The 288,358-nt window shown below is 39.3% G+C and overlaps 3 protein-coding genes across 8 annotated transcripts in view; 2 read left to right on the plus strand and 1 right to left on the minus strand.

Annotated features, from left to right (window-relative positions):
• Positions 1–2,158: 2,158 nt before the first annotated feature.
• UPRT (uracil phosphoribosyltransferase homolog) lies at positions 2,159–124,016 on the minus strand. Of its 2 annotated transcripts, XM_074277272.1 has the most exons (11): positions 123,931–124,016; positions 122,527–122,733; positions 74,541–74,623; positions 55,143–55,333; positions 42,486–42,661; positions 12,599–12,641; positions 10,087–10,156; positions 7,594–7,656; positions 5,209–5,370; positions 4,628–4,726; positions 2,159–3,448 (listed from the first exon to the last, which is right to left on the minus strand). In XM_074277272.1, the coding sequence occupies exons 5-11, from the start codon at positions 42,545–42,547 to the stop codon at positions 3,342–3,344; spliced, it is 606 nt and encodes a 201-aa protein (XP_074133373.1). In that variant the 5' UTR covers positions 42,548–42,661; positions 55,143–55,333; positions 74,541–74,623; positions 122,527–122,733; positions 123,931–124,016; the 3' UTR covers positions 2,159–3,341. The 2 variants fall into 2 exon arrangements, with proteins under 2 accessions (XP_074133373.1, XP_074133372.1); XM_074277271.1 differs by lacking the exons at positions 42,486–42,661; positions 55,143–55,333; positions 74,541–74,623; positions 122,527–122,733; positions 123,931–124,016 and adding an exon at positions 38,517–38,961.
• A 766-nt stretch (positions 124,017–124,782) lies between these two features.
• On the plus strand, positions 124,783–237,269 carry ABCB7 (ATP binding cassette subfamily B member 7). The gene is made up of 16 exons (XM_074277262.1): positions 124,783–125,170; positions 177,234–177,311; positions 180,317–180,403; positions 188,111–188,230; positions 205,213–205,345; positions 205,868–206,136; positions 211,094–211,182; positions 211,275–211,362; positions 211,900–212,074; positions 213,174–213,331; positions 213,838–214,001; positions 214,150–214,279; positions 216,567–216,738; positions 222,396–222,499; positions 225,344–225,451; positions 233,320–237,269. The coding sequence occupies exons 1-16, from the start codon at positions 124,997–124,999 to the stop codon at positions 233,530–233,532; spliced, it is 2,262 nt and encodes a 753-aa protein (XP_074133363.1). The 5' UTR covers positions 124,783–124,996; the 3' UTR covers positions 233,533–237,269.
• Positions 237,270–279,535: 42,266 nt separating this feature from the next.
• NEXMIF (neurite extension and migration factor) overlaps positions 279,536–288,358 on the plus strand; it is a 179,754-nt gene continuing 170,931 nt past the window's right edge. For 3 of the 5 annotated variants that reach the window (XM_074278265.1, XM_074278261.1, XM_074278262.1), the window contains exons 1-3: positions 279,539–279,719; positions 285,036–285,247; positions 285,373–285,437. The gene's annotated coding sequence lies outside the window, so the exon portion shown is untranslated. Of the gene's footprint in view, positions 279,720–285,035; positions 285,248–285,372; positions 285,438–288,358 lie in introns of all 5 variants that reach the window. The other 2 variants (XM_074278264.1, XM_074278260.1) reach the window with 1 other exon arrangement.

Consider the following 288,358-nt stretch of genomic DNA (forward strand, 5'->3'; position numbering starts at 1 on the left):
TCCCACATACTTCCAATGACAACTAGTTTGTCTGCAATAGTCACATCAGCCCCTTAACCAATTATAGCTCCTGCCCCACTCTCACCTGCCAACATCCCCCCACATCCCTTATCTTCCAGATCCCCTCATTACTGCAGGCACTCTAAAGGGTCCCTACCCCCAAAACCCTCCACCTTCAGGTCTAGATGGCTTCCCATTTGCATCACAAATCTCATTACATCATCCTCCAAGCCCCAAAATCTACACCTCTGGCCCATTTATCTCTTTTTTGGAGACCACCATCATCCCACTCTCCCAATACCTCTTTGTGCTTGACACCCCTCCCCCCGTCAGCTGGAACAGTTCCCACCAAAGTTACCAAATCCAGTGGTGTCTTTTTACTCTTCGTTTTTCGTGACCTCTATAAAGTTGATGACTTTCTCTTTCTGGACACTCACTCTCTCCTGTCTGGGTTGATGAAGACAATGGAAATGTGTCACCTTCAAAAACTCACCTGACACACTTAAAAAGCTTTGACTTTTCTAACCTGTTTAAAAATCTTCCAAATGAAGAATTTCACTGCGTTTTAGATCCATTTATTATTAATACCAAATGTTCTAAATTATGTAATTATATAAATAAGACATAATTATAGAAATTAAACTACAATCCTTTTCAATTAGTTTATAATTCACAGACATAAACAAAGATAGAAAGAAATTTGCTAGCTGAACTCCAAGAGAAACCTGTGTGTAATTGGTGGATGGGACTGAAAAATGAATAAGACAATTTAGTAGGCACAGCTCACGATGCACTTCACCTAATGGGATCCATGTTTCTTTCTGGGTTTTAACTTTCACTATGACAGTCACTCAAATCAAATTTTGAAATAAAGTGAACTTAGGACCAGATCTTCAAATCCCTATATCACAGCAATAAGTCAAGATTCCCCACACACACAAAAAAAAAAAAAAAGAAAGAAAAGAAAAAGAAAGAAAGAAAGAAAGAAAGAAAAGAAATGGAGCATATTCAATCTCATTGCTCTCACCAAAAATATCATCATTAATATTTTTAGTGAGAAAAAAGATTTTCTGCACCATTCATGAAGAGTTGCAAAATATCATTTCATCTTTATCTCATTCTTTTCAAATTTCTGCTTTCTGGGTAAGATTTATAATGTACATAATTACTAGTATAGGAGCACAGACATGCAATTTATAAGGGAGTAAATAATTCACATATGGGATGGGGGTGGATGCTAAAAATTCTTTTTTACTGATAGGTGTGCATGATCACAAAAGTTTGGCAACAACAGTCCCACAGCTACCAAGGCCTACCTGGGGTCAGAGGAGAATGGGGTGATGCCTGGTACCAAAATGACAAGCTGTCATCTGCTTGCAATACATTTTCATATCTGTGTGAAGAGGGATGACGCTAACACTCTGAGAATTCATTTTTACCAATAAGATAAGAAGAGCAAAAAGCTTAAAGCTGCACTGGCCTCGCTATGTAATCCCTGCGGCTCCCAAATTCCCTGAAGCAGGCCAGAATGAACCAGGTCCTGAATGGGTCAAAAACATAAATGACAGTCAGCTAGAACTGACAAGTTATGCTCCGTTAGGTACATCCTGTGAGGTGTGCACAGTTGGCAGCCTCATTTTCCAGATGAACAAACTAAGGTACACAGATTAAAAGGTGATAACAGCGTAGGAGAGCAGAGCTTTGCCATGGGCCTTCCAATTTCCAATCTCATGTTCTTTCCCCACATCCCTACAGAAAAACTGCAGTATAGATTCTGCCAGCAGAGGCATCACAAATCAAGGCACTGCTACCTTTCTGTCAAAGACACAATAGGAGAAGCAATGAATTTAGAGTAAAGAAGCTGAGTTCAAATACAGGTTCTGATGCTCTCTAGCTACGTGACTATGACCAAGTTCCTTCTCCTTTCTGAACCATTTATAAAATGAAAGGAACAAAACAGAAGGTGAGCACTCATACTATACACTGGCTCTCGAGCCCCCCCTGCTCCCAATGCCCATCAACCATCGCTGACATTTTTCTCAGCAGCTCAGCGCTGGTGGAGATTGTCTTCTACTTCGAAAAAGCAGCAGCAGGTCACACCTCGGCCTGTGTTCCCACAAATTCCTGATGAGTCAAGCAATCAGCCAACTAACACTGATAGAATCATTTCTTTTAATATCAATGCAAAATAGGGTACAGGTTTTTACAAGCAGTTGACCAAGAACCTTTTGTTTCAAAAATGATTCCTTTCCATTTTGGAAACCAATTCCTCTCCAAATTGGAAGCTAAAATAGCAACCAACACCCACAAATTATTGGGATCGTACAAAACATGACCTTCTTTTGTTCCATTTAGCACATCTACAACTGATTAAACTTGCCAAATGACTTTTCCAAATCATAGTCTTTTAGTAAAAAAAAAAAAAAAAAAAAAAAAAAAAAAAAAAAAAAAAAACCATCAATATGAAATCACAACATTTTCATTTATTGGCCAGAAGACCAAGCAAGAAACCATTCTGCCTGCCACTACCTCCTAGCCCACCCCACTCACAACCAGCCATTTCTTTCTTTGGATTGATGGTATTTAGCTGTACTTAGGCCTCCTGGGTTGCCATTCTGATTTCCCTGGGGCAGTCAGTGGAGGTCACTGCTACAGTCCAGTTGCCAAAATGGTCCCCCTTTTCCTTCACTGCCCAGCCAGCCACACACTGTTTGGGAAGTGAGCCACAAAGAATATAATGGACCATCTGAAAAGTCAAACACATGTTCTGGGACCGACATCTTGGGGTCTGCCTGCTGAGCACAGATGGGAAAGAAAATGAGGAATTCCAGAGGCATTCAGTTTTCTTTCCGAGTCACCAGAAAGCGCCCAAACTGTGAAAGTACAGAAGAGAGAAAGGTGGAAAGTGGGTTTAGCATACCCTCCCCTTCAGGGAAGAAGAAAGCAAACAGGGCACAATACAACTCCCAGTGTGCCTTAGAGAACTGACTCTTTTGGGGTTTATTTGTAACTACAAGAAACCTCAGAGCAGGGCAGTTCAGAAACTAGAGAATAAATTAATTCATTGAAGAGTTCAGTAATTTAAATAAGCACATTATTAAAATTCTCATCAATTCTAAGAGCTGAGTGTGCCTCATTACTGCACTTGGTTCCAACAGTCAAGAAATAACCAAATTAAATGAAGAGAATACCAATATTTCCTGTTTGGCCCAGAAAAAAGAAATCTATTTCAATAGCCCTTCTACCTCACTGGCTCATCCCATTCCCCAACCAAAATCAGATAAGAGGAAACTCAATATGCTCTTATAATATTGGACAGGGAAACCCAGTTTTTCTCGAATTTAATCTGTTCCAAAATACTTCTGTCCAAAATGTGTTGGTGCAACAGGATGGACCTCTGTGGTTAAAATTGTGATGTCTGGGAACTCCTGGATGATCGATGTGGCACCTTGAGAAAAGGAACAAGGACAAAGGAAAACTAATATTATACCAAGACTGGATGGGTTGATTGGTTTGAGGGGGCAGAGTAATGGGTTAGCAGAAAAAGGAGAATAGCAATGTTACAGAAAGCGTGAGCCCTAACAATCGCTCACTGGCTGCATCAGTCTGGGAAAGCCGTTTTGTAACCACTCCCCAAGCCTCAGTATCCACATCTGTAAAATGGACTTAATACTTACCTCAATGACAGTATTTCCATGCTTGGAATCAAATGAAGCCTAAAGTCATCAGAACCATCTCATAGTTACCTACTTCTTCCTAAGAGGGAACTGACTTTCCAAGGTCATTATACCTCCTTTGAGAGGGGAGGTCTCCTCCACCATATGCCCGGAAGCCTGCCAGGCATCAGCAGCAAGCCCTCCCCTCCACCCAACAACTAATACCAACTGCCCTTACCTCTCCCTTTCTATGGAACTTCAAATGAATGGCTCCCAAGCCTCAAATTAACTAATGCTAACTCCTGTTGCTCACATTTACAGAGCACTCTGCACTTTGTCCTGGATTAATGTGTTCCCTACTACTGCCCCCCCCCCCACGCCTCATCATCATGCCTCTAGAGTTGAGCTAAGGCACGTTCTGGTAGGTCCTACACCAAGCTAGAAGCTTCTAGTTCAGGCCCAACCATGGACTGGCAGCCCTTTCCCTAGGGCTTCATCTCCAGGCTACCCAAAGTCTGCTGTGGTTATCTCACTCAATGTCTCACAAAGAGCACCCACAGAGGCAGAGGGGCAATGGAGGGAATGGCCATGCTGACAAAAACATGGACATCCTGACAGTTCCAAGATCAGTTTGCACAGAGTTTTCCCCCCAACCCTCTGAGGCAGGCACTGGAAAGTGGGATGCTCCCTAATGGACACTCAGAGAGACTACCAAGCAGCAGACCCAGGATAGAACCCTGATATTTCTGATTCCATGTCCAGAGGCCTTTCTACAACACTCAGCTGAATCACAGGTTGCTACAGCAGAATCTGGCTCTACATTCCCAAGTGCTATTTCCTCTAGTGACTGAGCAACATAGTTATTTTCAACACACTCACTGGGGACAGACTTAACAAGGAAGCAGATAAAGCCAGGACTTTCCATAAGAGAAGCTAAGCAGATGCACATTTCCCCACAAGTCAGCACTTACCGTGAGGAGTAGAAAAGAGACTGAGGACGATGATGACACTGGGTTGGACACCATGTTCTATAAGGACTTTTACAGCCTCAATGACAGTATTTCCAGTGCCTGAAATAAAGTGAAACCCAAGGCCATTAAAATTCTTTTATGAGCACCTAATTCTTTTAAGGAATCTCAGCAGCTTTCTAATGGAATTCATAGACAAAACTATGCTGAAAGGGACCTGTTCAGTAGCGATGGGTTCTCATGCCCTATGTGTGCCTTCAGAAGCCCACTGGCCCGTGCTGAGTGATGCGAATCCCAGGAGCAGTGTGAAGACCAGAAAACTAGGGATCACAAAGATGAGCGACAAAGAGAAATCTGTGAGAAACCCACAGCTGCTTTCACTGGACTGGAGAACAGACATAGCATGCCGCTCTCTGTGTTCTTATCCACATCCTTATCCCTTGCCTTGATGTATCATTTAAAGACATTCGCACTGCTCCTGCCTGGAGGGTGAGCTGAGCCCTCCCTCAAATTTCCCAAGCTTCTCTCCCATCTTTCACTCCCTCCTTTCTTTCCTCTCTTTCTTTTTCCGGCCAAACACTCACTCAGAATCGGATACATCAGCAGGACTTTCCTCCGGTAAATATCGGGGGGGAACTTGGCATAATAGACTTTGGCTCTTTGGGTTTCCTCATCACTCTGGATCAGAATCTTTCCAATTCGGATTGAGCGACAGCAGTCCCGCAAACCCTGCTCCATGGCCTCCCCTAGGAGCAGAGAGGAGGAAGAACAAGGTGAGAGGTAAAGCACCACCCTCCCCGAGGCTGTTGGTACAAATACAGACGCGGCACCATCCAGAAGATGTGGGTGCTTCCTCTGCCGGTGTCTGAAGAGACTCCCAATGCCTGGCCTAGAGCAGGAGCTCCAATAAGCTAAGATCAGCATTCTAGAATGTTCCAAAATGGAACCCTTTGGTTATTATAAGTGTTTCTTATTAAAGCTAGCTGTGCTGCAACTTACTAGAAAAAAAAGGTGCTTCTAAAGAAAAAGAAAGAAGCAAAATGTTGGAATGCAAGGCACCCAAGTTCACTCCCTTCACTGACAGCTTGTGTGGGGAACTGGCCAGGACACTAACCTCCTGATGCCTCAGTTGCTTAGCTTGAAGAGAAAATGAAGGTGATAAACTTTGTCCTCACTTGGGGGGGGGGGGGAGAGTCATGACGTTTGAATATACTATAAAAGGAGGATTGATTTTTAGAGTTCTAATGTCTGGTGTTAGTGCACTTCCAAGGTTAGTGAGGCAGAAAAAGCCCTGTCCTCCTCTTGGCTTGTGATCTGCTGTCATATTCCTAACATTTTTTCTTCCCATTATTTTAAATAAGATGCTTAAATTCCTCAAGATTTGGCACTTCATCTATGTGACAATGTCCTTTTCATTCAGGCTAAGAATGAAAGATTCTTGGGAAGGAAATGGACGTTAAAAATCAAAGATGATTGGCTCTTAGAAGACGATGTCATCAAGATTGTGTGACTTGGTGCAGCAATGAATTAACACAGTGCCCAATAGGCTCTGCCAGCCCACTCTGAAGGAGCAGCCACTGATGACCTTCATTTTAGCCAGGGAGCCCGAAGTCATAAAATGAAGTAATCAAATTTCAAGGAGGCAAGAAACAAACTACAGAATGCTTATCTACAACCTAGCCCCTGCCCAAAGTTCTTCATGGTAGGTCCAGAATGTTTGCTGAATGAATAACTTCACATCTGAAGAGCCCTCCTCGAATATCTCACCAACTCAAAAAAGGTTGAACAAAATGACCTGAAGAACGGTCTACACATAGGCGCCATTTCCACTTATCAAGACTAGGCTTATCCATGGGGCAGCTATTTAGAGCCAAGGTGAGGGCTGAGTGGTAAATTTTCAGTGAGTAATGACACCTCAGAAATCAGCAATCACCACAAATCAGGACTTGGTTTATTGTTTTCTTGATTGCCTAGAATTAAGAAAATGGTAATAATGCGAATTTAACTTAAACGAGTGTGTGTGTGTGTGTGTGTGTGTGTGTGTGTGTGTGTGTGTGTGTGTGACCTAGTTGTCAAACATTTACAAGCATACCCCTGTATTGCTCTATAAATGTTGCTTGAGCTCAGAAGAAAGTTAGTAGAAGGTTCGGGGAATGAACATCAGCAGACCAGAGGCCTGGGAACTGCAGACCAACAACACTAACACCAATGCCAACAACACCAACAATAACACCTGGCATTTATGTCCCTAAGATGTGGAAAGTGTTTTCTGTCCATTATCTCCTGCTTAGAACACCTATTTTTGTGAAAACTGCTCAGATGTCCTCTAGCCCTTTCCTTGTTAATAAAAACCATGGGGGGAATTTCCCCAAATCCATGAGCTCTCAGGGTTTCTCCCCAGCGTCCAGCCTGCTGAGAGAGAAGAGCAAGATCATTGCTCTGTGTGCTAACCACATGCACAGGGCTTCATGGCCAGCTCTGGGGGGAGCACGTCCATTCAAATACATCGCCAAGCCCGGCAAGGGGCGATACAGTTATTGCCAAGAAGTACTTTTGCCTACACAGTCACTCACACTAAATCATTCAATGCTGAAAAAGACCCAACAAGTTAGCCACTATGGCCGTTGTCTACAATAAAACAAAGGGGCTCTGCTTTCCCTAGGCTGGTGCTGAGTTCTCCACCATCTCCCTCCATCACCATCTCCACGCCACCACAGCCCTCACCCAGCATCCTCCCATCCTCCCCTGCTCCTTTTTTAATGCAACCTTGCACATGCAGACAGGCCCCTGGGGAAGAGACTGCCTCTAAAATTAGCCAAGCTCGGCAGCACACCGGCCCAGACTGCAGAGGCACCAGGAGAAAAGGAGAGAAAGGCAGCAGAGAGAAAGCAGCAGGTCAGATAGGTGGCAATTACAGCAGACAAACGGGACCCCTGGGGGTCAGGGAGCCAAACCACAGACAGACTTACCGCTTCTCATGATGCTGACCCCACAGTTCCCCTTCTCAAATTTCACTCCTTCATACTTATATCCTGTCACAGAAAAAAGGGGAAGGGGGGGGAAGAGAATGTTATCTTTCACTGTTGAAGCAGATACTTCTTTGGTTTAGGGCAAAAGATGAGCACCCGCCCTCTCCAAACACAATCCTAGCACATGAGCATCGCCCTCTGCCCAAAGAAGGTGTTCAATCAACATCTGTTTTCGATAATAAGGGACAACTGAGAGAAGGACACACAAGGCCACAATGAAACCCTCTTTTCCATCCTGGGATCTCCAGAGGCTTTACAGGAGGCCCTCGCTGGCCTGGGCCAGGATCTGGACTGTGGGATGTCTCCAGCACACCTAGAGGTCATGACTGGCCAGGAACCCATCTATGCCCCACAAAGGCAGCATCTGCCCTGGAGTAGTTCAAGTACTAAAGGCTGCTTATTGTTACACTTTTATATGAAGCAATGAAAATAACAGAGCTCTTTAGAGGAATGCCTTCAGCCCTCCACAAGAAATCTCAGGGAGTTCAACAAAAAAGGGAGGAAGAACTGAGTTCAAATCCCACCTCTTGCTGTGTGAGCAAGTCACAACTTCTGAGAGCCTCAGTTTTCTCAATCATAAATGGGAATAATAATACTCACAATTCTGACTTCCTAAGGCCTGCATTAAGGCTCAAATCATGAGCTTTGCCAACTTTAAAGCACTGCAGAAAGGTCTGTTATCAACATTAGAATGTGAATAACAACAACAAAATTCGGTTCTGCACATATATATTGTACCTAGGATGTACTATAACATATTTTATATGTATGGTGATGCCTGCCGTCTAGGGGAGGGGGTGGAGGCAAGGAGGGGAAAATTCGGAACAGAAGGGAGTACAAGGGATAATGTTGTAAACAATTACCTATGCATATGTACTGTCAAAAAATGTTATAATTATAAAATTAATAAAAAAATTAATGTAAAATATATATATATATATATTAGAATGTGAGGTGAAAGCCCATTTTCTCCCAAAGTGAATTAAGTGGAAAACCACTTAATTCCTGAATTTAAAAAAATTTAGTTTTTAATGCCCTGAAAAAAGCAACAGACCGGGCCATCCTACACTATCACTGGCATCTTAGAAGGCCCAATTTCTGGTTTCCTCCCCCCTCCCTTGAAGTGAATGACGGCAGCAGGCTCACTTAGACAGCTCCCTTTGGTGCCCCGAACATAAACCCAGCGACTCCATCCAAAAGAGGATAGGCCAACTCAATCACTGATCTCCCCTCGTGGCCCTCACGGCCTTGGACAGTCGAGGTTGCTGTTAGTACTAAGAGTTGGCACTGTGAAAGCACTTAAAGAGTCACAAAGTATTGTCACAACAGCCTGTGAATGCCCACTTCACTAGACTGATAGGAGACCAGCATTCTAAGAGGGTCTGCCATGGCAGACATCCCCCATACATACCAAGCTGCCTCTCCAAGCAGAATGCTTTATCGGGTCATAAAGCATCCCATGCACAGATCTCATTTATATCATCACAGCCCTGCCACGCAGTGACCACAACTCTGACAAGACAAGGAAACCAAGGCTCACAAAGAATAAGTGACAAACTTGGCTCCCACCAGGAATATCAAACCCCAATAGAAACTGGGCCACTTAGCCATATGGAAGGATCCCTGCGCTGCACAAAGACTTAGAGAACCCCAAATGAACATTACCTGTGTTCTACTGGATCTTTATTTTACTCACTATTTCCACATTACATTTAACCTCCTTCAGCCACACTCAGGAATGTAGTAGCAAGAGTATTCCAAGCCTCCTCCCTAGGCTTTGGAACCAATAGCAACCCCAGCATGGAAAGCTCCGATCACCAGGCCAGTGCCCAATGCTGCCCCCACACCCATCTCCAAGATCAACAATCAGAATAATGAGTAGCATTTATGCAGGCTCTGAAGGTGTACAGAGCACTTTAATCATCTGAGGGATCTCTGGGGGCTCAATGCCTACCCTTTACAAGGTAAGCCAGGGGAAGTAACACCCCGAACCGCCTAGAGCCCCAAGCTGCTAAACTCTATTTTCAGAAATGAATGCCCAAGGCATCTTTTCAGCTCTCAACCGCCATTGTTTTGTCTAATTATCATTCTTCTACCTAAGGCATGTGATAGAATGCTGAGCCAGGCTGTCCCATTTACCAACCGGTAGCTTCCCCACCAAGGTGCACAGGCCATCAGGGAGGCAACACCTGCCTAGCGAAGGCTATTTATTAACCTTTAACTTGGATCGACAAGCAAACCATTAAGAAAAAGTCATGGCGCTAAATGTCTCACAGAGTTCATTAAGACTCTAAAAAGACCAGCTCCAGAGAGACGCCTCATTGTGCACACTGATTTCTTTCCGGCTGCTTCCTTTCCTGGGCCCCCCAGCTTGCCACACTATTGTTTCCCCCACAAACTTTCCAAGAGCTTGCTAAGTGTTGTCCTGCTTACCTGTTGGAGTGGTCACGGTACACTCCTTATATGGCAGCTGATTCAATCCCTCTTCTACAACCAGTCTGATCTATACAGCAAAAGGAAGAATTATGGAAGATTTAGTGAATTAGCACCTACTACATCCCAGCCTTGAGTGTCCTAGTCTCACGGACTGAATGCCATGCAGCAAGTCAGCACTATCTATAGGACACAAGAGCGTTTGCAAAGGATTCAGGAGAAAGAGGGCCTTCCTCAGAGAGCACTGATCTACGCCCATCCTAAAAGCACAGAACATTAGAGATGCAAAAAACCTCAGAGCTCAGTTCAGCCTAGCCTATCACCCTCTTCCCCCACCCCCATTTTACTGAGAAGAAGCTAACTTGCCCATGCTGATACAGAGGCAAGATTTAAACCCAGGTCCTCTGGCCCCAAATCTGGTGGTACACTGCTGCCTTTGATGAAGCGATCTTTATGGCAGCTATGATATTTCAAACAATCTGTCTCTCTCCTCTCCACTCCTTTTCTTTCTCTTTTCTCTTTGTCTCTTCTTTTTTTCTTCCTCTCTCCCCTTTTTACTTGGGTAGGGGAAAAAAAGTTCATGTAAACAAAGGATCAAGGCAATTTTACCCCAACAGGCTTCCCAGTGACTACTCCAGGAGATGTGGAAGAAAATCCACAAAGGGGATCAGCTGCTACCCAAAGGGACCTTCTGGCAAGAAAAACCAGACAGAGTCTGCACCGCTCATTTTCTGCAATCAATATGACATTACTGATTGAAAAAGAAAAAACAGAGACAGACCTGGGCTTGGGCTCCATTATCCTAACCCAACGAAGGATCAATGCTAAGTGGTGCAGAGCCCTTTTGTCAGCCCCAGGCAATAGGCAGAAGTCCCAGAACCCCAGGACCTCTGTATGTCACATAGCCTCCAGCCACCACTTTCAATGAAAATGTCTATTTCATAAGAGCAAATTATAAGGAAAAGCCAAGATTCTTTTCTTTGAAGAGCCCAGGGTTCCCTGCTGTTCTACCTGGAGAAAAAGGTGCTTCCCAAGTCCATCCTTTCACTCAGCACTGCCTGTCCCCCACCTCAGCCAGGAATAAACAAATTGCAGAGGATCCTAGTCAGATGGGAGCCAAGGGTCTAAGATGTGACTGGATCTTCTTTTCATTTAGGGAACATTTGGTTTCTCCTCCATCCTTAACAGCGTCCTGTACCCAGTCCCTCTAGGTGGTACAAGGTATAAAAAGGAAGGTAGTTGAGCCGATTTCTGTCAGCGCAGAGAAACTACTGACATTAACTGCAATAATGGGGCTTGGTATGGCCCTGTGAGCCCAAACAATTTTTACCTTTAACTCTGGGGTGATCAAGACCTCATTTCACACATGAGGAAACTGAGGCCCACAGAGCAGCTTGTCAAGGGTCCCACAATAAATGGCAGTCAAGATTTCAAGCCAGGTCCTCCAACACCAAAGGCAGAAAAGTCAGCTGTGCTCTTTTAGCCTCGAGGAAAACTCAAGTAGAATAACTAACACCTTAAGACAGGATGATTATTTAAACAAAATTAGTTTTCTCCTCCATTATTTGGCTAAAGCTAAGAGGCTAAAATCCAGTGAGTTTCTGCTGTTCTTACTCCAACACCAGCATCCTTGTCCTGGCATCCAAGAAGCATCTTTGGCAGAAGGCCCTGGCTGTGTGCCCTGCCCCCACCTCCTCATGCACCTAACAAATGCTTGCTGACGGAGTCTAGCAATGAACAACACACTTGTTTTTCTCAATCCAACAGAAGTCCAAAACTTTAAATCTGGCCACAGGAAGGCAAAAGGCTGTTGCCTAACAAACACTCCTGCACACAAGATTAGAGTTATTAGGCCGGGTTAGGATTTGTAGGCAAAACCATTGAAGAGAAACAAGTTCCTGTTGGAAGGATGGTACTAGGAAAGCATTTCAACCTATTATTCAATGTATCCCTGAGAAAACTAGATGAGAGAGCACTGGTCCTGCAGTCAGGGGGACCTGAGTTCAAATCTGGCCTCAGACACTCACTAGGTGTGTGACCCTGGCCAAGTCACTAAACCCCAAGTGCCTCCCCAAAACATAACAGACAAGAGAAGCTGCAGACAGAAATAAAGCCCTTTCTTGCCAACGATCAAACCCCTCCCTTTCTCCTTTCAACAAAAGTCTTAGTCCTTGGGCCCTAGCTAGTTCATTTCTTGGGTACCCTTGATCCTCCTTTGAGTTCCTATGTACATGGTACTCACAGTCGGCCCAGCCCCAAGAAGTCAAACTGAGAGGAGGGGATTGGAAGGGAGGGTAAAGCACACCTACCAGAGAGACAGTAGGTTCTCAATGCTAAAGAAAATAAGTTCACATGAAGGACTTTAAGATGAAAGGGGGTAAAAGTCAAATTTTATTCCAACCATAAAAGCTCACCAGGATAGCAACTGCCTGGCAATTCCTCCCTTTTACCCTTGGGTAGCACTTAGCAAGAATCACAGTTAAGAAAATGGAAGCAGGCCCCCGCCACCTACCAAACGGTCTGCAGAAAACATGAAGTCCCCTCGACTGGCTGTCCTAAAAGAGAATAGAACAATTTTAGTCTGAATGACAACTTTAGGGCAAAATATTAATTTATACATATAGTAACAACATTGATTGCAACATCTGTTCTGTCTCTCCTCCTCCTCTCTCATACACACACACACACACACACACACACACACACACACACACACACACACACATCTAAAATCTCTTATGTGCAATGTGCAGATGTTTACCAGAAACCAGAGAAACCATTTTTATTGAATAAATGGCACCGAAAAATGCTTGTCCAGCATGCCCAAAGCAATCAGGAATTTGAGTCCCCATATCTTAGTAGAAAAGGCTCTCTAAGATCAAAGGGCATCATTAAATCTATGAAGTACACAAAGTGCCTAAGAAAACTATCCAAATAAAACCAGAATTTTCCCCCTAGGCTCCTCCCTCCATTCTTACTCTTTCCTAAAAGCTTGTACTAAGAAATAAATCAAGCTCTCCTTTCGCCTATACCTTTCAAGAGCCTTTAGCTCCAAAGCTAAGTTCTCTTTCTCAAGCTAATGAGAGCCCCTTATGACTTTCTTCAAAACCAAGCCCTCCATTTCATAAGACATTTTGTTCTTTCTCTGCTTTTCTCTCCATATGCATCCATCCTTTCTGACCCTACAGTGCCTACTCACAATGAATCTGAGATTTGTGCTCCCACTGTTTAAACCAGAGTTCCAGCTTGGGGCACTGCCCAACCTCAAATGAAAGGCCGTGTTATTGCTATGAGCCTAAACTTGCTCTCATTATCTATGGCCAGAGCCCCCACCTCTCCACCAAACTGGCTTCTGTCATAGAAACAACCATGCTGTGACTGACACTTGGAATAGATTTACATTCTGTGCAACCATCCTATCTGTAGGAGTCCCAAATCACACAGGCCAAGGTACCCAAAAGGACATATGTCAAGCACACATTACTCCGGCACACCAGGTATCTGCAGCCAGCTATAGAAACCACCTTCACTTCTTCTCACTGGGAGAAACTTGTTATAACATTGAACAAGCAAGAATGCAAAGGGCTACTCTAAAGACGGTCAAACAAATTTGGCCCCAGGATGCTTTGGAGCTCAAAACATATTGATGGACCTCAGAAATGCTGGACCAAGAGAAGGGAAGGGCAGTATCATTCACTTCCAAGGGAAAGTCAATTATATTCAGAATCAAATGAGAGGAATTACAGAACCTGTTAAAATCTCAGAAACCAAATTGGGACACTAATACATTGCTGGTGGAGTTGCGAAAGAATCCAGCCATTCTGGAGAGCAATCTGGAATTATGCCCCAAAAGTTATCAAACTGTGCATACCCTTTGACCCAGCAGCGCTACTACTGGGATTATATCCCAAAGAAATACTAAAGAGCGGAAAGAGTCATATATGTGCCAAAATGTTTGTGGCAGCTCTTTTTGTAGTAGCTAGAAACTGGAAGGTGAATGGATGTCCATCAGTTGGAGAATGGTTGGGTAAATTGTGGTATATGAAGGTTATGGAATATTATTGCTCTGTAAGAAACGACCAGCAGGAGGAATACAGAGAGGCCTGGAGAGACTTACATCCACTGATGCTGAGTGAAATGAGCAGAACCAGAAGATCACTGTACACTTCAACAACAATACTGTATGAGGATGTATTCTGATGGAAGTGGAAATCTTCAACATAAAGAAGATCCAACTCACTTCCAGTTGATCAATGATGGACAGAGGTAGCTACACCCAGAGAAGAAACACTGGGAAGTGAATGTAAATTGTTAGCACTAATATCTGTCTGCCCAGGTTGCATGTACCTTCGGATTCTAATGTTTATTGTGCAACAAGAAAGTGATATTCACACACATGTATTGTATCTAGGTTATATTGTAACACATGTAAAATGTATGGGATTGCCTGTCATCGGGGGGAGGGAATAGAGGGAGGGGGGGTAATTTGGAAAAATGAATACAAGGGATAATATTATAAAAATATATATATATATATATATATATATATATATATATATATATATATATATATATATATATATATATATATAATAAAAAAAAAATTAAAAAAAAAAAAATCTCAGAAACCATCTCCTCTTAACCACACAACCTGAACAAGAATCCCCTCTATAAGATACCTGACAAGTGTCATGTATTAAGCCTATATCTGATTTAAAAAACAAAACAAAAGAGAATGTGTTGTAATAGGTACTTTTAAAAAATATATAACTCCTGTCTTTTTTTTTTCCTCCATCAAAGTCTTCTTCTGATGCCTCATAATAGTGTACAGATGAGTCTGGATTCTCAGTCAAAATCTCAGTCAGTGGAAATGCTCAGGCTGGATAGAAAGAGGCTGCTCGTCACCAAGGGGAGCCTTTGCCTGAGGGTAGGGGGAAAGCATCTGCATCGGGAAGGATGTCCACAACACAACTACTGAAGAAATAATTTCTTATTTCATATCATTTGAGGAAGACAGCATGAGCACCAACATCTCTCACTAATTTCCTAATCACATTGAACAGAACTATTTAAGTAAGTTGTCTACAATATCAACTATGATAGAACAATCAACTTCTAAGAATACAGGAAATATATTCCTACTCAAACTCCAGTGTCTTCCCCTAGGGGGCTCAGCTCACATGCACACACACATGTACCCCGGAATCCGGGCCTCCGGCAAGTACCGACTTTCAACAGCCACACTAAACCTCGCTGCCTTTCATTTCTATAATCTAACTCTACAACATCCCTGTGAAAAAAAAAGGAAAAGGGCAGTGAAATACAAACTGAAGGTGAGTCCCCTTGCTTTATGTGCTGGGCCTGGACTAGCTTTTAGGGAAGACTTCTAACAGAGCCCTGACTAGACCAATGCAGTCTTCCAAAAATGATTTTTATCATTTTCTCAAAGAAACACAGAATGTACAAACAGCAACTATATCTCTTGATCCATCTATTTAAATATTTCTCTCTCCTCTAATTCAATGTTCCCCCATTCTGCTGAGTGACCAAAAACTCACAAATCTTTTGTTTTGCAATTGAAAATTAAATGCAAGGCCTTTTTCTCTTTGCTTTACCAGGAGGTAGCAGCTTCATTGAGCTTGTGAGGAACGAACCCTTTTTTTCCAATCTTCCAAATAAAAACAACCCAACCACCCTACACACACACACACACACACACACACACACACACACACACACGCACACACACACACACACACACGCACACACATGCACACACCCCATTCTGGGAGCAGAATGCACATAGCTCAGGAAAATCTTACTGTCTTTCTGTTCCCGACAGAGCCTCCAAGAAGGCATATTTGCACTGTAGCAAGTAGGCATTACTTCAAATAATCACTAGTAATTCAAGTAATTACTAGCCTATTCCCTGCTGCTCTCCAGACTTCAAATCTATGCTCTTCACTTTCAATCAATTTAGAAATTAACATATAGCTAGGATACAAGGTGATTACAGTTTTTAAAACCACAGTAATGACCAATGTGCATTAAAATCCATACCACTGCCGTTCCTGATGCAAACTCCATAAACACAAGGGTCAATCAACAAGTATTTATCGCACATCTGCCGATGGCCTCTTGGTGGGGACCTTGACTTCTCAGGAGGCTGGGTCAGCCGATCTGGCTTGGCCAGATCCTCCTGAACCTGAGAGACCACAGGACAGACCTGGAGATTCAGGTGCCACAGGCAGCCTCTGTCATTTCAGAAGCAAGTGCAGAGAGGTTAATCACCAGAAGATAGGCCCAATGGGTAAGGGAGTCTTTGGCCACAGCGATGCATGAAACCATTGACAAAGGCATGAAGAGCCTGCTCTGTGTCGCCCATGCAGATGAAATCACGGAGCTTTTGAAATCCAGAGGCAGCTGCAGTAGGGCGGCCTACTTCAAACGGTCCTCACTAGCCTATCCCCTGCTGCTTTCCAGATCAGCTCCGTTTCAGTTTAAATCAATTTCGGAATTCAAATATAGATAGAAGACAATAAGTTGATTACATTTTTTTAAATCCACAGTCACCTTCAGTAACTACATTTACATTCATAGCAGTGTTGCTAAGACTGACATTCTGTTAAGCCAAGGAGAGACACATATTTGTCTGACTGATCAATCAACAAATGTTTACCTTCTACTTGCCCGGTTCTGAGCTTGGCTGGGGTATGGATCTTCTATTAATGGGGACGCTTTTATGAAAACTAACCCTAGGCCTCATTAGCCATAGAACCTTGGAGGAAAAGCTTAACTCGATTCCTTTTTGCCTTGGAACCACTAAACTGCATTTCTCCTACTGGGAATAAAGCTTTGAAAAGACATTTTAATCATCTTCTATTTGAAAGGCAATCCAGAGAACATCCAGTGCAAAGCAAGATACACACCCAGAATGCTCAAAACCATTTCAATATTGCCTAATATTTAAACAGACAAGAACATCCAGACACTCATAATTCATAGCATGGAAATCAAATTAAACTTTAAGCCGACTGCCCTTTCAATTGTACATCCTGATTGATGAAGGCACAGCAGCCACAGTGAAAATACTCCATTTGCCTCTAATTCCCGGAGTCCCACATGCAGGCACAAGTAGAACGGCAGCCATTTGGCGACGCGGGCACATCGCATTTCTTTGGCTATTCCCGAGTCCCAGCGCTAAGCCGATGTCAGGTTTGGGGCTCCCTGAGTTGGCAAATTGGCCTCTCCCCCTTCTCAAAAAGGAACCCTGATTGAACATTCAAAACTCTGAAGAGAGCTGTTAAGATTCTTATAGCCTTAGGTTTACTATAAAATAGATGCACATTATAAAGAATCCAGAGAGCTAAAATGCAGGAGGATTACTAAGATCTTGAAATACCAAAGCAAATAATACCAGCCTTTCTAAAGCATTTACTCAAGCCTCATATAGTAGATTTTTATTAGACTCAATATTTTAATTGGATTTTTTTAATGCATTGGCATCTCTAAGTTTTGTTCTTGAAACTGTTCCTCTCATCACCAAAAATGATATGAAATGACTTTGTAGATATGAGTATCATATTTCTTGCCTTCTTGATGGGTGAAGTAAGGGGTAGAGGGGGAGAATTTGGAACTGCAAATAAAATTTTTAAATTGAAAATAACATGGAAAAGTTGAGAAAAACTTTTTTAGAGAACAGACCAATTTTCTCTGCTTAGTTACAACTGACCAGGACCTACTTTAGGGTCCCAATCTTAAGGACTCCCAGGGGGCCCTCTATTGGTTTGGAAGGTGAAAGAAAACTACAATAGCCAAAAATTATTGATGCTCAGAGTGTGCACAGAAAATCCCATTTAGCAAAACAATGGTCCGTTTCTGCTCCCATGTGGACTCATGTCTCCAGAGATAACACGCTTGAGTATAAGGATTTGCATATGAAATGAGGGCTCTGAGCCCTTCATTACTAATCCAGAAAAGGGACAAGAGAATTATTGGAGTCCACTGTTTCAGGGAGAGTTCCCTACTCTGTAAAATGAGGCAGATCTAGACGATCCCAAAGGTACCTCTGGGTTCTAGTTTGGGCGCCCACTGACCCATTACCTAATTGACAAGCCTCACTTTACAAAATACAACAGGACTGAAGAACATTTTCCAAAAAGAGCCTAGAACAACTCAGTCTGAATGAACTCTTGAGGCCAGCGAGTCCAAATTCCATTTCTGACTAAATTTTAGAACATGTTATTAAAGGAATAGAGGATAGATAATAAGGAGAGGAAGCAGTTCTCCCTCGATCCACAATGATAGCAAAGCACAGCTTGGCTTCATCAAAGACTGGTTATGACAAACTAACCTCCGATCCTTCTCTGACAGGGTCACTAAACTGACAGATGATCCTTAGGTTTTAGCAAAGCATATGGTAAATTATCTCATGTGATTTTTATGGAAAAGATGGAGAAATGTGGATGAGAAAAGAATCAAATTAGGTATATTCAGAGTTGGTCAGGCTTAAAGAATAGTTATTAATGATCCCAAGTCCTCATAGCAGGAGGTCTCCAGCGGAGTACCTCAGGAATCACTGGCTTGGATAAAGGCAGAGGTGACAACTTAAATATGTGCTGATTAACACAAAGTTGGACACCCTGTATGGTACAGTCACAAGGCCAAAAAGAATCTGACAAACTTGAGAATCAAATTAGCTGAATTTTAATAGGGATAAAAGTAGACTCTAACACTTGGGGAATCCAAAGAAAAATCAGCTTCCCAATTCTAAGACAGGAAAGGCCCAATTAGACAGCAGGCTATTTAAAATAGATCTAGATGTTTCAGTAGACTACAAGTCCAATAACAGTTGGCTGTGTCATAGAGCAGCCAACAAAGGCAAAAGGATCTTAGATTAGGTTAAAGTAGTACTTATTAAGTACCTACTATATACCAGGCAACTGTGCTAGGATCTGGAGGCACACAGACAAGGAATAAAACAATTCCTATCAAAAAGGAGCTTACTTTATAATCGGGGAGACAATAAGGACATATGCAAGTATGTACAGAATAAATATAAATATAAATAAATACAAATATAAATTTAATTACAAGACCACTTGGAAGAGAGGGCACTAGAAGCTGAAAATCACATAAAAGGCTTCCTGCAGAAGGTGGGGCTTGAGCTACACTTTAAAATGGTAGAGCAAAAAAGCCTGCAGTCAAGATATCTAAGTTCAAATCCTGCCACAAACATTTACTAGCTGTGTGATCCTGGGCAAGTCACTTTACCTCTCTGCCTCAGTTTTTCCATCTATAAAATGAAGACAATAATGGCACCTACATCACAGGGTTGCTGAGGACTAAATGAGATAACGTATGTAAAAATATTTTGCAAAATTTTAAAATACCCTTGAAATGCTAGCTAGCATCATAATCATCATTATTTTATAGGAAGGGGGAGAAAAAGGGAAAGAGCATTTATTAATTTACTATGTGCCAAGCACTGTGCTAAAAACTGGCCTCCAATTGCAGTGCTTTCACCACCATTCCCCTTGATCCCTTACTAATAAACAGAAATCAAGTACCATCTCACACCCTAGGATTTGGAAGAAGCTAAGAACATAACCAAGGTGGATTTGCTAAACTAGAATGGAAGGGAAGCGATTATGATGTAAACAAAGAAAATAGCATCAAAAAGCATTTTAAAAGAAGGAGGCACAGAGGACTAAGAAAGGCAGAGCCCTAGAAGGCTCAGGAGAGAAGCTGAGATGTTCTTGTTACAATTCCAAGGTAGATTCCAAGGGCTCAGACCTCCTCTAGATATAGCAGTTGATTTAACAGGCATTTATTAAGCAAAACCATGGTCCCTGGCCCCAAAGAGTTTGTCTAAAGAAAGAAGCAGATGGCCAGAAGAACCTGAGCCTAGGAGATGAAAGATAAGTTCCCCAAGACCCCTACTACCTCAAAGTTTATAGGGTTAGGGTCTACATCTCTTTCTGCTTCTCCTTAGAAGTTAAAAGAAATCTGCTGAGGGGGAGATGGTCCTCTGCTGGGATTGTTCCTTCGACCAGTATCCACAGAGCTGTCTATTGTGATCACCACATTGTGCTGGGGACCACATTCCCTACCTTCAAGGATGTAACAAACCAGGAAAAAAGCCGTAGCTAGAAGGGACCTCAGAAGCTAGCAGCTATTCCAACACCCTCAATTTACAGTAATGGAAACTAGGGCCAAGGGCTGGGGAGCTTAACTTGCAGGACTGGAACCCAGCTCCCCAGAAGACTCCATCACTAATGTCCCACAAAAGGCAGTAAAATCAAGAGACACTTGTGGAGCAGAATTTCCCATTAGTCTTCACAAGGCCAAACTTTTAAACGCAGTCTTGAGTGATCTGAGAAGTGGGGGAGGAAGGAAGAGGCTGGCTGCGGCAGGCCCTATGGGAACATCCTAATGATCTTGTTCTACCTAGGGACATGACTGGCACACGTGGTAAATGCAAGCAGTGCAACCAAGGCATGTTCTGTGCCAGGGCCAAATGAAGCATTAGTGATTCCTCTCAGGTGTAAGCTGATCATATCTAAGCAATGAAGAGGACATATTTAAGCTATAGTAAGCAAAAATGTTCCTTTGTGGAAATTGATTAAAGACTGATGAAATCAAGGCCTGAAGAGAGTAAATTAAATCAAACTGATTTCAATCAAGTCTGCCCAGGCAATATCTATACTATACTGTATTTCCAAAACCTGTAGGACATCAAAGAGATACCAGTGATAGTATAAGCTGGGCAAGCATCCTTCCAAGGTCCAACTCACTCAGTCAAGGGACTGGGCTTCAGATTCTGAATGATGGACACCAGACAGGGGGAGAATTTGGTGACTTGGGACTTGGCTGAAGGACTGCACCCAAAGAGTCATTATCAGTAGCTTAATGTTAACCTGAAAGGTCTCTAACAGAATGTTCCAAGAATCTTTGCTTGGCCCTGGACTGTTTAACAAAGGACCAAGCATTTTCTCAATGACTTGGATCAAGGATTGGGAGCATCCTGATCAAGTTCATAGATGACACAGAGCTGGGAGTGAAGAAAAGCTCCCACAGAGCATGCCGAAGTCAGGACTCTTAACAGCCTTGGGCCCTGATCCAAATCAGACAGCATTACATTTAACCCCATTAAATTTCAAGTCTTCTCCCATTTGAATTTTTTTAATTAATTTTTATTTCCAAGAAGATCCATCTTCTTCATACCCGTTGAGAAAACGAAAAACAAAACTCCTGTTAAAACATTACATTTAAGTTGAAAACAACTCTTACCTTCTCTTCTTCCCTCCTTCATTTCTCAGATCACTCAAAGCTATGCTCAGAAATTTGACCTTGTAAAGTCTAATGGGAAAATTCAGAAAAGCCTGGAGAGACTCACATGAATTGATGCTGAGTGAAATAAGTAGAACCAAGAGAACACCTTACACAGCAACAACAAGCTTGAAAACATTCATGGGAGGGAAGGGAGACCATGATGATGTAGGGTGAGATCATATGATGTTAGCATCATCTGGAGGAACTAAGGATGTTTAAGCCAGGGAAGCACAAGAGAGTTGTCTTCAAGGATTTGAAGGCCAGGGCTAGCATGTGAAAGAGGGATTATATTTGTTCTGCTTGACCCCAAAGATCAGAATAATGGGCAGAAGATACGAAGAAGTTAATTTTGGTTTGACGTGAAGAAAATGCCCTCACTCCCAAAGTTGTCCAAAAGTGGAGGGTTGCCTTAGGAGGCAGTGGATTCTCCCTCTCAGAGAGCAAAGGGGCAGATGATTACTGAAACACATGCCACTGTTCTTGTCTCTTTCCAAAAGATGACAACAATTGAGTTGAAGAGGGAAGATGGGAGCTACAACATAAAGGCAGAAAACTCCTATTCTGCCTCCTTCTACCACTGAAGAGCCTCCTCCCATGGATTTCCATGTCTAGCATGGGGAGGAAATGCCTTGCTGGCATGGCTGTGATGAGGGGAGTCTTAGTAAATTGCAAAGCTCTAGCTAATAATTGCTCCAATTTATAATCATTACCTCCGGTGCAAGGTTGTTGGAACAATCAAATGAGATAACGGATGTTAAGCACTCTGTACCCTGGGAAAAAAAAACCCAGCATAGACAAGTAAGCTGTTATTGTTGTGGCAAGTCATGGGGCAGGAAAAAAGGCGCAGCCTCACAAACAACGCTCTAAAGCAGACATTTTCCCAAAGCAACAGGTTAAAGAAAGGTTTATCAGAAAGGCCTTCCTCCTGGCACTGAAAAATAGGTTGTCTTATTTAAATCAAAGGAATGTTTCATTTCTATTTCAAGTTGAATCACAACCAAAAAAGCAAGTGGTCTCCAGCTTCCTGTCCCAGCTAAGGAGAAACTCACTTCAGGTCAAGCCCTGTTGGTTTCAAGGGCCATTGTAGCCTGTTTGTTCATAAATATTTATGGGGTTCCTCCTTCCCTCACCACCCTCATAAAAGAGCCCCAGTGGATTTAAGCAAACCTAATCAGAAATGAATGTTGGACAAAAATAACTGTTACTACCTGTCAAGTCCTCAAGATCACAGATTAGTAAGCTAACACTAATTCTTTACTTGCACTTCCTAGCATGGCTGGGCTTGGTATAAACATTCGCAATTAGGTAAAGGGTAAGGAACAAAATGTTTTGCCCAAAATATCTCCTCAGAGAACTCTTCCATAAGCAGTGGCAAGCTTTAATGGAAAGAGGACCTCCAAGGATCAAAGTGGCAGTCCCAGCTTGGCTACTGCCAGATCACTTGACCTCTGGGAATTTTAATTTCTCATCTGCAAAATGATCATGATGAGAAATAGTTGCCCTTTATAACTTCCAAACAGTCGAGGAAAGTGTCTTATAAACTTTAAGGAGCTAAAGTGACATCATCCTAAGCCTAAAAATCTATCAGAAGTTCATGTAAAAAGTACACAAAACCAAAAATGATGGCTATGTTCAAATAAAGTAAAGCACACATCTGAACTATTTCATTTTTGTGAGGGGAAGGCATAAGAGTAAAGGAACAAGGTAATTAAAGGGAACACAAAAGGACCCCCAAATAGACTCACAAAAATATTCTAAGCCAGAGACCGTAGAAGACATCTAGCTCAAGACCCACATGGTACAGATGAGGAGAACAAAACTCCAAAAGATCCCTAGGGTCTCCGGATCAATCAATTAACATTCATTAAACACCATTATCATGTGCCAGGCATAGGACTAAGCACAGGAGAGGCAAAAAGAGGCAAAAACCAGTCCCTGCTCTCAAGAAGTTTACAATCAAATGGAGGAGACAACAAACAAATATATATAGGATAAATGAGAAATAATGAATAGAAGAAAGGCACTGGAATTAAGAGGGCTTGGAAAGCTAGGGAGGTGAGTAGTCAGAGAGGAACCGGAAGGTGTTTCAGGCTTGGAGGAGAGCCAGAAAGAATGCTTAGGGCCAAGAAATGGAGTGTTTTATTTGAAGAACAGCCAGGAGGCTAAGTCACTGGAGCAAAAGGTACTAGTCAGGGTGTAATTAGTAACATTAGACACTAGTGAACCCTAAAACCATTAATAGATCTGTATCTCAAAGAGATGGGGTAGAAAAGAGAGGAAAGGAACTATATGTACAAAAATATTTCTAGCAGCTCTTTTTGTGGTAGCAAAGAATTGGAAATTGAGGGGATATCCATCAATTGGGGAATGGCTGAAGAAATTGTGGTATATGATTGTGATGGAGTACTGTTATACTATAAGAAATGATAAGCAGCCAAATAATCAGAGAAATACAAATTAAGACAACTCTGAGATAGCACTACACACCTCTCAGATTGGCTAGGATGACAGAGAAAGATAATGCACAATGTTGGAGGGGATGTGGGAAAACTGAGACACTGATGCATTGTTGGTGGAACTGTGAATACATCCAGCCATTCTGGAGAGCAATTTGGAAATGTGATCAAAAAGTTATCAAACTGTACATATCCTTTGATCCAGCAGCATAACTATTGGGTTTGTATCTCAAAGAGATCTTAAAGAAGGGAAAGAGACCTGTATGTGGAAGAATGTTTGTGGCAGCCCTCTTTGTGGTGGCCAGAAACTGGAAACTGAGTGGATGCCCATCAATTGGAGAATGGTTGGGTAAATTGTGGTATATGAATATTATGGAATATTATTGCTCTGTAAGAAATGACCAGCAGGAGGAATACAGAAAGGCCTGGAGAGACTTACAGGAACTGATGCTGAGTAAAATGAGCAGAACCTGAAGATCGTTGTATACTTCAACAACAATACTATATGATGCTCAATTCTTCAACAATGAGATGAACCAAATCAGTTCCAATAGAGCAGTAATGAACTGAACCAGCTACACCCAGCAAAAGAACTCTGGGAGATGATTATGAACATAGAATTCCCAATTCTTCTAATTTTGTCCGCCTACATTTTGGATTTCCTTCACAGGCTAACTGTACACTATCTCAAAGTCCGATTCTTTTTGTACGACAAAACAACTGTTTGGACATGTATACGTATATTGTATTTAATTTATACTCTAACATATTTAACATGTATTGGTCAATCTGCCATCTGGGGGGGGGGGGAGGGAAGGAGGGGAAAAATTAGAAAAAAAGGTTTGGCAATTGTCAATGCTGTAAAATTACCCATGCATCTATCTGGTAAATAAAAACTATTAATATAAATTTTAAAAAGAGAAAGAAATGACCAGCAGGAGGATTTCAGAGAGGCCTAGAGAGACTTACATGAACTGATGCTGAGTGAAATGAGCAGAACCAGGAGATCATTATATACTTCAACAACAATACTCTAAAAGAAGATCAATTCTGGTGGACATGGCCCTCTTCATCAATGACATGAACCAAATCGGTTCCATTTGTTCAACAATGAAGAGAACCAGCCATACACAGCAAAAGAATTCTGGGAAATGAATATGAACCACAAGGTAGCATTTCCATTCCCTCTGTTTTTGTCCGCTTGCATTTTTGATTTCCTTCTCAGGTTATTTTTAACTTATATCTAAATCCGATTTTTCTTGTGCAGCAAAATAACTGTATGGACATGTATACATATATTGTATTTAACATATACTTTAACATATTTAACATGTATGGGTCTGCCTGCCATCTGGGGGAGGGGGTGGGGGAAAGGAGGGGAAAAATTGAAAAAGAGGGTTTTGCAACTGTCACTGCTGAGGGATTACCTGTTAGGATTACCAGGTGAGAACTCATGTTGTCTGGACAGTGACAAGGTGAGAACTCAGGTTGTCTGGACAGTGACAAGGTGAGAATTCAGGTTGACTTGACAGTTCTCTGGCTCAGACCTTTGGTCCGGGCCTTTAAAGGGAGTTTACACCTTAGGAATTCTAGGAGGAGCAAGCTCATTGGTTGAAGTAATGTTTCCCAGAAGCCCTTGCGTTATCCCACGCCCATTCTCTGGGAGGATAAAAGAAGGGCAGCATTGGGTCTGAGAGAATCGACTCTGGGATAAAGTCTTGACGCCAGGCAGGCTGAAAGGAGACCAGTCTGATTTGAGAAAGGACAAGAGTTGGAGGAGATTCAGAGCTCCCAAGAAACTTGCGCACAGAGGAAAAGATTTTACAGATCTCCTCCCAGAGAAGGATTATAATTGAGCAGACGACCAGACCCTCACAATTCAAGAACATTACAAATTGGCGTCGACAACATGGGGCAAGGACTTTTGCTTATCCTGACAAGGACTTATTCTGAGCCCTTCAGAGGAGCTAGACCGGACCATCACAATTACCCATGCATATATCTGGTAAGTGAAAAGCTATAATAATAATAATAATAATAATTTTTTAAAAAGAAATGATGAGTAGGATGCTCTCAGAAAAACCAGGGAAGATTCATATGAATGGATTCAAAGTGAAGTGAGCAAAATCAAAAGAACATTGTATACAATAACAACAATATTGTAAAGATGAACAACTATGAATGACTTAGGTATTCTCAACAATACAAAGATCCAGGCTATTTCTAAAGTGCTTTGAATGAAAAATGCTATCTATCAGAGAAAGAACTGATGGAGTCTGAACACAGACCAATATATACTGTTTTTACTTTTTTTTTTTTTTTGGTTTATTTTTGGTCTGTTTTCTTTTGCAACATGGCTAATATGACTGCACATGTATTACCTATAGTAAATTGTTTGTCCTCTCAATGAGGGAGGAGAGAGAATTTGGAATTCAAAATTTGTTTTAAATGTTAAAAACATTTTACATGTAATTGAGAAAAAAATTTAATTAAAAAATTTAGTCCTGTCTACCTTGCTTATCACATATTACTGAATACTGCAGTTATGTTTGAGCATCCTAATAGACTGTAACTTTCTGAAAATTATGTCTCGTTGAAACTTCATATGCCCCCAAAGTCTAGCACAGTGATGCTCAGGTAACATATGTTGAATTGTACTGTTGTCCCTTTCCTCCCAAACTGCCCTTCATCAAGCTGGACCTCTGGAGTACTAGAATACAATAAGCAACGTGGAGCAAGTCTCCCAAAGTTGCTTTCAGAAGCTCTCTGGGAACAGCAATTGATGCTTTCATTTACTAGTTTGGTTTTATTTCCAGAGTCTCTCATATAGTAGGTGCTTAATAAGTGGGTGCTGATTTGACTGGCCTCTCCTCAGGAATCAGCCCCCTTGCAGCAGAAATCAAACCAAGTCACTGCCTTTGGACACAAAGGATTTTGGCTTCAAAACCTGCTTCTACTATTTTCTCCCAATTCAATGTTGGGCTGAGCCACTCACCAGTTCCTCAATTGTAAACTACAGTTTCCTAAACAGTAAACTAGATCAGGTGACCCTGAAGGTGTCTTGTTTTAATTCAAAATCAAGGGTTCTTTGATCTCCCTCATTCCAGAAAGACTCAGAGAGGATATACAGTGGCAAAGAGCCACCAAACCGAGTGCGCTCTCCCTTCCATTTCATTGACTTTCAAACACTCCAGGACCACTGAGCTTAGAGGGGCTGAGTGCTTCAACAGGCCTCCAGCCCTACTTAAGGGGAAGAACAAAGGAAGCCACCGCTACCTTAAAAATGTGCTTCACCTCCTGCTTCAGGAGAAAAGTGGGAGAGCTGAAAAATCGGAGTAAGGGCCTTTTATCAAACACACTGTAGGACCCTCAGCTACAAAGGTTATAAAGTATGCTCGAGGAAAGATTGCATTCTTCGCATGCACTCAGATTTTTCTCCAGGCCCCAAAGGAAAGCATACCTATAAGAACAAAGAACTAGAAATCAATGTTCCCTTACTTAGAAGCCACTTCATTGCCAACACCCCCCTATGTCTAGGCAGAAAGAACATTCACTCTGGATGGATGGAGCACTTTATGGGCTGAGACCCCTGGGAAGTAAATGGTACAAGTTGTACTCCTGGCCTTTTACAGATCGGGAAACTGAGGTTCAAAGGGATGAACTAACTTGCCCAGGGTCACATAACTAGTAAGTTTCAGAGCTGACTCAAACCAGGTTTCCCTCAATCCTTTCCATCCTTTCACAAAAGCATGCTTAAAGAGGATAGCTAATCAAAAAACGGGATCTAATAAAAACAATGACTCCCCTGAGTCTTAAGAGGAGAATGTTTCATTGGAATAAACCCTGTAGTCTGAGCAAAATTTACTCCATTCTTGTGGATCAAAGTGTAGTATTTTCACCTTTTTGTTGTTGTTATTGTTATTTGCTTATGTTTTTTTTTTCCTTTCTTGTGTTTGGGTTTTTTAAATCTGATTTTTCTTATGCAGCACAGTGAATATGAAAATATGTTTAGAGAAGAACTGCACATGTTTAATCTATATTAGATTGCTTGCCGTCGGGGGGGGGGGAGGGAGAAAATTTTGGAACACAACGTTTTGCAAAGATGAATGTTGAAAACTCTCTTTGAATGTATTTGGAAAAATAAAATACTATTAAAAAAAAAAAAGAACATGGCTAAAAGGCAGGGTGTGTACCACAAGGCAGCTGGAGTTAGAGGGCCTGGATGCCGATCACCTCTGACCCTTGCTACCTGGATGACCCTACATCCTTAGCATTATCTGGAAAAGAGAGGGTTGGACCTCCAGATAACTCTCAGGTTCCTTCTAACTTCAGATCCAGGATCCCATGAAAGGAAGAGTAGACTGAGGAAATGGTCTACTTTTAAGGAGCTCAAGCTGCTGTTTAATGCAAAATCAGTTTGTTTTTTTTAAAGCACATTTGCTGAATAGTTCTGCATTTTCAAACAGCAGAGTAAAGAATCAAAGCTAACCAAAAGGGCAATGAAAGGATACAAGATTGTCCAGGTACACTGCATGTTGTCACTGATGGCCTACACAAAAGAAGTGGTATAAGATATTATGGACATAGATATGTATTATGTATTTATGTGTATATACACACATACTGCATATGTATATACATACATACATCTATTTGGAGAGAGAGAGAGAGAGAGAGAGAGAGAGAGAGAGAGAGAGGTATTTCCCGCCATAGCCAGGAAAGGATCAGAAAACAAGGGCAGCCCATATAGTGAGAGCAAGAGGTCACAGATAGAAGGCTCCAGCAAGGGTTGCATTGAGTTAAAAGGGTGAGAGGAAGGAGGAAGGTCTCTAGCCAATTGGGTAGATTCGCTGGGGAAAATTTGAGAGAGAAGTTCCAGATCTGAACAGAAGGCAAGCTGACCCTAGCTCAGACATATCTACTCTAGAGCAGCTTTGGAAATTCATACTAGACTGAAACACATTCCAAAAATCCAAGGAGAAACCAAAAGAAGTTACTCTTTCTACCTCAGCAACGCCAGAAATCAAGTCAGGCTAGGTGACTTCCAGCAAAACCAGTGCCAGCACAAGACTCTCAGCTACGACCAGACTAATTTACATGGGTAGTCTGCATAGTTTTGTGTTCAGGGACGGGAATAGCAGAGGGGCTCCTCTGAGAAAGCCCAAGATGATCACAAAATTCCAGGATGGGATAGGGTCAGAAGGCCCCAGGATAGGGATGCTGACGGTTCTGAGGAGCAGCACTGGACCTCAACTAGTAAAGAGCACAGTGCTATGACAATCAGATCAGGATTACCCAAGCCCAGGAGCTCTAAGGTGCCTAACAATCTGTCATGAGATGCCAAAGAGGACCTTGAAGCTCAAGTACTCTGAACCCCAAATATTTTGAAGGTATAGGATAACCCCCAGAACCCAAGTACAAATAAGCCGGCCAGAGCCTGGCTTTGGCATAAAACCCCAATTCAGGAACTAATGTTGGAGGGATGAGTAAATTCAAAATAAAACAATACAAAACCCATTGTTAAAAACCCATCTTAAAAAATTATTGAAAATCTAGAGATCTCTCCCCCCCCCCAAAAAAAGGAGCATATAACTCCAAAACAATTACAAAGATTCACATAACAAAATGGATTTTCCATGTGGATCTATGAGACAGCCCAGACAAGATCATACAGCATGAGAAGACACGGATGGGATGAGACGTGTGCAGTGATGCAAAGAATACCCATATCGATAAGATCACAGATCCCTTGATGTATTTCGGTACACATCCTAATTTTTTTTCCTTCAAAGAGATCTCATCTTACAGATGAGGTCTATTTTGGGATGCATCTGAAAAAGTCCAAACTATGCTCTCAATTTTTCAAACAATTATAGAAGGTCTGCCTATTTTCAATTCTCCATGTCGACAGAGCCAAAGCAAATTTATACAGCTAATCCCTCACTAGCTCCCAAAGACCAGGGGATAGAAAAGGAAGGCTGACATGCTCCAATGACCTAAACACCAGCAGACAGGCCCATCATCCATATACATGATGGCACATCAAAATACCAGCAGTTTGTCAGCCCCAGAGGAGTAAAACAAACACTAGCATCTTATGAAACTAGTTTCATGAAACTAGTTCCTCAGCCCATATACCCTAAGGCTTAGGAGGTGCAGCCCACACCAGCAAAGGTAATCAGGACTCAGCTGTGACTTCAGTTCTCCAGGGTCCAAGCCACACCTTGCTGGTAAAGAGAAATGCAAATGTGTCGAGATCAAGGAAGCAAAGCCCCTGCTCCCACTGAAAAGAAGCATAAGCTTCTGCCTTAAGCACCCCTGATTTCCAAGAACTCCCCCTATGCTACCTATCTGTAATATAATCAGTTGTCCATCAGATGCTGCCATATATGATGGGTGCCCCTCCTTTCTTTCTTCTCATTCTGTTCTTAACTCTCTGCAGCCCAGTTTCCAACCTCCTCATTCCACTGAAACTGCTCTCTCCACCTTAACCAAGGAACTCAATTTGCCAAATGGAACTGTCTTTTCTGAAGTCTCATCCTTCTGGACCTCTTTACAGCCTTTCATGCTGAGGATAATTCTTTCTAGTTTTTCTTGACCCTGCTCTTTCTCTTGCCCCTCAGTTTTCTTTGCTGGATTTTCCTCTGGGATATGCCCAATAACACTGGGGTCCTCCCAAGACTGTCCTAGGTCCTCTGCCCTTCCCCTCCCATACCTTTCTACTTGATGATTTCATCAGCTCAATTATGAGGCTCAATTATCATCTCTATGAAGATAATTTCTGATATATTTATCCACCCCTAGCCTCTCTTCTGATAGCCAGTCTCCCATCACAAACAGCCTAACTGGCCATTTTGAACTTGACTTCCAGTAGATATCTCAAACTCAACATGTCCAAACAGAACTCATTATCTTTCACCAAAACAGCACCCTCTTTCCAACTTTCCTATTACTGTGCAGAATGTTTCCATCCCCTCAGTTTATCGTCCTTGAAATGTTGGTATGACTTCTCACTGGCATTCATCCCACATAACCAATCCGATCCCAAGACCAGACTACCTTGCAAACATCAATGCCCTCTTCCCTCCTCAGACCTGGTACAAGCCTTCAGTCATCTCACAGCCAGATTTCAAGAATCTGCTAGTTAAGCTTCCTGTCTCATGTCTCTCCACCCTCCAGTTCATCTTCCTTTAACTCCAGTGACTCCCAATGGCCTCCAAGATCAAATATAACATCTTCTGACTTTTCAAATGCTTCACAACTTGGCCCTCGGTTTCCAGTCTCCTTACATCACAATCCAGCAACACGATGCTCCATCCCTCAACTCTGTGCCCCCTGACTAGCTGTCCCCCCCCCAAAACCTTGAATGTTCTCTCCATTCACCTCTACCGGGTAGTTTCCCTGGACTTCTTTAAGACTCCGTATAAATCCCACCTTCACCATGAGGTCTTTCCTAGTTTCTCCTTGTCCTTTACCCCTTTTTAATGCCTCCCTCTGAGATTAGCTACCATGTATTCTGTGTACCTGGCACATAATTGAGGTTCATGCTATTACTATCTACCACTCAATCAAAATCCTACTAGCTGTCATCTACAGACTCGAAGGTCACTCTTTCCATCCTCAATGAATTCTTCATCTGGTTCACGTTTTCCTCTCCCCTCCAACTCCTGCCCTCATACTATAGAACTTCAAGACACATGACTTTCAAACATCCTAACCACTCAGTACTCTAATGTACTCACTTCCCATGACTCCCTCCTGTATTCCCACCTCAGTCACACTCCAAAATGGTCATACTCTTGATCTTGCATTACCTACAAATGTATCAAGAATTCTGAAATCCCTTTATTCAGACCATCTCTCCTGAACTACACACACTCATCTTTTCCCCATCTTAACCCCTTGGTGAAATAATTAAACTCTACACTGTTCTCTTGAATTCCTAGGCCTCTATCTTATTCCCCAACCATGCCATGCCTCAACCTGGGATCACTCCCATCATTCACCACCTTCACTTCTACACAGGTGCTACTGAACAAAGTAGAGGGGGAAAAAAAAATCACAACCATTCTGACCAGGTCCACTACAAGTCTGTGTCCTATAACTGGGCCCTCACTGCTACTATACCTTCCCTTATTAGATCTCTACCCCGCTTTCCACTAGAGCTCTTGCAGATTTTTTCATCCCTCCTCAAGGTTCTGGTGGCTCTTTTCCCTATTCTAAAGCTGAGAACCTTGTTTTTTTCTTAATAGTATTTTATTCCTCCAAATACCTGCTATCTATCATCCTCTATCTCTTCTACCTTTTGGGTCTATTTTTCTTGAAAAAGCCATCTACAATAGGTACCTGCACTTCCTCTCCTTCTACTCTTCTTAACTCCTTAAGATCTGGCTCCTGACTTGATCATTCCACTGAACCTGCTCTCTTTAAGTTACTAATGATCTCTTAGTTGCAAAACCCAATGGTCTTTTTTTTTTTCAATCTTCATTCACTTCAACCTCTCTTCAGCTTTTGACACTGCTGATTACCATCTCCTCTGTGACTCTTCTCTGCAGGCTTCCAGGAGGGCCCCATTCTCTCCTGGTTCTCCTCCCACCTATGTAATCACTCCCTCTCTTTCTCCTTTACCAGATCTCCTCCAGATAACTCACTTGCCCTGTAACTCTCAGAGTCTTGTTCTGGGACCTCTTTTCTTCTAAGAATTGTCTTAGGAAGATTCTGAAGATCACCTGACAGGATAAGATACATGGACATGGAGGTCCTCAACACTTTCATAGCACTTCACTTGTCTCCTTCTCTGTCCCTATCTCTCTGCTGCCTTCCAATCTGGCATTTCCAAATGCCTTTCAGACATCTCGCTGTATTAGATGTCTTGAAAGCATATTAAAAGAACTTTTACTTTTGCTCTAAACTGCTCCCCTCCCCACCTCTGTTACTGCAGAAACCAACACTATACTATCCTTCCAGTCTCTCTGACTTATTACCCAAGTCATCCCAGACTCTTCACCCTTCAACCTACCATATCCAAATGTGGCCAAGGCTTGTGGACTACAATTTTATAACATCTCTTCAAGATGCTTCCTTCTCTCCTCTGACAGTGGCACCACTGAGGCAGACCCCTCATCTCACTCCTAGATTACTCTAAGAGCTTTCTAGCTCCCTCTTCCCTTTCCAGTCTTCTTACTCCTTACTCCCCAACACATACTCTTCAATTCATCTATACCAGCCTCCTGGCTGTTCCACAAACAAGACACTCCACCTATCTAGCCATTCTCCATTACCTGGAATGCTCCTCTTCCTTCACTCCTCCCACATCTTTTACTGGAAGCCTTCCCCCTAACTCCCCTTAATTCTAGGGCCTTCCCTCTGTCAATTATTTCCCATTTATCCGGTTCAATTTGATATTTGCTTGTTTGTGTATTGTCTCCCCTAGCAGAATTTGAGTTCTTTGAGAGCAGGGATCATCTTTTGCCTCTTTTTGTATCCCCAAGTGCTGAACATATAGCTTGGCACAGAGCAGGCCCTCAATAAATGCTTATTGACTGAATGAAACATTGGCTGACATTAATCCTAGTCCAGCGTTCTGTCCACTATACCAATTATACTCAAATAGAAAAGGTACTCAAACTGTACATAAGGATTCCTGCAGGCACATTAGTTTTCAAATGGGACTATTTTACTGTACTTTTATTTATATTATGTTCCCAATGACATCCACATCTGGCTCAAGCTTGGTAAGCTGTGTGTTTGACCCCTCCCTGCATTGATTTTTATTTTTAGTTTTTTTTCTCTTTTCTACTATTTTATTGCAGTTTAATAGCCATTATTTTTCCAAATACACGCAAAGAGTTTTCAACGTTCACCTTTGCAAAATCTTGTGTTCCAAGTTTTTGTTCCTCCCTTCCCCCACCCTCTCCCAAAGATGTTATATATGTGCAATTCTTCTCAACATATTTCCATACTCATCATACTGCACAAGAAAAATCAGACCAAAAGGTGAAAAGAAAAAATTGCAAATAAACAACAACAAAAGGTGAAAATACTATCCTTTGATCACCAAATAATTGAAAAGAGCCAAGTCTTAACCTAACAAGCTAAGCTAATACTATTGTTCCTTAGTGGCTAAGGATTAAGTTGTCATTCCAAAAGTAGTTCTTTGGGGCTTCCCCCTCCCCCTTTATTCAACAAAAAAAGGACAGTTAGAGAATTAAGGGTTCTACTGTGTCCGTTTTGCATCTGCTGTCACTTAATCACTTTTACTATCCTCCCAGCTCATTCAGGTCCCAGTCAATCCAGACCGCCTCCCCCCCCCCCAAAACAAACAAACAAACAAACAAAAAAACACTTTCTCTCTCTCTGGTTTCCCCATTTTGTAAGCTAGGAATAAGATTTCTAATAATTAGCTCACCGGGTTATTTTCCATAAAATGATTTGTGAAACCTAAACTTTACAAACCATTCTTAGAGTCCTTAGTTAATAGTTCTTACTACTTCATTTTACAGAAAATAAAACAGAGGTTGGCAAAGAAGTGATCTGCCTCTGTCTTAAAAGCTGAGAATGTCAAACTCTTGGTCATGGTGTTGAGGGCGGTAGCCCCTTGGTATTCCTTGTTTGATCTCCAACTTCCTTTGGGACTTGGACCTTTGATACAAGATCTGGTCAAACTAGTTTGGGCTATCTGAGCTGGCCGGGGTTTTACAGCCCCCATTCTAATCTGCTCAGACAGACCAAATGCCAGCAGGAAATTCCTTTTTGGGAAGAGACTTCTGTCTGTCCCCAAAAGATAACAAGAGAATCCTTAGCTTATTTACATCACTCTCAGGAACCTCCTTACATCACTGCATCTGAATGATTGTGCTCTTATATAAAACAGAGTCCTCAAAAATGTATTCTTTGCAAAATGGGCCTTGTACCATGCAGCCATTTTGCCCACCGGCTCTCCGGTGTTTCCATTCTAATCAATAAAGACTATGTTTCCCTACAGCATTAAGTAGCAAATTCCTTTGCTGCCGAACCCGCCCTTGGTTACTTTGGGGAAGGAAGGAGAGAGAGAAAAGGAACTGACCCATCTCGGTTTAGAACCTCATCATTTAGTCCTCATCACTGGCCGTACATAACAGTTGACTTGGGCATTTGTACGTGGTGGGGGATGGAGGGAGGTGTAGGGAGGTGTAGATCCGGGGATTCCGGTTCAATAGAGTTCTTTCAGTCCACAAGGCAGAATCATAGAGGATGGGAGGGAAGGAGGAGTTTACAGAGCCAAGGAACTTTAAGAGAACCACCTTCTAACTTTCCAAGCCCAAATTTGCAGGAAGAAGGGTGTAAAAATGTTCCCTTTGCACTTCATAAACAAGTGTTTCCCTTTCACACAGAGGTAGATCATTTACATGGGAAAGGACCAAGAAGTTCCTGGGAGGATAGTTAATTGAGTGATTGGTGGAGGCAGAAGTACTTAGCCAAGGGGCCGGGAGAGTCTCGGAGTGAATATAAAAAACACAAGAATGGCCTGGAGGGTCAGTGGAGAAAAGAATCCGAAAAATGGGAAGTGAGGTCTTTATTCAAGCCCATCCTTTGGGGGTTTTGGGGAGGTGGGCCCAGGTGGGTGTGCCACAGATTTCAATACTATTTTTCCTACAATGGTGTTCCAGAAAATGGCTGTGCTTTAAACTAAGGAGAAGGGGGATAGGGGCGATTATTATTACCATCACTACACCCCGACCAAGGGGAAGGAAATAGCATTTGTTATGTGCCGGGCAGTGTGTTAAGTACTTTACAAATACTGTCTCATTTGATCTTTACAACAACCCTGGAACACAGGTGCTATTGCTTTCCCCATAGTTACAACCGAGGAAATGGAGGCTCGAAAAGGAAAATAACTTTCAGGGTTACACAGCCAGCAAGTGCTTGAGGTCACTTTTGAAAAGGAATCTTAAAGCCCAACACCCTACTCATGGTGTCACTCATCGGCAGTACTGAGAAAAAGACAAATATACCAGTTTGGGAGCTACAGCTCTAGGAGGGTGACCCCCAGGGTACCTTGAATCAGCTGTCGTTGTTCCCCAGGATCCCTGACCTGTGAGTGGCAATTCCTCAAAGGGGATGCTACACTGGGGTTCAGCTGGAAAGCACGGGAGGGGCCGTATTCATTTACAGGGACCCACTGGAGCGTCTCAATCTCTTGGTATCCCCTAGTGTAGGTACTAGGGATCCCTCAGAGGGAAAAAATCCGTAGCCTTGCTTGGTTTCAATCTTTGACCAGGAAGTTTTGTTGACATTTCCCTTACAAGTGAGGGCACTGCTAAGAATTCTGGCACAAACAAGGGAACTGTATAATTATGTATACATATGTTGTATTTAAGACATACTTTAAAATGTTTAACATGTATGAGACTGCCTGCCACCTAGGGGAGAGGGTGGAGGGAAGGAGGGGAAAAGTTGGAACAGAAGTGTTTGCAAGGGTCAAGGTTGAAAAATTACCCATGCATATGTTCTGTCAATAAAAAGCTATTATAATTTAAAAAAAAAAAAAGAATTCTGGCACAGTCAAATGCCTTCAGTACTGCTACCTATGATGTTATTGTGACAGTTAGGAGTATCCCTAGGAATACCCTAATGCATTCAGATCCCAAGGAATCCTGCCACTTTCTAGAGTGCCTTCAAGGTGCTCCTGGACTTGATCTGAAGGCCCAGAGATTGTTCCATCAACCTCAAGTGCTTGATCCCTCTTTGGGACTCCCCCACGTTTGGGGCTCCCCTTCAGAAGGTACCAGTGGTACAAAAAAAGAATGCTGGGCCTACTTTCAGGACGTTGTTGTTCACTAGGTATTTCGGTCCAACTCTTCATAGCACCATTTGGGGTTTTCTTGCCAAAGATAGCAGAGGAGTTTGCCCTTTCCTGACCCAGCTCATTTTACATTGAGGAAACAGGCAAACAGGATGAAATGACTTGCCCAGGGTCACACAGATACATCTGAGGCTAGATTTGAACTCAGGAAGACTCCTGAGCCAGCACTCTCTCTGCTGAGCCATTTACCTGCCCTTTAGTCAAGAAAATTTGAGTCTTTGTTGCTCCATGTGTAACCCTGGGCAAGTCACTTACACTGCTGATTGCCTCAGTTTCCCAACTATGAAATGGAAATGATAACAGCACCTGCCTTCCAGGGCTGCTGTGAGAATCAAATGAGATTTGTCCAAGTGCTAAATACAGTGCCTGGTACACAGTAAGCCTTATACACAACCTCATTCCCTTGCCTTCAGCTATCCTGCTCATCCTAGCAAGGGATAAATTTGCAGCTCTTTTTAGACAAAGGTAGAGGTAACAAGCTGGGCTCTGCCTTTATAGCTGACTCTCCAATCTCATCCCTCTGCTCTTGGTACTGTCTGGAAGCCTATCCTCAGTCAAGTCTTCTACCCTTTTCCAAGGCAAACAGTGCACACCCTTTCTAAACAGCAAGTGAGTCAAATCCACCTTCTTCACAGGCTCCCACTTGGGGCCAAAGTCTGAAACTGGTGGCCTCTAGTGTTACCTGAGGCTCAATTCCATCAGGTAACCTGGAGGAACTTTATCCACTGGGGATTACCCACTTGCAGTCTACTGACAACCACACCAAAATGGCTACTAATACACTCAGAAAGACCATATTTATAGTTATGAGTCCACTGCAAGAATAGGCCAGACATAAAGCGGGGTGGGGTAAGGGGTAGGTGAACCTTCTCCATTAACCACCTGGTGAGGTCTAAAGATATTATCTAACGAAAAGCTGCAGTGCTTAATTACTAAGCCTTACCCCTCACAGGTAAAAGGGTCTTGCTCTGGCCTGGGTATTTTGGAATGGTGAGCCAGCATGTGGCCCAACAGCATAACAAGGGGACATTGACACTTGAGGGCCAGCTGAAATGTCTTAAAACTCTCATGCTCCAGTTTACAAACATCCTTTAAGGCTTATGTTAACAGACAAGCAGGCTTTGACCCTGGAGGTTTGGGGAATGAGAAAGGTCTGTGTCTAGGCCAAACTGGGCTCTAGGAACTGGCTATATTGTAGATGTTCAAGTTTGGGGATAAAATTACCGTAAAGCAATCCCAACCAAGGGACTGAAGATGACCAGCCCCCACGTGACATGGGCTCTCTCGGGAGGGTCAGTTGAGGTTAGAATCCATTATCAAGAACAAGTTTCCCAAGGGGAAAGTTACACGCTTCCAGGAAAAGATAAAAAACCAATGGGTTTCTCATCCACTGGTTTATCAGCGTTAAAAAAAAAAAAAAAAAAAAAAAGTACCCTTTAACTTTATTCCAAGAACCATGGGCCGCCAGAACAGAGGAAGGTTTGGGCTGAGCGGGGGTGGGCCTCGAGGCCAGCTGAGCAAGATTGTGCCACATGGCTCCCAGGACACGCAGAGAGGCGCGCAGACAAACTGACTCCCAGCTCGGAAGAGCGCGGAACGCAAAGCGGGCCGCTGAGGGCGGGGGGACCGAGGCTTCTACTCTGGACTACAAACCTAGAGCCTGGTGCCAACACAGCCCATCTGGAGAGGCAGGGACCCCCCCCCATTAAAACGCCGGGCATTCTAAGGCTGTGCGGCTTTGGGGGCTCTGAGTCTACGGCCTCCCGCTCCCTCTACCCCTCCCTCCCAGCGCTCACTTGTCCCTGATGATGGTCTGGAGCTCCCGGATCTGGTCGTTCATGGGTAGCAGTTTGAGCTGCGGGCCGAGCTGGCGGGAGAAGAGCTCCTCGGGCTCGCGCTCCTCCGGCTGGGGGCCCTCGGCGCTGTCCCCGGCCGGCCCAGCCACGGCGCCGTTGGTCGCAGGCAGCTTGGCTGGGCCTCCCGCCAGGTCCTGCCCGGGCCCGCCGCCGGGTTCCCCCGCCTCGGGACACGGGGAGGCAGCGGCCGCGGCTGCCGCCGAGGAATCGAGCTGCTGGTTGTGACAGGGCATGGCGTCCGCTCGCCGGAGCTGCTTGGCCATACAGAGGGGGCCCGCCGCCCCTCCGCAGCCGGAGCCCAAAGGCGCTAGAGTCCGCAAACACCTGGTGGAGGCAGCACGCGCCAGCACGAGGTCCGCTTCCGCCTCCTCAGCTCTGCCCTGCCCTGCCCTGCCCTGCCCAGCCCAACCCAGCCCAACCCCACGCCGAGCTCCCCGCCGGCGGCTCCAGCACTCCCTCCCCCTCCCTTCCCCAATGCCCCCTCACCCCGAGCCGGGCCCCACCCCGCTCCACTAGGCTCCTTCAGCCCAGTGGCCTCCGGCTCGGTCCGCCCCGCCCCTGGCTTCCGCCATTGGCTGCGGGACCCGCCATTCCCGGGCTCTTTCCATTAACTCGTTCTTGGGTGTCTCTCCGCGCCACCAGCACGTGGGGGCAGACAACTTTACTCTTTCCATCCCAAGCTACGTCATCCGTAAGGCAGTCTAGGACTCGCACCCAGACCACGGGACTTAGAGCTAGAAGGAGCTTTAGAACTTCCCACGTGGGCCAAGCCCCTCATTTACCGGAGGGAAAGTCTGCCCGGCGTAGAGAATTAGGGGACTGGAGTTAACTCCTTCCTGTCTACTTTCCACCTTTGTGACAAGTAAACCACATCCGCTCTGGGGGGGGCAGCTTTCTTTTCTGTAAAATAAGAATTTGAACTGGATAACGCTATAGACAGAGCTCGCCGCTTGGACTTGGGGAGCACCTGAGTTTGAATTCTGGCTCAGAACCCTAGGGACTTTACCTATTTCCACAACTGTAAAAGACGGGTGATAAGAATAATACCAACCTCCCAGAGTTGCAGTGAAGATCAAATGGGATAATATTTGTAAAAGTCCAATGGATATAAAGGCCAGCCAGTAAAAAGAATAGTAGCTAACATGTACATATATGCCAATGCTTTACTATTATCATCTCATTTGAGCTTTACATCAACCCTGGCAGGTAGGTGCTTTTATTGTCCCCACTTTACAGATGAGGAAACTGAGACAAACAGAATTTTAAGCTATTTGTGTAGGATCACAGGCTAAGTCTCTGAGGATGGATTTGACCTCAGATCTTCCTGATTTTTATCCACTGTACTATCTAGTGCCCTTTAAGGTTAAAGAAACTCGAGGAAGATTATAATAGAACTTGGCTTTCTCTGGCTCTACCCCTTCCTCCCCCTACACTGAAGTATAAAATTAGACCCTTCCATTACCTAGCTTTAATCCCTAATTGGGCATCGCCTTAGTCTAACTAAGATCTGGGAAAGGAAAAGGCCCAGGCCTCCCACTGCATGCAGGGCCATCTCCAGGGGGCATGCTCACTATCTTGCCCCTGGACCCAGATGGCTCCAGAGAAGAGTGGGATGCTGGCGACTTGGCACAGCCCTCCCTCACTTCAACTCACTTGCAAGTCATGGCATCACCTCTCTGATGTCACTGTCCTCAAGGACAAACAATAACAGCCTGTGGTTGGGTAGTGACTCATGTCTACCAAGGCTGAAGGGCTCAACTCCATATGGGCAGACCTTTTTTTTAAATGACCTTGGCTAACTAGGAAGCCTGGGACTACCCAGAAACCCTAGCCCTGGAGGGCTGGTCGGAGATTTCCCTGCTCCCAGAAACAAGGCTTGTCTTGCACACAGAACTTCAGGCCCTAAAGTAGATCCTGCTCCTGCTCTAGTCCCTGAGGTGGGGGGAGGGACGCCCCCCCCCCACTCAAATGGGTTAAATTTTCTTCCTTAGCATTTATACCTCCAGAATCCACAAAAGCTACAAATCAAGGCTAGATTTCTTGTTTTGTCACTTGTCTAGACTTCTGAAAGTGGTAGAAAATTTGTTAAAGATGCAGATTAAATTGACAAGTGTGCCTGGAATGTTTTTTGTTTTTTTAATTAGAGACCCCATTGTTAAACATTTACCAGCACAGCCCTCGGAGCCACCACAAGCTCCTTAAGGGCTGGGCCTGTCTGGTTTCCTCCGGTTCCTTCTTCTCCAGGTTTAGCACCATGCCTGGCCCCATGGAAGCATTTTTAAAGGCCTTTCCCCATGATTGCTAGCTTCTCACTTGGCTGCTGTTTGCTGTTAACTCTCTGATCTGTAGTTGCTACTCTGTAGCTGGTAGCTGGCCTGTCAGATATATAGGAAAAGCACTATCTTATCTCTACTTTCAGTTTAAAACTCTTGATGATATTTGCAATATTTCAGGCACATCTATCTCTTGCCAGCCCTTGTCTATTATACTTTATTCCTGGCCAAAGAGCCTACTGTTGCTTTTGTATTCGGGGTGATATGCGCTGAAGTATCCATTTGGAAGCAAAACTCATCTGTGAGGCTCACCCCACATAAATATCTAACTGGGAAATGTTTTACAAAATAAATCAAAATGCAATATAATGTAGATAATGTTCATCTGTGGTTCTCTAAGTCAAATGCACATGTAGCCCAAGCAGGGATCCCTTCCTTTTTGGCTGATGCCACCAGAGCCACGAACCTGGAGTCAGGAAGCCCTGAGATGAAATCCTGACACATTCCTCATCTGTAAAATGAAGATATTAACACCTTCTACCTCACAGGGTTTTTGTGAAGACCAAATGACACAATATGTATTGAACGCTTTGCAAACTTAGAAGTGCTATTTAAACGGTAGCTACTGTTCTTATTGGACAGCTGGCTAGACTTGTCCTATGAATAGAGTTTGGGGCCTCAGACTTCTCGTGTTCAAATGTGGCCTCAGACACTCACTAGCTATGTGATCCTGGGCAAGTCACTTCAGTCTGTGTGCCTCCATTTCCTTCTCTGCAAAATGAGCTGGGGAAGGAAATAGCAATTCCAGTTTCTTTGCCAAGAAAACCCCAAAGGAGGTAACCAAGAGTTAGAGGCAACTGAATATTACTATCCTTGCGATTTTGGGGGTAGCAATAGGGAGCCCCTGAAATTTCTGAACAAGAATGACATGAGCAAATCTGGGCCTGAAAATCACTCTGGCATTGGTTTCAAGGACAGATTGGTAAAGGAAGAGAGTGGAGATCACAATCCTAAAAGGAAGCTCTTGTACTAGCCCAATTCAATAGTTCAGTTCCTTCTCTTCTCTGGGGGAGGAGGGTGTTGGGCCTGGCTGCTTCCTCCCCAACTCATTGCAAACTCTCCAGAGATGAACACTGCTAAGCCTCCTTCTGAAGTAGACAGCTGCCACATCCCTGATCGGTTAGTGTGAAGAGGTGCCAAGTATTCTAATCCCCCTAAGTCCCAAGAGCCTTCATCTCTTTCCCATCTACAGCATCTCCTTCCCATGCTTTCTCTGCTCCCGCCCCATCAAACAAAGCATTGCCAACGATCTTGGAGTTTACAAGCTGCCTCTGTTGACTTAAAGTGGGCAGAAGAAATATAGTGGCTACTTGGCCCATAAATGCTCTGAGGAAAGTGGCAGCAAGATTGTCTTGTCTCATTAGCACCAAGCTATATGCTGCCATGATTTGAAAATGGTCTCATTGTAAGACTTCCCAGGACTTTAACCTGGCTACATTCATTCTTCTTAAGTACCTAATCAGACAAGTAGCCTTGTTTTCTTACTAGTTCTTCTTGCCCAAGGAATCTCAGAAGAAGGAAATAGCACACACTTCTGTCATCAGCAAGATTGCCAGGTCTGCTCATTTATGCTCACCTCACTTTTGGAAGCCAAATGTGGCAAGGTATCCACTTTGCTTCTGTTCTGCGACTCACCATACAGAGACTTTCCTGGCAATGGGACCGAAGGTCTCAGGGGCCAATTCGTATAATGGAAATCCAAACAGATGATCCCAACTCATGATAATGGTCATCAAGTGAACGTCACTTGTCCTGGAAACAAAAATGAGTATTGAAATAGGTTTGATTTTTGTATCCTGTTATACTTTATGGAATGCATGATTTGGAAAGGAACCATCAAGTCCAGCCCCTCTTTTGGATGAAGAAAACTGAGACCCAGAGACATTAAAATTTTCTCTCTCCAATAAAGGCTCATTTCTCAAATATATAAAGAACTGAGTCAAATTTATTTAAAAAAAAAAAAAACCTGTCAGATTGGCTAAGATGCCAGGAACAAATAATGATGAATGAGGAGCTGTGGGAAAATGGGACACTGATGCATTCTTGGTGGAGTTGTGAAAGAATCCAAATATTCTGGAGAGCAATCTGGAATTATGCCCAAAAAGTTATCAAAATGTGCCTACTCTTTGATCCAGCAGTGCTACTACTGGGCTTATATCCCAAGGAAATACTAAAGAAGGGAAAAGGACCTGTATGTGTCAAAATGTTTGTGGCAGCCCTTTTTGTAGTGGCTAGAAACTGGAAAATGAATGGATGCCCATCCATTGGAGAATGGTTGGGTAAATTATGGTATATGAAGGTGATGGAATATTATTGTTCTGTAAGAAATGACCAACAGGAGGAATACAGAGAGGCTTGGAGAGACTTACATCAACTGTTGCTGATTGAAATGAGCAGAACTAGGAGATCATTATACACTTCAGCAATGCTACTGTACGAGGATGTATTCTGATGGAAGTGGATATCTTCAACATAGAGAAGAGCTAATCCAGTTCCAACTGATCAATGATGGACAGAATCAGCTACACCCAGAGAAGGAACACTGGGAAATGAATGTAAACTGTTAATATTTTTTGTTTTTCTCCCCAGATTATTTTTACCTTCTGAATCCAATTCTTCCTTTGCAACAACAACAACAACAAAATTTAGTTCTGCACATATATATTGTACCTAGGATATACTATAAGATATTTAATATGTATGGGAATGCCTGCCATCTAGGGGAGGGGGTGGAGGGAAGGAGTGGAAAAATTCTGAAACAGAAGGGAGTACACGGGATAATGTTGTAAAAAAAATACCTATGCATATATACTGTCAAAAAATGTTATAATTAAAAAATTAATAAAAAAAGAAAAAAACCTGTTATCCAATTAGTAAATTATCAAAAGATATGAAGTTTTCAGATGAAGTAGCTATGGTCATATTAAAAAAAATGCTCTAAATCACTACTGATTGGAGAAATGCAACTTCTGAGATACTACCTCATGCCTATTAGATTGGCTAATAGGATAAGAAAAGGTAAATGACAGGTTTTGGAGGGGGTGTGGGAAAAAATGAGACATTAATGTACCATTGCTAAAGTTATGAATTAATTCAACCACTCTGTAGAACAATTTGGAACTGTGCTTAATGGGTTATAAAACTATGCATCCCATCAATTGGAGAATGGTTGGGTAAATTATGATATATGAATATTTTAGAATATTATTGTTCTGTAAGAAATGACCAACAGGATGATTTCAGAGAGGATTGGAGAGACTGACAGGAACTGACGCTGAGTGAAATGAGCAGAAGCAGGAGATCATTATATACTTCAACAACAATACTGTACGAGGATGTATTCTGATGGAAGTGGATATTTTCAACATAGAGAAGAGCTAATTCAGTTCCAACTGATCAATGATGGACAGAATCAGCTCCACCCAGAGAAGGAACACTGGGAAATGAGTGTAAACTGTTTGCACTTTTGTCTTTCTTCCCAGGTTATTTTTACCTTCTGAATCCAATTCTTCCTATGCAACAAGAAATTCATTTCTGCACACATATATTGTATCTAGGATATACAAAACACATTTAACATGTATGGGACTACCTGCCATCTAGGGGAGGGGGTGGAGGGAAGAAGGGGAAAATTCAGAGCAGAAGTGAGTGCAAGGGATAATGTTGTAAAAAAAAAAAATTACCCATGCATATGTACTGCCAAAAAAAAAGTTATGATTATAAAATTAATAAAAAAGTAAAAAAATAAAAATAAAAATATGCATACCCTTTATACCCTTTGACCTGACAAAACCAACTCCTATAAATCTCAAAAGAGATTTTTTAAAAAGGCAAAGCATCTATGTGAACAAAAATATTTATAGCAGTTCTTTTCTGAGGGCAAAGAACTAGAAATTGAGAGGATACCCATCAAATGGGGAATAGCTGAACAAATTGTGGTATGTTATTATGAGAGAATATTATTGTGCTGTGAGAAATGATTAGTAGGATGCTGTCAGAAAAACCTGAAAAGACTTCCATGAGCTGATGCAAAGTGAAATGTACTGTGTACACAGTAAGAGCAATATTGTAAGATGATCAGTTGGGAATGACTTAGCTAGTGTCAGCAATACTCTGATCTAACACAACTCTGAAGGACTTATGATGGAAAATATCTACCTCCAGAGAAAGAACAGATAGAGTCTGAATGCAGATTAAAGCTTATTTTTTTTAAACTTATTTTATTTTTCTTGTGATTTTTTTTATCTGTACTTTCTTTCATAACATGACTGATATGGAAATGTTTTGCACTGTTTCATGACCTATATGTGGAATTACTTGCCTTCTCAATGAGGTGGGGTGGGAGTGGGGGAAGGGAACTGGGGAGAAAACAAAATACTAAATTAAAAAAAAAAAACTTGCTCAAGGTCGCACAGAATTCATTAACTTTGATTCACTAAATTTAAATTTGGTAAAATTATTAATTGTTGAAAGAAATGCTAAATTTCAGTTTGTTTAGTGAAAAATAAAGATTTAAGATCTTTTTTCCCCTCCAAGTTCTGAAACCCCATGAAATCTATACATAGACCCTTTCAGGTTAAAGAACTTTTGTTCTAAACTGTGCTGACCATGGGAATAATGCATTGTAAAGTTCACCTAAAGAGAAGAAATCAAAGGAGAAAGGGAGTGCAACAAGAGGCCTTGTTGACAATATACCACATGTCCCTTGCACACTCATTTGAAGTGTTCCTGCTCTCCTGGGAGAGGCACCAAACTCCCTTACTTTGTGAGATGGAGAAGCTTATCAAAAGCCTAGAATTTCCTTCAAGAGCTGTGCTTGTGTCAGTAGGATGGGAAAGCTAGCTGAGGAAACCTCTCATATGTGGATAGTGTCCTATCATCTGTGGAGTCCCTGGCTGCCTCTGGGGGCTGCCACCCTAGCATTGCAAGGTGAGGAGGGGAAAGGGATCTCCAGTGAGCACTTCCTACAATGCCTCTCTCTGGGAAGTGGTGTCAGTAAGTGACTGATGACTCCCAAAGCCTGTGTCAGGGAACACCAGCTTGGGCAGGTCCTATAAAGCCAGAGAGGTGTTCAGGTCCAGAATGGGCTGTAAGTATGATGCCCAAGAACTAGGATGGTGATCAGATAAGCCTTCCTGACAACCAGAAGGATACCTACCCCTGCTCTGGACACATCCTTTCTCTCTGGCATTGATAGAAACTTTTATACCACATTCCCAATTGTGGTGGATTCTTTGGGGGGAGGAGGGGAGATACAGATATTTTATTTTAATGAAAAAAATCAAAGTCAGGGCTCTGGTTTCTGAATTATAGATATAGTAAAGGAAAGCCTCTAAGCCAAGGGTTCCTAACCTGGGGTTCATAAGTTTGTTTTTGTTTTTGTTTTTGTTTTTGTTTTTTAAATATCTTTCTAACTCCATTTCAACAGAATTGGTTTCTTTTACAACATTTTGTATTTTATCATTTCAGGGCACTGTTCTGAGAAGGGATCCACAGGCTTCATCAGGCTGAGCAAGGAGCCCATGATACAAAAATCAAGTCAAAACTGGTACTCTAGGTCCAAGCAGTAAAAATGTAGATTGTTCTAATTCCTAGAGCACATGTCCCATGAGCGTATTAAAGAAACCTGAGGAACTCAAAAGACAGAGGACAGAGGACAAATAATCAGCCATATCCAGCTGAGTGCAATCAATGATGAGTCCCAGAAGCAGGAGACTTAGTGACAACTGGGCAACTAATGAATTGGCAATTATTTGTTATGGGCCAAGGTGTTGTGCTAAGTACTAGGCTCTCCAAGAGATTACGTTCTAACAGGAGAGCCAACATATAAATGGATACATTCAAGACACATGGCATAGAGAAAGCAGATGGCAGGGCATCTCAGAGGGAAAGGTCCTAGCATTTAGGAGGAATGAGTCAGGCCTCTAGTAGTAGACAGGATTTCAGCTGAATCTGTAGAGAACCATAAGGTAAGGTAAAGGCACAGAATATCCTAGTCTCAGAAGATAGGCAAAACAAACAAACAAACAAAAACCAGCAAGGAGACTGGAGATGGAATGTGGTATGTGAAGGGAGTGGAGCAGAAGAAGCCTGGAAAGGTAGAAAGGGGCCAATCAGACAACTCCTCTCCCCCTCCCTCCCTCCTTCCCTCCCTCCCTCTCTCTCTGAGTTGTGCTCAAGGGTCTATAAATTCATGCATATCCTTGGACCTAACAACAACACTACTATGCATGAATACTAAATGAGATTTCTTTTTTAAAAAGAAAGGAAAATAACCTCTATGTACAAAAAATATTCATAGTAGCTCTTTTCTCAGGGCAAAAATAAAATTGAAAATTGAGGGGATTTCCATCAACTGGGGAATGGTTCAATAAAGTGTGATAAGTGTTTGTGATGGATTGTTGTATGGGAAACGATGAGCAGGATGCTCTCAGAAAAAAAAAAAAAAAAAACAACCTGGAAAGTCCTCCATGAACTCAAGCAGAGTGAAATGTACTATCTACAAAGAAATAGCAATGTTCTGGGATGACCAGTTGTGAATGACTGCTATTCTTAGTAATACAATCATTCATGTCTATTCTGAAGGACTTATAATGAAAAATCCTATCCATACCCAGAGAAGAAACTGATTGTGTCTGAATTCAGATTGAAGCCTTCTCTCTCTCTCTCTCTCTCTCTCTCTCTCTCTCTCTCTCTCTCTCTCTCTCTCTCTCTCTCTCTCTCTCTGTCTCCTTCTCTCTCTCCTTTCTCTCTTCTCTCTTCTCTCTCTCTCTCTCTCTCTCTCTCTCTCTCTCTCTCTCTCTCTCTCTCTCTCTGTCTCTCTCTCCTTTCTCTTCTCTCTCTCTCTCTCCTCTCTCTCTCTCTCTCTCTCTCTCTCTCTCTCTCTCTCTCTCTCTCTGTCTCTCTCTCCTTTCTTTCTTCTCTCTTTCTCTCTTCTCTCTCTCTTTCTCTCTCTCTCTCTTTCTCTTTCTCTCTCTCTCTCTGTCTCTCTCCTTTCTCTCTTCTCTCTTCTCTCTCTCTTTCTCTCTCTCTCTCCTCTCTTTCTATCTCTTTCTCTCTCTCTTCTCTCTCTCTCTCTCTCTCTCTCTCTCTCTCTCTCTCTCTCTCTCTCTCTCTCTCTCTCTCTCTCTCTCTTTTAAACTTTATTTTTCTTAAAGGTTTTTATTTTCCTTAGGGGTAGGAAAATCCATTTTCTTTCACAATATGACTTTTATACTTTTATGGGAGAAAAAAAGATTTTGCATTCCAATTTTTTTCTCCCTCCCTCCCTTCCTCTCCTCTCCTCATTTTTAACATATTTCCATATTAGTCATATTGTGAAAGAAAAATCAGAACAAAAGGAGAAAACTATGAGGAAAAAAAAAGTCAAAATAGTATTCTTTGATCCATACTCAAGCCCCATAGTTCTTTCTCTGGATGTGGATGGTATTTTCTATCCCAAGTCTATTGAAATTTGATGGTAGGTAGGAGAGAGGGTAACAGCAAGGTGGCATAGTAGATAGAGCAATTGAGTCTGGAGTAAGGAAAAGCTGAGTTTAAATCCCAGCTTAGACGTACTAATTGCATTACCTCCCATGAGTCATTTAATCTCTGCCTCATTTTCTCATCTGTAAAATGGGGGTAATAACACCTTCCTTGCAGGGTTGTTGTGAAGATCAAATGAGATAGCTTTTATGAAGTACTTAGCATGTGGCGGTACTTAATAAATGCTCCCTTCCTTCTTTCTTATTATGTATCATTGGACTTTTTTGAAGAAGGGTTTGAGATGGTCAGACCTATGCTTTAGAAAAAAACAGTTGAATGGAAAATAGACTTGACACACAAAAAAACAACTAGAAGCCTGCTGCAGTGAAATAGGTAAGGGGCAGTAAGGTGGAGGCTGAATAAGTATAAAAGAGAGGGGCACAGATGTCTTGAAAGTAGAATGGATTGACTACAGGCATGGGGGTAGGGAGTGAAGGCCATTGTCAGCAAGGAGCTGAAAATGACACCGAGCTTGAGAGCCTGAGTATCTGAAAGGATGACGGTGCCCTTGACATTAATAGAACACTTCAGAAACAGGAAGGGGGAGGGGTGACTGTGGAAATGATGAGTTTGGTTTTGGACATGCTGAGTTTGAGATGTCCAAAAGGCATTTTGGTGATGGGTAGCTGGAGCTCAGAAGAGTCTCTGCCTTACTTCATTTAATAAGTCTGACATAAGGTCATCTCTGGCTCTAAGGACTCTCAATCTTGCCAGATTCATTAAGTCGGACATCTGAATTTTCTTTGGCTGCTCAATTTTTCTCTTTATAATATTTCATTATCTTTGGTCTCTATTTACACAAGATGACCTTTCTCAATGTTGAACTCTTCTGCCTTAGCATATATTTTTTCTGCCTTCTCATTGGCTTCTTGTTGGACAAAAGCTATCAAGTGCTCTGCCTTAGACGTCAGCATCGCTGAGGGTCACGGTGACAGCAATGACTATGTTTCCTTTAAGCCTCCATGAAGACAGGAAGCTACTTGCTTTTCTTTCCCTATTTGCTTTTTCTCCCCAGCTTCTCTTTATCTGGGACATCAGAAATGTCCTGAACCTCCTGAGAAAGACCCTAATCCCTACCTAAACATTTGCTGATCATTTGCCTTTTATTGTCAATTCTGTGTAGGTGATGGGAACCCAGCTGTCCAACACCTCCACTAGGAAGAAGGAAGAAAGTGGGATCAAGCTGGTGGAAGGACGGTAGTTTCTAGCTATCCCAGCTAAGTCTTTATTATCTATAGGACTGAGAATGAGCAATTTCACTTTAATTTAATAATCGTAGGTATGATTATCACTGATATAGCCATTCACACTCACATATATGTTCACATCCACAGAAAATCACACACACACATACTTGCACACACTTTTCTCAGCACCTGGCCTAGGGTCTCAGAAGGGGGCCTATATGTTTACAGACATTCATGTGCACAGCTTACACATATTAGTGCACACTCTCAATGTGTTCGTGCATAGTCTTGCATGTTTATTCAGGCTCCTCTATGCTCACAAACACTCCTGCAAACCTCTGTACACTCGTGCACTGTCTAGCAAGTACTCATGCACACTCAAGCACACCGCCTCTTCAACATTTTGTACACCCTCACAGACTAACAGAATTCACACTTTTATACTCACACATTCCCACATCATGCACATACATGTACTTATGAATCTATGGGAAGGAAAGTACATGAATGTGTGGGAGAATATGTGAGTGTCAGTGGGAGTTTCTATGAGTGTATCTGAGTATATGAATCCAAGAATGTGCATGATATGTATGTGAGGGTATGACAGTGTGGGAGTGTCATTGTGAGTTTCTTTCTTTTTTTTTTTTTTTCTTTCCCTGAGGCTGGGGTTAAGTGACTTGCCCAGGGTCACACAGCTAGGAAGTGTCTGAGACCAGATTTAAACTCCGGTCCTCCTGAATTCAAGGCTGGTGCTCTATCTACTGCATCACCTAGCTGCCCCCTATTGTGAGTTTCTGAGTGTGTATGACATGTGATTGTGTGAGGATGCATTGCGTATCAGTATGCACATGAGTAGAATTTGTTTGATTGTGGATGATATGAGTGAGTGTGTGGGAATGTGTAATGTATATGATGGTGTCACTGTCCTGCGCATACATACATACTTGCTAGTGTGAAGCTCTCTATAGTTGTATGAGTGTACGAAGAAGCATGAGTGTGAGTGGGTGTTCAAGTGTGAATAAGTGTGCAGGAATATGGGCAGGGTGCCTGAGTGAATAAATAAATATGAATGATCATGCACAAGCATGAGTAAGCATTTGTGAGTAGAAGCAGATATGCAAAAGTGTGCACCAAGGGAGTCAGCCTTGCTCTGGGAGTGGGAGACCACAAAATAATTGTCACACAAGGAACGGCTGATGAAGATTGCAAAAGCTGAACCAGACCTTAATTCAAAATAATCCTATTCAAATGCCAAAGGCAGCATTTTATAGTAGAAAGAGCCCTGCATTTACTAGCCATGTGATCTTAAATATCCCTAAGCCCCAGTTTCCACATCTATAAAATGGGGATGATAATTTAACAATAAAAATAATAACAATACTACTTACCTCTCAAGGTTGTTGGGGGAATAGTGAGAATATATGTACGTCATGGGCAACTACTTCCCTAATCTGAGCTTTCATTTCTTCTTTATAAAATGGAGATAATATTCATTGCACGATATTATTTTGAGGAAAACTCTTTTTAACCCTTCAGGTGTTAGAGATGGGAGTTATTCTATATATCAGCATTTCCAAATTGCCTAAAGGATTCTAAGGAAAGAGGCTGAGCTAAAGTTGAATGCCATCCCCATCCATCAACTGCAGGGATTTGGAATGACAAGATAATTAAAATGTATCCTGGTTTTGACTTATTAAAAATTACATTACAGACCATGAGATAATATATACTTGCCTACAGAATTATTGATATAAATCCCTTCATTACTGCTGAACAGGAATTTCTCAAAATAAACCTGGGTTCTCTATGCTTCTGGTGCCATCACCATCCTGTTGCCCATGTTCAGATCCTGCCAGCAGGTATTCATATTTGGCCAAAGATCTGGCAAAGGATGGTCTGGGGGCAACAATGAAGCACCGATCAAAATGGGGCCTTGTCCTGGATTGGGGGTCTGGCTCTCAGCCTGGTCTTTGTCAGGGCCCAGTGATTTCTGAGAGCAAAGGCCATATTCGTGGCCAAGAGACAAGGAAGTGATTCCAAAGTATTATCAGTTCAGGTGGGAATTAACTTGGATCCCAGCATCGTCTCTGCCTAAACCACATAGTATACATTTGAATCTTAAGGCCCCTAACAGTCATTCAGTAGTTTCCCCAGAGATGTACAGAGCCCAGGAATACCCAGAGATCCATAGGAAAAATCATCTAAGTGGCCAAGCTGCCCAGAACTTCAACATGAGAGGATCACTTGACTCAATTACTCACCATTTTGACAACTTAGCCCTACAATATAAGGATCATTTTACAAACACCAGCCTTTAGTCAACAGAGACCTGAGAAGAACTAACTTTGGTCAGCCAAAGGCCTGAGTAGGATTTATTTTGTTCAGAAAGAGTCTGAAATGTACTATCTTTAGTCAATAGAGTCCTGGGGAGGACTACTTTTGCTCAGCACCTGGCCTAGGGTCTCAGCAGGGGGCTTGTAACTTGGCTCTGCAGGGGGCCTAGGGGCTCAACAGGGGAGGACTAAAGTTGGTCAGCCAAAGGCCTGAGCAGGACTTACATTGTTCCAAAAGGGTCTGAAAGGTACTCACTTTAGTGAGTAGAGGCATGAGGAGAACCATTTTGTTTAGCCCAACAGTGTGAAGGACTAAATATACTGAGGCTTGAGGGGGACTAACTTTGCTCAAAAAGGAGGTGAGAAGGACTAACTTTGGTCAGCAGAGGTCTAAATTGGATGAACTGTGCTCGGCAGAGCCCTGAGGAGGACTTCCTTTGGTCAGCCAAAAGCCCGTGGAGGATTTACTCTGTTCAGGAAGGGGCTGAAATGTACTAACATTGGTCAACAGAAGCAGAACCAAATTTGCTTTTAATAGGCTGAGGACAGGCAGCCTAAGGCAGAGGATTTGGTACCTTGTAAGGGTTATGTGAAAAAGCTGCTATATATATTTATTTATGCATGTACATGTTTTCACTCAATAGAATATAAGCTCCTTAAGGATAGGGACTCTTTTTTCTGTCTTCTTTCCTTCCTTCCTTCCTGCTCTTTCTTCTTCCTTCCCTCCTTTTCCTCCTTCTCTCCTTCCTTTCATCTCTTCCTTCTTCCCTCCCTCTTTCTTCTTTCCCTCCTTCCTTTTCTTCCTCCTTCCTTCCTTCCTTCTCTCTTTCCTTTTTTTGTCTTTGTATCCGTAGATTGTTAGTATAGTGCTTGAAATATAATAGGAGTTTAAGACATATCCCCACGTATAAAAACAGATTTCATAGGATGTGACTGCTGCTGCTAAGTGAAGAAATTTTTTGAGGAGACAGTGATGAAGTAAGGCAGAAGATTGATAATCCAGAACTTTGCCTTAAAAATACTAACAATATACAGCATTGTGATCTTTAAAAAGAGCTTTGCAAACGAGATATCATTTGATCTTCATGATTATTGGCCCCAATTTATTGAAGAGGAAACCTAGAACTAGAAAGTTGAAGTGACCTGCCTAAGTTCACACTCTGAACAAATGTCTGAGATGGAACTTCAGTTTGGTCCTCCTAACTCCAAATCCAGTCAGGAGGATTTCTTTTGACCACGTCAAGGATATGAAATTATATAGTCTTTGTTATTAGTTTTCCTAACCTTTGCTGCCACCCCTGTGACAAGGGGTTTGACAACTGTGCTCAGAGTCTCTTTCTCCACTGGCTTGGGCTTGGGCCTAGGAGACCAAGCTTTAGATCCGAATGCAGTGTTCTAAGTAAAACAGCCCTGGGTTTGGAGTATGTATCCCAGCTCTATAAAATGAGGGATTGGATAGTGTATGTGAGTGTGTGTGTGTGTGTGTGTGTGTGTGTGTGTGTGTATGTGTGTATTGTACTTGTACTCAGATAATCTGGTGTCCAAAGAAAGACAATTCTCTATCCCCTGTACCATACTGCCTCTCCAATAGAACAGTGGTTTAAAGGAGATGAGTTTTTTTGTAAAAAGAAGTGAGCAACCTGAGATCATTGAAAGAATTTTGAAATTTCCCAAATGTGATCCAGCAATTCTTTATCCTCCTATTTAAATCTAGTTCCAAATCTGTCCAACTAGGCCCATATCCACTGTCTATCCTTCACAATATGAGGAGTATTTTCTGGGGCTTAATGCAATGGAAGACAATGGACTGAAAATGATCTGGATTTGAATCTTGGATCTGCCACTTGATTACCTAAGTGAATGAATAAAAAATATCTATGTGTTGACTATGTGTTAAACACTGGGGACCCCATTCTGTGCTTTCTTCAAGGGGCTAAAAGAGAGAGGATACATGGGAAGATTCTTCTGTAGACATGTGGAAAACTCTGGAGTGAGAAAGGTGTCACAGTAATATAGATGGTAATGCAACTTCTTTATGGTCATTTCTATTGATAAAATCATTCTGAGTGGACTCCATGATTTAAAATCATTGGATAGGACCAAGGACTTTCAGAAAAAGAGGATTACCCATAAACCTATTATACAGAAAGCTTGCAACATATTAAAAAAGAATATAATAAATTCACTATGTTAATTTCAAAGCTGTTCTTTTTGTTTGTGTTTCTTTGAAAACCTCTTCCTAAGAACTTTCTTTTCCAAGTCATAAATAGTTCTGTTATTGGTAATAGTCAGGGCATTGGAGATTCAGTCTCCATAGTTTGCTTCCCTGGATGACACCTGCAGAGAGCCAGTGGTCTAGGAGACAATGCTATTCCTGGAGCTTTTGGGCAAAGGATTCTGGGTTACCTCCACCTGACTCTTAGTGATAGAGGTAAAGGCAGTGGCACAGAGTTTCAGAAGTCACTTCCCCTCTTTAGGCCTTTAGGCCTCAGTTTCTTTAAAATGAAAAGACTGGAGTTGATGTCCTCTAATGTCCCTTCTAAGCACTAAATCTTATGATTTATAGCCTTGAAAATTCTCTCCATAATTCCCAAAATGTATTTTTGTATTGTCCTTTAGTTTACTTATAATTTTGATTCTTTAGAGAAGTGCAGCCTTTAGTAAGATTGTTTTTTTTTTTTAAATCCCTATCCCTTGCTTATTTTGGCCATTCCCATGTCTGCCTTTGTTCATTCTTGTTCCCGGCATTAGGAATGCCTTCCTTTCTGCCCTTTAAATCAGATCCTCAAAAGACCTATCCAAAATATGCCTACCCTTCAAGGCTGTAATATAGAGTGTACGAAGAGGAACAATCGGAAATACTGCTAGATTACAGAGAACCTTGAAGCTCAGGTAAAAGAATATGAACCTTACTTGGTAAGCAATGGAGAGCCACTGAAAATTTTGGAGCATAATATGGGCAGGCCCAGTTATATGACAGGAAGAATGATTATTGGTAACCAAAGTACACACTGCATTTCTGACTCTGCATGTCATGATCCTTTAAACTTGAATTTGAGCTTATCATTTTTATCCAATATGGATGGAATAAAAAAATGAAAGAGTAGAAGCCAGAAGAGGCAAAAGAGGACCAGGCTTAGTGAGACATATGGCTCGAAATCTTAGCTCTGCCAAGAAAGTGTGACTTACCTCAAAACATTCAGTCTCTCAGGATCCCAGTTTCCTAGCTGAAAGGGTAAGTTGGAAGAGACAATCTCCAAAGGTGCTTCTGTTTCTGAATCTGTGGCCCAGAGTTGTCTAGATCCACATAAAATTGGGCCTGGCGGTCTTGAGACACCATGATAGTTTCCTCTTAAAGGAAGTTGCAGTTTATAAAATATCTGCAAGGAAATCATTGTTATAAGATTAGACTTGATGAGGCCACTATGACAGCACTTAAGGAAGACTGTAAGCTTATAAAGCAAGGCTTCTTAAACTTTTCTACTCAGGACCCCTGGTATAGGTACACAAATCAAACATTGACTGGTAAGTCATGATTTCACAATTCCCTCATTCAATTATACAGCCCATATGAGGTCAGGAATAGATTAGGTTTACAAGATACAATTGTCAATGACTATAGTAATCTAATGTTTGACAAACCCAAAGACCCCAACTTCTGGGATAAGAAGTCACTATGCAAAAAAAAAAAAAAAAAATTAAAATTAAAATTAAAAATTAAAAAAAATTTAAAAATAAAAATTATCATTCTGTCCAAATGAGACAGAATGGTACAGCAGATAAACAATCAAGCCTCAAACCCAGAAAGATCTGAAAAACTCTCTAAGACTATAAATCAAAGAGAAAATACAAATCAGCATGGTGCAGGTACAGTCTTCACCTAGATGTCACCTATACCAAAGAAATAACAGCTACCCTTTTTATTGCTATAAAAAGGCCAAGGTCTCCCACTGCATCCAGGGCTATCTCCAGACTTCCTGATCTATATATCTTGCCACTGGACTCAGATGGCTTTGGACACCCCACTCTCACTTAAAACCAATTCACTTGCCTGTCAAGGCATCATTTCCTTGAGGTTGTGATCCTCTTCAAGAATGTTATTAAATCACATGTTTCCTGAAAAGTGTTTCCATCTTATATCTATTAACAACAATTAACATTTTTTACTAAGGAGTTTTGAAAATTTGGGGCTTTTGTTGACTAACGAGACTCTTTTTAATTAATTTGAAAGAGAAGTTGTGATATAGTGGAAAAGCATATTATTTGAAGTCAAAATACCCAAGTTCAAATCCCTGGTTCTATGATTTTTTAAAAATAAGTGACCTTGGACAATTCAACTTTTCTCTCAGTACCTCAGAGACCTCTTCGATATTTACATTTTAAGGAAGATTCTGATAAGCTGGAGTGTCCAGGAAAAGACAATGATCATGCTAAGGGGTCTCAAAATTGATTTATGATAAGCGTTCTTAGCCAAAAATGTGTGAACTTGTGCGTAATTTTTCTAATAATTCTAATAACTTATTTTATTATATAAAAAAGTCACTATGTAACAAAAAGTGCTGGGAAAATTAGAAAATAGTATGGCAGAAAATAGGCCGTTTCCCACACCTAACACCATATACCAAAGTAAGGATGAAATGGGTTCATCATTTAGACATAAAAAATGATACTATAAGGAAATTAGGAGAACAAAAGATAGTCTACCTCTCAAATCTGTGTAGAAGGAAGGAATTTATGGCCAAAGAACAACTACAGAACATTATACAATTCAAAATGGATGATTTTTATTATATTAAATTTAAAAGGTTTTATACAAACAAAACCAATGGAGACAAGATTAGAAGGGAAGCAGAAAACTGGAAAAAAAAATGTTTACATTCAAGGGTCCTGATAAAGGCCTCATTTCTAAAATATATAGAGAATTGACTCCAAGTTATAAGAATATAAGTCATTCAAGTCTGATTCTTTTTGTATAGTAAAATAACTGTTTGGATATGTATTCATATATTGTATTTAACATATACTATAACATATTTAACATGTATTGGTCAACCTGTCATCTGGGGGGGAGGGGAAAAATTGGGACAAAAGGTTTGGCAATTGTTAATGCTGTAAAATTACCCATGCATATATCTGGTAGATAAAAACTAAAATTTAAAAAATAAAAAATAAAAAAAAGAATACAAACCATTCTCCAATTGATAAATGATCAAAGGATATGAACAATTAACAGACAAAGAAATTATACCATTTCTAGTCATCTGAGAAAATGTTCTGAATCACTATTGATCGCAGAAATGAAAATTGAGACTTTTGGTACCACTATACACCTCTCAGATTGGCTATGATGACAGGAAAAAATGATGAATGTTGGAGGGGATGTGGGAAAACTGGGACACTAAGACATTGTTGGTGGAGTTGTGAATTAATCCAACCATTCTGGAGAGCAATATGGAACTATGTCCAAAGGGCTATCAAATTGTGCTACCCTTTGATCCAGCAGTGTTTCTACTGGGCCTGAATCCCAAAGGGATCATAAAGGAGAGAAAGGAACCAACGTGTGCAAAAATATTTGTAGCAGCCCTTTTTGTAAAGGCAAGGAACTGGAAATTGAGTGGCTGCCCATCAGTTGGGGAATGGCTGAATAAGTTATGGTATGTGAATGTTATGGAATATTACTATTCTGTAAGAAATAATAAGTGGGCTGATTTCAGTAAAGCCTGTAAAGATTTACATGAACTGATGCTAAGTGAAGTGAGCAGAACCAAGAGAACACCGTACACAACAATAAGATTATGTGATGATGAAGTCTAAAAGATGTGGCTCTTTTCAACAAAGAGGTGATTTAGGTCAATTTCAATAGACTTGTGATAGAAAGAGCCGTCTGCATCCAGAGAGAGGACTATGGGGATTCAATGTGGATCACAACGTAGTATCTTCATTTCTTTGGTTGTTGTTTGCTTGCTTTTTGTTTTCTTTCTCATTTTTTTCCCTTTTTGATCTGATTTTTCTTGCATAACATGACAAATGTGTAAATATGTATAGAAGAATTACACATATTTAACTTATTTTGGATTACTTACTGTCTAGAAGGAGGGGTAGAGGGAAGGGAGAGAGAAAAATATGGAACATAAAGTTTGACAAGGGTGAATGTTGAGAACTATTTTTGCATATGTTTTGAAAATAAAAAGCTATTAGTTAAAAAAAAAGGCTTTGTAATAGAACATACTCATGGCAAAATACTAAAAGTATTTTTCAAAGTTTAATACACCTGTGTCTCCAAAACAATATTTTGTCTACCACTAGCTTTTTTTTCTCCCTGATATGCAACCCCCCCCCCAAATTTTGCAGTAGCCCCTGATGTGCAACTCAGTTAGCTTGCTATGGGCACCCAAAATCAAAAGCCCTCTCTTCAAAGGGCACCTTGGTCCTTTCTGCTGAATGGATCCAGTTCTCTGTATTCCCCAATGCAGTGCTGCCTCTATATGAGTTATATTCTATTTTCATGTCTATGTCTGACTTGTAGGTGTGGTCCCCTTTTCCTTTCTCCTTCCCATCTTCCCCATTGCTTACAATAAAGCTTTGCATTGAAGTGATTCTTATTGTTTTACATGTTATGTACCGCACCTGAACTCATTAAGGGTTTTTGATTTTTTTCCCCCTGAATTAGCTGACTGAATCGGAGGCCTTTCCTTGAACATAAACTGAGTGGGTAGCCGGCAAGGACTTAACCTAGTGACAAAATCTGGAGGAGCATGACACTGTAAACCCAGCTATAGAAAGCAAGGGTCAATAAAGAAACTCTATATCCTCCTAGCAGGGACTTCTTTATGCCAGAGGACTGTTACAACACACACACACACACATATAATATATTCATGTACACACATATGCATGTATGTGTATGTATTTGCAATATACACATATCTATACATTACAGATGGCATATATTAAATATACTATATATCTATATGTAGTGTTCTGGATGATTTTCTGAAGGTCTTGGGACCAGCCTTCATTTCTGCAGATTAATCACCACAAGAATAGCCAGGTGTTAAAGTCCAAATCCTTTATTGTCTCCTTGCCTGGAGCCTGGCTAGCTTTCTTAAGGCCCTTTAGACAGCCCTTGGTCTCAGTGGGGGGAGTAGGAGGACAGGCCAGCCACCATGAGGCTGATGAAGATGGAATGAATCTGTCTGTCCTTGGCTCTGAGAGCTTGAGCTCCTGCCTCCAGTCCTCTTGTCTTCTCCGAGTCTGTCCCTGAGTCTGAAGCAGTCTCTCCCAAAGTACAGCAAGGAGAGCCACCAGGAGCCTGATCAAAGATGAAATGTCTCTGGCTGAGTTTGTCCCAGCTTTATATGCTCTATTTTAATTGCATTATTGTAGGTGTGAATCTTGTAGAACTATATTAATAAATGACCATGCTAAACTAGATAACCATTGTCTTATCAATTCCACTTAGCACTTTGTAAGAATCCTTGTTTCAAGTACAGAGTTCTGGTCCATAGCATCTATACAAAACACACGTTTTATTATATACCTATAATACATATTATATACATAATATATCTAAGAATTATATATATTAATAAATATATGCATGTATACACATATACATGTGTGTACATATACACATATCTATATTATATACATTACATTATTAAATAACATTATACATATATACGTACTGCATTGTATTATATATAAAATACACATATGTGTAATATTATTCTCTAAAATGTAATCTTCTCTTGTTGAGGTTTCCTTGAGGTCTCTGGAGGCAGCCTTAGCTTCAGTTCAGTAATCACCCCAAATGCAGTCAAGTATTAAAGTTCAAATCCTTTATTGTCTCTTTCCAAGTTTTGTCTCCTTTCCTTGGTCCGAGTAGCTTTCTTGGAAGCCTTCTGTAGTCTTGGTTCTGAGAGCTTGAGCTCCTGCCTCTGAATCTCCCCGACTTCCAAAGGTTTGTGCTTCAGCCTCCAGCCACCACAAAGGTGGAAGACAGAATGAATCTGTTTCGGGCCTCCGAGAGCTTCTAGTGCACTTGTCCCTCTGGCCCTGACAGCTTCTCCTTATATGCCCCATGCTGAGTATACAGCAATCACTGTATCACTAGGAAACCATTATTTGTTGTAGGACTAAATCATTGCTAAAGTAGATTTAACCACTGTCTCCTCAATTCCATTTAGTGCCTTGTTTCAAGTTTTGGCCCATACCATCTCCTTGTAGGATTAAATCAATCATACTGACCCATGCTAAATTAGATAATTATTGTTTCTACCAATTCCAAGTTCAGAGTTCTGGCCCATAACACATATGTATAATTTATACATGTATATCATATGTATGTGTGTATGTATGTGATCTATATCTTGCCACTGGACCCAGATGGCTCTGGAGGAGAAAATGAGGCAAGTGACCTTGCACAGCTCTCCGTGATTCACTTCAGTCCAATTTATTTGCATGTTATGGCATCAGCTCCCTGATGTTATTACGGTCCTTTTCAAGAATGAAGTACAAACAACAACCACCACCTCTGGAGTTTATTTTTATATATATATATGTATACATATACTGTATTATCTATATTTATATATAAATATACACATACATCTATGTTATTTATAAAATACATGTGTATATAAGATATATGTATGTAATATACATGTGTATGTGCATAAATATGCACGTATCTATATATTATACACTATATGTATTAGATAATTCATTATATATATATATATATATATACATCATGTGTGCATGTGTGTGTGTGTGTGTCTGTATGTATGTATATATCTCCAGTCTGTTTACCTATACCTGGACTGGACAAATAATACATTGTAAATTTTCTCTGAATTTCCTTATCAGCACTTGATCTGCTACATTTTCTAGATCTGTTCGGAACAGTATGAACAGTATGAAGACTGGAGCTCACCAAATGGTTTCTGATCATTCTTCCATTTCAGTTCCACCTCCATGCCTGGACTTTAAAAGTGACCACTCTGTCCTTCAATTTTCCTTAAACATTTTCCCAGGATTTTCCTCTTGACCCCTATCTCATTCTCCCTGGGGATATACTTAACTCTAAACATCTTACCCTACTCCCCACTCCCATTAGACTCTAAGGTATTCAATTAAAATCAAGTACTCTATATCACTGTTCATCTTTGTAGCTTCAGCACAGTTGTTTAGCACATAGTGGGCACTTAATAAATGTTGAATTAACTTGAATTTTAATCATATGAATTAGATAATAGAAGCATCAACCCTACCCCCACCACCACCCATATCTATACTATGTATAGTATTACAAATCAAGAAGCAAAATGTTTTTCCCTCCTGGAATACTCTTTCTCTTGCAATATGTTTGTCTCAATCCTACTTGGGCCCAGCTTAAATCATACCCCAAAGCCCCAGATACCGATGATTTTTCCTTCTTTGAATTCCAATAGTATTTGTGGTCTGTACCACACAGACAGTATTGGATTATATTGATTTAGCTGGATTTAGCAAACAACCTACTGTGGTCCTAGAGCTGAGCATCTCAATTAGACTGCAAGCTATTCCGATAGACTTGGGATAGAAAATGCCATCTGCATCCAGAAAGAGAACTATGGAAACTGAATGTGATTTAAAGCATGCTATTTTCATCTTTTTGTTTCTTTATTTGCTTTTTCTTTCTTGTCTTTTTTTCCCATTTAGTCTGATTTTTCTTGTATAACATGACTAATGTGGAAATATGTTTAAAAGGGTTGTACATATTTAACCTATATCAGATTGCTTTCTGTCTTGCGGAGGAGGGAGGGAAAGGAGAGAAGGAGAAAAATTTGTAACAAATGTCATCTTACAAAAATGAATGTTGAAAACTATGTATATTTGGGAAAATAAAGTACTATTGAGAAAAAAAACAAATGTCAAAATTTCTTGTTTACATGTAATGTAACTGAGAAAAAATTAAATTTAAATTAAAATTTAAAAACTAGACTCCAAGCTTCATGAGGGTAGTGAATGGCTTAAACCTTTCTATGGCCCCTCCAGGGTCTCACATAGGGCTAGGATCACAGTAGGTGGTGATCTCATAAGCTCTCAAGAATTCAATTATTTCCGTGTAGCTAGTTCTCAGATCTATTTATCCAACCCAGTTCAACATCTCCAACTCTACCTTTTAGACATCTTGAACTAAATGTCCCTTAGACATCTTAAAGTCAATATGTCCAAAACTGAACTCATTATCTTTTCCCTCCAACCATCATATCTTCTTTCCCTTTTCCACTTTTCCTTACTCTCCTCTTGCTGTCATAGATATCATATAATCCTTCCAGTCACCCAGGCATACAACCTAGATGCCATCCTTCCATGACTCTCTCTCAACATCCCTTGCCCCATATCCAATCTGTTGCCCAGACCTGGAAATTTTACTTTAGTAATCCATCTCTCTTAGATGTCTCCTTCTCTGTTCTAAAACTGCCACCACACTGGTGCAAGCCCTTATCATTTCATGACTGGAGTATCACAATAACCTGCTAGTTGGTCTCTCTGCCACAAATTTTTCCTCACAACAGTCCATGCTCCACTCAGTTGTCAAAGTAATCTTCCTAATGTGCAGATCTGACCATATAATCCCACTCCTGAATAAACTCCATTTTTGGCTCCCAATTGCCTCCAAGATAAAAAATATAAAATTCTCTGGGATTCAAAGCCTTTCATAACATGGCCTACCTCTACACTTACAAACTTCTCATATCTTAGTCTCTCAACTCTTTTATTTTCTGTGACCCAGTGCCCCTGGCCTCCTTATTGTTCTTTGCACACAAGACTCTCATCTCCCAGTTCCATAAATTTGCACTTGCTACCTCCTGTGCCTGGAAGTTTTTTTCTTCTTTTCCACCTTCTGGATTCCTTGGCTTCTGTTAAATTCCATCTAAAATCACACCTTCACAAGACTCCTTTTTCTACCCATTTAATGATATTACCTTCCCTCTGTGGATTATTTCCAGTTTATCCTGCATATATCTTATTTGTACATAATTGTATGCTTTCTTCTCCATAACACTTGAGCTCCTTAAGAGTAGGAAGTGGTCTGTATCCCAAGAAAATCATAAAGGAGGGAAAAGGACCTACATGTGCAAAAAAGGCTTGTAACAGCTCTTTTTGTGGGGGCAAAGAATTGGACATGAGTAGGTGTTCTTCAATGGCAGAATAAGTTATGGTATATGAAAGTAATGGAATATTATTGTTCTATAAAAATGATGAACAAGCTGATTTTAGAAACTCCAGGAAATATTTACATGAACTGATGCTGAGCAAAACAAACAGAACCAAGAATACATTGTACACAGTAACAGCAAGATTGTGTGATGCTCAACTACAAAAGACTTGGTTCTTCTCAGCGGTTCAGTGATCCAAGGCAATCCCAATAAACTTTGGATAGAGAACGCCATCTGCATCCAGAGAGAGAACTATGGAAACTGAATGTAAATCAACACATGCTATATTTGCTTTTTTCCTTCTGGTTTTTTTTTCCTCCGGTAGTTTTTCCCTTTTGTTCTGATTTTTCTCTCCCAACATGATTCCTGAAGAAATGTGTACAAAAAAATGAATGTACATATATAACCAGAAAAAAACAATAAAAAAGAGTAGAGACTGTTTGGGTTTTTTGTCTCTGTATCCCTAGCATTTAGTACAATGTATGGCTCACAGTGTAGTAGGTACTTAATAAATGTTTACTAATTGACTGATTTCTAATTATACTTCTGTCCCAATTTGGCAATTAAAATCATTTTTCAGTTAAAATTCTGATACCACTTATCAGTCATGACCAAAATCTATAGTTTACTTTCTGCTTAATCTCCTACTAGTTTGTTATGGGGACCATTATTTATCTTGCCGACAAGAGTTTTTGCAAGGTACTCTTTTCTTCTCTATTTTTGTAAAGCAGTTTATGTAGTACTTAAGTTATTTGCTTTGATAGAATTCACTTTTAAAAGCATGTGGCTATAAGAATAAGAACCATTCTTCAATAAACAGTCAAAGGATATGAGCAGGCATATATCTATCTAAACAGATGCTCCTAATCACTAATAATAAGACAAATGGAATCTAAAACTACTACGGCTTCATAGCATACCTATCAGATTGAAGAAGATAACAAAAGATGAAATGGTAAATAGTGATGGGGCTTTGGGAAGAAAAGCACACTAATGCACTGTAAGTGGAGCTGGTCCAACTGTGCTGGAAATCCATTTGAAATTCTATTTTGAGTCTGTAAACAATGTATACCCTTTAATCCAGGATACCATTACTAGGCACATACTTCAAGGCTGTCAGAGAGGGAAAGGTCACATATACATATATGTTTATAGCTGGGTTCTTATGGGAAGAGAGCTGAAAATAAAATGAGATCCCTCTGACTAGGCAATAGCCGAATCAACTCTGGTATATGAACGCAATGGAATATTATTGCCCTATAGTTCAACAAAATTTTTATATTTCTTATAAGAAAGGACAATGATAAAGAATTAAGGAACATAGGAACTGGGTAAAATAATGTGATAATTCAATAATCCACAAATTAAGGACAATTTACATAGTTCTCATCATAAGAGAGAGGAAAACAAGAATGAAAGATGAGGGAAGTCTGATCACCACAGGGAGCAAGTGTGACCCCAGGAGTCTACTGAAGCATACCTCCCTCATCTCTGCTGGGAGGCCACAGGTATATGATAAGACTGACATCCAAGACCAAGAGACCAATTTGTTTGCTTTAACTGTATAAAATTGGCATTTTATTTGGTATTATTTAGTATAAAAGAGGCTCTATGGGAAGGAGTCATTGGAAAGTGATAGCCAAAATTAAAACAATAAAGATATATTTTTTAAAAGTTGTATCCACCTAGCCCTCTTTGTATGTAGTGGCCAGAAACTGGAAACTGAGTGAGTGGATGCCCATCAATTGGAGAATGGCTGAATAAATTGTGGTATATGAAGGTTATGGAATATTATTGCTCTGTAAGAAATGACCAGCAGGAGGATTTCAGAAAGGCCTGGAGAGACTTACATGAACTGATGCTGAGTGAAATGAGCAGGACCAGGAGATCACTATATACCTCAACAACAATACTGCATGATGATCAATTTTGATGGACGTGGCCCTCTTCAGCAATGAGATGAACCAAACCAGTTCCAATAGAGCAGTGATAAACTGAACCAGCTACACCCAGCAAAAGAACTCTGGGAGATGAGTGTGAACCACTACACAGAATTCCCAATACCCCTATTTTTGTCCATCTGCATTTTTTATTTCCTTCACAGGCTACTTGTACACTATTTCAAAGTCTGATTCTTTTTGTGCAGCAAAACAACTGTTTGGACATGTATATATATAGTATTTAATTTATACTTTAACATAGTTAACATGTATTGGTCTATCTGCCATCTGGGGGAAGGGGTGGGGGGAATGAGGAGAAAAATTGGAACAAAAGGTTTGGCAATTGTCAATGCTGAAAAATTACCCATGCATATATCTGGTAAATAAAAAGCTATAATAAAAAATTTTATTTAATTTTTAAAATAAAAAATAAATAAAAGTTGTATCCACCACTGTTGGTGGAACTGTGAATGTATCCAACCATTCTGGAGGGCAATTGGGAAGTATGATCAAAAAGTTATCAAACTTTGACCCAGCAGGGTTTCAACTGGGCCTATATCCCAAAGAGATCTTAAAGAAGGGAAAGGGACCTGTACGTGCAAGAATGTTTGTGGCAGCCCTCTTTGTGGTGGCCAGAAACTGGAAACTGAGTGGATGCCCATCAGTTGAGGAATGAACAAGTTACAAGCATATGAACGTAATGGGATATTGTTGTTCTATAAGAAACGATCAGCAGGAGGACTTCAGAGAGGCCTAAAGAGACTTTCATGAACTGCTGCTGAGTGAAATGAGCAAAGATCATTATACATGGCAACAACAGTATTGTATGATGATCAATTCTGATGGACGTGGCGCTCTTCAACAATGAGATGATTCAAACCAGTTCCACTTGTTCAGTAATGAAGAGAGCCACCTACACCCAGAGAGAGAACTGTGGGAACTGAGTGTGGACCTCAAAATAGCATTCTCACTTTTTCTGTTATTGTTTGCTTACATTTTATTTAGCTTCTCTCTCTTTTTTTCTTTTAAACTGGTTTGATTTTATTTTTCTTGTGTGGCATGATAATTGTATAAATATGTAGGCATATATTGGATTTAACATATTTCTACCATGTTTAACATATATTGGACTATTGGCTATCTAGGGGATGGCGTGGGGGTAGGGGGGGAAATTGGAACAAAAGTTTTGCAAGGGCTAATGTTGAAGAATTCTCCACATACATGTTTTGAAAATTAAAAAGCTTTAATTAAAAAAAAAAAGTTATATCCACACTGTTGGTTTTTTACCCCTTTTGGAGTTCATTTGTGATTTGCTTCATCTCCCACTTTCCCAAATACTGCTTTGCTGAGTGTCTAGTTTTCTGTAATTAAGCGCACAATTGCTTGCTCACCCCTTTGGTGAGTATAAATATGGTGGGAAAACAACTTCCTTTCTATTTCCAGCAGTTGCCTAAACTCTAGGAGTTTGACATCCAATATACATCTAAAGAGAATAAAAATTTCCAGCCTTTGATGCCCCACCAGCCTGCCCCCTCCCAGCAGGGGATCCCTTTCAGCCCTGGCCACCACCACCAAACTCTGAACCTTACTGGCTACTCTCAGCTCCACCCCCTCCTGCGTCACAAAGCGCTCTGGCTTATGATTTGCGGTTGCCATGGCAACGGCTTCTTCTGTTGCCCGGCTACCTGGCCCCGCCCCGGCTCCTTGGCTCTACTTAAGTAACAGAACCCTAGCGAAGGCTCATTCCCTTGCTTGCCTCTCAGGGAGCCGGACACGCGGGCCCCTCTCTCCCGTGCACATGCTACCAGCTCGCTGGACTTAAGGCCCGCGTCGCCTCGGCGGTTTCCAGCGCCTTCCACCAGCCCGCCTGCGCCACCCATCAGTCCAGTGGTTGACCTCATCTAGTCTGGGTGCCCCAAAGAGCCAGTACTTCAAAAATGCATCAAAAGAACCTTCCCAACACCGAGCCAGAGGTGACTAACAGCCCCAGCACATCCTACGATGACCAGAATGACACCAACAGCTCCGAATCCACCAGTAACGGACACACCACGAACGGCTCCGGCTTCGCCATCAACTGGCCTATGCAAGACATCGAACCCACCATCAGCGGGAACTCAAGCAATGGCGGTGTAGAGCACATAAGCGACGATTTTGAGCCCATGGACAGTGGGCCTGCTGGTAATGGTCTGAGCGTCTTCCCTTCCATTGCGATAAGCTATGTACAGGCCCAAACCCAGACCCTACCCCTGCAGCTGCCCCTGTCCCAGGAGATACTACCCTCTTCCCCTATTCTAGCTGCTAATCAGAGTCATGCCTCTACCCAGGCTCCATCTCCAGCCCACACCCTGGCTACTAATCTGACCTTTGCCTCTACCCAGGCTCCATCTCCAGCCCACAACCTGGCCATTAATGTGACTCACGCCTCTACCCAAGCTCCATCTCCAGTCCATACCCTGGCTACTAATCTGACACTTTCCTCTACCCAGGCTCGGGCCTCTGCCTTGTCTATTAATCTGGCTCACGCTGAGGCTCTGGCCCTTGGCCTGGCGGTTACTCTGAACCATGCCTCTACCCAGGCTCCAACACCTGTCACCACCCTGGCTACTAATTTGGCCCATGCCTCTACTCAGGCTTCAACTCCAACCCACAACCTGGTTACTAAGATGATCCATGCCTCTACACAGGCCACACCTCCAGTCCATACTTTGACTAATCTGGCCCATGCTCGGGCTATTCTGACCCATGCCCCTAGCCAGGCTCCAGTTCCTATCCCCACCCTGGCTGTCACCCTGGCTCATGCCCGGGCTCGGGGCCCTACCCTGGCTGCTAATCTGACCCTTGGCCCTCGGGTCCCCAGTCCTGCCCATGCACTAGCCCTAACACCTACTCTGGCCTTGGTTCCAACCCCTACCCTGAACCCTGCTTCCGTCCGAGCCCTCACCCCCCTCCCAAGTTCAGTTCCAGTTCCTACTGCCCTTCCAGCCGTTCCCATCCGGGCTTCAACTTCTGTCCCGGCTCCCACTCCCGTGCCAGTGCACGCCCCTTTTCTGGCTTTCGTACCTACTTATACTCCGATTGTAACTCCAGTCCCAACTCCTACTCCTATCCCCACTCCAACACCCATTCCAACTCCTGCTCGGGTCCCTGCCCCACCCTTTGCCATTACCGAGGCGCCAGTGCTTGCCCAGACCCGTGTGCCAGCCACTGCCAGGTTTCCCGTTCCGGCTCCTACCTTTGCCTGGCCTCCTCTTCCTCTGTCTACCGTCACCCAAGCGCGCCTGGATGCCCGGGTTAGACCTCCTCCTGCGGCCTCAGTCACATCGCGAGCAGCAGCTGCAACTGTTCCTCGGCCCCAGCCTGCACCATCGACCGCTGTTCCTCCTGCGGTAGCAGGGCCCTCTTCAGCCTCAAGGGCTACTGAGGGAACGTCCTCTGATCCCAAGACCAATCTGATTATCAACTACCTGCCCCAGAACATGACCGAAGAGGAGCTGCGCAGCCTCTTTGCCCGTGTGGGTAAGATCCAATCTTGCAAATTAGTGCGGGACAGGGTGACAGGCCAAAGCCTTGGCTATGGTTTTATTGACTATGTGCATCCCAGGGATGCAGAGAGAGCTGTGTGCTTGCTGAATGGACTTCACTGCCCTCCTAAAACCATCAAGGTGTCCTATGCTAGGCCCAACTCCTCCTCCATCAGAGATGCCAATCTTTATATCAATGGCCTGCCTAAGACCATGACACAGAAGGAGCTAGAACATCTCTTCGCTCCTTTTGGGCACATCATAACATCAAGAATCCTGACAGACAAGGCTAGTGGAACCTCCCGGGGTGTGGGCTTTATTCGCTTTAACATGAAATCAGAGGCTGAAGAAGCCATCAAGGCTCTGAATGGGCAGAAGCCCTGTGGTATTCCGGAGCCTCTTGTTGTCAGGTTTGCTCATAATCAGACCCAGGTGACACCACAAAACCCGTTGTGCCAGCTTCCCCACAGCTCCCACGGACCGCTGCCGTCTCAGCCCCGGAGGTCTGGGCTTAACACCTCGCCCGTCCCGACCCGTGGAGCGCAGAATTTAACACCATCCTCCACGGAGAACACGAGAGACCTAGTCGGAGTGACCTTCCCGGGGCAGACGGTCAGCGGTTGGTGTATTTTCATCTACAACCTCGCACCCGATTCCGATGAAAACGTCTTGTGGCAATTATTTGGACCCTTTGGAGCGGTGAATAATGTAAAGATCATCCGGGATTTCAACACCAACAAGTGCAAACGCTTTGGCTTTGTCACTATGACCAGCTACAATGAAGCAGCATTAGCCATCGCTAGCTTAAATGGGTATTGCCTTGGGGGTCGGGTGTTGCAGGTTTCGTTTAAGACCAACAAAGTTCACAAGGCTTGATTTGTACACCCTTGCCTAGTAAACAACAGAGCCAAAAGGAGGGCATTGTCGTAGGAGCCACAGGAAGAACAAACTTTGTACCATGTCACCAGTGGACTTGTAAACCAACTTTACTCTAAAGTTGGTTTGCAAAACTTCAGAAGCTTGGCCGTCCTGAGGTGGAGCAGGAAAAGGGTTTTACAATGATTAGAAAAAATTTTAAAAAGCACACTTTGCATGCATAGAGTTTTCTTTAATAATTAACTGTTACCTAGATAACATTGTAAAAAAACTTTTGCCTTGTCTAGCGAAATGGACCACCATCTTGGTAAGTGGGTTTTTACGGTGACTCTTCATGTATTTGAAGGAGGAGGGGAGAGGAAACATCAAAAAAAGAGAGAGAAAAGAAAATTTCTTGTTTATTCCCTTTCCAAACAGTCATCCGTTTGGATTAGTAGTCCTTCCCATCCTCTTCCAAATTAAACAGGAGCAATCCAAATTGCAAAATTGGAAAGAAACTTGAAATTTATTTCATTTTTCTTTTATATTATGCCTTTTAGGGGGCCAAGGGAGATTGATGACAGAAAGAGTTTTAAGAATAAGTTTAAGTTTAAGAATGATGCGAAAGTTTTTGTTAAATATTTGCTGAAATGGGTTTTTCTAAATAGGATTTTTAGAAGAGAATCTGGGTAAACAAGTTTTAAATGGCCCATAACAAGAAAATGTACAAAGGTTAAATTCATATGCTTTTTTTTCCCCCTGATGTTGGGGTTAAGTGACTTGCCCAGGGTCACACAGCTAGGAAGTATTAAGTGTCTGAGACCAGATTTGAATTCAGGTCCTCCTGAATTCAAGGCTGATGCTCTATCCACTGCTCCACCTAGCTGCCCCAAATTCATATGCTTTTAAGCTGGATTGGTAAACCTTTTTTGAAGGCTTTTTTCTTGTCAGAACACTAATCCAGTTGGATTAGATAGCCTCCCCCTTCCATCCTCTTTCCAAATTAAAGAGGAATAATCAAAATTGGGAAGAAAATTAATTTTTTTTCAATTTTCTTTTATATCATACCTTCTTTTAGGAGGTCAGGGGAGATGCCTAATAGAAACAATTCTAAAATGATGCCAAAATGAATTTTTCTTGTAAATTTTTTTTAAGAAATAGGGATTTTAAATTTCTATTTTATTTATTTATTTATTGCAATTCAATAAGGGTTAAAGGACTCACCCAGGGTCACATAGATAGTAAATGGTAAGTATCTGAAACTGGATTTGAACTCAGGGCTGGCATTCCATCCACTATACCATCTACCTGCATCCAAATAGGATTTTTATAAGAAAATCTGGATAGAAATATTTTGACTGGATATAAAAAAGGAAAATACAACTTTCAAATTAATAATACAATGGTAGCTTTGCTGAGATCAAAATATATGCTTTTAAGCTGGATTAGTAAACTTTTTGGAAGGTTTCTTTTTCTTTTCAGAACAGTAATCCAGTTGGCTAGGTAGCCTTCTCCCTTTCTAATCCTTTCCCCAAATTAAAGAAGAATAATCAAGACTGGAAAGCTTTTTTTTTCTTTTTTCTTTTTTTTAAGGAGGTATGGGGAGATTCCTGATGACAGAAACAATTAAAAAACGATGCTAATGTTTTTACTATATATTTACCAAAATGTATTTTTCTTGCAAAAATCTCTATATGAGGTCTTTGCTTCTGGTCTCCATAGGGGGGCTCTGTCCTAGAATGTACTGGACACTGATCTCCATGGGGGATCTCTGACTTTGATCTCCATAATGGGTCTCTGAATCTGACCTCCCTGGGGGAGGGGAGGAGGGCTATAACCTTGATTTCAGTGATTTTATTAAAATATAATTTTTTAAATTGTAATTTATTTTATTATTATTATCATTATAATTTTGGTAATGCAATTAGTGTTAAATAATTTGTCCAGGATCACACAAATAGGCTTTTTATGAGAGAATCTGGATAAAAATATTTTGACTAGATGTAAAGGGGGAAATTAGTGATTTTCAAATTAATAATTGGTAACTTGGCTGAGATCAAGATATATACTTTTAAGCTGGATTAATAAAAATTTTGGATCCTTTTTTTTTTCTTTTCAGAAGAGTAATCCAGTTGGGTAGGTAAGCTTTCATTTTTTTTCCCTCAAATTAAAGAGGAATAATCAAAACTGGAAAGAAAGTTGAATTTTTTTTCATTTGTCTTTTATATCATGTATTCTTTTAGTGGGTCAGGGGAGATGCGTGATGATAGAAACAATTTGATGCTGATGAATAATGCTAAAGTTTTTGCTAATTGATGCCTACTTATCTATTTGAAAACAGATAATTATGAATTTGTATTCATTATTCACATATCTTGTAAGTCAAACCCTTATCAGAGATAGTTGATGCAGACATGTTTTTAATCCTATCTGCATTCATTTTGTTCATGTAAAAGCTTTTCAATTCAATGTAATTGAAATAATTTATTTTTTGTAATTTGCTTTAACTTTTGTTTGCTTGATATTCCCTCTTAACAATAGTTATGAAACAAAAAAAAAAAGTAGTTTTTACTAAATACTTGCCAAAATGGGTTTTTCTGGCAAATAATTTTTCTAAAAATAGGATTTTTATAAGAATCTGGATAAACATTTTTGGCTAATAGAAAAATAAACAACTTTTATGGTACACTGATAACTTTTCAAAGATAAGAATAATGTTTTTAAACCAAATTGGTCATTTTTTTTAAAGGATGTCATGTAAAAACATTATCTTTGGGCAGCTAAACTACAGTAGATAAAATACTGACTCTGAATTCAGGAGGACCTGAGTTCAAATTCATCTTATTAGCTATGTAACCCCCAGCAAGTAACTTAACCTCACCTGCAAACAAATAGAAACAAATAGAAAACAACAAATATAAAAGAAACAATCTTAAGTTTTTTTATATTATGTAATAGAAACTTTAAAAATATACACTAACTACTTACTAAGAGGAAGGAGGTTCTACCTTAGTCCCTTTTCTTCAAGGAAAAGTTTGTTTTCCTTTAAGCCATCAGTTTGGGACCCCTGCAAAACAAGCTAAAATATAAATTTTTTTTTTGTTCAAAACTTGGTAATATAAAAGGGGGATGTAAAATGATTTACATATTTTAGGATTATGGTACTATGATAAGGAAAATGTGTGGATAACTTAGTTAATAGTTGGATAGAGAATATTTTAATAGAATATATTTAGACTTAATGAAATAAAATCTTAATAAAATACTTTGATCAGTCTGATTCTTTTATACAGCAAAACAACTGTTTGGGCATGTATATATATATATATATATTGTATTTAATTTATACTGTAACATATTTAACATGTATTGGTCAACCTGCCATCTTGCAAGGGGGGGGAGGGAGGAGGGGAAAAATTAGAACAAAAGGTTTGGCAATTGTCAATGCTGTAAAATTACCCATGCATATATCTGGTAAATAAAAACTATAAAATAAAATAAATAAAATACTTTGTTCTTTATTAAAGCATAATGTGTTTTAATTTCTTCAGATTTCTGCATCTTTGGGTGGTTTTTTTAATTATTGTTTCTTGTACTTTCTTTTTCTTTAAAAAAATCATTTTTATGATTTCCTTTTTTCTGTGCCCCCACCACCTCTATTTTGGAAGGAACTTCAGCTGTGGGATTCCTAATTACAATAAATATTTTCCTTGTCCTTGCCTTCTCTTCTTCTCCGACATTCACTTGTTTAAAATATCATGATAACTATTTTAAAATAATTGATTTCCTTTGTAGTCCTGCATATTTCATTTTATGTATTTAAAAACATTCTGCTGAAAAGAGGATTATAAATTCCATTAGGCTGCCAAAGAAGTCTATAACACAAAAAGGTTAAGAATATTCATTTTAAGAGAGCATCTAGTTAGTACACATGCATCACTGGGTCTAGAATTAGCAAAATCTGAATTCAAATTCTACTCAGACACATACTGGCTGTCTGACTCTGGGCAAGGCCCTTAATCTTGATTACAAAGGACAAACACCAAATAGTAATTACTTAACATATACTTGCTCCCTTGCCCCCTCATGGATCTATAGCTGGAAGGGACCTTGGAGACCATTGAAACCAAGGGCCAGAGATAGAGGAGTGACTCACACATGTAAGTAAGAGAGGAAATATCTGGACCCAAGTTAACATCAAATCCATCTGTCCCTCCAGTCCTCCACTGAGAAAGCTTGGGCTCCCTCTGACTTGGCCATCTTACCACATTATCTTGAGCAAGTCGCTTCCCCACTGTGTCTCAGTTATCTCATTTATGACAGTATTTAGCAGAGGGGACATGGAGATAGCATATCATAGCATATCCTGTTGTCCCGGAGCTTATAGAAGCATGAGTATACAAATATATAAGTATACCTTGTAGAAGCATAAGTATACAAATTATGATAACAAAGAGAATGAGATAATACAGAGCAGGATTCCAGATTGCTGGGGGCGGGAATGAGAGGTGGGAAGTTGATTCAAAGCTTAGGAATGCCAGTGTGAACAAAGAGGAAAGAAAGCAGGATGAGAATGGGTGACAAAGCAGTCCCACTTTCCATTTTCCTCTAATGTATCCAAAATCAACCTGAGAAAATTTGTGAGCTGAACAAAATAAATTCCAATGACTACTGATGGATGGTGGGATGTTGGCAGATGATTGTCTTAATTCCTATCCAAATTTTAGCTAGTTGATAAGTGAATCATATCTGCGTCACCATGGAATCCACATTATCACCGTTTCCTTGGCTGCCTCATATTTTGGGTTGACTCATTGGAAGGAAGACAAGAATGGAAGTCTGGGGCTGAGCTTCTTTGCCAATGTCCAAATCAGAGACTAGCACACCACACTTTGGGACAAGTGGAAGGCCTGATTAGTGCAGTGGGCTCCACAGTGGGGCGTGTGGCCTGATCTCAAGGAGTATGTGATCAACCAATTGGGGAATAGAAAAATGGATAGCCTTTTCTCCTCTCTGACAAAGCTAATTATAAGGCTTATGGAGTACCACCATACTTACTATTATCCTTATGTCTCAACACTCTCGCCATTTTCAAAGGAAGAAATTCTTTGCGGAGGATATGATGACATACTTAGAGAATCCTGGAAAATCAAGTAAAAAACTATTTGAAATAAGTAAAACATCAAAAAAGTTAAAGGCTATAAAATAAACTCACATGAATCATCAGTATTTCTATATGTTATCAATATGTTAGAGTACATAAGAAAAATTCCGTTTAAAATAACAGCAGGGGGCAGTTACTGGTGCAATGGCCACAGCACCTGCCTTGAAGGGAGAAGGACCTGAATTTGAATCTAACTTTAGAACTTTTAATACTTACTACCTGGGTGAGCCTCGACATGTCACACAGCCCCAATTGCTTTGCCCCCCACCAAAAAAAAATCAGGTGAAGAAAAATAAACAGAGTCAGCCTTGCTTCATCAAGCACAGGTTATGCTCGACCAACCTAAAATAACTGTAAGATAAAATGCTTGGGAGTCTACCTGCCAAGATAAACCCAGGAACTATATAAACACAATTATAAAACACTTTTCACACAAAGTCAGATCTAAACAACTGGAAAAATATTCATTGTTCATGGGTAGTCCAAACCAATATATTAAAAGTTACAATTCTACCTAAATTGATTTACTAATCAATTAGTGCTGTACTAATCAAAATATGAAAAATATTATTTTAGAGAGCTAGAAAAATAATAACAGAATTCATCTGGAAGAACAAAAGGTCAAGAATGTTAAGGGAATCAATGAAAACAAAAATGTAAAGGAAGGTGGCCCAGCAGTACTAGATCTCACACTATATTACAAAGTGGATAATGTGGTACTGGCTAAGAAATAGAATGGTGGATCCGTGGAATAGATTAGAGATCCAAGAAAAGTAGTAAATGACCATAATACTCTATTGTTTGACAAACCCAAAGATTCAAGCTTTTGGGACAAGAACTCACATTATAACAAAAATTGCTGGTAAAACTGGAAAGCAATTTGGCAGAAACTAATATACCAAGATGACAGGACAAAAGTCATGTTGACTGCTAGTGAAGGCTGATTTCTTTTGTGTCTGCTCAAACACTAAGTGCTCCATAGCACCTGCTTCATTTGACTTCATGGCAGTTGGATCAAAATTGTTCTCTTTTGCCATTCTGTTGGAGGAAGTCGTCACATGATTCAGATAGACACTCTCCAACTAACTTACTGACAAGTTCTGAGATCTGTCAGATTCCCCTCAACCTGGCTTAGCTCATCTGCCAAAATGGCTTTTCCTGGGAGAGGCCACTGAGCAGCTTCTTAGAGCCAAAAGTAAGAGTTGAGTGCCAAGTGGACCCCAGAGATGGATGGATGAGCAGCCCTGAAAAGGGCTCAGCAAGCCCATACACTAGAGATGCTAGTCCTCATGGATACTCCATATACCCCAAACACTTATTAAACACCTGCTGGGAAAGGAACACCATAGTTGAGATGTCAAGACACAAATGCTTGTCTTCTTGGAGCTTACAATATACCAGGGAACCTCAGCTATACCACTACTAGGCTTATACACAAAAGAGACCAAAGAAAGAGGAAAAGGACTTACAAGTTTTTTAAAATGTTTAAAAGTCTTTTCATAGTAGCCCCAAATTGGAAATTAAGGGGGTGTCTACTTAGTGGGGAATGGTTAAGGAAATTGTGATTGTGTTTATTGGAGCATGGGAAAATGACAAAATGGACAGTTTTGGAGGAAACAAAGAAAGTCAAGTAAAGCAAGCAGAAATAATTTACACGATGGCACCAACATTATAAAGGAGACTCATTTTGGGATGTGGCCAATGTGGGAATTGGTTTTGCTGGAGTATGATATGTTTTTGTGAGAGACTTTTGTTGTTGTTATTCAATGGTGGAATAGTAGAGGAAGCAGTGGGAAGAAGATAATAAAGGTTTGTGAAAAATAAGTACATCAATCTAAGACAATTCCAGTAGATTTGGATTGGAAAATGCCATCTGCACCCAGAGAGAGAACTATGGAAACCGAATGTGGATCAAAGCATAGTTTTTTCACCTTTTTTCTTTCTTTCTTTCTTTCTTTCTTTCTTTCTTTCTTTCTTTCTTTCTTTCTTTCTTTCTTTCTTTCTTTCTTTCTTTCTTTCTTTCTTTCTTTCTTTCTTTCTTTCTTTCTTTCTTTCTTGTATTTTGTTTGCTTTTGGTTTGATTTTTCTGGTACAACATGACAAACATGGAAATATGCTTAAAAGGATTGTACATTGTAACCTATAGCAGATTGCTTGCTGTCTTGGGGAGGAGGAAGGTGAGGGAGGGAGGGAGAAAAAATGTGGAACTCAAAATATTACAAAAATGAATGCTAAATTTTAAAAAAAGTAAATCTATTATACAATAAGCCTTACAACTCTGTATAACTTTAAAATACTTACAATTTGCAATATGTCCCCCCCCCCCATTCACTCATTTTACCCTTAGGCAGAGTCCATAAGATTTTGACATATTTGCTAATTTTGTAGGAAATCACATTTGTATCACATTGGATATTTAAGTGTTCTTTTGAAAAAGTCCATTTTCCCAAGTTGAGTCTTCATTTTAGGCTACAGGATTTTTCATAAAATTTATTTTTATTTTGAATTTAAACACTGAATGGAACTGATTGGATGAAGTATTTTCTGTATTGAGATTGTCACATGATCCCTATTCCCAGGCCTGGAACCCTGGGATGCAAGAAGTTAGTGAAGTTACAGGGAAGTGACCTGACACACAGGATGAAGACAACATTGGTGACCATTGATCAAGGACAGTTATGTCCTTTTAGTCTACCCAATGAAAAGGCTTGGGTCTTTTCCTATTTAACCGGGTGTTCTACTTCCCACTGGCCAAGTTCAAGAGCACATAGCAGGAGTTGGGATGGCCCCCAACTGTGAGTCTGGGTCTTTCCCTGTAGAGATTAAATAAATGCTTTCTCTTTGTACCTGAAGATGTCTCTGATTACTTAATTTGGGAAAGGGGGTCTAGCACCCATCCCACACAACACCAAAATGGGTATTTGAATATGCAAAGTAGATCATAAAAAGGGGACTGTCCTCAAATTGTAGATCATCATTATGTACTGTTTGCTTTTTTGAGTATAAATTCAACCTTTAGCTTTCAAAAAAAAAAAAAAAAAGAATGCTGAAAACTATCTTTACATGTTTATGGAGAAGAGAATACTATTGAGAAAAAAATTAAATTAATTTTTAAAAATAAGTACATCAATACATTTTAAAAATTTTTTTATAAAGAATTGTACACTGAATTTTTAAATATTTCCCACCCACGCTAGAACACAGAGCTTCTGCAAGCTTTAAGAAATATTTGTGATTTTTTTTGGGGGGGGGGCATTACCTTCTTTTTTTTTTATTTTCTTTTTAATCTTTTAAAAATTCAATTTTATTTCACTTTCAGTTTCAAATTCTCTTTCTTCCTCTTTTCTCCCCCCCCCCCCCTTCTCCTATTCATACTTTCACCATTAAGGCCACTAAGTAGTAGTGTACACAAAGAGCTGGGTCTGGGGTCAGGAAGAACAGAGTTCAAATTTACCCTGAGACCGAGGCTGTGTGACCCTAGGCAAGTCACATTACCTCTGTCTGCCTCACCTTCCTCAAATGTAAAAATAAGGAGCATAATAGCACCTACCCCCCCAGGGTTGTTGTGAAGATCAAATGAGATAATATTTGTAAAGTATGTCTCTCAGTGGCTAGCATTTGTAAGTGCCAAATAGATTTTCTACTTTCCCTTCTTCCACCCATTTAAAAGGCATGCTAAACAAAGCTCATTATGAATATTTATAGTCATGTAAAATAAATTTTAAGGTGTTTATTGGAAAGGTAAAATTGAATCTATTGTTTCTTTGAAATGTAAAAGAAACAGTGTGATTTCTGTGTGAATGAGAAAGTGGTGAAAGGTTTTGAAAAGCTGCTTAGGACTTTTAAAATAGCGGTTGGAAAGCCTCTGGGAGCTGGGCCACCAGGCAATTTGATGGGCTTTAGTCCAAGGTACTGAATAGCCTCTCAAAGGGCAATGCTTGAGCCCTCCTTGGTACCCTTGGACCTTTCCAGAATTTAGACAAATGCACCCCTAGCAAGTGGTATTGCATTGATTTCTTTTTTTAAATTTTAATTTAACAAGAAATTATATTATTTCTTCTCCATCCCCTCATTGAGGGAAAAAAAAAAAAAAAAGATTGCTTTCAATGACTATGTATAATCAAGCAAAACAAATACCCATACTGGTCTTGCCCATAAATGAATGTCTCCTTCTTCACTTCTTTGTCATAGAAGTGGATAGCATGCTCATCATGGGTTGTCTGGAATCATGCTTGGCCTTTGTATCGATCAAAGTCCTGAAATATTTCCAAGTTTTCTTTACTATATTGTTCTTGAATAACTTCTGCTTTTCCATTTTTTACTCTGCATCAGATATAGGTGTATTTCCAGATTGCTTTGAAATTATTCCCCCCTCAACACTGATTATAGTAAAAGGACCAAGCATTTATTAAGCACCTACTATATTCTAGGAACTTTGCAAATATCTCTTCTGATCCTTACAATAACCCTGTAAGTCAACTGCTATTACAATCCCATTTTAGAATTGAGGAACCTGAGGAAGATAAAGATTAAATGACTTGCCCAGGATCACTTAGCTGGTTATTATCTGAGGCCAAATTTGAACTCAGCTTTTCCTGCCCAGCACTCTAACCATTATAGCACTTCTCTAAGGACCATTTCCTTGCTAATACTGTTTTGTTTTTGACTTGGCTATCTTTCTGGTTTATTTATTTTTTCTCTTTCTATACTGCCTATGCCAGACTTCTCAAATTTCTAAGATCAGCCCAATAATATCTAATTGCATTTATATAACATTATTTACTCAACCATTCCCACCCTCTTTCGTTTCAAGTTCTTTGCTATAACAAAAATAGCTGATATAAATATTGTTGTATATATGAGTTCCTTTTCCTCTTTCTTTGACCTTTTTGGGATATAGGCTTAGTAGTTGTATAGTTGCATTAAAGGGTGTACACAATTTAGTGACTTTCCAGAACAGCCGAATCAATTTACAACACTTCCAACAGTATATTAATTTGCCTGTGTAGAATAGGGAGATAAGGTGAAGAACTTACAGGAATATGTGGATTCTTTTTCTGTATTTTATTTTCATTATTTCTGTGTTTCCCCTATAATATGTGCAGGCCACTTTAACATATTTAACATGTATTGGTCAACCTGCCATCTGTGGGGGATAGGGAGGAAGGAGGGGAAAAATTAGAACAAAAGGTTTGGCAATTATCAATGGTGTAAAATTACCCATGCTTATATCTGGTAAATAAAAACTATTAATAAAAAAAAGAATAATATGTGCAGGCCCATATGTACTTGAACCTTGGCCAGCTATATCTGAAGCCTGAAGGCCTGATTTTCTGTTTCCTAGAAATCAGGAGATTTTTGGGGAAACACAAACCTTCCATTCCAATCTCTCCAAATAGCAACAATCAATTAGATGCTACCCCCTCCCCTTTCTCAATGCTCTCTTACTTGTGATGTAATCTCTTGCATAAAAGCTGTGTATCTTTACTACTTCTTTAGCCTTCCTACCAAGAGCTTTCTCTTTCCCTTATCTCGTGATAGAATGGCTCATCCTCTGGAGGTAATAATAAACAACCTTTCTGCTTTCTATTTTGAGTGATCTCTGAGTACTCATTTTGGGTAAGGGTCTTCTACATCCCACACATGCCTGTTTTCCCACAGCTGCTGCAACATTTGTCATTTTCCTTTTGCCAATCTGCTGGGCTTGAGGTATAGTCTGGTTGTTTTAATTTAAGTTTCTCTGGTTATTACTGATTTGGAACTTTTTTTTTAAAATGTGGTCATTGATAATTTGGATTTCTTCCTTTGAGAATTGCCTTTTATAATTCTTTAATCAGTTAGCTCCATTAGGAAATAATTCCTTATATATCTTGGAAACTAGACCCTTATCAGAGAAATTTGCTACAAAAATGTGTTTCCCAATTAAATTTTTCCCTCCTCCTTTTAATTGGGTTGGATTTGTGTAAGTTGTTATAGAAGTTTAAGGGAAAAGACAGCTTTTCTTCTTGATCTAAAACTCCTGTTTTTGTGGACTCAATTTTTCTTTCTCTTTGGAGCTGCCACTTGGGGTCAGTAAGTGGTTTTTGTGCAAGTCAAGCTCTGGATGAACTTCCTAACCTGCCTAACATGTCTACTGTTTGTTGCAGCAGGTAGAGCACATGTCCTGCTCTAGAAGAGCCTCTGGCTTTGTTCAGTGGGGCTTTGTTTGTTTGGGGATTTTTTTGGGAGGGGTTTTTTGTTTTGTTTTGTGACTCTTTTCATTGAGTACAAGTGAGCCATTCTAAACTTGCCATTCCTAACCTTGGGGTAAATCTTTCATATTCAAGACATCAGGAACTCCTGTATCCCTCAGAAGAAGCTTACTGACAGAAGGAATAACATTTTGCACTGGACAGGATGACCACTGACAGGAGTTAGGACCCAAGCTTTGACCTTGTGGAAGGAATCCATTTAAATTACCAAAGCTCAGGGAAGGAGTGGACCTCATAAATGTGGGGGACCAGCAGCTGAAGTGAAGCCCTGGATTGTGACAACGGGAACATGGCCTAGCTTTGGGAAACTGCTAGCCCTAGCCCACAGGCCCTAGAGAAAGAGGCAGCAGCTCTAGCCGAAACTGCATTTCAGCATAGCGGGGTAATGTTCTGCCTAACCTAGGGGACCAGAGCTTTACCAGAACAGTGACAGTGGCAACAGCCACCATGGGCCCCAGATGCAGCAGTGGAACATATACACAGATCTCATTGACATGGACAGTCACAAAGGCAGGCCCAGTGTCTAGAACCCCGGAAGCATTTGTTCCCTCCATATTGTTTCCCTGGAATACCCAGTGGGCATCGGACAACTCCTTCCCAGGAAGGACTTAGAGGGCAATTCTTGATATCTTTGCTGGCATTGGGACAGGTTGCACACAAGAAGAGAATGATTTTCTTTATCTTTAAATCTATCTTTAATACAGAGAGACCCTGATGCATGATGATTCTAAGGCACTGCAGCAGGTGTCATTGTCTGAATGTAGACTGGATCTTTCCAGTACTGCTCATGTTCACCATCATTTCTTTCCTATTTGAACACTGGCTTTTTGTTTTGCTTTGTTTGGAGATATTGGGCTTAAATGACTTGCCTGGGGTCTCACAGCTCGTAAGTAGCTGAGGATGAATTTGAACTCAGGTCCTCCTGACTCCAGGGTGGATGATCAAGTGATCCACTGCAGTGCTACTTAGCTGTCTCTTCCATCTCTACATCTGTCTCTACATTGGCAGATCCCTGTGAACAACAACACAAGGAACCAAGACCTAGGACTTCTGTTGGTTGTTCCCTTATATCTGGCCAAATCTTACCTTGCTTACATTCTTTCCTTAATGTCTTGCTTTCGCTATCTTTCTGGTTTAGTTTTTCCTATGAAAGGTTTTTCACATTCTCAAAATCAGGATTGTGTGGGTCAGAGTACTTTGATCCCCCTTACCCAAATTGACTACTCATAAGCATCTCCAGATACAAACAGAAAGCATTTATTCAGTCCTTGCAAGGAGAGGTGCAAGCACACCAACTGGAAAAAGTCCAGTATGGTGTGTGACATATGGCAAAAAACAGAAAATAAATTACATAGAAAAAAAAAAAAAGACAGGCTCAACTCCCTTTCATATTGATTTTTAAGTTCATTGGAAGGACTGAACAGGAAGTAGCCATTGACTAACGGTCAGCAATGCTGTCTACTTCCTGTGAGTCATGTAACCTCCTGAGGCTTAGACCTAAGGTTTGACCTTTTCTGCCCTAAAACCCTCTGAGAATAGGGATCACATGACTTCCTGAAACTTAGGCCTAAGGTCTTACAACCTCTGAGAAATCTTTACCTGGTCCCATTCACAGTTGTCTATGAGTTATTTAAATGGTGGAAGATCCTCTAAAACAGAGGTATAACACATATGGCTCATGCTGCTCACAACACCTTGGAGTACAGCCAAAACCAGATGAAAATGTAATTGGGATGCATTTAACAAAACAAATAAAAATACAATAGTATATATATAATGTTAATATGGCACAGTGGCACAGTGGATAGAGTGCCAAGAGGGGAGTTATGCAGACTCCTCTTACTGAGTTCAAATTCAACCTCAGACATTTACTAGCTGTGTGACTCTGGGCAAGTCACTTATCCCATTTGCCTCAGTTTCCTCATATGTAAAATGTGCTGGAAAATGAAATTGATGTAAATGAGATTTTTTTGGGGAAAATGATATAAATTGTGTCCCCTTTAATCTCTGGGGGGGGGTGGATGTCAACTGTGTCCCCTTTGAGGGGGACTCTTAAACTTTGGGAAAAGCACACCTTTCCCAGACAACATCCTTAAGTGGTCTCATTCAATTGGAGATCTTGGCCAAGGGCCTGATCACCACCCTCTATTGAATTGGAGATTAGTCCCTGGGACTGCTCCTAGCTCAGGGGCCTGGGAAAACTGTGAAAAAGCTTCAGAAGCCTAAATAAAAGGCAACTCTGAACTCTGAATCTTTGTGGAAGTACTAACAGGATTTTGCCCACTACTGAAGATATTTTCTTCTCAGTGTTAACCCATCTTTGCTATATTCCTAATAGGACCTTGCCCATTAAGAAGCAAGTTGTCTTCTTAGTGTAAATAAATCCCATTCTTTGCCACAAACCTCTTGCCTGTATTCATTGGGGTTTTTGAATTCTTTCGCAAAACCTGCCATTGGCCAAGAGGATCCCATTGCTGTTAGGGGATCTCTTACCCTCAATTCTCCCATGTCATCAAAATAGCAAGCCATTCCAATGTCTTTGCCAAGAAAACTCCAAATGGGCTCATGAAGAATCAGACATGATTGAATGACAACAAAATGTTAATGCTGTGGTGTTTTTTTTTTTGTTTGTTTTTGGTTTTTTTAAGTCAGTATGCTATTGTAGGACCCTATCAGAATACAGTGGCTAACCTCAAGACTTAATTGGCTCAGGGGACTTCAGGTTTCCTGGTCACTTGAGGGCAAACTTTGACAAGGCTCTCCAATTCTTTGCTGGTGCTTATTGGAAGACTACCAATGTAGAAAACCCACACTCAGCAGAATCAGTGTGGTGACCTCACTTCCTAGCCTTGTTGAATATCTTTCCTCTCTTAAAGCCAATCTCCTTTTATTAGCTGTTAAACTCTTCAAGTGTCTCATTGCTTTTGGAATTGAAACCTAGACTAGGGGAAAACTGGTCTTGTGAGATCAGGCCTATAACATAAGGTCTTCTGGGATGGAGAGCAGTTCTCTATCTACTACACCTTGCTCTCTCAGATTCTGTCAGCAGAATCCCTGTCGCCCTGCTTTTTGCTTTGGATAGGACAGAATGCAAGGGGAGGATTCTGGGAAGATGGAGGAGTAAACTGGTAAATTTCAAGCTCTCACAATTTCCCCCACAAATAGAACAAATTTGTGCCTCAGGGCAAACATAAACTAGTGAAAAATCAAAAAGACTTGGGTGCTTTGTGAAGTGAGAAGAACCAGGAGATCATTGTGCATGGAAACAAGATTATAAGATGATCAATTCTGATGGATGTGGTTCTTTTCAACAATGAGAAGATTCAAACCAGTTCCAATGATCTTGTGATGAAGAGAGCCATCACCCAGAGAGAAGACTGGGAACTGAGTGAGGATCACAGCATAGTATTTTTGTTGTTGTTTGCTTGCATTTTGTTTTCTTTCTCATTTTTTTCCTAGTCTGATTTGAGTTTTCTTGAGCAGCAAGATAACTGTATAAATATGTATGCATATATTGGATTTTAACTTATATTGCTTCCATATTGCTTATATTAGATATTTGCCATCTGGGGGAAGGGGGGGGGGACGGACACAAGGTTTTGCAAAGATTAATGTTGAAGAATTATCCACTGAATACAAAGAGGCTTGGAGAGACTTATATGAACTGATGCTGAGTTAAATGAGCAGAACCAGGAGACCACTATACACTTCAACAACAATGTTGTATGAAGATATATTCTGATTGAAGTGGGGATCTTCAACATAAAGAAGATCCAACTCACTTCCAGTTGATCAATGATGGACAGAAATAACTAAACCCAGAGAAGGAACACAGGGAAGTGAATGTAAATTGTTAGCACTACTGTCTATCTACCCAGGTTACTTATACCTTCGGAATCTAATACTTAACATGCAACAGGAAAATTGGATTTACACACATATATTGTATCTAGGTTAAACTGTAACACATGTAAAATGTATGGGATTGCCTGTCATCAAGGGGAGGGAGTAGAGGGAGGGAGGGGATAATTTGGAAAAATGAATACAAGGGATAATGTTGTAAAAAAAAAAAAAAAATTACCCATGCATATGTACTGTCAAATATATATATATATATATATATATATATATATATATATATATATATATATATATATATATATATATATATATATATATATAATTATAAAATTAATAAAAAAGAAGAATTATCCATGCATATGTTTTGAAAAAATAAAAAGCTTTAATAAACAAAGAAATAAAAAATTAAATTAAATTAAAAAAAAAAAAAAGGCTTGGGGCAGAACAGAACAATCAGTCCTCTTAATGCAATCTGAGAAGACCTAAAGAAAGGCAAGGCTGGGGATTAACCTATCTGAACAGCAAACACCTCCAGGCTAGCTACACAAAAACTTTCAGAGCAGACTCCTGGGCCTAGCTGGATGTGGCTGCAGCCTCAGCAGGAAACACAAACTTTCACCTCCAGCACTGTTTGTGGAGGTGGGGTCAGAATCCAAGAAGACTGAAGGAACTAGTCTTGGTTCTTGGAAACTCCAGGCCCAGCTATGCTGTTAAGATATGTGACCCTAGGTGAAAAAGAACTAGCACCTGGTGAGTGCAGAGGCAGTGGAGCAGGGACACTGCTGGCTTTGGGCACTTGTAAGAGGGAGGAGCTCTTGGTTTGGGGTTCCTGGTCAGAGGGGAGAGCTGAAGGGAAGCCTGAGGCACTATCCTCCCATCCCACAGTTAGATGTGCTTATGCTAATACCTCTTATTTAAAAAAAAAAAAAAAAAAAAGAACCAGCAAAGAAGAAAGAACCCCACCATAGAAATGATGTCAACTGAGATCTTTTTGAGGAAAATGATATAACCTTGGGGCGGAAGCCTGGATGTAAACTGTGTCCCCTTTGGGGAGGCTCTCAGACCCTCGGAAAAGCATACCTTTCCCAGACAAGCCCTTCCCAAATTAAGTGGTTTCATTCAATCAAAGATCTAGATGAAATCACCCTCCACTGAAACTGAGATCTTTTGGGGGTGGCTCGGATCCCCTTCAGGGAGTTCCCAGACTCTAGGAAAAACTTCAAACTCCCAGTTTAGTGATTTTAGTCAATTAGAGATCTAGGCCCTAGGCATTGACAACATTGAAGGAATCTCATTCTTCTTGGCAAGGCTGCCTGCCAGGACTTTTGCCCACTGTGAAGATATTCTCTTCTCAGTGTTAACCTTTATTATTTCTCTAACAGGACCTTTTACCCACCAAGAAGTTTGTCTTCCTAACAAAGCTGGCTTCTCAGTGGGAACAGGGAAGACCAGGGTTCCTCTTTAGTGAAAAAAGCTTCTACTCCAAAGAGTAACTTCTCTGACCAGAGAGAATTTATAGTAGAACTCAAAAAAGAATTTAACGATCAAATGAGAAACACTGAGGAAAAACTAAAAAGAAAAATAAAAACCATCCAAGAAAAACAAGATTATGAAAAAAAAGTTAACCAACCAGAATACTCTGAGAGAACATGTAAGCATGGACTGTGACTACATCATTTCATATTCTTTCTCCCTGACCATACTCCATTTCAAATATTGTTATTTCTATCAAGGATCTGTCCCACAGTCATTCTGTTCACCCCGGTCAACAAATACAGTATTATCATCTTTGCCTCCTTGTTCTCACCCCACATGTCCAGTCCAAAAGCCAAATCTTGTCATTTCTACTTTCATGTCTCTTGCCATTTATTCTTTTTTCCCTTTTAACTTAGTCAAAACCCTCACTTAGGAGCATGTTACCTCTTGTCTTGATCAAATGAGTTAAAATATGTAAAGTGCTTTGCAGAAAAAAAATCAAAACACTAATAAAATAGTAGCTAAGATTATTATTATTACCATTATTATCATGGTTGTTGCTGTTGTCTAGACAATTACAGTAGCTTCCTAATTGATCTCCTTGCATCTAATTTTTCCCCTCTCCAGTTTACCCTCCACACAGTTGCCAAAGTGATTTTCCTAAAGTGTAGGTCTGACCATATAATTTCCTCACTCAATAAATGAACTCCAGGGACTCCCTACTGACTCTGGGATCAAATAGTATTTCATTTTTATCTTATCCTCTTTTAATTTCTATTTTTGTGTGTTCCATAATGAATGCAATTATTAGTACATTTGGTTATTTAAAAGTAAATATAAACATATAAGAGGAGGGGGGGTTGTGTTGAAAATTGTCTTCCTGATGTCTTACTAATGCCTACATAACCAAGGCAGTCTGAGAAACACTGGCCTAGAGGAATGATTTCTAGACTGGCCCAGCTAAGTTACTTTTTACTACCTAAATGACCTTGGAGGAGGACCTTTTTTCCTTTCTGAGCCTTCATTTCTTTTCTGGAAAATAAGAGGGCTGAGGAAGCTAGGAGGCACAGTGGATATAGGCCAGGGTCTGAAGTCAGGAAGGCTCATCTTCCTGTGTTCAAATGTGGCCTCAGCCACTTACCAGCTGTATGACACTGTGCAAGTCACTTCATTCTGTTTGCCTCAGTTTTCTCATCTGTAAAACGAGCTTGAGAAGTAAATGGCCAACTACTACAGTATCTCTGCCAAGAAAATCCCAAATGAGGTCACACAGAGCAATACTTATTGCAAATATTGAAATGACTGAAAAAAATGACTGACCAAAAATAGGAGGATTAGGCCCAGAGCAGCTGAGAACAGTGAGTGGTTTCAGTGAGAATTCACTCATTTATAACACATTTCATTAAGCACTCACTGCAAAAAGATAAGTGCAGATGGGCTATTATGTTTAGCTAAGACACAAAAAAATGCTTGTCTTCTTAGAGTTTACAATGGAAAACACACATGCACATAGAGAATAAAATAGTTTTGTTTTGTTTTTTTAAAGCGGTTACAATCTAATAGGGAGATAAGCTAGTAATCTAGTTAAGTGTAACCATGGGCACGCTATCCTAAAAATTTACTAGTTAGAGATTTTGTCATTAGAACCAGTGGCAGAGTTTTGCTAAGTTTCCTGGGAGGTGGTAGTCAGAAAAAGAGGAATGGGTTGTCCACTGTTGGTGGCTTTGTTGCCAGACTATGGGGATAAGTGCTAGGAAAGGGTGGAGATGATCCTTCCATTTTGTTTCCCACCTTTTCTTTTCTGACCTTTCTGACTGACATTCCTGCTGTAGCTAAGCTTATGACTTCAATGATTTGGACAATGGTTGGTGAGTTATCCTATCCCTCCTCTCTGAAATCTTTTTCCCACCTTCTACCTAGTCTCTGAATCAAGGAAGGAATTAATTCCAATTAACTGAGTAACTTCTCTAACATTTTGCCTTCAGTCTAAGCGTCTAGAGCAGGAACAACTGATTTTTTCCCCCTGACCCTAAACATCCAAAAAAGACCATTTCTACATATATAGTAAAACACAAAAAAAGAATTCTAAATGAAAACATGAATCTCTACATCATTTGGTTTTATTTTTAAAGAACATAATAAACTCTAGACATTACTGTCAAAACAGTCCTTTTGTGCTTCTTCCTGAATGTCTTTGTTTTCCTTTATGCATCTGTGCAATTTTAAAAGGGTTACAATGACCTTCTTTTCTTTTTTTGATCATTACTGATAATGACTCACTCCCCACTCCTCCAACCCTTTTGCTACAGAAAGAAATGGGAGAAAGAACCTCTTGTAACAAATAAACATAGTCAAGTATTATGGGAAGAAGAGAGTAATACAAGAAAAGACTGGCAAGGTAGAGATCCTAATATTGCAAAGTTCTTTACTTCTATCAAATCAAACTAACAGAATGGTAGGCTGTATATATTTGAAAGGGCTGGGCCAGACTTTGTCTGGATGGTGGGAACATTCATCAGTATATTACTATTGTTGTTGATGATGATGATGTTGTCTAGACTACTGAAGTGGCTTCATCTGTGTTCCTGACCTAATTCTATATTTTCGTTTGGCCAAAATTGCACTGTGAATTCGACTTTAATATCGTTAGATTGAGAATTCACAAAGCTTAATACCTTCTTCCTCTGGTAAAGCTCAAGAGAAGTGAGGAAGCTAGTCTGTAGTCTAGAACAGCCTTCCATTGTATGTGGCATCAAACCAGGGAGATGAGATAAAATGGAGGTCAGAGAGGAATAACTTTCATCAAAAGCAAGGATTAAGTTGCATAGGGATGCTGCCAGCAGAGGAGACCACTTTCTTCAAAAAAGAGAAACTTGTGAGGGACAGATAAGTGGCACTGCAGTGGATAGAATACAGGCCGGGGAGTCAGAAGGACTTAAGTTCAAATGCAGCCTCAGACACTTGACAGTAGCTGTATGGTCCTGGGGAACTATCTTATCCCCATTGCCTTGAAGGGAAAAAAAGGCAAAAGAGCAAGTTTATATCCATTTTGGATAAATAGTGATAGCCAGCTTTATAGTTGCTTATCCTTTCATGCACTTTGTATATGCCTGAGAACCACTGAAGGCAGTAATTAGAATAAGACCAACACTATGACTACCCACAAAATACAAACAACAAAGAGAAGAGAAGAACCCGCGTCTCATTACTCCTCCATGTCAGGCAATCTAACCTCTTTGTAGCTCCCAGAACTTGGTATACCATCTCCCATCTCTAGGTTTTTGTACTGGCTGACCTATATGCCTGAAATGCTCTCCCTTCTACCTTCAAGAACCCTAAACTTCAAATTCCAACTCAGGGGCCATCTCCTATATGAAGTTTTTCTTGATCCCTATAAGTTGTCTCTGTTCTCTTTCATTTCTCATCTTCTATTTTTTTTAAAAAATCTTTATTTTAAAAAAACTTTACTACAAAAGATAACCTCTACCCTAGTTCACTGCCTCATCATGGCTTGCATATTCTATGAGCTATGTAGATGGATCAGTTTATATCCTAAACCTAAAGAAGGGCTATGCCAAAGAATGTTCAAATTACCAAACAAATGTGCTCATTTCACACACCAGTAAGATTATGCTTAAGATTCTGTAAGCGAGGCTTCAACAAGCTGAAAACTGAGAGTTACCAGAAGAATCAGGTTTTTGAAGTGGCAGTGGAGCTAGAGACCAAATTGCCAACATTCACCGAATTATGGAGAAGGAAAGGGAGTTCCAGAAAAACATGTACTTTTGCTTCATTGACTACACAAAAGCCTTTGTGTAGATCACAACAAAATGTGGCAAGTCTTCAAAGAGATGGCTCATCTTGTCTCCTGAGGAACCTGTATGTGGGCTAAGAAGTAACAATTGAATGGTTGAGAAAGAAGTATGACAAGGCTATATGTTATCACCTTATTTATCTAACTTACATGCAGAATACATCATGTGAAATTTCAGGATGAATCAAAAGTCAGAATGAAGGCTATTGGGGAAAATATCAGCAGTCTCAGATATGCAGAATGTGAAGAGGAATTACCCTCAATGAGGGTAAAAGAGAAGAGCGTAAAAGCTGGCTTGAAGTTTAACGTTTAAAAAAACCCTAAGATCTTGATCACTGGTCCCATCATTTCCTGGCAAATAGAGGGAGAAGAAATGGAAACAGTGTCAAGTTTTATATTTTTGCCACGAAATTAAAGATGCTTGCTCTTTGGAAGGAAAGCTGTGGCAAATCTAGACGGCATACTGAAAAGCAGAGACATTACTTTGCTGACAAAGGTCTATATGGTCAAAGCTATGATTTTTCTACTAACAATGAATAACTGTGAGAGTTGCATTATAAGGAAAGCCAAGTGCTACAGAATGATACTCTCTAAACTGTGGTGCTGGAGAAGACTTTTGAGCAAGGGAAGCTCAGGGGAGAGCAAGGGGATCAAATCAATCAACATTTAAATTAATTCGGGCTATTGAAGCTTAAATACTTTGGCTACATAATGAGAAGATGGGACTCATTAGGAAAGACCCTAATGTTGGGAAAGACTGAAGGCGAAAAGAGGATGACAGAGGATGAGATGGCTAGATGGTATCATGGAAACAACAAACATGAGCTTGGACAGCCTTCGGCAGATAGGGGAGGATGAAGGGCCTTAGCATGCAATGGTCCAGAAAGTCATGAAGAATTGGACATGACTTGATAAGAGTGATGCCCCACAAGAAAATGGTATTTACACACATATATTGTATCTAGGTTATATTGTAACACATGTAAAATGTATGGGATTACCTGCCATTGGAGGGAGGGAGTAGAGGGAGGGAGGGGATAATTTGGAAAAATGAATAAAAAAAAAAAAAAAAGAGTGATGCCCCTAGGAGAGAGGGGAGGGAGAGGAATATATTTGGAAATGGACAAGAAATAAAAACCTAAGACATCAATAAATATAACATTTTTTTATTTTAATAGTCTTTTATTTTTCCAAATGCATGCAAAGATAGTTTTCAACATTTATCTTTGCAAAAACATTGTGTTCCAAATCTTTCTCTCTCCCTCTCTCTCGTCCCCCTCCCCAAGACAGCAAGCAACGTGTCATAAGTTAAACATGTGCAAATCTTCTAAACATATTTCCATATTTGTATATGGAATTTTTTTAAATGAAGCTATGGAAGCCATTTCTTAGCCTTGCTGACTGTATTACTTGAAGCACAAAAGTATAGTTCTATAATTTTCCATTTAAAAAAAGATTTTAAATAAAGAGCACGCTGATTTCAGAAAAGCTTGGAAAGACTCCTGTGAACTAATGCTAATAAGCGAAGTGAGCAGAACCAAGCGTACATTGAACACAGCCTTGGCTCTTTTTGACAATGAGGTGAATTGAGGCAATTCCAATAGACTTGGGATGGAAAGTAACATCCGCATCCAGAGAGGGAACTATAGAGACTGAAGTGGACCAAAGCATAGAGCTTTCACCTTTTGTTGTTGTTGTTTGTTTGCTAGTTTTTTTTTTCTTTCTCCTGTTTTTTCCCCCTTTTGATATGATTTTTCTTGCATAGCATATGGAAATGTGTTTAGAAGAACTGCACATGTTTAACCTACATCAGATTGCTTGCTGCCTTGGGGAAGGGGGTGAGTGAGAGAGGGAGAAAAATTTAGAATACAAGGTTTCACAAAGGTTAAACTACCTTTGCATGTATTTGGAAAAATAAAATACTATTTAAAAAAAAAAAGGTCTTGGAATACTAAACATCAGAGCTGGGAGGCATCCCTATACTGTTGCCATTGAGATCTTCTAGGCTACATTTATCATTTTCTGGAAGAGAAAACTAATCCCCAGAGGGGATGGTTATTAATGAGTTGCCCCTATAAACTCTGAAGCTCCTTTTCCCCACTCTTTCTCATACAGAATAAAATCCTTCATCCTGAAACAAAGCTACAAGATCCTAGGAAAAGCCCTGCGAAGTCAGGGAATGATTCTTTAATTCCACAGGCTAGACTAGATCCCCAGCTGCTGGGCTTCTCTCCAAGATTATCAGTTGAGAATCATTGGATGTCAGCTAGGCTTAATAAGCAGCTTTTTTAAAAGGCCATTTATTAAGGTGATATAGCAAGAAAAGTTGGTACAAAACCTCCAGTCACCACCAACAAAAAGTCTAGGACACACCATCCCCGAAGTAAATAGAACATCCAGGGAGAAAAGAGAACTGAAACTTGGAGAACACATGAAGCAAATGGGCTCTTCAGAGTCCCTAGTTTATGGAAGTCCTTTTTTTCCCCATTTAGAAGATACTTAAGAAGTCTTCTCAAACGTTTGTTGGATCTGTCTCTGTCTCTCTCAGCTTGCATTGAAATATTCCTTTTTATGTATAAATATATGTTTTATATGGTTATTTATAGGTATATGTGTTTCTCACTGGCTGTCCCCCACACCTGGACTACTCCTTCTCATCGCCACCTACTGGCTTCCCTGGCTTCATTTAAGTCCAAGCTAAAATCCCACCTTCTATGAGAAGCCTTTCCTGATCTCCCATAATGCTGATGCCTTCCTGCTGAGATTATCTCTTGATACTGGCTCTAGAAGAGAAAGTGAGGCTGGTGATTGTCCAGCCCTCCCTCACTTCAATCCAATTCATTTGCATGTCATGGCATCACCTCCCTGATGTCCTGATCCTCTTCTAGAATGTAGGACAAACAACAACCTGTAATGTATTCTGAATATAGCTTGTCTGTGCATAGTCCTTTTATGTTGTCTTTCCATTAGATTATGAGTTCCTCAGGAGCAGCGACTAGTTTTGCCTTTCTTTGTATCTCCAAGGTTTAGCACAGTGCCTGGCACATAGTAGACAGGATAGTGCTAGCACACAGTAGGTACTTAATAAATGTTTACTTACTCACTGACATCATTTCCTATATGACATCATTTTACATCAATCCATGGCTTTTAAAGACTTTTCTCTTTTAGTACAAGGTCTTTGATTGAAACTGATGGCGTGAGCATTTTATCACTTATTTTAAGTGGGTTAGGAGACTTAAATAGTAATCCCATCCTTATATTACTATCAGAGCTGGGTCTAGAAGTTCTGTCATACAAATGCCAATGATCTTTCCATTGTATCATCTTGCCTCCTAGAATGTGAGTTCAGTTATTCAAAACTGGTATTGATCTAAAAGCCCATGGATGCATGGTAAGGGGCTACTCCTGACATTTTGGGAGGGAGGAAAAAATATGAACAAGTTAAAACACAAAGGCAATTTGGGATACTCAACCCATTGGAGGACAAATGCTCTGAGCCCTATTCAGAACTCCCACATCCGGGACAGAAACTGTCAGTAAGAAAATAGTTCAGTGACAGGGCCCTCTTTCCCACTGTTCTTTGTCCAATTATTAGTTTGATTGGAAAAATACAGCTTTTTGAAAAATCTCCTCATGACGTAAGTATGAAATTATGTTATTGACTCAAATTATGTGATTGACTAAAAATAAAGCACAAATGGAACATACCTGAAAGGAACAGCAAACATTTAAATGTCATCTTTAATGAAGTGCACTTCTGGAAAAGGCCCCTTTAAAAAGGAGCCTTTTATTCTTAAATCACAATTTTACAGCCAGTGGAAAGGAAAGTACAAAGAAAGAATACTAGATATGATGGGGTCCAAACAGAGAAAAGAGGAGGAAGAGGCTGAGGAGAAGGAGGAGAAAGGCTGGAACCCCATCATGGAGTCTGGTCAAGTTCAAGATATTAACAAATCTTGAGAATAAGGTGCAAGTTGAAGTGAATGACATTCTGTCATCAGTAATACTGGTAACATTTGAGACAAAAGGTCTCAATATGGGGCTTTCTTGCTTGGTCAGTTCAATGGCTTTTCACCAGGCAAAATCTAAAAGGTGGCTCTTCACTGAAAATACTCAGCCTACTAAAAAATGTGGGTACTATCAATGAGACAGCTGAAGTCTAGAGAGCGTAAGGGTTTTGCCCAAGGTCACACTGGTAGGAAGTAGCAGAACAAGGATTTGAACCCAGGTTCACTGACTCCAACCAAATTCAGAGCTCCTTCCTTGCACCTTGCCTTGAAGTGAGATTGTGACCTTTGCTGTCACTGTAGGGGTTGAGGTTTGGGAACTTCATCTGCAATTAGGATATCCAGTTGAGTGATGTCCTGAAAGACAACTCTGTGCTTCATGCTATATAAGCAGACATCAATATGACCCCTGCCTGGCTAGGAGAATGTTGAAGGGGATGTTATCAAGGACTTAGGGACTTGGTTGCACAGACTTATAGAGAGAAGACTTTCAGGGAGGTATATTTCCAGGATTAAACTGAGGTCTTATTTCACAACCAGATGAAGAGTTCATTTATTCTTGTATATTCTTTTTTATATCCTGATCTCTAGAACTTTTATTTATTTGCTATCTTGCTTGGATACTTGCTAGTCAGTATTTAGGATAGCCTTTTTGTTAACCAGCATTTGGAGGGAAGAGGCTAAGCTGGTGAGTGTATATAGAGGCCAACCATTGTCTTAATGAAACAGTGCAATAGTTTTCCTTCTGAATTCCTAAAAAAAATCACATCACTTTCATATGTGTCTCCTCTTGATGTGGGTTGTGCTCCCTTTAAGAAACCAATCCTTTCAGATTGATTTATTCCTTTCTAATTCCCAGCCCCTCCTAGCTGATGCATTATCAATTCAAGAAGCTAGGACCTTTGATTCACATATCCAGTCAAAAGCACCCTTTTGAATTCCAATAAGCTCTCACAACCCCCATCCAGATCTGAGCCAACTTGGGACACTACCCACAGGCCCCTTTAGCTAAATCTCTCATTATAAAAGAGCCAAACTGGAGCTCTCTCTTTGCAGAGGTTCCTAACATGGCAGCCTTATGCCTGGCATGCCAAGGGATCTCTGTCTACTGGAATCCTATTTTCGGTGCCCTTTTATCTCTACCATCACCTTTTACTAACTAGACTTTAACTTTACTTCCAAACCCCAAAATAAATCTTTTATCAATCTAGGTTTTCGGGTCTGTAAATTCCTTTACAAGGGACTCTGTGCCACCACTAGACCTCATTTAATTTTGTATCCTTGCGCCGAATCCAAAGGAGTTGCAGGGGAGCTCTATTTGACTCCCTGTACCCCGAAAATGCCACTAGACCTCAATTAAACCTAATTTCATTCTAAACCTCATCACTCTCACTTAAACTGCTACCCTCATAGATCAAGTCCTCATGACCTCTCAACTTGGACTACTGCAATAACTTAGTGTGATACAGTTAGGATTGTCTGAGGCAAGATATAAACAGGTCTTCTTCAATTCAAACACAGCACTCTATCCACCACATCACCTAGCTGCTTTGCAATAGCCTTCTAAATGGTCTTCCTACTTCAAGTCTTTTTCCCACTCTAGTAATCTGCTTAGAAGCCTAGGTAAAATTTTCTAAAGCGCAGGTTTGGCCATGTCCCAGTCCACCTGTCCAAGCCTTGCTTGCTCTATCACGCTTCTGATGGGGCTCTTGCTCACAGGACCTTCCAACTGAAAGACACAATAGAGGTCATCTAGTTTGCCCCTGTCTAGGATTAGGAATCCCAACTCCACTATACCAGCCAAATTATTATCTAATCATCCACAGAAGAACTTAAGACATGGGGGTCTCATTACCCCCTAAGGCAGCCAGTTCCTGGCACCTCTGGCCTGATTTCACCTTCAGCTTGGTGTTTTCCTCCTGGTTTTGATTTTGTCTCAAACTTCACTTAGACTCTGCTTTCATTTCCGGCCTATCCTTGCCTCTGGCAGCTGCTATGCTTGGTCACCTGCCATTGGCCATGACCCTGGTGACTTTGACAATCATTCTGAAAGCCAAAGTCAAGTCCTTGTTATGATGGATTGATTCTCTCCCTTCTTTACAGGGTAGTTTTGTCCCTGGTGACCATATGCTAAAATGAATTTAACAAGCATTTACTAAGGAACTACAATAGTCCAGGGACTAAAAGAGCCAAACTGTCCCTACCTCCAAGAAATGTAAATTCTATAGAGCTAAATGGAGTAAATGGGGGCAACTCTTGTCCTAAGAATTTCTGAAGGTTTAAAAGTGGTGGTGGGGAAGTTGTCAGGAGAAACTTTGTTGAACCAGGCAATAAAACAACAATATGTGCTAATTGTTTCTTGTTTGTAAGAAGCTGTTATTTGAAGGATACATTTACTGAAGGTAAACACCATGCCTGGAAGGACAGTGAAGCTTCATCTCCGCAGAGCAGTTTGGCTGGCAATCTTTTTTGATTTTTTCTAATCTAGCTGACTATAATAAAGAAGGGATCAAGAAAGGGGAAAGGTGGTCTGATTTATCTTACACAATATGACAAATATGGAAATGTGTTTTAATAAAACAAAAGAAAGGGGAAAGGGGGCAGCTAGGTGGCGCAGTGGATAGAGCACCAGCCTTGAATTCAGGAGGACCTGAGTTCAAATCTGGTCTCAAGACACTTAAGACTTCCTAGCTGTGTGACCCTGGACAAGTCACTTAACCCCAGCCTCAGGAAAAAAAAAAAAAAAAAAAAAGGGGAAAGGAAAAGAAAGGGTGGGAAGCCATGGTATGATTGTGGACAGAGCAGTAACTATAGTTTGGTAATTGAGCCTTTGTCCCAACTGCTAACTTTAGAAAAAGGCACATTTTCTCCTTGGGGCCATTACTTTTCTTCCCTGGTCCAGCCTTTGCACTCTCTTCCCATGCCTACTCTGCCACCTCATCTTTGTCTCAGTTTCCCTGGCTTTCTCCAAGTATCAGCATAAATCCTGCCTTCTGCAGGAGGCCTCTCCAAGTTCCATTTCCCTTTTCTCCTACTTCCCCTCCCCCTACTGTGCCCTTCCTCTAAGATTATTTTCAATCTACTCTGTTCTCTCTGTGTACATATACATATATACATATATGTATATTATTATATATATTATATCCACCTAGTTACTTTCATGTCTCCTCCATTAGACCATGAGCTCTTTTTGAGCAGGGACTACTTCTGCCTTCACTTTATCTTGGGCTTAACATCATGCCTAACATACAGTAAACAATTAATAAATGCTTGTTGAGTGACTGTCTTGCCAGGTTGAATTGCCAGAACTCTTGAGTGACTGTCTTTGCCCGGTTGAATTGAGAGAGGCTGCCTCTTCCTCATGGCACTGCCATACACCCTGCCTGGCACTTCTTTTGACACTCCTCCAAACTCCTCCCATGAGTTAAAGAGTTAAAGGGTCAGGGAATTGGGATGGGATCATTGGCCCTGCCATGGGGGCAGTGAATACATTTTAGGGGATGGAATAATTCCCCTCTTTTATCATCACTGCACCAGAGCCAAGTGGCCCAGGGGTGCCCTCCCTATCTTTTACAGGGGAGGCTCATGATATCCCTTATGAATGACACAGAATCAAGGATTTCTATTCCACTACTGCCCTTTCCCAAACCCACGGGCTATGTCCCAAGATCTCTTCCCTTACATGGCCCTGTCTTCAGAGGTCTGCCTCCATAACTGAATCTGCATTAGCTACTAGAATTCCTACTTAGAGCTATATTTGTTTTTTTTTTAATATCTTTTTTTTTAATTTTTTATTTTTTTTTATTCATTTTTCCAAATTATCCCCCCCTCCCTCCACTCCCTCCCCCCGATGGCAGGTAATCCCATACATTTTACATGTGTTACAATATAACCTAGATACAATATATGTGTGTAAATACCATTTTCTTGTTGCACATCAATTATTAGTTTCCGAAGGTATAAGTAACCTGGGTAGATAGACAGTAGTGCTAACAATTTACATTCACTTCCCAGTGTTCCTTCTCTGGGTATAGTTATTTCTGTCCATCATTGATCAACTGGAAGTGAGTTGGATCTTCTTTATGTTGAAGATTTCCACTTCCATCAGAATACATCCTCATACAGTATTGTTGAAGTGTATAGTGATCTTCTGGTTCTGTTAGAGCTATATTTGTGAAAAACACCTAGGGACATACATTGTCTCATATCCATCAGAAGTATACTCATCCCAAGGAAATACTAAAGAAGGGAAAGGGACCTATATGTGCCAAAATGTTTGTGGCAGCCCTTTTGGTAGTGGCTAGAAACTGGAAAATGAATGGATGCCCATCCATTGGAGAATGGTTGGGTAAAACATGGTATATGAAGGTTATGGAATATTATTGTTCTGTAAGAAATGACCAACAGGAGGAATACAGAGAGGCCTGGAGAGACTTACATCAACTGATGCTGAGTGAAATGAGCAGAACCAGCAGATCATTATACACTTCAACAATGATACTGTATGAGGATGTATTCTGATGGAAGTGGATATCTTTGACATAGAGAAGAGCTAATCCAATTCCAACTGATCAATGATGGACAGAATCAGCTACACCCAGAAAAGGAACACTGGGAAATGAGTGTAAACTGTGAGCATTATTATTATTTTTTGTTTGTTTGTTTTTCTTCCCAGATTACTTTTACCTTCCGAATACAATTCTTCCTTTGCAACAATAACAACAAAATTAGGTTCTGCACGTATATAGGATATACTATAAGATATTTAATATGTATGGGAATGCCTGCCATCTAGGGGAGGGGGTGGAGGGAAGGAGGGGAAAAATTCGAAACAGAAGGGAGTACAAGGGATAATGTTGTTAAAAAAAATACCTATGCATATGTACTGTCCAAAAAAATGTTATAATTATAAAAATTAATAAAGATATATATTAAAAAAGAAGTATACTCATGTGAGGGAATTCAGTAGTTCAAGGAAGAAATATGGTAGAGCTCATGAGAGAGAATCATCAGTGGCAGAAAAAGTATTATTGTCTTTGGAATAGACTTATAGCAAGATCACTTGGACAAAATAGTTTAGGAAGCATCACAAAGCTAGCATGATATTTTAGTAATAGAGAAGCTCAGCCATGAAGAGACCTGAAGCATTTCTCTTTCTCTCTCTCTTCTCTTCCCTCCATCTCTGTCCCCTTCTTTCTCTATGTGTCTCTGTCTCTATTTCTCTCCCCTCCCTTCTTCCATCTGGCTCTCTGTCTCTCTCCATTCTCTCCTCCCAATTGAGAAATTCACAACTCGACTAAATAATAATTTCAAAATAAATTTTAAAAATTTCTTCAACAAGAAGAAATTCTCTTTGTCATTTAATTCTGAACCGCAAGGGAGATCTGGCTAAAAATAACTGCACCAAGACCTTCTTTCATAGAGTATATAATAGAATTGGAGAAGCCGAGCATTGTCTGCCCCATCCTGTAGATATGGAAAGACCAAATTTTAATGGGAAGAAATACATTCAACTCATTCTACAAGTAATGGGGCATAAAAGATAGAAAATGATAAAAGATGAAATTGTGAAGGTGCAAGGATGATTCAACCAATCAGTCACTAAACATTTACTAACTGCTTACTATGTCCCAGGCACCATGCTGAGCTGTTCTTCAGGACTCATGTTCTCATGGAGGAGACAATACTTATGGAAAGTTTCAGCTGCAAGTTAAATGGAAATGTCCCATAATCCTGAGACAAAAGCACTTCCACTGATAAAATTATATGCATTTATGATGTCAAATGATTTGGGTGACAAGTATTTTAGGACCTAGGTCCTACAGTGATTGTGGCAGTAGCCTCAGGAGCCTCTGCTAGGCTGCATAGCTTCAGGAGTGATGCTTGAGGATGCCCAGCTGTAAATATTGATACTGCCAAGGCTTTTGCATTAAGGACCCCCAGAAGGGATGAGAGAAGATGGTGGGCAAGGGGATGGTGGTAGTTGCCTTGCCTGACATATGTTGTCCTTGCTTTAGCTAGGCTGACTAATCTGCCTGTGTGTGGTAGTCAGTTGGTATTTGTTGGGGATGAATATGGTCCCTTCTCCATAGGAATTGCTTCCCTGGATGGTGGGTTTGAGAAGCAGGGCCAGTGGCTTGGGAGGTGTTTCCACTCCCAGAGTTCACACCCTCTCTGTTGGTTGGTGGCAGTTGGTTAGTATTTGCTGCTGGCAGTGATAAGGAAATTTGGCCCTGTCTCCACAATAATTCCTTCCCTTAATGATAGCTGCAAGAGAAAGACTGGAAGAAGATCTGGTATATATTACACTGCTATCCACTAGGTTCAGAGTTCTAGGCTATTCTTTCCATTAGGATCTAAGGGGAGACAGTAGTTCAGGTGGCAGTCATAGTAGCACCCCAGCACAGGTAATCAAGGTCTGTACCAGGGTGATGGCTCCATGAATAGTAGAAGAAGAGAGAGAGAGAGAGAGAGAGAGAGAGAGAGAGAGAGAGAGAGAGAGAGAGAGAGAGAGAGAGAGAGAGAGATGGATAGATATGTAGATGGGTAGACAGTTATAGGCGATAGATATACATGCACACACATGACAGACACCCCAGTGGGTTAAAGTTGCAGAGATGAAGATTTAGATTTTGTTTCAGAAAAAATTTCCCTAATAATTTGAGCTGATCCACAGTGAAGGAAGCTTCTCAGGAGGTAGTGGCCGCTTCTTCTATTTGGGGGTCTTCAAGTGAAGAACAAAGACACACTTGGTACGGGATGTTTCCTACCCAGGTGTGGTTGGACTGGAAGAGCTTCTGAGGTCTTTTCTGGAAAGTCATGCATAAGAATTCAGCTAGTAAGGCATGCATAGATTAAGGTCTCACTCATTCCCTGAGATCAGTGAGATCAAGGAGTAGTCAGTCAACAAATATTTATTGAGCCAGATACTGTGCTAAGCCCTGGGGATAAACAGGTCCCTAAAAGATGTATATGGAGTAGATGGAAGAGAACCTTAGAAGGGAAGGCACTAGAGAAAGGTTCCCTTTGCAAAAGGTGGCGTTTGAGCTGAATTTTGAAGGAAACCAGGAAACTGAGAGGCAGCAGTGTAAAGAAAGAACACTTCAGGCATAAAATCCAAGTAGATGGGAAACGAGAGTGTTGCATATAAAGAAGTAGGCCAACGTAGTTGGATACTAGAATGTATAGAGGGAACTAGAAAGATAGGAAACAGGGGCAGCTAGATGGTGCAGTGAATAGAGCACCAGCCTTGAAGTCAGGAGGACCTGAGTTCAAATGTGGTCTCAGATACATACTACTTCCTAGCTGTGTGATCATGGGCAAATCATTTAACCCAATAAGAAAGGTAGGAAATAGAAGAAAAGCTATTTGTTTTTATTAAAAAAAATTGAATTAAAAAAATTAAAAGAATTTAAAATTTTAATTATTTAAATTAAATTTTTTAATTTAAATTTTAAAAATAAAGAATTAAAAAAATAAAAGCAATATTATTTCCCTGAAGAAAAAAAGAAAGGTAGGAAGTAGCCAATTCTAAATGGCTTCAAATGCCAAAGAGATAACTTTATATTTGATTCTGGAGGTAACAGGGAAACCTTGGTACTCATTGGATAAGTCAGACCAGAGGGAGAGACACCAGTGACCAAGATGGGACTTTCCTCATCTGTCAAATAGGCATAATAACGACATATGACTCCATGGGTTATTGTAAGAATCAAATGAGATAACATCTATAAACATCTTTTGCAATCTTAAAACACAAAACAAAAATTAGACATTATTGCTGAAGAGGCAGGTTGTAGTATTTCTGGACCTCATAACCTCTTCCTGAGACAATTGAAGTAGCTTCCTAATACTATTGTTCTATGAGAAATGATGAGCAGAATGCTTTCAGAAAAATCTGGAAAGTTCTCCAGGAGCTCATGCAAAACAAAATGTACTATATACAAAGTAATAATAGCTTCTCATCTATGTTTTCTTTACATTCACTTTTTATTTGATTTTCGTATCTATGTTCTCTCCCTCCCAACTCCTCCCTTCCCAAATTGAGAAAACGAGAAAAAAGAAAACATTACAAATAGGAATAGTGAAGCAAAACAAATTTCTATCATCTCTCTATCTGTGTCTGTATATTAAGAATAGGGAGGAATAGTCTACCCTACTAAAAGACAGCTTTACATTGGCTCAGGGAAGAACATCACTTGGCTCAAATCATGGCTTGAGGGATCTTTTTGGTGTTTACGGTATATGTAAACGTGTGTGTGTGTGTATGTGTGTGTGTACGTGTGTGTGTGTGTGAGAGAGACAGACAGATAGAGAGAGAAAGAGAACGCACTGATGTCACACATAAATATCGATTCAATTAATGTCTGTTTCTTTGGGAACCTTCAGATTACAGACTGATGGCTTCTGGAGATGAAAATCCCTTTTGGCTATATCTTCTTAGTGCTGAAAACCCACCATGGTGGTAGAACAGTGTCATATATCCAGCAGGCATTCAGTAAATGTTAGCTAATGACAGTAAATGGAAAATTGTCTTGACAACTAGTTTTTGCATACAGTTTGGCTCCTGCCTCAGGAACAATATGACAAAGCATATCAAGGAATATAGGCTTATGGTAGTAGTGTCAGAGGAAAGAAGAGGGCATATGAGAGACATGTTACTAAGGTAGTAGACAGGATTTGGAAACTGATGGGATATGGGGAGGTGAGACAAAGTAAAGAATTAAGGATGACACAGGTTTTGAGCTGGGTGTCTGAAAGGATGATGGTGCCCTTGATAGTAACAGGAACATTAGGAAGAGAGGAGGTCTTTGTAGAAAGGATAATGAGTTCAGTTTTGGACATGTTGAGTTTAACACATCTATGGAATATCCAGTTCAAGATGTTCAAAAGGCAGTTGGAAATGCAAATCTGAAAATTAGGAAAAGAGTGAACAAGAAGACCTGATAGTCATCTGCAAAAATGATAACTGAAATCATGGGAGCTCATGAGATCACCAAGTAAAATAATATAGAAAGAGAAGAAAAGAGGGCCCAAGATAGAGGGTCTCCCCTTATTGGTACTAGGTATAATAAGGATGAAGATTTAGAAAAGGAAACTGAGGAACAGTCAGACAGATAGGAAAATCAGGAGAAAACAGTGTTATGAAAACCTAAAGAGAAGAGAGACAAGAAAAGAGTGATTAGTGTCAAAAGTTACAAAATGGTCAAGAAGAATGAGGATTGAGAAAAGACCATTAAATTTAACACTGATAAATTTGGAGAGAGCAGTTCAGATAATGACATTAGAGTAACCTTGTGTTCCAAAATTTTTTCCCTTCCTTCCCCCCTACCCCTCTCTTAGACAGCAAGTAATCTTTTTTTATCCATTTTAATACAATAAATCTGTAGGACTCAGGAGTTGTCTGCTGGACTCAACCATATCATTGGTTAAGTTTATATGCATGCTACCCATAGAGGGCCTTTTGATCTGTGATTGGATTTTAGCCATTTCATTGTCTCTACTCATAGGTAAACCTCTCTTGAGTAAATCTGACAAATCTAAAAATGCATACCTAGTTTCAGACTTTGCTGTTTTTCAAGAAAGTGATGTCTGCTTGATCCCAAAGTATTTCTGTAAATTTGTGACTTGCTTAGCATAAGCTCTAAGACCATGTATCAATTCTTTTTCTTCTTTTTGATAAGGAAGCATCCATCTTTTTATAGCTCCCTTAGGGTGATGGGTCCTGTGTTTTGTTAACATTGCACAAGTTTGTGTTAAAATACTTTACAAATCTGTTTTGTTCTGTACTAAAATTCTAAAAGTATTTTTCAAAGACTGGCATTGCTTAGGTTTTAATTGCTTTAAATACGCATATCCCATTGAGCTTTGATTTCAAAATGCCAGTATATTTCTTAACATAGACAGTCACAGTAATTTTCTTGAGAGCTTTATGCTCAATATGCTTTGCCTGGAGAAGACCAAGTATCACTTTTTTCCATTAGTTCAACTGGACATCTGGATTCAAGTTCAAAGCCTTAACTCCCAATATTTCCTTGGTGTACATTAAGAATTTTATTCTTATTGATTCCAAATACCACTTTCATATCACTAAAGGAAGATTTCATGAGACAGAAAAGTTTAGTATATTTTTCAATGGAGATCTAACTTAATGTATTATTATAACTCTTAAGACTTAGAAACCATTCTCATTCCTGTTTAGCAGAGATTTTACTGGATTTGAGGCTAAGCCATCAAAAGCTTAAACTGCCTCCCTGAAAGATGCCACATTTCAATATCAACTGCTCTTGATATTGTGGTGATTAAAAAAATTTATTGATCTTTTATTTTTATATGGCCTAGATTTCCCATTGTGTCTTTCTCTCTCCTCCCTCCTAGTTCATCACAATTAACCAACATATCAAAAAAGGCTGCCATCATAGACAGTGTTTCATACTCAAAGTCCTTGAACTCTGAAAAGAATACAAAGGAGATCTGATGGCAAGTTTTAGATGGAGGACAGTTTTTCAGGCTGACATTTCTTACTGTACTTGAGTCTATTTTTATATAGTTGCAGTGACATAAATAAGCCATGAGTGTGAAACTGAGCCAAAGGCTTCACAATGATCAATAAGGGCAGAAAAAAGTTGAGCTTGAATCTGTTTCACTGCTTATTAGCTATGTGAGTTTGGACAAGTAAATCCCTTAACTTCTTGAAACCTCAGTTTTCTTATCATAGAATGGCACTAATCACAACTCTTTTAGCTACCTCATCTAGGGTGTGATAGGAGGTTATATAAAAGCATTTTGCAAATCTTAAAGCCAGCCCTAAGTGAAATGTGAACTAGGGTCAGGAACTAACTCTTTTTTCACACGGCCTTGTACACTCTAACAAAGAAATCACCTCACGAATCCTTCTTTATACCCGTAAGCAAGAAATAAAGAAGATCAAGAATTCATTTTGAAAGACCACCCAAAATGAAAATGCTTTTGCCCTGTTCGTGTCCAGCATTAATGGTGAGTCCTAGTGCAGAGTTGATAAGGCGATAAGGTGCATAATATGCTTGACGTTCTTCTTTTCCCATAAAACATACTGTTAACCTTCCAAGTTGATGCCTTTCCATGAGCATGCTATTTTATATGTAAATCTCTGGATTTCGCATTCATATATCTCTCCAGCACTTCTCTGTCCATGCCCAAATCTCCCAGGAGCACACTCCTGATGGATTTTTGCCGATGTCGATTTATCCTACTTACACGGATAAGCCATTTCCTATGTCTGCATGGAGTGTCTTCTAAAACATGAAGATCTAAATGAGGGCAATGCTGGCAGCCAGGAGAAATATGAAGAATGAGGAGATTTGCAAAAATAATGGGGAGATCTTTGTTATCCTCTGGAAATGAAGCTCTTACTTCTCTTTACTCTAAGACTAGCATATTTAAAAGCGAACCCTGTGTGGTAATGAAAGGGGATCTTTCCTTAGACTTTCCTTGGTTGGAGTCTTAGGAAATACACAGAAGGAATCAAAAACATTTTGCAAGGGTCTTTTGTTTTGTTTTGTTTTATCCTTTTTCTTTCAAGGCAAAGGAGGAAATCATTGCAAGGGAGATTGTCAGTGTGTGACCAAGGTTGTACTTGATGTCAGCATCAGGAGTTCCCTTCTTGTCATACATCTGTGAGCTCAGGATAATGTTTCTTACCTATTGTGAGGATTAATTAGTGCCATAGGAAAGCTCATTACTATTAATTTAATCCCCTAAATTCACTGTATTCAAGCAGCAGGAGAATACAGTTACAAACAATTTATGTCCTATTTTAAAAAATGGTCTTATTGAGCATCTCAGAAAGTGTAAGGAATTGTAAAGCACTCAAATAGGGACTCAGAAGACCTGAGGGATCCAGACAGTCCAAAGCCAGCCACTTGTTTGGGTGAATGCAGAAAAAATTACTTCACCTTTCTGGAATTCATTTTCTGATCTGAAAAATGGACATAATTCTTGGGCCATCTATCTTATAGGATTGTTTTTAAGGATTCAATGAGACAATACTATAAATGTCAGCTTTCATCTGTTCACATAACATTTATTAAATATTAAGTCTTTCCTCACTCCCTTTCTGGGGAAAATAGAACATTTAGATAAGCCTCGAGCCTTTTCCTCATGCAATCTAGGGGTGTAAGATACAAGCACAGGTACCTATAATATATAGTATTATATATATATATTTATATAGTGTTATATGAGAGGTGTCCCCCAAAGTGCTATGTGAACTCAGAGGAGAAGGAATTTTTTTTTTTTGATGAATAAATTTGATTTCAAATACAGGTAGTTGGATGGCATAGTGCTTTGCATGGACACAGGAAGACCTGAATTGAAATTTGGCTTCAGATACTTAGTAGCTGAATGACTTTAAGCAAGTAACTTACTGTCTGCTTCAGTTTCTTCATCTATAAAATGAGCATAATAATAGCACCCACCTCCTAGGCTTGCTGTGAGGATAAAATGAGATGATATTTGTAAAGTGTTTAGGATAATATCCTGCAATTGTCAGGATATTGATAAATGTTTATTAAGCACTTACTATGTGCCAGGGTGCTAAGCCCTGAGGATACAAAAAGAGGGAATGGAGCTCACAATGTGATAGAAGAGACAACATGCAGACAAATAAATACAAAAAGAGCTATATACAGAATAAATGGAAATCATTAACAGAAAGAAGGCATCAGAATTCAGAGGACTTGGGGAAGGTGGGATTTTTTTCTGGGACTTAAAGGAAGTCAGGAAAATCAGACGGTGGAGATAAGGAGTAAGAACATTCCAGGTATAGGGGTCAGCCAGAGAAAAACCCTAGAGCTAAGAGATGGAGTGGCTTGTTTGCAGAATAGTCTGGAGGTCAGTCATTAGATCAGATTGTAGCGTATCCATTGGGAAGTAAAGTGCATGAAGCCCAGAAGGGGCTGGGTTTTGAAGGGTTTTGAATGCCAAAGCATATTGTGTTTGATTCTAGAAGTAGGAAACCACTGGAGTTTATTAAATGGGGTGGGGGTAGGCACCATGAGACCTCCACTTTAGGAAAATCACTTTGGTGGCTGAGCTGATGATGGATTGTACTGGGGAGAGATTTGAGGAAGGCAGACCCATCCAAAGGCTACTGCAATAATCAAGGCAGGAGGTGATGAAGGTTTGCACCAGGGTGGTAGTTGTGTCAAAGGAGAGAAGGTGGAACATTTGAGAAATGTCGCAAAAGTGAAGTAGACAGGCCTTGGCAACTGCTTGGATATGGAGAATAAGTGATAGTGAGGAGTTGAGGTTGTAAGCCTGAAAAACTGAGAGGGTAGTCTAGAGACTGGAGCCAGAAATCAATCTAGACTCTGCCACTTATTAGCTATGAGAACATGAGAGCGTGACAATCTCTTGGAGCTTCTTTACCTGGAAAATGGAACAATTCTACTTATATTTCTTACCATACTTGGTTGTTTTAAAACTCATATAAGATAATGTATACACAGTACCTTGCAATTAAAACATCCTATATATGGAGTTATTATTCGCTGTTCTATTCTTTCCACTGCTTAACCAGAACAACTAACTGATAAAAGAAGAATTCAGTTAAAAAAGAAAAGAAGTCTATGGGATATCCAGTCTGAAAAACAATTGAAAGTATGAGATTGGAGGTCAGCAGAAAGGTTGGGAAAGGATAGGTAGATTTGAGAATCATCAGCATAGAGAACATAGTAATTAAGTAATTAAATCCACAGGAGCTGTGAAGTAGTATAGAGGGAGAAAAAAAAAGGGCCTATGGCAGAACCTAAGGGATACCTCTGATTTGAGGGCATTGCCTGGATGAGGATCCAGCAAGGGAAATTGGGAAGGAGAGATCGGAGAAGTTGGAGGAGACCCAGGAAAAAAGAGATGAAGGAGAATGAGGGTTGAGAAAGAGTCATTGGATCGGGCAACTAAGAGATCATGATAGCTCTGGAGAAAGCTGTTTTTTTTTGTGGAATGATGAGGTCTGTTACCTTTATGTACCAAAGTTTGTTCATCTATTCACCAATCAAGGAGGGTAAGATTAAGATTGATTCCAATTGCTTTTACTAATAGTAATGCTAGGAAGATTTTTTTTATTATTATTATTAATAACACTTTGGGGTATTTAATCTTCCTAATAGGATCACTGGTGCCAAGGCCATGGACATTTTTGAACTGTTATTGCCTTCCATAATAATAATTTAGTAATTATAGAAGGCAGCTAGGTGGATCAGTGGATAGACTACTGGATCTGGAATCAGGGAGATCTGAGTTCAAATATGGCCTCAGACACTTACTAGCTGTGTAACCCTAGGAAAATTACTTAAACCTTTTTTGCCTCAGTTTCCTCAACTGTAGAATGAGCTGGAAAAGGAAATGGTAAACCACTCCAGGATCTTTACCAAGAAAACCCCCAACAGGATCACAAAGAGTTGGGCCACAACTAAAAAAGACTAAACAACAGCAACAAGAAAAGTATTTATATAACACTTTAAGGTTCCAAAGAGCTATCTTACTTGCTCCTCCAACCACTCAGTGAGGTAGGTGCTATGATTATTCACATTTTACAGATAAGGAATTTGAGGCAGAGACCCATTAAATGATTCACTTAAGTTCAAGTACCTCAGATAAGTAGTAAGTACCTCAGATAAGATTCAAATTCTGGTCTTCCAGACCACAAATGCAATACTTTCTCCACTACACCCTCAAAAAGACAGTATTGATCTGATGGACCTGGCTCTCTTCATCAATGAGATAATCCAAAGCAGTTTCTATTGGTGGGTCATAAAGATAATCAGGAACACCCAGAGAGAGAACTATGGGAAATGAGTGTGGACCACAACATAGCATTTCCACTCTTTCTGTTATTGTTTGCTTGCATTTTCATTTTCCTTCTCAGATTTTTTTAATCTTCTTTCTAGATCCAATCTTTCTTGAGAAGCAAGATAACTATATAAATATGTATACATATATTGTATTTAACATATACTTTAACATATTTAACATGTATTTGATTACCTGTCATCAAGGGGAGGGGGTGGGGGAAGGAAGGGGAAAAGTTGGACAGAAGGTTTTACAAGGGTCAATGTTGAAAATGCATATTTTTTTAAAATAGTTTTTATTTACCAGATATATGCATGGGTAATTTTGACATTGACAATTGCCAAACCTTTTGTTCCAATTTTTCCCCTCCTTCCCCTCCGCCCAGATGACAGGTTGACCAATACATGTTAAATATGTTAAAGTATAAATTAAATACAAATTAAAAACAAGTTATCAAACTGTGCATACCTTTTGATCCAGCAGTGTTACTTACTACTGGGCTTATATCCCAGAGAGATCTTAAAGAAGGGAAAGGGACTCACATGTGCAAGAATGTTTGTGGCAGCCCTCTTTGTGGTGGCCAGAAACTGGAAACTGAGTGGATGCCCATCAATTGGAGAATGGCTGAATAAATTGTGGTATATGAATATTATGGAATATTATTGTTGTGTAAGAAATGACCAGCAGGATGATTTCAGAAAGGGCTGGAGAGACTTACATCAACTGATGCTGAGTGAAATGAGCAGAAGCAGGAGATCATTATATTCTTCAACAACAATACTGTATGATGATCAATTCTGATGGACGTGGCCCTCTTCAACAATGAGATGAACCACATCAGCTCCAATAGAGCAGGAATGAACTGAACCAGCTACACCCAGCGAAAGAACTCTGGGAGATGACTATGAACCACTACATAGAATTCCCAATCCCTCTATATTTGTCCGCCTGCATTGTTGATTTCCTTCACAGGCTAATTGTACACTATTTCAAAGTCCCATTCTTTTTGTACAGCAAAAACAAGACATACATACACATGCATACACATACTGTATTTAACTTATATTTTAACATAGTTAACATGTATTGGTCAACCTGCCATCTGGGGGAAGGAGGGAAAAAGTTGGAACAAAAGGTTTTGCAATTGTCAATGCTGAAAAATTGCCCATGCACATATCTTGTAAATAAAAAGCTATAAAAAAAAGAAAAAATAAATTTCACACACACAAAAAAAGAAAAACTGCCTTCTCAACTGAACTGAACTGAAGAAATAGTGCTAATTTCTTAGGCTGTAGAAGATAAGTAAGAATTAAACATATGAAAAAAGGAAGAGACTCCAGTGTGAGCATGAAGGCAGGAGAGCCTCATGTCAATTTGGACAGAAAAGCAAAAGGTAATAAATAAAGATGACACAGTCTTCTGAGTATTGTGTTTACTTTGTGTGGATTTAATAAAAATAATAATATAATAGCTTTAAAGTTATCAAAATGTGTTTCATATGTGTATATGTATATATGTACATACACACACTCATTTGATCCTCACAATAACCTTGGAAGCATGGTACTATTGTTATCCTCATTTTACTAATGAAGAAACTGAACACAGTGGTTGAGTGATTTGTTCAGGAAATGTCGGAGTTAGGATTCAAACTCAGATATTTCTGACACTGGCATGGGGAAGGGGAGTAAATTGAGAACCCAGTGGCATACTAGGATCTGAAATGTTTTAAGGATAAGCATTCTTATTCATCCCTTGTTGGGATTACTAGGTGAGAACTCGGGTTGTCTGGATAGTGACAAGGTGAGAATTCAGGTTGGACAATTACAAGGTGAGAACTCAGGTTGACTTGATGGAAGGAGCAGGCTCATTGGCTGAGGTGGTTCTTCCCAGAAGCCCTTGCATTATCCCACGCCCATTCTCTGGGAGAATAAAAGAGAGGACTCCCAGAGATAGAAGAAGACTCTGCATTGCATCAGGCTTGACGGGGCTCCCTGCAGGAAGGGAAGTCACTTCTCTGGACAAGAGTTAACAGCAACTGCCTGGAGACAACGGTTCGTTACAGGAAGAAGAATCTGTCAGAGAGATTTGAGTAGAAGACACAGCAGATCTCTTCCCAGAGAGCGATCCAGCAGCTTCTGGAGACGACAGCTCACTACAATTGGCGTCCACACGTGGGGCAAGGACTTTTGCTTATTCTGACAAGAGGAGCTAGACCAGACCTTCGCAATTTGGCGCCCGAACAGGGACAGACACAGTCCTGATTCCAGTGGAAAAGCTTCCGATCTAGATCTCAGTCTCTCTGACCCAGAACCGTGAGTAACGAGGAAACTTTGTTAAAGATTAAGTGAGCGTGCTAATAGATAAATAAGGAACTTAACTTGTTAAGGGCTAAACCAGGAATCTCTTATAGCTGAAATGGGGCACATGTTAGCTAAATTCAATCCCTGGACCTCAGCCGACTCAACCCCAGCCCCAGAAGCAACCTCAGCTCCACCCCCATTCAGGAGTGGTACTATAGAGAGTATAATCAAGATAATTGAGGAGCAGAGTTTACTTGTAACCTGGGTACAGATTGCTAAACTCTTGGCTGCATTAAGACGCACATCCCCTTGGTTCTTAGAGGAAGAAAAGATAGATGTAGATAAATGGAAGCTAGTGGGATATGAAATGAAAGAATTTCAAGCAAAAAATGGGCCTCGTTCAATTTCTGCAGAAGTATTTTATATCTACAACATAGTTCAATTAACCTTAAACTATCAAGCAAATTGTAGGAGAAGGAAAAGTTCTAAAAATGAACAGAGGAGGAAGTGTGAGGAAAAAAGGAAAGATCAAGATCTTGCCCTAGAGCAAGAGGATTTAAATGAGGAATTGTGGTATGATTCTCTTGAAGAAGCTTCAACCCTGCCTAGAGAACAGATTATTGACAGGCCCACATCAACCCCACCTTCAGAGATGGAGGAAGAAAGAGGGGAAGAGGCAGAAACACAAACAGAATCACCTGTGAAGCAGCCTAAGCCTATGACAAGATTAGAAAAAGCATTGGTTAAAGCTAAGAGAGAAGGACAGGATATAAGTGATTTTATACATGCATATCCTGTGATTGAAGAGATTGACTCTGTAGGTAAAAAAAGGAGAAGATATGCACCTTTAGATTTGAATAAAATTAAGGATTTGAAAAAAGGTTGTACCCTTTATGGGGCTACATCAGCTTATGTCAAAATGTTACTAGATGGTTTGTCTTATGAAGTCCTAACCCCGGATGATTGGAAATCCATAGCAAGGACATGTCTGGAACCTGGAGAAAATTTATTATGGCTTGCGGAATTTCATGAATTATGTAAAATTCAAGTCAGATGCAATTTGGAAATAGGAGTTAACACACAATTCACTTTTGAGCACTTAGCTGGTGAAGGTCAGTATGGAGAGAATTTGGAACAGATTAATTATACCATGACAATATATGAACAAATTGCTAAGGCTGCAATAAAAGCTTGGGGTGTCCTTCCTGGACAGAAAGATCGTGGAGAGGCTTTCACTAAAATACAGCAAGGTCCCAATGAACCTTTTGCAGATTTTGTGGGACGTTTGCAAACTGCTGTCAAAAGAACTATTGGAGAAAATTCAGCTACAGAAATAATGACCAGACATCTGGCTAAGGAAAATGCCAATGAGATTTGCAGAAGAATTATATGGGGATTAGACAAAGATGCTCCTTTAGAGGAGATCATAAGACGCTGTGCTACAGTGGGAACAAATGCTTTTTACACCCAGACAATGATGAATGTGGAAAGACAGGGTCCCTCCTGGCAAGGGACTTCTAGAGAAACTCGGAGATGTTTTCAATGTGGAAAAATTGGACATCTAAGAGCTCAGTGTAGGTATGGAGATACAGTGAGAAGACAGGGTGAAAGAAGACCTAAAACCCCATGTCCAAAATGCAACAGAGGATTCCATTGGGCATCAGAGTGTAGAATAATTCAGGGAAATGGGATGAGGGGCCCAGGTCCAGGGCCCCAGGCAAAAAAGACTTGGGGCATGCTGGCAGCTGATGTTACACCCAAAGAGCTCTTAGAAGGTCAGGACTCTGATTTGATCAACCAACAGAAAAGCAATCACATGGCAGAAAGGGATTACCTGATAAGTGAACCAAAAGGCAATCAGATAGCAAGAATGGATTACACTTGGGAAGAATACAGGCCTTTTAAACCAACAGGGCTGTATCCAGTGCAAACAATTCCAATGTAATTGCCAGATGATGAGAAGAGATTTAGAAAGTGGTAAATAGAAGGTAATTAGATAGGTTAACTGCCTGGGAGAGAGGGTTTGCTTGTATTTCTTCAGCAGGAGAAGGAATCAGATGGGTGCCAACGAGTCATATTCGCCTTGTCCATCAGAGAGAGACAGAAAAAGAGAAAGACCTCAAAATAAAGGAGAAGATCTAAGAAACATCTGACACTGAAAGAGCATGGATAATAAAAAGACTGTTAAAGAACTTTAAAACCAGCAGGAATCATTGGACTTCCTCACACAAGATGAGACTAATGGACAATGGACTTATGGACATTTATAAATTTTCAATTTATGATTATTTGATTATGTTATTTGTCATATACTTCTAGCATGTATTATGTTACTATGTTACTATGTGCTTATGTAATTTATGTAATTATGTGTAATATTTCCCATATTGATGGATTTATGTTTCAAGATCATGACTGTCCTATGTTCTAAATCAACAGAAAGGGGGAGATGTTGGGATTACTAGGTGAGAACTCGGGTTGTCTGGATAGTGACAAGGTGAGAATTCAGGTTGGACAATTACAAGGTGAGAACTCAGGTTGACTTGATGGAAGGAGCAGGCTCATTGGCTGAGGTGGTTCTTCCCAGAAGCCCTTGCATTATCCCACGCCCATTCTCTGGGAGAATAAAAGAGAGGACTCCCAGAGATAGAGGAAGACTCTGCATTACATCAGCCCTGACGGGGCTCTCTGCAGGAAGAGAAGTCACTTCTAAGGACAAGAGTTAACAGCAACTGTCTGGAGACAACGGTTCACTACAGGAAGAAGAATCTGTCGGAGAGATTTGAGTAGACACAGCAGATCTCTTCCCAGAGAGCGATCCGGCAGCTTCTGGAGACGACAGCTTGCTACAATCCCTGAGAGCAATTTGAACTATTTCTTTATTTTTAAAAATTAAATAGTATTTTCCCCCAGTTACAAGTCAAGAACATTTTTAGCATTCATTTTTTTTCAAGATTTTGAGTTCCAAATTTTTCTCCCTCCTTCCCTCTCTTCCCCTCTTCCAAAGATGTAGGCAGTTTGATATAGTTTATATGTGTGCTTCATATTAGTTAGTTGTGGAAAAAAAAAAAGAGATCAAAGGGGAGAAAAAACATGAGAAAGAATAAGGTAAATGGAAAAAATACATACTTCCATCTGCATTCAGAGTTCATCAGCCCTTTATCTGAATATGGATAGCATTTTCCCTCATGAGTCTTTTGTTCTTCCATCATTGGGTTGATGAGAATAGCTGAGTCATTCATAATGGATCATCATATGGACATGGCTCTCTTCAACAACGAGATGAACCAAACCAATTCCATTTGTTCAATAATGAAGAGAACCAGCTACACCCAGAGAAAGAACTATGGGAAAGGAATATGAACCACAACATAGCATTTCCAACTATGTTATTGTCCATTTGCATTTTTTATTTCCTTCTCAGGTTAATTTTACCTTTTTTCAAAGTTCGATTTTTCTTGTGCAACAAAATAACTGTGTGGATATGTGTACATATATTGTATTTAACATATACTTTAACATATTTAACATGTATTGGTCTACCTGCCATCTAGGGGAGGGGGTGGGGGGAAGAAGGGGAAAAGTTGTAACAGAAGGTTTTGCAAGGGTCAATGCTAAAAAATTACCCATGCATATATCTTGTAAATAAAAGTTATAATAAAATTTAAAAAAAAATAATAGATCATCATACAATGCCGCTGATGCTGTGTACAGTGATTTCCTGGTTCTGTTCATTTCACTTTGCATCAGTTTGTACAAGTCTTCCCAGGTTTTTTTGAAGTCTGCTTTTTCATCATTTCTTACTGCATGATTATATCCATTACATTCATTGTTCAGCTATTTCTTTGGATGGACTATTTTTGATTACTGCAATCATTCCCAGAACCTTTTAAAAGGATACACTGAGTCCATGAGGGTAGACTAAAAGGAAAGCAGCCACAGCAGTGAGATGCGGACCTCAACCCCACTTGGGATATAGGAAAGATATTGGAGGCATATAGGCAATAGGTAAGAGGAGAAACAGGACTTGCATCAAAGAAAGAAAGGAAAAATCAAGGTAGGGCCAATGAGCTCAGCAGGTGTCTCAGAATGGAACTGGGATTGAAGCAACACTTGTTCCATCCTCTTCAAGGATTGAGGGAGCTTCCAAAGGGTATCCTTCTCTCTTCTTCCTCATACCTATCTAATCATCACAGGCACTGTACCCCAATACACTCTGCTCTCTTCTTCTACCCACGTGTTTCCTGTATCCCGATTTTGCCTCAATTATGTAGAAGCCAGGAGTGAGCTGGAAAAGGACACATTTTATGGGGCAGCTAGGTGGCGCAGTGGATAGAGCACCAGCCCTGAATTCAGGAGTTCAAATCTGGTCTCAGACACTTAACACTTCCTAGCTGTGTGACCCTGGGCAAGTCACTTAACCCCAGCCTCAGGGGAGAAAAAAAAAAAAGGGCACATTTTAAATTGGGGCAGAGTTTCCTATCTATCTGAACAGAAGGGATTTTCCTGACTTGGTCCTCTGAGTTAGGATAACTTTTATGAATAACTTTTTATCAGTTAAAAATTCCACAAAATAGACAAGAAAAGAACTATGTGAATCTGAGGTTGATTATATTGCCCCTAAGCTAACAATGAGCTAACTATTGTCCTGGAAAACTGATGAAATCTCCAGAGAGGAGGGGGTCTGGGAGGATGGGGTGGTGACTTAAGATAAGATGGTACTTTAACCATCACCTCCTCCCCCTAAGGAGTAAATAAGTGAGGCTTGAGATTTATGATTAGTTCCCCAGAAGAATGAAGGAGAGAGCAGAAAGGATTAATTTAAGTATCTTCCTCAGTGTCACAGCTGGTATTGCCAGTGATTTTAAATAAAGGCCTATAGGTACATAAAAGAAGATGACATGGAAGAGATGGTTTCAATGATATTGAACAACTATCCTCCATTTCTTCCAAAAGAAAAAAATCTATAGTATAGAGATAAGAACGCTGTATTTAGGCTGGAATCCTATTCACTAAGCTATATGATCTTGGGCAAACTGCTTCATGTTTCTGGGTCTCAGTTTCTTTATCTGTAAAATGGGAGTGTGTAGACTAGAACATCTCTAAACTCTACAAAACCTGTAAAAGGGATTTCAATTGGAAAGTGATGCCCATGATAAGAGTTCATAGATGAGAACTAGAGACAATGAAGAATGGATTGTAACTGCTTTAGTTGCAAGGCCATGATTATCTTCTCTCTGATTATCAGCCTATACTAAGGGACTTCTTCATAAATATGGACCTGAGCCTAGGCTCTCCAATGTTATGTTAGCTTTTCAGGCTTGGTTAGGTCTTACCGAATGGGGAGGGTTTCAAGTACGACCTGATCACGGACCAGCTCAGTCTCATTTCCAGAAGGGCTGGATATCAGGAAATGAATTGGTTTTATCCACAGAGCACTGGGTCTGCTACTTGCAACATTCAAATCACTGGGCAAGTCATTTGATCTCTCAGGTTCAATTTCATCTACAAAATGAGGGAACTGCTGTAGGCCCTTTTTAACTCTAAGTCTAGACTCTTAGTGGGACTGCCATGAATATCAACGGAGAGAAAGCCTGGATGGTGCTAAAACCACAGATTTCTTTCCTTAGTGAGAGTGGGTCTTGTCTGATTTTCTCAGAAGGCATCGCTATGACCTAAGGGAAAAGATATTAGCCTAGTGTCCAGAAAGTCATAATTTGAAAGTACCTAGTCACTTGGTCAATCCCCCCTTTTTTTTTACAGATAGGAAAACTGAGGCTCAAAGAGCAGAGACAAAGCTGGGACACAGATTGAGAGAGAGACACATCAAAGGGCAGCCACAATACTAGTATCTACCCAAAGCTCAGGAGTTAGGATGCTTGATCTTTATGGACTTGAAGCAAAGAAATATGATAAATTGTATCAGACAAACCAGCTCTTACGAAACATTCTTGTAGGTGAAGAAAGGCTTAGTACTAAAGAGTGAATCAATTTTTTCATTGCTTCTTGAGCTTCTTATATCTTGTTTTCAGTTACTTTGAATATGCTTGTAACCTATAGGCTACCTGTTCGAGTTACTACCTTCTGTTTAATTGGTGAAATCTGATCCCACTAAGGCTGGAGTGCTACAAACTTCAGGTTAAGGTCTTCAGCTTTCTTCTTTTAAAAAAAAATCTCTTTTCTTCAGGGTTCAATTAATGATCACTACAGTATCTTTTATTTCTAGATACAATGATCAGCTTGTTCACATTTACCAGAAGTTTATAGTCTTCACTGATCTTTCCCATTTCGAAGGAACATGGATATACCAGTACAGACTTGTGATGTGGGCCTTCATGATTCTTGACCACTTCTACTCATCGAAGCTGAGGAAGGGAGAAAAGGGAGAGGACAGAGAGGGGAAAGATAGGGGAAGAGAGAAGTAGAGAGAGGAGAGGAAAGGAAAAGGAAAGGATAAAAATATGGAGAAAGAGATAAAGAAAGGAGGGGGGCAATTTATTGTATTGCTATACCAAACTACACATCCTTCCTTATCCAGTTCGGTTAAGATGCCCAATCTCCAATCCTGTATTCCATATTTGTATGTTCTTCTGCTCACATACTCCATTCATGAAAAATAACAAATTTTAACACCTTCTTTCCTCTTTTGTACACCAGAGTGTTTGGCCCTCCATTCTCTTTCCCTTCTTCAAGGCCTTAGAACAGGACCAACCTACCAGACCTGGTCTTTTGTTTCTCTTAATTCTCTTACTACCCTTTAAAGACATTAGAATCATAGATATAACATCCTCTAGCCCCTTTTAAAGTTACTCAAAAATTTTACATTTCTAGGTTTTTCTGGAATTAGGTGTTTACATTTTAAAGTTCCTCCTCAGCTCTGATCTTTTCATCAGGAATGCCTGAAAGTCTTCTGTTCCAATAAAGATTCTTTGGGGGGGGGGGGTTGGGGGGGAATGCTGTAGGATCATAATCAATTTTACAAAGTAAGCTAAACTTGGTTGTGAGCCTAGATCGTTGTCTACAGTAATACCATATTTCAAGATCTCTCATTTTTAGTAGAGAGCTGGATCTTTAAGTCCCTCTTTTATGGCTCAGGACAGGATGCTAGAGACCTTGTCATCCTGAAGGTTAGGGTTAGATAACACTGGTCTCTGACACAGTCCCATGGGTGGCCTGGAAGCCCTCTCCTCTACTTGCACCCAAACAAAGGGCTCAGAAGGTTAAATGGGTCCCTTGCTAGCTCCGCCCCCTGCTCTCAACTTGTATAGAGTGGTAGGCCTGTAGTCAGGAAAACCTGAATTCCAATGTGACCTCAGACCTATACTAGCGATGTAACTCTAGAGGAAATTATCCCTGTTTTTCCAACTATAAAATGCAGATAATAATAGTATCTACCTCCCAGTATTGCTGTGAGGATCAACTGAGATACTAGATCTTTTTCTCCTCCCTCTCCCCCTCCCTTTCTTCTTGTTCTGCTTCTTCTCTTCTTCCTCCTTCTCTACCTACTCCTGTGGTGCCTTTGCTAAAGGCCTCTTTTGTTATTTCCCATGATCTACTTACTGATTAATGTTTTGGTATAATTCTGGAGTGAAAGAAGTCACTTAATATAGTTTTTCATTAGATTTTTTGAGCATTATTCATTCTGGTGTAAATTTCCGGGTTTTGTTGGAGTAGGGATGGCAGTCTGACTCCATTCAGGCAGCCCTCTTGGCTGAAAACCCAAGACTCTTTCCATTACAACCTGCTGTTTACCTCTATCCCAGTACCCACCAGGCTATCTCTCTGAAATCCCAATTTTCCAGTAAAGCAAAAGAAATCAAGTCCTGCAAAGTCTGAGGCTATACAGATTTACAGCTTCACTCTAGGCCCACCTGCCAAACAACCAAGAAGATATATATCACTTAGAAAGACTATAGCAAGGGTATGCCGGCAAATGTTTAACAACTGGCTCTCTGGGGAAAGAAACAACTTCAGGACACACTTTTATGTTTAATCTGCATTACTGAAAGTATTCTTAAATTTAGACAATCAACAAAACAACAAAACAAGCCCTCCTTTGTAAAGCTTGCTGATTTCAGAGATATAACTGCTCACACTGAAAATTTAACAATGAGCTCTAGCATAATCCCAGATTTCCTAGATGATTATGCCAAAAAGCACTGGACTGGCCATGAAAACTAGGCTCTAGAAGTAATTTTCTGTGTGACTAGGTCTCAGTTTCCTCATCTGCAAATTGAGGATATTTGACTATATGATTTCTGAGGTTCCTCCCAGGTCTAAGATCAGTGATCCAGCAGGAGCATTCTAGGTTTCTCAATCCTCTCTGTAGATCTGCATAAACTGACCCATCTGCAAATTGGCACGGATACGAACAAGGACATAACCATCGATATGTTTATCCTTCGGCATTGGAAAAGGATGGACAGACCAACAGCAGAGTTTCAAGCCACCTTCAAGACTGAGTTCATATCCCACTTTCCTGGTCTTTTTTCCAAGCCCTCCTTCTGCTTTGTCCTCCCAATTCCCTCTTCCTTCCTCTGCCCCCCACTGCCTTCCCTCAGACAATGCCTCGAATTTACACAATAAATATCTTTGATTTGGGTGTACATATTTAGTATATCCTCTTCCTCCTCTCAGTCCTACCCTTCTCCCCTTTAGCCTTGATATTTTTGCCTTCCCATATATTTCCAGTGCCCTTAATAAATTAATAATAAATTAAGGTAGGCCCTTAATAAATGCTTATTGTTATAGTTATTGTAGATGATAAAGCAAATCCTTTGGTTTTGTGTCTCAGGAACTGTTTACAGTCTTTTGTTGGGGATTCCTTTGCCTACAGAAAAGCTGCCACAGTCTTTCAGAAGGGATTTTCCTGCCTGCAGGTTAGAAAGGCTCAAGTTATGTCCAGCTAGGCAAAGTTTAGAAGGGTCCCTTCTAGGACATCATTGCTTCAGAGTAGGGGAGGCCTGCAGAATGGCTGCCTTGGTCACAGTAAAGCACACGTGAATGTACACACCTTTGTTCCAGATGGCCTTACTTCTGTTGAAGCTGCCAACATCCTTCCAGTCTCCCAGGCTGCCATCTTCAGGGTCATCCTGATTTCTCACCGGTCTCACCGCACATAAGCAATACATTCCTACATTGATTCTACCTTCACAGCTTCTCTCACACACATTCCCTTCTCTACTTACATCATCATCACCCTAGTTGTAGTCTTGATCACCCCTTTCATAATAGAGATTTGCAATTTCAGATATAATCCTCTCCTGTTCTATTATATAGAGGAAATGGCTTGTTTTATTTGGTGTCTTTTAAATTTAGAATAAAACAAAAGAAAGACACAAAAAGACACAGCTCAAATACCAACTTTTACATGATTCCCCGCAATTTCTAGTGTCCTCTCTCCCAGACTATCTGGTATTAACCTGTATTTATTCTACATATGTATATTCCATATACACTTATATAGGTACATGTTGTTAACTTTGTTATGAGATAAGCTTTTTGAGAGTAGGGATTGTTCCACTCTTTGTCTTTGTATACCCAGCACCCAGCACGGCGGCTGGCACACAGGAGAGTTAAGAGTCTTTGTTGACTGATCATGAACAGATTCATCCTATTTCAGGGAATAGCAGTCCACATTTGTCATTTCTCCCCAGTGGGGCTTATAGTGGAAAATTAAATGACTTAAAAATCTTGACTAAAATCTCTTAGATCTTTCAGGTATCTTCTTTATATACCATCTTCTTAAACTGTGATTTGTGTGTCTTGTAACTGAATGTGGGGGGGGGGGTCGCAAAATTATGATTTATTATCAGTAAATATTTGATTAGTATACTTACTTTACACAGCAGGGGTCACATAAATATTTCTCGGATAAAAAGGGGTAACAAATAGAAAAAGTTTAAGAAGCCCTGTTCTATTCTGATGGTTAGAGGTAACCACTAATCTATAGACCTACAGATAATTTAACCAAGAACCTCAGTTCAAGCAATTGGGTTTGGGGGAAGGAGGAAGATTAGGAATTAAGAGACTTGAGCTCTATTTCTGGGTTTGTTCCTGATCACCTGACTCAGCTAGTCACCTAACCTCTCTCATCCTCAGTTTCTCTATCTGTAAAATGGGGATAATAATACTTCTCCTACCTGCCTCAGAAAGTTATTATTGAAATGGGAATTATGAGCAAGTATTCTACAGGCCTTGGGGCAGCTGGTGGGAACCATAGAGGGTAGAGATGGATTATCAAGGTACTGAGGGGGAGTAGAAAGAATAAAATCACAAATATAGGTAGGATTGTGAAGAGTTTTAAATTTCTGGGGAGTAGCTTCTATGTTATCTGCACTGAGGTTGAAGAGACAGAAATTGTTTGGGAGGGAAAGAGAACTTTAGTTCATTCTAGCCCAGGAGGCAAAAAAAGGAAAGACCCAACCTTTGACTCCATCTCTACAAAGAGCTCATGTTGACAGCCTCCAAGTCATTTACTCAGGATTCTTTCCATTATACTAAGTATCCCCTGCCCTGCCCCTTTTCCAGCCCTCAAAATCCAGCAAAGTTTAGGGATTTAGTATGGAAAAAATGTCAGCTTCCTTTTGCCCTATATCAGAGACAAGCCAATGCACTAGAACTGCAGATCTAAAAGATTGGTAGGAATGCAAGGCTCTCCTCCCTCTCCATTTCCCTCAGATGAGGCACAGAGAATTTAAGTAACCTGAGACATAGTTTCTGACATGGTACTTTCACTCCTGTTCTTCAAAAGGCAAGTCTAATATTTTATTCATTATATCATCTAAGCTTATTTGGTTAATAATCAAAGAGAGAAGGAGCCCCAGGCAATATATAGATTAGATCATTGGGGAAAGGCTTAATCCTAGGATTCTAAGCTCCCCATGTTTGGGAGGGAGTCCACCCACAGTACTGCAGTCTCAGATCCCTTGGCTCTCTGGTATCTGAATATTGTATAGTAGAGACAAAGTACAATTATATGGAACAGTACTGGCCCTGAAATCAGGAGGACCTGAATTCAAATCACACCTCAGCTAGCTGTGTGACTCTGGGCAAGTCACTTAACCTCTCACCCAAAAAAACTATTAATAAATAAATAAAAGGAAAAAGAAAGAAAGAGACAAGCTGGATATGACCTCTGGAGAGTATCTCACCTAGCTTAGCGCTCTGAATATACTAGGTACCTAATATATGTTCAACTGTATTTTAAAGATGAGGGAATGGAAACTCAGAGAGGCAAATGATTGATATTTTAACAAGAGCCTTCTTTCTGGCTTCAGAGAAGCTGGATTGAAGAACTCAGATCCCCTGGCATCAAAGCCAGGTCTCTTTCCTACCTTTTCATTGAGTCTTTCAAGCCACGTCTAATTCTTCATCATCCCATTTGGAGTTTTCTTGTCAAAGACACTGGGGTGGTCTGCTATTTCCTTCTCCAGCTCATTTTGCAGATGAGAAAACCGAGGCAAACAAGGTGAAGTGATTTGTCCAGGGTCACCCAGCTATATCTGAGGCCAGATTGGAGCTCTGGACTTCCAGACTCCAGGCTTGAATAAAAAAAGATCATTATATAAGCATGCTGCCCCAAAGGACACATGAGATTGTTTCTCTTCCTCTCTTTCCCCCTCTTCCCCTCTCCTACCTTTTCTTTCTTTCCCCCCTATCTCTTCCCCTTCTCTATTAACTAGAACCTCTGACAGTGCTGCTTAGGGAGCAGAAATCAGGGACAATTTTCAGTCCTGACAAAAAATTTCCTTTGATTCTAAAGATTTTTCTGATATAGGGAGATGCTGCCTATACACAGCAGCATTAATGGTGCAGTTGGCCCCAAACCTAGAGAAGTCTGGGTAAAAGATTTCTCTGACACATATTGACTTTGTAATCATAGGCAAGATCCTTAATCTCTTGATGTTCTAGGCCAAATAGAAAAAGGGCCACAAAACTGTACATAAGGTCCCTGCAGGCACATATTGACTTTGAAAAATCACATATTAATGACTGTCTATGTTTCATTGTTTTTATTTATTTTGTTATCTATTTCCTAATTACATTTTTATATGGTTTGGCTGTCTGACCACTGGGTTTGACACCTTTGCTCTAGACTAGTCTCTAAATTGCAGACAAGGGGTTGACCTTCATTAGGAAGGGAGTTTCCTCTTTAGAGAGTTTTTTTTATAGCACGGATACCACAGATCCAGCCCCCAACCTTATTTTTTACATATGAAGAAGTGTGGTGAAGTGGGAAGAGACCAGAACTTGGAGTCAGAGACCTTTAATTTCCCCTATTAGATTGGGGAAAAAGTTTTTTCTTTGTATCATCAGTGCTTAGTACATGGGGGGGGGGGGGGGAAACGGACACAGCAAGTGCTTAATAAATGCTTACTGACTTCACTAAGGCTAATTTCAGGTGCTACCATTGACTACCTTTGTGACCTTAAGCTATTTCTCAAAGGTGCAAAGCATTCCTTCTTCACCTTTGCCTTTTATAATGACTTCAGAATCATTCTTTGCCAACTCAGTCCCCAGGTTCTAAGTCCTTTGGGAGGCTTTCCTAGATCTCCCACATTCCTTCTTCCCTTCCTTTCTCCCCCACTCCCAGGGATCTCTCCCTCTTCAAATTTCCAAGAACACTGCCTTCCCTTGGCAGGGTTTCCCCCTAATTTCTATTTGTTCTTTTATGTGCATGGTGCAACCCTCCTTTCCCAGTAGAAAGTAGTTTCCTTGAAGGCAGATTGCTAGCTTACCTTCCCATTTCCAGCACTTAATGTCTGTTGAATGGAATGCTGCTGCTTTTCTGGGTTTAGGATCACGGGACCCACTTTCATAGCCACTATATGAAGCATAAAAGTTTCAGGTTTTCCATAATTACATTTGATCAGATGAAGCCAGGGCCATTATTCCCTTCACTTTCCAATAAGGAAATTAGCCCAGAGTGGTTTAGGACTTGACCTCCTTTTACAGAGCTGAGTATCTGAGGCTGAAGGAAAGCTAGTTCTCTAGCCCCTATCTTCCAGTTCCAACCCTCACCCTCACCCCCACTCCTAACCCCACCCTCACCATAGTAAACCAGAGAACGCTACAGATGCCCAAATAAAAGCAATAATACGATTTTGAGAGGCATTGTGCTGTAAGTGGTTAAGTTATACTACCAGAAGGGCCGGGTTCAAATTTAGCCTCTTACCTAAGCTGGGTACCTAGCTGGGCGACCACAGGCAAATCCTTTCACCTTTCTTCGGCTTCGGCGTAACCCGAAGGGCTCCGTATTTATTTGTTCATTAATTAGCGGTTGCCCTCCCCCCCAATACAAAATATTAGCTCTTTGGGGCCAGGGATGGTTTTGTTTTGGCTCAGAACACAGTAAGGGCCTAATAAATGTTGACTGGACAGGTGTGTATATGGAAGGAGTGATAAAGTGCCCAAGTGTGGAGGTAATGGAAGATAAAGAATGGGAATGTAAGGAGTTTGTGAGGGACAGCTGGTCTCTAGAGGCGGAAAAAGGCGCCAAAAGTAGTCAGGGGTTATCGGGAGGACAACGCACCGGGACGTACTGAGCGACTGCGAAGTTTCCGGAAAGTCCGGAGCCCCTGACCGAGGACGCACTTCCGGTCCGCCCGGGGGTCGCCCGCCCCGGGGTGGGGGGGAGGGGAAGGGGGGGAGGGGGAGAGTCGTCTGGGCCCAGGGTCAGAAGTAGACGCTGAGAACGCCACAGAGGTAACTAAGGTAGTTAAGGTAGCCGAGGGGCGGGAGCGCGAATTCGATCCGTCACTATCCCACAATTCTTAGCGGGGCCGGCACTCTTCCCTGCTCAAGATGGCGCGCCTGGTGTTGTGTCCCCCGGCCGTTGCCGCTGCCTTTCAAAGGCAGCGACTCTCGGCTGCGCTGCTTCGGCCCCTGGGCTCGGTCCTGACCTCCGGCTTCGGCGTGACCCGGCCGCAGAGGGCTGGCGATTCATCAGGCTGCTCGGGAAGCCTACGAGCCTATCAGGTGAGGAGCGCTGGCCACATGGCGGGCTGAGACTTACTGGGCTGGGAGGAAGGCAGGGAGCCGAGTTCGGCTGCCTGGAGAGGATACGGCTGGCAGGGAGGAGACTTAGTGGCCGGCGCCCGTCCGGGAAGTTCTGGTCCGGGGCGCCGTCGGGGGCGGGGGGACTTTGGGGAGGGGGAGACGCAGTTGCTCTTTTGGGAAGAGTTTTGGGGGTCCGCAGCCCGTCCGGAAGGAGGAAAGTGGCCGCTTTGGGATTCCCCCGGGTCAAAGGGGCAGCGCTCGCCCCGAGTCCAACCCGGGACCTTCGGCTCGAGGGCTGCTTCTGGTCCCGAGCGCTCCCAGCCTACCCGAACACCCGGCGTTTCGCGACTTACTTGTCTCGGGCGGCCCAGGTATGAGGAGTTGAGGTGGGTTTTGAATCCAGATCCTCTTCTTCCCAGTCCGGCGCCCTTTCCATTACTACCCAGCTTCCTTTTTCCCGACCTAAGACAGGGGGTAAACACAGTCCTGCAAGTTCGCCCCTTGGTGTTTCCCGACCATCTGGGCGAACTGCCTGCTGCTTCCAAAGAGTAAGTAACGGGATGCAGAAGTTGTGTACCTCCAAGCTGGGACTCAGGGTGGAAGTCGATTTTTAAATCGAGACATGATAACGAATGACAGCAGGTCACCTTGAGACAGATGACAATTTGAGTCCACAGGATCGTAGGCGGGTGTTCCGGGACTTCCGAGGCTCAAGTCCTGGAACTCTTGCGTCTGCCTTCGCGTGTCGGGGTCCTCCCTTCTCCCCCCATCCCGACCAATGTGGATGCAGCTTACCCTTTCTGCCTAAAAAGTTCTGAGGCCTCGAGTATGTTGAAACTATAGAGCCATTTATTTGTTCTGACTGCCAAGAATGATTGTGAATGAGCTTGTGGCTAGGGAATGGACTTGTTGCTGCTGTCTATCATGCTCCCTAGCCATATCGTTTTCTCTAAATATAATATTTGATCAGAGTAAATTGTTATTAATTTAAGTGTTTTCCAAGAGTATGTGCTCTTATTTTCCTTCCATTAAATTGTTACAAAAATGTATCCTAGAAATAGAAAACATAACTTAGTTTTCTTCTGTCCTTAAAAGTTTCCTTTGCCGCTGCTGCTCCTCCCATCTCCTATTCTCCCCTCCCTCCTTTTCCATGTTCGGCTCCACTTAGCTGGCCACAATTCTCCCTAGCTACTTTGTGCAGTCCCTTGGGAACCTGGCCTTCGCTCTACTACTCTACTGAAACTACTTTCAGAAGTTAACATTGACCTCTTTTTTCAAAATAAATTTTTCTTTGTGCTTTAAAAAAAAAATCACCTATATTTCCTTACCATTTACCTATTTTCCTTTCCTTTTCAGAGAGTTATCCCTTTAAAAAGAATTTAAAAAAAAAAAAAGAGGAAGGAAAAAAAAAACTCAGCAAAACTTAAGTATCATACAAAAAGAGTCTGACTTCATGTAGTGTTCCACACCAGTGAACTCTCTTGTCTGGCCCCAGGATAACCTGATCATTTGAAATTTTATCACCAGAAGGATGACTCAGGTTGGGATACTTTACAACTTTTTTGTTCATCCTCAACTGTCTCTCTTCTCTGATTGGAGGGCTGGTGGGCAGAGCACTAAACTCCTGGCAAAGCGTTCTTCTATAGAACCAACCTTCATAGTAACTCCATTCTCCATCAGCAGTACTGTTTGACTTCTGCTCCAAGGAACCACATGCCCTAGTGGGCCCAGTACCCCTGGTGCTCCCCCTCCCCTTGCTTTTCAAATTCTTTTTTGTGTGTCGCCTTCCCCAATTAGATTGTCAACTCTCTGAGGAACAAGACTTTTTTCTTAATTGTATCTTCAGTGCTTAGCACCCTGACTGCAATGCCAGGCACATTGTACATTCTGCTTAATAAATGTATGTTGTGTAGGACCGAGCTTAGTCATTGTAATTTTGTAGCATTCAATTTTTATTGAACTGTTATCCACAGTGACTTCTTAATTCCTAAATCTAATGTTCTTATTTCAAGCCTTAATCTCATTGACCTTTTTGTAACTCTTGACAGTATCGAATATTCCTTCTGGATACTGTCACCCTACCATCCCCTCTTTAGTTCCTGTGACAGTCCCGTCTCCCTTTTACCTCCCACCTGCTAACTTCTCTGCCTGCCCTCCTGCTGCTCCCTAAGGGTGGATGTCTCCCAGGGCTATGTATTCTATACTCCTTTCTAAGCTCTCTCATTAGTGATCTCATTCTTTCTGTTATCAGGTCTAAGCAGATGACTGCCATATCTATATGTCTTAACCCTAATCCTTGTGAAAAGTTCAAGCCCTGTCTGTTTGACAGCTTCACTTGGATGTTCTACCAACATCTTGAAACCCAACAAGAACAGAATTATTCCCCCCACATTTGATTTTTTTCAAGTTTCTGTTAATGTCAGTACCATCCTCCAAAACCCAAATCTCAAAAGAATCTTTGAATTTTACCTTCCCCTCAACCCCCTACATCTAATCAATTCTCAATTTCTTTTCATTTTACATCCATAACATCGTTCCATTTAATTTCCACTCTGATTCAAACTCTTATCACTTCTCACTAGGACTATGATGATAACCTTTTAACTGTTTTGCTTTCCTTGCTTTCCTCTAGTCTCTTCTCTTTCCATTCTATCCTTTACAGAGCTGCAAAATTATTTATTCCTAAGACACAGATCTGATAATCATTTTCCTGCTTTAAAAAAAAACCAAAACACAAACTGCATTGATTCTTCTCAAAAATGACTACTTCTAGAATAAAATACAGATTCCGAAAAGGCATAGGATTTCAGGATTAGGAGGGATCTCAGCAGCCACATCCAACTCAAAACTCTTACTCATCCAACTCTTACTTCAACATACCCGAAGTGTTCATCCTTTGGCCTCCAGGTAGGGGAACCTACAGCTACAGGGAATACATAGGCATCTAAGTATAATGTGTATATTAATTTAAGACCTTCAATCATACTCTACCTTGTTATTCTCTGTGTCTAGTTTTATATTACACCCCTTAACATTCCAAAACCTCAAATACTACACTTTTATCTTCTACTGCTATACATTTGAATAAGCTATTCCTCATCTCTTGAATATCCTCTTCCTTCATCTGTGTCTGCCAAAATCCTTCCTTTCTGTTCCTTCAAAGTTTTGCTCAGCTACTTTGCCAGGAAGTCTTCCCAGATATCCCCATCTTAGAGGGTTCTCTCCCTCTGAAAAATTTCCCAGAATTCTTTCCATTGATAGCATCATATTTTATATTATATTTACTCATATTTTTGTTTGTGCTTCCCCACTCCCCCACCCCTGTTCCTTGAAGGCAGTTTTTTTTTTTTCTTTGTATCCCCAGAATTGATCACTATTTCCAGCCTCGTTTCAAACTACTGTTCCCTTGAACTCTGTGCTCCAACCAAACTGGCTTGCTAGCTGTTCCCTGAACTTGACATTCTATCTCCCACCTCCATATAGTTGTACAAGTTTTTCCCTATAATGGGAATAGATTCCCTCATCTCTGCCTCTCAGAATGCTTGCCTTTCTTCTTGTCTCAGGTATCTGTGAGGTCTTTTCTGATCTACCTAGTCAGTTTTCCACTACTATACTTGTTTATATTTTATCCCTTGGCCTGTACAGAGGCAGAAACATTTTCATTTATGACTTTGTATCTCCAGAATTTAGCATTACTTCTTGTACATGGTAGAGAAATACATTTTTTTTTAAATTTTAATTAAATAATTAGATTGATTTTTGATTCTGTCGGAATGATCAGTAAACATTTAGTTTGTGTTTGGAAAAGAAGGGGGGGCTGGTCTTGTTGCAAGAAGGATGACAACAGGATAGTCAGAATGCCCTACTGGTAATCACAAAATATAGAAAGATGTATAGCAGGACTTCTTCATCTTTTTTGCATCATGGGTAGTCTGGTGAAACTTAGGGGTCCTTTCTGAGAATCATGTTTTAAAATACATAAAATAAAAATATAATAAATAAATAAATATTTATATTATAAAAGATATGATTAAAAAGAAAAGCAATTATACTAAATTATTAAGAAAACCAGTTTTCAGACCTCAGGCTAAGAACTGTTGACCTAATGGAAGACCTCAACTCAAGTATGTTGGGTCAGTCTTGTGTAAGAAGTCATGGGTAAAAAAAATAATAATAAAAAATAAAAAGTCATGGGTAGACTGCCATCTTTACTGATGGAGAGATTATCCACATTGATGAGCTCTCAGAGTCACTGACTCATTGGTGTGCTGAAGAAGTGTACTATGTGACCACTGAAAGTTACATTGAATTTAATATGTATTTAATTGTATAATTGATATCAAATTGCTTCTTTCCAAAAGAGGGAGGAGAGAATTTGATCTGTAAGTAGGAAAATTTAATTAAAAAAGGATTTTTTTAAAAAAAATTAATGTGTATTTAAAAAGGAAAGGAAGCTGCACATAATAAAAATTTGTAGTTTCATGTATAATTTTTTTTCTCTTCTGTGTATACTGTAAATGTCCTTTTTATTTGGTGTTTTGTTAAACTCAGAATAAAAAAAAAATGCACTATGTGCCTAGAGCCTGTGCTCTGGTTTGAGAATATAAAGGGATGGGATATAAGGCATTCTCCCTTCTTTGTAGGGGCTACAATCTAATTGAGCAATCGGGTCATAAAGTCACTGGTAGCTTAGAAGTACATACATGTAGAGCTGGAAGAAACCTTAGTTCATTTAATTATCTCTTGTTAGAATGGAAGGAGCTGAGATCTAGATAGCTTAAGTAGCTTCACTAGGGGTTCAGAGGTAGCAGAGCAGTTTCAAGCCCATGGTTTCTCACTACAAATTCAAGACTCAATCCTTTCATAAAACTCTTTGGGGCATTCAGCTTCTCAAGGTTTGAAGGGTTAAAACCCCAGGTATTTGCATTTTAATAAGAATGCAGAAATCATGGAATAGCTTTTTCAAAGTTATGATCTTATTTTTTACTGAAGAAGCCTTAAGGATTTGGTGAATGAAAAAGTTTTAAAACAGCTGCCACATAGACAACAAGCAGATCCAAATTTTCTATTCATGTGGAAGCTAGTGAATAGCAGCATCAATACTTTCACTTTCTTCTTAAGGAGGACTTGCCTGTGGTTCTGAAATTTGAATAAAAGTAGTTCCCTATATCAGTGAAGTCACAGATCTAGGACCCCAACCTTCTCTCCTCCCATGGCTAACTATGTGCCTTAAACCTTCTAGGTGCTCAGTAAATGATTGTTGGATTGGAATTACAGATAGGTTATAGTGGAAAGCTTTGGGAGTTACACAACCGGAGTTCAAATCTCAGCTCAGCAATTTATTTTACTACCTGTGTGATTCTGGCCAAAGTCACTTAACCTTTCTGGGCCTCAGTTTCTTTAGCTGTAAAATAAAGGAATTGGACTGCATGATAAATCTATGAACCTATGGAAAATTGTCTTTTCCCCTTTGGAGAGCTATCTGTTGGTTATTATTCAGAATAATCCCTCCCTGTACCTTGTTCTATATTTTCTTTGATCATAACATTATTGTATAATAATCATTTATTTTAGTTACAATTTAGTCTTATTTGGGAGTTATTTCAGTCACATCATTTACAGATTATCTCACAGAGTGACTTCTAAACATTTTTGTTCCCAAATTTTGGAGGGAAACCTGAACTCCTACTTCTTGACTACACTGTCCTTATTTTCATATATATATATATATATATATATATATATATATATATATGTATGTATATATACACACACAAAGTAATCATTATGTAGGATTCAGTTCAGAAAATCATTATTTGCTAACTATACAAATACATAAATTTAACTATATAAATATATAAATCTTTGTTACAATACTTACTCTGTACAAAGTACTATGCTTAGAGCTTTGGAAGATACAAAAACAAACAAGGATTCCTATCCTTAAAGGAGCATATAATCTAGTAGGGGGTGATATATGTATAAGTCATTTTAATAGAAGATAGAATATTAAATGTATGACAAACCAGGTCTCAAGCTTCTCTAGTCATGCTCATAGCCTTTTCTTTTATTCCCCACTCAAACCTAGTATAGTACTCAGTATAAAAAGATCTTGAGTTAATTGCACTTTCAAAAAACAGATTTTATTGATATCTTTTCTTTTTACATTTCCTAGATTTCCCCTTGTATTCCTTTTCCTTTTCCCAGAGAGCCAACTGTTAAAAGCATTTTTTAAAGAAAAAGAAAAACATTCAGTAAAATCAATCAATGTACTTTAGAAAAAAATGACATTATATGCAGTGATTCACACTGGTGGACCCAGAACTCTGCAAGTGAATGTGGGAAGGTGGTTATCTACTTTGCTTCCACATACTTTGTGTATGTGGAGTCTTTCATTTGTCAATGACCTCTTTGTGGTAAATGCCTAGCAGTGGAGTCTTTGGATCAGTGTGTGGACATTTTAATTACTTTCTTTGCATACTTCCAAATTGTTTTCCAGAATGTTTGAACCAGTTGGCAGCTCTATCAATAACGCATTATTGTGCCTGTTTCCCCAGTCCTTAGAACATTGACTAGTTCTGTTTTTTTGTCACATTTGTCAATTTGCAGGGTTTGGGTTGGAACCTCAGGGTTGTTTTGCTTTATCAAATGAAGTGATATTTGTAAAGTGCTTGGTACATAGTAGGTGCTATGTAAATATTAGCCATTATTTATGTTGTTTTTAGTGATTGGAAGTATTCAACTTCATTTTATAGAGCTCTAGTCACTTAACATTTGCAGAAAAACTCTAAGCTTTGTCTAAAATTTAGCTATCAAAAGCTTATTAATAAATGAAAATGTTTCAAGAGAAATATTTTATTTTTAAGGTCAATTTTTTTTAGCTTTTCACATGGGATGATTTTTAATTGCTAATGATTGCCAGTCCAGTGCTCTTTCCACTAGATTAGTCTCTGTTTACAGTGAATCATGATCTTGAAAGGTGCATTTTAAAAATTGCATTTATTTTTGTCAACATTTAAATTATAGGTTTATGAAAATGTACCACCAAATCCAATCTAACAAACATTTCTTTTTATTTTTTTAAAAAGATTTATAAATGCTTTTCATTCAAAAGAGTATTTCCAGGTGCATAAAGAGAAATTGCAAGTTAATAAGGTTAAAAAAGAAACACTTAACCTTTATATGCTGCTGTACTTTCACCATTTGTGCAGAAATCATGTATTTGTTCAGTAAATGCTGCCCAAGACAAAGGGCAAAATTAAAGCAATAATTCAACAACCACTGAGACTAATGTCCATTCATTTAGCAACAGGGTTCTTTGGTTGAATGAGGTGGAGGCCAATTGGAGAACAATGGACGATGTAAGAACGGGGACCAGGCAAGGTGTTGTAGCCAGGTAGTCACACCAGATATTAGACAGGATTGTTATTCACAATGATGCACTTAAGGTTGAAAGCTTAGAGATTAAATGTGCTACTAGTACAAAATTGGAGTTTGAAATTGCACCCTATAACTCAATGCTATATTCTTGGAGATCTCAAAGCAACCTTTTCCTTAGATTATCCTTGGCCACTTCTTATGTCAGCTGCAGAGGATAGTGAATGAAGACAGTTCCTTAGGTTCAATTTTTCCTTATCTTGTGAGGTGTAATGTGTAGCTGCAGTGACTTTTGATCTGGCATATAACTATATCAAATAATAGTGGGAAAGAATGGTTAACTTTGCTTCATTCATGTTTCTTGGAAATAGTGAATTCCTCCTATTCTTTGTGATGTATGCTTTTAATTTTATACAGATGGTTTTCATATTATAAAAAGGTCCCTCTATATCTATACCTTGTAAGTTTTTAGCATAAAAGAGTTTTGTCCTTTGTCAGTAGACGGTTCTTCATGTACCTATTGAGATAATCATGTGGCTTTGACTGTTTTGATTTTTAATATGATTAATTATGTTGATTCTTTTCCTAATATTGAACCATCCTTGGATCCCTGATATAAATCCCACTTGGTCATAATAAATGATTTCATGAATAAAATCACTGTAGTCTGGCTTTCCTTTTTTTTTCTTTTCTTTTTTTTTGGGGGGGGGGCTTGGCAAAAGGCTCATCTCTGATATGTGTTAGAGATACTCTTTCCCTTATTGAGGATTTAGGATAGGATAGTGATTGGTCAGGAGCAAAGTATTATGCTCAGCCACTACTTCCAGGTTTATACTTGGGGATCTTTTTTTTTTTTTTTAACTTTATTTTTTTAAAATTAATTTTATAATTATAAATTTTTTTGACAGTACATATGCATGGATAATTTTTTACATTATCCCTTGTACTCGCTTCTGTTCTGAATTTTCCCCTCCTTCCCTTCACCCCCTCCCCTAGAAGGCAGGCAGTCCCATACATGTTAAATATGTTATAGTATATCCCAGATACAATATATGTGTGCAGAAATGAATTTCTTGTTGCACAGGAAGAATTGGATTCAGAAGGTAAAAATCACTGGGAAGAAAACCAAAAATTATATATGGGGATCTTTGAACAAAGTAACTGACTAAGGGGAGGTGAAAGTATGGGAATGAGATATTTCCCAATTTATTCAAGGGTAGGTAAGGAGGGAGAATGTTTAGGTTCTTAGGAATAATTCCAGATGCTGTAGGGCAAAGAGGGGGAGACTATGGTTGGTTTTAGAGGTGAAAGAAAATTCCAGAGGTATTTGACACCTATTATTTGGCAAATGCCAGGAGATTCTTTTGGGTTATTCTGTGGTAGCTAGGTGGCATTGTAGATAGATTACTGGGCCTGGAGTCAAATCTCCTCATTTACTGGCCTCAGATACTTAGTAGCTGTGTGACCCTAGGCAAGTTCCTTTACCCTGTTTGTCTCAGTTGTCTCATCTGTAAAGAGCTATAGAAGGAAATGGCAAATCATTGCACCTCTTTACTAAGACTACCCCAAATGGGATCACAAAGTCAGACACAACTGAAAAATGAAAGATAACAAAAGTGTTTTACAGACCTTGAAGTGCTATATAAATGCTAATAATTAGCTTCCATTAAAGTGAGGAATCAGAAGCTTTATTGAGGTGTTTATGGGTTTTTTTCTTTGGAATTCTGGAATAGCATTTGACATGCCAACTCAGATTCCTTGGGAGCCAGGGGAATAAACTCACAATGCACTAAGATCTGCTCAAGGGGATAGAGGCCTTACTTATTAATATAATTATTTGTAAATACTTGATAGCAATCAGTATTGATTCCTTTACATTCTTTCATGTGAGGAAGAATAGCCCTTGCAAATGCAGAGTTCTGAGAAGCAAAGTCATATCCTTATACATATAATAAGAAAGCATGCAGACACCAGACATTATGGAAATCACTCCAGCAGTTAGGAAAGTTTTGTTGGCTACCAGACTGACCTTTAAGGAGCTTATTTACATCATAAACTCTCTTTATAGCATCTTGACTATAATTTGAGAAATCTTTGGCATATTGAAGGAATAGAAATTAAAGAGAGCCTTCTGCATATTCAATGGGCCCCCTTGTGTGGAACCATATAAGATGAGCAGGGAGAGCCATCTCTAACATTTGGCTTCTGAATCGATGAGATTGCAGAGCCAATTGAGTTTAAACTTTCTTCATTTGCTTTTCATTGGCATTTGGCCTTTTTGATTCTGGAATAAGGATTCTGTCACTACCCTGAGTTCTAGAAGTTCCTTACCTTTTTTTTCTTTTTTCTTTTTTAAAGGATTCTTACTCTAGATTTATTCCATTTGGCTACTATTAAGAATATTGTAAAATTATAAATGGTCAGCATTGCAATATATAATTAGAATTATAAAATGCCAGAGTTAGAAGAGACCCTAATTAGGGATCATCTAGTTTTACACTGTCATTTTCCAGGTAAGGAAAATCAAGCTCAGGGAGGTCAAGTTAAGTAGTTAATCTAGAGATCTGACTCCAAATCCATTGCTGGCTTAATTTTTTAAAAGTACTTTAAAAACAAACTTTATTTTTTATTTTAAGTTTTTGTTTTTATGTCATAGTCACTTCTCAAATTAACTCCACTTCCAGAGTAAACCTTCCCATGTATCCTCCAAACAAATTAGCAAAAAAAAAAAAAAAAAACCAACAACCAACCTAGTGCAAGTAGCATGAGTCTGACAATGTTATATAGCACTTAATGAATGTTATTTCATTTGAACCTCAAAACAACCCTGAGAAATCCATTACTTCTGCTACAATCCTAGTTACATCTCATCCACAATGTTGCTGTTTGTTGTGACTTTGTGGACAGGGATAGGATCTTTAATTGGTTCAAGAGGGAGTTCTTTTCCACTAGCTGCTGATGGATGAAGGTTAAAATAAATTATTTTCAGTCTGAGCTTTACATTAGATGAAGTAGAGAACAAGTCATGGAATCCTGCAGAGAACACTAAACTATGGAGTTGTTCAAGTCCTAGTTCTGCCATTTCCTGGCTACGTGACCTTTGGGAAAAGCAGGTTTTCTCCCTGGATCTCAGTTTCTTCATCTGTAAAATGATGAGTTTGAACTCTATAATCCTTAAGGACTCTTTTATTGCTATGATTCTATGTCAGAGCCGTGTAAGTGAAATCAGCTATTGTATTCATGATTGGTGAGGCTGTTAAGTGGGGTATCTGGAAGCCACTGGGACTATTTAGAAGTCCAAAAGATAAATCATTTTTGTCACCGTTCATGTATTTTAAATTGAAAGTATACTTTAGGTTAAAAGTGTGTTTCAGTGAACCTGTAGTCAGATTATATTGCCCCAAACCTTGGATAGCTTTTCAAGTTGGGCCATTGTGTGTGTGTGTGTGTATATATATATATATATATATATATATATATATATATATATATATATATATATATATATATATATATATATATCTATCTATATATATATATCTTTTTTTTTTGTCAGTATTATTTGTCAGTAGATATTGGGCCATGGTATGGCCCCCCAGTGGCTTAGTATCATTGAATGCCACTTTTTAGAATAATTAGTCAAAACACACACTTTTCTTATCTGAAAAACTTTAGTCACTTCATTAGTATTGTGTCTTTTGAGGGCAAAATTAACTTTTAATGACAGAGTACCTTGAGGAATAAGATATTAAAATTCAAGGATTATAGTAATGCCATGGCTACAGGTTGTACTTGAGTTAGTCATCAATATTTTTATTTTGGGGAAAGGGACCAACTCTGTTCTCATGGTTGAGTTCTCTTTGAGAAGTATTTGCTTTGACAGTTTTATTTGTTTGAACCCATGATTTCATCTGTGAGGATAGGCAACTTAGCTGTAATTTCTAGCCTTGCAGAGTTGTCTAGGGCACTGAGAAGATGAAGTTATTTATCTTGAGTCACATAGGACTTCAGAAGTAGTCTGAACTGATGCTTTCTCTACTCTTAAATGTCTGCCCACTTTCTACTACATCACTTATACTAGTAATAGCTTTTTAACACTATTTTATCGTTTTTACAAGTTAATACAGCTTTTTTTTTTTTTTAATATTTGAGGAACTTTTTTTGTAAACAGTATTCTTGCATACCATTCTGTGTTCTCCTTTTCCACCATTGGTTCCACACCTGCAACCCATAAGTGTCAAGAGTGAGGCTGCAAAGATCAGAGATTTTTTTTTTTTTCAAAATAGTCTTTTATTTTTCCAAATATGCGCAAAGATCGTTTTCAACATTATCTTTATAAAACCTTGTGTTCCAAATTTTTCTCCCTCCCCCATTTTTTAAAAAGAGAATTTAGAGTTTATTGCTCTGTAGTATATTTTGTGTTAGAAAATATTGTACTAGATGAGCTTTGAGGTCCAGTTCTAACATTCCTGATACTTTGACAGAGCCCAGTTTCATGAATATTCTTTTCTTTGGTGCAGACACAACCAGAATCCTAAGGTAGCACAAATATCATCCCTATTTTGCAGATTTTCACATTGTATGATTTCTTGTCTATTTTCCCATAAATCTTCCATTGAGAATCTGCCCACTACTTGGCATATCTTTCATCCTCTTTTCTTATTTCAAGGGTACTAATGTTCTTCTACCTGGTGTGTCAATCTTTTTATCTTGCTTCATGATTGGCCCATCTTTTCTGGTCATACCTGCCCTTTATAATGTCTTTCATACTTTTCTTGGCATGTGGGATTTCAAAGTGGAATGGACCTTAGACATCATCTAATCTAGATTTCATGTCATTGTAGTGCCATTGGTGGAGAGGGAGAAATGAGCTTAAAAGTCATCTGGTTCAGTATCCTCATTCTACAGGTATGGTAACTGAGGCCCAGAGAAGTTAAAACAATTTGTACAAAGCACGTGGGTAAATGCCAATTGAGATTCAAACCCAGGCCCTGTGAATGCCCATGCAGTGAGCTTTCCACTTGACCATGCTGTCATGTCTTGATAAGATGAAGAATCTTGGTGAGATGGGGCTAAGATCTACATGCAGTATTCCGGAAAGCTCAGTCCTCTGTCTCCAAAGTCAGTGTTATTAATACTCATTATGCCAGGCTGACTTTCAGTTTTTGAAAAGTGATTAATGAAAATAGCTTCTGTGTTACACCTCATATTTAGAAACTAAACTAGGATACTGCAAATGAATCTAACTAATTTGGACAAACAAAAAAGCAGCCCCAGCTAAAGAAAAAAAAAAAAAAAACAAATCAATTCATAAAAAGGAAGCTTACTGTTCATCCTACTTTAGAGAATTTCAAACATGTTAAAAAAAAAAAAAAACAACAACACAAAAAACCAAGCATTTGAGTCAGCCAGGAACAGTATATCGGCTCTACAGCAGGCTTAATATCAGAAATATTAGGTTTTAAATCTAACTCCAAAACTTTTGGGTCTGTTTTTTTTTTTTTTTTAAATTCAGGTATTCTTAATCTGATCTAATTCAATCCCTAAATAGACTTGTCAAAATGCATAAAATGTAGTTGCTAGAACATACTGATTAAATTAAGAAGTACTTAATTAAGAGGTATTGAACTCAAACCAAGGGGGGGGAGGAAGCTACAAAGATCTCAAGAATTTTGTTATTTTCATTACTCAAATGAGAGGCTTTGTGCAATTTAGAAGATTAAAAAAAAGAGGAAAACTAAATTGTGAAAGGCTTTGGGTTCTTTGGGCAAGAAGAAAAGGAGAAGAGTGGGAAGGTTCTTTTTTTTTTTTTTCTCCTGCCATTTTTATAGCCCCTGGTTAATAACCGGAAAAGGGGAGAATTGACAGACATGTACTAGCTTATAGGTTAGATGGCTTCAGCCTACTTCCTCGTAACTCAGAAAGATTTCTACCAGCTCAAAAGTCCTATGCATGTCCTTAGAGAACAATAGTTTCAGATGTGTTTTTTCTCCCCAATATATTTAATTGGAGTGTGATTTGAAGTAATCACTATAAAAATACATTTATATTTATGTATGTATGATATATAAATGCATAAAGTGCTATAGAAATGCTAACTGTTAATAATGGTTGCTGCTGTTAAGCATTTCACAATCTACCTGGGTAACAATACAGACTAGGAGATGAAATCTGAATATCTGAAAAAAGAATCTTTTAGGTCTACAGAGCAGGGAGAGATGACCAGTAAATTCAGTTACATATGTTATTGTTCAAATCTGGAAAATGTATGTCACCACCTGCTTATAGAACTTCAGGAAGGGAAGGGGAAGTTATGAAGAAACTCTGATTTTAGAGAAATTGATTGCATAACTAGAAAGAGAAACCACAAAGATTCGATCCCAAATAAATTACTTTTTTAATGCTTTAGAAACCTCCCAGATACAAGCTAGCATTTCTAACATAGAAGCCCTGTCTTCCAAATTGTGTAAAGAGGTTGAGAGTCAGAGGAACCAATGTTTACTTTCTGACTCTGTTACTTGATAGTCACTTAACCTCATTGGGCTTCCATTTCTTCATCTGTAAAATGAGGGATTGGAGTGGATGGCCTCTGAAATCCTTTCTATCTCTACATGCCTCATTCTCAATATCTGTTCTAGATGAACTAGATTGCCTTTGTCCCTTAGGAGCTCATAGACTTAAAAGTGGATTTTTTTTTTTTAAATGTGTACATTTCATTTAATGTTCAAGTTCTGTCTGCATATTGGTTTTATAAAAGTTATAAAACATTATTTACAGTCAGGTATCATCAACTATTAGGTCTCTTGAATTGGTTATCCAGTAAACATTTCAAACTCAACATGCCCAAAACACAACTCATTCTCTCAACTCTCCCTATCCCTGCCACAACCTTCCCTTTTCTCAACTTTTCTATTGTTGTTGGAGGATATCACCATCTTTCCATAACCCTAGGCTCACAATGTCAGTGTTATCCTTGACTTTTTGCCTGCCCTTGCCCAAGGATGTGCTGAAGCCAGTTTCTTTATTCTCCATGTCTTCTAGTTTCTCTGGCTTTGTACAAGTTCCTCTGCAAGTTATGCCTTCGGTCAAAGGCCTTTTCTATCCCCCTATGTGCTAGTGACTTCCTCATGGAGGCCTCTCACTTACCATGTATGTACCAAGTTATTTGCCTCCTTCCCCAACATTAGAATATCTGTTCCTGGAAGACAGGAACAATTTTTTTTTTCCCTTTCTTTGTAATATCCAGCACTTAGCACAGTGGCTGGCACATAGTATGAACATAGTAAATGCTTTTTTGATTAATTTATTAAATTCTTCTCAGATCATTTCAAATCCACTTAGAAAAATAGATCTTTCCTTCTGACATTAGCTTTCTAGGGCTTAACATCCCCTAATTTAATTTTGATATTATCTACTATGTCACTGTAATATTTTTCTGTCAGGGCACAAATTTTAACCTTAATTCAATACATATTTATTGAACACTTGCATATAAAACGTTATATTTCAGGCAGGGGGTACATTGGAATCATCTCAAACCAGCTTGTGAGAATTGATTGTCAAATTTTGGGCTTGAACATTTACATTATGGAAATGAGCAAACACTACACATCAGGTAAAGAAATCTAAGGTAAAGAAAGTGATGGAGAAAATGTTATTGTATGTTAAACTTAAAGTTGTGGTGTGCATATTTTTGTTTTGGAGAGCTGGTTATTAAACATTTACCAGCACACTGCTACTTTCAAGTACCTTGGTAATCATAAAAGTGAATCTTTTTAGACTCAAAACAAATATCCAGCACATTACAGATGCCCAGGGATCTGAAGAGGTTTCCTTTTTATGATTTGAAGATAGGTTGAATAATCTAAAAACCAGGAGTAGTGTTCAGTATAATTTGGTACTTTCATGTGCAATCCTCAAAAAAAAAAAAAAAAAAAAAAAAAAAAAAAAAAATCTGTGCTCGATAATAAAGGAGAATAGGTTTAATTAAGAGAATTGATGTATTTGACCACATTTCTGTAAGTGGTCAAACTAATATAGAATTCCCATTTGTCACTGTAGTTGTTGGAAAATTTATTTGCAAGAAGTAAGGCTGTGTATAATGGAAAGAACAGTGGACCTGGAGTCAGGAGACCTTTGTCCCTAGATAGCCTGTATGATCTTTGGACAAGTTATTTATCATACTGATAAATTGCTCTTTTGGAAAATTAGGGAATTTGCAGTTTCTTTTAGATCTAACCATTGGTCACTTTATAATTAGGCTTTATCTCTAAGGCCCTTTACGACTCAGATATCTGAAGATCAGAGATCTGAAGAAGCTACTTTTATTTTATTTATTTATTTATTTTATAATTATAAATTTTTTTGACAGTATATATGCATGAGTAATTTTTTAAGCTTCCAATTTTTATTTATTTATTTATTTAAATTTTTTTTTTTTTTTTTTTTTTTTTTTGTCATATTATAAGAGATTTTATTTTAATGTTGTTTGGAATTTTGCTCAAAGTAAAGCAATAAGGAATGTAAAGAAAATGTTGGCTTAATGCTAAACCTTAAAAAACAGCATCATTCCATTTTGATAAATAATTTTCACGCCCTTCCCTAAACACTCTAACCTAAATTTTGAACTGTTAAAGGAATGTTCCTCCTTCACACGCTACAACTTGTGTAAGCAGAAAAGAAGAATGGTTACAGTGTGACAAGAAGGTGCTTTTCTTCCATGACAGTACCGATGTAGATTTAAATCACAGATAATATTGAGTATGGTGACAGTGATAGTAATAGTAAAGGAGATGGTTTTCTTGTGGGTTGAGAAAATTTTTAGGGAAAAGGCTGAATCAGTCTTTGATTCAGTCCTAAAATTTACAGAAAGGAATAGACATTATAGTCAGCCAATAGACATTTATACTCTCCGTGATGCTTTAGGGTCTCTCATGTTTCATTTTACTTTTTTTTTTTTTTAAATTATATATATTTTTTAATAATATTATCCCTTGTATTCATTTTTCCAAATTATCTCCCCCTCCCTCTACTCCCTCCCCCCCATGACAGGCAATCCCATACATTTTACATGTGTTACAATATAACCTAGATACAATACATGTGTATAAATACCATTTTCTTGTTGCACAATAAGCATTAGATTCCGAAGGTACATGTAATCTGGGCAGACAGATATTAGTGCTAACAATAGTAATTTTTTTTTAAATAATATTATCCCTTGTAATCATTTTTCCAAATTATCCCCCCCTCCCTCTACTCCCTCCCCTAGATGACAGGCAATCCCATACATTTTACATATATTTATTTTTAAATATATATATGAATATAATATATATATATATATATATAAATTTAAATATATATATAAATATATATATAAATATAAATATAAATATATATATATATATATATATATATATATATATAAATATAACCTAGATACAATATATGTGTGTAAATCCAATTTTCTTGTTGCACGTTAAATATTAGATTCCGAAGGTATAAGTAACCTGGGTAGATAGACAGTAGTGCTAACAATTTACATTCACTTCCCAGTGTTCCTTCTCTGGGTGTAGCAGGTTCTGTCCATCACTGATCAACTGGAAGTGAGTTGGATCTTCTCTATGTTGAAGATTTCCACTTCCATCAAAATACATCTTCATACAGCATTGAAGTGTATAGTGATCTTCTGGTTCTATTCATTTCACTCAGCTTCAGTTGATGTAAGTCTTTCCAAACCTCTCTGTATTCGTCCTACTGGTCATTTCTTTTTTTTTTTTTTTTTTTTTTTTTTTTTTTTTTTTTTTTATTATTATATATATATATATATTTTATAATATTATCCCTTGTATTCATTTTTCCAAATTACCCCCCCTCCCTCTATTCCCTCCCCCTGACGACAGGCAATACCATACATTTTACATGTGTTACAATATAGTCTAGGTACAATACATGTGTGCGAATATCATTTTCTTGTTGCACAATAAACATTAGAATCCGAAGGTACATGCAACCTGGGCAGACAGATATTAGTGCTAACAATTTTCATTCCCCTCCCAGTGTTTCTTCTCTGGGTGCAGCTACCCCTGTCCATCATTGATCAACTGGAAGTGAGTTGGATCTTCTTTATGTTGAAGATTTCCACTTCCATCAGAATACATCCCCATACAGTATTGTTGTTGAAGTGTACAGTGATCTTCTGGTTCTGCTCATTTCACTCAGCATCAGTTGATTTAAGTCTCTCCAGGCCTCTCTATATTCCTCCTGCTGGTCATTTCTTACCGAGCAATAATATTCCGTAACCTTCATATACCACAATTTACCCAACCATTCTCCAACTGATGGACATCCATTCACCTTCCAGTTTCTAGCTACAACAAAAAGAGCTGCCACAAACATTTTGGCACATATATGTCTCTTTCCGCTCTTTAGTATTTCTTTGGGATATAATCCCAGTAGTCTGCTGGTCATTTCTTACAGAGCAATAATATTCCATAACAAGAAGCTACTTTTAGAAGAAGCCCAGATAGATAATGATTGAGGCATCAGGTGAGTGCATATACTTGGTTGATGTACCTCCCATTATACACCTAGAGGCCAAGACAGTAGTCCTAATAGTTGAGTCAAAGTGTTGATTTTTTATGTCCTCTTGTCTTCATCTGTTTAAAAACTGTTAAATGAGTAGGTAAAGATGACAAGGAGTATAAATGAGAGATTTATTCATTATATAGAATGTTGAATGTAAACAGACAGTACCTGTTATCAGGTATCCTTCATATGAGAAGCAGAGTAGTGTAGTAGATAAAGCATTGAGCTTGAATTCAGGAGAGGAGGGTTCGAATTCCACCTCTTCTACTCACTAGCTGTTGGGCTCCAAGAAAGCCCCTATGGGTCTTAGTTTTATTTGTGAAACAAGGGCTGCTAATACTTGTACTAATGACCATTCACCTGGGATTATAACCTTGAAATCATCTTCAACTCTTCACTCTTCTCCAACATATCTATTTGTTTGCCTGGGGGTGGGGGGGATGGGAGGGTGGAGAAGGAGGGTAGGAAAGGCCTTGTGTGGATGTGAATGTGTGTGTATATATCTATATGTGATGAATGCTTTGGGAAATTTATCGTTCTATGGCCATGTGAGCCACTGATATTCTTGTGGCAAATTCGCGCTGCAGGTAGTTATTTGTAATGTTCTGTTGTCTCCAGAGACTGCCGATCGCTCTCTGGGAGGAGATCTGCTGTTTCAACTCAATCTCTCTGCCAGATTCTTCTTCCTGTAGCAAGCCGCCAACTCTGACCTAGAGTAGAGACTTTTCTTCCTCCAGAGAGCCGCCCCAACTCTGGCACAGACAAGACTCTCTCCTTGCTCAATGGTTTCTTCTTTTATCCTCCCAGAGAATGGGTGTGGGATAATGCAAGGGCTTGTGGGAAGATTACTTCTACCAATGAACTTGCACCTTTTAAACATTAAGCTCCTCCCCAGAAATTCAAAGGGGTAAAACTAGAGAATTGTTAAGTACCGACAGCACTTAGTAAGAATCTAATATCTCATTATCTTTTTAGCACTTAGTAAGAACCTAACAGTTATTGTCTTTTATATATATATATATATATATATATATATATATATATATATATATATATTAGAATTATAAATGGTCTGTATGGATCTCTGATCTAATTTATGTGGTATTCCTACAAGTGGTATAGATTGCAGCCTTTCCAGGCCTTCTTATCTGGTGTTGCTCTTGGAATTTTCCATAGGGGTCTTTCTACTTGTTGTTCTGGAGTCTTTTATCATTATGTAGGCACCAGTTTCAGCTTATCAGTTAATTTTCAGTCTTACGTGATTGACCCATCTTCTTTTCTCTTCATAGATCTCTTTGATATTTCTTTTAGAGTACTTTTTGTGTTGTTGGAAATATGCTTTAGCCCCTTTACACCTTCCTTTTGTCTCTCTGTTGCCCTTTGGATGACCTGCAATTTTGATATCTTGGCAATTGTGGTATTCTATGATTAATAGTTATATGGCGTCATGGGGAGAATATTGGTGTTAAAAAGATGAGGTTTTGTTTCAGGGGCAGCTCCAGGTCATTAAAGTGCTACACAATTTCCCAAATGCTATCCATCCTTCTCTTTTTAGCCAATTCATTTCTGGGCCCAACTCATTGTCCATCTCCAGTACATACATACATACATATATACATCTATACCTACATACATATAGCAGCTTAATGGACTTAATGTAGCTGCGTAACATAGGCAGGACCATTGGTATTCTTCAGCTATGCTTGCTTTTTACAGTATGGATTGTTAGGCAGAACTAGTTTTTCTTTAAACTGCTTATGAATCTCATTTAGGAGGCTGTGTTGGGTTCTAGGGCTTGATGTAATCATCACAGTGCCATCTGCAAACAGGAACATCTGGAGGACAGCATTATAATGAATCCTTCTGTTTGGTTTCTGTACTAGACATCCTCCATGACAGTGGCAGACACTTGCAGTGAGCGTGCAATCCAAAGGGAGCAGGAAACTCTTTATGCCTTGTTAATGATCTGTACCTCTAATAGCTACTCATTTACATAATGCTCTAAGGTTTACAAAGCAGTTGTCTTAAAAAAAAATCCTATAATGTAAGGAAGGCAAGTGTCCCCTCTTTACAGTTAAGGAGATGGCCTCAGAGAGGTAAGGTGATTTGCCCAGGGTTAGAGAGCTGGTAGATCAAAGTGGGATGAAAATCAAGCTCTTCTGATTTCCAGTCCACTCCTCACCTCATTCACTTATACTATAAGATACTTGTAATGCTTTTTTGTGATTAGGCTGATACTTAGGTTTCAGGACTAGGACTTGTACCATTTTAGCTACATTTTCAATTATATAAGCTTTAGAGGGCTACTCTCAGGTAGCTCAGCCATCATCCATAATTTCAATATCTTTAGAAGAGAGGTAATATGGTATCGTGAATAGAATAGAGATCTAGTTTAGAGGTCAGGAAAATTCTGATACTTAGCCCTCATTATTGTAGACAGACTTCTAGGACAAGGCTTCACACCCCTTTATTTTTAGCAGTTTAATGAAAACCTGTTCTCAGAATAATGTTTTGTTTTGTTTTTTAGCTTTTCCCCTTTGAATTCCTAATAGTGAAAATTGGCTAAATTTCATTTGGTGGTTAGTGAAAATAAAGATGTAATTTTCTTTTTCCCCCCAAAGTCACAGACCACCTGACATCTATCCATGGATCCTTTGGTTGCAGATCATCAGTGGTAGACAGAGTTTCCACTCTGGAAGTTCTTTTTACTTATGAAGTCACTAACCCTCCCTCACATTTGTGGAAAAATATATTCTGAATGTCAAAAAAATGCTTTTAATTGAATTTAAAAAAATATAACCTGTTTGTAAGTTTGGAACTGTCTGTACTTCATAAATAACAATATTTTCTGACTTATTAAATTTGATCAAGCCTAACATTTAGTCATACGGAGCAGGAATTTCACATAAGAGAAGTGTAAACATTTGCCTTGTGTTGTATGAGAATCACATTTTAAAATATGAACATTCACTTTGGAAATATTGAATATTATTTTAGTTTGATCATTTAAGACCTGTACTTTTAGAAGTAGTAAATTATTTATAGTTAGCTTTTCATTTAGTGCTTCTGATTAAATGCCCTTGATAGATATAATTTTGTCATAGTCAGGAATAAAGTAGCTAATATTGTGCAAATGGATACATGAACATCACCAAACTGAATTAAACGACAAAACTAGGTTCAAATAATATTAGGGGTTTGATTTAGGCCTCTTGAAAGCCATGAAAACCGAGCTATGGCTGAACCTAATTATTTGATTTACTTGTCTGTGCCTAAGTAGTTTATTTGTGATATTTAAACTCATCTAATTTTCTCAACTTTCACTTAAGTCAAATTTGTTAACTAGGGGTCTGTGGTTAGTTTTCAGGCAGTCTGTGAATTTGGATGAGAAAAAATGGCTTCCTCCTCCCCCATTACCTACTAAATGAAATTTATTATTTCTTTTGATTCGAAACTTTAAAAAAAATTCCGAGAATTGTCCATAGGTTTCATTGGTTGCCAAAGGGTACATGACACAGAAAAAAAAAAAAAAAGAAAGAAATCCTTACCTAAGTCCTAAATGCCATATTATGCCATCAAAGTAACCTAGGGTTTTGTAAATATACCAAAGGAACACAGATCTGGTGGTTAATTTGAGGGCTAGTCTAGTTAAGATTGGAGACCCCATCACAACAGGGGTGATGATTTTTTTTTTTTTTTTCCTTTTAGGCAACTACCTGCTTAAGGTATGGAAGGGTTATAATCTGTATTGTTGTAGTGCAGTATTAAAGTATTTCTCAACTCATTGCCATGTTAGTTGTCCTTGTCTTTATACAATCCTTATATAGTTGTTAGATTTGAGTGGCTTGATTTATAGGTATGTAAACTGCAAATGGAATTTAAAGGTAAATTGAATTTTCTTTCCTCTGCTCATCTGGACTTCAATTCCACCAGTGTTTACTTTCTCATCTTTGGTAGTAATTTTTTATTTATAACATTAGAAATATACATAGTGTTTGGTTGCATGATGTAGTTGTCCAAAATTTTAATAAATTTGCTTTCAAATACAATTTATAGAATAGAATAAGAATAGAAACAATGTTTAAAGTTTTGAAGTGCATTAAGAATTTTTGACAACTTTGTACTATAACAATATTACCTAGATTGGAGTGTCTAGAACAAATGAAAAAAGTCAAGTAGTAAGGCAGGATACATTTACTATGCATTTCATTTACAGTGACATTCCTTTTTTTAAAAAAAAAATCTTAAATTTTATTTTAATATATGTTATTTTTCCAATTATATGTAAAGATGGTTTTTGGCACGTATTTTTTGTAAGATTTTGAGTTCCAAATTTTTTTCTCCTTCCCTTACCACCCTCCTCCACAAGACAGCAAGCAATCTGATATAGGTTTTTACACACACACACACACACACACACACACACACACACACACACACACACACATACATCATGTTGGAAAAGAAAAATCAGAGCAAAAGGGGAAAAACCATGAGAAAGAAAAAAACCAACAAAATAAAAAGTGAAAATAGTATGCTTCGATCCATAGTCAGTCTCCATAGTTCTTTCTCTGGATGTGGATGACATTTTCCATCCAAAGTTTATTAGAATTACCTTATATCACTGTATTGCTGAGAAGAGCTAAGTGTCATAGTTGATCATTACACAATCTTGCTGTTACTGTGTCAGTGTTCTCCTGGTTCTGCTTGTTTCACTCAGCATCAGTTCAGGTTAAGTCTTTCCAGGCTTTTCTGAATTTAGCTTGTTCATCCTTTCTTAAAGAACAATAATATTTTATTACCTTCATATGCCATAACTCATTCATCCATTCTCCAACTGATGGGCATCCCCTCAGTTTCCAGTTCCTTGCCACTACACAAAGGGCTGCTACAAACATTTTTGCCCATGTGGGTCCTTTTCCCTCATTTATGATCTCTTTGGGATACAGACCCAGTAGTGACACTGCTTGAATCAAAGGTTATACACAGTTTTATAGCCTTAAGATGATATTCTAACCTGGTTTATTCTTTTTATTTTATTTTATTATTTTTTTAAAATTAAAGCTTTTTTCAAAAAATGCATGGATAATTTTCAACATTCACCCTTGCAAAACCTTATGTTCCAAATTTTTTTCCTTCCCTTCCTCTTATCCCCTCCCCTAGATGGCAGGTAATCCAATATATATATACTAAACATGTACAATTCTTCTAAACATATTTCCACAATTACCATGCAGCACAAGAAAAATCAGATCAAAAAGGAAAAAATGAGAAAGAAAACAAAAAGCAAGCAAACAACAACAAAAAAGGTAAAAATGCTATGTTGTGATCCACATTCAGTCCCCACAGTCTTCTCTTTGGATGCAGATGGCTCTCTTCATGACAAGACCATTGGAATTGGCCTGCATTACCTCACATTTGAAAAGAGCCATGTCAAGGTAGCTTCTCTACACAAAGTTGAATAATCATGTATGTACTGGTAGTTCAGTTGTCTTAATTTGCATTTCTCTGATCAATAGTGATTTAGAGCATTTTTTCATATGATTAGAAATGGTTTTATTTTCTTTGTCTGAAAATTCTTCTTTTCCTTTGATGATATAATTTCACCCTTTTGTGGTGATTTACAGAGTGAAAAAGGTTGACAAATATCCTATGGGTATACCAAGAGATAATCAAGAAACAGATTTGCATACCTACTATGCGTATAACAAAATTGTTGTGCTTATTTTTCCCTCTTTTTTTTTTCCCTTACTCTTCATAAATATACTGAAACTAATTAAAACAGACCACATGGTTATAAAACCCTTCATTTTGTTTTATATATATATATATATATATATACATATATATATATATATTTTAACGTAGTAAGACTTCTGTTCTTGAAAAGAAATGTTGCCATTTGTGCAGCTGTATTTTTGTTGTTCATGTTGTTTTTAAATAGACAAAAGTGTTGAACTTCCAACATCATCAGTCAAGAGGGTGATGGTTTTCGGGTTCAATAGGATTGTGATATTGCCACTTTATCTGTATTGATGACATTTGTCAGGGCATGTTTACCATACAAGGTGTGTGGAATCTTCAGGATTCATACATAAGATTATAGCTTTGGAGTTGGAGGGAGGCTTCCAGATCATTTAGTAGCATCCCTTCATTCTACAAAGGAGAAAAATAACACCCAGAAAAAGGAAGGCAATAGTTTTAAAGTAGCAAGCTCAGAGTGAAAATGCTAAGGGTAAAGTTGGCATAGATAATGGCCACTTAGGTTTAGCTTCTATCTTAACATTTTTGATTTTAACCTAATTTTTTTTTTTTTAACCATATTCATTTTTGAGGCTTAAAAGGAACAACAAAGAAAGGAGAGGAGGATTTATAGTGTAAAGAATGTTGGACTTCGGAGTTGCTTGTGAACTCTGGACAAGTCACTCAGCTCTCCTTGAGCCTTAATTTATTCATCTAGAAAATGAGAATATTAATATTAATAATACCTACCTCACAAAAGTTGTTGTAGTGCTTCAAATGCTGAATATGTGAACTGATGGTATCTATAAGAACAATAACTTAATTTTACATTTTCTGTTGCCTGTTTGCACCAAGGCTCAGGCTTCTGTGATCCTTCTTTATCTCCCTAACCTCATAGTACTATGTATTCTTTTTATATACTTAAATTTTGATACTTTAATGGAGCTACAGTTTTATTGACATGCGTACTCCTTCAGTATATGTAGTTAGCAACTCATTTATGCCCTTTCATTTTGTGTAATTCTTGTCTGCAGCTTTTCATGAATCCTTCAGAAATGATCAACCTTATAATTAGTATTTTTCTAGAATCTACTATATGCCAGACTCTGTGCCTTACAAATATCTCATTTGATTCTCACAACAATCCTGGGAGGTAAGTGCTTTGATTATCCCTATTTTACAGATGAGGAAGTTTAGATAGACAGAGGTAAAGTGACTTGCCCAGAGTCATATGGCTAGTAAGTGTCTGAGGCCCGATGACTCCAGACTATGTGCAGCCTATCAGCCTTATGTGCCAGGGACTGAAATTTAGCATTTCCTTCCATTATTTAAAGATATTTTGAGAAGGGGTCCACAGTGTTTACCAGCCTGCCAGAGGGACACAGGAAAACTTAAGAACCGGTCTGGAGCTTAAAGGGATCTCAGAAGTCATTTAGTTCAACCCACTCATTTTACAGATGAACAAACTCAGATCTCATAGGGCAGGAGATTTGGTCAAGGTCACACCCAGCTAAAAAGTTAGCAGTTAGTAATTAAACTTCTGTCTGTAGACTCCAAGTCAAACTTTCTTTCTACTATATCTCATTGGCCTATTTAATTTTATACCAAGCTGATCTGTAAATATTCTCTTGCTGGGATTCTTGTATGTATGTCCATTTCAGATTACTGACATCTTCTAGCAAGGCAGAGATCCAGGAATCATCATATATGGAAAATATTTGTATATAGATAACTTACTAAAGTTTGGGATAGTGACAATGAGGGCAATTCGTGAAGGGTTAGTGGAACATAGTTTAGAGAAGAAAGTTGTTTAGATTTCAAACCTTGTAGAAAAAATAGCTTTTCTTGTAGACATCTTTTCGAATGCTTCCAGAATACTCAGGGTGGAATTACTTGAAAAACAATGATTTTTATACCAGTGTTTGAACTAAAATAATGGCCAATTTTTGTGTTTTTAGAAGTTTAACTGGAAAGAATATTGAGAAAGAACTGGCAGATCTTTAGACCTCAAGGTGACTTGGGATAAATGAGAGGCTACAGAATGAAGAAATAAAGATAAAAGACCCTACCTCACTTCTGAGAGAACTAATTTTGTAAATTTTTGTGTATAATGTTATTAATAAGTATACAGTTCTGTTCTTTATCCTGTTGGATATATGGTTAGGCATTTCTTGCTTTATTCAGCATGCTCAAAGCATCAGAGAATTTAGGATTGAAAGAGAACTTAGAGAGAAGCTAGTTCAGCCCTCTCAGTTTACAGGTAAAGAAACTGAGGGTTCAAGAGGTTAAACGATTTGACCAAATCCTATCAGGTAGAATTGGGATTGAAATACATTTCTTCTAAGCTCTCTGATCCTGGAAAAGCAATACATTTGTAACTATCTCAGAAGGAAACTAGAATGTGAGAAATCAATACATTTGGACTGAGCAGACTTGGATTTTCAATCTAGCCATGTGAATGGCACCCAAGTCGTTCTGTACCTCAGTTTTCTCATGGGTCAAAAATGGGTAATAATTCTTTCCCCATCTACCAGCTAAATTGGTTGTGAGTTAAGTGTTATAGGATCCTAGGATTTAGAGCTGGAAGGGACTTGAGAAGCAATTTAGTGATGTCTCTTCATGTTACAGATGAGGAAACTGAGGTCCAGTGATTAGCAAAAGCTCTCACATGTAAACGAGTATAAGAACTGGGATCTGAATCCTTTGCATTCACCCACAATGCACTACACATACTAGTAGGGTTTTTTTGGTGGGGAAAGGGATGGTAGTTGTAAAGTTGTGTACTTTTTTTAAAAATTAATTTTTTCATTTCTAGTATGTCCCTCTTTCTACCTTCTATCCAGTGAGTCATCCCTTGTAATAGAAAATAAAGGAAAGAAAAGGGAAAAAGAAACAGGTCAGTAAAACCAACTGACACATTAACATCCTCTTGTCCCTCATCTCTTTTTGGTGATAAGCTTGACCATTTTCTGTTGTTTTTATTCTTCCTTTTCCTGTCATTGAATGCTGTGTGCAGGACTGGGATTGTGTGTTCAAGTGGTACTACTCTCCGCTCTGAGTGTCTAAAGAGGAGGAGCCTCAAGTTGCTTAGGTAGGAGAGAGACTAGAAAGGTCAGAGGCTGCTGGAACACTCCTAAATTTTGCCCAGAATGACACCGGTGACCTTTACCTGTAATAGAAGTTGACTTAAGGCATATTAGAATTAGAGCCACAGTTTGTTTGATTTTTAAAATGGAAATGTTTTCTCAAAATCCCCTTTTCCATCTTTAGCAAAATAAGGAGCTCCTTTAGTACTTGGTGTGAGCCCTGTTGTTGGTTCTGTGTTTTCATTCTCTTTGTCTCAGACCTCTCTTGGAGGCAAAGTAGATGGAGAAACTGTCTGCTGTCAGACTTTGTTGGGCTACTTATAAAAGAAATCAAGGTGTATTAGGTATGACCTGCCTAGTGAGCTTTGCAGCTTGACCCAAGAAGATGGACATGCTATCTTCTATGAGTTTAGTGTAATTGTTGAGGTAATTTACTTACCAGAGGCAGCCTGACAAATCCATAAAAAGTAACAAGCCCAAATGAGACTATTACAGAAAAACAGAACTAAACAAGTGGCAGATCTGTTCCCAATGTGAATGGGCTCAAAATGGAACTGAGTTCAGAAATGTGCTTGGGCGGGGGGGTTCTCTAGTCTACATTAGTAAACCATAAAGAGCAAGACTGTCTAAATTACTGGAAATTGAAACGGTAAAGTAGCAGAAAATAGGTCCAATTCCACTTTCTCAACTTCTTTTCCCATTATCTCAGCATTCCAGATGCAGTGTGAAATGTGCGATAACGTCTCTGTTCAGTGCACAAACACAACAGGGCCAGCCACGGCACTACCAGTTTTCTAAAGTTCTGGAGTTCCAATAAGCCAGCACAGTGGGAGAAAAATCTAATTTACTAGAAAAGTTGTTCTCACTAAATTACTCTTAATATGATAAAGAAAATTGTCCTTTTAATGTAATATTTAAAACTAGCTGCTCCCAAGTTTCTTTTCTCTCTCCTTTTAATATCCAGAGTCCTTGTTCTGTTGCCTTCTCTTTGGCACGTTCCTCGTGTCTTGTGTTTCAGAGTAATGTAGAGTTGTTGGCCAGAAGGGATCTTAGGTCAGCCTCCCATTTTACAGGTGAGAACAGGCTCAGAGAGAAGTGATTTTAAGAATTGCTTTCCTTTAAAAGAAATTAGAAACTTGCACATCAACAATAACTTAAGTTTTTATTAAGTGCTCACTGTTCTAGGCACTGTGCTAAGTGAAAGAGGTTTTTGCAGGGAACTAAAATCTCTTATTTTCTGGGATTCTCTCATTTGGTTAGTTAGAAACTCTTCTCCTATGCATAGATGTGAAATATAATTTTTTCCTTGTTCCTCTAAATTACTCATAATGTCATCTTTCATATCTAAATCACACAGATCCATTTTAGTGTTTTTATAGATGTTTACAGAGAGAATGTCTGTACCCTATTTCTGCCAAACTGTTTTCCACTTTTCTCAAAAGTTTTTGCCAATTTTTTTTAAAATTATAGTTTTTATTTACATGATATATGCTTGGGTAATTTTTCAGCATTGACCCTTGCAAAACCTTCTGTTCTGCTTTTCGCTTCCTTCCCCTTACCCCCTCCACTAGATGGCATTTTGTTTGTTATTTCTTATGGCACAATACTATTATATTACATTCACCTACCATAATTTGTTCAGCCATGCCTCAGTCGATGGACACCTTCTTAGTTTTTAGCTTTTTGTCCCTACAAAAAGAACTGCTATAAATATTTTTGTACATACATATCATTCCTTTTTCTCTTCCTTTGAACTTGTTGGGGTATAGACTGGATAATGGTAACACTAGATCAAAGGATATACAGAGTTTAGTAACTTTTGGCATGGTTCTAATTTGCTTTCTAGAATGGCTGAGCCATCTGCACTAGTAGGACATTAGTGTGTCCATATTTCCTCAGCTCCTTCAGTGTTTTGTCATTTTCCTCTTATATCATCTCTGTTAGTCTTATAAGTATAAAGTGGAACTTCAGAGTTGCTTTTTTCTGAAGACTTTTGATACCTTAGATTTCTTCCTTGAGAACTCGAGGCAGTAATTTTCTTATAATCAATTCAGCTAGTAAGTAACAGAGAACAGAATTCACTCAGTTATTTTGAGTCAGGTTACCATGTTCTTTCCTTCCACATTACTTGTGTTTGTTCCCATTGCAAGATGGGATCGTTGACTTTTCCAAGTTAAAACTCTGAAAAAAAACTGTGCAGGCTTTCATGAAAGCAGGAAATAAAGACATGCACAAAGTTTCCATTGAGGCTTTTGAATCACCAAGATTTTTATCTGCCTGTGATTAAAACACTAAGGGGGGTATGTGGTGGGGGTTGCATATTTTCAACCAAGGGATTTCTTTTATCCTTCAGTCATGGCAATTGCCAAAGATTTCAGTAAACTAATATAAATCTCCATATTAGTCTTGTAGGAATAAAGGTGCTTAAGTCTTGCTTTTTAATAGGAATGACTTCTCTTGGTATAGAAATAATGTTATTTTCCCCTTTAATTAGTAAGGCCAACAAGCATTTGCCAGACACTGTGCTAAGCACTGTAGATACCAAAAAAAAAAAAAAAAAAAAAAGCCCCAAACAGATTTCTTAAGTGCTTGGGCACTGGATATGTGGAGAGAGACATGGTCTGCTCTCAAGGAATTCACATTCCATTGGGACAGAAAGTACACACATAACTGTGTACATGCTATATGTGGGGGCATGTTTTGCTTAAATGCAAAGTAATCTTAAGAGTAGAACTTAATCTGGGATCCATGGACCGATTTTAAGAGGTCTGTGAACTTGGGTGGGGGGAAAATTACATCTTTCTTTTTGCTAAACTTTATTTTCTTTTGTAATCCTGCATATGTTATTTTATGCATTTAAAAACATTCTGAGAAGGAGTCCCTAAGCTTCACCGCATTGCCAATAAGATCCTTAACACAGAGAAAGTTAAAAATTCCTGTCTCAGAGAAAAAGAACTGGACGGTAAAGGGGAGGGGACAAGTAAAAGCTTCATATAGAAGGCGAGATTTGTACTGAGTCTTGAAGGGCTCTAGGAGTCAGAGGTGATGAAGGAGAGCATTCTAGGTATGCTGGGAAGAGTCAGGGCGAAGGCAGAGAAAAAAGACCCGCATGTGTGAGAAACAATGAAGAGAGGCTAGTTTAGTTGCATTATGGAGTGTGTGTGGAAGGGGAGTAAAGTATGAGAAATTGGGAGGTATGAAAGGATCAGGTTGTGTGGGGCTTTAACTTCCAAATTAGGTAATAGGGAGGTGCTGGAATTTATTATGTATGGGATATTATCAGACCAGAACTTTGGGAATATCACATTGGCAAGTTGGTGGAGGATAGATATGAGTGGGGAATGAAGTAGGAAGGGAAGTCAGGGCAGCTAGGTGCACAGTGAATTGGATGTCAGGTCTGGAGTTAGAGAGATTCATCTTCTTGAGTTCAAATCTGGCTTCAGATACTTACTAAGCTGTGTGACCTTGGGCAAGTCACTTAGCCCTATTTGTCTCAGGTTCCTTATCTGTAAAATGATCTGGAGGAGATGCCAATCACTCTAGGATCTTTGCCTAGAAAACCTCAGTCAGTCGCTCTCTGACTGAACTAAAATAAAGGGGGGGGGGAGAGATTGGAACAAGAAGTATTCCTATCTTTTGCAGTCAATTAATCAACTGGAAGAAGACAATGTTTGAATTAGCTACATAAACTAATATTCCAATTTTCATGTAGCTCTTACTGGAATTATTTTATATGTAGCATTGGTGCTCTCAAACCTCCCCACTCCCATGACATTTATCTTTAAATTATGAATACTTTTCTTTAATTAAATCTGTTAAGGTTTAATCAGATTACCAGAGTGGTAGGATTTTCTTTCGTGGGAAACAATAATTAAATGAAGCCTTCTTGAGTAGTGATGTAATCTCTCTCTTTCTCTCTCTCTCTCTCTCTCTCTCTCTCTCTCTCTCTCTCTCTCTCTCTCTCTCTCTCTCTTTCACTCTCTCTCTCACTCTCTCTCTCTTTCTCTTTCTCTCTCTTTCTCTGTGCTTGTGTGTGCACGCACACACACACATGCATGTATATATGTAATAGGGAAGAGAAGGAATATTAAGCTCCTGATCTTCAAAGGATTATTAGGTGTTTTGGTCATTAGGTCCAGTCTGATGATGATGATGATGATGATGATGATGATGATAATGATATTAAAAATAGCATTTATGTAGTTCTTTAAGGTTTATAAATATTATCTCATTTTATTCTTAGTTCTATTCTTAGTTTTATTCTCATTCTATTCTTTATTCTTTACTCTGAGAAGTAGCTGTTTTTTCTTTTTTTTTTGTCAAGGGGAGAAAAGTTTTATTAGAACTATAATATACAATAATTTGCACATGCAGATATATAATCTATAATAAAGAATAACACTTCATTTATAGAAATGCATGAGGATTATATTACAGTTAAAGATTTTTTTTTAATCCAAGTCATTGATTTAACAAAAAATTTAATAATAGCTTTTTATTTTCCAAATACATGCAAAGATAGTTTTCAATATTCACCCTTGCAAAACCTTGTGTTCTCCTTCCCTTTCCTCCACCTCTGTCCCCTAGATAGCAAGTAATCATATATAGGTTAAACATGTACAATTCTTCTAAATGTATTCCCACCTTTATCATGCTACGCAAGAAAAATCAAATCAGTAAGGGGGAAAAAATTGAGAAAGAAAAAGAAAAAGCAAACAACAAAACCAAGTCCATCACAGTTGATCATCATATAATCTTGTTGTTGTACAATGCTCTTTTGATTCTACTCATTTCACTCAGTATCAGTTCATCTAAGTCTTTCCAGACTTTTCTGAAATCATTCTGCTAATCATCTCTTGTAGAATAATAATATTCCATTACAATCATATACTATAAGTTATCCAGCCATTCTGTAACTGGTGGGCATCTTATTATTCTTATTTATAGATGAAGACTGAGGCAGACAGAGGTGAAATGACTTAATCATGGTCACATAGCTATTGTCTGAGGTTGTACTCAGGTCTTCCTGATTCCAGTGCTCCAGTTAGTTCCTCCACCACTGTATGCCTCCCATATAATTCCAAAATGCTGTAGTTTTAGGGTAAGGTGTTAGGAAAGTAATTTGATCAACAAAGTCTAAAGTATATATCTTTTTTAAGCCCAAGATTCTTGACAGACAACACCAACAGCACTAAAAAGAGATGATGATGTCTCTTAGAAACTGGATTATTAGAATTGGTAAATATTCTAATTAGAAAAGTGTTGAAGGCGTTATTAGAATAGTTCCATTTGAGCCATGTGTAGAAGCAGATATTAGAAATGTTTGAATTGGGCCTTATTTGAGAGGAGGTATTCCAATGGAAACAAGTTATTAGATCTATTACAATGGGGCCAGGTGTGGAAGCAGGTATTAAAACTATTTCTTCTGTGTTATTTGAACTTTTTCATAAAGGCCACGCATGGGAGCAAGTAAAATAAAAGTTCTAGTCGGTAGTCTTGTGGAAGAACATATTAGAACAGTTACATTTTGATCATCTGCACGTGTGTGTGTAAGCAGATATTTTTAATTTTACCAATTGGATTGTACATAAGAACTCTTTCATTTGAGATGCTTGGAAACAGGTGTCAGACTTCTTCCAGTTGGGTTATATGTTGAAGCAAGTATTAGAATTGTTCCACCTGCGCCATGCATTTATTAGAACCCATCCAATTGAATCATGGTTGGGAGCAAATATTAAAAGTGGTCCAATTGACCTTTTTTTGTGGAAGAATATATTAGAACAGTACCGTTTTTGACATGTTGAAACAGGTATTACACTGTACCATTTGTGATATGTGTACAAGCAGGAGTTAGGACTCTTTGACTTGCCATGTTTGGAGGCAGATATTGGAACAGTTCCAGTTGGGCCATGTGTAGAAATTGGTATTAGAAGTGTTTCATTTGGTTCTTTTGTGGAAGAACATATTAGATCAATTCCATTTGGGCAATATGTGGAAATCAATGTAGGACTGTTCCATTTGGACCATATCTGGAAGCAGGTATTGGAATTGTTACCATTTGATGATGTGTTTCCAATTACATAGAAAGACAAATTTTAACATTCATTTTTTAAATTATAGCTTTTTATTTATTAGACATATGCATGGGTAATTTTTCAGCATTGACAGTTGCAAAACCTTTTGTTCCAGTTTTTCCCCTCCTTTCCCCCACCCCCTCCCCTAGATGGCAGGTAGACCAATACAAGTTAAATGTTAAAGTATATAACATTCATTTTTGAAAAAGTTTTGAATTCCCCTCCCAAAGAAAATACAATGTATGTGCACCCATGTAAAACATATTTCCATAGTAGTCATATTGGAAGAGAAGAAACAGACCATAAGAAAAAAGCCATGTAAAAAATAAAGTGAAAATATTATTCTTCGATCTGCATTCAGACTCTTTCAGTCCTTTCTCTGGATATGAATAGCATTTTTCCTCATGAGTCCTTTGGAATTGTATTGTATCATTGTATTGCCAAGAAGAGCTAAGTCATTCATAGTTGATCTTTATATAATGTTTCTGTTACTTTGACAGTATTACTTTGTTCAGTGTTCTTTCTGGTTCTGTTCACTTCACTTTGTATCAATTCATGTAAGACTTTTCAGGCTTTTCTGAGAGCATCTTGCTTGTTATTTTTTCTAGCACAATAATATTCTATCCCAGTTGAGCCTCAGTTTATGAGCATCCTCTTTATTTCCAATTCTTTGCCATCACAAAAAGAACTGTTAGAAATACTTTTGTACATATAGGTCCTTTTCCTTTTCCTTTTTTAATAAAATTTTTAATCTATTTGGGATATAGACGTAATAGTGATATTGCTGAATCAAAGGATATGCATAGTTTTATAGCTCTTTGGGCATAAGAACAGTTCGATTTGGACCACGTATGGATAGAAATATTAGAATTGTTCCATTTGGGCAGGTATTTGAGCTGTTACAGTTGGTTTTAATGTAGAAGCAAATGTTAGAATGGTTTCATTTGGGACAAGTGTAGAAGCAGGTACTAAAACTGTTCTGTTTAGACCATGTGTGGATGCTGGTATTGGAATTGTTCTGTTTGGACCTCATATGAAAGAAGTGTTAGGACTGTTCTTTTTTTTCCCCCATGTGACGAATCATGGTTTAGAATTATTTTAATTGAATTATATGAGGAAGTAGATATTAAAACTATTCCATTGTGACATATTTAGAATCTGATATTAGAACTGTTTCAGTAGAACCAAATGTAGAAGTGGGTCTTAGAAGTATTCTTAATTGGGCCACATGTTGAAGCTGGTATTAGAACTTTTTCATTTGAGTCTTGTGTGGAACTATGCTTCTGATTGATCCAAATATAGAAGCAGATACTAGAAGTTTTCAAATCATGCCATATCTGAAAGGCTGTTCCATTTGGGACATGTTTAGAAGTCTGTGCTCAAACTGTTACATTTGGGCGAGGTATGGTGTCAGATGTTAGATCTCATTTGTTTCATGTTTGGAAGCAGGTATTAGAACTTCCACTTGGACCATTTGTTGAAGTACACATTAGAACTGTTCCATTTTTTTGGATTCAAAACAATTATTAACTATTGCAATTGGGTCTTTTGTGGAAGAATGTATTAGGAATGTTCCTATTGACTCGTGTTTGCAATGAATTGTACCTGTTCAGCCACTTTTGGGACCCGATATTTGAACTGTTACAATTGTGATTTGTGTAGAAACAGGTAATGAGGACTGTTACAATCTGACCAGGAAGCAGATATTGTATCAGTTCCAGTGGCTACACTGGAAGTTAAAGCCAATATTATAACTGTTTCAACTGGCCTCTGTTATCTGAGGAATTGGAACTGTTACATTTGGGCTGTGTGTAGAATAAAGTATTAAAAAGTTCAAATTGGACCACATATTGATGCTGGTATTAGAACTCTCCATTTGTGCCATTTTGGGAAGTAGTTGTTAAAAGTGCTACATTTGAGTCACATGTGGAAGTAAATATTACAACTGTTCCAATTGGGCTGTTTGTGGAAGCCAGGTATTCGTGTTCCCCATGTGGGGCAGTTAGATCTCACCTAAGATAGAACTCTGGGCCTGGAGCTAGGAAGATCCATGTTCAAAATCAACCTCAAACTTAATGTCTCTATGACTCTGGGCAAGACTTCTTAGCTTCTCTTTGCCTCAGTTTTCTTATCTGTAAAATGGGTATAATAATAACATCTACCTCTCAGGATTGATGTGGGGATCAGACGAGTTAATACTTGAAAATTGCTTAGCACAGTGCCTGAAACTCAGTAAGTGCTATACAAATGTTAGTTGTTTTTGTTAAAAATTATTACTAGGACAGTGACTACTACCTCCTGCACTGCCACCACTACTATAGAAATTTGATGGCTTTTGAGTTCACATCTCATTTCTGTCACTTACTACCTATGTGATCTAGATTAAGTGACTTAACTTCCCAGGTTTGTTTGGTTTTTTTCCCCTCTTTTGTAAAATGAGGGATTTGGACTCTGACTCTAATATCTTGTCCAGCAAAATCTCTCATTCTATGGTCCCTTGCTATTTAATTACAATGAAGCACAATAATTAGTTATATTATTAAATTAGCTTAACAGCTTTATTTTATTATAATATTAAACTGTATCTGTATGCTCAGCTTTTGTAGTTTGTTGCTAATGCAGCTTGTTTCTGAACCATACAAGAGACCTCAGGGATTATCTAGTTCTGCTTTTTCATTTTCACAAGAGATATCTGAAGTCCTGAAATGTTTAGTGTCTTAAATAAGGTCACAGAAGCACAGCCTGAGCTGTCTGCTTATATCCTAAAAGATAGAAAGCTGGGGAGAACATTGAGTTGAGTATCTTTCTTTTTTAACTCTTATCAAGGCATGATAGATGATCTGGATTCCTTCAGCCTTTGTCAATCTTTGCCTTTTCTCTTCATCCTATTCTAGTTTGCCTTTTGCTGCTTTCAAAGTACTGAAATTGTGAAACCTAGATTAAGATGACTTTGTTGTGCTATATCTACACACACCTTTTAAAAATCTGGAGAATTAGAATTTTGGATCCAAGTTATGTATCTCTTTTAGACTTTAGCAATTTGGAAGTAGGTTATGTGATTGTGGGGTTTTTGTTTTGAAATTTTCTTTGGGGCAGCTAGGTGGCGCAGTGGATAGAGCACCAGCCTTGAATTCAGGAGGACCCAAGTTCAAATCTGGTCTCAGACACTTAACACTTCTTAGCTGTATGACCCTGGGCAAGTCACTTAACCCCAACCTGGGAGGGGGGGGGAAGACATTTTCTTTAAGGTTTTAAATGTGGGGTTTGATATAGTAAAGTATGTACTTTGACCAGGGTTTTTCAGAGAGATGATTCATACTCAATAATTGGTAATATTTGACTGTGTCTAATAATCTTCAAAATTAAGTGTATTATATATTTGTAAATATCATTTTGCTTGTTCCACTTTAAATTCAGAAACTCTGTAGTTGTCTTTTTGTTTATTAAACAGCTTAGAATTTTTTTTAAAACTACCAATAACTGACCTTGTTTTTTGAGTAGGTAACTTCATCTATTCCATGACCAATAAACTTAATGTGAAACCTGAAAACCCAAATTGTAAAGAGGATGAAAACATTTGTCTAATAACTACTATGGGAATTTCTTAATGAGATTTTCCACAATAGCTAAATTCAAATGGATTTAATTTCTTCAATTTGGAGTTTTCTTCCACAGTACATCTTGCAACCCATATGCCTGCCAATCTCATTCTTTTCTTTGCTGTGTCTTCTCCTAAGTTTACTTCGGCAAACTTTGTCCAACCAACATTCTGAAGGCTTTCCTTGCTGTCCCTAATACTGTTTACTTGTTGTTACTGGTCTTAATTATATCAGCAACTTATTTTTATTTTTCATCATGCATTTCCCTGATGACTCTTTTACTACTTTTCTGAAAAGTTCTTTTAGTTAGTTATATGCTACAGTTTGCTTACAGCCATCACATTCATTAATCTATATAATAATATGTTTTCAAGGCTGTTGTCCATGTTTTGCTGGTTGATAGTAACATTGGTAGCATAATACTATTAGGAATATGGGCCTTTTGAAATAGGGAACATTGTAAAATATAAAATGGATAATTTTGATTTACACACACACACACACACACACATACACACACTTATGTATGTATTTGCTGAGGCAATTTGGGGTTAAGTGATTTGCCCAGCATCACACAGCTAGGAAGTGTTAAGTGTCTCAGGTCTTCCTGACTTCAGGACTGGTGCTCTATCCACTTCACCACCTAGCTGTCTCTGATTATGTTGAATTTAAAAGGTTTTGCACAAACAAAAATAATGTACCCAAGATTAAAAGGAAAGCAAAAAGCTGGGAAATTTTTTCCCATAAATATCACTGATAAAGGCCACAATTCTCAAATACATAGAGAGCTGATTCAGATTTATAAGAATACAAATCACTTCACAGTTGGTAAGTGGTTAAAGGATATTACCAGGCAATTTTCAGATGAAGAAATCAGCTATCTATAATCATGTGGGAAAATGCTCCAAATCACTCTTGATTAGAGAAATGCATCTCTGAGATACCACATTTTATATCTATAAGATGGGCTAATATGACAGAAAAGGAGAATGACATATTGGAGGGGATATGGGAAAAAATGGGACATTAAAACACTTTGGTAAAGCTATAAATTGAACCAATCATTCTGAGGGAAATTTGGAACAATGCTCAAACAACAATCAAACTGCTTACCCTTTTACCCGGTAATACTACTACTGGGTCTCTATCCCAAAGGGATTTTTAAAAGGGGGAGAGGGGAAGGACTATTTGTACAAAAATATTTATAGCAGCTCTTTTTGTGGTGCCTAAGAATTGGAAATTGAGGGGATGTCAATTGGGGAATGGCTGAATAAATTATATTGTAATGGAATACTGTTGTATTATAAGAAATAATAAACAGGATGCTTTCACAAAAAGCTGGAAAGACTTACATGAACTGATGCAGAATGAAGTAAGCAAAACCTGAAGAACATTGGACACAATGACAGCAATACATAGTGATCACTGTGAATGACTTAACTATATTATCAGCAATACAGTGAATGATCCGAGCTGATTCTAAAGGACTTTTGATGAAAAATGCTGTCCATTTCCAGAAAAAAAATTGATAGAGTCTGAATACAGATCAAAGCATACTATTTTCCATTTAGAAAATTTTTTTCCTGGATTTTTATCTTTTATTTTTTCACAATGTGACTAATATGAATATGTTTTATATGATTGCATATGTATGGCCTATATCAAATTGCTTGTCTTCTTAATGAGCATAAAAGGGAGGGGGGAGAGAGAGAGAGAACTTGGAATTCAAAAATTTAAAAAGGAAAGTTAAAATTGTTTTTAATGTATAATTGGGGAAAAAATAAAATAGTCAAGATGTTTTTTTAATCTCTCCCCCCCCTCCCCCTTTAGTTTGGGTTTGTTGAAGAAGCTTTGGATTTTTCCTGAGGATGAACTAGCCAACTCTCCTGTTTAATTCTGATCTCTTGATACTTGTTTATTTGTACTCTTTGTCCCAGGTATGCAGATTGACAGACTGTCCTTTTAATTTAAGTGCTGTAATCTGCGCAGTAGATGTTCTTTGTCTATAATGCTTTTTCTTTGTGAATGGTCAGATTAAGCTTTTTAAAGTGGTTTTTAAAGTGCCTTTGTGCACGGAACAAGTTGTCATCCATGTAGAAAGTATCTAGAGGACCTCATTATCCTCAAATCTTCAGTTTGAATCTGCACTAGATCTCTGTCACAGTGGTAAACCCTTTTTTAAAGATTGAAAACATTTTGGCAAGCATATGTTTTTGTTTCATCTTGGTGAGTTACTGAACAAGTTTATTTCTATTGCTAATGGTTTCTTATATGATTTTGATGTATGGATTAGAAACACCTTGTTAGAAGAGAACCTTTAAGGAAGTTTTTTGTTCTACTGAATCAAATACTTTTTTACAATCAACAAACAGTATTGTGCAGTTTTGTATTTTCAATTAAGTAACAAGTATTTATTAAGCATCTACAATATGCCAGTCATTTTGATAGGTACTGGAGATGCAAAGTCTCTTCCCCCAAGGAGCTTATATTCTATGCGAATACATATACTAGAATAACTTTTAATAATCTTTTAATTAGTGTATGGACCACCATAGCTATTGCTTATTAAAGCCTATTTGTTTTGTCTTAATGGCCTCATTAAGGATGTCCTCAGTGCATGAGTCGTTCTTTTTTCATTCTATTATTTTATTTTAAAAATAATGATGGTTGGTGGGCAGCTAAGTGGCGCAGTGGATAGAGCACCAGCCTTGAATTCAGGATGACCCGAGTTCAAATTTGATCTCAGACACTTAACACTTCCAAGCTGTGTGACCCTGGGCAAGTCACTTAACCCTAGCCTCAAAAAAATAAAAAAAATTTTAAAAAAATTAAAAAAAAACCAATGATGGTTTATTTTATTTTTCTTATTTAATATTTCATTTTTCTATATTTTACCATTCTTTTTTCAAAAAATGCTTCTATCCCCTCCTTTTCCCATTGAGAAGGCAATTTAATATTAGTTAGTTATACGTGTGAAGTCATGCAAAACATATTTCCACATTAGTCATATTGCAAAAAAAAGAAGATATAGTAAATGGAAAGAATATGCTTTATTCTATACCAATTCATCAATTCCCTCTCTGAAGCTAGATGAATTTTTCATCATAGGTTCTTTGGAATTATATTAGATTATTGTATTGATTAAAGTAGCTAAGTATCTTACAGTTGATCATTGTTACAACAATGCTGTTCAATGTACAATGTTCTCCTGGTTCTGTCACTTTGCTTGACATCAGCTCATATAAGTCTTCTTACCACATGTAACGTTCCATCATAATCATGTCACAATTTGTTCATCCATTCCTTAATTGATGAGTGGCTCTTCAATTTCTCATTCTTTGCCACCACAAAAAGATGTGTTATAAATATTTTTGTGTATAAATGTTTATAAGATTAATCTAGGTTCAGAATTTGCATTCAATAGGTATAGTCTTAAAAAGGGTTAGTATAAGTTGAGTTGGTTAGTACAAGTTATTGCTCAGAATATTGATTTTAAATAAGACAGAAGAAGAAACTCATAGCACAAAAGTAATACACAATTAAGAAGTCATCACCTTGAGAGACACCCCCCCCCCCACAGAGAATAGCACCATAGTAAACACAAGGAGGACTGTGTTTACTCAGAAACTGGCCAGATTTCCAGGATAAACATAGGCCTGCAATAAAGGATACTCATTGATTAATGCACAAGAAAGGATGGCTTACTTTTCTTTATGCTTTTCCTGGAATTCTGTTAGATAACTACAGGCATGTTCTCATGTTCTCAACAAAAAGTTACACAAAAGACATGGCTGAGACTTACTTAAGATTTCTTGCTCGCTAGGATTCCTTATGATTCTTTTTCATTTTCTTTGATATCTTTGGAATGGAGACCTAGTAGTGGTATTGCTGGATCAAAGGGCATGCATATACAATATTGATATAGTTCCAAATTTTTCCCCAGCATGATTGGTTCAGTTCATAACTCTACTAATAGTGCAGTAATGTCTAAATTTTTCCACATCCCCTTCTACATTTGTCATTTTCTTTTTCTGTCACATTAGCCAATCTGATGGGTACTACCTTAGAGTTGTTTTAATTTAATATATGAATCATACGTAGTACTCAATTATGCTTCATAAGATTGTAGACATGAATTTATATTTTAAAGCAGTATTTACTGGCTCCAGTAGCATCCAGTTTGTCAAGTATTTGCTGACTGAAATTCTTTTTAGGATTTTCTGGTCTCCATGTTATGGCAATTGATTAACATCTCAGTTTCTGAATAAGGTTAGTGTAATTGGTATTGATGTCATTTCTAATGTCAACTACCTATTTTTCCTTATTAATAACTTGTTTAAGATGGACTATAATTCAGTCCTAACACATTTAAACATTTGGGCATTCAACTTTCAAGGCATGCGCAGCAGAAAAAAAAGAGAGAGGTGTGAAGAGTGCGAATTTGTAGAGTAGCTGGTATCCTAAGTATAGACACTTTACTGATCTTGTTCACCTCACTGTTGTAAAGAGCTCCCTGTGCATTCATTGGATGGTGCAAGTCCTTTGGGCACTAAGCCCAAGTATTCAAAGTCAGTGATGTGGCTTAGTGAGAAAATAAAGGTGTTAAATAAGCTTTGTGCTAGAATTGATTTGTTATATTCACAAAAAGGAAGAAGGCATTCCTAAAAGTATTCCTGAATCTGGGGAAGAAAGTGCTAATGTATTCTCTGAAGTGTAGATTGAAAGAATTGAAAAATGGAAAAGGAACTAAGTTTGTGTTTGAATTAGATGGTGGTCACTTTTACTTTCTTGCTGTACCTCAGGATTCCCAGTGGCCCTGTGTGATGGAACAGTCCAGCCCATTTCTCCTGGCAGGAGTTCCTAGTTCTGAGCTCTGAGCTCTAACTGGGGGACAGGAACTCATTTCAAGCATTTACTTTTCTTGAGGAACACTTGGTACTGAAAGGGAGTTTAGAGATAGTAGATATTGCCCTTTTCCTGTGTTTGTTTGTTTATTTTTAAACCTCTGGGGTCTTCTGACATTGTCCTTGCCCTTCCCCTTTCTATCTGGTGCTGTCTCTTCTCTACCTTGCATTTTATGAGTTGTTTCATGGTTATTGGATTAGGAAAAATACATATCATCAGAATTTATATTTTGTTATGAAGAATTGTATGCAGAAAAGTATGTTTTAGCATCTCTAGTAAAAAATTACAGTTTTAGGTTGTGGTGGGAACCAAACCCCCATATGCAATAAGTTCATTATGTCAACATTTGCATTTTTTACTTTTGGGCTGTTTTCTGGAAATGGTACCCTATGAAAATTGATGATTAACTGTATTTCCTTTGTCTTTTTAAAATTTTTGCATTTTCATGTGTGTACATATATCATAAAATTTTTATATAGATATGAAAGTAGTTGTATAGGTTGCTGGTTACAAAATCCACAAATTTAAGAGCTGGAAGGGATCTCAGTGGTCATCTGGTCCAACCTGTACAGTAAAGGAGTTCCTACTGTATAACATGTTCAAAAAGTCCAGTGGAAGAGCTCCAGTAAAGAGTGACTTCACTACTTCATGAAGTAGACCATTTCACTTTTGGACCAATTGAATTCTTATCAAGTTTTATCTAATATCAAGCCATTTGCCTAAAGAGGCAAGTTACAAAGGTAACTTATGTATTGATGGTTTCTTGGTTACCCTTTTTTGGCTTTAATAAGATTCTCTTTTGATGGGCAGGGGGTTTCTTGTCTCCTTCATATACCAATCGATTCAGATTTCATTTTTTGTATAAAAATGATGTAATTGGTGCCAGTATAGTTTCTAATGTCCATTATCATTAATTTGTTTAATTGACTTGTTTCAATTGCATGCCATATATTTCTTTTAGTTTTATAGTAATTTTGATTTAGGTCTTAACAAGTTGATCTGATTGCACAAACAACTGATTCAGGGACTGCATCGATATTGACTCTTCCTCTATATTAAAGTACATTCAGTTTCATTTTTTTATGATATTATTTGGTGTTTACTATCCAATTAGTTTTCCCTTAAAGAAAATTTGTTAAATATATGATATTGGTAAAATACAATAAGACTGATGTGAGAGTGAGAGTTGTTTATCACTTATAAAAACTTTGTTGTTGTTTTTCTTTTTTCAAGAGGCTATGATATATGAATTCTGTCCCTCTTGAATTGTGACTTTAGTCTTTTTTGCAGAAAAGAATTATTTGATGAGGAGTTCAGTCCAACATAGTTTTATTAAACACCCATTATAAGAAGGCTGGATGCTGGGAATCCTAGCTTCAAGGTACTTAATGTAGTAACTGGAAGATGAGACATATACACATATAATACAAGTTAGAATAATAAGAGTTTATAGCAGAAGTTAAATAAAGAGGTATAAAAGATTGATGAAGGAGGGAATCATCTCATGTGAAGGAATTGGAAGTTAGCATTGGAGCTGTGTAGTTTATAGGAATAAAAGACTTAGTACTGAAAAAGATCTTTAAGATCATAGGGCCCTGCCATATCGAAACCTTGCTACCTTGCATGTGTCCTTTCCCCCTTCCCTCCATCTTTAGCTCTAGCTCCCCTTTATATTTAACTTAAATGCCAAAAAAGAGAATATTTCTGTATAAGCAATAGAAATATATACAAAAATATAAGTATATAAGTAGTAGAACACAGAGGAATATGAAAACTGTGAGTCTTCATTTTCTACTACTTTTTTTTTTTTTTCTTTTAAAGTACACAATAAATTCTACACTTTGCCTTCAAAACTGTCAGGCTTATCCTTGAACTTCCTTTCTTTCATTTTCTTCCATAGGAGTGCATTTTGGACCTCTTAAATTTTTTCCTACACATTTCATTTTGGACTTCTATAACTTTTCTACTATTCCCCTTTGCTGGATGTTTTTCTCTCTCCCCCTTTTTAAGTTTCTTTTGTGTGTTGTTTTCCCCCATTTTTCATAAGTTCCTTGAGCAGGGATTGTTTGTCTTTGTTGCATTTTTATCCCAGTGCTTAGCACAATGCCTGGCACATAAATAATAAATGCTTAATAAATGTTTATTGACTGTTATACATTTTTTTAAAATCTCAAAATAGCTCTTTTAAAAAAAAATCACCATTGCTAATTTCCTTTCTCATTCCATTCCCTCTAATTAAAAATTGAGAGAAAGAAAACCTCTTTTAATAAATAGTATAGTCATACAAAGCAAGTCTATACAGTGGCCATATATATCCAGAATTCTCTGTGTGAACCTTGTGTTCATCATTACTTGTTGGTAAGGAGGTAGGTAATATGCTCTATAATGGAATAGATAAAGTAAGGCCTCTGGAGACAGCACATCTGGCATTGATTAGAGGTTTTTAACATTTTGAATTTTTTCTTTTTTAAAAATTTAGTATTTTATTTTTTCCTAGTTACACATAAAAACAATTTTTAACATCCATTTTTAAAACTTTGAGTTCCCAATTTTCTTCCTTCCTTCCTCCTTTCTACCTCCTTATTGAAAAAGCAAATATTTTGATAATACAGGTTATACACGTGTAGTCATGCAAAACATTTCCATATTAGTCATGTTGTGAAAGAAAACACAGGAAACACTCCCCGCCTCCCCCCCAATAATAAACCTCAAGAAAAATAAAGTTTAAAAAATATGCTTCAATATGTATTCAGATATCATCAATTCTTTCTCTGGGGATGGATAGCATTTTTTATCATAAGTCCTTCAAAGTAGTCTTGGATTATTGTATTGTTGGGAATAGCTAAATCATTTATAGCTTACCATCTTACAATATTGCTATTACTTTGTACATTGTAATTTTCACTTTGCATCAGCTCATGGAAGTCTTTGCAGCTTTTTCTAAGAGTATCCTGCTCATCATTTTTTACAGCACAATAGTATTCAATCATAGGCAAATACCTTACATTGTCCAGCCATTCCCAATTGATGAGTTTCCCCTCAACTTTGAATTCTTTGCCCTCAGAAAAGAGCTGCTATAAATATTTTTGTACATGTGGTTCTTTTTCCCATTAGATTTTTATTTCTTTTGTGATACAGATTTAGTATTGTTAGATCAAAGGATATGTATGTATGGTTTTATAGAACTTCGGGCAGAGTTTCAAATTCCCCGATAGATTGGTTGAATCAGTTCACAACTCCACCAGTAGTGCATTAATGTCTCCTTTTTTTCTACATCCCCTTCACTATTTGTCATTTTCCTTTGTCCTCTTAGTCAATATAATAGTTGTAATTTAGTACCTCAGAATTGTTTTAATTTGCATTTTTTCAGTCAGTAGTGAATTAGAGCATTTTTTCTTATGACTAGAGCTAGCTTTGATTGCTCCATCTGAAAATTGTTCATATCTTTTGATCATTTCTCATTTGGGGAATGACATTTTTGTATATTTGACTCAGTTCTCTCTATATATGTTTGACAAAGGTCATTATCAGAGAAATTTGTTGAGCAAGTTTTTTTTTTTTTCCAGTTACGATGTCTGTTTTTCATTCCATCCTATCCCTACCCCCCATTCTATTCTACCTCTTCAAAAGTGTTTTGCTTCTGACTCCTCCCTTTCCCAATATGTCCTCCCTTCTATTACCTCACCACCCCTTTCATTTATCTCCTTCCCCTCTTACTTTACTGTAGGGTAAGATAGATTTCTATACTTGAGTATCTATAGTATTCTGTCTTTGAGCCAATTCTGATGAGAGTATAGTTCACTCACTTCCCCTCATTTTCCCTCTTTCCCCTCCATTGTAAAAGCTTTTTCTTGCATCTTTGATGTGAGATAATTTACCCCATTCTACCTCTCTCTTTTCCTTTTTCTCCTAGTACATTCCTCTCTCATTGCTTAATTTTTTTTAGATATCATCTCTTCATATTCAGCTCACACCTGTGTCCTCTATACTCCTGCCGTAATGAGAAAGTACTTAGAGTTACAAGCATCATCTTCCCATGTTAAGTTTAACCTTGTTAAATCCCTTATGATTTCTCTTTCCTGTTCACCTTTTTAATGCTTCTCTTGAGTCTTGTATTTGAAAGTCAGATTTTCTGTCCAGCTCTCTTCTTTTCATTGACTATCTTTTTTTTTTTTTTTTTTTTTTTTTTTTTAACCCCCTGAAGGATTTTACTCAGTTTTGGGTAGGTGATTCTTGATTGTAATCTTAGTTCCTTTGTCCTTAGGAATATCATATTCCAAGCCCTCCTATCCTTTAATGGAGAAGCTGCTAAATCTTGTGTTATACTATGGCTTCATGATAATTTCTGTCTGTTGGCAATATTATCTCCTTGATCTGGGACCTCTGGAATTTGGATTTAATATTCCTGGGAGTTTTCATTTTGTTATCTCTTTCAGGAGGTCTTTCAATTTCTTTCAATTTCTACTTTACTTTCTGGTTCTATAATATCAGGATAGTGTTCTTTGATAATTTTTTGAAAGATGATATCTAGGTTCTTTTTTTGATTGTAGCTTTTAGGCAGTCCAGTAATTTAAAAATTGTCTCTTTTGAACCTATTTTCTAGGTCACTTGTTTTTCCACTGAGGTGTATTTCACATTTTCTTTGATTTTGTTTTTGATTTTTTTTTCATTCTTTTGATTTTGTTTGATTGTTTCCTAAATTCTTAGCTTCCATTTGCTCGGTTCTAATTTTTCCTTTTCCCCTCCCGTTCTAGTTTTGAAAGAATTGTTTTATTTAGTGTGCTTTTGTACCCCCTTTTTTATTTGGCCAATTCTGCTTTTTAAGGAATTTTTTTGTTGTTAGTGAATTTTTGTGCCCCTTTTTCTATTTTGGCCAATTCTGCTTTGCAAGGTATTCTCATTGGTTTTTCATATCTTTTTTACCAACTGGCCTAGTCAATTTTTTGTGTGTCTTTATTAAGCTGTTGACTTTTTTTTCATGATTTTCTTGAATTACTCTCATTTCTCTTCCCAGTTTTATTTTTAATCTCTCTTAAATTTTATTTTCAAGTTCCTTTGTGAGCTTTTCAGTGGCCAGAGATTTTTTTTTTTTTTTTTTTTTTCCCCTTGGAGACTTTGGATGTAGGAGCCTGTTAGGGGCTGACTGTGCAGTTCCCCTAGAAGGACATGAGACCCAGAGCAAACTGAGGGTTACAAGGAACAAACATTACGAGACTAACATGGCCTCAGAGATAAGGTTCCTTGTGACCCTCAGTTTGCTCCGGGTTTCACGTCCTTCCAGGGGAACTGCACAGTCAGCCCCTAACAGGAGCTTTGACTTTTTTATCTTCTTTTGAGTGCTTTTTGATCTTCCTTATCACCCTAGTAACTTTTTATGGTCAGAAGTATTTTTCTGTTGTTTGTTCATTTTATTAGCCCATTTCTTGACTTTTAATGCTTTATTAGAGTAGGGTTCTGCTTCCAGAGAATAGACTGTTCCAAGTTTGGGGGAATTTGTCTAGCTGTTTTTAGAGATTTTCCTAGGGACTTGTAAGTTTTTGGTTCTTCCAAGATGATATGATCTAGAGAGAGGCATGTTTACTGCGATCCTGGCTATGAGTGACCACAAGCACTCTTTTCTGCCCTGAGACTCAGAGGAGGGTCCTCACTCTACCAAGGCTCAAGATTTGGTGTACTAGTTCTCCTCTTTGCCCTGGAATTGTCACCCAGAGCTGCAACCTGGATACAAGCATGGGCAAAGCAATAGATTCCTGCCTCAGTGCTTGCAAAGAGACCTCTATGATCTCCTTCTGTTCAGTTTGACTCCCTTACCAATTATGGCTGAGATTTTTGGAAACGTTGTCAGTGCTTATTCAGTAGCTCCCAAGGCCTGTTCCTGTTTTGCTAGGGCCAAGGCTGTGCTGGCACAGTTAGTGTTAGACTGTGCTCTGTTCTCACTCAGGTGTGACAGACTATCCTGCTGATCTTCTAAGTTGTCTTTGTCTGGAAAATTATTTCATTCTATCTTTTTGTGGTCTCTGCTGCTCTAGGAATTGTTTTGTGGCATTTTAAAAAAAGATGTTAGAAGGGGTTTTAGGGAAAGTTACTGCCCTTTCTCTGTCATCTTGACTTTCTTGACTCTCTTAAGGTTTTCTTTTTGGTATTGTTGGTTATCCTGAATTATTCTCTTGGTTCTGCTTATTTTACTCTCTGTTAGTTAATAATTTCTTGAAATATGATGTCTAGATTCATTTTTAGTTCATGCCTTCCTGGTATTCCAGTGCTTCTTAAATTTTTTTCAATCTACTTTATAGATCAGTTTTTCAAATTTTCTTCTATTTTTTTTCCAGTCTTTTGACTTTGTCTTATATTTCTTGATATTGTATGAAGTTATTAGTTTCCAGTTGGCCAATTCTAATTTTAAAGGAGTTATAATTTTTTTTTTTTTGGTGAGATTTTCTATAGAACTCTTTTCTTTTATAGAACTATTTAGCCAATTCTAATTTTAAGGAGTTATCTTCAGTGTTTTTTGTACTGCCTTTAAGCAACCTGCTAATTATATTTTTATAATTTTCCTTGCATAGCTCTCATTTCTTTTCCTTATTTCCTCTACTGCTCTTTAATGACATTTTTTGCTCTTTTAAAACTAGGAATTCTTGTTCCTCTTATGTCCAATATGCATTTTTGCTTTTGAGGCTTTACTTCTAGATATTTTCAAGCCATTGTCTTCTTATTTTGTGTTTTGAATTTCCAAGTCAGCATAATAGGTTCTTTTTGTTCATTTGCTCATTTTTTCCCAGCCTATTTCTTGATTTTGTACTTTATGTTAGAGTAGTATGCCCACCTCTGGATTGGTGATGGTAGTGCAGAATATCTGTCCTGAGTTCTATTTTCTGTGTTCTTTTGCTACTTTTATAGCTCAGTATTTTTTTGATGCTTCTAAAATGGTGCAATCCAGGAAAATGTCTATTTACTGTCCTCCTAGGCTGCAAATTCCTGCTCCAGTGGAGTCTGTTGTTTTTTGTGTGCTTGAATTTCTGAGATTGCTACAAGGCACATTCACAGTTCCCTGCTGGGAGATTCAGCTGGTTTAGAGTGACCAAATTGCTGGCTCTCTCTTGGTTTTGATTTTTTGCCCAGCTTTATTTCACAGCAGTCTTGGGTGCAGGGCTAAAGGTTAGATCTGAGTTCTCTCCCTCTCTTCTTGGGTTTAGAGCCTCACAGTTATAGTTCTGGAAGTAGTTCCTTGCTCCTTACACAGTTGGGGTCACTGTTCCCTCATGATCATGACCATTCCTCTCTGCCTTAAAACTATTGACTTGAAAACTGCGTAATGGCCAATAGAGGTGCAAAGTGATACCTGTTCCTGCTACCAGTGCTAACACAGAGTTCCTCTGGGATCTCTTTGTGCCCCACGCTGGAAAAATGATTCACTGTGACTTTTTGTTGGTTTTCCCAATTAGAATTTGATCTGGTATTCTATATTAGTTGTTGCAGGGGAGGATGTGAAAGAGTCGACAAAACTATTACCTCATTCTGCCATGTTAGCTTTACCTATCATTGATGCTTTTGAAACACTGATAAAATGGGTCTTGGTTATGGATGCTGAGGTAAGGTAGCAAGGTAGCTCATGGATAGAGTCCCATACCTGGAGTCAGGAAGACCCGAGTTCAAATTTGACCTTAAACACTTACTAGCTGTTCGACCCAGGATAAGTCATTTAATCTCTGATTATCTTAATACCCTGGAAAAGAAAATGGCAAACCACAGCCATATTTTTGCCAAGAAAACCCCGCGGACAACACTGGTGTGCTGTGATCCATGGGATCACAAAGAATTGGACATTACTGAATGACATGAATGCTGATCATCCTTTCTGCTACCTTACAGAGTTCAGTTTTGAAGAGCACCTAAGACCAATGCACAATTTTCTCAGAAAATAATTGTTTTCCTGATTGAAATCTGTTGTAGTTGTTTGTTCTTTGTTTTTTAAGAGGATCAATGACATCATGAGGTGATGTCTTGACTTGCAGCTGAATTGATTTAAGTGAGGCAGAATTATGTAAAGTCCTCAGCCTCATTCTTTCTTGCAGAGTCTTCAAAGTCTAGTGGCAAGACAAAAGTCAAGACAGCTGGCAATGGCCCAAGATGCAGTGGATGACGTTGGCGTCTTCGATGCCTGACCAAGCTCTAAGAGCTCTACAATGCCTGTTCCAGCTACCTTCATGGCTGTTGGAACAAGTTTTTCTACCCATTATGGGGGAAGTCTTCACATTGCTCAGGGATCTTAAATCTTTACATTTGTCAGATTGAAATCCATCCAAGAGTAAGCTTTTGGGACAAGAATTTGCTGTTTGGTAAAAATTGTTGAGAAAACTGAAAAGCTGTCTGGCAGAAATTGGGTATTGTCTATTACCTTATACCATTTACCATGGTGCAGTCAAAATCGAAACATGGCCTAGATATGAAGGGAGATATGTAACCAAGATTAGAAAAGAAAGGAGAAAATTGGGGGAATTTGTTTCCAAAGGTGATTAGGGGGAAAAGGACAAGAAACTGTATGTTCTGAATATTTATAGCAGCTCTCTTTGTAGGGGCAAAAACTGAAATTGAGAGGATGATCATCAGTTGGAGAATGGTTTCATAAGTTGTGCTATATGACTGTGATAGAATACTACTGCACTATAAGAAATAATGAGCAGGTTGGTTTTAAAAAAGCATGGAAAGACTTGCATGAAATAATGAAGATTGAAATGACCAGAACAAGAGAATGTTGTATATAGTAACAGCAGTATTTTTTTTTTGAAGAATTACTGTGAATAGCTAAGTTATTATGAATATCATAAATACTCAAGAGAACTACAAAGGACCTATGAAGGAAGATGTCATTCACCTTCAGAGAAATATAAATTAAAAAAACAAAAACATAGGGTGGCTCTCTGTCTAGAGTAGTGGGAGGGAAGGTGTTTGGAAATGAATGTGATGTAATACCAAAAGCCATCAATAATTTTAGAAATCTTTACATAAAGTCTTGGCAAGCCCTCATGCCAGAGGTGCTCCCGTAACACCTTGTATACCCCAGTTTGAAATCTATCAGCTAGTTGAATAGTAATACTGAGCAAATAATAGTAGCAGTAGTAGTTATGGAGTTGTTTTAGTCATATCTGAGTCTTCTTGACCCCATTCAGGGTTTTCCTGGCAAAGATGCTAGAGTGGTTTTCCATCTCCTTCTTTAGCTCATTTTCCAGATGAAGAGACTGAGGCAACCAGAATGAAGTGACTTGCCCAGGGATATGCAGCTAGTTAAGTATTTGTGGGCAGATATGAACTCATGAAGATGAGTCTTTCAGACTCCCAGCTCAGCATTCTATCCATTGTGCCATCTTAGCTGCCCCAGTAGTAATGGTAGCTAGCATTTACGTAGTGCTTTGAAGTTTGTAAAGTGCTTTACAAATATTATCTTATTTGATCCTCAGAACAACCCTGGGAGGTAGGTGCTGTTGTTATCCCCATCATACAGATGAAACGGAGCCAAACAAGTTAAGTGACTTCCCCAGAGGCCTTGGTAGGTTTTGAATTCAGTTCTTCCTAACTCCAAGTCCAGCACTTTATCTACTATACTACCTAGCTATCTTCTACGATGAGAAATCATAACTTTTTTGGCATGCCATTATGTCCATTGTATAGATTAGCATTCAGAAATTATGATTAAGAAAATATTTTTTAAAAAGCAGTAATGATGATACATTCTTTACAGACCATAACACAATAATAATAATAACGTAAGCAAAAAAAAGTAAACCTAAATGGAGACTTAATAGCAACATCCTGAAAAACGAGTGAGTCAAACACCAAATTACAGAAACAGCAATTGGAAAAGAAAATCATAATGAGACATCATGCCACAATTTCAGGGATGTATAGCTAGAGAAAAATATCTCTAGCATAAATTATCAAAATAGAAAAATAGAGGATTAATGTTGTAAATATACACACTGAAATTTAGATGTAACTGTGGTATGTTGAAGATAATGTTAAACTTTCTTAATTTTACTAAACTTTTTTCCCCATCTTTTTTCCTCTTCATTATAAGGAGCCACTCTCTGAGAAGGACGTAGGGATGGGATACACTGGGAAATGTTGGTGACTTAAAACCTTAATCCATAAAGATATACTTTAAGCAATTTTTAAAAATCAAGGATTGATAATACTAACAGTAAGCTAAAAGCTGTTTCTTTCTAAAAGCTAACAAAGTTGATAAACATTTTGCTAACCTGATCACAAAGAAGTTGAAAGCAGAAATTGTGGTTACGGCCAGAGCAGACAGGCATGTAAAGGTAATAAATGGAACAACATGAAACAACAATACAGCGTAAAGAAAGAAGTGTAGAAGTACCCAGAAAAAGGAAAGATGACTTTGGGGCCTTGATGAGGAAAAACAAACCCAACCTGGAAACCTTGGAGGGAGCTACTTCGCAAGCATATACTCTTGGGTACTTTTCATGAGTGAAGTAATTGTTTTACTCAAGATCGACTTTTTATTTCTTTTACTCTGTTGGTCAGGTTACCAAAGTATTAGCAGGCTAAAATCATTTGTGACTTTGATTTTATGTTGCTTTATGAAAAATAAAGGAAATCTTCTTTAAACATTGAACATCGATTAATTGTCCTGTTTTTTCCCCTGGAACAGATTTCAGATCCATTCAGACAAGCCTCATGGAAGCATTTTGGGACACACTATTCAAGACCATTATTTGAGATTACAAAGGTAAGATTAAACAGTCTTTTCTACTCTCTTACAACTGGGGGAAAAGTGCTAGCCCTTAGAGTGTTTTCCAATTTATGCTACCTATTTTACATCTCTCGTATAATTTCCCTTTTCATGTTTTCTAAGTACTTGTGAGATGAATAGGAAGTTATATTTCTGCCCCTGGGAATGGAGGGGAAAAAAAACCTGTGCTGAAATATTGTGTATGTGTGTGCGTGAGCACGTGTATACCCTCCTCCCCCTTTAACCCCTTGAGAAATGTTGCTGAATTTCTCAAAATCAATGCCAACTAGAATAACATGTTCAGAAAGCTTTTATAAATGTAATGGCAGATTGTTGACACTCAAATTTATCCTGATGCTTTATATGTGATATATGGAATAGAGTGAGTTTTTAAAATGATTGATGCTTCTTTCAAGGATTCCTGGTAAGCAGAATGCCAGCAAGCTCTCACTGTGTTAGAACCCAGACAGGTGAATACTGCCAAGTTTGCATCTTGGTTTTGGTTATTGGTAAATGGTGATTTGAGACAATTGCCAGTACTTTAAAAAAGACTCAGGCTAATCTTCCTGAAAGAAGGGGGCCCCCAAACTGGAAGCTAATCCCAATTCTTTGCTTTTTGAGCTGGTGTATAAAAAGAGACCTTTTTTATGTCTGTTTTTTGAGGCCCTGCTATGTTATTTCATTCCCTGCCCTTTGCCTTTTATGAAAGTCAAGTTGACTTTGCATGTTTATTTGAACCTATACCATCACTTGTTACCTTTGCCTTCAGGGAAAACTGGTTATAAGAAGACTTTGTTGAGTTAAAAAATTCTCTTTTCTGTTCCTAATTTTGAACCCCAGATCAGTAACTAGTTTTGAGTAATAGCTTCATTTTGGTTTAAACTCACGACAGTAGAGAGGATCATCTCTCTTAAATTGATTCAAAGCTGGTGCTATGATTATCATTATATGTATTTGTGTTTGCAAAGCACTTTACTCTGATTAATGAATTATTGGTAATTGTGGCTACTACATAGGCATAATGAATTCTGTGCCTTTCATGAAGTGCTCTTGGTTGTGACAATGCTTTTCTTTTTAAACGTTGAAACAAGATGACTATTTTGGTTGTGTCTCATGTTTTCCCCCATGCTTTATTTTTGTGTTTTTCTAATCAGAGGAACACTTTTATTGCACTGATGCTTGGCCCCACACACCCTCTTCCCCCTCACCTCCCTTGTGTGTTTTATAATAGGCAGGAAAGTGCCTTACTGATTCACAAGTGCTATTAGGAAATTTGTGCATCTGGCTTCCTTTTTAGACTTAATGTTATTCAGTATATATGAGCATGGATAATGGAAAGATCACTGAATTTGGAGCCCAAAGACCTGGTTTTGAATTTGAGCTCTACTAATTCTTAGTTTGTTAGACCTTAGGCAAGTCACTTCTCCGTGATTTCCATCTTCCCCACCTCATAAGGGTTTCATGAATTTGTTATGAGAAAAATCCTACAAAGTTCAAGGGCTATCATTTTTCTAAGGATGTCAAAATTTTAAGTTCAATTCCTGGTCAAGGTGTTTGGGGTCAATTAGAGAGCAATAACGATGGGAGTATGGCTTAGTGGAAAGCTCACAAGATTTGCAATCGGAGTATCTAGTTCTGAGTTGGGACTCTGCTACTTTTCATCTTTTGACCATGAGCAAGTCCCGGCCTCCCCTGGGCCCCACTTTTCTTGTCTTTAAATGGGAGGATTGGACTAGATGGCCACTGAGTGTCCTTCCAGTTTTAAAATCGATAGTCCGTACTATCATAGGGAGAAATAATTAATGCTAAATCAGATACACTCACTGTAAAGTAAGAAATCCATTTGAAGAATAGGATGGAGACAATGGCCAGGTGTCTTATTAAAGCTTGCTTACCGGTTGGAACATGCTTTACTGTTGCAGTGAAAGGCTTTAGGAAAGACATTACAAGTCATGAGGTATTAGCACATCTTAGAGGATATAGAGCTAGACAGGACCTTCAAATTCATCTAAAAGAAGAGAAAAGTGAAGGGAATTGCCCAGAGTCATAGGAACAAAGATTTAGAGCTGGAAGGAACCTTAGTGCTCAGCTAATCCAACCTCTTTCTTTATAAATGAGGAAACTGAGGTCCCGAGAGGCTTAGTGTCATGGCCAAGGTCAGCCGTTTATTAAATGTCAGAGCACGGCTTCCAACGCACGTCCTGTCACTGCCTATTCAAGGCTTTTTCCTGGTATCTCCCTGAATGAGCACATTTTAAGCCTCAGCCAATAGCTCACTTATTTTAAGCAGTACACCCCCAGAATTCCGTAAAAATGAAGGGCATTGTTTTCTTATAGTGAGATTTTGTTCAAATGAATTTATTAATAGAAATCTTTCTATATTGCAGTAGGACTTCTTGATTAAACATAGTGAGCATCCACATTCTCTTGTAACAACTTGCCTTATAGAAGAAACACAAATAATTTATCTAAGAACAAACCTGTTCTCTTCTTGACTTCTGGATTATATAATTTGCTTTGGAGGGGTATTTTGGGCATAGATTTGGGGGATAATATGAGAATGGGAAGAAGAGAGGGGATTTGGGAGAATTTCAGGAATAATTGCTAGCATAATAGAAGAATAAACAGCTTAGCTGTCATTCTCAATGCTACCTACAATCAAGCATAAGCATTTGAGTCCTGTCTTTGAAAAAGTAGCTGTTAACATAGAAAACACTGTTAATTATCTATTATTTTATTGTTTTAAAATTATGATTGGTTTAAATTTTTTAATTAAAATTGCTTATTATTGATAGATCCTTTAAGATGAACAGTTTTAGAAGATATCTTTTTTATTGTGCAAGCCTTGGAAATGAGGCTTTGAACTTGAATCAAATTCCACTAAATAATAATCATTTCATTAGGCTAGTCACACCAGATTCTAAGAATAAGTTTCTTTGAGCATTTCTGAAATAGGAGATTGTTGAATAACTCATGAACTGATCTGTGTCATATTCATCCAGGCTTCCCAGACGTGGCCATTGATAGAAAAGAGGACATGTTGGCACGGTCATGCAGGAGGAGGACTCCACACAGATCCTAAGGAAGGGGTAAGAGGAAGTCGATAAATATTGCTGGGAATTCCTGTTCATGATTTTCTTTCTGTCAAAGATGTATAATGAAGAGTCTTTTATGTTATTTCTATAGTAAAAAAATTGTGTTCGGTCCAGTTAATTGCAGTTTTTTGGATCTCATATTTCATATTTGTTGTCCAGATAATGCCTTAGTATCAGGTAATAAACCTCCATGTGTTTTCATCTTAAACTTTCTAGTTTTGTATTATCACATTGATGATAGATGTTGAACCCAGCCTTGTCAGTAAGGTGATTAATTAGTCATAACATATTCAAGTAAGATTTATGGCACGTTTTTACCCCCTGGTTATTTTGTTTTGAAGCTTTAACATAATTTCCCCCTTCTTTCCCATATCTGTTCATTTATTGCATAGAATTAATTATAATAATACACTTATGTAGCACTTAATGTGATCTCATAGAATATACACTTGGATTTAGAATCCACATTCAAATCCACGTGTGTCTTTGTCTAGAACCCGGTGCTTTTTATGTAAAGTGAAGAGGTTGGGCTAGATAATTCCAGGTTTGGAAAGTGCTTTCTTCACTACAACTTGGAAGTGAGTAGTTCAGTGGTTATTATCCCCATCTTACAAATGAAGATCCTCAAGTCCAGGCTTTCCTAGGGTCATACAGCTAATATGAAGTAGCAGAACTAATGTTTGAATGATAGTCTTCAGAATACAAATCCATTGTTCCACTACCAGGATCTCCTCAAATTAGATGGTAAATCTTCTGTCTCTTTATAATCATGTAGACAGAATAAAGCAGAAGAATCACTGCAAGGTAATGTGGAGACAGAAGTTAGCGTAATACCTCCATTTCCTTTTTGGAAGACTGGATTTTCATTATGTTTCTTTTGAGTAGATTCATACTGCATTAGTAACAAACATTCTCTTTTCCTTTTATCCTTTTTCCTTTTCTTGCCTTCAGTGGAGCCCAACGTCCAGACAGAATTAAAGCATCATTGGTGTTGGTTGGTGAAAGGGGCTAAATTGAAGCATCGTTTCCTTGATTTCCCTCTCAGTGCTTAGGAGGAAGAGGTGTCTTCCTCCTAAGAAGCTATGGGGAATCAAATATGATATAGAACAGAAAAAGAGAACCATATATTCAGTTTTTAAAAACCAACAAGTAGTTCCAAAGTACTTACTTACAAAGTGCCAAGTACTGTGCTACGCACAGGGTATACAAGGAAAAATTGGTAAAGATCCTTTTTAATAAGAAGAGATCTACTTGTACCTAGATCTATACAGAGTCCATATATATTGGCTGTATACAAGATAAGGACAAAGAAGAGGATGAGGCACTAAGAGTCAGAGAAACAAGAGACCAAAGAAAATGACACCTTGAGCTGACTCTTGAAACAAGCCTTTTATGTTCAACCTTGTAGTGTAGTTATTTATGTTCATGCCTTACCTCCGTTACCTTGTAGACTCTTTAAGGTCAGGGAAATGTCTCATTTGTATTTCTATAGTCAGTGCTTGACAAATGTTTATTGAATTGAATTGAAATCCTAAGTTCTTTATGATTAAAGCTAGCAAATAATAGCATAGCAACACATAGTTAACGGAGTAGTTTTATCAATTTATTCTTCACGTAAACATGATGAAATTAAGGTTAGACATTCTAATTCTGTTTCTGTTTCACAATTTAACATGGTGCCCACCAGCTTTTCTTTCAGTTGATAAATATGCTTAAAATATCAGTTCCAGCTAGTTTGGAAATTTAAAGCCATTTAGCTTCAAGAACAACCAAAAAAAAAAAAAGGTACTTATAGAGATCCTGTTGTGCTTGTATCTGTGTCAACAGGATGTATAGGATAATTCCATTTTTACTTTTGCAGGTCTGTTCATGATGATTTGATATTTGTTTTTACAGTGTTGTAGTCAGATTATATAATCTCTTAATTAAATTAGTCATCAACATTGTAGATTTTTTTTCTAACTTAAAAAAAGTAAACCCTCTCGACATAAAGAATGGGAAATTTATAGACCCTCACGCTTTCTAATTTACATCTCCCCAGTTCTCCAAAGACCTCACTGAATCACTCCATCCTTTCTTGCCATTATCCAATAGCTCCTCTCCTTTTTGTAGAAAAACTCCTTGTTAAGGTTAATTGATAACTCCACTCCCTTTCCTCTCTCTCTGTTCTTGACTCTCTGTAGTCTAGCTCTAGCTTCATCATTTAACTGAAACTGCCCTCTCCAAAGTTATCATTAATTTTTTAATTGTCAAATCTAATGAGTTTTTTCCTCAATCCTTATGCTTTCTGATTTCAGCTTTTGACACTCTCTTCATCTTGCTACTCCCTTCTCTCAAGGTTTTCACAACATTGACTGCTCCTTCTCAGTATTCTTTGCTGAATTTTCATCCAAACCCTGCCCACTAACTGTGAGTGTCTCCCAAGGTTCTCTCCTTGGCTCTCTTTTCTTTTCCTTCCTTATATTCAACTTAGTGATTTTCCAGTTCCCATGGATTCAGTGATTGTCTCTATTCATATTATTCTGAGGTCTGTTTATTCAGTCTTAACCTCTGTTCTGACGTCCAATACCATATCTCCATCTGCCTTTTGAATATCTCAAGAAGAATGTCTCATAGACATCTTAAACTCAACATCTCCATGACCAAACTCATTATTATTCCCTTAAAACCTCCCCCTTTTCTTAATCTTTTATTGTTAAGGATACACCCCTCTTCCTACTCATCTAAGCTCACAGTCAGTGTCACCCTTGACTTCTCAACTTGCATTCGCCTCCTCTACCTCCACCATTTTAATCTGTTTCCAAATCCTATTCATTCTGTCTTTACAATATGTCTCATCTTCATTCCCTTCTCTCTTCTGACACTGAAACCATCCTTATGCAGGTCCCCATCATTTCACACCTGACTACTGCAATGACCTTTGGTTTGGCTTCCCTTAGACAACTTTCTTCCTACTCCACTCAGCCTTTGAATTGATCTTGCTAAAACGTGGGTCTGACTGCGTCATCCTCCTACTCAGTAAATTCCATTTGGTTCCTGTCACCTCTAGAATGCAATATAAAATCCCAATGCTAGTGGTTTCTCTGTGGGATTACCTCCAGTTCATCCAGTATGTTGTTTCATGTCTGCCCCATTTGAATGGCAGCTTCTTGAGGGCAGGGGCTGCTTTTTGCCTTTTTTGTATCCCTAGTTCTTATTAGCACATAGTAGATGATTCGTAAATGCTTGTTGCTTACTTCCTTGCCGACATTAATAGCTTGACAAATGTGATGTATACCTTGTTACCTGTTAGTGGGTTAGACAGTAGTTATACTAATATAAAGGTGACAATCTCTGCCTTCAAGACAGATTTTAGCAGAATTACCTAGAAATTACCTATCCTTCTATAAGTAGGCTAACTTAAAGGCAAATGATTAAGAGTTTCATTGTTTTTAAAAAATGCCAAATTCTTTTTTTTCTTTTTCTTTTGTAGTATTTTAGTTTTCCAATTACATGTAAAATTTTTAACATTCATTTTTGGTTTTGGTATGATTTTTAATCATACAAATAAAAGCATAATTCCAAAATTTAGACTTGGGTTTCTTATTTTTTTTTTCCTATTATATTTTATTTTTCCAAATACATGTAAAGATAGTTTTCAATATTCATTTTTGTAAAACTTTGCATTCCAAATTTTTCTCCCTCCTTCCCTTATTTCTCCCCTCCCCAAGACAGGAAGCAATCTGATATAGGTTAAATATGTACAGTTCTTTTAAACATGTTAAATAAATCAGAAGGGAAAAAAACCACAAGAGAAGAAAAACAAAACAAAACAAAACCAACAAACCACCACCACCAACAACAAAAAGGTGAAAAAACTATGCTTCGATCCATATTCAGTTTCCATAGTTCTCTCTCTAGATATAGATGGCATTTTCTCCATCCCAAATCTATTGGAATTGCTTTGAATCATCACATTGGTGAGAAGAGCCAGGTTCATCAGTTATTCATCACATAATCTTGTTGTTGCTATGTACAATGTTCTCTTGATGAGTATTTTTTCCCCCCTGAGGCTGGGGTTAAGTGACTTGTCCAGGGTCACACAGCTAGGAAGTGTTAAGTGTCTGAAGTCAGATTTGAACTCAAGTCCTCCTGACTTCAGGACTGGTGCTCTATCCACTGCGCCACCTGGCTGCCCCTGTTCTCTTGGCTCTACTCACTTCACTCAGCATCACTTCATGTAAGTCTCTGCAGGCCTTCCTGAAATCATCTTGCTGATCATTTTTTATACAACAATAATATTTCATTAATTCATATACATATTTAGCCATTCCCTAACTGATTGACATCCACTCAATTTCTAGTTACTTGCCACCATAAAAAGGATTGCTACAAACATTTTTGCACATGTGGGGCTTTTTCCCTCTTTTATAATCTCTTTGGGATACAGATCCAGTAGTGAGACTGCTCCACCAAGGGTATGCAGTTAGATAGCCCTTAGGGTATAGTCCAAATTGCTCTCCAGAATGGTTGGCTCATTTCACAACTCCAACAATGCATCAGTATCCCAGTTTTCCCTTATCCCCTCCAACATTTATCATTATCTTTTCCTGTCATTTTAAGCAATCTGAGAGGTGTGAAGTGGTACCTCAGAGTTTTCTTAATTTGCATTTCTCTCAACAATAGTGATTTAAAGCACTTTTTTTCATATGAGTAGAAATGGTTTTAATTTCTTTGAAAATATCATTTATGAATTGGGGAATGGTTTGTATTCTTATAATTTTGAATTAGTCCTTTATCGAGTTTAGAAGTGAGGTCTTTATCAGAAACACTGGCTGTAAAATTTGTTTTCTAGCTTTCTACTTCTCTTCTAATCTTGACTGCATGGGTTTTGCTTGTGCAATAGCTCTTTAATTTAATATAATTATACATTTTGCATTTCACAATGTTCTCTAGTTCTTCTTTGGCCATAAATTCCTCCCTTCACCAAAGATCTGAGAAGTAGACTACTCTTTGCTCTCCTTATTTGTTTATATCACTCTTTATAGCTAAATCATGGACCCATTTTGACCCTATCTTGGTAGAGGGTGTAAGATGTTTGTCTGTGCCTAGTTTCAGCCATGTTCTTTTAGAGTTTTCCCAGCAGTTTTTGTCACATTGTGAGTTTTTATTCCAGAAGCTAGAGTCTTTGGGTTTACCCAACAGTATTTATTTTAGTTAATGACTACTGTGTCTTGTGTTCCTAACCTATTCCACTGAGCCAACATTCTATTTCTTAGCCAGTACTAAATGGTTTTGATGTCTGCTGCTTTGTAATACATTTTTAGGTCTAGTATGATTAGGCCACCTTCCTTAGCATTTTTCTCTTGATATGCTTGACCTTTTATTCTTCCAGATGAATTTTGTTATCATTTTTTCTAGCTCTGTAAATTAAATTTTTTTTTAGCAGTTTGATTGGTATGGCACTGAATAAGTTGACTAATTTAGGTAGAATTGTCATTTTTCTTATATAACTCTGCCTACCGATGAGCAATTGGTGTTTTTCCAATTGTTTAGATCTGACTTTATGTATGTGAAAAGTGTTTTGTAATTGTGTTCATATAGTTACTAAGTTTGTCTTGGCGGGTAGACTCCCAAATATTTTATATTGTCTCCAGTTATGAGATCCCAGTTTCTTGCCACTACTGTTGACCACTTTTTCTCTTTTTCTTCATCTTCCTCCTTTTATAGATTTCCTGAGCTATGTATGTATGTTTGTTTGAATGTATGTATATATACATATGCATTCATGCATGTATCAAAGGAGGTGGGAGGGGTGTAGAATCTGAATTTTTTAAAAAATCCCCTCCATTTACTTATTGGATTTACATTTGGCCTTAGTTTAAAAAAGGAGAAAATATTTTTTCAAAGTTCTTCAAACTTTGTACTTTACCTAAACTAGAACCGAAGTCATGTACTTTATAGCTTAATGGATTCATAATGCGTAATTACACAACTTTGGAACCCATTTTGTTAAATGAAGTGGTGACATTTTATGCACAATTAACCCAACTAGAATAATTTTCTTGCTTTTAGCCATAAGTTCTCTGTGTCCTTATTGGTGTGTATTGAAGGAGGCCCTGATAAGAGAGAAAGCTTCCCATAGCCCTTCAAGGCAGAGGCTTTTTGTTGTTGATTCATCAAGAAAAATAAGGCTTACAATACTCAGAAAATGCTTAAGCAATTGAAATGTCCCTGTCTGTGTTCTAAATGCATCAAAATGATACTCATTTAGTAATAGTATGGTTGGAAAAATGAGTTTTAAAATTACAGTTCTCTTCTATTTATCAAAAAACAGCTACCTACTTATTAGAGTCCTTATATATCCATTAAATGTACCTGTGTTTGTATGTGTACACACACATTATTTTTGATTTAATTTTGTTTAACGTACTTTCAGCATTTAATATTAATACTGCCGTAAGGTTTTAAAGCAGCAGTAGACTATAGCTTCTTCTGTTTTCAATACAGTATGACATTGATCTTATTTATGGTGGTTTATACTCAGCAAAGTGACAAAAATAGACTCTGAATATAGTTTGTGGAACTACAGGCAGAAAAATGGCTGCATGCAATTTGTGAATTTTACTGTATATGGTACATATTTTTTCCTTCTTAATGGAAAAATCTGCTTGAAATCAAGTAACTTTTATCACCTTTTGCCAAAAGATAGCTTCAGTCACTGCTCTAATATAGCATGCCCCTCCCCTCACTCCGATTTTAATGTATCTAGTTTATGTATCTTTGATTATCTTCTTTAATTTATGCTCAGGTCACAGTGAAAAAAAAGTGTTTTGTTAAGGTTTTTGAGGCTGTTAGCAATGAAAATTTGAATTTAGAGAAGCAAATTGGGTTAAGGTCAGGGTTGATGAGTACAGCTGGCAGGCTGTATTGTTGAAGATGTTTAGTTTTTACACTGTTGCTTGGTTCTGTTTAGCCACTGCTGAACTGTGTACTGTGTTCTATCATGAGAAGTGACTCAGGACCTTGAAGTATTCTAAATGACAACGTGAAATAAATTAAAAGAAGCCATGGTGAAAAAAGCTGTCCACCTCCAGACAGAACTGATGTACTCAATAGATTGAAGCATGTTTTTTCTTTCTTTCTTTTTGGGGGGATGGGGAGGAGGAGTATCACAACCAATGTGAAAATATATTTTGCATAGCTTCATATGTATAAAGGGTATCATTTCTTACCATTCTCAAGGAGTTGTAGATAGAGTAAAAAGAGAGAGAGAATTTGTAACTGAAAATAAAAAGAAATAAACAGGAAAAAAAGAGAGAAGTAACTCCAGACATATAATATTTCTTGTTTGCTATGACCTTTATGGTGAAGGCATTTCTCTATGGTTTTATGGGATTTTCTGATGATTTAATGAAGATAATCACCCTCCCTTCTGACTTTCTCTAGAATAGGTTAGAATCTGAGATTAGTATTTTAGTTTTTAAAATTAGGAGACATCCCTGAACTTAAAAAAAAAAAAAGATGTTTTGAAATAGCTTTACATTTCCAAAGTATTTCATTATTTTTGAAAAGTACTGCATTTACATTCAGAATCAGTGATACTTATAGTGTTATTCCCCTTAAATTACCTAATATTTTTGTAAACGTTTCAGATATTAAATTTTATTTATGTTTAAAGTTGCATCTTAATATTTCTGTCTTTTTTTTTTTTCCCAACAGCTAAAAGACGTAGACACCCAGAAAATCCTAAAAGTAATGCTTTCATATGTATGGCCCAAAGATAGACCTGATCTGCGAGCTCGAGTTGCCATTTCTCTGGGCTTATTAGGAAGTGCAAAGGTAAGAGAGATGGACTTGAAGTGGTTATTCTTGTAACTTAGCAACTCCCTGCTGTGTTCTGGCAGTGAGCTGTTGGGCTCAGAGAATCAGAGATGAGAGGGACCTCAGAAATCATCTAGGCTTCTCTGCAACATCCATAGCGGGGGGCCAACCAACTGCTAGCTACAGGGAACCCATGATATAGGAGACACTGAGGATTATGACTATTTACATGAGTCCTGTCAAAATTATTCCTAGAGCAGTAAACTCCCTGACTGATGGTCAGGCATCGAGGAGCCACACATAGCTTTTTACAACATAGTCATAAACTCTGAAAAAGGGCAATAGCTGCAATAAAGCCCATGCACACCCTCACTCAGAGCTTTATGTACTCTGGTTTATATTGTTCACTAATTCACAATAGATTAAACACAACAAATTTGAAGGGTGATTAAATTTGTTACTAGACACAATGAGGAGAGGGTAGCTGACAGTTTAATAGCAAAGGGGGAAATAGAAAACCAGAGATGGAAAATGAGCAAAAACAATACTATAGAATGTAAGCCTGCTTTTTGAGTAAGGATTGTTTCAGTCTTTGTATTCGTAGCTTTAGACCATTGCCTGATATTTGTTAGAGAAGTAATAAATACTTATTGATTGATCTCTTTATTAAAAGATAGATCATTTTATTATGAGATTAGATGCCTGTACCACAGATATTGTAAGTCATCAGAAAAGGTTATATATTCTAATTCTCAGTTTGAGAGAGCAGACCAAGTATTACATACATCTTAGAGTTCTATTAAAAAACAACAAAACAACAACTACCAAAGTTTTGACTGAAAGATATAAGCTTCTTTTATCTAGAAAATTAACTTGTCTGATATAACTCATTTTCAAATGTTATTAGATAAATAAGGTATTATTGTGTTTTGGCTGCTTTTTCGATGTATTTGGATAAAACATTTTCTATCTTCAAAGTTATTTCTTATTTACTTCTTCACTAAGGCTACCTATTTTTCCTTGCCGGGACCCATTTTCCCCATTCATCTCCCTTTTTAGTACTTAGTGCTTCTGAGCTCTACTTTAGCCTTTTCTCAGGTTGCCAAGCAACAGACAGATAATCCATGCTGTAGGCTGTTTGTTGAAGTCCAAGGGACAGGAGAGTTCTAGCAGTCTGATTTCAATAACTAACAGGAATATTCTGAACTCTTATAATAATATTTCAGCTAGCACCATATTTTCAGCAGTTCTTTATTTTATGTACACATTATATAAAGTTAATTTTTAGCTTTCAGGCAAATTAGGAATGGCAATTTAACCTTCAGCATTTTAATAATTGGTGAGTTAAAATAAATGTATGTTTATTCTTTTTTAGACTTTGTGTCTAGCAAAGGGGAACAGAGAAAAAGATTGATAGAATTGTTCACAAGGAAGAGTTTGAACTAATGGTATATGTAGGAGGATTTGTTTTTAAGGAATAAGTTCAGATCCTTCAAAATGTAGATTCCTTTGCTCTTCAGAAAAAAAAAAAACAAAACAACTGTTTTGGTCAGAGCAAAGTCTTAATCGAGATGGAGACCTAGATATAAGCTAATTTTCTAGGTGCCTAAAATATCTATAGCTTAAGTACCTCCACAATGAAACCCATTATCACTGCATCAAACAGATAGATGCAGGAAAGGGAAACATTTAGACGATATGCTTAATTCCTTTGGAAATAGGGGAAGAAAAAAGCGAAATGTCATGGACTGTGTCTACTGTTTTTAGTGGTTCCACAAAGGAAGATTATTGTTGTCATTTGTTAACTTTCAGGCATTCCGCTGACCCTACCTAGGATATTTGGGTATAGAAGTATAGAACACAAATGTAGTCTACCGTCATTCTTTCTCCAGATTCTGTATTGATGTTGGTATATTAGGGGCCTTATTACAATCCTTAATATTACTGTTATAATTTTGGGCAGCATTGCAAGTATATTATTGTTGTGTAGTAATAATAGCTCATATGTATATAGCATTTTATTCATAACAGCCCCAAACAGTATATACTGCAAGTTGAAGCCAAGAGAGACTAAATAGACTTAACCAAAGTCTCTTGGCTGGTGCTGGCTAATTAGCATTTAGATAAGACTTCGGAGTATACAAAATGCTTTATAGATGTTAGCTCATTTGATCCTCAGAAAAACCCTCAGGACTAGGTACAGCCTGGTTTTGAAATCAGTTCTTCCTGACTCCAGATCTACTGCTTTATCTCCCTTGCCATTAGATACCTCTAGAGTCTTTGTGGTGATTCTAAGCCAGGTTTTTAGATTGAGGCCTAGTGTTCTGACTATATATACCATGTCATCTCTCTCCAGTCAAACTAGTATCATGACTCAGTGCTTTCACATGTAACTGTTTCAGGATAAAATGGACCCCTCTACACTATGTGAAGTGTCTGCTACTTGTGCTTACAAACCCCCCAAAAAAAGCTTATTAATGGGTTAGCTGGCAAATATCAATCAGTCAATCAATAAGCATTTGTTAAGCACCTGCTCTGTGCCAGGCACTGTGCTAAGTACCAGGGATCTGTTAGTTACTGTATATTTTCTGCATTAGATTATATTAAAAAAAAATTTTTTTTTATCCAACTGCCATCTTAAAAATTTGTATTAGCCTTCATTTCTCCAAGTACATTTAAAGTTTAAGTTAAATTTTAAGTAAAATTTTTCCAACAGGGATGAATCTTGAAAAGGAGGTTTTATTCAAAACAAAACAAAACAACACTTTCATCACATTTTAAAAATAATCCTTTAACTAAGCAAAAGAAAGGAAATTCCTAGCCACACTCCAGGACATCTATCACATTTTCAGAATGAAGTCATTAATTTTTACTCCAGATTAATTCTTTTAACTCAATCATACCCTTTCATTCCCCCTCTACTCACACCTTGGAGGAATGGACTAATTCAAGAAGCAATAATATGAGTAATGGATTGAGAAGAATGACTTCTATAGTATAAATTGAAAGGTAAATGATGAAGGTGCTACTTAACATTGAGAAGACACTTTTAATTGAATCCATCCAATACGATTTGTCTAAAAACTATCACAGAAGTATACTTATTAAGTTGTCATTTCAACTTTGAGCACTCGAGTCTGAAAAAAATTAATTTGCTGTCACTTCTGGTCATGATACCATTTTTTTCAGTTTGATAAATACTTGATATGCTGCTGTTAACAGCATTTTACAAATGGGGAAGCTGAGGCTGAATGAGTTAAAGTGATCTTCCCAAGGATACACAGCTAATGAGTGAGTGAAGCATGATTCCATTTGTATCTCTCTGAATCACAGTCTAGTGCTCTGTATGTACACTAAACTACTTAGGTGTGTTTATGACTTTTTTAGATATTCTTAGTTATAGAATGAAAGGGTTAGACTAGATTTTCAAAGTGCATAGAATTTTACCTTTTTTGTTGCTATTTGCTTCCTTTTTTTCTTTCTTATTTTTTTTCCTTTTTGATTTTTCTTCTGCAGCATGATAAATGTGGAAATATGTATAGAAGAATTGCATGTGTTTAACATATGTTGAATTCTTTCCTGTCTAGGGGAGGAAGGGAAAAAATTTGGAACACAAGGTTTTGCAAGGGTGAATGTTGAAAACTATCTTTGCATGGATTTGGAAAATAAAGTCATTATTAAAAAAAATAAATAAAAAGCAAGTGCATTTCAGCTCTGGACACTGATTTTAAGAAACAGAAAGAGGAAACTGATGTTTTGAGGAGTGACAACATGTCTCCAGCTAATAGCTTTACTGTCATTAGTGCCATATTAGTGAGTAATGTTTTTATATCTTTATGTGTTTGAACCTTGCTCCAGCTTCACACTTAGTATATACAACCATGTTTCCTTTTGTTTTCTCTTTTGTCTTGTTCTCTTCCAATTTTTGGATTTTATTGGTGTTCTTCCTAATCCTACTGACAGAGACCACAGCTCATCTCATTTATTTTAGTTGTTTTCAATGTCATTGTGTGCTTTTTTTTGTACTTTTTTTTCTAATTACATGTAAAAACAATATTTACCATTCATTTAAATAAAATTTTGAGTTCTAAATTCTCTCCTCCCTCCTTTGCCCTCTTCTTGACAATATAGGTTATACATGTTCAGTCATGCAAAACACATTTCAAATTAGTCAAGTTGCATGAGAAAACACAGACCAAAAAGAAAAAAAACCCTAAGAAAAATAAAGTTTAAAAAACTATGCTTCAATCTGCATTCAGACTTTACTAGTTCTTTCTCTGGAGGCGGATAGCTTTTTTTCATCATGAGTTCTCCACAATTGTCTTAGATCATTGTATTGCTGAGAATAGCTAAGTCATTCACAATTGATCATTGTACATTATATTTTTCAGTTGTCAGATTGAATTTATTTCCTTTTTATTTTATTTTAATGAGGATTATTAAAGTGAACAGTGAAGTGACATATAATATACTTGACTTTTTAAGTTTTTTTTTTAAGTGCCATCCTTTTTTTTTTTTTTTTTTTTTTAACTTGCAAACAAAAAATAAAGTGCTATAATCCTATGGCATTATGATCAGTCAAAATTGAAAAGAAAACATCTTTGAATTAGCAATTTAAGTTAACAAAAGATATGTTTTACAGAAATTTGATCTCATTTAATTTTTCTGTTATACTATAATAATGTAAACTGAGGCAGACTTGCTTATGTGGTCTGATCCTCATTATCTAAAAGTCCCACCCATACAAATCCCATCCATACCAACACAGCATAATTGTGTTGGTAACACAGTCTGCTTGATTTTTTTTGAGTCTACCTCCTATTTTCCCTTTAACATCTTGGTACATTGCTTTCAAAGTTATATTGTGTTGATTTGAAAAATGTAATGAAATGTACCTTTTCTGAGAAGGAATGTACTGTCCTTGCAGTAGTTTCCAAAGCCATTAATTGGGAAAACTGATTTGTATCTGGAATGTTTTTAACTCACATAGCCTCGTTAGTCCCGGAGCCTTGTTAACCTTTGGTCAGACAAATTGTAGGATATGATTCGATAAGACTGCATTAATACAAGAATTTTAATAAACAGCTGCTTCACTTGTCGCAAAACTCCTGCTGGTAATATTGGGTGGTTCATTAAACATAGAGAAAAGTGGATGAGCCCTTTTAAATTGTTCCACTCCTAGGGGACTTTCATCTCATAACTTAGTACATTGAAGACTATGTCAGTCAGTTGTGGGGTTTTTTTTGTGTATTTAATTTGTTTCCATCTTTATGTAGTTGAGCTGTGAAATAAGATGAAACAGTCTTGTTTTATGAATATAATAGTAGCTAGCTTCAACTGGCCTCTCCCTCTCCCTCCCCCCCCCCCCCCTCCGTTAAGTCAAGGTTACATGATTCTGCAACTTATTTCCAGCTTCTGTTTCTGTCTCATTAGGTTGGTAGTTTCATGATTAAATTAATAGTTTAAATGGAAACCATTGAACAAATTCTTTGTAAATTTTATATATCTTTAATATAGAGTCCTCTATTTATTATTTGTATAAATTATTCAAATCTATTGGTTACCTTCCCAAAATTGTGATTTCAAAATGTTAGTATCAAATTAGTGGATTTTTTTTTTCTTCCTCAAACTTTTTTTTTTTTTTTTTTTCATTGAAGCTCTTTATTTTCAAAACATATGCATGGATAATTTTTCAACATTTACCCTTGCAAAACCTTGTGTTCCATTTCCCCCCCCCCTCTTCCTGCCACTCCCTCCCCTAAATGGCAAGTAATCCAATATATATTAAACATGTTAAAAATATGAATGTTAAATCCAATATATGTGTATATTTTTATACAATTAACTTGTTGTATGAGAAAACTCAGATCAAAAAGGGAAGAAAATGAGAAAGAAAACAAAATGCAAGCAAACAACAACAAAAAGAATGAAAATGCTATGTTGTGATCTATGCTCAGTCCCCACAGTCCTCTCTCTGGGTGTAAATGGCTCTCTTCATCACAAGATCATTGGATCATCTCATCTCATTGTTCAAGAGAGCCACATCCATCAGAATTGATCATCATATAATCTTGCTGTTATCTCCTGGTTTTGCTCATTTTACTTAGCACCAGTTCTTGTAAAAGTCTCTCCTGGTCTCTCTGAAATCATCCTGCTGATCATTTCTTATAGAACAATAATATTTCATTACATTCATATGCCATAACTTATTTAGCCATTCTCCAGCTGATGGGCATCCACTCAGTTTCCAGTTTCTTTCCAATGAGTAAATATTTGTAAAGCTCTTTGCATAGTGCCTGACATATAGTAAGCAATTAATAAATGTTGTTCCTTTCCCTAGGTCCCTTGCCATATATCCCAAACACTCAGTTATACAGGTTTGGTTTTTTTTTTTTTTGTTTGTTTTGTTTTGTTTTGTTTCTGCTTAAGACTACTACTTTCTTTTAAAAAAATCTTCTCTTTCCCATTTCCTCAAAAGGAAGAAATTTATATATTTATTTCTAAACCAGAAGGATAATTTCATATGAAAAATCAAAATAACTATGCACTGAATTCATTTCCAAATGTTTTTTTAAAGTAGAGAAGGAAGATTCATGTTGATGAAATTGGAATTCAGTAGTTTATTTTTTTTAACACTTATTATTTTAATGAAGTTTTTCCAAAACTCTATTTATTCTTCTCTCAATGTCCAGAGAATTGCCCAAATGTTTGATTCACTTCTTTCTTCTCTTCATCTACTAGTTTCCATCAAATCTTCCTTTAGTGTTTTCTGTGCCTAATTTCCATCACCTTTTTATGTTAAGTAGAGGAACAAGGGATTTACTTGTCCTTGTCTAGAATTGTTTAGAAAACGAGGTAGTTCTTTTCTGGTAGTACAAATTAGAGAGTCATTAGAGATGGCAGGCTACCATGGAAGAAATTAATTATTGTGAGTTCAAATGATAAAGAATTTCAGTTGGAAGGAATGTTGAAGGTCATTTAGTCTGAATGTTGTCTGACCCATGAATCCTTCCTACAACATCCCTGAAAAGTCATCATTCTCTCTGCTTGAAAACTTCCAGTGTCTGGGAATTGAGGCAGCCTATTCCATTTTTTAGACAGCTTTAATAAGTTTTAGCAGATTCTCCTAAAATTTACTTCCATGTAGCTTCTACATATTGTTCTTCATTTTGCTTTCTAGGGTTGAATTGAATGATTCCATATAACCCTTCAGATATTTGCTGATGGTCATGATGGGTTTTTTTTAAATTATTATTATTATTATTATTAAAGCTTTTTACTTTCAAAACCTATGTATGGATAATTTTTCAACAGTGACCCTTGCAAAACCTTGTACTCCAAAATTTCCCCTCCTTCCTCCCACCCCCTTCCCTAGGTGGCAAGTAATCTGATATATGTTAAATGTCTTAAAATATATGTTAAATCCAATATATGTATACATATTTATAAAACTATCTTACTGAACAAGAAAAATCAAATCAAAAAAAATGAGAAAGAAAATAAAATGCAAGCAAACAACAACAAAAAGAGATTGAAAATGCTATGTTGTGAACCACACTTATTTCCCACAGTCCATTCTCTGGGTGTAGATGGCTTTCTTCATCACAAGATCATTGGAACTGGTCTGAATCATCTTTTTGTTGAAGAGAGCCACGTCCATCAGAATTGATCATCATATAATCTTTTTGTAGTTACGATGTTTTAAGGCTCAGCACTTCCAATTCCCTTAAGAAGCTATAATCGGACAGGACGTCTAGTCCCTACACCATTCTGATCACCTTTCTTTGACAAGCTGGTAGCACATCAAACATTTTTTTCTAAAATGAGTACCTTATTGAATAAAAAACTGTAGAAATGGTATGACTACAACCTAGTATAGAGAGATTATCACTTTTCTTGTTCTAGACACCATACTTTTAATAAATGCAATCTGGATTATATGAGGATGGGTTTTTGGTTATAACATCATTTACTCATTTTGAGTCCACTGAACGTTATCCCCCTCCATCATTTTTGTGTATCTGCTTTGATTTGTGAATCCAAGTCCAGGATTTTACAATTATCTGTTTTCTATTTTGTCCTAATAGATTTAACTGCCATTTTAACATATTGATTTTTTAGGTCCCTTTTATATCAGCTAATACATTAACTCTCGTTTCCAGATTTGCGTCCCTTGCAAAGTTAGGAAGCTTGCTATTTATAGCTAGGTCACTGATAAAATTGTTGAACAGAATAGGAGCAGTGACAGATCTTAGAGTCATTAGACTAGGCAGGCTTCTGGGTAGGTTGACCTTGTTCCATTTATCACTGCTCTTTTGGTCTATTTAATAAACCATTTCAAATCTACTTAATTATGTATCTCTATCTTCATTAAGCCAATCAACAAACATTTATTAAATGAATATATGTAACAGAATGAGCTAAGTGCTAGGGATACAAGAACTTTGTTCTTGATCTTTGTTCTTATTGAGCTTATGTCTTCTACACAGGGGGGTGTTTTGAGAGACTACCAAATGCTTTGACATCAAGCGTGTGTGTGTGTGTGTGTGTGTGTGTGTGTGTGTGTGTGTGTGTGTGTGTGTGTGTGTACATACAGAGAGAGAGAAAACATGCCAATTTAGTAACATAATAATAGTCAATATTTATATAGTGTTTTAGAGTTGGTAAAGTGCTTGCTTGATCTTCACCATAACCCTGTGTAACAGGTACTATTATCATCCCCATTTTACAGATGAGGAAATTGAAGGCTGAGAGAAGTTCATTGATGTAGTAGCTGTGTGAGGCAGCATTTGAACTCAGGTCTTTTTGATGTCAAGTTCAGTACTTTATCCACTATCCACTTAGCTGCCTTTTTATTGTTATAAAAAGAAATTTGCCGGCATGAATACCAGTGAAGGTGAGAATATCTATGACATGCTGCAATGTGATGAGCAGAATATTTATCCTGGTGTGGAGGTTTGGTGTAAGGGAATAGAGAACCTTAAAGAAACAAATGGAACCAGATTTTGCAGGGCTTTGAATATGTCAAAATATAGTGGTTGGATTTCATCTGTTGACAAGTTTTTGGAAGGTGTTGTTCAGGAAGTGTTGTTAAGGACAGAGAGACTTAAGGTACTGATATCTATTAAAAGCCCTATAATAATGCTATGGGAAAGGAGAGACAAGACTAGATGCAAGTTTATGACTTCATTGTATAAAATTGGATGTTCTTTGTATGTATGTATACATATATGTAAAAAATTGCAATGGTTGAAATATTTTATTCTCCAAATAGATTTTATTCCTCCTGAGTCTTTGCAAACTTCAGCACTTGAAGCACTTGGTATCTAGGCTCTCCATTCATGGATGTAGATTGTATACTTTCTTTTAGATACCTTTTTATTTAATGTTTAATTTTTTCCCAAATACTTATAAAAATAATTTTTGAACATTCATTTTTAAAATTTTGATTTCTAAATTCTCATTTTTTTTTCTTCTTCCCTCATTGAGGAGGCAAGCTATTTGATATAGGCTATGCATGTGCAGTCATGCAAAACATTTCCTTATTACTTATGTTCTGAAAAAAATAAAACAACCTACCCCCCCCAAAAAAAAGAAAACCCAAGAAAAATAAAGTTAAAAGTGCTTCCATCTGCTGCTGCTAGTTTTTTATTTATTTGTTTATTTTTTCTGGAGGTGGACAGCATTTTTTTTTTATCAAAAGTCCTTTGGAATTGCTTTGGCTCATTGTATTGCTGATAACCGCTTAGTCATTCATAATTGATCATGTGCAATATTGCTGTTACTGTTTATGCTCTTTTCCTGGTTCTGCTTCATTTTGCATCTGTTCATTTTGTCCTTCCAGGTCTTTATGAAGGAATCCCACTTGTCATTTCACAGTAGTCTTCCATCATAGTCATACACCACAACTTGTTCAGTCATTCCCTAATTGATGGATGTCTGTTTCCAATTCTTTGACACCACAAAAAGGGCTGCTAGAAATATTTTTTGTATGTAGAAGTATTTTCCTTTTCTTTTTTTAAAAATCTCTTTGGGATACAGACTTAGTAGTGATGTTACTGATGATATTACATGGTTTTGTATGCCTTTGGACATAGTTCCAAATTGCTTTCAAGAATGGTTGGATAAGTTCACAGTTCCATCAGTGATGCTTTAGTGAACCGATTTTTGCACATCTCCAGCATTTGTCATTTTCCCTTTCTGTCATATTATTTCTTATTAGCCAGTCTGATAGGTATAAGTTGGTACCCCAAGGTTGTTCTAATTTGCATTTCTCTAATCAGTAGTTCTTTAGAATTGTTTTTTTCATATGATTACATATAGTCTAGATTTCTTCATTTTGGTTCATACCAGTAAAGGGACCTGTGTAATCTTCTGACCAATTGTGTGCAGCCCAGGTGATCTGTGGGCCGAGAGCTTCAGAAGCTGCTGCCTCCAGTTCAGTCCGACTGTATACATTTCTAAGATGGCTATCATGAATTACTGTGACATAACAATTCCTTACTTGTTGGCCAACCTTATGACAAAGTACCATCTGTAGATGACATGCACAGAAAATCTTGCCAATCCTATGCCATTGTGAGGCATTATAGTGTAGGTTGGAGGGGAGGTTTCTTACCAGACTATATTAAAATGTTTCTTTTTGCTGTCAACATTCAGAGCGACCAGTTGTTAGAAAATCCTGTCACTTTAGGAGATGTTTTGTTAAAAGACTATAGATGGATGTGTATCTGGTGTGGGGAGCGCGTGGTTACGTGCATGCTTCATTATATGGTTTTCAAAATGTGGTTGACACCAGAATTTTTTGTTATTCCTCTGGAGTCCGGTTGGTTTTCCAGTCAGACCGAGAGAGTCTGAACCTGTCGCCTTGCAAGACATGGTACAAAGCTTATCTCTTCACCCAGGTTTGCCTTGGGGAGAATGAGCTTGTATGTTCCCCTTGTGGGGAGAGGGAATAAAACAGGCTTCCTATTTTTCCTGTTGACTTCCTTGTTTTTCCTGTTGACAGCTTTCTGAGGAACACAAAACAGAAATGTTTTTACCATAGTAATTTAGCACTTTAGTGCTACTAAAGTAGTCACTAAAATAACTTGTCTTCCCCAGGTAAACTTAGGTACCCATACTCATCCAGTTATAGCAGAATGAGGACCAAGAATAAATGCTTCCGGAGAAAAAGTGGCAGTCCATGGGGCACGAGAGAAGACATTGAACTATTCACTTCCCTTCTCTGAGGCTCAGGATTTTCCTCCATTAAATGAGGGGGTTAGAACACATGATCTTCCAGGCCCATTTTGGCACTGCTGTTCTTCGTGGCTAAGAATGATTAAGCAATTGTGGATATCATTTTCAAGTTTAAAGGATAGCTCATCTCATGCTGTTCTGAAGGGATGCCGACTGGTTTGTTTTTTTCCCAGGCTTTTTTATTACTTAAACCCAGCAGGATATGGGGCAGGCCAGACTAATGATAGCTAGATTCCCTGAGGTAAAAGAGGGCAGTTTGGAAAGATTCTATGGCTGAATGAAAAGATCATGTCATCATAAGATTTTAAAAGTGTAAAAGCCTTAGATATCATGTCATTCAGCTCCTTCATTCTTTACAGAGGCCATAGTCTTGATAGGTGAGTAGAGCAAAAAATAAGTTGAAAGCCAAATAGGCAGAGTTACAGGAAGCTGGTTGACTCCAGAAGCGTGTAAGTGATTGGTTTGGGTGGTTTCAACATGGGCAAGAAAGGTATTCCGCTATTCCTTCCCCCTCAAACAGTGATTGTGTGCAAGGTCGTGTACCAGGTACTAGGGATAGAAAAAGGAAAACAAAACAACAGTTCTTGCCCTCTGTGAAGATCTTACATTCTTTGGGGGGCAAAATATATACACAAAAGAAGTAAATGTAATCGGGATAGAGGAGTGATTCAGCCAAAGTGTTCGAAGAAAATTGGAGAGGTGCAAAATCACCTGTAGCTTGGTGTTGGTGTAGCTGGGAGATGGGAATCAGTGAAGGAAGGCTTTGTGGAGAAGGCAGCACCTGAGTTGAACTTTGAAGGAAGAGTAAGATTGCCATAGATAGCTAAATGAAGAGATCATACGTGATATAAATACATGGAAGCCTGAAGGCAGCTTGAGAATGAAGAATGAGATCAAGGATTTGCTAGCATTCTGCTTGGTCTAGAAGATAGTGTGTTAAGGGGAGATGTGAAATAAAGCTGGAAAGCATCTTGGCTGTCAGTCTGAGGAGTTTCTATTTTATTTTGATCTCAGTAAGGACTCATTAAAGACTTCTGACATCATCAAAACTCTGCCCAAGGAATCTCCTGGATTTGTGACTTTTTTTCTGGTTCACAGAAGATCACTTTGAAAACTATATGAAAGAGAGGGGAGAGAAAAGTGGCAAGTGACTGGGAGAACTGTTTGTTCAAAGACTGACATAGTCTAGACAGATATTGAAAAAGTTTTGCATTAGAATAAAAAAAGCATGAGTGGAATTGAGGAACACATGGAAAAGGATATCCAGCTTTTCTTACAGCAAGAGGCTAGGGTAAGATTTCTATTTCTGCCAAGACTAGCAAGAACAAGGTGAGACAGCAATTCTAAAGGCTACCAGAGAGTGGTATGAGAATGGGAACTTGGCCACGGAACACACTCATTGGGATACAGAATAAAAGGGGCTTGGTTACATTGGACTAAATATTAGCCCAATTTGTGTCTAGAACAAACTCCCAAACAAGGCTGATCATACTGAACCAATGAGCACCGGATTGACGTGTCTCAGTATTTCTCCTACTTGGGGCCATAGTTGCATCCCAAGTTGTAGGTAAGTCAGTCAAGTGGCTCTGTCTTACTGAGGTGGATACAGACAATGGCTGGCATCTATCAGACTTAAAATGTATTCAGACTTTGTTTTTTCTTTGAAAGAAGTCACATATTCATTTAGATTACATTTGGAAAGTCAGAAATCTAATCTACTACTCTGTAGATGTGTTGTTTTCTTTTCAGAATTTGAAACAGTTTGCTTCAGTGTCACACATAACACAAAGTTGCTTCATTTTGTAAAGCTTTCCAACATCTGCTATGTACTTTAATGATATTGTTGGGTGTTAAAACACCTGCTTAGTTGCTAAGACACTCATATACCTTATATTGGAGCCTTGATTGGTAAGATTTAAATAGCTTCTATCAGTTGTAGCTAAAATTAGGATTGTTGTCAGTGCAGGCTTTATATTTAGTAAAAATGAATGGTGTAAGAATGGAATGTTAGCGGGAGCTGGGATTTCTTTGTTTTTCTTAAGCCTTACAGCATCTCCACGTGTTCTTAGACTTCAATGGGATGTGATTTCATCAATGTGAGCCCCCATTTCAACTGTGCAAATCACAAATCTTTCATGCCTTCTTTCACCGTGTATCTTGTGTCCATGTGTTCCCATGAGCCACAGGGATTCTTAACATTCTGGAGATCTTAATATTGCATGTGTATCAAAGTAGCACATGAGTTGTCTATCTGTTGTCCCTTATTCTCACTGCATGATTGGCTTACCTCCTTTTTCTGGTCCTTTGTCTCTTTTAATTATATTTTTTACTTCACTTCTTATGTGCAACTTATCATTGAAAATAATTGGTTTATACCCTACCATGTCTTTTCATTGCTTTTTGTGTAATTTTGATTTCTTGGAGATTGTGGAATTCCATGTTTTATAGCCATATAAAATTACTTGGAGAATATTAATGTAAAATAGATATATTTTTCTTTCAGGGAAAAGCAGTTTCCCAAATGCGACTTAGCTTATTTTCATCCTTTTGTTTAATCCTGCTTCCATTTCATTGTCTGTTACTCTGCAGTGTATGTGCACATATGTGTGTCTACATGTACAAGTGAGCACACACTAATGGACACTGGTTCTCAAGGACCAGCTTACTTATCATCTGGATTATAGTCATTCTTTACCTACTTGCTTGCTCCTATGTGGGTTGTTTGGTCAAACTCTTTGAGTGATTGTAGAGCGTCTTGTTTTGAAGGCTTGGTAGTAATTCCATGGCTTCATGCACTCAGTATGCTATCATCCATTAACAGGAACATCTGGAAGACCTCTATCTATCTATAAGCAATTCCACTTTGAGTCAGACTTGGCTCTGGACATTCTCCATACATGACAGCAGCAAATACTTCTGGTGATCATGCATTTCTTTATATTAATCATCAAAGACTCACAGGAAATAAGTTCTCTCTGTTATATCTAACAGCAGGGGTTCTTAACCTAGGTTCATGAACTTTTTAGATAGGTAGCTAGATAGCCATATTTCTATGTAATAGGTTTCTTTTGTAATTCTGCAGATTTTATTCTTTTAATAACACTATTCTGAGGAATCAGTCTGTAGGCTTCACTAGACTGCCTCTTCAGAAGTCCATGATAGTAAAAAGAATAAGAACCCTTATAGAGATGCCCTCCCCACCCTCTGCTAGGAAGTGTTAAGTGTCTGAGATTAGATTTGAATTCAGATCTTCTTGCCTTCAGGGCTAGTGCTGTAGCCACTGGGCCACCTAGCTGCCCCCCCCCCCATTTACTTTTTTTGATCCATATTTTATATATAGTCATATATTATCATCCCCATTAGAATTAAGATCCTTGGGTACAAATAGTTTATTTTTTGTCTCTGTATTCATTCATATTCACAGTGTCTCAATTAGAGTGAGTGCTTAATAAATACTGATTGATTGATTAGAAATCAACTAATCTAGTTTCAAATCCCACCTTTGCCTTAGACTAGTTTTGTGACCTTGGGCACAATTCATTTTTCTTGTTTGGGTCTCTTTTCATTTGTTAAATGTAGGGGTTGAAGGAAATGATCTTCTAGGGGGGTGTGTGTGTGTGTGTGTGTGTGTGTGTGTGTGTGTGTGAATATATCTAAAGATCCACATCTTTGTCTCCTTTCCCCTTCTCACAGTTCCACTTTGATTGCTTGATTTGATTGGCTGATTGCTACTACAAAGAATCCTGCTGTGAATATTTTTGTATATATTGAATTTTCATTTCTGTCGTTTCTTTCCTTGGAGTGAGTTCTTAGTTGTGGGCTTTCTTGAAATTTTACTCACTTTTCAGTCATTCCAAATTGAATCCAGAATGTTTGAACCTCTAAGCAATTCCACCAATAGTGTATCTGTCCTCCCACAGTCCCTCAAACATTATCTGTTACTGGGACTTGGCTTTTTTTTTCAGGCTTACTTTTGAGGTAAGACTGCAAATTGTATCTTGATTTGGGTTTCCCTTATTATTAGCAACTTGAGACTTGGTCATTTATGGTTTGCAGTTCTTTTGCAAACAGTATATTTCTTTGGACCACTTATCTCTTGATACTATATAGGGAATCAACACAAGTAGCACCAAATATCCCCAATAGATAAATTTTCAAAGGAAATGAATTTGCATGTTCTTAATGAAGAAATTAGATTTTTTTCCTCAAGTAGAACTTGAATCGAAAAGACATCTTGCACCTTGATTTGTAGATTTAGAGCTGCAATGACCCCGCAAGGCCACATACCTAGTCCTGCTCTCTCGTTTTACAGATGAGGAAACCAAGGCATAGGGGAAGTTAACTGTCTTGCCCAAGGTTTGACTATCCAATTACTTTGTACCACTTTGGGGATGTGAGGTTACCCTTGTGGTAATATGGTAACATATGGTGATCTGTTGGCTTTTAAGTTTACTTTGTATTTTGGAGTTGATTATACTTTTTACTAATGTCTTATTATGGCAAATTTTAGTTCCTGATACTTCATTTTAAATATTGTCAGTTTTACCATCATTTGAATGAACCATGACTATGTATTGAGGTAGTTTTGCTTTCAACTTTTCATTCAGAAACATTAATTGAATCTACACTACAGGGAATTGTGCTCAATACTTAGGGGATTAAGAAAGGCCTTATTAAAGGAAGTCAAGGAAGTTAAAGCCCTATCATCAAAGGAATTAGAAGAAACTTTTAAAGTTGACTAGCCTTTGTTTCCCATTTTACACCACCTCAACTCATTCTCTGGATTTGGACCAACTGCCTTTTCCCACATAAGGGATAGCCACTCCCTTACTTCAGCTACCTATTAGAATGTGTACACCTCAGTGGTAGGGACTGTCTTAGTAGCTTGTATTTGTATTCTCAACACTTAGCATAGTGACTGGCACTTAATAGGGGCTTACTAAAATGTTGGCTTGCTCTCTATCTTGGAAAGCCCTGAAGAGCAAGAGATTTGCTAGAAGAGATCCAGGGCTAGAACCCAGAACCTTTGATTAAGTCAGAGGTTATAATATATGGTAGCTAGTTCTCAGCCAAACTTGGACACCATCAAGGCAGAAAGATGTACATCTGTACACAGATGTCTACAGGAAAAGGCAATACAAGGTTGGCAGAATTGAAGCATAGAGAATAAGTCTTCTTATCCTCAGTGCTTAGCATAGTACTTGATACTTACTCAGTGTTGATTGATTTGGATGTGGCTGACCAGAATGGTGCAAATGAAAAATTAGAGGACAAAGAGTTACTACCAGTATGATCTTGGGGAAAAATCACCTAACTTCTGAGCTTTAGCTGATTCAAATAGAAAATGAAAAGATTCGACAAAGATGATCTCCAAGGCTCCTTCTAGCTCTTAAGTCCCACTTTTAGTTAGGACAACCTGGGAATTCTTCATGGAGGAAGTGACATTGAGTCATTATTTAATGTGGAGCCATTTAGGGGAGAGGTTGGGTAATTCCTACCTTTACTCTGCTGTCTTGGCTCCGCCTCCCAAGTAAGTGATATTGAATACTTTTTATAGCAGTGAGATCAGTGGGAAGTACAATCTGTGGGGTGACTGCTCCCAGTATCTAGGAATTTTTTTCTGTCATGACCTATTTTCATTGAGTGGTTAAGTTACAAATAAGATGACAGGCACTAATATAAGGTAAATATTTATGCATTTCTGCATAAATATTTCAGCACAGTATGGATAATTACTTTTTTTTTTTTTTTTTTTTAAGGCTATGAATATAGTAGTTCCCTTTATGTTTAAATATGCAGTCGACAGCCTCAACCAGATGTCAGGAGATGTGTTAAACTTGACTGATGCACCAAATACAGTAGCAACCATGGCAACAGCAGTTCTGATTGGCTGTAAGTGTTCTTTCATCTCTCTACAGGTGTTAATTTTCTTCTGGAAGGAGTTTGTCATAGATTAGCTAATATAACCTTTTCACTACTAACACAACTTAGCATTTAATGTGTTTATTATTCTTTTGGGTGTTTTTTTATTTTATTTATTTATTTTTTTAGTTTTCAAACCTCTTGTTAATATGCATTTCCCAGGTTCTGCAGCCTGAATTACAATCTTCAAGTCTTTGCACAAAAATATAAATCATGACAAAAACTTCTAATAATAAATGCCACTTTAAGATCCCTTCCACAGCGAAGTTAATCTTTATTTATGGACTGTTAGGTAAAATCTACAACTCTATATTAGTCTTTGGTGGAACTTAGTTCCACCCAGTTAACTTAATGTACTAACTGTATACCTTAGCTCTTAGTACTGTTCTAGTGTATCTGCCAACTATATGGAAAGCTCAAAGTAAGAATATTGTCATATATGTTTGCATTTTACATTCCATTCTTTTTTTTTTTTTTTTTTTTTTTTTTTAGATGGTGTGTCAAGAGCTGGAGCTGCCCTTTTTAATGAAGTTCGAAATGCAGTATTTGGTAAAGTGGCACAAAATTCTATCCGAAGAATAGCCAGGAATGTCTTTCTCCACCTCCACAATCTGGATCTGAGCTTCCACCTGAGCAGGCAGACAGGTGCCCTGTCAAAGGCTATTGACAGAGGAACAAGGGGTATCAGTTTTGTCCTGAGTGCATTAGTATTTAATCTTCTTCCCATCATGTTTGAAGTGACCCTTGTCAGTGGGATTTTGGTAAGTGCTAACTTTATTCAGACCAAAAACTGTTATTTGTTCATCAAATACAGTCTCTTTAATAGATATTCACTTTTTCAGGTTCATATGCCGTTCAATACTTATAGGGTTTTTTCTTTTGTTTTGTTTTTTCGAGGCAATCGGGGTTAAGTGACTTGCCCAGGGTCACACAGCTAGTAAGTGTCAAGTGTCTGAGACTGAATTTGAACTCAGGTCCTCCCGACTCCAGGGCTGGTGCTCTATCCACTGCAGTGCCACCTCGCTGGCCCAACATTTAGGTTAGAAAAGCCAGGTGGTCTATTATGAGCCTGAAGAATAATTTTATTTGTATAGAGTCCTGTCTTATTACCACAAACACCATTGGATCACCCAGCTTATTTTGTTGTTAATTTGGTTAAATTAAATATTTCTTGAAATGTGGTGGGAAGGGAGTCTTTAAAACCTTGGATATAACTTTCATCCCTTTGTTGTAGAGGTCAGGGGCCTCTATAGGATATTGCATATAAATTATATAGAACTATAAGTTGATTAATTTTATTGAACTGCTTTTAAAAATATTTGTTACAGGGATTGGCTTGCTGTGTAAAAGGGATGTTTCATACATGACTAGTATTTTAAAAAGTCAGATCAAAATAAGATAAGATGAACTTTGGGAATAATACTTTGATTTATGTTAGAATTTCTAAGCTTCTCTTCATAGCATTTAAACAAACCGAATATTTCTCTTTTTTATTTAACTGATACCTTTTTATATCATTCCTTTTTCTTTTTACTATAATAGCTTTTTATTTTCAAAATACACGCAAAAATAGTTTTCAGCATTCACCCTTGTAAAACCTCATGTTCCCAATTTTTCTTCCTCCCCTAGACAGCGAGTAATCCAATATAGATTAAACATGTGCAATTCTTCCAAACATATTTCCACATTATCATGCTGCACAAGAAAAATCAGATCAAAAAGAGAAGAAAAAGTGAGAAAGAAAACAAACAAGCAAACGACAACAAAAAAAAGTGAAAATACTATGTTGTGATCAACATTCAATCTGTGTAGTCCTCTTTCTGGATGCAGTATATCATTTCTTATATTCATTTTTATATTAATTTCTTAGTACAACCCTCTTCTTTTTCCCTCCTCAGCGATCTTTCCCATTGTAACAGAGATTGGAAATTTTCAGCAAAACCAACCATCACTGTTATGTCTGACAGTATGTATTGCCTTGGGAGTCCATGCTGAGATGATACCAGGGCATGGCATATTTATAGTAGGAACATTATATGAGAAGTCACTGCGGAATCCCAGGGAAAGTTTGTACCTCAGCTTTCAAGAACCCTGAGTCATAGGTGCTATTGTTATTTTCCTTTTACCGTGGAGGAAACTGAGACAGAGGTGAAATGCCTTGCCCAGGGACAGTCACAAAGCTAGGAAGTGTCTGAATAGGGATTTGAACTCAGATCTTCCTAGTGGACTTCAGGCCCAATATTCTAGCCATCTTGCCTCCCTCTAGTCAGTGCTCCCTAGAGTGAGATTATGAAGAGTTTTACATATAAAACAGGCTTTTATATTTTATCTTAGAATTAGTAGCGAGCCTTTGGATCTATATCAGAGGTGGAATGGCATGGTCAAGCATGTATTTTAGAAATACAGGTTTGATGGCTGTGATTAATTAACAGGCAAGAAATGATGAGACCTTAACTGGGATGATTGTGATGTGCCTAGAGAGAGACATTTCAGAGGTTGAATCAGCCAGACTTGGATGTGAAGGATGACAGAGGGTAAGGAGTTGAGGAGGACCCCAAGATTGTAAATCTTAGCAACTAGAAATTTGGTCATCCCCTTGTCAGACTTCTGTGGAATCTTTCTGCACTGATTCAGATCGCAATTCTTTGTTATCTCCTCCTTTGGTGAGCTTGCTGTGTACAGGCTTCCTTGGAGAAGCCTTCTTCTGGGTCTTTTCATATTTTGTAGATACCAGTACAGCTCTTGGACTGTTCCGTCTGTTATCTTTCACTGACTGTACGTGACCAGGTAGCTTTTCTGGCTATATAGATCATTAACGATGTCTTTCATGCCATTTTTTGCAGACAGCTCATCATCGATAATGTGCCATCACCTACTTAGAGTCATCATAAATCATTCTGTTGCCCTTGGGGTCATCCACAAATTTGACTCTTTAGAAATTGTGGTATTTCATGATTCTCAGCGATATAGCAACGCTGAGAGAATATTGTTAGTAGAAAGATGGGCTTTTGTGTAAAGGCACAGTTTGTGATCATTGAAATAGCTGTCTAATTTTCTCCATTCAGTCTTTTTCACTCTTCTAATCAGTTCTCAGCCTGCATGAGAGAACTTTTTTTTTTTTTTTTAACTACAGTAATTTCCTTAGGTGTTGCTTTGGTTTTATTTGTAGTTTTTCAGGTCTGGCTCTTTCCTCTGAACATAATTTTTATTAAAACAGTTTTATTCAATTGCAGGTGGAAAATGAGACTTTTAAAAATTTTTACTTTTTTTTCTGAACTTAAACCAAAAAAGAACATTTTCATATATATGGCAAAACACAGAGAGGATTTTCAAGGAAACTCAGTTTCATAGCAGTTGGTTTTTGTTTTCAAGAATGTAATAAGTTCTGCATATTACTTTGAAAATTGCCCTGCTTATTTGTAATCTTTCTGAATTTCCTTCTCTTTAGTGCATTTTTTAAAAAAAATGTTGCAGTGGCCCTCTTTTTGGGGAGCATCACTATGCTAACTTCCCCTTCTTTCCCAATATTGTGCCACCTCTTCTCTCTGCCCTCACTCCTACTCAAGAATTTCATGAAGAAAAAAAAGGCAGAAAGAAAAAAAAAATTCTTGTAATAACTAAGCATAGTCCAACAAAATGAATCCACAATAGTATTCGTGTCCAAAGATGAGTATCTCTGCAACTTGTCTCATCAGCCCTCTGTAAAGAGGTAGATAACCTGCTTTGTCACTGGTATTCTGGAGAAAGTATTAATCATTACATTGATTCGAATATGAAATTCTCCAAAAATTGTTTTTCTTTACAGTGAAATTCTTGTGTAAATCTGGTTCTGCTTTACTTTTCTCTTTCAGTATGTAATTTGGTCCATTGCAGGATTTTCTACACTTAACCCTTTTGCCATTTCTTATGGTAGAGTAATATTTCTTTACATTTATATATTACAGTTTGTTTACGCCTTCCCCAATTGTCTAAGAGGAATCTATGATACCCTCTTAAATTGTAGTTGGTTGTTCCCGCAATCCCTTTGTTAGAATCAGGAGGCTTGTTCTGCTGGTGACTGTTTCCCCCTGGTATTATTCTTCTCTTTTATCCTTATTTCCTTCTCCTTTCCCCCACCCCCATCTCAACTTGTTTTCCTGTTGAGTGTGCTGTATTTCCACATCAAGCTCTATGTGTTCAGCTCTCTTTTGTCAGTTTGAGAAAGATTGAGGTACATCTGATGCCCATTCCCCCCACTCCTTTCTCCATTTTTATAAATTCTCATGTATTACAGTTAGGAAAAATAGCAAGGACCTCCTTCTTCCTCCTACATTAATGTCTTCCTTCCTTTGCCTTCCCTCCTTTTCCCCTCTTCAAATCCTCAGAACAGAACCAATCCACCTTCTAAGACATCTGTCTTTCCTATTTAACTCCTTCATTACCCTTTGAAGACATTAAGGTTCTGAAGAGACCCAGTTTCTTCCCTATCCTACTAGAATATTAGCACGACATCGTCATAAAAAGTTTCTCATTGTTCAAATGAATTCACCTAATTTCTAGGTTTTTCTGGACTCTCTGGTATTTATTTGTATTTTAGAATTTCTCTTCATCTCTGGTTTGTTTTTTGTTTTTTTAATCAAATTTACAAATCCTCAGTTCTGTTAAAGATCTATTCTTTTGTAAAGAATTGTATTCAGTTTTTCAGATTATAATTTTGGTTGCTGGCCTTTCATTTTTGGCATTTTGGAAGATTGTATTCCAGGATCTCTTAGGTTTTTTGTTTGCTTTGGTTTTTTAAAAAATTCCCACATCCAATAGATTTGGACAATTTTCACTTGTGATTTCTTGAAATGTAGTGTCCAGACTTTTTTGAGGGGGAAGTAGGATATCATGGTTTTTGAAAAGATTTTAAAATATCTTTTCCTTGACTACAGAATTACTTGTTTTTAATGACAATATCTTTTTTTTTTCTCCAATCTTTTGATTTTGTTCATATATATATATATATATATATATAAAATTTATTTTTCACAGGATATGATTCTCTTTGTTCTAGTCTACGTTATAGGAATTCTATTTCTTATATAAAGTTTACAGCTTTCTCTTTTAGTCTGTGTTCTCTCCTCTCTTTTTTTCTTCTAGTATTTCTCCAAGAAAACCCAGAGTCATGAAGAGGCGGAAATGACTATGACGGAATGACAACTTTTATTTCATTCTTTTAACAGTTCATTTCTTCTAGGTATTCATGTAATATTACTTGTGGAAAATCCATCTTTCTTCCTTTGAGTATCTGCTTGCAATTATTATGGGGTTAGATTTGTAACAAATTTCTAAAAAAAATTTTTTTAAATTTTTAAAGATTTTTATTTTCAAAGCATATGCATGGATAATTTTTCAATATGACCCTTGCACAGCCTTGTGTTTCAAATTTTCCCTTCCTCACCCTCTCCCCTAGATGGCAAGCAATCCAGTGTATGTTATACATGTGAAACAATTTTTAATACTTGTCGGTGGTTTCTTTGATTTACTCATCTCTGTAGCTTTAGTTCCTAAATTGGGGTCTGTAACAGGTCTACTTTACTACTATGCTTGATATGGTATGAAGTTTAGGATTTTGCTGGAGTAATATGCAGGAGCTCAGCAGCCTGCCTCCTGTTCAGACAGCTATCTTGGCAGGATGTAAGTTTGTGTTCTACAAGGAACAGTACCTATTTGTTGTTTTTCTTTTTTCCCCCCCAGTATTACAAATGTGGTGCCCAGTTTGCACTTGTCACCTTGGGAACATTGAGTGCATACACTGCTTACACGATTGGAGTCACCCGGTGGAGGTAAGCTATCCCCCAGAAACCAGTTGGGATTTAGGGATATGTTCCCTTGGTGGAACAGATTGTTCATGGCTTTGCCCATTTTTGTTTTACAGAACTAAATTTAGAATAGACATGAACAAGGCAGATAATGATGCAGGTAATGCTGCCATAGACTCGCTGCTGAACTATGAAACTGTGAAGGTAATGCACTACGTGTTCTTTTTTCCACGTTTAACACTATTACTAAGACCTAATGCAAGTCATATACCTTCTCGATATGGTGTAGTATATCAATTGGGGATGGTGAAATAATCATTTTGATGAAAGTTGCCTCTTCCTTAGGGAGTGTCTTATTTTTAGTTGGGTGCCATATTAATATTTCACCTACTAAATGAATTTCTAAGTGATGAAAGTATGGTGACCAACTCGATTCAGAATGAAAACAGAGTTGGTTCTTTAGGCATCTTTCAAATGCTTTCTTCATGTTAAAAGGCCAGCATTTATGGCTTAGAAAGATCATGTTGAAAGTGTACCTATAACAACATGTAGGAATAACAAATAACAGTGTTTCAAGTTAGGCTTATAAAATGGGGGGATATATAGCATTGTTTTGTATGCATATAAAGTCAGAGATTGAGCCAGTGTCCCAAAGATTGCAGAATTGAATTTGCTGATTGATATGTCAGTTGGGTGCATATATGCTCTTTTTCAAAGTAATTATCCTTGTATATCCTGTAGTATTTTAATAATGAAAAGTATGAAGCACAGAGATATGATGGATTCTTGAAGTCTTATGAGGCAGCTTCACTCAAAAGCACTTCTACCCTGGCTATGCTCAACTTTGGACAAAATGCTATTTTCAGTGTTGGCCTAACAACAATAATGGTTCTTGCCAGTCAAGGAATTGTGGCAGGTAATGGATACCTTTACATTCTATCTTCTGCTTTTTACCTTTATGAACAAAAACAAAGAGAAGGGCTACACATGCTGTTGGTGACTGTGAAATGCTGAATATACTTGGGATATTTTTCTTGTTTGAAACAGTATATCTTCCTGATTAATGATGATGCTCGCTCCTCCCTCCCTCCCTCCCTCCCTTCCTTCCTTCCTTTCTTCCTTCTTTCACTCTACATTATAGAGGCATTGACTTCACTGTTAGTTGACCTTGTTGTTTATCTCTGTTGTGTATCTATAACATCAGGATCTTATGTGACATGGGTTTTTATGAACTACCAAAGTTTCTCTTTTATCCTGTTGGCTTGCCAAATTATAGAATTTGATAATTAGATCATAAGATTCAAAGTGGGCCATGGTCAAAACAAAGAAATCACTAATAATTTATTCTTTAAATGGGGCACAGTAAAATATAAGTGATGCTGTTTCTCTGAGTCTTGGATATCTTTCTCTGTGTTTCAGTTGCCCCATTTTCAAGTTTTCTTCCAAGTACTCTTCATTCCCATCATTTAATTTGTTTATTATAAACTTGATCATATGTTTACCATTACCAAACTTAAGTTTAAGTTATAAATAAAGCTAAGATTTAATCACTGATCCTTTAGTATCTTCTAATGTTCTTCTAGGCCCTGAATATGTGTTGCCAGCTTAATAATATACCAGGCAAAGCTGTGACTAAATTATGTCTTTTGGAGAAAAGGATTTTATTTCTCTCTTTGCTCTAATCTCTCCCATAATATGTTTCATTATATTTGAATGGTAAACTGTTTTTGTTTTCTACTTAACATATACAAAATTATCTGATAACTTCCATGAGGATGGCAACCCAGTCTTAATTATCTCTGTTTGTAAATGTCTACTATTATGCTAGGACAGGATCATATGCACATAATAAGGAGTTCATACGGTTGCTGGTAATATGAATAGGCCAGGAGTTTGCCGATTTACTATGTTTTGAAATATATTGTGGAACAATAGACATTAAATTTCTATCGGCTGGGCAAGTGCCATCTAAATTCATTTTTTCTTTTCTTCCTCTAAATTCTTTTTATTTCGAGGGACCCTTACTGTTGGAGATCTTGTAATGGTGAATGGGCTGCTTTTTCAGCTTTCGCTACCTCTGAACTTTCTGGGAACTGTATACCGAGAGACTAGACAAGCACTCATCGATATGAACACTCTGTTTACACTACTCAAGGTAGACACACAAATTAAAGTAAGTACTTTATTCTTTTTAAGTGTTTAAGTCTCATCCCATGAATAGAATTATACTAGGGAAATCATCTTCTTTCACTGGCTGAGCTAATTTCTTCTTTGCCAGATGTGTTAATTTGACTGTGTAGTAGCCGTTTCTTTCATATGGGGAAGGAACTTTATGCAAAGGGACTTGCTTGGGGTTCATTTTGTTTATCTTGACTTGAGTATTTTTATTATGCACTTGGTTTTCTTTTGTTTATGATGAATGATGCAGAATTTGTGATGGAAAAAAGTTGCTTAGAAACAGTGTTCAAAGAGGAATTTTTCTGCCCTTTAATGGAGACGAGAATGGGAGGAAGGGTGGAAGAGAGGCTTCTAAAAGCCTCTCTCTCCCTCTTCCTCTTTTCTTTCCCCATTATTTTCTCTTTTTAGCTGTGTGAAATAGAAATTTTTTTTTCATAGTTAGATGCTAAGCTGTGGGTAAAGTGGTGTGTTGTTTTTTTTTTTTTTTCTCTTTCCTACTAGGACAAAGAGATGGCACTTCCCCTTCAGATTACACCACAGACAGCTTCGGTGGCCTTTGATAATGTGCATTTTGAATACATTGCGGGTCAGAAAGTCCTGAATGGAGTATCATTTGAAGTCCCCGCAGGAAAGAAAGTGGCCATTGTAGGAGGTAGTGGGTCAGGGTGGGTACTTTAGAAAATTCTGCATCATTGATTTCCCAACGTGACTTGTTTTCTCCCCATAACATCATTATAGTCACTCGGAAAATGTCTGCCTGATGCCAATTGGATTTAAACTATCTCCCCTTTTATGTTTCTTTCCCAATTTCAGAAAAAGCACAATAGTGAGATTACTATTTCGGTTTTTTGAGCCCCAGAATGGTAACATTTATATTGCTGGTCAGAATATACAAGATGTCAGCTTGGAGAGCCTAAGGAAATCTGTGGGAGTGGTGCCTCAGGTACTTTTTTCCTTTTAAATGTGTTCTTTGCTTATATTCGTCATAAAGAGAAAAAAACAAGATGCTATTGTGTGAACAAATGTTCTGCAGCAGTCAGTGTGGAGAAAACTGAGTGTCCTAAGGTACTTGGAACTGTTAAGCACATAGAGGTCAAATTTCATGGACAAAACAAGAATGAAAACCAAAAGCGAGCTGTAAAGATTTCCAAACTCAAAAATTTAAAAACAGATTTTAAAAATTGTTTTTACATGTAATTGGGGGAAAATAAAATATTAAATGAACAAAAAAAAAAAAAAAAAAAAAAAAAAAAAGCAAAAAACAAAAAAAAAAGATTTCCAAGTCCCAACCAAATGGCATGATTTATTTGGAACAGTTATAGACATAATGAAAATCTAGGACATCCAGATAATTTGGCAGCTACCACTTTGTGCTTTTCAATGTAAGAAAATAATTACTTTTGTAGAGAATTAAGTTAGAAAAGCAATAGCCCATGTTCTTATCTTGAGCAAGACTTTCTACCTCTCTGAGCCTCAGTTTCTTATCTGTAAAATGAGAGGCTTGGACCAGATGATCCCAACTCTAAATCTATGATCATGTGACTTCACCTCTTTCCCTATGAATACACATTGAAGTCCATTGGTAAGACAGGGAGATGTGCTTGTTTGTAAAAGCAGTAGAAAAGAGTTCTTTTCATTTCTCTTTATCAAGGAAGAATTCATAGTGAAGGTAAAAGCCTAAGATCCTGACCAAACAAGAAAGAGGGTAACCTCATGGGGATTAGGCAACTCTTTTTTTCCAAGCCCACCAAATTCCAAGAAAAAGTAGAATCAGAAGAAGAAGAGCAATATAATTTTAAATCTTGGATATATCTTGAAGGCTTGGATAATGGTATTGCTGAATTGTTCCCTTCCCCGATTTTAAAACTTCATTATAAAGGATGACTATAATATATCTGAAAAAGTGGGTTATGTAAAAATAAAAGATATCAATAAAATTTTTGAAAACATTTTAAATCTTAGAAACCAAAAGGAGCGATGATATTAATTTACAGTTTTTGAAGATGCTAAGTCAAAAGATTTGTAATTTTGTCAGTGTGTGGGCTTCATCCACTGACACAAATCAAATTGCCTCAGTGATTTAGGAGACAGTCTTCATTAGTTGCTGTGGCCAAAAATAAGTCTTATCATTTGATTGGCTGGCCTTTTGGTAAAGAATTTCTCTGTATGTTACTAGGTTTTCAGATGACAAATAGATAATCCATCACCATGCCCATGTCTGAAACCTTTCCAACTTGATAGAACCTCCCATAGCATGCATGTGTTTGCTGGCAAAACCTTTAGAGAATTTAGGACCATCAATATGTCATGATGAGGTACTGAAATGGGATTTTGGTGGAAAGCAGTATGGCGATGACTCTTACATTATAGATGATAAGCTTTTAAAATCGAAGGATTCTTATCTTGGATAAATCACTTAACATATGTGAGTCTCTGGTTTTTTCCCCATACACTTCAGATCTTATTGTTGTTTAGGACTCTACAAGGATTTTAATTCGAGGGTCTTGAGGAAAATATATATATTTAGTGTGTCTAGAACTCAAATTCTTTGGAGATAATAGCTTCTATTTTATTTAACACTTGGCACTTTCCTCACAGCAACTTTTGGAGGTGTGAAGGAGCTGGAGGAGCATTATTCTCGTTTTGTAAATGAAAAAATGAAGTATAGAGTGATGAACCAGGCTTAGTTGGACCTCAGGCCGTAAGCTTCTGGGTCTCTGGGTCAGATGTTCATCCCATTCCAGTGTGAGCATTAATTATGACAGCATGAGAGGTGTGAATATTAATAGCAGAATTACAATTTTAAATACCTAAAACCAGGTATTTAGGGGGATGATGATGCCCAGGAAGACTGTAACACTTCTCAGGTTGTTATTGTTTAGACACAATAATAGGAAGATTGTGGTTCTGCTTGTTTGGTCATAGCCTTCCAGCCTTTGGGAGATGAAAAAGAATTTAGAATATATAAGAGTAGATACTTGCCTTTTTAAAGTAAAACAATTTTAGGCTATCTCAGTTATCTATATTGAAGCATCTAATAAAGACTTTCTATAGTTCATCATTCAAAAAATTTTTTATAGCTTGTCTGAGATCTACCAGATAGAATTTTCTTCTCCAACAGGTAGTGCAAACATCCCAAAAGAACAGTCCAATGGTTCGCTATTATTTTCTATGTTTTGAGTACTTAAATGCCATATATTTCTTAACCTTTTTTTCCATATTTGTCCTAGGATGCTGTTCTCTTCCATAACACCATCTATTACAACCTCTTATATGGAAACATGAATGCTTCAGCTGAGGAAGTTTATGCAGTAGCAAAATTGGCTGGAATCCACGATGCTATTCTTCGGATGCCTCATGGATATAACACACAAGTTGGGGAACGGGGGCTCAAGCTTTCTGGTAACTTTCTGTTCTTTAGATTCTCTTTATGTCAGTGCTGTCATCGTTACCCTCCTTGCCCCCCTGCCTCCTTACTGCACAAAACAAAATCATCCAACCCCGATCTTTAATTGGCTCTTTGGTGGTTAATATGACTGGGTTCAAAACAAGAATTTAGGTCACTCTCACCTCCCCGTCCAAAAAACACAAAACCAACACTAATTAACTTGACATTTTAAAAAAGTTAGATATCTGTGTTCTTCATAACTGTCTTGCCCTTACCTCTCTCCCTCCTCCCCCCTCCTCTTGCCATGAGTCAGTTAATGATATGATCCTGTCATTACCTCTTAATTGACCTATAAACTACATAATCAGTAAGGGAAAGCTGAGCTTGTTATTTGCCTGAGAGAGTAGAGGGGAAGAGAAGGATGATCAGATGGAAAACATTGCATTTGTCATCATGGTCCGGGCAGCCTCTGTGCTTAGAAGTAGCCCACTGGAAATGCCATTGCCACCGGAGCCCTTGTGAAAGACCTGGAGCTAGTAGAAACTCTCAGAGCTCAGAAGCGGAGAAGAGTAAGGAGCCGAAGAAACCAGAAGCAGGTTCCCTAGATAGGCTTGTCTCCCTAGGTCACAGTCCCATCATGTCCCACATTGGGGTTTTTTTTTTGGTTTTTGGTGGGTTTTTTATTAATTTTATAATTATAACTTTTTTTTTTTTTTTTTTTGTGACAGTATATATGCATGGGTAATTTTTTACAACATTATCCCTTGCACTTACTTCTTTTCCGAATTTTTCCCCTCCTTCCCTTCACCCCCTCCCCTAGATGGCAGGCAGTCCCATACATGTCAAATATGTTATAGCATATCCTAGATACAATATATGTGTGCAGAATCGAATTTCTTGTTGCACAGAAAGAATTGGATTCAGAAGGCAAAGATAACCTGGGACAAAAAACAAAAATACAAACAGTTTCGTGTCCCACATTTGTTATACAGCTGGAACTTAGGCACAGCTGGAACTTAGGCTGCAGAGCCATGTTGTTTCATAAGCAGCCTCCTAAAATACAAATTTTAAAAAATGAAACATCTCATTCAAACATTAAATACTTCCATTTTTATTGTTGTTATCTCTATTTTGCAAATGAAGAAGTAGTCTCATGGAAGTAGATTGTTTTCTTTCTGACACCTAAACAATCAACCTCCACGAGACTGTTTCTTCATTTGCACATAGTATTCACGGAGTGTGGGTTTTGATTGAGTAGCAAGAGCTGAGTATATAGAAGGGGAAAGGGGAGGTAGATAAATGGGGACTATTATGCCCTTTAAGGAACAAATTATGCATAAGGCAGACTTGAGAAAGGTTATTGTAGTTGGAGACTTAAGCCAGCAAGAGCCACTGAGGGAGGGAGGTGAGTTCCAGAGATAAAATCCATTTCTTTCCAGATTTTGCCTTAGAGATATGATTATACACCCAGGAACAGGGGAGAAGACTTTTCTTTTCCTAGCTTTCTTCCTTTGCCACATGGCCTCTTGCTCCTAAGACCCAGAGCTAAAGTTAGTGTTGTGTTACAAAGGATTGGGGTGTCTGAAGTTGTCAGAAATCCTAGTAGAACAGCCTGTCACAGCCTCTTCATTTTACAGAGGAGAAAACTGGGGCCCAGAGAGGGACGTGATTTGCTTATAGTCATGCGATGAACCAGTGGCAAAACTCCGGCTCCCTGGCTCTAAATCTCCTACTGATCCTTCTCAGGGTTTTTTGCTGCTTCTTCATTCATATCATGCCTGCTAACTGTGGGTTGCCTCCAAGGATCTGTCCTGGGCCCTCATCTCTTCTCCCCCTGTGCTATCTCACTTGTTATTCTCAGCAGTTTCCTTGGATTCCATTAGTTTGCTGCCGAGACTTCTCAGATTGGTAGCGTTGTCTCTCCTAAGCTACAGTCCTGTATCACCAACTGCCTTTTGAGCATCATCAGTTCAACGTGTCCACAGTAAGGCCCATTATCATTTCCCCAAAGTTTCTCCTCTTCCAAACTTCTTCCCTGTTACTGTTGAGGGCACTGTCATCCTCCCAATCCCCCAGACTCTTTCCATCTCAATGTCATCTTGACTCCACACCTTCAATTCATTATTGCCTCTACCTCGGCACTTTTTGCCTTGGACTATGGCAGTAGCTGGCTAATCAGTCTCCTTGCCCTATGTCTCTTCCTATTCCACACCATCCTTTCTGTTACCTCTAAAATTAAATATAAAGTTATTTGTTCTTTAGCAAAAGCAGTGATTAGAGGAAAATGTATATCTCTAAATACTTGCAACAATAATTTATGACTTGTCCCTTTTCTACCTTTCCATTCTTCTTACACTTTACCTACACTCACCCTTCCTGCCCAACTCTACGGTCTTCTGACTATTCCTTCTGTAGGGCATTAGATTTTGTTTCTCCATCTCTTTGCACTTTACGTTGCCTGTAATGCTCATTACCCTTCCCCTGTCCCCCCTTTCCCAGGCTTTCTTCACCGCTCAAGCTACGCCTTCTACATGAGAGCTTTTCCAGTACATTGTCTCTGCCCCCACCCTATTAGTGCCTTCCCCTCTAAGGTTTCTTTGCATCTATACCTCGTGTGTCCCTAGTACACATGTACTCATTAGAATGTGACCTCTTTAAGGGTAGGTTTGGGGATTTGGTATTTTTCTGACACCTAAACAATTTTATCTTTTTCACCTTAGAAGTTACTCGTTGTAAAGTTAGGTGTATCCCTTTAGGGTGTGGAATTCCTCGCACTTAGCACAGGGTCTGGCACAGAGTGAGTGCTTACTTAATAAAATGCTTGTTGAGTGACTGTTCGTACCACGCTATTGCAGTATAGATTAAGCTTTGTGGACTATGTAGGAAACCTCATCACCATTTATAGCACTATTTCCATAAAGACAATGTGAACCAATATCCAAATAGGCAGCTTCAAAAATGAAATTTTCAAACACAATCTGTTCCTTAAGTTGGAGAATCTCTATGTATATCTATACGTTTATGTGTATATGCACACATATGAGAGAGATGGATGTGGATTTTTTTTTTTCTTGTCTGTGTTAGAGAATTTTGGATTCTGAACCTGTTGACTGGGTTGCACTTTGCCTAAAATAAGCATTTTCATTTTCTTAAATATAGATTGTCTGGCATTTGGCAGGTGCCTTTTTGGTCTCATTTTGAAGTTAGTTTTTATTGATAATCTTTGTTTTTAGATCATCAATGTTTCCTCTTTATCCCTCCCCCTTCCCAGAGAACCATCCCTTATAATAAAAAATCAATAGGAGGAGAAAAAAGAGTTCAACAAAACCAAGCAATACTTAAAGAAACCTGATATTATATATGCAACAGCTATAGTCTTCCCCAAATCTTCTCTCTTCCCCCCCCCCCCCCATTTCAGGGAATTGGTTCTAGGAGAATGAGGGTGGTACTGTACAGTCATCTGCTTAGCTTGGGTATTCCAAAGATCATTGGTGTGATCGCAGCCTTTCCCTGTCTTAGGCTTTATGAGTTGTTGAAGGAGAAAAACTTCATCATGCAGTAGCCAGCCTTCTGGTAATGAGCCTCACACATAACAGCCATATAGTCTATAGTCTCAGTATCTGAACTGCACTGGCTCTGTTTGCAGAAACCCAAAGTTAGTCTCTCCATCACAGTGAGGCACACAGTAGAATATTAGTGGAAGGAGCATCAAAGATATCTGTGTGTAGCATTGCCAACTTTCTTATATTGTTTTTTTTTTTTTTTCCCCATTAGTATACTGCTACCTTACAATTATTCTAAAGTTTCTTGAATATCACAATTCTGGACAAAAAGCATAAAACCATGTCCTTTTCCATGCCATTGGACATCTAGTAGGCCTTAATGCAACTCAGACAAATTCACCCTTCTGTTTTTTTGGAGAAATAGGAATCTATACTTTTGTCCTTCCTAGGCTCATAGAATCTTAATAGTTGAAAAGAGCGTAAAAATGGGAATTTGTTGTAAATGGTCTCTAAGGTTTTTTCAGGCGCTGACATCCTATGATTCTAGGTTATTTCGTTAGGCCTTCCAAGCAAGGCAAGAGTTCCCTCTAGCCTTTGTTTGAGTGTTTCCATTGAGGAGGAGATTAATTTAAGACTTAGAAAAACTAACTTAATGAAGAGAAGGGTTTCAGGAGAGAAGGAGCCTTGGAAACAGTGATAATGGAATAAGGAGCTTCCCCCCCCCCCCCTTTCTCCCGAGAGAAGAGAAAGCTAGGCTCTAAGAGGAAAATGAATTGAAGGATTCATGGAGTAGTCAGAATATGGCTGCCACAAAGAATTCTGGAGAAGGGTTCAAGCTAGCACATGGGCTAGCCCATGAGACATTCGACAAGGAATCTAGCAACAGATAGGGAAATTCAGCCATCTTATAGAATGTGTTTTTGTGGTTTACAGTATGTGATGGCCTAAGTGGGGACTGCCCTCATTTAGCTACTCTGGTTGGTTATCCTCAGGTAGTCTCAGGCTGTGATCAGGTGTTGTGATTGGAACAAAATGAATAGATGGTAAGTTGTAAAAGAACTTGTTAGGAACTTACTCTAGAAATTTTTCTGTGGAATACTTCCTAGCATTAATACACTTTCAGACCACTCTCTTTTCCCACCTGTACTTCCATCTTTGACCTAATCAGAATGTTGGCCCTTCTCTCTTAAAAGAAAAAATTAGTAAATTCACTTAGTACGCTGTACATAGGCAGGAAGGTATACTAGTATGATATAGTGGAAATAGTCTTGGGCCAATAGTCAGGAGATGAGCATTGTAGCCCTGGCCTTGTAATAAGTAGTTCTGTAACTAAGCAATTCATTTTCTGAATCAGAATTTTCTTCTATCGTCTGTGAAATGAGAAGGTTGGATCTCCCTTCCACATTTCCAAAAATGTGATTCTATATCCATTGTCAATTTCTAAAGGGATGGCTAGGAATGCTCAATAGAGTTCTCTCATCTTTAAGGATATTGTGAAAAATAGCCTTCTCTTATAAAGACTACTTTGCATTATTTCCAGAAACGGAAATGAACCTGTAGCTCGTTGTTCTGACAATTTTATATATATATATATATTATATAATATTATATTAATTATATTATGATTGTCAATTATACCTTAAAACATTAAAGTTCCAAATTCCAAATTTTATTTTTTTGAAATTCTAGGTATCCTACTTAATCTATTCCCTGTTTGTCAATTCTTTATCCCTAGCATGTTCTTATAATATATTCAAGGGTTTCTCCTGTAATGTAAAAAGTACCATATAATGGACATATTTCTGGGAATACTGCCACTGGTTATTTTGTGGCTGCCAGTACGACACTTAAGCTGTTCATCTGTTTGTTATTCTATCATTGTAATCTAAAATCAAAGTTGTAATCTCCTTTCCCTACTTTCTTACTTATTTGTTGGAACAGAAAATCCCATCTTAAAATTTCCATTCCTGCGAATTGAGATACTCCCTAAGTGCCTCACACTTACAACTTACATTCTGTAACTAAAAATGAGCAGTGCTGCTAAATTCAGGAGGGCTGGGAAATGTTGAGGTTATCACCTGGTGATGGATAGAAAAACTGGGGCTGTGGTCTATGTATTCCTTACCCCATCCTGAAAGGTGTTTTTGGTTTTTGTTGTGTTTTGCCAGGTGGAGAAAAGCAGCGAGTAGCGATCGCCAGGGCCATTTTGAAGAACCCCCCTGTCATTCTCTATGACGAGGCTACGTCATCATTAGACTCTATTACCGAGGAGGTAAATCAGGGGGACGGAAAGACTTACTTCGTACCGGTTCTTTACCTTTTTCCCCTTAGAAGTTACTCTCTATAAAGTTAGCTCTCTCCCTTTAGGGTTTTGAGCTCACTCTTGTCTAAGTGGTCAGTAGGAGGTGCCATTGAGCAGAGTTAAGGCAGGCCTTTTTTTCTTGAGCTGGTCTCCAGATCTCCAAGTTGTATCGAGCCAGACACAGGAATGTCAAGTCCATTTGCAAACTTGTCTCCAGTTGAAACTGTGTGACACCCAGTGCTGCAGCCCTAACCCTGCCTCACCCAAAGCTGTTGGAATCGCCTCAGATGCTTACTGAGGCAGAAGCCTCTTGTCCATCTCATATGGAGGTGTCTGGTTGCCACTTAACACTCATTAAAATAAGTCATGTAAATGCTTGTGACATGCTGCATGCCAGAAAGTCTCTTGCTCATCATAGAGCAACTCACTAAGATGCAAGTCAGGTACACGGTAACCTGCAGTGCTGCTATCAATTTATATTCATTTCACAGGGAGGGCTGTGAAACATCAGGATGTTGTGACACCAATGTCATGACACTACCACGGCAACTGCATCAGCCTTCATAACCACATCCTTGCATTAAATACAAAAGTCTCAGCAGCAACAGTAATTTCATGAACTAATCTCCTTATCTAGAACTGAAAATAGGTGAATGTTGTTTTGCAAATTGTCCCCACTTGTCTGGCTTCTTATTTAATATACATGGGAACATCTGGTGTTAAGGGATAGAGCAAGCTACTGGTCCCATTGGCTAACCGTGTTTTGACAGGGTTTTGGATAGGAGGTCAATTTTCAGTGGACAAAATTGGATCCACGGTTTACCTGAATTGGTTTCGTCATAGGATATGTTTTTAAACCCAGGCTTCTGTTATGCCTTTCAAGTGACCCCTGATCAACCCATGTCATCTGCCCCGGTATTCACTCATTTTCAGTCACATCTGATTCTCTGTGACCCTACTTGAGGTTTTCTTGGTTAGAGATATCAGAGTGGCTTGCCATTTCCTTCTCCAGCTCATTTGAGGAAACTGAGGCAGACAGGATGAATTCACTTACTTGTCCAGGATCACACAGCTAGTAAGGTCTGAGGCCAGATTTGAACTCAGCCCAGTGCTCTATTCTGCACTACCTAGGTACTCTGTTAGCTATCTACAAAGCATAATATGAAAAGTACCCAGAGTTCTCTACCTAGATGAATATATCTCCTCTCAATTACTCTGAAATTCTCACCATTAAGTCATTGCTGCTGTTGAAAGCCCCTGTTAAAAGGTCGATGATGGTATTTGAGAAGGGAGGAATGTTAAATCTCTCAGGTGACATAGTGGATAGTGTGCTGGTGACCTGAGTATGAATCTCACCTCAATGAGGAGCCACTTGACTACATAGAGCCTCAGTTTCCTCATCTGTGAACTTCAGATACTACTCATACTGCTTGCCTCAGTGCATATTTACAGGCCTTAAAATGCTAGGTGTGCAAGAGGCATGATTAGCAAGTGAGCAGACTGAAGGAATATTATAACTCAGTGAAGAACCCTGAACACTCTGGGGACTAAGGATGCCAGGGCAGTGACGTAAAACACAAGACATGTCACTAAAAGCATATTGCTTTCACTCCTTCCCATTTCTTCCCCACTATCTGCCAGCATCGTTTTATCCTTGATTTGCAGTTCTAGGCTTTTTTGTGTTGCCTCTACTGTCAGAATGAACACTCCTTTCTCTGAGTAGCCACCTAGAGTAGGCCTGAATTTATAATGTGTAATATATTTCTTGGGGTTCTTGGGGGCCATATATCTGGAAGGTATTTTTCCTGTTTGCCTTTACTTTGCCATATTTAGAGTAAGTGTGCCAAACACAGGTGACTTTCTCTACAACACAGCTGTGCTTGAAAAACAGAAGCTATCAGTGTATTTTCTTTTATTTCTTTTTTTTTTTTTTTTTCCTGAGGCAATTGGGGTTAAGTGACTTGCCCAGGGCCACACAGCTAGGAAGTGTTACCTGTCTGAGGCCGAATTTGAACTCAGGTCCTCCTGACTTCAGGGCCAGTGCTCTATCCATTGTGCCATCTAGCTGCCCTATAAGTATATTTTCTAAAAAGATCAAGTCATCATAATGGTTTGAACTTGTGTTTAAAAAGACAAAAAAAAAAAAAAAAAAAAAAAGACAAAATCAAAAAACCACCACCAGAATGTCCTAGTCTCCATTCCTACTGGTGCTTAGTTCAGGGTCATGGAAATCATTTTCTCCCGTCCAGGCCCCACCCTCACTCCCAGCCCCCTTCCTTTTTGGCTTTTTTGTGCAGTGTCCTTTGGGTCACACTTCCCTTTTTTCTCTTCTTCTCATTGACTAGATGAGAAAAAGACAGAGAGACAGGATGTTTATCATCAATGTTTTATCATCAGTTGCCAGTTGACCCAAGATTTCTCTTAAATATAGCAACTCTCTTTCTGTCTAGTATCTTTGGTACCCACATCCTTTTATGAACAATGTTACCTGCCTTGAATCTTTGGAGTTATTGTCATCTTCAAGATTGGGCCTCTTTTCTTCTTTTATGTGATTACTCTTATCCACAGATTAGTTGAGACATTCGTCATTTTTCTAAGTTGTTAAATATTAAATTGCAGTATTAAATGCTTGGACTGACCATCTTTTAGAAAATATATAAGGGATGTATGTGTGTGTATATTTGTGAGACAGACAGACATAAACACACACACACACACACACACACACACACACACACACACACACACACACACACACTCTCTGTTTACCTAATCTTTAAATCTTCTTTCTCTTTTCCATTTCCAAATTTACAGAATATCCTCAGTGCCATGAGGGACATGGTGAAACATAGAACATCTATTTTCATCGCACACAGATTATCAACAGTGATTGATGCAGATGAAATCATTGTCCTGGATCAGGTGAGAGATTATTACTTTCCAAAGTTTAGTCATCTGCGAACGTTTGGATTTGTTTTAATGGTGAGGTATAAGCTAAAAATAATTCTAGTAGACTATGTGAAATTCATAAGATGAGAGATTTAGAGCTAGAAGGGATCTTTGAGATCATTCAACCCATTCTCTTCATTTTGTTTTAAGATGAGAAACCTGAGGCCCAGAGAAACTAAGGTACTTGGGCAGTATCACATGAGTAGGAAGTAGCAGAGTTGGAACTGGAGCCCAGCTCCTCTGATGCCACATCCAAGGCTCTCTCCACCATAACAAGCTGCCTCTCAGTACCTTCCTTGGGATTGAACCAGGACAAAATTCCATTTTGAGAGGTCTTCTTTTGGCAGTAAATCAAGTGCCAGAAGCATTTCCTTTTTTTTGATGTGGCCTTGGGATCGTTTGAACTGTGTACTCCTTTCTTACATTGACAGTCCCTAATGTTTTTGTAATGGCACCCAGAAAAGAAAACAACATGAGGACTCGTTGTGTGTCGAGGTATTGAAGGCAGAAATGACAACAGGACAGCATTAAATGCAGGCATGATAGAAGCATTTTTCACAGGGAATGTGTTATAATGATTTCCTCTTCAGCTTTAAGTGAAATCTGCTGCTGAGCATTTGGCATTTTTGCCATGTTACATATTTTCCTTAGACCCTTGATGTCCCAAAAGAAAATTACCCCTCTTGTAGCACGATCATTTTCAAACCTAGCCATTGTAAGGGAAAGGAAGGAAAAGTGACAGCATGTTTCATTTCCTTTGAGAGAGTTGCTCTAAGATTGTGCCATCTAATTGTGCTGAAAATCAGCATAAGACTGTTGTGATTGGTGACCTTTGGAAATTATTATCATTTCTCTTGTCTCCTTCTTCCCGAGTAACAAGTAAATGGAGGAAGGGAAGGGGAAAAAAACCTTACTATTGGACTATTTCTACCATTACTCACTTTCTCTCTTCCATTTCAGCTTTTTTTTTAATGGTTATTTTCCCCTTATATCAAACAAATAAACCCATCAATTCCCTATAATTTTCAAAGCTGGAGTACAGATAGAGGACGCATTCTTGCTCACCTTTTATATATCAAATTACTTGGTGGGGTCCATAGGCCACTGTGGTTTATTCACATCAATATAATGTCCTGTGAAGCATTCAGTTGCATGATATGTATATACAATCAATTTCCGTTATCTGTGCACCTGAGACCTTAGATCCTTTTATTGGTTTGATCCTAACAGTATTATCATTCATTACAAAATGGACTCTTTTCCTGTCCCCAGTTTGGGGTTATGTGGTCTATTAGGTGATGTGTACTAGAATGTTTTAAATTAAAAATTTGAAAAATATCCCTTTGGTATTACTGCTACTTAAGTAACACTAATATCGTCCACTACATGTTGCCTTTATTAAATATTCTTGTGGTGTGCATTCATGTGGTTATCGCCTTTCTTACACATATCATGTTGGTGTGGATTAGCAGGTTTAGGCTTACCCTCCAGTTTGCCCCTTTGAGGCAGTTTTTCACAAATCAGAAGTAGTTTGTTAATAGTAGGGTTAAGACTAAAATAATCTGCTGACCTTCTTGAGTTGAAATGGCTGAAAAAAAACCCCTCACTTGGCAAAGCAGCCTAACCAGAGAGCAAACCAAACTAATGGCAGGTTCACACTTAGTAGTCTCTCCCTCAGGTGCCTTTCAAACTCATCACATACCAAAAAAATGACACATTACATATCTCCTCCAACCCATCCCTTCTCCAAACTTACCTATTTTTGGTGGGCACTACCAGCTTTAGAACCTGGGAGTCATTGTTGAATTTTCCCTCTTCCTCATTCTCCATATCTAGCAGTTGACAAGTCTTGTCAATTCTATAGCCACAATATGTCTTACCATTTATCCCCTTCTCTCTCCTTACACAGCATCTCACCAGGACTACTGAAATAGCCTCCTAATTGGTCTTCCTACATCCAGTTTCTCACCTCTCTAACACATTCTTCAGACAGCTGCCAAATTGATGTTGCTAAAAACACATCTGACCATGTCGCTCCCCTACTAAAAAAGATCTTCAACTGCTCACTGTTACCTCCAGGATAAGATAGCAAGTCTACAGCTTAGCATTTCTAGCCCTCCCTATCTTCTTCCTTTTTGCCTAAGTGTTATATTAATCCCCTTTTACATAGGCTATATAGCTTCTCTCAGTCCAAATGCCCATGGACAGCATTCCATTTCCCACCTCTGTACCTTTGCACGGTTGGTTGGTTCTCCATATCTCAAATGTATTCCTTCCCTACTTTGTCTCTTAGAATTCCTAGTTTCCAAGCTTCAAAGAATAACTCAGATTTCATGATTTACATGGTACCTTTCTTGATTCTCCCACTTGTACTCCCTTGCTTTCCAAACTCCTTTGTTTTATGTTGTATTTGGTTTTCTTTGTACGTTACCATCAGTAAGCTTCGTTTTTGTTTTGGTTTTTTCCCTTTGCATCCTTAGTACCTAGCACATAGTAGGCACTGTAAAAAATGTTTGAATTTAACTGAATTAATTTCCAGCTTCACAGATCAGAGCTTGTGTTTGGTTGAACATAGCCTTTGACAACCCAGGGTGGTCTCTACACTCTGATGAGGTATCGTCCTTTCAGAAATTTTCTAATGTTTTTCTCCTATGTTCTTAGAATGTTAGACGCAATCATGTCCCTGCTCTCATTCCGTGCCTTTTACTGCTTGGAATCATAGTGACATTTACTTTGGAAGGAAGTGCCTAAGTGTCCTTTCAATTTAAAGGATCCCAAAGTGGAAGCCTGGAGAGTAAAGATTGAGTGAAGAAAAGATTCTTGCCCCACAGTTATTTTACCCATTTCCAATGCATTAAAGCCTCTGTTTTGCTGCTCTTGCATAGAGCTAGGTCTGTCTCGTTCATTCCTCACAGGGACAACGGTAGCTGTTGAACTCATGGCCAGTCAGTGGAATGAGCACTGGACTGGGATTTAGGACCCATAGATCCCAGTGTTATCTTGAGTCTGACATTTCACCACTCTCCTATTCACTGTAATCCAGTGAACAACTTGAAGATCCTTTCAAATCTAAAGTTATAGTTATAGATGACTTCATTCAATTCAAGAAACATTTAGATTTTTTTTTTTAATTAATAAAAATGTTTTTTTCTCTCTCTCTCATCATGACATAACTACCCTGCCCACAAATGAGGAAGTGGTCCAAAAAGAATAACAAAACTCTTGAAATAAATATGTAAAATCAAGCAAAACAGATTCCCGCATTGACTATGTTCCCCAATATGTCTCCATCTGCATCCTGAGTCTTAGCACTTTTGTTTCAGAAGGTGAATATGTTTCATCATTGGTCTTCTGGAATTGTATTTGGTTATTATGTTGAACAGAATTCTTAAGTCTTTGAAAGTTGTTTATCTTTACAGTGTTGGTCCTGTGGTATAAGTTGAACAAATTTTTGTGTGCCTACTGTGTGCTAGGCCCTGAGGATAGGTATGAAGATAAAAATGTAACAGCCTCTGCATTCAAGGCCTTATGTAGGAGAGAGTATTTAAATTCATCTTTGAGGAAAGTTAAAGGATTATAAGAGTTGCAGACATGGAGGGAGTGCATTCCAGGCACAGGGGTATTGGGATAGAGGGAAAATAGATTTTTGTTCATTGGGGAAAAACCAACTAAATTTTTTTTGAAGTGAATAAAATCATATACAACAATAGGGCAGCTAGGTCTCTCAGTGGATAGAGCTTACAATCAGGAAGACTCATCTTCCTGAGTTCAAATCCAGGCTCACATACTTCCTAGTTGTGTGACCCTGGCCATGTCACTTCACCCTGTTTGCCTCAACGTCCTCATCTGTAAAATGAGCTAGAGTAGGACATTACAAACCACTCCAGTATCTTTTCCCCGAAAACCCCAAATGGGTTCATGAAGAATTGGACATGACTGAAATGACCCACCAACAAATAGATAACTATAACTTTAGAGTTGAAATGGATCCTCAAGTCATGCATTATAATCTCTTCCTCTTACAGCTGACAAAGTTGAGGCCCAGAGTGGCGATAATGTAGCTTGAGATGGCATATAGTGAGGGGAGCAGTAAGTGAGCCATTTTTTGCTGGAACGTCTAGTGAGCATATGATAGGAACCTGCCTGTGTGAAATAAGTTTGGGATGATGGCTTGGAACCAGATTGTGGCCACACTTACTGACCATCCAGGCCAAGTCCTTCGTTTTTGCAGATGAGAATACTGAGGGCCACCCTAGGATTTAATGTGACTTTCAGTAACTAGACTGATTAAATACTTTTTGAAACTTGGTGCCTGAATGCCAACAGACACTGAGAACAGGAAGGGGAATTCGATATCATCTGCTCCAAAACCCTTCATTGTCTGGAGCCTGTTCAGGGGAGGTCAGAGAGAAGGAAGTTGAGCGAGGGTGCAAGGATCATGGCTCCCTCAATTCTCTGTCGAGTCCCTGCTGGGAACTTTCCCCCCTCAGCCGATACCCAGGAGTCCCAGAGAAGCTGTCTGAAGCTTTATTCTGGGATCAGCTTGGGGTCTTTTGGGGAGGGGACCGTGGATGGTGGTGGTGGTGCTGGTGGCAGTTTTAAATGAGACTGTTGGACAAGAACTCTTACTCTTTTATGGCAAGAGCCTGTAAAGCCTGTGGATTACTCAAAAATAATATTTTAAATATATAAAATAAATACTGAAGATTAGAGGAGAGTAATTATATTTTATTATCATTATCAAAATATATTTTTTGTCAAGTTCCCAAACCCTAAGTTAACAACCCCTGGACTTAAGATCCTCTTCAGTGCTAAGTCAAATATTTATTAAGTACCCACCATATACAAAGTACTATGCTAGCTATTAGTAATAGAAAAACCTCTGCCTCAGAGGGCTTACCTTCTCCCAGGCTCCTTCCAGACTTCCGTACAACATGTACGGAAGGAAGGAAGGAAGGGAAACAAACATTATTTGCCAGAGATTGTATTGAGCACAACAACCCTGTGAAGGAAGTGCTATTAGTATCCTCACTTTGCAGTGGGGGAAAGTGAGACAGACACAGAAGTTAAGTGACTTGCTCAGTCATACTGCTTGTAATTGGGGCTAGATTTGAACTCAGTTTTTGTGACTCCAGGCCTAGCACTCCATTCACTACACCATCTCTCAGCCTCTCTATATGTATTTTTATATGTTTACATAAGTAAATAGATGACAATTTGAGGGAGAAACTTAAGGGAACTTTGGGTGGGAGAAAATGAACCAAATTCAGATAGTCCCAGGAGGTACAAGCCAAAGAGTTCCTTAGTGAAAAGACTCCAAAATTGTACCTAGTCAGTGTTTCTAGTAAATAGGCCACAAGTCTTTGTCATTTCTGTCTTTGCAACTTCTCTCTTATACATCTTCTTTCCACTCACACAGCTGGCACCTAGTGCAGGACCTGTTCACCTCTTGCCGGTGGGTCTGCCTTAAAACTCTCCTCACTCCAGTCCAGTCTGCACTCAGTTGCCAAAAGGATCTTACTTAAGGCAGAGGGCTGACCATATCTATCTCTATCTGTCTCCCACACACACCCCAACTTAATAAACTCCAATAGTTTTCTAATGCCTCCAGGATCAGGATCAACTAGGAAATCCTGCTTGGCTTTTAAAGCCGATCATGGCTTTAGTCCTTTTTGTTTTTCTAGCCCTACTATATCCCTACTAATTCCATACAGGACTAGGATGTTTATTCCCCCCCTCCCCCATATTTTTCCAAGATGAAGCAACACTGGCCCTCTTGCTGTTCCTTGCACAATGAGGATCCATCTGCCCACTCTCAACTTCTTTTGTCTGGCTGTCCTCCATACCTGCAATGTTCTCCTTCCTCATATCCACCTTCTGGCTTTCCCAACTTTAATACTCAATTCAAAAGCCACCTTTTTTTGGAGGCCTTTTCCAGTCTTTCTCACTGCTACTGCTTCCCTGAGATGACCTCCCATTTGACATACATGACACTTTGCAAGTTGTCTCGTCCGTTAGAATGTGAATTCCTTGCATTAAGGACCAAGTTTTTGTCTTTCTTTGTATCCCCAATCCTTAGTGCAATGCCTGGCATATACTGAGTGCTTAATAAATGCTTATTGATTTCTAACATCACGCTTATTACCTCAAGCTTGGAACATTGTGGGATCTCCTAATGAGGCTTTTAATCACTCAAAAGAGTTTGTGCTAGTTTTCTACCCAGGAAAAACCAAGTAGCTAAAGAAAATCTATTGTCCAGATGATTATAATTCAGTTGAACCTTTTGGACAGGACCTGTAAATGGGTAAAGCACCAGCCCTGGAGTCAGGAGGACTTGAGTTCAAATCCAGCCTCAGAGGCTTGACATTTAAGTAGTTGCATGACCCTAGATAAGTCACTTAACCCCAGTTAAGTGGAGGGAGGGGAGCAATTAAAATAGTAGATGAAATAGGATTGAGTACCATTGAAGAATTCTATAGGAGTGGTGGTGGGAAGGATACCTTTCAAAGAAGTATTTGACCAGAATAGGAAGTAGGCTGGCCATGTGACAAGGGTACAGAATAACTAGTGGGTAGGCCTCATGCTCCATTGGTGTGTGTGCGATGCAAAAGATCGGTACATACTTGGGAAGACAACATGAGAATACTTATAACATGAGGTTATAATCTGTATCACGAGAGGGAAAGTATCTAGATTGATGATATCAGAGACTGAAATAGCAAAGATGATAATGTCTTCATTTGATTAGGAAGGGCATACTTTACAGTAAGCTTTGGGGAACCCTGACTGTCAGGCAACCTTCAGGTGATTTGAGGGCCAGTTTCTTATAATATGTGGAAAAGCATTGGATTTGGAGTTAAAGGATCTTGATTTAACATTCTTATCTAAGCAGAAAAGTCAGCCTTTCTGGGCCTCAGTTTCCTTACCTGTCAAATGAATTTAGGGTACTTTGCAGCTTTAAATTTATGGTTTTATAAACACTGTAGTTGTGTTCCTACCAGAAATTAAATTTATTTAGGACAGCGTCTTTGATCTCACTCATGATAAAATATCACCTTCCCATGACGTTTGTATCTGTCTTTTTGTTTTTTGTATTCTTGAGTAGGACTCAGTGGGGATCTGTGATCCATGAAATCTTGTATCTCAGTGAAGTGGTTCCTGGACTGAGAAAAACGATCATGGACCATTTTTTTCAGAGTAGATAGGAATTTTAAAAGTATTATAAAATCATGCTTTTTTAGAGTGCCCCAGCATGCACTCAGAAAGATCCCCAGCAGATCCCAAACTTTTGTTCCATACAGGCATATCTGTAAAAGTCTTATCACTTAGCATCAGGAATAGCAAGAAACGAGACATGTTGCCCAGTGACTGTCAAGACCAAGCAAATTAACCAGAGATGAAAATTTGGAATCTGTAACAGGTCTACATAGCACTCAGCAGTCAGACACTGAAGGACATAAATCATCATATGGAAATCTTGATTTTTAAGTTGTTTGAAGAGCCTATTTTATAAATGAATTGACTTGATTCGGGTAGCTATCGATCAAGTGTACAAATTCCACCTTTTAAAATTTTTTTCTCATCCCATCCATTCATCAGAATATAACACTTAGAATATGCTTCTTCTCAATTAAAGTGGTACCTAGGACTTGGCCCTCTTCTGGACTAGTAGCCATGAGACTTGGCATGGGATATCACTCTCTCTTCCTCAATTTTTCTACTTTAAAAATGATAAGGGGGATATTTTCCAGAAGTCTTAAAAACTTCTGAGCAGGAAAAGTAGTATATAAATTCAGTTGTTATTAGTTAATTTGACCTAATTTGTTTTGTTTGTGTTTTAGGGTAAAATAGCTGAGCGGGGGACTCACGGGAATCTCCTTGCCAGTCCTGGGAGCATCTATTCAGAAATGTGGCACGCTCAAAGTAACCCTCTGTCAAATAGTAATTCCAACTGGGAAAAGAAGAAAGAGCAGATATCCAAAGAGGAGGAAAGGAAGAAACTCCAAGAAGAAATTATCAACAGTGTCAAAGGCTGTGGAAACTGTTCCTGCTAAACTTCGCAAGGCATTTTAATTGTTTCCTTAAAAACAAAAAAACCAACAAAAAAAAAAAAAAAACTTCAAATGACACATTTGCACTGATGTAGAATTCCTGATTTATTTAGAAGCAAACACAGAAAATTTCAATTCCCCTCTTATAAAATTCTTTTCTTAGGTATCAGTTCTTGGTCCAAAGGATTTTCTTTCCCCATCTTTCTCAGTCTGTCTCTTTATTTTCCTTTTCTCTATACTTCCCCTCTCCCCCAGAAAAAACAAAAACAAAACCAAGCAATTCACCTCACTTTTTTCTCTAATATCCTTTTGTTTCAATATTTACCACTGGAGGATAAATCACCACCAGCCACTCCCAGGGTTTTTCCATTGTTTAATCACTCTAAAACTGGGCTAAATCCAATTTATTATTCTCTACATTCTAGTGTAACTTCTCCCACTGTGATTGATTTGTTAAAAAGTGTTCATCTCCATACCCAGCTAAATCACATGGGTTTACACATTACTGTAAAGTATTTAAAATTCTTTGAGTTAACATTTTGATTGAAAAGAATTTCTCTCTTTAAAGAAAAAAAAAAGACAATGTCTTATAGATAGTTAGCTAGCTTTTTGAAATATGGCATTGATCTGACAACTAATTAATAAGCACATTCAAAGCCACAAATTACTAGGCGTGCTTTATAGGTCAACTGTGCTAGTCGATAAAACATCTACATACCTTATGTTGTTTCAAGTATTTTGATCGAGAAACTCCCTTGAACTGATGTTGGCAATGAAGATGTTCCACTGAGGCCCTGGGCTGAAGTGCATGATTTTGGCAGGTAGGCAGGTGATTCTTAGAGATTTCAGCATCATTTGAAAGTAAACATTCAGATTTTAGGAAATTGAAACTTGTTCTTTCTCTAAATGTTTTCTTCTTTTCCTATCTGAAATTATACAGGGGGAAGATGGGGTTTTTGAGTGAAGCAACTTCCATTTAAAAATCATTAAGGATTATTAGGAACCCAGGGAGGATTAGGTGAGGAACAGAGCTCATTAATCTCAGGTTCTAGGTAAGGTCTTCTCTCCTGGCTCAGCAATTAGATGTGTCTACACTTTCCTTGGCAGCAAGGTAGTAATCCACTTTTACCTTCCAGGAACAATTAAGAAAACACTTCTGATACTTGGGTCAGTTGATGACTGGCCCCTCTTTTCTACTGGGCACTTCTTTTAATTCTCATGGGTGGTCATTATTCAATTTGAAAAACTTTTTGATCTCCTATAGTATGGAAGAATTCACACAGACTTGTATATAATAAGAAGACTATTTTAATTGTTATTATTTTGAGGTTTTAATGTGCTTTGTGCAACAGGAAATATGGGAGTTCATATGGGCTTATTTATATGTATTGAATCAGGAGATAAGGATGTGGATCTTAACGAAGTCCAGTATCCAATTTTACTATGTCAGAGCAAATCTAGAAAGATGAGTAACTGGAAGCCAGTACTCTAAGGGATAGTCTTTGACACCAGAAAAGCATGAAGCAGGAACCTGCTTGGCAATAAGAAAAAAGTTCTTAGTCCGCTGCAAAATGTTATTCAGACATTACATCCTCTGCGGCCATAGGCATTGCCAAGATCCTGAGAAATAAAATCCCTGTTTATTCCTTTTTTTTTTTTTTTTTTAAACAATTCTGTCACATTACTGGAAATGAAGTAAGGGGCTCCATGTCCCTTTTTTTTCTTTTGGCTGTCCCTTCTAGGTGTTTTCTTTAGGTCAGAGGAAAAAGGAAGCAACATGTACAGTGCACTGGCTTGGAAGACAGGACCTGAATTCAGATCTTCCCTCTGCGTCTCACCACCCGTGTGATCTGTGGCAAATGACTTTCCCTTCCTGAGTCTCAGTTTGCTCATCTGTAAAATGAGGGTCTGGGACTAGAAATGGTCTCGGAGATCCCTTCTAGCTCTAAGTTTATGAACCTATAAAGATAAAACTCAGTTAAATAATCAAGAAAGCAGCAGTGAAGTAACCCTTCTGAAACACATACATAAATGTTCAGAGTAACAGCTTTCAGTATACAAATAGGACACTTGATTAAGGAAGGGCCAGGATTATTCGAATATTGTAAGTAGATCATGATTTTTTTCCTCCCAGAGGTTATCTAAAACTTGTCGAGATACGATCATGAGTCATTACAAGTCAGGCCGATGGGCATTTTCATTGGATAATTGGGCAGTGTTTTCAGCATGTGTCCTGAAAAATACATTTGTCCTGGGGTCAGAACCATGACTTGGATGAAAAATGTCTTTTCTCATAAACTCATAGGATGTTAGAATTGGGAAAGGAGATCTGCACAATGTATCACAATGACCACTTTGGATTCTAGAACTTTCAAAGTGAATGAATCCTTAAAGATTTACCAGAGCCAACTTCTATAGTATTTTCCCTGATGAGAATTTCCAGGTCCCTCAAAATGAAGTGAACTGGGGGCAACTATAGGTGGTGCAATGGATAGAGAGCACCAGCTCTGGAGTCAGGAAGACCTGAGTGACCCAGAGCAGGTCATTTAACCCTCCCTTTCCTCTCCCCCCCCCCCCCCAAATGAAGTGAACTGCCCAATTTTACACAATCATTGTCAGAGCAGGGACTTAAATCCAGGGCCATTCTATCACCCTTGTTATCTGTGTGGGGAATGGGCAAGGACAGTGACTCCAACCCAGCTGGTAATCATGATAGTTTAATATGAAGCTATTAAAGCTCTTCTCAAGGTAAAGTGTAAGAAGAGGTTCTTTGGATCTTTCAATTAGAGTAAATGCCAAAGGAAATGGCATTTGATCCGTAGTGAGATAATTTTACATTAGAATCTATAAGCAAGCAAAAGGACTGCATATGAAGGGTTGTCTCTAAATCAGGGCTGCAGAAGAAAATGCTTTTTTATATATTTTCTCTGAATATGTTGCAGCCTTTGAATCTGAGTTTTGAACAAAGAAGTTTCATTGGGGATTATCTCCAGTACACCTCTGGACAGTCCCCTTCCATTTGGGAGTCCTAGTTTATCATTGGACTGAGCCTGAAAGGATTGATCTGGATACCTTTCTGATGGTAGGTGAGTCAATGAGCTCATTTGGAAAAACTTGAACAGCTCAAATGTAAGAGTGACCTGTGAAAACCAGATCCAAGTGCTAGAATTGCAAAAACCAGCCTTGAAGTTTGCACCCCAAAGACGTAAATTTATAATATGCATGTTCTTTTCCTTTGGAGGAATTCACATTTTTTCTAATACCTCCAGATAAAGTTTTTGTTTTTTTTCTTTTTCTCTAGCTATTGAAAGAACCCAATTTTTGAACGTAGCCTTCCTCAAAGTACACCATGTTTTAAAAGGCAAGGATATCTAAAGGTCCTACAATTCCTCTGTTTTGGGGATAGCTTGCCCAAACTTTGCCCATCTCCCTGCCGGCTTTCACATATATTTCTGCCTGCTTTCTTGATTGTTCAATGCATCACTGAGCAGAAATTTTTGCAATACTTGTTTTTAATTCTATTTGTTTCACATCTTTTATCTCAGGATTATCTATTATGAATTCATGATTGTAAGCTTTTATATGTGTGTGAAAGTTCCATGATTTTTTTTAAAGGTCCTGTTCCCTCTCTTTCCAATTCCAGTATGGAGAACTGACTGTAAACTGTACAGTAAAGAACAGTATTAAGCCAAAGAAGCTGGCTAAAACTGGTTGATTAAAAAAAAAAAAAAAAAAAAAACCTAGGGAAACCCTTTATTACAGTTTTATTGTTTATGATAATCTGTGTAGATAATCATTACTAAATAAATGACATATCTTTCTGAATAGAAATGGGTGTCCTATTGAAACAACTCTTTCTGCAATTCACAGGGAAAGCTGATATTTTGTCAGTGACACACTCAGAATAAGAATACAGATAATGAAATAGACACTCTGGGAGTATGGCCTTACAGCTCCGTGCAAAAGGAGAGAACTTGGAATTGTTTCAGAGAGAAAGTAATTGTTTGCAGTGCTCAGTAATGTGGGTAAAGTGATAGCAAATTATAGTGCTTTCAGTTAGTATTAGGCAATCACATTTTTGATGACCAATCAGTGGAAGGTAAGTTGCGATTGCCCCCAGTTTCTCAGTCCTGATAATTGGGAGGGGGGGAGATAGGGGGGAAGAGAAAAGATGAGGGGGAGGGTAATGTCTTGGCTGCAAATCAAGCATTAGACTAGCATTTTGATTAGCTAGGTAGTTGGAAGGGCGTGCATATTCTAATTAAAAACAGGTTTGAGAATTTTTTTGGCCATTTGAAAAAGGATTATTTTCATGGTTCACATACAACCGGTTTCATGTCTTTTCCTGAAGATTTTCCTGATTTTTATTATCCTTTTCAATGAAACAGCTGAATCTGTGATTCACTCATTGCCTATAGCCTCTATTGTCACCTCAGTGGTCCAACGTACCCATACTTGAACCATGTTCCCTATCACTAGTATTTCGCTTGTGTTCTGAAATGCCTTCCAAAGAAAGTCATGCCTTTAGAGGAAGAGGGAATTAGGTCCTAGAGCAGTTTCTCTTCTGATTCTGATTATAGGAGCCTCCAACTGTTATTTCCAAAGGTTCATTTACCACGTTTAAAATCTTTTTAATGATAATGATACAAAGAAGCTCTACAGATGCTGCCCTTAACTGTAGAAAATAAAAGAAAATGAGTTAACAAATACTGGAGGTTAGGTTATCTCCAAAAACAGACCCACCACACAAGATGGCAAGCTACATACAGGATTTTCCACAAGGGACCACTTTCAGCATGGAATTGTACTGAGAACAGGGCACATGATTCCGTTTTAAAGGTAACACTTGGTTATATTTCAGATTATGTCCTAGTCCCCAATAATCTGCTTGCATTTCTCATATTGAATGTCAGGTATTATTTAGACCCACTTGGTATGAGTAGATTATATCATATTACCAGTAATGACTGACATGAGAAATAGTAAAACCAGGTGTGACTAGAAGAAAAACCCATGGATCGGTGTGTAGTGAGTGAGAACAAAACACCACAGACAGACAGCCGTGGAATATTAAATGTTAAAAGGCCTCCTGTGCATTAGTAAGATCATAGACTTTTAGATCTGGATCTGGAAGGAGCTTTAGAGAGCCTTCTACTAAGGCCAAGAAAGGGTAAGTGGCCTGACCAGCTGTATAAGTTACTAAACTTTAGAGTCAGGATTTAGGGCCTGGATCTCTCCACTGTAGCACAACACCTGATAAATTCTATACAAAAGATTTATGGAAAGTGGTAAATGAGAACCTCACAGTTAGATAAGGTATGGTGGACTCATCACTTTTACTAGAATGCCCATATCAGAGAGGTCCTTATAAGCAATTTGTAACCATTAAAGGAGCTGAATCACCTAATAACATTTTCTTTTTTCTTTTGGGTCAACCGTACTGATTAGTAGTGATCTTCAGCAGCTACAAGGGTACAAAACCATACCGACCTTTAGGGTTTATGTTAAAAAAGAGATAGCATTCTTTTTGTTAGAGCTCATCAGTCAGAACAAGCTACAGGGGGAGAGTCATAGGATAGTAAGGCTAGAAAGAACATCTCCAAGTTGGCAAAGTAGTAAGCGGCCTTTCCCAGTCGATGGTGCCCCTGTATTAATGACCAATCTTCCCTTCTGGACTGGTCCTTACATCTTTGCCATTTCCTTGTGCTCATAGTGACCCTCTGCAGCGTAGTGTGTTGCTTTTCTCATTGTCCCTGACAATCAGGAAGCAGTAGGCCTGAGCTTTATTCTTCATCACCACTTCCAGGCTCTCTCCATACAGCCATCACTCAGTGATTTCTCCTATGTACCTCTTCTTTCCACATCAAGTCTGGCTTTTTCCTAGACCGTTGCAACTACTGATAGTTTTTCTTTACGCTTGAAAGTTTGCAAAACACATTATTTAATCTGAGCCAAAAAACTATCCTGTGAGAATAGGTACTGCAAGTGAGAAGGAAACTGAGGCTTAATTTGTGACTAGCCCATGGTGATAAAGTTAGTGTCAAAAGTAAAATTAGAGTGCTAGTCTTCCAACATTCTGTCTACCATACTATAATAGTCTGTAGACATTCTGGTATCTCCTCCAGACTAGGAAGGAGGACCCCTCACCTCCCAGTTCATCTGCTTTCCCGACTTGTTTCCTCATTCTTCACATATGGTTGCCTTCTTTTTATCTTTTCTCAGTTCTTTGATGATTCTATTACTGTCCTGAAACTGATGTCACCAAGGAACTCTTTTAAAAACCATTTTCACTGATATTTTCCAAATACATCTCTCCCTCTGTCTCTAGAGCCAACGATCTCTTAGGTACAGGAGGATTCAATTTTGGCCTCATACATTTAGCACTTAGTAGCTGTGTGACTCTGGGCAAGTCACTTAACCCCAATTGCCTCACCTAAATTTTATTTTTATTTTTTTTCCTCAGTTCTCATCCCACTTGATCTATTTGATTTTGCCATCCCTTCCCCATCCTACCCCTTCCCTCAGTAGTTCCCACTTTCTGGATATTTTCCTTAGCTTCTATGACTTTGCTCTTTCCTTGTTCTATCACTCTTCTGTTTCCTTTGATAAATCATGATCCATGTCCCATCTACAAAGCTTGGGTGTTTCCCACCACTTTACTTGACCTTCTTATCCCTCAATGCTATCTTGCTGATATAATCAGCTCTCTTGGGTTCAATAACCAGTTAGTAGCTCTCACACTCAACATGTCTACAATGGAAACTATGATCACCCCTTTTGCAAACTCCCCACTTTTTTTGAAGGTTTTACCATTCTAGTCACGCAGGTTGGAAACTTTGGAGTTATTATCCTTGACTCTTCCCTCTCCCTTGATGAGTTGCAAATCTTATTTCTTCATTATCTCTTGCATCTGCTCTCCACTCATACTGCTCCTTATTGCTCCTTACTTGAAATATTAGTGTTGGCTCCCTTGTTTTTAAGGATCCCTTCTTCACAGCATCCTCCTGACAGCTGCCAAAGTGATATTCCTAAAGCACAGATCTGACCCTCTACAGTGGCTTCCCATTGCTTCTAGGATAAAATACAAACAGCCTGTCATTTTAGGCTCTCCATCTGGCTACAACTTACCTTTCCAGACTTAGTTTATAGCACTCCTTTTACATAGTCGACATTCCAGCCAAACTGACCTATTAACTATTATCCAAACCTGGCATTCCATCTCCTACCTCTGCTTTTGCCTAGGGTGTCCCCCTCATCTAGAACGTCCTTTCCCTTTTTACACACACACACACATTCACACTCACACTCATTATCCCATTAAAGGCTCAGCTTAGGTGACTCCTCAGACCCCTTCCTCCCAGTTATTTAATGTGTGCTCCCTCAAATTACCTTGTATTTATATGCGCTTGTTGCATCCCTTGCCATATCCAATTAATGGCAGAAGCTTCTAGAGATCAGGGCCTAATTCAGTGCCTAAAACATAGTAGGTGCTCAATAAATGTTGAGTTCACTCAAGTCTTATAATCTAAGAAGCAGCAGTTGATTCAAGAGTTGAGTTCTCATAATTGAAATCGGGGCTAATAAAAAAGGTTAAAGGCAACCTCCATTTTCTCTCACTCAAGACACTTCTCTGAACAAAGGAAGTTATGATCTATTTGAATATATAATATATATATATATATCGATCTCTGAGAAGCTTCAGCCTAGGATTTGGCATTAGTAGGTCTCTAGTATAAGAGGATTGTGGGCCATCCTGTGGCCCTTGGAAAAGCTTGGCCCTCCTCAGCAGCTTCCCTGACCTAGTTGATTTCCTTTAATTTATTGTACATGAACCTATGTAATCCAACCAAATGTAATTCTGGCAAAGCAGAGGATCTGTAACATATTGTAAAAGTGTAGGCCGCCTTGATTCTTCTCTCCACCCCAAGTTTCAGATTGAATTTGGTCTCTGAAGGTGGAGTTACTGCTGGCTTCCACCCACGCTTCATTCTTAGAACATCTTAGAATATCCTCCCACTTCTCCTTTCTGTAGGAATTCTAGCAGGATAGCACTCGTGAACATACCAGTGCCCTGTGCCATCTTCCTGTTCACGTCCTCACTTTCCCCATGTTTGTCAGCCATCCTGTTTAACAGATATTTAGTGTCTACTACATGTTAGACAACAATGTAACCTCTAGGGGAGACATGAAATGGGAATATGGTGTATGCCCTCCACGCAAGCAGGTGAAGTTCTGGTAGAACTTCAGTGTAGTAGAACTTCTTAAGCCCCTCCAGGTATTTTGCTCCTGTTTGGGGAAAATTTCTAGGGTGGGAAACTCAGGAAAAGAGTGGAATGAACCAGTTGGCTTCAGTTAGATTCTGACCTTCCTGCCAAGGTCTGTGTAAGCTTATGAACACTTGTGATGTGATGCTAATGATCACAATTGCAGTAAATGCCAATGGAAAGGTTCTACAGTGACTTAGACCCAAGAACTCAAGGACACGTATGCTTGGAAAAGAAGGTGAGCCAGCCATATAACAAGAGGGAAAGCTTCCCAGATGGACAACCTTCTTGTTGTGTTGGCGCCAGGGAAGTGTTAAAATAACCAGAGGAAGGATTCCAGAATTTTGGATGGGTTCTTTGAAAGATTAAAATGAATCTCAGTGCCTCAGTGCTACAAGGAACCTCAAAAGCTTGGCTATTTCAGAGACATATCCTCAAAGGAACCCTCTTTATAGTATCCCTGATGAGTGCTCAACTTTTGCTCAAAGACTTCTATGTGCAAAACTTAGTACCTCTCTCTCAAGGTCGCCCATTCATAATTCTAATAGTTGATGGACCTTCCTTACAACGAATACAGTCTGCCTCTTCACAACATTTAGCCGTATCTTTCTTAAGGAAATGAGAATTCGTGGAGGGGTGGCAGTCTGCCCCAGTGCTTGAGCCCATTGAGAGGCTGGAGAGCAGCAGAGTCCTGAGAGAAAGATGCCATTAGGCACTATGTGCTGATGTGGACAACCCATTTCTTGCCCAGGAGTCAGATACATGTGATGATCAGTAGGAAAAGTCACATGGTTTGGGGCAAGACACATCTTCTCTGGGCCTCAGTTTCCTCATAAGAATTGAACTTAAACACTCATATCTTGTCCACCTTCTATGAGTGAATACTCAAAATGAGTATATCCCTAAAGTATTGGACCTCACATAGAGGAAATTTAAAAGGAGTCTGATCACACACTCCTGCACAACTCAGTAGTAGATGATTTTTTTCTTTTAGTAGATGGCCTTTGTGAATTCCTGTGGCCAAAATTAACCATCGATTGACAGCCAACCTTCTCTGCCCTTAGCCAGATTACTCCTGAGATGGTAATCCATTGCTAGATCCATACTTGAAGCCTCTACAGCTTGGTTACTCCTGCCAATGCTTATGTTCTGTTGTCAGAGCTATTAAATAGCCAGGCTTTTTGCTATGTCTCAACATACAAAGTATTTGATTGAGACTCTCATGTGGAGAAGATGAGGAAATATGAGCTAAACAGACCCCCCCCAAAAAAAAGTACCTTAAGTTGGATTCAGAAACGTATTGAACTGCCAGATCCAAAGAATAGCCATTAATGGGTCAATGCCAGTTTGGATGGCAGTTTCCACCGCAGTGTCCCAGGGATTTGTGCTTAATACTTGCTATTGCACGTTTTTATTAATCCAAACATTTATGCAGTGCGTGCAGTGTGCCAAACACTGAGGTAGGCCCTGGGGTTATAAATGCAATGAATGGAAAAATCCCTGCCTTCTAGGAGCTTAAAAAGGGAGACAAGTACATATAAGTATAGGTACAATAATTAGAATAAATTTGTGTATTTATTCCCCAGTGTTCTGTTCTGGGCTTTCTTCTCTTTTTTGAATATCCTCTTTCTTGGTAACCTTATCAGCTCCTGTGGATTTAATAATCATCTCTATGCAGATGATTCCCTAATCCATATGAGCCTAGAGGCAGCAGGGTAGTGTGATGGAAAGGGTACTGGGCCTGGACTCTGGAATAGCTCAACACAACTAGCTTTGTGATCCTGGGCAAATTACTTAATCTCTGTTTGCCTTACTTCCCTTAAAATAGGAATAATCCACTTATCTCTAGATTGTTTGAGTGTCAAATGAGATAAGCACAGTGCCTGGCACATAGTAGGGGCTTAATAAATATTTCTTTCCTTCCTTCCTTCCTTCCTTCCTTCCTTCCTTCCTTCCTTCCTTCCTTCCTTCCTTCCTTCCTTCCTTCCTTCCTTCCTTCCTTCCTTCCTTCCTTCCTTCCTTCCTTCCTTCTCTTTTTCTTCTTTCCCTTCTTTCCTCCCTTCCTTCCCTTCCTTCCTTCCCTTCTTTCCTCTCTTCTTCTCTCTTTCCTTTTTCCTTCTCTAGCCCCAGCAACTTTGACTCTCTCCTTGCTTCAGTCAACATTGAATTCATGGTCCTTCCTCCAAAACCCTCCTCTTTTCCAAACTTGTCTATTTATGTAGGAGCTACCACCATACCTCCAATGTCAAGTTTATATTCTTAATGTTATCCTTGACTTCTCACTGTCCCCCCAACCCACATGCCGGGTCAGTTGCCAAATCTTGCTCTGTGTACTTTCATTCCACCTCTTGCATCTGACTCCTTTCTATTCATACAGCTTCCACCTTAGTTCAGGCCCTCATCACGTCTTACCTGGATGACTGCAACAGCTTCTTAATTGGTCTCCTTGCATCAAGTCTCTCCCTACTCCGGGTCATCCTGAACACTGCAACCATCTGTGCAGATCTGACCACGTGGTCAGACCACTCAGCAACTTAGGGACTTCTTACTGCCTCTGGAATCAACTAAAAGCTTCTCTATTTAGTTTTCATAGCCCTACACAACCTGACCTCAGCTTACTTTCCAGCCTTATTATACGTTTTTCTTTATGGGTCTCTTTTCCCACACTCTGTGAAATAAGCTAAATTGGCCTTCTCCTATTCCTCACTCCTGACACTCCATCTCCTATCTCCGTGCCTTTGTACTGGTTACACACTGCCTGGAATGCCCTCTCTCTGTACCTCTGCCTTTCTTCCTTTCATCTGCAGCTCAGGCACCATCTTCTCCATGAAAGCCTTTCCTGATCCCCTTAGTGCTAATGCCCTCCCTAGCAGCCACCTTATATTTTTTAATTATATTTTTTTTTATTCATAAGATATAGCATGGGTAATTTTTCAGCACTGACAATTGCAAAACCTTTTGTTCCAACTTTTCCCCTCCTTCCCCCCATCCCCTCCCCCAGATAGAAATAGACCAATACATGTTAAATATGTTAAAGTATATGTTAAATACCATATATGTATACATTTCCATACAGTTGTTTTGCTGCACAAGAAGAATCAGACTTTGAAACAGTGTACAATTAACCTGTGAAGGAAATAAAAAATACAGGTGGACAAAAATAGAGGGATTGGGAATTCTGTGTAGTGGTTCATAGTCATCTCCCAGAATTCTTTCTCTGGGTATTGATGGTTCCGTTCATTACTGCTCTATTGGAACTGATTTGGTTCATCTCATTGTTGAAGAGGGTCACATCCATCAGAATAGAGTATCATATAATCTTGTTGCCATGTACAGTGATCTCCTGGTCCTGCTCACTTCACTCAGCATCAGTTCCTGTCAGTCTCTCCAGGCCTCTCTGAAATCATCCTGCTGGTCATTTCTTACAGAGCAATAATATTCCATAATATTCATATACCACAATTTATTCAGCCATTCTCCAATTGATGGGCATCCACTCAGTTTCTAGTTTCTGGCCACTACAAAGAGGGCTGCCACCTTATATTTAACTATTTTATATATATTTGTGTGCACATAGGTGTATATATGTATATGAATGTAGTTTTCCATATACTTGTCTCCTCTCCCCCCACCCCCCACTAAAATTAAAATGTCCTTGTTAGCAGGGACTTTTTTTTTATTTCTTTGTACTTGTATCCCAATACCTAGAGTGTTTGGCACATTGCAGACACTTAATAATTACTGGTTGATTGATTGGCATATAAAGTAGGTTAATCTGCCAGAGATGATGGACCAAAGATGAGGAATAGGACATGCACCGTCGGACTCGGCCAGTGTATGAATCTGTATTGTTTGCTTTTTTTTTCTTGTTAAAAGCTTTGTTTTTCTTTTTTTTCCAAGGTGGGGTATAATGGAAGTGCAAAGGGGGATATGAATAGGGTTACAAAAAAAAGGTTCTTAGGGTTGTTGTGAGAATCAAGTAAAGTAATATTTGTGATGTACTTAGCACAGTGCCTGGCACATAGCAGATGCTATATAAATTCTTATTCCCTTCCCAGGAAAGAGAAAAAAGAATCACTGGGTCATCTTTTTTTAAAATGCAGAGAAGAGAAGGAAGGCCAGAAAGAAAGAAGCACAGACAAGCAGGACAGCTTCGAAAGCTACAGGTTGAACTTAATTTGTTTTTAAAAGAAAAGCAAGCTATATATGAGAGTCTGCTGTTTCATGTACAGTTCTCTTTTTTCTGTTCTGAAGATATGCAAATATTCAGTTTATCTGAACATGAGACACGTTCAGAATAAAAATGAAATTTAAATAAATGAAACGTAGTTGGAGAGGGAGGAGGGTACTAGCAGTTGGCGGTGGGGGTGTGTGGAGAGGATTCATGAAAAGCATCACATAGAAAATTGTATTTAAGTGGCATCTTAGAGGAAGAGAAGGATTCTGGGATTTTATTCAATGACTAGATTAAAGGCAGAGGCAAGGTGACATAATTCACGCAGTCCTGAGCTTGGACTCAAAGCTTGGGTTCAAGTTTTGCCTCTGACACTTATTAACAGTGTAGGCTTCAGACCACACAGTACTGTTAGAAGCTTGTTATCTCTATCCTGTGAGGGAGTTCCCACATCAGGGAATTCCACATGCTGACAAAATCTTGGCACCTTTGAGAGATGGCTAAAGCCATAGATGGTATCTTTTGTCAAATTTGCAGGTGACACAGCTAGATGCAAGGATTCAAAAGGTCCTGACAAGGGACAGTGTAATAGGGATAAATGAAAAGCACTACACTTGGTTTCCAAAGTCAATCTTGCAATGCAAAATAAGAGAGGCTTGGCTTGCTAGCAGTTCATCTGAAAAAGGTCTTGGGGTTTTTGTGATCTGAAAGATCAATATGAGGTAATAGTATGATATGGCAGCTGAGAAAATGAATTCAGTATATGGCTGCATTAAGAAGCCTAGTGCCATTAATTGACACTCTTGGGAAAACTGGAAAGCAGTCTTGTGGAAAGTAGGTCTAGACCAACATTGCACACCATATACTAAGTTCCAAATAGATACCTGACTTAAACTTCACAAACAAATTATAGGAAGAAATACAAGATGTTCTTTTTGGCATTCAACTCCTTCATAAAGCTACCCCCCCTCCTAACTTTCTGTTCTTTTCCATCTATGGCTAGCAGAAGAGTTCTTGATAAAACAAGGCACAGAGATAATCACAGAAGATAAAATGGTTAACTTAACCTTAAAGGGCTTTTCATGAACAAAACCAATGAGCTAAAATCAGAAGGGAAACAATTGGAAGGGAAAAAATATTTGCAGCAAGTTTCTCTAGCAAAGATTTCATTTTACAAGAAACCGATTGGAATGTATAAGGACCAGAACCATGCCCCAGTTGATAAATAGTCAAAGATTCTAAACCAGATAGCATTCAAGGGAAGGAGTCTAAGTTATCAATAGTCATAAGGAAAAAATGTTCTAAATTACTAATTAGAGAAATTCAAATCAAAGCAACTCCTAAGTTCTACCTCACATTCATCAAATTGTCAAAGCTGACAAAAAAAAAAACAAAACGGAAAATGGTATGTTGGAGGGGCTGTAGTTGGCTGAACAAATTATGGTATATGAATGTAAATAGAATATGAGTTTGCTATAAGAAATGATGAAAAGAATGGTTTCAGAGAAACCTGGGAAGACTCGGTAAAATGTGGAAGGAAGAGAGCTGAATAATCTGAAACAGCAACATTGAAAAATTTAATAACTCTGATCAGTGCAATGACTAATCGTGATTCCAAAGAACTAATGATGAAATTTGCTGCCCACCTCTTAAAAGGGCAGTCTTGGGCTCGACGTGCAGCGTGAGACATATTTTTGGATATGGCCAATGCAGAAATTTACTTTTGCTTGGATATGTATGTTTTTCTTTTTGTGGTGGGAGTGGAGGTGTGAGGGAGAGAAGATAAATTTTTGTTAATCAAAAAAAAAAAAAAAAAAGAGTTTTTTATTAATGTCCTTCGCCATAGTCTGACCACATCTGGGTTCAGTTTAGACAGTATATTTCAAGAGACAATTTGGTGAAGCATGTGGATGTGATGCTAAAAATAGGTAACGTTTATATAGCATTTACCTATGTGCCACTCAGTGTGCTAAGTGCTTTACAATTATTGTCTCATTTATTCTTCACAACAGCTCTCGGAGGTAGATGCTGTTATTATCTCCATTTTACAGTTATGGAACATGAGTCAGAGATTAAATGATTTTCCCAGGGTCATAGAGCTAATTCGGGTCTGAGGCTGGATTTGAATTTCTGCCTTCCTGGCTCTAGGCAGGGAACTCTCTCCACTGTGCCACCTAGCTGCCGTGTAAGGACCAACTAAAGGAACTAGGGAGGTTTCCTTTGGAGAAGAGGAAGAAACTGAGGAAGAATAGGGATCTACCTAATTAGCTTCAAAGTATTCGAAAGGTTTTATGGAAGAGGGATTCGGCCTGTTCTGCTTGGCCCCAGAGAGTAAGGCTAAGAGCAGTGGGGCTTGCTTCTCGGGTTTCCCCTCTATATCTTCAGGGCCTGACAGGTAGGAAGCCCTTCAGAAATGTTTTTTTTTCACTAACAGAGCTATCCATAAGCTGTCGAGAGGGATGCTCTTCAATCAGAGTCCGGATGCCCATGTTTTGAGGGGTTCCTCACTCGGATAAGGGCTGGACTCAGTGGCCTCTGAGCTTCCTTCCATCCCTGAAGTTGTGCAGTACCTGCTGACGTGGCATAGAGGCTGGGAACTAAGAGACTAAAAGAAATCACAGCTTCTGCTTATGACTGAATGCAGCATTTGATACGCACAGCAGGAACCCTGTTTCACCTGTGGCCTTGCAAAGCCCCTTTGTGGGCTTCTCTGGTTTCAAAAAACTGTGGAGTAATATTCATGTCTAACCTTTATGTGAAACCTCTACAGAGTCATGCTGTCTGCACAGGCTTAGGGCTGTTGCTTCTCTGGATGTTTGGTGAAGAACACACGGTACATTCATGTATTTTTAAGCCTCTGCTGCAAAGAACAAAACAACTTGCTTGCTTGCTTGCTTCTATTTGTGCAATCCTTCTAATTTGATGTTTGAAATTAGAGTTAATGCTCTAACAAGTGGTGATTAACATTTGCCTCTTAAAACTACTTGAGGAAATTAAACCTCAGACTAATTTTATTGACAAGCTTTAGCCCAGATGTTGCAAAGGTTTCTAGTGGACTCTTGGTGGTGAACCACAAATGGGAATGTTTCAGGTTCTAGTGTTCAGCAATTACCTGGCTACTTCTGCAGTGGTATTACTTACTTAGGAAGCGAGGAGGCAAGGAAAATACTGATTCCTTTGTATACAGCATCTTAAGGCTCTCCTTGTGCCCAGAATAATCCTGTGAGGCAGGCAGTTGGTCAGTCACTGCAGTCATGTCTGACTCTTAGTGACCCCATTTGGGGTTTTCTCAGCAGAGATACTGGAGAGGTTTACCATTTCTTTCTCCAGATCATTTTACAAGGGAGGAAACTGAGGCAAACTCGGTGAAGTGACTTGTCCATGGTCACACAGCTAAAATGTGTTTGAAGCCAGTTTTGAATTCAGAAGGAGGTGTCTTCCTTACTCTAGGCCCAGTACTCTCTCCAGTGCAGCATCACCCAGCTGTCCTGAGGCAGGTAATAGAAGGCTCTTTGTCTCAGAAAAGCAACTTGTGAGTTGGACAGGATCCCCGTGGCCATCAAGTTCAGCCCATGCCTGACCTGAAAGAGAATTGCCACTATAGCAGATTCAACGAGTGCTCATCCATATTTTGCTTGAAGACTTCTAACGAGGGCGAGCCCTTTCTTTTTTTGGACATAAGGACATTTTTCTTGCCTCAAGTCTGAATTGGCCCCTTTTGCAACTTCTGTTCATTGCTCCTGCTCTATTACTCTTTAGGTCCAAAGCCACAACTCTCTTCTACATGACAGCCTTTCACATACTTGAAAAGAACTTTCATAGTCACGCCCCCTCTCCAGTTTTCTCATCTGTAGGCTCAACATCCCCATGTCTTTCAACCTATCCTTACCGGACGTGGACTCAAGACCTTTCACCATAATGGTTGCCCTTCTCTGGCAGCTTTCTCGGTTATGACCCCCAAAACCTGGGCACAGGATTCCAGATGTAGTCTGAGAGAGCAGAGGATAGAGGGACCACTCTCACCTCCCTATTCTTAGAAGCTCAGCCTCTCTGAATGCAGTCCAATGTCACATTTGCTTTTTTTTTTCTTATCACATCCTACTCTGTTTTATTGTACCCCATCATCTTTATTTTTTTTATTTGTTAAAGCAACATCATGTTTCTTATAATAATAGCTCCCCATTTTTCCAAATAAATGCAACATTCACCCTTGTAAAATTTTGTGTTCCAAATTCTTCTCCCTCCCTCCCCATCTTCCTCCTTCCCTAGATACAAAGTAATCCAATATAGGTCAAATATGTATGTTTCCTTTAAACATATCTCCACATTTATCATCACATCCCACTCTCGGCTTATAATTCACTCAAACTCCCAGACTCATTTTCTGACAAATTGCCGTCTAGCCAGGCCTGTCTTCCATCCTATCTTTGGGAATTTGATTTTTGTGATTCCAAATGTAAGGCTTTACATATATCCCTATGGAACTGCATCTTCTTTGATTCTTCTCTCGAGATCTTTGTGTATCCCGACCCTGCCATCCAGCGGGTAGGTTATCTCTACTATCTTTGTGTCATATGTAGATTTGACACGCATGTCATTCTAACCTTAATCTAAGTCATTGACAACAAATATTCCACAGTTCAGGACCAAGCCCTGATCCACGGGACACTCTACTGGAGACCTCCTTCCAAGTTGACATTGAACTATTAATGATTATTCTCATTTCAAGCATGTTATTATATAGTTCACATCTCTCCAGATGTTCTGCTTTATGAAGGTGAAGTCTAGGTAAACTCTCTCTACATCATTTCTCTAATATGCTAGTTTAATAACCCCATCCAAAAAAAGAAATAGGGTTAGGCTGGCATGACCTGCCTTTGGTGACACTTTTGTAATCACTGCTTCCTTTTCAATGACATCTCTTTATTGATCCAGTCTCAAATTTCCCCAGAATTCAAAAGCAAGCTCATAAGCTTAGAGTTGACAGATTTGCTTCCCTTTTTAGAAGATCATTTGCCCTTCTCTGATCTCATGGCATCTCTCTCATGAACTTTCAGATAACACTGAAAGGGCTTAGCAATTCTCTGTCCATTTGTTTCCTATCTGAGCATGCTGTTCTCTTCATCTAGACCAGACGACTTGAATTCAACAAGGGTTATCAGGTACTCTCACTATCTTCTTATTTATCTTGAATATCAGCCCCCATTAACCATTTTTGTTCTATCATCTGCAGGCTTTCAAGACTTTGAAAAAATAAATCTAGGCCTGTGATTTAATAAAACATCAGTTTTATCTGTACAGTAAATGACACAAAAGGGATATAGAGAGTAAAGCAACACACCCTGCCCAGTGAAACAACTTCCCTCTTCCAGGTACTCATGAAGTTCTCCTGTTTCATAGGCAGAGGTGTGCTGATAAATGTTTAGCAACCAGACCTCTGAAAATCATAACACATTTTAAAAGTTGAATCTGTATTACCAACATTTTCCCTAATACTTTCTTAAATTTAGACATCAAGGAAACAAGAAATCAAGTCCTCATTTGTGGGAGTTGATGATCTATGAGGTGTAAATGACCATACTGAAAATTAAAAAATTGGCTCTTAGGAGCCAGTTTGAGCTGCCCCCAGCAAATCCCTATTTAAGAGTACTGAGCTAGATGGGGGAGGGACCAGCAAGCCACATCCGTGCCCTTTCCCAAAGCTCCCATTCTGTGCCCCACATTGTTTCTTTCGTTGGAAGCTTTCTTCTGGTAACTATTCTCTACAGCAGCCTCTACCTATCTGTTATGACTGTCATTTGCTCCTGACAAGTGTTACAGTGCCTCTTGATTATAGGTTGCTTCTCTCTGTTTTTTTGACTTTCTTCTGGTAACTTGTACTAGCTGCTTCTTTCCTCTTTCCTTGAATAAACAAATATAATAATTATTATAAATTACATTATGTTATTATATTTTTTTATTTACTTATAAAAGTGAATGTTGAAAACTCTTTACAAGTAATTGGAAAAATACTATTAAATAGGAAAAAAGTAATATAACAAATCTATTATATATATACATACATATGTATTTTAAGTAAACCATATACAATAGGAATTTGTAGTTTTAAGAAATAATCCTCTTTCTCTGTTCTGTTTTATATTTGGAAATACTCATTTTTAGTGCTCATTAGGTTCAGAATAAAAAATTTTTTTTAAAAAAGAAACAAATGTGATGTAAAAACAAAAGGTGTCAGTAAATAAACTTTGAAGCCAAAAATAAGATCTGTAATCTGTATACAATTACATGAGAATGTCCTAAATAGCTAAAAATAAAAGAAATAGAAAATACACATTTCTGAGGTTTTGCCTCTCAACCATTAAATTGGCAGAGATAGAAACAATCAATGCAGGAGGATCTGTGGGAAGGCGGATACTCTAATACACTGTTGGCATAGCTGCGAATTGGTCCAACACTTCGGCAAGCAATCTGGAATTATGTGAGAATAGTCACAAAATGCTTCATATCCTTTTGAACCAGTGATCTCACTTCTGGGCATATATCCTAGGGAGGTGAAACAGAAAGAAGAAGAAGAAAAAGATTCCCTTTTCAACAAAATATTCATAGCAGCATTTTTTTTGTGCTACCAGAAAATTGGAAACAGTACCCATCGGTTGGATAATGGATGGACACATTGTGATACACAAATAACGAAAAATCAAAGAAATATGGGATGGCATGTATGAACTGATGAAAAGATAGAAGAATCAAGAGAACAATGCAATGTGCCAAACATTACACTCCAGATTAGGGAGACAAAAACATAAGTAGCAAAGTTTCTGCTCTCAAGGAGCTTACATTTTAAGATGAGACAATATATATAGGCAGCAATATACAAAATAATCTCAATAATATAAATGAAAACAGATAGACAAATGATTCATAGAGGTAGTTAGGTGTTAGTGGATAAAGCACCCAACTTAGGTTGGGGAAAAATTGAGTTCGGATCCTGACTTTGTCATTGTGTGATCCAGAGAAAGTCACTTCAGCAATTGTAATGGCATCAGAGCTGTTGAGTATTCAATATATGTAAAGCACAACATAAACTAGCCATGATCATTATTTTGTTAAAACAGAGACATCCTAATTGAGATTAAAGGCTCAATTGCCTCACCAAAAAATAAAATGCAAGTAGCATGTTTCATGTCCTCCAGAGTATTATGGTCATTTCTCTTTTTCGTTCTTTCCTCTTTTTTTTTTTTTTTTTTTTTTTAAGGCAATTGGGGGTAAGTGATTTACCAGGGTCACACAGAGCCAATAAATGTCTGAGGTCAAATTTGAACTCCTGACTTCAGAGCCAGTGCTCTATCCACTCTGCCGCCTAACTGCTCCCCATCACATTCATTTCTAAATAGATTCCCTTCTCTCTCCACTACCTCGTAAGCCTTCCATTGTAACAGAGATTTCAAATAAAACCCAAGGGGGGAAAAACCCAGTTCAACAAAAGCAACCAGAATGGTGGCCACATTAAGCAGTGTGTACAAAACTACACATGTATAATCCCTGATCTTTATGATGAAGGAAGAGAGGTTATTTTTTTCAACTTTTTCCAGATCCATGCTCAGTTTTCTTTTCTTTTTTACATTTACATTATTTTGATTATTCCATAGGTTGCTTTTCTTCTTCTCTTCACCTTACTCTGTATTAGTTCATATAAATCTTCCCACGTTTGTCTTCACATCTGTAAGTTTCAAAAAAGATTGCGTATATTTAGACACCAAGACTTTAAACAGCTTTCCCAGTTGATGGGAATCTATTTGTGTCTACTTCTTTGCTACCACACAAAAAGTACTGCTGCTATAAATATAAAAATATATATGTTGGTATAGGTAAAGATAAAGACTTTTCTGTCTTTGACCTTCTTGGTCAAACAATATGCATAACAATAGGATCTCTACATAATCACTTTTTACAAAAATGTATTTCCCAATTGTTTTTTAGAATAGTGACAGTATTATATGTCCACCAATAATCTATTAGTGTGTCTTTCCGCACTGCCTCCACTATTGACTGTTTTTATTTTTGTCATCATTGCCAATTTACTAGGTGTGAGGCAAGACCTTGGAGTAGTTGTGATTTGTATTTTTTATTGTTGGCAGTTTGCAGTAACCTTTAATTTGATTGTTTTTAATTTATATTTCTTTTAAGACTCTTGGTTACTCAGCAACATTGCACAATGATCAATTTTGATAGACTTATTCTACTCAGCAATACAATGATGTACGATAATTCCAAAAAACTCATGATGGAAAATGCCATTCACATCCAGAGTCCAAGTGTAGATCGAAGCATGTTATTTTCACTTTCGGGGTTTTTTTTTTCTGTCTGGTGGTTTTTCCTTTTTGTTCTGACTCTTCTTTCATCATATGACTAATGTCAAAATATGTCCAATGTGATTGTATATGTATAATCTAAATCAAGTTGCTTGTTATCCTGGGGAAGAAGGAGGAAGGGAGAAAAAATGGAAATTAAAATCTTACAAAAAGTAAATGTTAAAAACTAAAATTATATATGTGGGAAATGCTTAATTTTTTTTTTTAAAGGCTATACTTATCCATTAAGGAGTAAACCTTATTCTAGGTGTTTGGTTCAATTTCTTAGACATTTTAGATCTCAGATTTCATCAGATTTTTGATGCAAAGGGTTTTTTTTCCCCATTGAAAATTTCTCTTTTTATTCTGTAGCCACATTCATTTTGTATATCGAATTCTTATTTTTATATAACTCATATTGACTATTTTGTCTTTTGTGATCCCCTATATCCGTTGTTTGATTACGAATTTCCTGTCTTGCAAAAGTTATGAAAGCTACCTCCTTCCACAAGCCTTTATTCGTTTTTGTCTTGTAATCTTTTATACTTGGTTTCTATAACCATTTGGAGTTTATTGTGGTCCATGGTGTTAGAACATTGGTCTAAATCTATTTTTAGCCATGCTGCGTTTCCTTTTTCCTATCAGTAATTATAAAATAGGGAGATCTTCCTCCGGTAATTTGTGCTCTTGTACTTATCAAACACTGGAATACTGTTGTTTTTAACTGTTCCTGCATTTTGCTTGTCTATTTTTAATGAGTATCAAATAGTTCAACTACTGGTTTATATTATAGTTCGGAATCTGGTAATGTTAGGCCCCTTTCGTTCTTGAATTTTTTTTTCATTATTTTCTTCAAAGTTCTTGACTTTTGTTCCTTTAAATGAATTCTGTTATTACTTTGTCTAGTTCCTTGAAGCTGCCTGTAGTAATTTTATTAAGATAGCCTACATTTAGGAAATAACAGCATTTTCGTTAAGTTGGTGTCACAGAACCTTAAGCAACATATCTCTCCCCAACTCTTTCAGTCTTACTTTATTTCTATAATTTTTTTTTTCATAGTTCTGCCTTTGGCTTAGTAAGTTAATGCCCCAAACATTTTTTATGCTTTTTTGTAATGGAATGGAATTTGTCTTTCATCTCTTTGTCCTCAGTTTTGTCAATAATATACAGAAAAGTTAATGATTTCTGGGAGTTTATTTTGCATCTTGATACTTTACTGAAAGCATTAGTTGTTTTGATTCGTTTTTTTTTTTAAACACCGAATCTCAGGGATTCTCTAAGTGAATCAACATATTGTCCACAAATAGAGCTATTTTACCTCCCCTTTGACTATGTCTGTTCCCCAGATTAAAAAAAAATTTAATTGCTACATTTAGCATTTCAAATACTGTATCAAATAATAAAATAATGGGCACCATTCTCTTATCCTAGTCTTTCTAGGATTTCTCCATTACAAATTATTCCAGCTTTGGGTTTTATGTAGATTCAGTTGATCATATCAAGGTAAAGTACTTTTGCTTATATGCTCTTAGTGTTTTTGATGTAAAGAGGTGCTGTATCTGGTGAAAGACTTTTTTGGTATAATCATGCGGTTTTTACTTCTTTTGATTAATATTGCCTTTTATATTTGTAGTTTTCCTTATATTGAACTTACTTGCATTCCTGGCATAATGGAACCATAGTGAATAGTTTTGAAAATATATTGTGGTAGTCTCTTTGGTAATATTTTTGTTTATTATTTTTGTATCAACATTCATTAGTAGTATGGGGTACAATTATTTCCCCTCTGCTTTCTCTCTTCCGGTTTGAATATGTAGTGCATATTTGTCTCAGAGGAAGTGTTTGCTGAGGTGGATTCTCTGTTTTTGTGAAGTTTGTGTAGAATAAGGAATTAATTGTTCTTTAAATATTTTATACAATTCACTTACTAATCCATCTGGACCTGGTTTTTCCTTCTTTTCTTAGAGAGTTCATTTTATGGCTTGCTTAATTTCTCTTTCTGAAATCAGGTTGATTAGATTTCCTATTTTCCTGTTCTCCTAACTCGGGTATTTTATATATATATAAGTCTGAATGTAGTTTTGAGATTGAATACATGCCTTTTATTGCTTAAAACCCCATTGACTTTTTGGGTTGCCCCGAATTTTTGTAAATATTCATCTCTTTCATATAAGCGTGCAGTTTTCTTGATATGTAATTTGGTGTAATACTTTGTGATAATTTTTTCCTCTCATTTATTACGAATTCTTACTTTAACTTTTGATTTTGATTATTTAGCTTTCTCTATCTCTCTCTCTTTTAAAGAGGCAATGTAGTATAGTAGATTGAGGATTGGTCAGGAAGAACTGGGTTCAAATCTTGTTTCTGACTCATAATGACTGTGTGACCCTGGATAAGTGACAGTCTCCTACTGTTTCAGGGCAGTTGTCCCATACTGGTATAGATACAGTATATCCTTACCTGAGAGTTTCCTATTCCAGTGAAATCACAGATCCAGCCCCTATTCCTCTCAATTTTGTTTTTCTCTTTGTTTTTTCGTTTGCCTATTTTGTTTGTTCTTTAAAAATATAATTCTTTTTTTTCTTCTTCAGGTTTTTTTTTAATTTATTAATTTTATAATTATACATTTTTTGACAGTATATATGCATGAGTAATTTTTTATAACGTTATCCCTTGTATTCATTTTTCCAGATTTTCCCCTCCCTCCCTCTACTCCCTCCCCTAGAAGACAGATAATCCCATATATTTTACATGTGTTACAGTATGACCTAGATATAATATATGTGTGTAAATCCAATTTTCTTGTTGCACGTTAAGTATTGGATTCTGAAGTTATAAGTAACCTGGGTAGATAGACAGTAGTGCTAATTAAAAATATAATTCTTTTACTTAGCATTTCAATAGTCTTTTTCTGTTATGTTTTCTCTCCTTTTACTTTAAGGTCTTCTATATTGGGCTTGTTTTAGGATGATTAATTTGATGCTTTTCTAGGGTTTTTTAGTTGCCTCCTTATTTCCTTGATTGTTCTTTTCTGCCTTTTGCTGATCACAAAAGCTTGGTGTTTCAGCTTCAGCTCTATTTTTTTGTTCTTTTTATTTCTGTTTTACCCTTTTGGAGAAATTAAACTCCTACGCTCACCCTGGGCCCAGATCATAGAGTAAGGGCTGCTTCAGATGCATCTTACAATGTTGTCAAAACTAAAAATATGAAATGAAGATGTCAAGATATTTTTCAAACTGATTTCTGCCTAGCCAGGACTCCCCACATTAATGAAGTTAATTTTTTGAACCCAAGATTAAAGCATTCATTCTTTCAGATTGGACAGGAGTCAATTTTATCTTATTTGACTTTGTCCAGCAACCCAGCTTGTCCATATGTTTTTGGATCCTAGATTTGGTTTTCAATCTATTGATGATCTCTCCCAGCTGTGTGTCATCTGCAGAGTTGATAAGTATGATCTAACTCATCCATAAAAATGTTAGGTAGCACAAAGCCAAACACAGAACCCTGGGGCACATCTGTGCAAATATGGGACCATTAATGATTACCCTCTGTATCTAGTTATTCAACCAGTTCCAGACCATGGATGTGGAGCTATCTAGCTCCCATCTCACCAGATGCCTTCATCAGTCACTAGTAGCACAGCTTCTCCTCCTCTGTATTCCAAGTAGAACACTTCTGCCCCTCTTTGGAAAAGGTCAAGAGTTGATGACACAGAAGAGGGCTAGTAGGGGACCAGGGGAGAGACTGAGGAAATAAGCCTACAAAGAAAAATTTTTAGTATTACCTCCCAAGGCAGCCCATTTTATTTTGAAAAACAACAATTGGTAATGATGATCAACTGTGAAAGACTGGGTTTTTCTGATCTATGGTCTAAGACAATTCAGAGGGACTCTGTCCACATCTGGAGAGAGAACTGATGAAGTCAAAGTATATACTGAAGTAAAATTTTCTCACTTTATTTTTCTTACTTTTTTTTTTAGTAATTTTGCTAATATGGAAATATGTTTTGCATGATTTCACTTATATAATTATTGCCTTCTTGGTTACTGAAGAAGAAATGAGAGAGAGAATTCAGAACTCAAAATTTGAAAAAGAAAAAAGAATGTGAAACAAATTATTTTATTTTTTTTGTTATTTTTTTTAAACATAAATAATTTTAAATAAATGAACATCTATTATCTAACATAAATAAACGAAAATCAACATCTGTTGTTAAGTGTTTTTCTTTAGCTCAAGCCTAGATTTGCCTTTATGTCATCCCTCTGCCCCCCACCACAATTACTTCTAGTTCTGCTATCCAGGACCAAACAAGTCTGAGCCCTGTCTTAGGGTGGAACCCGGAGTCACTTCTGATTCTGATGAGTTAGAAGAAAACAGCAGAAAGACAAAGAAGATGAGGAGTCATTTTAGAATGAGGGAAATTGAGGCCTGGAGAGAAGAGCCTTGACTAAAGTGACACTGGTGGTAATAAATCCAGGGTTCTTTTGATTTCAGAAAGTGTCCTTGCTACAATACCATACAAATTCCATTTGGTTTTCCCAGCTCTGACATCCTCAGTTCTAAGGGCCCTACTAGCCTTAACATTCTTAATAATGATATTATATAATTATATAATATAATAACATAATTGTTAATAATAATAATAATAAAATCATTAACATTATTTGTTCCAACATCCCATCTAGCACTGATGTCCTGTTTCCAAGTCCCTTTTAGCTATGACATGATTGTAATATCATTGCCAACTCTGCCATTCTGCTGTTTCTAGACCCGTCCCAGCTCTGGCATGTTTTATTCTAAGGTCCCTCCCCACTCTAACGCAGTATGTTCCAAAGGCCTCCCCACCTCTCAGATTGTATTCACCTAATGGAGAGCTGAGTAGAATTGTTTTTTTCAAGGTCAAGGCAGACTCCTAAGTTGTGTTCCTTTCTAAAATGAATTGAAAGCTCTTGCACAATCAGATGAGCAAATGATGAGATGTGTTCAGAAATAACATCAGGACAACTTGACCAGGCTTTGTACCTCTCATAGCTCCACTCACGCTCTCCCTCATGTTATTGCTGTTTGTGTACCAGGCCCCTCCCCAGCCAGATTTTCTTTTTGCTGAGAAAAGACTTCTCTCTATTATATCTTAGGAGCCCTCCCCCACTCCCCTGCCCAATACCTAGCTAAGGGTCTTAGAATAGATCTGCCATGAATGTTTGAGTGAATAGCTTCATTTATTAGCATTCAATCTTGTGCTTTCAGAGAAGAGAGAACAACTACATACCTGCAAGAGAAGAAATTGGGTCTATTAGTCTGTGAGTCAGCAGCTAACATCCATGGTAACCCTCAACGGCCAAGCGACCTTCTCAACCTTGCCTTAAAAGCTGTTTTCTGTAATAACAATGATCTAAAGCCATTTGGAGAGTTAGGAAATAACGGCCTGGTAAAAGGGGGACAAAGTTCTGCATAATGAGAAAGCCAAGTCAATGTCTTGGCCACTCAAGGGAAATACCTTGCAGGGGGATAAATATAGAGAGGGCTGGGAGGAGGGTGTGCCGGGGAAGGGGGACGGGAATCAGCATTAGAGAAATTGGAAATTCTCAAAGGGGTCCTTATGCTTTGAATATGCACTGACTTTTTAGGTGATGGGAAAGAGGGACTGCATTGGTGATTTCTTTGGGAAAGGACCTCCTCGGTAAAGAGACTTCCTCTAACAGTACAATTCACCAGCCTTGTCTACAACTTCGAATCTTAGTTATCTGGGGTTGAGTGACTTAGCCCATGGTTACATGCCTACAACATGGCAGAGGTGGGATTGAAACCCAGCCTTTCTGTTTTTGAGGCTAGCTCTGTAGTCCCCATGCCTTTCTCCCTCTCTTAACAATTCAAACACCCTGTAAATAACTCTAAGCACTAGGTTAAAAAACCCTGGATAAAGTGACTTCTTTAGACGAAACCAGGAGCTTGAAGACTAGAGCGCTGCTATCCATCAGGCATCTATGTAACAAACTGCCAACATCACTTTTCTACCAAGGCTGCAGCATGGTGAGTCTCTGCCCACCGAATCTCCTCCCTCTGTAACTGTCGGTATTTATCACATGACCTCATAACACAGTGAGAAGAAGAGCAATATACCTAAAATGAAAAGCATTGTAATATCAAGAGAGCGTCAAAGAGCAAATAGCAGAAAATAAATTGAATGTGGCCTCTAGTTCCAAGCCATTTCCTTCTCCCGCCTCCAGGCCCATGGGTGCCTAAGGCCATGAATCCTTTCCTTACGTCTACTTCCAAGGCCAGCTTACCGCACTGAGAGAGAAGGAACAGACAGGATGGAAACCTGGCCCAAAAGATGAGAACAAAGGGTTCTGGGGCTTCAGCGCTTGATCTGTTCCTTGCCAATGAGTGGGGCTTTACAGCCTCAGTGTCCCTGATGAAGGGTAAGGCCTCTAGTGCAGGTACATGAAGTCCTCAGGGCTAGTCAGGGTGGTCACTGTGACTGAATCAGCCCTCAGATCTAGGATTGACAGGAATGGGAAAAGACCAATAATTCTAACTCCTAGGCAGTTTGGGCCATAGATTGCAGAGTACCCTGCCTTGACAGCCATTAATCTTTTTTTTTTTTTTCCTCAATTGTCTCTTCTTTTCCTGTTCTGTCGTTACCTGGGGGTTTCTTCCCCATTTTTGAACATTGGTCTAAGCCAGACCCATGGCCATGAAAGCTGGTTTGGAATCAATTAACAAGCATTTATTAAATGCTTACTATATTCCAGGCACTGGGCTAAGAAAATGCAGTTCTGAAAAACCTGGGAGACAAATCTGTTCAGATTTCTCCCTTAAGAATTATGTGGTTGGGGCAGCTAGTTGGTACAGTGGATAGAGCACCAGCCCTGAATTCAGGAGGGCCTGAGTTCAAATGTGACCTCAGATACTTAATACTTGCTAGCTGTGTGACCCTGGGCAAGTCACTTAACCCCATTGCCTCAGTAAAAAATAATAATTATATGGTAGAAGGTTTTTTGTTTGTTTGATTATTGTTGTTGTTTTGGTATGGCTACCAAGGAAGCTTCTATTAAAAGATTGTCACTTCCATGATCTCTGAATCCAAGTGTTTGATTCCCAGCAGTTGCCTGCTATGACTCCCTGCAAACAACTGAAAATAAACATATAGGATTGCAACCTTCTGATCTATAATTTGATCTAAGGGAACCTACTATGTCAGGTAGCGCTCCTACTGTAGGGAAACAAATTGGTATTTTCATTTATAAATTGTTGTCTGCTGTGGGGTTTGGTTCGCCACGGTCATTCCCCAAAGCCTATTCATTTCAGGGGAATGGGGAAAATTAAGTTTGTGAACTTGAATCCCAGGTATAGACCATAGAAGGTGTGGCCTAACTTGGAGAAATTCACACAAGCTGATGCTAGAACCAAGAGAACATCATACACAACAACAAGATTATGTAATGATTAACTGTGATGGACGTGGCTCTTTTCAACAAGGAGGTGATTCAGGTAAGTTCCAATAAGACTTGGGATGGAGAGAGCCGTCTCCACTTAAAGAGAGAGGACTGTGGGAGCTGAGTGTGGATCACAACATATTTTCACCTTTTTTGTTGTTTGCTTGATTTTTCTTTCTTTCTCATTTTTTCTCCTTTTGATCTGATTTTTCTTGTGCGTCTTGATTAAATGTCACACATTTGACGCATTTGATTTGGCATATTTGATAAATTTGATGCACTTGATAAATGGGGAAATATGTATAGAAGAATTGGACATGTTTAACATATATTGGATTACTTGCTGTCTGGGGGAGGGGGTAGGAGGAATGGAGGAAGAAGTTTGGAACACAAAATTTTGCAGGGGTGAATATTAAAACTATATGCATATTTTGAAAACAAAACTATTATTTAAAAAAGAGGGAGGAGGAGGAGAAGGAGAAGGAGGTGTGTCCCGAACCGTCAGCTTGACTTTTTCTTGAACAGGTCTTAGTCACAGCAGAAGAGACACTCAATATTGAATCTAACCACATGTTTGGTTTGTCAATAGATTTGTCAAACTTTTCTGAGAAGGATATGTAATTTATTACAAAGGAATGGCTTGCTGAGGAGGGGAGGTAGCAGGGCAAATTCAGAAAGGAAGGTTGAGTAAAAATGAAAGAATTCAGCAAAATTTTTTTTCAAAAAAGACAAAAATTTTAAGTGATTATTATTTCATGTATGAAGTACTTAGAAACTAACTCCCATTCCATGATGACAGCTTTGAACTTTCCCATCTTTTAAATTAAATGGAGTTGTATTTTCATTTTACAGATGAGGAAATGAAGGCAGTTTCCCCTTTTGAAATACTCCAATGGAGATATGAGCTTCTGATGGAAGTTTCTTCCAAAAATGGAGATTATAGCTATTAGATCATAAGAGCATAGATTCAGAACTTAATGGAAGAGGTTAGGGAAACCTAACCCCTCCATTTTATAGATGAGGAAACTCATGTCTACGAAGTATCTGAGGCAGGATTCAAATTCAAATCTTCCTGACTTTAGGTCCAGCACTCTATCCATTATGTAACCTGTGACCATCCTGGGAGGAAGTCCACTCAGGTCGCTTGGAGGCCTTCTTCATTTTCCTCTGACATCTTCAGAATACCGATACAGGTAGCACATGGGTATTAAAGATATGTAACTTTGTTTCCATGAGAAATGGGGTCATTAAAAAAGGAACTCTACAGTTTCTCTAATACAATCCAGCCGACTCTCTTCCTCCTGTTATCTCTAGGCCCAGTCTGTCCATTTGTACTATTGGTCCCAGATATTTATATGAATAGACAAGTTCTAAATGGTGCCCATCAGAATTCATATTATAATCTGAGTATTAGACATTTTAATTCACTAGGTCTCTCCTGTGCAGATGGTCAGATAAAAAGTCTTTTGAGTGATTATGGAATTCTTCCAGGAGGCTCCACTGTTTTAGGGCTAGATACAATCCCCATCAACAGAAGTATCTGAAGGACTTCACCATCCACAGGGCATCTCTCTTCCACTTGGACAGTGCACTGGATTTCTTCTATCACAGTGACTAACACCTTTGGTGAGCATATGGCTTCCTCTTTTATGCCTTGAGTGATATTTACGATCAGAGCAGTGTTATTTCTGTAATATTTTCCAAGGACTCTTGCCTGATAAAAAATGCCGTGATAGAAAATCACTTTTAAAGCACAGTTTTTATTCTACCAAATCAAATCTTTTTTAAAACAATCAATAAGCAATAAGCACATTGTAACCTTATATTCATTACATCTTTTCGTCAGTGGCAAAATAGCAAAGATATGGTTCATTATTGTATGCAGCTTGTGAAAGCCTGCGTGTTCTCTGGCATTAAGGATGTCCTCATAAAGGATTGTTATTGTTCTTGTGGTTATCTTGTGTTTGATATTAATGAGGTCTGAGATTGTGTCCCCATCTTTGTTATCTTCTACTCCTTCAGATACCTCCTTGCCTTTTTGTCCATTACCATCCTCACAATCGTGTCCTTCCTCAGCACTGACATCTTCTCTAGTCACATGGTTCAATCGGGCTTCTTTTCCCACCTCTTTTTTCTTTGGTATTATTTCTAACTGCCATTAGCCATCTGAGAGTATGATATAAGGATCAAGTCCTTGGTGGTGCTTTATACTCAATCTGTTCTTTGTCCTTTCAGATCAGTAGTCTGATTGTCATGGACAACTGTTCAGAGATAACTCCTACTTTGGTCACAAGCCTTTAGCACCCATTAAAATATAATATAATTACACTTATGATCTATATCAAATGCTTGCCTTCTCAAGAGGGAGAGAGGGAATTTGGAACTCAAAAATTATAAAAAAAAAAAAAACAAACGTTAAAAATTGTTTTTACACGTCCTTGAGAAAAATAAGATAAAAACATCCTTTAAAATGATGTATTTCATTCTTTATGGTGTTATTTGGGGCTCAGTATCTCTAGGGACTATCAATTCCATTCCAGAAGAGAGTGTTCCTGATTTAATATCTGTTGTGCAGTCTCCAAATCTTTGACCACTGATTCCTTTTTCTTGAACTGTCATCATCACTTTCCCCTACCTTTACGTTGAAGTCACTGATTAGCAGAGAGTTTATTGATTTAATTTGGAGAGACTCTTGTTCTTCATCCTCAGCAAGGTAGCAAGCATTTATTAAGATCTATGTCCCAGACACTGTAGTAAGATCTGGGAATACAAATATAAGTAAAAAGAAAGACAATTCTGTTCCTCAAGGAGCTTCCATTCTGATGGGGGAAGACAACACAGAAAGGGAAACTAAAAAGGGAGAGAAGAAGGGAAGTACTGGAGATGAGATGAGATGTGATGACAAAGCCTAGAGAATCCGATGTTGGTACATAAGTTGCAGTTCTTTCTAACCATGGTTGTGTTTTTTTTTTGTTGTTTTTTTTTTGTTTTGTTTTGTTTTGTTATTGTCGTTGTTTTTGGCGAGGCAATTGGGGTTAAGTGACTTGCACAGGATCATGCAGCTAGTAAGTATTAAGTATGATGTGTCAGAGGTCAGATTTGAACACAGGTCCTCCTGCCTCCAGGGCTGGTGTTCTATCTGCTGTGCCATTTAGCTGCCCCTATAGTGATCATTTTTATTATTATTATAGCTTTTTATTTACAAAACATATGTATGGGTAATTTTTCAACATTGACCCTTGTAAAACCTTCTGTTCCAACTTTTTCCCTCCTTCCCCTCACTCCCTCCCCTATAGTGATCTTTTTTCAAATGCTTATACTCAGTCCTGCAATACCAAATGACCATTATCTTATTAAAATAATTAATGTTTCTTGCTACCTTAGTGACCTTGAGCAAGTCACTGAAACTCTCTGGCTCTTAGTTCATTTATTTGTAAACTCAAATCCCTTAAGCTCCAAATTGATGATCCTCTCTCTGGTGATGGACAAGTTGCTGTCAGTGTTGGTGGAGGGAGGTTCAACAATGTCCCTATACTGCCAAAACCACAATTCCTTTGGGTAGTCATGTATGCTTTTTTAGAAAAGAAAGGCATTTAATGAAAACTAATTTTCAAAAATCCATTTTAAGCTATTTTAAGATATTGATTTAATCTTAATACTCATTTTTCACTCCTCTTGGAGCTAAACTTTCAGGAATACATCAATTGTTTTAAATGTTATAATTCTATTAGGTCCTGAAAGATGTAGATTAAAAGAAGGCAATTCAATTTTCTTTTTTTTGTAGGATTCATACTGGAAGAGACTTAGACGTGGTAGGATATTTGATAGATGGGGAAACTGAGAACCAGAGACAGCAGGTGGATAGAGCCAGGGGCTTAAGAGTAAGAAAGATCCAAATTCAAATTACTTATTCTGTGACCCTGAGAATGTCACATGACTCTAGGCAAGTTACGTGATCTCTCTTAACTTCATTTTCTTTATCTGTAAAATGAGGGAGTTGGACTCTGAGGCCTCTAAGTTTCCTGATTCAGTTCTGAATAGTTTTATAATCCTATGTGTAACTTTTCTAAGGTCACACATTAAATTAGTTTCAAAGTGACCTTAGAACCATGGTCCAGTCCACTACCTATGCTGACTCTCATATCACCATAACTAGGGTGAAGTCAATGGTTTTTCTTCTGGGTGCTGATATCCTGAGAGTGTCCTTCCTAGCACCACTCCGCCAATCCCTTGGCAGTCAGCTTTCATAACACGATGGCCTCTTCTCCCTCAACTGACCTCAGGCTGCTATCTACAAGAATCCATTTACTATCAAGTCCCTCCTCTGGGACCGAACTGCCCCCCCCCCCCAACTGCTTTTGCCACTCTGTCTCTCCTTCCTCCTACAGGTTGGGAGGCCAGGGTTATCAGTTGTAATATAGAGACACAGATTGGACTCTGAGGAGTGAGCCTTTTTCACCCAGTGTAGCTGCACCTAACCTTGCTACTCCATTCTTCCTTCCTTCTCCTTCCTGCTCCCATGACTAAATTTTTTCCCAGGTGCCAGAATTACTCATCGAGGCTCAACATATTATTGTCCTTAAACACATAAATTCATAAAATCCTATCTAGACTTAGAGCTGGAAATGCTCTTTAAGTCCATCTCATCTAAGCCCTCACTTTAGAGATAAAGAAATTAAAGTCCAACATGGCTTGCCCAAAATCATACAGTTTCTGAGTGTCAGGGCTGGGGCTTGAACATAGGTCTTCGGACTCCGAAGCCAGCACTCATCCCACTGTGCCACACGTTCAGTTTCTTAGGTGACATGAAAGGATATGAAATATAGAAGTGGTAGAGTCAGGACCAAGAATCCAGGTTTTCTGACGATTCCTATGCTTTCTATATCATTGGGTTTTGTGCTTTCCACATGACCCCCACCTTCAAAAAACTTAAGAGTATAATGGGAGACATGAGTGTAAGAAATGAAAATATATATCAAAAAAATAAGATACAAGCTTGAGCCTAGTAACCCACCTACAGTATTGATGGATATTGCTTGAGTGGTTGGGGGAGCCAGGTTAGGAGAATATCATTCCTGTGATTTGAGGAAAGGATGTCAATGACAAGAGAAGAGGAAGGATATTTCTCTCTTCCCTTTAAAGCAAGCAATCTAATTGAGGAAACAGCTCACAGACATACAAAACGTCTCATTGTGTAGTTTTGAACAGGTCCCTCCCTGTCCCTGCACCTCAATTTCTTCCTCTGTAAAACGAGAGAAGTGGACTTTCACTAGACCTTAGCATTCCCTAAAGCTATTATCGCATATCTCTCCTCCCTTTCTTAGGCAAACTCCTATAAAAAGCTGTCTACACTCATTGTCTTCCTTTTCCTTAATCCTCATTAATCAACCCTTTGCACTTTGGCTTCCAACTTCATCACTCAACTGAAATTGCTCTCTTCGATGTTATAAATGATCTCTCCTTTTGGCTATTGTCTCCTTTTTGGCTTTTTGGGGGGATGATGCTACTCTCCTTATTCTTCACCCTAATTGCTTTTATGGTTCATCAAACAAATCATGCCTCCAACAATTCTGTCCTTAACCCTCTTCTCTTGCTATGTTCATCACTCTTGGTGACTTCAGCAGCTTCCATGGCTCTAATCAGAACATACAGAAATTCAGCTTGGCATAGTAGAGAGTTGGTTTCCAAGCCAGCAAGACCTGGGATCAAATGCCCATACTATCTGTGTGACTTTGGGCACGTTAAGTGCTCAGGAGATAGAGTGCTCTAGAGAAGGTACTAACTTGCATTGAAAGATGAAGTTTGATCACCTGAGAGTTTCCTCCATGAATGAAATCACAGCTCCAGCCCCATCCCTTTGTAGATGACTACCAGACTTATTTATCCAGCCTGGTTTCTCTCCTGAGCTCCAGGCTGGTATCACCAGCTGCTTGTTGGACATTTCCCAATGGATGCCTTATAAACATCTTCAACTCACCAGCCAAAACAGAATTCATTATCTTACCCTCTCCAATTCCAAACTTCCTTATTTCTCTTCAGAGCACTATTCACTTAAGTTTCTCAACCTCGGCATCAGCCCCCATCCTGCATTCTCCTTCACTCCACACGGCCAATCAGTTGCCAAATCTTACCATTTCCATCATCACCACATGTCTTTCATTTAGACACTTTTTACCACTCCCCCAAGTCTCACCTTAAGTTGAGGCTTTTGCCACCTCTCACCTGAACCATTCTTCTAGCTTCCTGTTTGGTCTGCCTGCTTCAAGTCTGATTTTTCCAGAGAGTTATCCAGAGTTTTAAGTTATCCAGAGAGTTAAGTATAGGTTTGACCCATGTCACTCCCTTACTCAATCAACTCCAGTGGCTCTCCAGTGCCTCTGGGATAAAATAGAAACCCTTTTGTTTGGCTTTTAAAGCCCTTTATAACTTGCCTCCAAGCAAACTTTCCAGCCTCCTTGTATATATATTCTTTCTCTTCTTGCAATCTGCAGTCCAACTAAAATGTGTCTCTGGCTTTTCCTCGCATATAGCATTTTCTCTCTCATTTCCTTGCCTTTCCACCAGCTGTTGCCCGTACCAGGAATGCATTCCCTCCACACTTCTGCCTCTCAGCTCGAGCACCACGTCACACAGGAACCCTTTCATGATCCCTCATTCCCCAAAGCCATTGTGTTTCTTTTGGAATTTTCATGTATAGACACACACATCTTATCCCCCCTATAGAATGTAAGCTTTGTATCACTTGTATCTACTGAAGTCCCTGGCACAAAGGAGGTGCTAAAGAAATTTTTGTTGATCGATTGGTTAAAGATGAACGTAGTCTTGGCAGAATGATACAATTTGGGGGGGACTAGGTGAAAGAAGAGATTCTTTGCCTCGTTTCTTACCTAGCCTTAATCACAGAATGGGCATGGCCTCAGTCAGACTGAGACCTCTTGAAGAGCTCAGCTTAAAAAAGACAAGACCTCCCACTGCATCCGTCTCCAGTCGTCCTGATCTATACCTTCCCACTGGACCCAGAAGGCTCTGGAGGGGAAAGTGAGCCTGGTGACCTCACCCAGCCTTCCCTCACTTCAACTGGCTTGCATGGCCTTCCCCATGTCACAGGAACAAGAGACAAACAACCACAGTGGACCTGGGAGAAGAAGGGGAACACAGAAGCCGGTGGGGGATGGGTGTGGGTGGCCAGGACAACTTGCAGGCCGGCACTTGGATCCCAGAAGCCAGGGACTGTCTCCATGTCTGGGGAGATGAAGGCTAGGTATTGTCAGCAGACTCTGCTCCATCATTTCCTGAGAAAGCTAGTTTCTTCCTAAGGCAAGATAAAGGGAAGTAGTGAGAATAATTGGGGAGCAGGGCTCAAGAATGGGGACAGAACAGACTAGTGCAGCCATTCTGAGCGGTTCATCGTTTCTAGAAATCAGTTATTCTTGCCCCAGAGGGTATGAGGGATTGCTGCTGCTGCTTTGCATACTCTACCTCCCCTTTCCCCCCACAATTTCCAGCTTGAGTCAGAATGGAATCCATATGGCCATGGCTATTAGAAATAGCAGGTCACCCATCTCCTATATGGCCTGGTGCTATCCTTGCTATCAAACAAATGCCGCTCTGCCTTATGTATTGGCTCCCCCTACTGGAATGGAAGCGTTCTGAGGGCAGGGACTGTTTTTGTCAAGTAGTATGTCCTTTTGCATTCAGTCATGGGGGAAAGTCTAGACCAGGCTTTTTGCAAATCCCAAATTGAGGAATCAAGGTGAGTAGGATGAGAAAGGCAAATGTGAACTAGATTATCTCAGATGGAACAGAGTGTGGAAGGGGTGAGAAGTCAGAAAGGGAGCTTGGTATTATACTGTGAAGAGAGGACTTCAAATGGCTGGATAAAGAATAAGCTATAGGGAGAAATCAAACATTTTTGATGAAGTCTATGACATGACCATATCTGTGCATCAGGATAATTAACTTGGCAGCTGTGTGAAGGATGGCTTGGATAAGGGAAGAGACTGGAGGCTGAGGGACCAGATGAGAGGCCGGTCAAAAAAAAAGTTCAGTTAAGAGACAATAAGCCTTTGAACTAAAGTGATGACCCTTTTCGTTGAAGGGAAGAGATGGTTATTGTGGAATTAGAGCCCACAGGACTTGGCAACTGATTGGATTTGAAGGAGAGGGCAAAATATGAAATGACTTGAAGGCAATGAGCCTGGGTGATTAAGGGATAGCAATGCCCTCAATATAATTAAGGGAGTCAGGAGAATGGGGCATGTTTTGACAAAAAAAAAGGGGGATGAGATCCTAGTGGGGCATCTAAGAGCTAGCAGTAATGGTACCCAAAGAAAAACTGGAATCTTAGAGTAGTAACTGGATTGGCAGTAAGATGCTGCCTTTCAGTTGTTTTTCCGGTCACTTTTGACTCTTCTTGACCCCATTCATAGTCTGCTTGGCAATGATACTGGGATGATTTGCTATTTCCTTCTCTAGTTCATTTTACATTGTCTCTGTCTCTGCCTCTGTCTCTGTCTCTCTCTCCTCTCTTCTCTCACCTCATTCTTTTTCTCTTTTCTCCTCCTTCTCCTTCTTTTTCTTCTCTTCTCTATCTCTTTCCTTCTCTCCATCCTTCTGCTCTCTCTCTCTCTTTCTCCTTTCTCCTCTCTTCTCTCTTCTCCCACCTCATTCTTTTTCTCTTTTCTCTTCCTCCTTTTTCTTCTCTTCTCTGTCTCTCTCCCTCTCTCCATCCTTCTGCTCGCTCTCTCTTTCTCTCTCTCATCACTGCTTTTTCCTTCCCTCATTCCCATATCTCTTCTTTCTCCCTTTCATGTTCTGCTTCTTCCCATCTCTCCCCATACTCATTTCTCCTTTTAAGACTATCTGTATTCTTCTGTGGCAATATATAATAAGTGCTTGTTGAATGGTGACTCTTTTTTTTTTTCTGGGGACAATCCTCTGTGGGTTCATACCAACCCTGGAGTGGTAGCTTATGTGGAGAGATTGACCCCTGCCAGGGTGACCTAGTGATGCCCGGGTAGGCTGGCAGCCTTCCCAGCATCATCAAACGTTTGATGAATGTGTTGATTGAGCCAGGCAGAAAAAGAACTGTTCTTTGGAGATACCCACTAGGAACACTCATCCATGGGCCCATGGCGATGGTGATAGTCTACATAAGGTCCTTCATTCCTCTAGGGAGAAGTGGCAGATGGGTGGCCAAGGGCATTTACAAGTCAGCTTTGCTCCCAAAGGTCCTCTCTCATGGGAAACCTCCTCTCCTACCCACTAGAGACAGTATGGTAAAGTGGGGGAAAAACACCTGGCTTTGAGTGCTGGCCTGGCCTAGTCCTAATTGGCTTTGTGATCTTGGGTAAGTGACTTCCCTTCTCTTGCTCTCAACTTCCTCATTTGTAAAATGAAAGTTACCACCTTGATCCCCTTCCTACCTTCCATGAGTGCTATGGGGCAAGTGTTCTTTAAGCCATCAGGAGCTAGAGAAATGACACTTTCCATTAACATTGTGGTAATGTCCATTTCCGCATGGGTACGTGGGGAGAGAGGGGCATGTTCTTCAAACCTGCAAATGTCCTTAGAGGCCATTTCTTTATTTTAATGAGGAAGAAGCTCACTGCTGTGGAGGGGAAGTGGCCCCCTTACTAAGGTCTCATAGCTAACAGTCTATGACAGATACATGAGTAGCAGAACCAGTATGAACCCAAGTCCCCAGGCTCCAGAGCCAAGGCTTTCCACTCCCACTGTTCCCATGTAGCTATCCAATTCCACTGAGACCAGGGACTGTATCTCCTCCCTTTCTGTCTCTTCCATAGTATTAATGGTTAATGCTATTTGAGAGTTGAATGAACTGCCTAGGAAGTAGTGGGCTACCTCCTCACTGGAAGTCTTTATGTGGAAAGTAGAGAAACATTGTCACATTGACTAGATGTCCTCTAAGGTACCTTCCAACTGTGAGATTCTGTGAACTGCCCTATAACCATGTTGTGGTAGAGTGCCAGTACTACTATTATTTTCTACAGATGAAGAAGAAGAAATGGTGGCTCCGAAGGAGAAATGACTCAGTGTCCCATAGCTAGTGAGTAATGGACTAGGACTTGGATTTAGAACTGGAAGGGGTCTCAGAAGCCATCTACTCCAATCTCACCATTTTACTGATGATAAATTTGAGACCAGAACCAAAGCAGTGAAGTAATTTGCATGAGATCACATGGAGTAAGTAAATATATAGCAGAAATAGGATGTGAACCCCAGAGTTTACATCCCCAAGTCATTCCTCTTTATAGCTCTCCTGATTCACAGACCACTATTGTATTAGGCTGCCCTAACAAATCTTGAAAAAGCTGGGCTGAGTCTGTCAGGGTTTGTCGCCTGGGTTCTATCCAGTATCTAGTCTATCCACTAGACTATATTATTTCTGCCTGCAGGTGTTATTACCCTCCCACTTCAGAGATAAGAAAACTGAGTCAGAGTCAGAATTTAGACTGACTGAAAATCTAGGATTTTTTCCACTATTCTGTAGCAACACCATACAAATATACATGCAGGAAAGCGCTTTTGCAAAGCTAAATGTGCTATATAGATGTGAGCTGTTACCAGGATGAAAATTATGGGCACTGGGCTAAGTGATTGATATCTGAGGTTCTATTACCCAGCCAGAGGTAGCCCACGGCTTGGTGTTTGGATGGCTATTCATCTCTGTCCATGGTACCGATCTTTAGTGATTGGGGAAGAAATCTAGCCCCTCCTTCTTCTGCGCTGGCCATACAGTCAGAACCAAAGTTGGGGGGGGGGGGCGGCATGCAACTGGAACTTCTTTATTGGGGGCTTCACATACACTGCAGACCCCATTTGTGGTCCTCAGCAACTGAAGATGGCTGTTTTTCTATAGCTATCCCTTGCCCCACTTATGGTTTTTTCACAGACCCTTCTTTTTCCTAACTCTTTGCTGTGGGTGCTCTTTTGGGTTCTGTCCTTGATAGGCTTCTTTTCTCTCTCTTCAGCCTTTCTTTTGGCAATCTCTCTCCCTCCATCCTTCAACAGTAAATGTTACTTGCTTCTGTACATATGAGAATCAACAGTCTGTTTCCAGTCCCAATATCCTTTCTGAATACCAGATCCATATTTCCAACTGTCTACTGGACATCTCCAACTGGATGCTCTACTACTGGATCAATTTCAACATATCCAAGACCCCATCTTTTTCTCTTTCTTTCTATCTTTTCCCCTTCTGATGTCATTGTTTCTCTATATGACATCACCATTCATTGCCCCTATGATTGAAACCCTGAGGTTTCTGTTTTATTTCCTCTTCTGTATCTCTAATGTATGACATGGGAGACACTGGTTCAGGAGCGCCTAGCATGGCGTGCCCTCGTCAGAGAAGGATTGAATTAGCTCAAAAGAAACACGAGATGTGCCGTTAGAGAGTCCACTCCAAATGTTCATAGGGATTATTTGTGTGCGACCTGTGGCCGAGCTTTCCGAGCTTGGATTGGTCTGATCGGCCAGAGTCGGACACACTGTAACTCGACTCTAATGTAGTGATGTCATGTTGGTCCTCTTTGAGACTGAAGGATGACAACCAAGCAACCAACCAACCTCTAATGTATAATCAGTTCCCAGGCTGTGGCAATTTCATCCCTCTCGAATTTTCTCTCAAATCCACTCCCTTCTTCTCTCTTCCCATTGTCCCCCTCCTAGTACAGACCTTAATTTTCATCCCCTTTGACAATTGTGATAGCCTCCTAACAGGCCTTTCTATTTCTAGCCTTCCTCCCCCCGCCCCCCACCAAATCTGTCCTGTATGTTGCTTCCAGAATAATTCTTCTTAGGCATATGTCACCTCTCTGCTCTGTAAGTTTCAGTGGCTAATTATTGCCTACCTAGTAAAGTTGAAATTTCTCTGGCTGTCACAATCTGGCTGTCACCTACCTTTCTAGCCTTAACTCCTATTATTCCACCTATGCAATGTTCCAACCAAACCGGACAGTTCTGAACACGTACTATGCCGTCCTGCCTCCAGTCCTTTGCTCATACACTTCTCTGTGTTCAATGCCCTCCTTCTTTCCCTGTTGAATTCTAATGTATCCTTTAAAACCCATGTCAGATGCTGTTTCCTCCAGGACACTCCTGCCCCAATGACTTCCTCCTTGGACCTCACAGAGCATTTGCCACCTTTTTAGTGGACTTTTCACACACTATTGTATGAGCTCATTGTCAGACTCTGTCTTCTAAGCTGTGTGTCTCCCTCTGTGCCTAGAACAGTGCTTTGCACTCGGGACATGCTTAATTGATGTTTACTGCTGAATGAAGTAAGTGACTCACGAGAAGAACTGAGTAATGGCATCTCTTTGCCTTCATTGCACAATGAAAGGATCCTATGGCTATGGAATATTGTAGACACTATGAGACCCAGTTGGTTAGTTTTGCTGAATTGCAGTTTTTCTTTTTAAATCTTTATTACAAGGAAAGGCTTCCTGGATAAGGCAGGGGGTAGGACATATTAAGAAATGAAGATGTTGGTAGCAGATAGCAAAATACCCTTTAAAACAAATGAATCATAAAAAAAATCCTCCAGGATACTCCAGGAGAACAAGAGTTTAGTGATCTCTTACTTCTCTGTCCTCAAGATGAGAGGATGTAGAGCCCCAGTTAGAAAACTGAGTTTTGTCCACTTTAGGAGGTATCCTGGGAGGTTCTCAAATTCATGCCCCTGGGAATTGGTTAAAGAAACTGGGGGTATTGAGCCTGGAGAAAACTAGAGGAGGATTTAATAACTCTCTTTAAGTCTTTGAAGGGCTTGATTATGGAAAGAGGATTAGATTTATTCCGCTTGGGCCCAGAAGACAGAACTAGAAGTTGGTGGGGTAAGATGGCCACTGAAGTCTCTTTAAAATCTAGATTCTGGGACCCCAAATTAATTCTTTTTTTTTTTCTACACTGCTTCTGTGTATTTTACCCTTGGCATGTGCTTCACTGTCAGTAGCTCTTTTATGCACATGTGAACTAGAGGGCAGGGAGCTTTCCTTGCACCCCCTCAAATGTAGCCCAGTGTGGGGCTGCACACATTGTTGGTCCTCAATAAATCTGAGGAATCCTCTGGGAGTTGCTGCCATGTGTGGGAGAAGGGGAAACAGGAGAGAGGGGAGGGAGGAAATGAAACTACCTTTCTCTTGGCTCTGCAAAAAGAGTTGAACTTGGCTCAAGGCTCCCTTCCCTTGTTCAGGGCCTAGCGGATTTTATACTCTACAATAGGACATCCCCCCAACCATGCTGGTTATTGATCCCGAACAAAGAAAGATTGGCACATGGGGTTTTGATCCATTGGCCTCTCCATCACAGCCCCCATGACTTCCTCTGGGCCATTCTTCTTCATTATTCAGAAAAAAGGGCCTTCAAACCAGAGCCAGGTATTAGCATTGTTCTATATTCTACAGGCACAATTGTATAATGGTGCATTATACACATAATAATATGGAAATATCATACATTGTAACACCTGTGTGTATGACCCTGCAATAATGATATTTTTTAATTCCCTTGCTTCATCTATCCTGGGTTCAGGTGGAGGATAAGCCCAGAAACCAATGTGGGAAGAGCTTGGGGGACATAGGGAGGAGCTAAAGAGATTGTTTATCACACATTTGGTTTCACAGAAAAAGCAGTGGGTCAGGAATCCCAGGACTCCAGATCACAGGGCACTTCCTGTGTACACATCTTATATTTACTTATCCAGGATTAAATTGTCTCCCCCAGTAGAATGTGAGCTCCCTAATGGCAGGCACTGGCTCACTTTTGTTTTTCTATTCAGAGTACCTAGAACAGGGCCCAGGGCAGAGAAGGTATCTAATAAGCAGTTGTTGAATTGAAATTACATGAGGCAGTCAACAGAGACAGGCAGCATGGAATAAGGTCCATAATATTCTATTGAGTACAGGAGAGGTAGAGGCAGGTACGAGGAATGGGATCAGGATTTGTTGACTGGGCACCACCCTTCAGAGAGGATAGGATCACTGAGGGTTGGAGCTGGAATGGGACTTTGGTTATTTCATTTTATAGGGGCCAAAAGAAACCCCAAAAGAAGTGACTTGCTCCAAGTCCTACAGCTAGTAGGTGACAGAATTTGAGCCCAGGTCATTGGATTCTCAGCCCAGTAGTCTTTGTGTTACACTAATATGTTATAAACATAAAGTCCCTGGAAAAGAGGAAATGATCTATTTTCTAGATGCAAAAATGGATTTCAAGGAATTTCTGTGATTTTTACTTATGCTGTAGGAAGAATTGGGACTAGAACCTAGTAGGTCTTCCAGACTACCATCATAAGGCTAACCCTTTTGGCTTTCCCGCCTCCATCTGATATGAGCAGGGTGTGTGACTAATAACCTCTGGGTGTTTAATGTTGGGCTGGTCATTATGAAATGAAATGAAATGAAAAGAGAAGGGAATTGTAAGGGTCCTTTAAATGGGTGCTCTTTAACCTGACTCCCTAGCATTGGGGTAGCCAAGCCAAGCTGATGGATAGCCCAGAGAGGTAAGGAGTTTGGTAGTGAACACGTGGATCTTCAGACCAGGTGTTCACTAGGGAACCAACAAATCAGGGCATCAGTTAGGGCATTATGTGAGTAGGTCTTATAAAGGCTTTTAAGATTACATGTGGCTGTTCTTGAGCGCGCTACCAGTTATTAACCTATAGATTCAAGAGATTGTGGCCAGAGACCTTTGAAGGCCTCAGAGGAGGCAAGCCGGGTAGAGTTGACACTGCAAAGGTCAGTGGTCAAAGGTACTCTGTTGGACCTAGGACAGACTAGTAATTTTAAGTGCCAGGAGGGCATGTTACACCAGTCGGGACCAGTTTCCTCCACTTGGGCCTCTTAGATGCTGAAGTCTGATGGAACGCTGTCTTTGGGGTAAGACACCCTCACAAGAAAGAGGGTCTTTTTCAGGTGTTTGCCCTTATTGGACAACCTACCTTACATCCAGTTCCAAGCTAGTCTGGAGTGTTAGAAGAGATTAGCTCATCAAAAGGAGCTTGGTGTGTTGGAAAGAGTGCGCTAGATCTGCAGTTAAAAGGACTGGCTTCACATCATGACTCAAACCCGTTTACTAACTGGTCTTCAGCAAGTCCTTTGTAAGCTCCCTTGTAGCATTTGTTTCCCCATTGATAAAATGGGGGATAACGATCCTTGCAATGGTTCACCCAAGAAGACAGTAAGGGCAGTGAAAAGTTGGAGTCAGATCCTGGCTCTGATGTGTCTGTGGCAAGTCATGGAATAGGGCTCGTTTTCCTTTTTTTTTTTTAAATCTGTTGTTGTAAAATAAGAGGGGGTAGAAGCAGATGAGTTTCTGTTTGATGTCAAGGACCCAGGTTCAAATCCGAGCCCTGCCACTTACTGTGTGACTTTGGACAATCCACTAACTTCCCTGGACCTCAGTTTCCTCATCCGCTAAGTGAGGGGATAGGCCTAGATGGCCCCCATGGTCTCTCCAGGGAGCCCTGGTAAAGTTGTAGATATGAGTTAGAGTAGAAATGTAAGAAGTTGTTATTATCTGAGCCCCACCCAGTAGTGCACAGAAGGGTCTATGGTACAAGCAGACAGGACTTCCTTGGTTGCGAATTGCAAAGTCAAATGCCAAGAGCTCTAGGACTGTGAGCGAAGTACAGCAGACCTCTGTCTCAAACCTTTGCCTCCCAGACTGTGAGTGGCTGGCTGGCCAGGGGGTACTGGGACATAAAGTGACCCTCTGTTCCAAACATGGCCTGTTGACAAAGGGTGGGGTCGGGGGGTGTGTAGCAGCGCCTGGAAGACCAGAGAGCTGTAGAGGTGGAAAGGGATATTAGAACATAGAATGTTAGAATGAGAAGGGATCTTCAAAGTGATTTAATACAACCAACTCCCACCCCCTCAGTTTAGAAGTGGGGAAATTGAGGCTCAGAGGAGGAAGTGCCTTCCAGATCAGTGTTGAGTGGCAGAATTCCAATCAGAACTCAGGTCTTCAGACTCCCTGGAGTCCAGGATTGTAGGAGAATGGAGCTGTGATTGCAGCAGCTGAATTGAGGAACAGAAGAGAAACTGTTTTTTTATGAGGGTGGCAGACTCTTTTTTTTTTTTTTTTTTTTACTAGTTTGTTTTCCTTTCTTTCTTAGGTGAACTGCTGCTGCTGCTGCTGCTGCTGCTGCCGCTGCCGGCACTAGGTCTGATTTGAAGGGAAGGGGCAGTGGTGGGAGCAGGCAGAGTTTAACGAACCAGGAACCCAGAAACTCCAAATGGAGTCTTTTATCTGCACGGCTCTCCAAGAACCTTTCTGGGACTTGGCCCTAGGTCCAAGGGATCAGGAGGATAGGATGACACTACTCAGGCAAAAAGCTGGGAACGAAGACCCTTGAGAGGTGTAGGGAGGTTATATCTAAGTGTGCTTCTACAGAGAGGCAGCTAACAGAGTGGAAAGTACCCCAACTTGGAGTCAAAGTCGGGGTTGGGAATCCTGGGCCTATTTATTGCTTGTGAGACTTCACCTCTGTGGGCTCCCTTTGGTTTTCTGTAGAATGAGAAACTTGATGAGCTATTAAATCTTCTGATCCTGGCACCTTTGGGATCTCCCCGTCTCCTTTCCCCCTTTCGAAGGGGAACGCTCCCTTCACCCACCCTTGTTTTTAACTCCTCAACCTGCCTGGGTTCACGGTCTGTTACTTAGGGAGGTGAGTGGATGGGTGGCCAACAGTGGAGGCATGGTCAGGAAGGTTCTGAGGGGAAGTAGCTATGGCCATCTTCCTTCTCAAACTTCAAAGATGCTCCTTTCTGCACCCTCTCGCGTTGAGGCACCTTAGGGGAAGGGGCCCAGACCAGGAGCAAACTCCAGGGGGAAGGACAGTTTTTTGGGGGGATGCCCACCTCTTATGACAGGTGGCCCCCGGATGTGTGCTCCCGGGCCCCCAAAAGGGGGGTGAGATGGGAAGAAGTGGTTATAGGAAAAGCTGAGGGAGAGGAAAAGTAGAGAGGGGAAGGGTGGGGGCAGGAAGTCCAGCACTAGTGGTGTCAATGGAGCAAACAATGGCAGGGGCATTAAGCTCCCGGGTCTGGGCACCTTTTTGGAATAGGCAAAGGCAACCCAGGGGAAGGAGGTGGAGGGGTGGCAGCGGCAGCAGAGGCTCAGGGACAGGCAGTAACAGTAGCAGCGGCAGGGTGAGGGTGAGGAGCAGGAGGAGGAAGGGAAGGAGGAGGTAGAAGAGGAGGAGGAGGAGGAGAAACGAGAGGAGAGGAGGAGGTAGAAGAGCAGGAGGAGGAGGAGGAAAAGAGGGAGGAAAGGGAGAGGACGGGGAGAGGAGGGGGAACGAAGGGGGAGGAGGGAAGGAGGAGGAAGAGAAAGGCAAGGGGAGAACTCGAGAGGGGAAGCCAGTAGCATCAGCGGCAGCGGCGGCAGCCGCCCTCCTCCTCCAGCTCCTGCTCGTTGTCCTCCTCCCTCCTACCCCCCCCCCCTTCGCAGGGCCGTCGCCGCCCCGAGCGGGCTCTCTGCGCCGCGCGCGCTGTCCGCGTGCTAGGCCCGCCCGGGGTTCGGGCGGGTGGCGCGTGTGGGGCACGGACCGCGGGACTCGCGGCAGTGGCAGCAGCGCCAGCGGCGGCGGCGGCGGTAGCAGCAGCAGCAGCAGCAGCGCCAGCGGCGACAGCAGCAGCAGCAGCAGCAGCGCGGGCGTTGAGCGGCGGCGGCGGCGGCGACGGCGGCGCTGACTCGGTCCGCAGCGGCGGCACCGGCACCACCCCCCAGAGCAGGAGGGAGGGAGGGAGCGAGAGGAGGAGAGGAGGCGCGTCCACCTGGCGGTCCAGGCGCATGGAGCAGCAGTAGCGGTGGCGGCGGCGGCGGCGGCGGCGGCGGCGGCAGCCCCCTGACTGCAGTCGGCGCTTGCGGTCCCACTGGGCCCCGGAGCCCTGCCTCGCCTCGCCTCGCTTTGCCTCAGGAGCCAGCCTGCTAGGTGAGTGGCCTGGATGCCATCCAGTGCCGGGGCCCTGCCCTGCCCGGCCCGGGCGGCGGCGGCGGCGGCGGGGGGTGCGGGTGCCACCGCCGCTGCTGCATGCAGCTGGAGAAGGAAGGTAGCGAAGGCAGGCGGCAGGGCGTGTGAGAGAGCGGGAGCGAGGGCGGGAGCGGGAGCGGGCACGGGAACCCGAGCCCGAGCCCGGCCGCCGCGGGCACCGAGCCCCGCGCTCGCCCTCCCAGGCATTGCAATCTAGGAAAGGCCCCGTTCGCCTTCTGCCGCCTGCCTGCCTGGCCGGGGAGGGGGAGGGGAAGTGTTGGGGGCCGCGGGAGCCGCGCGCGCGCGCGCGCACACGCACACACTCACACTCACACACACTCACACACACTCACACACACTCACCCAGATACATGGCCACGGCCACACGGGCCGGCAGATACACATGGCCACGCACACGCAGGCACACATACAGAGACACGGACACGCGCGCGCCTGCTGCGCTGCGGGCTCCGGGCTGGCTCTCGAAGCCCGGTGTCGCCGCGCGCGCCTTTCGCATCCCGCTGGGGCCGGAGCTGGGGGAGGGGGCCAGGCGAGCCTTCCTCCCCCCGACTCCATGCCCCGACGCCCTCCTACCGGGGATAGGCCATCCCTTGTGACAATCGGCACGGGCCGGGGCCAGCCCAAGCCGAGCCGGGCTTGCGGTCCGGCGACGCCCCGCACAACCCCGGGGGGCCGCTGCCAGGGAGTGCGGGGATGGTGGGCGGGCGGGCGCGCGGTGCTGGCCGCCTGCCGCCGCCACTGTGCTGTGGAATCCAGCGCTTGCAGCATGACTGCCTCTGCTTGTTAGTGGGCTGCCCGTCCCCCCGGGGAGCTGCCCGAGGGCCCAGAACCCCCCTCCATCCTTCCCACTACACACACACACACACACACACACACACACACACACACACACACACACTAAAAAAAGCCCAAAAGCAAACCCACCACCCGCCCATTGGGTCCGATTGCAGCGTCGGCTGGTTCGGAGGACCCTTGGAGCCCCCTCCCCGTCGCATCCTTAGCTCTCTGGCCTCTTGCGTGTGTTCATTGCGGTGGATGTGTGCTGAGACACTTTTTTTTTTTTTTTTTTTTTTCTTTGCGTGATCTGGTGGGGGTGGCAGCGGTGGTGATGGTGGTGGTGTGCGCTATAAATATGGCGTTCCCTGCACTTTGACCTAGGGCTTGGATTTCTCTTGCCTGTGCTTTTTCTGAGGGGACAAGAGGGAGCCAAGGGGGCTGCAAGCGCCCATTGGGTCAGGGCGGTGGCAGCGGGAGTGCTGGCTTCTGCACCCGAACCTCCAGGCGGCCCAGCACCCTTGCACCCATCTCTCTGTCTCTCTGTCTGTCTCTCTGTCTCTGTCTCTGTCTCTCTGTCTGTCTGTCTGTCTCTCTCTCATCCCTGCTTTCCACGGTGGCGAACATATGCCTGGGGTTTTATTTACCGCCATGACGTTCCATGGCTTGGGAAGAATTTTCCCTTCTGGAAAAGGTATTTTTAGAAGGGGACAGAAAAGTCCTCCTGAACTGTCATTTTACATATTAACTGGGAAACTGGCTAATCAAATCAAACTGGCTGACTGTCTGAAACTATCCCAGAGAAAAATGCGGCTGGGAATATAATTAGCCATCTGTCTACTGAGCAATTGAAATTTGGGCCCGGACATCTGTATTACAATGTCCAATTTTTGGAAGCCTCGGACGTTTAGCCAGCAGGGACAACAGAAATGGATTTGCTGACTAAGTTCGGAGGTCTGACCTGTATTTGCGTTCTCCCTGCACTTCCCCCTCCCCCCCTCCTTGGAAGCGAGACTCGGCCCTCGCCGGCCCGTAGGAGAGCCGATCCCTCTCGCTTGGCAGACTGCAGTGCTGGCAATGGCATAACTGGTTTGACGGGGCTACAGGTTCCACGGTCTTGGCTCTCGCAAGTGTCATCGGCGATCTGACCTCCCCGAGGAAGGAGATCGATTGCGGGAACGCTAGCGATGGGACAGATCCCTTTCCCCAGCGGTTCAGATGGAGCAGCGAGGGGGGGAAGGGCGGCGAAGGGGGGGGGGGAGGATTCAGCAAATGTCTGAATTCGTAGAATCGGTCTCACTTCTGTGCCTTCGCAGCTCGGGCTTCTCTGTAAAACCAGGGAGTCGGGAACAGGGGGTCTCCAGGGTCCCTGCCAGCCGAGACGTTCCAGGGCCGTGTGACTTTAGCCCCCTAGCGCTTCTCCCTCCCCCTCCCCACCCCCCCTCTTTTCCGGTCATTTTGTCGGGTTATCTCGTAGCTGTCGATATTGTGCCGTGGGCTTCGGCGCCGGCTCGGGTCCCTGCCGTTCGGCCGAGAGCAGGACGGTAAACCGCGCGAGAAAGGGCATTGTCCACCAACGTGCCCGTGGCTCTGGCGAGCTTTTTGCCTGCTCACTCCCGTTAAAGCAGCAGATATTACTACCGAGGAAAGGGAAGCGATTGGGATTGGGGAAGAGATGGCACCGGGAGGAAATGATTTCAGAGAACTTCTCCTAATAGCCATTGTCAGAATAGAATTAAAACGAGCCACAGAACGACTGTGCAGCCGGCTAGAGAAAGCCATTTAAAAGCACACTTTAAAAACAAACATTTGACTAAATAACGAGCCTTGATAGATGGGTAACAATTACGTAAGCACGTGGCACATTTTGACATACATCAAGTCTGGTAAATAAATCAACCTGCTCGCTTGAAGAAATCTGGGGTGCAGCCATGCTTTATTAAAACGGGGGGGGGGGGAAGCCTGCTCACAGCCTCCAGCCGGGAGTCCGAGGCAGAGCAGCCCCGCGCGGGGAGCCTGCTGCTGCTGCTGCTGCTGCTGTGTCTCGCCCAGCCTAATGCTTGGCAATTCCCACGCCTCCCCGGGATGGCCGTGCAGTCGGAAGGGAGCTGCGCCTGCCGCGGGGATGGCGGCGAGATCACAAAGCCGAGCAAAGGGGGGAAAGCTGCTGGCAACTAGGGAGCGGGAAGCTAGTCCCCAAGGACAGGCTCTGCCACTGACGAGCCCCGTTGCCTTGGACGAGCCATTTCCCCTTAATGAGCCTCAGTTTCCCCACTGGAAAAAACTCAGCAGCAGCCTCCTACTGCTTGCACTCTCAGGTAGAAGTGAGTGCCCAATGGGACAATGGAGGCTGAGGTTGCACAGAAATGGCAGCTCTGGTGGCTGATGCTTCGAGGCTTCCAGGGCCCACGGTTTCCCCGGCCGGGGTGCTCCCTCAGCCCTTGGCACTTGGGATTTGCAGTGGCTGGGCTCCGGCCTTGCAGCCCAGACCCCCGACGGCCAGTCTCCTGCTAAGCCTGTTAGTCCCGGCCTGGCTCTCACTTTCAAGAACAGGCCATTCCTGCGCTGCTAGTGCTCATGGTGCCGGAGTTTATTTGGGATTCAAATATTTTAGATTCAGATTTAGATGAACATGAGATCAAACCTTTAATGATGCTAACACAAAGAGGGATTTGGGGAGGGATGGTGCAGAGATCCTCACGCCCCCCCCCCCATTGGGAATCTTTTATTATTTTTAAAAAATTAATTTATTTACTTTTAATGTTTACAAAAATTTTATGCAGGGTAATTTTCCAGCATTGACAATTGCAAAAGCTTCTGTTCCAACTTTTCCTCTCCTTTCTCCCACCCCCTCCCCCAAATAGCAGTTTGACCAATACATGTTAAATATGTTAGACTATAAATTAAATACAATATATGTATACATGTCCAAACAGTTGTTTTGCTGCACAAAAAGAATCGGACTTTGAAATAATGTACCATTAGCCTGTGAAGGAAATCAGAAATGCAGGAGGACAAAATTAGAGGGATTGGGAAGTCTAAGTCATGGTTCATACTCATCTCCCAGAGTCCTTTCGCTGGGTGTAGCTGGTTCAGTTCATTCCTGCTCTATTGGAACTGATTTGGTTCATCTCATTGTTGAAAATGGCCGCGTCCATCAGAATTGATCATCATACAGTACTGTTGTTGAAGTCTGTCCATTGGGAATCTTTAAAAAACAAATGTACAGCTGCCTACCCTTAGAGAACATCTGTCCCTTCCTTTTTCAGAAGAGGAAACTGAGGCTCATGGAGTCCCAACATCAATGCTGGGACTCAAACTCTAATCCTTTGACACCCCCCCCATTAGAGCTCTTGTCTCTGCTTTCAAAATCCCACTTTGGGGATATGCTATCTGTGTGGTCTTGGACGAGTCACTTCTCCTTGTCACCCTTACTTTCCCCATGGAAGAAAATTGTTTGGGATTGTAGTAGATAATTTCACAATTGCCTATTTTCCCTTCCAGCTCTGAAAACCTCTACTCCCTTTTATTTTTCTTGAATTAATTAAGTGGCTTTAGGTCTGAAGGGAAAATTTGTTGTGTAACAATGGTTACCTTGAGTCTATCATGTCGGGTCTGGGAGATAACGATTTTTCCCCAAGGGAGGTGGGGGAGTAGGGCCTGGGTGGCCCCAGACTCAGAGACAGTCTTGTTCCCCTCTCCTACGCAGCCTCAGGCAAAGGGAGTCAGAGCCTAGGGTGGGGAAAGGAGGAATTAAGCTACTTCCTTCTGCCTGCTTGCCCTACTCCCCAAAGCTTCAGATATTCCAAAATGTGGACCCTGCTTTTTTTTGGAGCCCTCTGTGACAAATCACAGCTCAATGATTGGAGATCTGCCGTAGTGGGGGGTCGAGGTGGGAAACGGAGGGATCACTTTCCAAATTCTAGTTAATCAGGCCAGCTCCTGCATCCTGGCCTTGACCTGCTCTCTTGGCCCCTCTTATTCGGAAAACCACCTTTTAGGCAGAGGATAAGATTTTTCTGATCCCTCCCTCCTTTCCCTCAACATTGAAACTTATGGGACTTTACTCTTAAAGTCATAGGTTCTAGAAAGGAACTTTAAACTTCGTCTGGTCCCCAGCTTCTTAAACTATGGTTCAAGACTCCATAGGGGAGTCTTGTAACTGAATGTGGGGTTGCAAAATTATGATTTCTTATCAGGAAATGTTTGACTTGTATACCTTTTTTATATATCTATATACCCGGGATCACCTAAAAATTTTTCTGGTGAAAAGGGATCTAGCGTGAACAAAGTTGAAGAAGTCCTGCCAGCCCACCCTCTTGGTTTTAGAGATGGGGAACTAAGGTCCACAGATGGGCCATCATTTGTCCCAAGTCACACAAGCAGTGTGGCAAAGCCAGGCTTTAAGCTGAGTTCTTTTGACCCCAAATTAAATCCTCTTTCCACTTGTGCATATTGTCGTCTGCTTCTCTCATTTTGCAGGTAAGGCATCAGAGAGAAAGGACTTCCCTAAAGTCACATAAGCAGGAGGTGGAGGAAGCCGGACTCCAGCCCAGGACTCGTGACCGCCAAGTGAAGAGCCCCTGATACTGGGGCATCCATTTTGTGCTCTGGGGACAGAGGTCCCAGCCCTCCTCCAGAAAGTTCTTCTCCGCTCAGAGGGTCTCCGTGGCCTTCAGGGGTCCCACGTGCAGGTGAGGAGGCTCTTTTTGAGTCTGTTTCTACAGCCCATTCTCTTTCTTTCCTGTCACCCCCCCACAATTTTGCCCCTTGCCTTTCTCGCCATCTCACTTTTCCCTTGATATCTCTCTCTATATAGCCCAGGGCTCTGGCCTGCCATCTTTCTCTTTCCAGTGGAGAAGGCCCTGAAGTGTTGGAGACCAAGTAAGTACTGAGCTCCCATTTCCTTTCCCCTTTCCCTTATGCTGGTGCCACAAAATCCTAGGGCCTGAAATTACAGCCATCGCAATGCTTCTCTCACTTACATTGGAGGTGATTATTTAATTAATTAATTCTTCAAGTGTTTCAAGCTTCTCAGAAGCCAAGCAACTATTGCTATTGATTAAGGGGATGGGGTCAGAGATCACATATTGAAGGGAACAGGTACTCGGGGTACTTTGGTATTTCTTGTTTGGTTCTACAAATGTTTGGATGAGGTTTTTTTTTTTTAAATCCATTGTGTCATCGTCACTTTCCAGTGGCTTCCTACCCATAGACCCCCCCACTTCATAACAAAGGAAGCCCATCAGGCCAGGCCAGCCAGCACACAGAGAGCACACAGTTAGCAGGGTCTGCCCAGTAAGCGCCCTTCTTTTCTTTTCATTTATTTATTTATTTTGTAATTATAAATTTTTTTGACAGTACATATGCATGGGTAATTTTTTTTTTTACAATATTATCCCTTGTATTCACTTTTCCAAATTTTCCCCTCCCTCCCTCTACTCCCTCCCCTAGATGATAGGCAATCCCATATATAATAAATGTGTTACAGTATATCCTAGATACAATATATGTGTGTAAAACCAAATTTGCACGGTAAGAATAGGATTCTGAAGGTATAAGTAACCTGGGTAGAAAGACAATAGTGCAAACATTTTACACTCCTTTCCCAGTGTTCCTTCTCTGGGTGTAAGCTCCCTTATTTTCCTTGGAGCTCTGGAAGGCAACTTAAAATCCAGTCCAGAGTTTTTCCCTGTGGGACTTGTGTGGAGGGGCTTCTTGGGGGATGGCAGAACTGAGGAGAGCTGGGCACCCCTGTGGGGTCTCACTTAATCTCATCTGTTTCTGGCTAAGTTATCATATTGAACAAAGCAAGATCAGAAATTATCTTGGGCTTTGGAAAATGAGCCCAAGCCTAATGGCTCAATAGCTTCAGTAGAAGGAGCACCAGATTTGGGAATTCCACCTCATGGGGCCAAATCCCATATGCCTCACTTCTTGTGGAATCTCAGGAGAGCTATTTTCCTGGTCTGTGTTTCTTAAACAGGTCGGAATAAATGATGTCTCAAGAAGGGCCTTCTAAAGCTCTGACTTTATGAACTTACTGTATCCTCAGTAATAAGGGATATCACCAACAGAGGGGGATGGATAACAATAGAATAAAGGGAAAGCAAGTATGTATATCTCCAGTGGGATAAGAGGGTAGTGAGAATAATCATTCCAATTTCTAGATGTTTTTTAGGTTTCCGTACTGCTTTTTTTCTCTGAAATATAGTGTGTGACTATTATTATCTCCATTGTACGGATGAGAAAACAGAGGCTTCCCTGGCTCTTGTGATTGTGAGGTACCAGAATCAATCCTAGAGATAGGTGCGTGAGCTGCCTCCCTGGACTTTGAGAAAAAAAGAACAACTGATTGATGTATAGCCCTGCCTGGAGGCTGGGGGATGGACAAAATGGCCCCTCAAGATACTTTCTAGTCACGGAATCATCCAGTGTTAGACCTGTAAGGGACCTTGGAGCTCATCTGGGGGAGTTCCCTTATGGAACGTGAGGTAGCTAGCCCATAGCCAATCCCCACTGACATTATAAATGAATTCCTAGGATTTTGGAAACAGTTTTTCTCTATCTACAATGTCTCCAAGGCCAAACTCAGAAAATACCAGACGTTTTGCTGTCTCTTCTAAGTCAAGGTTGGCCTAACTCCGAGTCAGCCCCCATTTGTGAGGCTCCTCCTGCTTGGCGGAAGGGAAGGGGAAAGGGACCTGTGTGCCCTAGGAGGTCTGTCGGCTGGCATCGGGACAACATCTGGCTCCTTCCTCAGGAGGGTCCCCACACAACACCAACATTGGGTTCTTTTCATTTCTTTCTGCTTCCCCTCTGTACCCTAAGCTTGTGCTTTCTAATGTTTTATTCATAGAATGTTAGAGTTGAAAGGAAGCTTAGAGAATTATCTAGTGTAGCAACTCTGCTTCACTTCAACCCCATTCACGAGAGAGTCCCGACATCACCCCACAACAAGAGCACTCCCCTCATTTGACAGTTGAGAAAACTACTAGACAGAGACTCATAGTGTGTTGTCCAAGGTCATATAATCAACAGGGTTGGGGTTTGAGTTCAGGCCCCTTTGCTCAAAACTCTTGCCCTGTCCACTATCCCTTGTTCTGGTACCACAGCAAAGAGCTGATACAATCGAAAAGAATTCAAATGACTATTTCTCTTGGGTTTAGAAAAGCTTCTACCCCTGCACCCCTGCTCCAGTTATCCTTCCTAATTATGTTTAGGTTGACATTATAATAAATTTACATTTCCTCAAGCTTCACCTGCTACGGGAAGAAGAGAGGTGTTGGGTGGGAGATGAAAGTTAGTCTTCAGTGTTTTTCTTGGGGGGAGGTCACCCACACTGCCGATACTGACACACGAAGAACCGAGGATTGCCGTTTCAAATGGAAACATGAGCCCACCTTTCTGCGGGTGTGTGGTGCAGTAACCTGGATGTCTTGGTCTTAGTTATTTGCTGACACTGCCGTTCTCTTCCAGGAAATATCACTGTCAGAAGGAGCTGTCAGGCACACCATGCTTCAGATGTGAAAGCACAGGGGTGATGAATTGCGGGCGGGGAGGTGGGAAAATTGAAGTAAGAAATGGTACAGGGTTTCATACACCAATCCTTCCCATGTAGGCATTAACTTGTGGAAGAATCAGTACCGGCCATACTCGGAGGCCAGCTGTTGTTGAATAAACATATCAGTTCCATTGTTCTGAAACCCAGAGCACTATATGGCCTGGGGACCTCTGGGTATCAGGATCTCATCCACAAATCGTCTTTGGTAGTTGATGTGTCTCTCGTGGCACCTGCCCTTTAA

The sequence above is a fragment of the Sminthopsis crassicaudata genome, chromosome X, assembly GCF_048593235.1.
Source record: "Sminthopsis crassicaudata isolate SCR6 chromosome X, ASM4859323v1, whole genome shotgun sequence".
NCBI lineage: Eukaryota > Metazoa > Chordata > Mammalia > Dasyuromorphia > Dasyuridae > Sminthopsis > Sminthopsis crassicaudata.

Coding starts and splice junctions, on each gene's coding strand:
- UPRT (XM_074277271.1), bottom strand. CDS start 38,839: ATGGCCAAGCAGCTCCGGCGAGCGGACGCCATGCCCTGTCACAACCAG. Junction 12,642..38,516: donor CAGACCATCATCAGGGACAA/GTGAGCGCTGGG, acceptor ATTCTCTTTTAG/GACAGCCAGTCGAGGGGACT. Junction 7,657..10,086: donor TACCGTGACCACTCCAACAG/GTAAGCAGGACA, acceptor TTTCTGTGACAG/GATATAAGTATGAAGGAGTG.
- ABCB7 (XM_074277262.1), top strand. CDS start 124,997: ATGGCGCGCCTGGTGTTGTGTCCCCCGGCCGTTGCCGCTGCCTTTCAA. Junction 211,183..211,274: donor ATTGGAGTCACCCGGTGGAG/GTAAGCTATCCC, acceptor TTTGTTTTACAG/AACTAAATTTAGAATAGACA. Junction 213,332..213,837: donor AGGTAGACACACAAATTAAA/GTAAGTACTTTA, acceptor CTTTCCTACTAG/GACAAAGAGATGGCACTTCC.